Below are 211,642 nucleotides of genomic sequence, written 5' to 3'. Positions count from 1 at the left end.
AGGGAGGGCCCGAGGAGGGGCTGAGGAGGGGGTGCAGGGAAGGACAGGAGGAGAGAGGCCTGGACTCACAGCCACAGAGGCCTCTTTCTTCCCTTCGCTCTCCTCCTCCCCCAGCCTCCCCTCTCCTCCCCCAGCCTCCCCTCTCCTCCCCCAGCTCTCCTCTCCCCCTTCTACCCCCAGCCTCCCCTCTACTCCCCCAGCCTCCCCTCTCCTCCCCCAGCCTCCCCTCTACTCCCCTCTCCTCCCCTCTCTTCCCCCAGCCTCCCCTTTCCTCCCCCAGCCTCCCCTCTCTTCCCCCCCCACAGCCTCCCTTCGCCTCCCCCAGCCTCCTCTCTCCTCCCCCAGCCTCCCCTCTCCTCCCCCAGCCTCCCCTCTCCTCCCCCAGCCTCCCCTCTCCTCCCCCAGCCTCCTCTCTCCTCTCACCCAAACCCCAGGGAGCCAGAGGGAAGAGGAGTCTTTTCGTGGCCCCCCCACCCCGCTTTGTGGGGACACCTGTCCGGTGAGTTTGTTTTTCCCCAGAGACTGAGCCCCCCACCCCCTCAGGCGCAGGTCCCAGCTGCCTGCCTCTCGGTGAAAGAAATGCTGCAGGGTTAGGTTAGACACCGGGAAGAACTTCCCAATGAGAATTTTTTTTCCTTTCTGGAGTGTTTTTAGAAATTTGGAAGTATCAGGGAATTGCCTGGGTCGGTCAGAGGTGGACGCTGTGGGGTGGGGCCTGGCTGGCGGGCTCCTCAGAAACAGGCCCCACCCCGAGAGGGCTCTCTGGTGACCTGCTGGCCCCCACTCCAGGCCGAGAAGAATCGTGCTGCTTCCACATCCTTTCGTCTGAGCAGCCCGAGCTCCTGGCAGATATTCCTCCGTCACCTCCTGCCCTGAGGCTACTGAAGCTGCGTCTTGGCCAAGGTCACCCAGCAAAGCAGGGGCTGAGGCAGAGGGGGGACAGAGCCACAGCGGGGGCTGTGAGTCTGGGGTCACCCAGCTGGAGCCGGCTCCCCGGGGACTACATGACAGGGCGTGGAAAAGGACAGCCGGCCCTCCCCCTTTGTGCCCCGCCCCCCGGGCGTGCTGGCTGGCACCTGGAAGGACCCGGGTGTGGCTCCCGGCTCCAGCTCCCTTAGCCTCAGTTTCCTCATCTGTCAAATGGGTCAATCCCCCCGGCTACCAGCCTGCCAGGGTGGCTGTGACTAAGAAATGAGAGCTGTGAGAGGGGCTGCTGGTGCTGGGACCGTGGCGCTGGCACGGATTCACCCAGAGAGAGGGCCGCGTGACAGAGGCTCAGGCAGGCGGGCCCCGCTGCGGCTAGGAGGGCAGGTCACACTCCCTGCCGGCAGGGGGGTGACCCGGACTCTGACAGTTTGCCGGAGGCGAAGGGCTGCTGGGAGAACCACCCTCCTGGAGGGTGCACACGCTTTACTGTTTGCACAAACACACCACAACCCCCATCATGAAGCAAGGGGGATGCAGGAATGGTGGATCCATTTTACAGGATCCATCCAAGTTCAGACCCGGAGAGCCGGAGTCACTTACCCAGGCTCACACAGCATGCCCATGACAGAGAGAACAGGCCTGGAGGAAGCAGGGCCAAAAAGGCTCTCCCTTTCTTTTTTTAAAAAAATATTCTTAAATTGATTTTAGAGAGAGGGGGAGGGAGAGAGAGAAGCATCAATGAGAGAAACATCGATCGGCTGTGTCCTGCGCGCCCCCTACTGGGGATCCAGCCTGCAACCCGAGCATCTGCCCTGACTGGGATTCGAACCAGTGACCTCTTGGTTCATGGGACGAAGCTCAACCATTGGGCCACCCTGGCCAGGCAAGGCTCTCCCTTCGACAAAGGGCACAGGAAAGGCCTGCCTCTTTTCTGACGCTTTAGACTAGCCGGGAGCGGGCACAGTGCACAGCTGTCTGTGCTGGGGCAGAAGGAGTGGAGGTGAGGCCGTGTTTGATACCAGCCAGGCCCCCCGAGCCACAGCCCTCCGCTGCCTCTGATGCCAAAGGGCAGACAGCGGGACCCTGGCCTGGTGCGGCTGGAGTGGGTGTCCCCAAGGAGCAGCAGAGGGAGGCGAGGGGGGCCCGCGAGGCCCCGGCAGCACATTCCTAACGGGTCCCTCAGAAGCCACGGCCTCTGAGACCCAGCAGCCCTGGCTGGCTCCTCTCCCGCAGCCCCTCACGCCGTTCAATTCACCAAATATCCCGCAGCTCCCGACCTGAGCCGCCCAAAGGGCAACCAGAAGGAGCGTGTGTCCTAAGGGAGCCCCTGAGAGGGGAGAGACTCAGAGCTAGGGCACAAGGCGGTGAGGTAAAGGCAGCTGAGCAGCACAGGCAAAATGCCACTGGGCATCAGGGAGGGCTCCCTGGAGGAGGCGGCATGTAGGAGGTTTTCCCTGAGGGAATGGTTCTGCGTGTGTGTGTGTGTGTGTGTGTGTGTGTTGGGGAGCTGGGTGCAGCCAACAAGATGAGACAACAGAGGTCTGGACATGCCAGCCTCGGGTGGGACCAGGGGCTGGCAAATGACAGGCCACCAGTACCTGTGAGGGAGAATGGGCCAGGCTGGGGTGGTCTTGACTGACAGGTCTGGAAGGTGGGACTATTGCTAAGGGGGGAGAGTCAGTTTTCAGCAGGAGACTGTCTGGGGGTGGCCGGGGGTGGACCTGACCCAGCAGGGAACAGACCGCCCGGGAGGCAGGAGCCTCGGTCAGGCCTGGGTTCTGAGTCCGGCTCTCCCGCTAACGTGCTCTGTGACTTCCTCCGCCGTCTGCGCCCCCTGCCCTGTGGCTGGGAATGTGCGTCCCTGCCTAGCCCCTGGGCTGCTGGGGGAGTGAGCTTTGCAAACTGGAGCGGCGGCCCCACACCAGGGCAGTCACTCCGGACAGAATGCGCGGTTGCTGCTGCCCACAGCGAGGGGCCGTGCGGCTGGCCCTGCCACCCCCCTCCTGCCGCCGCACAAACATGAACTGCTCCTTCCCCAGTGACATCTGTCCGGGAGAAATTTGAAATTTAAAACGGGCAGCCCCATTAATTCCTCTCCTCCCAGCCCTGCCCCAGGGCTGTGCTCCCCACAGCTGTCTCCAGCCCGCCTCTGACCCCCCTGAGCTCCGCCCTCACCTCTCCGGGCGCTCAGCCCAGCCCTCCAGGCCTGCCCACTTTCCCTGCCCCGGGGCACAGCAGGGAGGTGGGCTGGGCACACCTGCGCTCACAGGCAGAGCTGTGGGCAGAGCTGTGGGCAGGGCCGTGGCGGCAGGGCAGCCCTCTCTGAGCCTGGCCCTCCGGCTGCCGGGCTGGGCTCCCTGGCCATTCCCACCGGAGGCGGACACTCGCTGAGCCTCTGCTGGGCGCGGGGGAGGGAGCCACCCTGTGAGCATCCAGAGGAGAGGGGTGGGTGGGGCGCCAAGTCTTGGTCCTGAGGCTCAGGTGATGTGCCGGCCCCTGGCACAGGGTGGCACTCAGCGCAGTAACGGTTAAGACGCCCTCAGAGGGTGAGACATCAGTGAGGGGTCACTCAGCCAACTCCCGGCAGGTCCCGTGTGAACTTAGTCCCCAGACACGCACACCGGGGACTCCGGAGGCACAGGGGCCTCCTGCAGGGGTGCTGCCGGCCCCAACTCCCGTCCTCCCGCCTTCCCCGCCCCCGAGCCTCCGGGGAGCCCCCAAACTCCACCCTCCCGCCAGTCCAGTGGAGCGGCCACCGCCCGGCCGGGTGCCCCGCGCCCCGGCCCCGCCTACCTGGGGCTTGTCGCGCGGCTGGACCTCCGGTGGCGCCGCGCCGCCCACGGCCTTCCAGCGGCCCGGGTCCTGGGCCATCGCCCCGGACCCGCTGCCACCGCCGCGGAGCAGCTGCCGGGCGCCCGGGACCGAGGCGGCGCGGGCTGCGCGCCTCCCGCCGCCGGATCCCGCCTCCGCGCCCCGCGCCGGGTGCGTGTGTGTGTGTGTGTGTGCGTGTGCGCAGGTGTGTGTGTGCACACGGTGCGTGTGTGTGTGTCTGTGTGTGTAGGTGTGTGTGTGCACGGTGTGTGTGTGTGTGCACGGTGTCTGTCTGTGTGTGTGTCTGTGTGTGTGCGCAGGTGTGTGTGCGTGCACGGTGTCTGTGTGTGTGTGCACGGTGTCTGTGTGTGTATGTGCACAGTGTCTGTCTGTGTGTGTGCACGGGCTGTGCGCTCGGTGTGTTGCGGGTGAGAGCGGGAGCGAGAGCCGCCCGCCTGCCCGCCGCTCTGCCCGCCCTCCCCGCGCTCCTCCCTCCGCCTCCTCCTCCTCCCTCCGCCTCCTCCTCAATCTCCGCGAGTTTTTTCTTTTTTTTGGTCTCGGACTCTCTGCTTTTTATTGCTCCCCATCTCCCTCTCCCTCCCCCTCACACACAGACACACACAGACACACTCACACTCACACACACACTCGCCCCGCGGGCTGGCGGTACATCCACCCCCGCGAGGCCGGGATGCGGGAGGCGGCGCGGCTCAGGGGGGGACAGCCCCGCGCAGGCCCCCCGCCCGTGGCCGCCCCGGGGACCGGGACCTGCGCGCCCAGCGCCCCCCGCCGACCCGCCCGGCCGACCGGTCCCTGGGCGCCCCGCCCGCGTCCCCGGAGCCTCTCCGAGGGGCGGGGCGCACCCCGGGGCCGGCTTCGGGGAGAAGGCACGGCCCGTTCCCCGCTGCGGGATTGGAGGTCTGGCTCCGGGCCTGGGGGTCCTGGCCTCCGGGGACCGGCCCTGGGGGACCCTGGCGCGCGGTCGGCCCCGGGGCGGCTCGGCCGAGTCTCAGCCCCGCGACCAGCGAGCTGGGCCTCCCGGCGCCGCGGGGCTCAGGCGCCTGCGGCCCGAGGGGAGGGGTCCCCGCCGCCCCGACAGCAGCCCGGGCCGCGGGGGCGAGTGCGTCCGCCCCGCTGCGCCCGGCCCGCCATCGCCCGCTCCTCCGGCCCCGCGCTCCCGGCCCGTCCCAGCCGCCGCCCCTGCGGGCGGGAGGGAGGGAGCCCCGAGGGCCGTCCTGCCGCCCCTCCGCCCCCTCCGCCCCAGCGCCTTTAAAGGCCCGGCCTCCGCGGGAGGGACTGACAAGCCCTTCCTTCTGCTGTTGTGGCTTCTGACCGGAGCCGCCCCGCAGCCCGGGGAGCCAGGCCGCCCGCCCCTCCCGCGGCCCCTTCTCTGCCGCTCCCCCTCCGCAGGACAGACCCCCGCCCCGCCCCCACGTCTCCCCGAAGTGGCTTTCCGGCTCCCGGGGCGTCTTGGCCCGCCGCGCTGTTCCCTGGCACCGTCTCCGTCTCCCCCCCACCGGCTGCCAGGCTGTCGTCCCGTCTCTGTCCCTCGCCGCGGTCCTCGCCGCGGTCCTCGCCGCGGTCCTCTCCGCCCGCACCGGCCCACAGGTTGCCGGGGGAGGGGGCTGCGCTCCGGGCCCGAGGTGGGGGGAGGGTACTGAGTGCCTCATGCCATCTGAGAAGCTGTCATTCACCCCTAGAAGCTGCGTTCACAGCCCCCTCCGCCGGCTGTTGTCTGAAGGCTGCCCTGCGGCTCGCCTGCAGCCCCACGGCCCTGCCCACGGAGGCTGCCCAGCCAGCCGGCCAGGACCCACAGCCCCGCTGGGTCAGGGGCCTGTGGGGAGCCCTGGCCCCGGCTCTTTCTGGGCCCGGGCCTGTGGGGTAAAGGGGCGGGCAGGTGACGCAGAGGCTCAGGGGGCAGAGAGTGTAGGAGGCACAAGGCCTGGCTGTGTGGCCTGGGCCAGCTCCTCTCCTCTCTGAGCCTCGGTTTCCCCGTGTGCACCGGAAGGGCTGGGAGCCCTGAGCAGGGTTCAGACGCCCCCGCTGTGACCTTGGACGGCTTTCCTGTCTCACCAGCCTCAGCTTCCTCGTGGAACAGAAAGCACAGCCTCCCCCTCCGTGGGGAGCAGGGAGGTCGCAGACCTGAGATTCTGAGTGATGGGGGGGGGGAGTGAGTGCTGGAGGGGGGGCTGAAGGGGAGGGTCCTAGGAGCCCACAGAGGTTCTGAGCCTGTGCTCCGCGAAGGCACCCAGAGAAGGGGCCGGAGCCAGAACCCTCACCAAAGCAGGGCCTCTGATGTTAGGGAGGAAGGCATAGCGGGCGGTGAAGCCGCAAAGCAAAGGCTGAGAATGAAAAACAAACAAACAAAAACACAAAGCGGAGACGGGAGGGTGACAAAGGGCGCTGGCGGCGGGACCTCCCGGGCTGCAGAAGGGCAGCTGGACAGGGAAGCGGGGCCCCCTAGCGGCTCCTCCCGGCACTGCGTGCTGGCAGGCTGTCTCACCTGCTCAGCCTCAGGCTCCTCCCTGTCCTGCTGTGGAGTGCTGTGAGCCTGGGTCTGGGGCCGTCTTCACCCATCACCCTCCCCCTGCCAGCTCAGCACCCAGAGGGAGAGTCAGGCCTGGGGCATGTTAGGTGAGCCCGCAGGCGTGTGGGCAGCACTTAGCACACGAGACGTGTCCAACACTCTGGGGACATTTCCTGGGAGGAGGCACCGGCCACGCTGTCTCTGTTCGTGGCCCCGAGGTCCATGTGAGGAGCAGCTCAGCTGACCGCACAGAGGGAACGGTGTCCCACCCTCTGACTTCTTTTTGTCCAGAAGCTGTTGGCCCAGAGCCCGGGAAGGGCCCCAGGGTGCCCACTGGCCAGGAGGAACGGGACTCTCCAGCCAGCCCAAGGCAAGGCATTCAGGGACCCCCTGGGGCCGCAGGGGAGCGGGAGCCAGGCCCTCGGGACGTCATGGCATTAGACCCGAGGATGCCCTGGCACCCCTGCCCACTCCCTCCACACCCGCGCCCCCTCCTCCCCTGGCTCACCGATCCCGTGTTCCCACTTACCCTGCCTGTGGCCACCGAGACATGTGGCTCCCCAACACGTTTCGTTTCAACCCCGGAGAGGTCCGAGATCCATCCTGCTGATCCTTTAGAGCAGGACGTGTCCATCATGGGTCATCCGCGGCCAGCAACGGCCCTGGGACAGGTGCCTGCCACAGTTTGGTGGCGGGCACAGCTGTGAGGGCCGTGGTGCAGGCATCTCCCTTGGCAGGGCAGGGGCACAGGGCGGGCAGTGAGGGGTGCCAGCATTGGAGGATGGGGAAGAAGAGAGCCAATGGAGGAGACGGAAAGAGAGGTCAGGGGCGTCCAATGACAACGTCCAGGCGCCTGTCCTTCGCCTGGCCGTGACCTGCTGAGCATCACCGCTGCTGTCCGCCCTGTGCTCGGCACCCCGCCCCCCCAGCCTCCTTTGTGCCTGGGAGGGGTGGTTCTCCCCATTCCATGGACGGACACCGACTCGGACAGGTGAGTTACATAAGGTGAGTAATGGCGCCATGAGTAAACGGATATCATGAACAGCTGCCATCCGGAAAGCGTTTTCCATGTGCTGGTTACCTTTCATTAACCAGGTATCTGGTGCATGCCGTCCTCGCTGAAAACCAGTGGGTGTTATTCATACCCTCCTTTTACAGAGGAGGCCACTGACACTCAGAGAGGGTAAGTAACCTGGTCAAGGTCACACAGCAATGGGTGGGGCGGGAATTGGAAGCCTGGTCTCGGCATGGCCAGAGCCCGTGGCTCCTCCTCACTGGCCTCCTTCCCCTTGGCTGGCCAGAACTGGGCCTGAGAGCACCGAGGGCCCACCCGGCGCACGCTGCCGAGCAGGTGTGCCTCAGGGCTCGGCCATGTTGCCGGTGCTTGTCTCCGGGGCCCCAGGGGATGAGCCGGTCAGGAGGTGGACACTCCGGCCCTCGGCCCTCAGCCCCGGCCCTGCACCGGGCAGGCCCTCGGCGTTCTCTGTAGAGCCATCCTAATGGAGCGCTGACAGACGTGTTTATCATTAAAAATGGATTTGTCTGGCTTCCGCGGTGATTCAATGGGCCTGTCAGCCTCGTGTTAGGCACGGGGAGCCGAGCGGCTGGACGGTCTCCAGTGCCAGCGCCCGCTCTCTGCAGCTGGAGCCAGACGTGTGCGGGGCTGACATTTAATTTAGCATCCAACATACCTTGACATAAACCCATAATGCAACGGCGGGGGGGGCGGGGCTGGGGGGCTGCCAAGCCCAGCGCAGGGGATGGCGGGGGGGGGGGGGGGGAGTCCAAGTGGCAGGATGGATTTCTTTCCTTCTTTTTATTTTTTTTATTTTGCTTTGTCAATGCTGAGTGGGGCTGACAGACGAGAGGCCGCGCTCGGAGGAGAATTAGCAGGAGTGACTGCATGTGTGTGTGTGTGTGTGTGTGTGTGTGAGCGTGAGCGCTCTCTGTGGACGTGGGCAGTGGGTCTGCACCCCGGTCCGCCGGGCTGCGGTGTGTGGCATCTGGTAGCGTGTCCGTCATGTGTTACCGGGGAGACACAGGCCAAGGCCGGGTCCAGCAGGCTCGGACTGGAACCGGCAGGGTAACTCAACCAGATGGTGGAGCCAGCACCGCCCATTGGTCTTAGGGTCCCCGGCCTCCCCACAGCTCCCCGACATTCAGTGAAGCAGAACAGGAGGGAGCGGGCGATTGGAGCAGCGGAGGGCAGCTCTGGGTTTGGATTCCGCAGCTCCTGACGCAGTGGCTGGCCAGCAGGCCGCCTAGTTGGGTGTTAAAAGCTGAGGCTCAGGGCTGGCAGAGGAGGAGAGGGCAGGGCCCAGGAGGGAGGCAAGGACCCCAGGGGGCAAGGAGGCAAAAGCAGCCGGGAGGGGGTGGGGCTGAGGGGGTGGGAGAGGAGCAGAGGGAGCGAGAGAGGGAGAGACGGAGCCGCCCAGCCCCGCCCTGCGGTCCTGGCTGGGAGCCCGTGGCCAGGCCAGCCCGGGCAGGGATGCGGGCCAGGTGACGGGCCTGAGCGGGTGAGCTGTCATTTCACAGAAGCCCATGGCGTGCCAGGCACCCTGCAGGCAACTTGGACCTTGTCATTGGAATGCTGGGGGAGGAGAGGCGGCTGCTGTGGTTATCCCATCTCACAGACAAACAGCTCAGGTGTATGAAGGTCAGCACTCCTGCCCAAGGTTATACATCGCAGAGACACTGCACGGGCAGTGAGTCTGTGCCCGGTCCCCTGGGTGGAGAGCCACGTTTCTGGGCTCTCGGCTCAGGCCTGGAACTGCTGGGTGGCAGGTGGGGAAGAGGTTTAACTGTGTGAGAAGCAACCCAACTGCTTTCCGCTGTGGCAGAGCGCTTGTATGTGAGCCCAGCAATCTGACTCCTGAGCCCACAGCTGCAGGATCGGGGCCCTCCACCCCGCTAACACTCGGGTACACGTGTTTGCTGTGGCCCCGACCGGTGTGGCTCAGTGGGTAGAGCGTCAGCCTGCAGACTGAAAGGTCCCTGGGTTTGATTCCGGTCAAGGGCATGTACCTTGGTTGCGGGCACAGCCCCAGTGAGAGGTGTGCAGGAGGCAGCTGATCGATGTTTCCCTCTCATCAATGTTTCTAACTATCACTCTACCTTCCTCTCTGTAAAATATCAATAAAAATGTTTTTTAAAAAAATTAAAAAAACAAAAACAAGTCTTTGCTGTGAATGGAAGAGACTGGTCTTAGGAAAAGGAAGTCCTAAGTGTGGCCACACCCCAACTCCACGTGGCCGAACTGTCAAAGCTGGCGTGTCCGTCCCCATAGTCTGTGCCCCGGAGGCACGCTCGCCTCCCGAGGTCCCCTGTGCCAGCCCCATCCGCCAGTATCTCCTAGGACAGTGGTCGGCAAACCGCAGCTCGAGAGCCACATGTGGCTCTTTGGCCCCTTGAGTGTGGCTCTTCCACAAAATACCATGGCCTGGGCGAGTCTATGTTGAAGAAGTGGCGTTAGAAGAAGTTTAAGTTTAAAAAACGTGGCTCTCCAAAGAGATTTCAGACGTTGTGCTGTTGATATTCGGCTCTGCTGACTGATGAGTTTGCCGACCACTGGGACCCTCGCTCTCGGGCAGTCCCTCGAGGCTTGTCACTGCGGGTCCGGCCCGCTCCGGGCCGAGTGTCCTCCCGGGAGGAGGGCGTTCCTTTCCCTGGGATTGACGACCTCTGCACGTGGCCCCCCACGCCCTCCTGGGCTCACCGAGTTCATTCCAGCCCGAGGCCCCGGAGGACAGGCCGTGGCTGTCCAGCGGTGGCCGAGATGGTGCCTCCTTTTCCCGAGGTGGGGATTCCCCTGTCCGCCTTCTCCACGCAGCGTCTCTGGCCCCTGGCCATTTCCAGACCCTGTGGAGTTTTGTTTTCATAACTATCGTTGAAAAGGATGTTTGGCTCTAGCCAGTTTGGCTCAGTGGATAGAGCGTTGCCTGTGGACTGGAGGGTCCCGGGTTCAATTCCTGGTCAGGGCACATGCCCAGGTTGGGGGCTCGATCCCCGGTAGGAGGCTTGCAGGAGGCAGCTGATCAATGATCCTCTCCTCATTGATGTTTCTCTCTCTCTCTCTCTCTCTCTCTCTCTCTCTCTCTCTCCCTCTCCCTCTCCCTCTCCCTTCCTCTCTGAAATCAATAAAAATCTATCTTTTAAAAGAAAAGGATGTTTGTTGTGGCATATTTAATTCTTATAAGTTTTTGTTGGTATCTCGTCTGCCATATTATTGAAAACAAAGCCTCATTCTCTCATGTCTCTTTTCCTTTTTTTAACTTTAAGAAACAATGAAAGTCTAACTTATATACACTGAGTGGCCAGATTATTCTGATCTCTGAATGCATAATAATCTGGCCACTCAGTGTGTGTGTGTGTGTGTGTGTGTGTGTGTGTGTTATTTATAAGAGGCCCGGCGCATGAATTTGTGCATGAGTGGGGTCCGGCCAGCCTGGCCAGGGGGAGAGGTCATGGGCAATTGGCCGGCCTGCCTGCCGGTGGAACTCCTGGTCAAGGGGACAATTTGCATATTAGCCTTTTATTCTATAGGATAGACACCGAGTGGCCAGATCATTATGCATGCAGAGATCATCATAATCTGGCCACTCGGTGTATAATCAAATGCACAGATCTTCAGGGGAGAGCTTGGTGAGCTTCCACCGCCACACACAGTCCAGGGGCACCCACTGTTCTGACTCCTCTGGCCTTGTCTTGAACTTGACCCAGCACGGCGATGCGGTGTGTCCTGTCCTGGTCTGACTCTCCCCCTCGGCGTTAGGCTGCGGAGACTCGTCCACGTCGCGGTGCGTGTGGGTAGCTGGTTCTCTTTCCTGCCAATGGGATTCCATCCGCGGCCGCGCAGTTTGTTTAACGCTCTCCGTTTGGTGGCCATTTGGGCTGTGCGAACAGCACTGGTGTGAATGTTTGTACACACGGCCTGGCGCACACATGGACACGTTTCTCGGCTCTCGGCTCAGGCCTGGAACTGCCGGGTGACAGGGCGGGGGTAAGTGAAACTTTGTGAGAAGCAACCCAACTGCTTTCCAGTGTGGCGGCCCCGCCTGACACCCCACTCTGGTGCGTGGGGTGCAGGTGGCACATGTCTCACACCTGGCTTTCTCCCAGGTTCCTTTGGGCGCCGTGGAGTGTCATGGTGGCACTGGTGTGCCTTCCAGGAACCCCTGTCACCCACTCACTCAGTTCATTCACTCACTCACTCATTCCACAAACACTCACTGCAGCCCCAGCTCTGCCTAGTCCATCCGGGCTCTCTGAGTAGTCGGAGCAGCCTGACTCCAAGTGCAGGCTGTGCCCTCCCTTCCTGTCACACCTGCCAGTCACCGTCCATCTGTTCCCAGTCCACCCTTCCCCCTTTTCCAATTCCAACCACCTGACTCCCAACGTCACCTCTGAAGGCGGTGCTTCTGTAAAAAGCAGCCCAATTGCTTCCTGGGGCGTCGCATCACCTGATCCCCTAACTCAGTGGTCAGCAAACTGCGGCTCACGGGCCGCGGTTTGCTGCTCTGTTGACTAATGGGTTTGCCGACCACTGACCTACACTCTCGATTCCAATAATTACAGGCTGTTGTTGTTCCTTGCGATTAAGCCCCTATCCCAGTGGTCGGCAAACTCATTAGTCAACAGAGCTCTCGAGCCGCAGTTTGCCGACCACAAACAGCGAGGGACAGGAGAAACCCCAAGCCCAAGTCTTCAGGAGAGCGGCTGCTCTTCCACTCGCAGGGAAGGTTTCCCTCAGCGGCTTCCTTCCCTCACAGGTGGATTCCTTTCTCTTCTGCTCCTCCATCTGGCCCTGCCTTCCCGGGGGCGGGCCTTGAGGGCGAGCAGGGCCCCAGGTGCCTTCCATCTGATGGTCCGTTCCGGGGGTCACAGGGGGGCTGCACAGAGCGGGCCTGGCAGGCAGGCACGTGTGGGGAGCGCCCACTAGACTGAGCAAGACAAGCTCCCAGCCTTCGTGGGGATTCGACCGCCTCCCCTCTCCCTCCTGCCCCCACCCCGGTGCCCCAGGGCTGTGGCTCTCTGAGCCCAGGCCCCTCTGGACCCACCTGCAGCTCCTCCAGTCCGCCGGGTCCCAGGAGGGCCCTCACTCTCCCACTCCTCCCTCACCTCCCACGTCTCGCACACCGGTGAGTTCCTTCTTCTTTGTTATTTTAGCTTTACTGTTATTACTGACACTATTACAGAGGTCCCTGTTTTCCCCTTTGTCCACCTCACCCAGCCCCGCCCCTTCCCTCTGACCATCACCACACTGTGTGCTCCTTGGCTATGGGTGGTGCATGTATGTATGTTCTTTGGCTGATTCCCTCACCTTCTTCCATCCTCTCCATCTGCTCCATACGTCATGCCTCTGTTTCTATTCTGTTTGTCAGTTTACTTTGTGAATTAGATTCCATGTATCAGTGAGATCATACGACAGTTGTCTTTCCCCGACTGGCTTATTTCACCCAGCATAATGCTCTCCAGGTCCCTCCCTGCTGTCGCAAAAGGTAAGAGTTCCTTCTTTTTTACCGCTGTTTAGTATTCGTGGTGTACATGGACCACAGCTTTCTTATCCACGCGTCCACTGATGGGCACGTGGGCTGTTTCCAGATCGTGGCTGTTGTTCATAAGGCGGCTAGGAACACAGGGGGCTTTGGAACTGGCGATTCCGAGTTCTTAGGATATGTCCCGGGAGTGGGACCAGCGGGCCCAAAGGCAGTTCCAGTTTTAATTTAAAATATATATATATATATTATTGATTTTTTACAGAGAGGAAGAGAGAGGGATAGTTAGAAACATCGATGAGAGAGAATCATCGATCAGCTGCCTCTAGCACACCACTGCCGGGGATGTGCCCGCAACCAAGGTACCTGCCCTTGACCGGAATCGAACCTGGGACCTTTCAGTCCGCAGACAGACGCTCTATCCACTGAGCCAAACCGGTTTTGGCGCAGTTTTAATTTTTGAGGTAATTTCATTTCACCGCTTCCCACAGCGGCTGCTCCGGTCTGCGTTCCCACCAGCAGTGCCCGAGGGCTCCCTTTCCCCGCTTCCTGGCCGGCACCTGGCCTTCGTTGATTTATTGATGGTAGCCTTCTGACAGGTGTGAGGTGGTACCTCATTGTGGTTTTAATTTGCCTCTCTCTGGTGATCAGGGACGCTGAGCGTGTTTCTATGTGCCTCTTGGCCTCCTGTATGCCCTCTTTAGAGAAGTGTCTGCCCAGGTCCTTTGCCCATTTTTTGAGCCGGATTGTTTGTCTTACTGGTGCTGAGTTGTGTGCGCTCTCTATATACTTTGGAGATTAACCCTCTATCAGATGTATCGTTGGCAAACGTGCTCTCCCATGCGGTGGGCTCCCTGTTCGTTTGGTTGATGGTTTCTGTTGCTGGGCAGAAGCTTTTTAGTCTCCTTTATTTATGCCTCCTTTGTTTCTCTCGCCCTAGGAGATGTATCTGCAAAAATACTGCCGTGAGAAATGTCTGAGGTTTTATTGCCTGTGGTTTTTTTCTAGGGTTTTTATGGTTTTGGGACTTACATTTAAGTCTCTTATCCATTTTGAGTTTATTCTTGTATATGGTGTGAGTTGGTGGTCTGGTTTCATTTTCCGGCAGGTACCTGTCCGGTTTCCCAGCGCCGTTTATGGGAGAGATGGCCTTTGCTTTACTCCATCGTAGGGTCTTGCCTCCTTTGTCAGCTATTCATTGACCACAAAGGTGTGGCTCATTTCCGGGCTCTCTGTTCTGTCCCCTTCACCTGTGTGTGTTCTCATGCTGATACCGGCTGCTCTGACTGCAATGGCCTTGTAGTAGAGTTTGATGTCAAGTACTGTGATCCCTTTATTCTTTTTTTCTCAAGATTGCTGTGGCTATTCAGGGTTTTGTGTGTATGTGTGTGTGTGTGTGGTTTTTGGTTCCTTCTAAATTTTTGGAATACTTGTTCTAGGTCTATAAACTATAACGTTGGTACTTTAATCGGAATTGCATTGAATCTATAGATTGCTTTGGATATCATGGACATTTTAATGTTGTTAATTCTTCCAATCCATGAACATGGTATATGCATCCACTTCTTTGTATCATCCTTAATTTACTTCTTTAATGTTCAGAAATTCCCAGGAAAGACTGTGAGACTAGGCATGCGTGTGTTTGAGTGGTGGGGGTGGCTGAGTTCAGCTCAGCAGGGGGAAGGGGCCTTCTCTCTGTGTCGGACTTAAGATGTGTTGCTGAGTCCAGCAGCCACCTGGATGTGGGTACCGGGGCCAGGTCCCCTCAGCAGCCACTGCCTCCTAAGGGCTGATGGAGGCCATGGCCAGGAGCCTGCTCAGAGGCTTGTGAGTAGGACCCGTAGGTATAAAACTGAGCCACTTGCTCCTGGGTCTTGAATGCCAAAGACTCCAGCAGAAACCAGAGAACTCTGAGTGAGGGCTGGGGCTGCTCTGTGCGAGGTCAACCTCTAGAAGCACCTGGTTCATCCTGGGAGCCCATACATAGCTGCTGTCCTCATCTTCATCCTCACCATCACTGTCATCACCATCATCATCCCCATTACCACCATCATCACCATCAACACCATTGTCATCACCATCACCTTCATCACTATTACCATCATATCACCATCACCATCATCATTGTCATCACTGCTACCACCATCACCACCATCATCACCACCACCATCATCACCACCATCACCATCACCATCACCATCACCACCATCACCACCATCACCACCATCACCATCACCAACACCATCACCATCACCCCCATGTTTTGGGGATAAAAGCTGCTCCTAGAGCTACACCCCAAGCAGGCTCCATCTATGCCCAGCAGGCCCCGCAGTGTGGGGAGGGTGGAGGCGTACCCCTGGGCCTGCCACCCTGGCCCCAGCTCCCGGCTCTCCCCTCGGGAGCCTGCCATGCTCACGGCCTGAGCTTGAGAGCGGGTGCTCGGGGCCTCCCAAGGGGCGCGCCTCTTCTAGGAGCTCGTGCTGCCGGCCCGCCCGGGGGACACTGCACCTTGTCCGGGCAGGAGAGGGCAGCCTGGCCTGAGCCCTGCTCCAGCCTGGCAGTGACGGCCAGATGGTCCCTTCTCCCAGGGCGCCTCGGTGACGGGGAGAGAGGAGTGTGAGGGCCATGCGGGTGGACTGGGTGATGCAGGGGGGCCCAAGGGCCTCCCCGATGCCCCAGCTCCTGGCACCAGCTTTGTTCGCTCACAGCCCCGTGGCTGAGCCCTGGGCTCAGAGCAGAGAGCCGAGCTAATCCTATCCCGGGCTGGCAGCCGCCTGGCCAGGACGGTGAGGCGAGCCCTTGGGAAGCTGGTCTGGAGTCACCGCTGGTTGTGATGGCATCACAGGCCCCAGGGGATTATCCACAGCCGCTGGCCCCTGGCACACCCGGCACCTGGCACCCGGCACCGGCACCCAGCACCGGCACCCAGCACCTGGCACCCCGAACCCAGCACCCGGCACCCGGCACCGGCACCCGGCACCAAGCACCCGGCACCCGGCACCCGGCACCGGCACCCCGCACCCGGCACCCGGCACCGGGCACCCGGCACCCGGCACCCAGCACTGGCACCCGGCAACCGGCACCTGGTACTGGCACCCGGCACCCGGCACCCAGCACTGGCACCCGGCACCCGGCACCTGGCACCGGGCACCCAGCACTGGCACCCGGCACCCGGCACCCAGCACCTGGCACCCAGCACCGGCACCCAGCGGCAGGCGCTGGCCGGGAGGAGCCTGGTGGGGAGGGCCAGGCGGGGAAGTTCCTCAGCCGGCCTGACCTGATGGTAATTGTCCTGAGGAGCCGGCCTCCCTCATGACCGCGCCGGCCGCTGCCTCTGCGTCCCCCGCGGCCTCTCCCGCTGGGACCCGCCGGAATGTTCTTTTGACATAAGGCTATTTAAATTCACATCCCGCCTGCCCCGGAGGAGCGCGGGGGCTGAGCTGCCGGGATAAGCCGGGAGGATTAGCTGGGGTGGGTGTGATTTTCCACTTTCCCTCAGGGATGGAGGTGGGGTGGGGAGGGGGCTATTCCAGACCCTTTAGTACCGGAGTCCGTTAGGGCCAGCTGTGTCCCAGGGGAAGCTGAGGCCCACTGCGCCCTCAGCAGGTGCCCCAGGCCCCTTCCCCACCCCTCCCTGCCAGGCCCCGGGAGGCGGGCCAGGCGAGGCCTGGCGCCGGGCCTTTGACCTTTCGCCAGGCGGGTGGCACGGCTTTCCTTCAAGCCCACGAGCAGCGTGAGGCCCCAGAGGCCCAGCCCTGGCCTGCTGCTCTGCTGAGCGTGGGGGGTGGTGAGCGGAGTCGGGGTGCCCAGCTTGTCATAAGTCACCTTCTCCACAGCTCAGCTGGGGCCTCATTGCCTCTGCAGCGGCCTCGGGGGGCTGGCCAAGGCCATGGCCTCTCGGGGGGGGGGGGTGATGGGGCCATCAGACAGGGCCAGGCCAGGCCGGAGCCGGGAACGCGGCTCTCAGGGGAGGCGAGGCCAGAGGGGAGGGACTGCGGCCTGGGAGATGCAGCGTGCGGAGGGGTGAGGGGTGGGGGGTGATGGGGGGGAGAAGGGAGGGGGCTCAGGCTCCTGTGTTCTGGTGTGGGGCTGGAGGGGGGAGGCTGAGGGCAGGAGACGAGGCAGGGGGAGGTGGGAGGGGGAGTGGGGATGGAGCTCCTAGCCTCATAAACGCCAGCAGTGTTCAGAGAGGCATCTGGTTCTGTTTTTTTCAACTTCCCTGTTATCGACAGCTTGGTGCTGTGAAGGGGGCTGCAGCCCAGCCTGGATGTCCCCTCTGCCAGCAGGCTGTGCCACCATGGCGACAGCGGTGTGTGCGTGTGCGTGTGCATGTGTGTGTTCGTGTGCATGTGCATGTGTGTGTGTGCGTGTGCATGTGACCTCCTCCTCCTCCTCCGAGCAGCCAGGTCCCATGGGACCCCCTGGCTCAGCCTGGATGTGAGGCTCAGGAGCCCCTGTCAGACGGTGGGAGGGGCCTGGCTTGTCTCCACAGGGGCTCCAGCCTGTGGGGTGGGGTGCCCGGATCCCTCCAGGGCAGGGACACCCTGTCGGACAGGGCAGCGGGCGGGCTCCTGCGGGCTCCGGGCTCCGGGCTGCTGCCCTGTGCCCGCTCAGTCCCTCTCCTCGCTCCCAGGACCAGCCTTTCCTCACGTGCCAGGCCTGAGCCGGGTCCCCGCCGAGGCCCAGGGAGGTGAGGCAGGTCCTGTGGCTGCACAGTCAGGAGGCACTCATACCACTCCTGTGCTGCCCCCCCCCCCCATTGGGGTGCCCACCACCAGCCTGATGGCCCCAGAGAGGGTGGAGGGAGAGCCGGCTGAGAGCCGGGCGTTCTGACACCTTGGCCAGTCGCCTCCCGGCTGTGCTCGGTGGCCTGTACCAGCCAGAGCCCCTCTGGCCTCAGTTTCCCCTCTGCTACGCGGGTGTGCCTCGCAGGACCATGCCCGGTCACAGAAGTCACTCCACAAAGTGGTGGCACCAGCTCAGGCTGCCGGGCGCGGGCGGGAGGCGGCCCGGGAAGGTGGGCGGGAGGGGGCAGGCCGCCCCGTGTCCCTGCAGCAGGCAGATGAGGGCCTCACGGGGCCGCGCGGGCTGGCAGACGGGTCCTGTGCTGGCCTGGCCACTTACCCCTGTGGACATGGCCGCCTGCAGGGCTCCTGCCCCCAGACGCCAGGGAGCCCAGCAGGCCCTCAGAAGGGGGCCCAGGGGACATGGTGGGGGGTGAGCCAGGGCTCTGTGAGACCCGTTATCCTATCCTACACCCGCTCTCCCTCCAGCCCCCGAGGGAGACCGGGCCCAGGGACGATGATGGTGAATGGGAGGTGAGGTGGAACTTGACTGTGCACCCAGTTCCAGAAGGTTCCAGCTCAGGTCTAAGCTGCCAGACCACAGTGGGCTGAGAGGCTGCTCATGGGACCCCCAGGTGCCCACCCCGAGTCTCCGCAGGGCAGGAGGGTCCCTGGGACCCAGGCCCAAGCTGAGGGTCAGAGCCAGGCCAGGGTGGTTCCCACCAGAAAGGGGTGGAGCTGTGGCCGTGTGCTCTGATGGTTTCACACAGCGTCCCTGCCCTAAGCAGGCGGCCGCGCAGGACAGGTTCATGGCCCTCGATGGGAAGGCGGGGGCGAGGGCCTGAGCGCCCCCCAGAGGCCGGGCCTGCCCTGGAGCTGTCTGCGCTCAGGACTGGCTGCAGGCCGGAGCGGGAGGAGCAGGCCAGGGCGGGCTCTGCTGCCCACACGCTGGGCCCTCAGACCTGCCTGTGCCCCAGAGGCAGAGCGAGGACCCCCAACTCCTAGGACCTCCCAACCACCGAGTCTGAAGACCAGAGCGTCCTGGGATCGCAGTCACGGGCTCCCAGGATGCTGGAGAGAATTCTTTTCCCAAACAGAGAACAAACGGCACAGGATTTGTACCGCTCCCCGCGGAGCGCTGGCTGCTTCCGCGTGCCATCTTGGAGGGTGGGAGTGGGGCGTCTGGCAGGGTGGGAACAGGGGGGCTGCGGGGCGTCAGCAGGCTGCCGGGACACCTGCTTCTCCCTGAGCGAGCCCCCGCGAGGAGGCGCCCCCAGATGCCGCCATGCGCTTCCTTCCCTCCCGCGGCTCCGGCCCTGCTGCGTGTCCGCCTGGCCCGGGACCGGCTGCGGCCAGAGCCCCTTCCCGGCCACAGTGTCCCCTCAGCCTAGGCGGTCTCGGGGCGCCATGTCAGCTGCAGTCCTGTTTGCATGGGCTTCACGGAACTGCAGTCACCTCACAGCTGCTCCAGGGGTGGGGGGTGGGGGGTGGGGTGCGGGATGTGGGGGGCTGAATGGCCCCGGGCCCCTGCTGGCCTCCCCGTGTCCTCCCTCAGCCCCTCCTGCCTTCAGCTCCCAGGTGGCGCACAGAAGCCGGGTGCAGGCACACCGTCAGCCTGTGGCCGGGAGGGGGACTCGGAGAGTCCTGGGTTCTAAGACCCGCGCTGAGCCCATGGGGCGTCCATGGGGCCCGCCCCCCGGCCCCGCTCACTGGCCCGCGGGGTGAGTGATGACAGGGGCCCTTCGCAGACCCAGGCCGCGCGGCTCTGGCAGGAGCTGAGACGGCCCCTGGCGTCCGCGCAGACAGACGAGGGAGCCAGGGCGGGCGGCCTCTGGCAGCCTGTCCCCGGCCAGGCCTCTGGGACGTCTTCAGAGACGCTTTGTTAAGCCTCATGCAGTATGCATGGCGGCCGTTAAACTTTAATGTCCCGCTCCGAGGCGTCACATCCGTCACCTCCTGGGACAGCGGAGGGCTGAGCCGCCAAGGATTGATGTCACACGAGGGACCCAGCGGGGGCTGGGGAGCCCCGTGTGCGTCCCCCGGGCCGTGCCGGCCTGGCCAGGGCACCGCGTGGAGATGGCCCCCATCCCCAGCTCTGAGGCCAGGCCGGGGCCCGAGGGTGCCACGTGAGACACCCACCACCGAGCTAACCTGCCCCTGGAAGGCCCAGCGGTGAGTGCTTTAGGCTCTGCGTGTGCGGCTCTGGTTTCTCTTTACAGCTTTGAAAATGCAAGCCCTGCGCCCGGCTCCCAGGCTGAGTGAGAGCCGGCTGGGGGGGAGGTGGCCTGCGGGCCGTTCTGGGCCACGGGATGGGCCTGGAGGGGGGGGGGGGGAGGCAAAGGGCTGCGGGACCAAGCAGACCAGGGCCGGTGTGGGGATCTTTCAAACAGCCCCACCTGTGCGCCTGCGTCCTGCCAGCCGGAGCAGGTGCCGGCCCTGCACGGCGAGGAGCCTGGCCAGCCGCCGGCTCTGCCGCTGCCGCTCAGAGCACCCACCTGCCTGGGCACCTGTGTCCACTCTGCAGAGTGGATGCACAATCAGGGCCTCAGCGTCTGTCCTGAGTGAAATGGGACGAGGTGGGGAAGCACGGACCGGAGCCAGCCAGGGCTTACCCACAGGCCGCCCCAGGACCACCTGGGTCCTAAAAACTGTCACCCCCTCAGGGAAGGAGCAGGGCCAGCTGGTCCCAGCACCAGGCGGGCTGGGCACCGTGCCGAAGGCCTAGCCAGAGCACGCAGGCACAAAAAGGAATAAGGGGCGTCCAGACTGGACGCGAAGAAGTAAAATTACCCTGTTCACAGGTGATATGAAAACCTAAAAATTTCACCAAAAACCTCTTAGAAGAAAGTAAACAAATTCAGCAAAGTAGCAGGATGCAAGATGAGCAAACCAAAATCAGTGGTGCTTCTATGGCATAGTAATCCTGTGTAATAAAAGGCTAATGTGCAAATAGACTGAATGGCAGGACAGCTGGAACAACCGGTCGCTATGATGTGCACTGACCACCAGGGGACATGGGCAGAACATGGCGGGCGTTGGCCATGGCAGGATGGTGGAGCAGGTGAGTGGGGTGGGGGGCGCGCTGGGCGCTATTATCGGGGCAAGCCTCTGGTGGTTACTGAAAATTCTTTCTTCCTGTGCTCCCGTCCCGCCCAGTGCTTGCACCTGCTGCCAGTGCCGGAGTCGCCACTCACACCTGCTGCCAGTGCCCAGCACTGATCATTTGGCACCATTAGCGGGTGTGAGCAGTGGCGGCTGTCAGCACTGATCACCCCATGATGGCGTTTCCACCTCCCCCTGCTCCTGAGGGGTGATCAGGGCCAGCGCCGTCAGCGCCTGGGAACAGCCATGGCAGGAGCAGGGCTGCAAGCAGAATGGACCAGGGGCTGCAGAGGGAGGAGCCAGGTGGGGGCACAGAGGATGGGTTGAGACCCACCCCTGTGCCCACTGCAGCCTCTCGGCCCACAGCTCCTTTCAAGGTGCACGAATTTGTGCACCGGGCCCGTAGTTAAATAATAAAAAAAATTAAGAAAACAACTCCATTGACAATAGTATTTACAAAGAATAGGTTGGCCTAACCAAGGGGACAATAAATAAACAAAATGTTGCTGACAGGAGCGGAAAGCACGCACACATGGGGAAACATCGCTGATGGTGGGCCGGGAGACTCAATGTGGTTAAGATCCACACTGCAGCGAGAGGCCTACAGGTTCGATGCCATTCCTATCCAAGCCCCAGCAAGGTTATTTTGAGAAACGGAAAAATTCATCCTGAAATTCATACATACCTCCAGGGACCCCAGGTAACCAAAGCCATCTTGAAAAGGAAGCACAAAATCGGAGGACTCACCCCTCATTATTTCAAAACCTACTACCGTGTTACCGACATCAGAACAGCATGGGGCTGGCGTCCAGACAGACCGGGGACTGGCACACACGGCCCGCCACGAGCCCTCACACAGGATCAGAGGGTTTCCACAGCGCGGCCCAGGCCAGTCGGCAAGGAGAGGACCATCTTTAACATGAGGAGCTGAAGAAACTGGATATCCACAGGCAGAAAAAGAAAGAAAAGAAAAGAAAAGAAAAGAAAGCTGGACTCTGAGCGCCACACACACACATTAACTCGGGAAGTATCAAAGCCGACACCTAGCACCCACTCAGGAGGGAACCGGGGGCAGCACCTTCAGGGCATCGGGCCTGGCAGTGGCTTCATGGATATGGCACCCGGGCACAGGCAACAACCACCGCAAAAAGGCAAACTGGCCTTCCTGACGGATTTTAAAATGTGCGCATCGAAGACGTTCCGCGTCCTGGGCGCTGGGGGAGGGCGGGCTGACTACACGCCCCTGCCTGAGGGCCGAGGACCCAGGACGAGACCCGCGGCTCAGGGAGACAGGCCCAGCAGTCAGCGGCTCCAGCCAGCTTCCTGGGGACCCCCCAGCTCTCCTCCCGGCCCCTCTGGTGCTCTCCCCACCCCTCACTGGATCATGGAAGTTCTTGGGGGAGAGACCCTCAGTCTGTGTGTGTGTGTGTGTGTGTGTGTGTGTGTGTGTGTGTAAGAGAGTCTGTTATGTATGTGCTGTGTCTGTGTCTGCTCCTTCCCTCTTTCTCTCTGTGTGTGTATCTCTCTGTGTGTGAGCATCTTCCTCCCTCCCTCTCCATCTCCCTCCGCTCCAGTGCGGTATCGATCAGCCTGGCTTATTAAGCCCCATTATTTCTCAGAACATTTGCCTTTGAAATTCCAGCAGATGGGCCGAGGCCTGGGCCAGCGCCCGGGGCTGCCCAGGCCACACAGGCCGCCGGGGCTCAGCCAGAGGGGCTGCCAGGCCCGCCGCCCACTCCCCATTTGTGCAGAGTCCAGGCCTGCCCTCCCCACGTCTGTCTCTGCCAGCCCCTCTCCCAGGCCGTGGGCAGCCCCGGCCTGGCCTGCCACAGTGGCGGGACGAAGAAGCTGCCCGCTGGCTGGGAGGGCGCTGGAGGAGGAGGAGGAAAAGGAGGAGGAGGGGGAGGGGGAGGAGGAGGAGGAAGAGGAGGAGGAGAGGAGGGGGAGGGGGAGGGGGAGGAGGGGGAGGGGGAGGGGAGGAGGAGAAACAGGGGTGTGCGGGGCTGGGAGGGCGCTGGAGGAGGAGGAGGAGGAGGAGGGGGAGGGGGAGGAGGAGGAGGAGGAGGAGGAAGGTGGTGGGGAGGAGGAGGGGGTGGGGAGGAGGAGGAGCAGGGGTGTGCGGGGCTGGGAGGGCGCTGGAGGAGGAGGAGGAGGAGGAGGAGGAGGAGGAGGGGAAGGAGGGGTGTGCGGGGCTGGGAGGGCACTGGAGGAGGAGGGGTGGGCGGGGAGCGTGGATGGGCCCACCTGGCAGCCCAGGACCGTGCACCATTTGCCCGTCTTCACCACCTGCAGCCGGCGTGCGGCCGTGCCCAAGGCCTCGGGGCCTGACTCAGGCAGGGCCAGGCCTCCGGCACGGACCTCAGAGGGCCCAGACCCCACACACAGGCGCCAGGGCAGCCAGGCCTCTGCGGGAAGGCCCTCCACTCCGGGGTGCCGCCCCGGGAGGGGCAGTGCCTGCTCCTGGAGGGTGTGGGCCCAGGGCAGGCAGCTCGTCTGTGCCCTGGCTGCCACGGGCGGGGAATGCAGACGTGTCTTCCGTGACTTGGGGCCACTCCCGGTGTCGACCACAGCCAGGCGTCCCTCACGGCTTCACTCACGCCGTGACTGTCACCTCCGTGCCAGACGCGGGCAGCCACCCAGAACCACAGCCACCGGCAGAGCCCAAGCAGGGCGCCGGGTCCCTGTGGGAGACGGACAGGGGCTTCCACTCGTGTGGCCTGAGGCGGAGGCGGGCCTGGCGGAGACGGAGCATCTGGGGAAGGGTGAGAGGGAAGGTGGAGTTACACACACACACTCACATATGTGCACACATGTGTACACACATGTACAACCTGTTCCTGGGTCCTCACACTCACTGCTTAGCCCCTCTTAGATGTCTGAGATGAGGCCTGGAGGAGGCGTGGGAGGGACCGGGCTGAGGTCCCAGGGACCAGCGCTCCCGAGTGGGAGCCGGCGCAGAGGCCGCAGCAGGCGTGTGGCGTGCTGGGGACCAAGGTGCCCTGGGGGGAGCCCGGGCCCTGAGGAGAGAGGTGTGGAGAGGCGGGAGGCCCGGGGCGGGGAGGAGCCAGCGTGGCCCCATCCAGAGCCCAGGGCATGTCGCAGGGGCTGGCGGCCTGGCTCTGCCACGGCCCTGGTGTGTGGCTTAGAGCAGGTGTGGCAGGAACCCAGGGTCCTGGGCAGTCCCTGAGTCCCCGTCCTGCTGTGCCACGACCACGCGCACGTGACCACGGCCACGGGTGAGCTGTCCACTAGAGCGAGGGCTTCGCAGCACCACCCGCTCAGCACCAGGGGTTCCTGCAGCTTCACAGCGGGGGGAGGCCCCGGCCTGTGCGCTAACCACTGGGCTGCTGTGCCTGCTGAGCCTCAGCCACGCTGGGTTCTCCCCCTCTGCCCGGGCTGGGAGGGCCTGTGGGACCCGGGGACTTGCCCCACGGCGTCCAGGACCCCCCCCTCCGGCCTGGCTTCCCTCCCACCGTCCCACCGGCCACTTCTCAAACCTGCAGGAGAGGTTTCCGCAGAAAAGCCTCCTCCCACTGCCCTGGTTCTTACTGAGGCAGCAGCCCACGGAGGGGGTGTCTGCCCCCCTCCTCGCTGCCCCTCCTTCCAGGGGGCACTCCCAGTAAGGTGCTCACACCAGCTCAGCCCGTTACCAAGACAACCTGCCCTGCTGGCGGGAAGAAAGGGGAGGCTGGAGGGGCCCCCGCCCCGCCCCCCCTTCGGCCCTCCCTCCGCTGGCCCCCAGGACAGGCCGCTGCGGCCGGCACCGCGGGCAGCCGGCGGGCGGTGCCAGCCTGGCTGAGGCCTCGCCTTCCATCTGCGAGGGCGGCTTCCACGGTGGCTTGGATCCTCTCGGCTTCCCCGAGGGGAGATGATGGAGGAGGGAGAGGCAGACGGAGCGGAATCCTCTCCGCCTGGCAGAGCGCGGTCACGGTGCCGCCGCCGCCTCCTGCCGCCTCGCAGCCCGGCCGGCCCTGGGGCGGCCCTGGGGGAGGACAGCACGGGGCTGAGGCCAGGGGCTGGGGAATCCGACCGGCACGGCTCCACCTTCTCTAAGCTGTGTGACTTTGGGCAGGTAACTTAACCTCTCTGAGCCCAGCACTGGCCGGCTGGTGGTTACTGCCGTCAGGGGCCGTGGAGATGTCAAACAGGAGACTGCACACGCCCCGCAGACAGCCCTCCCGGGGCCTGGCGTCCGGGCAGCGCCCAGGGTGAACTGCGCTGCCATGGATGCCAGCCGGGTCTGCTGCCCGGGCCGCAGCCTCCCGGCGTGGCTCAGGGAGGGGGCGCCATGGGGGCGGAGCCCGCTGGGCACCAGGCCCGCTCAGTGCCCGCAGCCACGCTGCCCAGGAGGAAGCTCGGGACCCTGGTTGGCTTCACAGCGAGGCTCTGATACTGAGCCCCGGCCCACAGTCAGCAGCCAGGCCAGGCTGGCTCTGCTCCTGGCAGGCGGCACCCAAAGCCCAGGTCCCCCTCGGCCTTGGAGGGGCCCGCCTCCTGTGGCCCTGACCGCAGGGTGCAGGGCCTGCAGGGCGCCCGTGGGGAGTCTGGGGGCTCCCGTCGCCCTGCGCCCCTCGGGGGGCCATGCCCCTCATTGCCATCTGTCCTCCGGGACTGTGCCTGGCGGTGCTCACGCTTCCTGCCCCCCTCATGTCCTTGCGGTGACCTCGGAGCTGTGGCAGAGCCCTGGGGGACACACAGAATCCAATCACCTGCCTGAGGGTCCCCCACAGGACAGCTCCGCCCTGGCGGGGAAAGGAGGAGTCGGGACAGAATGCAGCAGTAAACAAATGAGCTGACCCCCTCGCCTGGGGTCGGGGGGAGGGAGCCGTGGCGGGCAGGGGCGCGTTGGTGTCAGGCTGGCGTGAGCAGGCGTGAGCAGGCATGAGCAGGCGTGAGCATGAGGGGCTGGGAACACGGCCTGGCAGCCAGGGGCCCCCTGGAGCCACCGTGGAGGGCTGCATGCCCATGAGGTGGCGGGTAGGAATGTGGGCACCCCAGCCAGGCCATGCTTGTCTGTAAGACATTCAGTTCGCTGAGAAGGTAACCCCCAATCTCTGGCATCTAGAGCCTTGCCCAAGGCCGCGGGGCCAGCGCAGGCAGAGACTCGGCATCCAGGAGGGGAAGGGGAGTTGGAACAGACAGACTGGGTGGCTTTTCACTCATAGTCAAGGCCAGTGTTTTGCAGGCGGAGGGCAGGGGCTCAGGGTGCACACAGCAGGGGCTGGGTGGGTGCGGGGACCAGGATGGGCGCACAGGGAGGTGCAGCCTGATCTAGAACTTTCTCCGAGGTGACTGGAGAGTTCCGAGTGCAGAGGAGACGCAGGGCTGGACTCGTGTTGGTGGCCTCGGTCACGGAAGGACGGGAGGGAGAGGCGGGAGCCCAGGGGGCTGCGGCGGGTGGCCAGGCAGGGCCCGGGGCGTGGGCCGGCCCATGGGGAGGCAGCCTGGACAGGGCTGGGCAAGAGGGAGTTGAGGGAGGCCGGGCGGGCATGACCCCTCTGCTTGGGGAGCCCCGGGCCTGTCCACCCCAGGCCTTCCGCCGGCCTGGAGGGCGGCTGCCCCGGGACAGAGAAGTGTGCCCCTGGGCCCCTGGCACCCCCGCCTGCAGGCCCCCTGGCCTGGCCCGAGGTGCCCTCGCAGCGACCTGAACGGCTCAGCCGCCCACAGAGGCGCCGGTAATTCAGTCTTGGTGTTTACTCCCCGGTGAGGCCCGAATCTTTCATCCTGACTGCTGACTGTATCAAAATTCCCGTGGTAATTGGATCAGGTGCGGCGCCTTCCACGGGATATTAAATCAGGCCCCTGCCGGCGTCCGCAGCGCTCCGCTCCGGAATAGAGACGCGGGGGACGGCACTGCCATGGTGCTTTTCCCCCAATCAGAGCGGCTCTTTATTTGTTGCCAAATAGATGGGGTCGCGCTCCCCTCCCCCGGTTATTAGCCAAAGGAGGGGGCGATCCTGTGGGCGGGAGAGGCAGAGCGGGGCCGAGGGAGCCGCAGGGCTGGGGCGGCAGAGCCGAGGCTGCCCAGATCTGCCCGCCACCGGGCCCCGTGGGCTCAGGCAGAGCGGTCAGCAGCTGGGCCACCGCCCTGCCCCCAGGCTCTCCAATCGGCCCCGGAGGGCCGCGGGGTGCTGGGTGATCAGCGTGGGTGGGCCCCTCCGCCAGCCACCAGGGTGGAGCATTGGACTGTCTGCAGAACTCGAGGGAGAAGCTCACGGACACAGCCAGCTCCCCGCTGGGAGTGGGCAAGAATCGCGGGGACATCTAATTGTTAAAAAAAAAAAGGTGGGAGACCAGCTGGAGGGGCTCAGTGGCTGTGCGTTGGCCTATGAACCAGGAGGTGGTGGTTGGATCCTCGGTCAGGGCACAGGCCCCAGGCTGTGGGCTCGGTCCCCAGGTGGGGCGTGCAGGAGGCAGCCGATCCATGATTCTCATCATGGATGTTTCTCTCTCTCTCCCTCTCCCTTCCTCCCTGAAACCAATACAAACATATTTAAAAAATAAAATAAAGTAGCCAAAACCGGTTTGGCTCAGCGGTAGAGCATCGGTCTGCGGACTGAAAGGTCCCAGGTTCGATTCCGGTCAAGGGCATGTACGTTGGTTGCAGGCACGTCCCCAGTAGGGGGTATGCAAGAGGCAGCTGGTCGATGTTTCTCTCTCATCGACATTTCTAGCTCTCTATCTCTCTCCCTTCCTCTCTGAAAAATCAATAAAATATATTAAAAAAAATAAAATAAAAAAATAAAATAAAGTAAAAGAGGGAAGGGACAGTATTAGGGTCACATCAGAGGCCAAGCCAAAACGGCTGCCACGGGGACAAGACGGGGCGGTGTTTGCCTAGCAACACAAAGGCTCGAAATGCCAGGACATGTCCGTTTTAAACGGTAGCGTCTCCGTGAATCTCCCCCCATTGACGAAGCGGCTCTGTCAGAGTGCGTGGGAGCCGCTGCTGGCTCGTTTGGATCCTTCAGCCAACCTGGCCGAGCCTCTGCTCTGCGCCGGGCTGGCCTCGCCCCCGGGTGTGGCCTCGCCCTCGGACAGCCGACACCAGGGTGCAGGGACAGACGAGAGTGCTGGGGAGACACACGAAGCAGGAAGGAGGTAAGCAATGGGGTCGGGGCAGGCGTCCTTGAAAAGGTGACAGCTGAGCAGCCCCTGCAGGAGGGACCAGCACCCGGGGTCAGAGAGCGGAGGAGAGCGGTGGGGGAGGCCCAGGGCAGCGGGGCCCAGCAGCATCTCCGCTTTACCCTTAGCAGGCCAGGTGCCGTCGGAGTACCAGGCAGACTGCTGGGCGCGGGTCAGGGGCCAGCCCAGGGACCGACCCCCCCGGGGGTGGCCAGTGCGGTCCGTTAGGTGAGAGCTAGTGGTGGAAATGCAAATGAGAACCACAGGGAGCCAAAACCGGTTTGGCTCAGTGAATAGAGCGTCGGCCTGCGGACTGAAAGGTCCTGGGTTCGATTCCCGTCAAGGGCATGTACCTTGGTTGCGGGCACATCCCCAGTAGGGGGCGTGCAAGAGGCAGCTGATCGATGTTTCTAATTATCCCTCTCCCTCTCCGTAAAAAAAAAAAAATACCTCAAAAAAATATATATTTTTTTTAAAAAAAGAAAAAACCACAGGGAGATCCGGGACACAGCCATGAGAACGGCTGAAATTAAGGACAGACACAGCCAAGTGTCGGCATGCCCTGGGAGCAGCAGGAGCGCTCCCACAATGCTGTGGGAGATACGGTGGCATGGCCACTTGGAAGACAGGCTTGGAAGTTTCTGGTAAAACTAAACATACCTCCACACTATGACACACCAACCCCACTCCCAGCCACATCCCCCAGAAAAATGAGTGCTTGTATTCTCCCAAAGACACACACAAGGACGTTCACAGCAGCTTTGTTCTCGACCAGAAGCGGCCCCGATGTCCGTCCACGGGAGGCGGGGTGAGCAGAGCGTGGTGCGTTCACACAATGGGACGTACTACACAGCAAGGAGAGGGAGGAACCCGGCCCACACAGCCCCGTGGGTGGTCTCGCAGAGATGGCTGTCCAACAAGCAAGACGACAGACACAAACGCTGCAGACAACATGATTGTACATCTCTCTGGTTCTAGCACCCGCAGAGGGATCCGCACGGCAGGAGGGCCGCTGCCTGTGGAAAGCTGGGACTGACACGGGAGGAGCATCAAGAACTTTCTGTGGTGACAGATGGTCTTTGCCGGATCCCGGCGTGTTTGTACACGTGCACGTACATGTAAAAAACCATCGGGCTGTAGAGTTATCTGAGTGTTTCACTGAATGTAAATTATACCTTAAAAAAACTGGGGGAGAGAGAAAGAGAGAAGAGGGAGGGAGGGAGAGAGGGAGGGGGAGAGAGAGAGAGAGAGAGAGAGAGAGAGAGGGGGAGAGAGAGGGAGAGAGAGGGAGGCAGGCGTCTGGGGGCTGGAGAAACTCTCTCTCTGGGCTCGCTGCACGCGGCCTGGGACCCTGTCTTTCCAGCCCTGTCTCTGGCCCCTGCCCCTCCCTGCGGGTGGAGACAGCCGGGTGAGCAGATGCCGCCTGCGTGGGGCAGGTGGCCGGGGAACGAGGCCATTTCTTTGGGGGACCCGGCCTGTCTGTCTGCGGGGGCGGGGCCAGCAGCAGGCTCCGTGGGAGCAGACTCCTGATGGCAACCCCATCCCAGCCCGGCTGGTCGGGACGCGCAGATATCCGTGGAATAAATACGGCGGGATTTATGGCCGTATCTCCCTCCGTTGTCCCATCTGATATGCAATTCAATTTCTTTTATTGTCTTTGGGCCTCGGCCACGGAGGAGAATGCGTAAATAAATAAATATATGGGCACATGGCAGCCGGCGGGCCAGGCCGGGGCTGCCAGCCGGCCGTCTCCAGTCCCATATTAGGCCCATCCATCACCCGTGATGAAGCCGGGCCGGTTCCCCGGCTGGGACAGGGAGCAGATGCACTGGTCACTCTCCATTATTTAGGGGCCTGACTGGCAGGCCGCCCTGCCTGTCCTCTGCCCACCACCAGGCCGTGGCAGGCCAGCGTGGGACCGAGCCTGCACCGCTCGGTCACTCACTCTCAGGAGCCTGCAGGCCCGGCGCCCCACTCCCGCAGGTGCCATGTGCCCCTGTGCTGGCATGTGCCCCTGCCCGCCTCTCCCACGGGTCCCAGGCCACGCGGCCAGGCCACGCTTTGCTTTGGAATCCCGCCGCGTCTTCAGAGCCGAGCACTGGCACCTGCGGCCTGGGAGCCTGGGGTTGGCACTGCCCGGGCCTCATGTCCGCATCTGAGAGCAGGGGGTGGGCGCGGGGGGGGGCAGCCATTACCCTGAGGCCGCTTCGAATATGGGGGCGTTCTGCACACAGCTCGGGGCACAGGGCTGGGCCCCACTCCACACGCAAGTGACGGCTGGGCACCGACTGTGCAGGGGTTCGAGGGAGTGACAGACCGTCCCTGTCCTCGGCGAGGCCCCATTCTGGGAGGACAGAGGGCTCAGGGGCTGGGCCTGGGGTCTCACTGAACCCCAGGACTGCCCCTGCCCCCTGCCCCCTGCCCCCTGCTCCTTGCCCCCTGCTCAGGGACAGGACCCTAGCCTGCGACTTTCAGCCGGCTCCCACAGGAATTTTTAAAACACGCACTACCTGGCTCTGTAGTCACGGAGGCACTGACCTTTTCTTCCTTAGGTCAGTGGTCGGCAAACTGCGGCTCGAGAGCCACATGCAGCTCTTTGGCCCCTTGAGTGTGGCTCTTCCACAAGATACCATGGCCTGGGCGAGTCTGTTTTGAAGAAGTGGCGTTAGAAGAAGTTTAAGTTTAAAAAATGTGGCTCTCCAAAGAAATGTCAATCGTTGTGCTGTTGACATTTGGCTCCGTTGACTAAGGAGTTTGCCGACCACTGCTTAGGTCGTCAGATTGAAAAATGACAACCCCCACACAGCAATAGCCGTCCAGCGTGACTGCCGTCTTGAGCCAAAGGCACGTGTCCTGTGACAGCCGCCTCTACGGGTCATGCTGCTTAAGGCTGCACCTGACCGGTTAGTTCTTGGCACCAGAAATCCGCAGACACAAGCTCAGACACCTGGTTTTTAAAAAGTCACTCGAGCAGAAAGTGTAGGTAATTACGATAATTATCATTTTTGTAAACCAATCAAAATTATACCTATTTTTCGTCAGATCAGCAAAAAAACATGATGCATTTTTTGGTGTGCTGCAGAGTTTTACTAATTATAATAGTTTATATATGTGCCACGCGATGCGAACGCTTGGAAATCGCTGCCCTTGCCTGTGGGGGGACACAGCTGGAGGCCGTGGGGGGGGGGACAGAGCTGGAGGCCGTGGGGGGGGGGACAGAGCTGGAGGCCGTGGGGGGACAGAGCTGGAGGCCGTGGGGGGGGGGACAGAGCTGGAGGCCGTGGGGGGACAGAGCTGGAGGCCGTGGGGGGGACAGAGCTGGAGGCCGTGGGGGGACAGAGCTGGAGGCCGTGGGGGGACACAGCTGGAGGCCGTGGGGGGGGGACACAGCTGGAGGCCGTGGGGGGGGCAGAGCTGGAGGCCGTGGGGGGGGCAGAGCTGGAGGCCGTGGGGGGACAGAGCTGGAGGCCATGGGGGGGACAGAGCTGGAGGCCGTGGGGGGACACAGCTGGAGGCCGTGGGGGGACAGAGCTGGAGGCCGTGGGGGGACAGAGCTGGAGGCCGTGGGGGGACACAGCTGGAGGCCGTGGGGGGGGGGCAGAGCTGGAGGCCGTGGGGGGGGGACAGAGCTGGAGGCCGTGGGGGGACACAGCTGGAGGCCGTGGGGGGACACAGCTGGAGGCCGTGGGGGGACAGAGCTGGAGGCCGTGGGGGGACACAGCTGGAGGCCGTGGGGGGGGGACACAGCTGGAGGCCATGGGGGGGACACAGCTGGAGGCCGTGGGGGGGACACAGCTGGAGGCCGTGGGTCGGCTCCCAGGCCACCTTCCATGGCCACGCAGGGCCCCCCACTTCATGCAGATCCCTGTGCCCCTCCACTTGGACCCACAGCACCCCCCTGTGCCCCTGGGGGATGTGCCTGAGAGGCTGGCTTCAAGCTCCCACCCCCGGGGCCTCCCCCGTCTGTGTCTCCCTGTCCGGGGTGGCTGGGCCCGCAGGCCCCCGGCTGGGCCCGCCCATGGCACCTTCGGTGGCCCTGCAGCTGCTCCAGGCTCCAGGGCTTCCCGGGCCTCCCTCCCCTCAGATCCCCTGTGTGTTCCTCCCTCCGCTCCCCCAAGGCTGCCTCGACCAGGCCCCCCTGCACCCCCTCCCTCAATCTCCAGTCTGAGGAGAGTTCTAGACCGTGCCCAGCCTGGTTCTGCCACACACGCACACCACCACACATGTACACGCCACACCCCACACACATGCAACACACTGCATACCACCTACATCCCACACACATGCACACACATGGCACACCACCCACATGCACACACCACCCACACATAACGGGTGCACACACCACCCACCACCTGCATGCATGCAGCCACACATGCATGCACGGCACACAGACACCATACATGCATGCACAAACACATGCACACACATCACATACCACACACTTGCACACACGTACAACACCCACACACCACGCATATCCAGGAAGAAGCCTGACAGCGCCCAGCACCGTGACGACCCTGACGTGTGGAGGCGACTTGGGCGCCGGTCCCCAGTGCAGAGACAGGGCCCTGCTGGCCACGGGCACAGAGAGCCGTGGAGCAGGCTGGTCTCTAGGTGTGTGTGTGTGTGTGTGTGTGTGTGTGTGTACATGTGCCATGGCCCGCGCCCCCTTCCCCGGGTGCTTGCAGAGGGAATGCCACAGACATCCCAGATGTGCTTTACCCAGGAAGCGGCAGTGAGGGAGGGCAGGGCCAGGAGCCGCTAAGAAAATCAGAGCGAACTGGTTCAACCCTGCCTGGCCCCGCTCAGCCATGTCACTGTGGGCAGGTTCCTTTGCTTCCCCAAGCCTCAGTTTCCCCATCTGCAGCATGGGGCTAAGGCCCTCTCCCCAGCAGGATTGCCTGGAGGAGAAATCTGGGTGACTTTGTAGTCAGAGGTAGGGATGTGGGGGGGCATGCGGGGTCACCCCCCAAGGGAGCGGCAAAGAGAGGTCCTCCTGCCCCACCCCACGCCCCTGGCTCTCCCCCTGTGGGGGTCTCTCTCCACTCCCCTGCCCTCCGGGTTTCCCCGCGGCACCCCCTCCCTCCTGGGGGCACAGGTTTGGCAGCCGCACCGTTTGTTTTCCGGGCCCAGCGGGCGGCGTCAATCTCCTCCCCGGCAGAGCGGGCGCCGGGAGCTAATGGCTCCACGGGGCCGGGCTGAGAGCCGCCTCCCTGACATTTGTAAAGTTCACCGTTTCCAGCGGGAGCCAGGAGGGGAGGGCGCGCCCACCTGTCGGTTATCCCCAGCCTGGGCTTGCCAGCTCCTCTGCCCTTGACCTTCACCCCTTTAAAGGGCCAGCACCCCGAGGAGAGCCCACCGGAGCCGGTTCCCCCCTCGCCTGGGAGAAGACGCTCTGACGGGCGGACGACAGCCCCCTCTCCGCCCAGCCTCCCGTTCCACCTTACGCGTCTCCCTGAGCTGTCACCTCCTCCGAGAAGCCTCCCCTGACTGCCCAGCCGGATCCACTTCCTCTGTGGCCCTTACGATGACCCGTCACCTCGTAACTCACCAGCTGTTTCCTGGGTCCCCGTCTGTCTCCCTGGGTCTCTGAGTAGGCCCCATGAGGAGGAGGACTACCCAATGCCCATGCCGTGCCAACCCCCGTGCCCAGCACAGCGCCACCCAGAGCAGATGCTCCCTGAGGAGGGCAGGAAGGAGACGAGAACGAAGTGGAAAGGAGCGGAGGCTCGGGCCAGGCACCCCGGGGTGTGAATCCCGGCTCTGCTGCTGACGAGCAGGTGGCCTTGGGCACAAGCCTGCCTCTGGCTAAGCCTCAGTTTCCCCGACTGCTCTCACTTGTGCAGACGGTGCACTCAGCCCAGGCCTGGCCCCCAGGCAGCCTGTGTGATGGCCACATTGTCCTTGCTAGAAGGTAAGGACGGCAGGGCCGTCACAGAGCAGACAGAGGGCTTGGGGCTGGCCGTAGGGTCCCGGGGGGCCATGGGTAGCCAGCCACTGGGTCCCCTCTTCCACAGTTCTCCACAGCCTCGGAAGACTCCCGATCTGACTTCCTCCTCTGCCTGCCTGTCCCTGAGCAGGCGGAGTCTCCCCACTTGACAGAAGGGAAGACTGAGGCCCAGGCATGCAAACGTACAGAGCCCTGGAGCCAGACTTGAGGAACCACCTAGACCGGTGGTCGGCAAACTCATTAGTCCACAGAGCCAAATATCAACAGGACCATTGAAATTTCTTTTGAGAGCCACATTTTTTCAACTTAAACTATATAGGTAGGTACATTGTTATTCACGTCATTAGGGTCCTCCTAAGCTGGCCTTTGCTAGAATCTCAAGGGGCCAAAGAGCCGCATGTGGCTCGCGAGCCGCAGTTTGCCCACCACTGTCCTAGACCAGAGAAAACCTCGTGCTGTCCAGATGGGGAAGTAAGGTGTCCCAGAGGGCAGGGCCCATGGTGCCAGCCGGGCTCCTTCCCGGGCCTCCAGGGTGGGGCCCAGGCCGGGGGCGGCACACGCACACACACACACACACACACACACACCCCGCGGGACTCCAGGGAGGCTGCGGAGCTGTCAGGTGGGACCAGCAGGGCCCGGGCCCGATCTCCCCAGATCTAATTAGCAGGCCTTTCATCTCTGCCTGGAAAAAGTCCGCTGTCTTCTGTCTCCTTAATCACCGTCCACTCAGCAAACAGAGCAGGTTTCTCCCTGCTCTCCTCTCCGAGCCGGTTTCAGCCCTCGGCGGGGGGACTGCAGGAGGGGGGCCGCCGCCGTGGCTCGCAGCCCGAGCCGGAGGCCAGGCCTCCCGACGACCCTCCGGTCCCATCAGCCACTCACAGACACCGGCCCCGCCTCCCGACGACCCTCCGGTCCCATCAGCCACTCACAGACACCGGCCCCGCCTCCCGACGACCCTCCGGTCCCATCAGCCACTCACAGACACCGGCCCCGCCTCCCACGCCGCCTCCATGCTGGCCCCCTGGACTGCACCCCACCCCTCTTCCTGAAGGAAACGGACATGGGCTCTGTTACTCCAGCCTTCCTGGCCTCCCTCCACCACAAGGACAATGGTTAGGCCCGTGGCCGGCAAACTCATGAGTCAAGAGCCAAATATCAACAGTACAACGATTGACATTTCCTTTGAGAGCCACATTTTTAAAACTTCTTCTAACACCACTTCTTCAGAATAGATCCCCACAGGCTGTGGTATTTTGTGGAAGAGCCACACTCAAGGGGCCAAAGAGCCACATGTGGCTCGAGAGCCACAATTTGCCGACCACGGGCCTAGACCCAAAGACTCTTCTGGTCCCAGTGCAGCTGTGCAGGGATGGCCAGGGTGTCCTTGGGCGGCAGGGGGCGGGAGGGCCAGTCCTGTAGTGTGGCCAATATCGCCACCTGGTGGTGGATCCCGGGTGAACATTTACAGCTGGACTGGGCGCGCCTGGAAGGAGACCTCGGGCAGATCCCCAACTACGGGGGCAGGGGCAGGGGGCAGGGGCGGGGGACAGCAGAGGCAGGATGGTCCCCTCCAGGGCTGCTGCCAGGAGCGGGGCAGGGGCGGCGAGCACCCAGCTGGAACCTCGTGAAGAGCCATGGTCTCTGGCCCAGCCCCTCGGACCAGCCTTGGCCAGCCACAGGACTCCTGCGTATTTCCCAAACATTCCCCAAGTGAGCGACTCCACACGAGGTCCCTGCCCACCACGAACTCACAGCCCTCAGCTCCTGCAGGCCCCTGCAGGACGCAGCCCCAGCTCATCACCACGGCGCCCAGCACCCCAGCACCCGGCCTCTGCACCCTGCTCCCGCCTCACCCTCCGGAGCATGCCCCACCCAGGGCGGCACACACAGTGACCTGCTCATCACCCTCAGCGCTGGGCCTCTGCACACACCGCGCTCTTGCCCGAGGGCCCTTTTCCTGCTCCTCCTGATGACTCCGTTTACCTGTCCCCTCCTCTGGGCAGCACCCTCCACTCCGGGCAGAGCTAGCACCCCCCTCCCTGCACCCCAGGACCTCCCTGGACCACTTCCTGCCGCATCCTGTCAGCTCTTCACGGAAATCTCTGCTAACTCCTCTCTAGTGTCTCTCCGGCATCTCTCGGTAAGAACAGAGGCTTCTCTCTGATTTACTGACGTTACTGACGGCAGAGGAGAGGCCCGGACTGGGAAGGCCTCTCGGCGATGCTTGTGATGGACCAGGTACCTGCTGCGGTCACCAACGTCAGGCTGGAACCTCTGCTTGGAGAGCAGAGCGGGACCAGCGGCAGAAGCGCTTCTCAGAGGCACCATCCCACTTCCTGCCAGAAAGGGGGGGGGCGGGGGGGTGCAAGGGGAGACCCTGAGCTCCCCTTCTCTCAGGACCAGACAGGCACAGGTGCGCGGTTTTCCTTTGGAACACAACAGCGATAACGAAGCTGTACCCTGACCGAGCTCTAGGCTAGGGGATCCCCCGCCCCCCACTTCCCCACCCAGGGCCAGGGCCAGGGCCAGGGAAGGGCCATGGGGCGGCTCCGGAGCAGGGCACTCCCGGGAGCGGCCGCCAGGTGGGGTCAGCGCCCAGGGGCTGAGCGGTGCTGTCCCGCCGTCGGTCCCTCCCAGCCCGGCCAGGGGCCCGCCCGCCGGGGAGGAGGCCTGGCCCCGCTCATTCGGTCCGCGCCCCCGGAGCTGAGCCGCAGAGCCGGGCGCACGGGGAGCGGGGCGCACGGGGAGCGGGGCGCACGGGGAGCGGGGCGCACGGGGAGCGGGGCGCACGGGGAGCGGGGCGCACGGGGAGCGGGGCGCACGGGGAGCGGGGCGCACGGGGAGCGGGGCGCACGGGAGCGCAGCGCAGGGCACAGGGTGCCAGTGCGGGGACCATGGCGGCCGCGCTGCTGCTGGGCCTGGCGCTGCTGGTGCCGCGGGCATCAGGCGCAGGGATGGGCATGGGCGCGGGGACAGGCGCGGGGACCGGCGCGGGGATGGGCGCCTGTTACGACGGCGCGGGGCGGCCGCGGCGCTGCCTGCCCGGGTTCGAGAACGCGGCGTTCGGGCGCCTCGCCGAGGCCTCGCACACGTGCGGGCGGCCCCCCGAGGACTTCTGCCCGCACCGGGGCGCGCCGGGCGGCGCCGGGCCGCAGTGCCAGCGCTGCGACGCCGCCGACCCCCGGCTCCACCACAACGCCTCCTACCTCACCGACTTCCACAGCCAGGACGACAGCACCTGGTGGCAGAGCCCGTCCATGGCCTTCGGGGTGCAGCACCCCACCTCCGTCAACATCACCCTGCGCCTGGGTAAGCGGGCTCCCTGTCCCGCCCCATGGCGCCCCTGGGGTGGCTGCAAACCCCGGTATGGGTGGGGGCTGCTGGCATCTCACTTGAGTGCAGACCCAGCTGGGGAGCCCCGGAGCTGGAGGACAGGCGGGGTGCTACCTGGGGCTGGAGGCCTGGACCTGGGCTTTGGAGGGGCAGAAGCCCCCCCCCAGCCCTTTGCAGAGGAGCGCCCCCGGGGTGCCCTGTGATGGGGGGGGGGGGGCGGGTCTGCCCCTAAGGCAGGAGCCTCCTCTTGGGGCTTCTGTCCCCTTTGGGGCCTGGGTGAGTCCCTGCGGCCGAGCAGCCGGGGTGTCCTGGGGCCGGGGCCGAGGCTCCCATCCCCGAAGGTCCAGCCCGCTGGGCAGGAGCCAGTGTCGCGCTGCGGGTGGGCAGCCGGACAGGGTGGCACGGCTTCTCCGCTCTGCCGGGCCCCTCCTCCCACCCGGCCGGGGTGCCCGAGCCTGGATCCCTGGGGTTCAGGACCCGGAGTCTGGCCCCAGCGCTGTGCTCCGGCCCCCCTCACTGGGGGACTGAGTGCCCCTCCCGCTCCGAGCCCAGCCGGATCCGGGACCACCGTGTCGGACCTGTGCTGCCCCCCAGCCTTTTCGGGGAGCGGGTGTTTCCCCTGCTCCCACTTCCTTATCTGCGGGGCCAGACCTCCGGACGCTCGGAGAGCGCAGAGCCCTTTTATAACGTGTAGTGGCCGCTCGGTGCGGCCTGAGGCTGCTTATGGACCTTGTGTGTCCGCTCAGAGTGCACGTTCACACTTTCTGCTGCCGGAATCTCCTCTGAGTGCAGCCTGGGCCCCAGGCCCCGCTGGATAGAGTGTGGACAGAGTGCGGGCTTGTCTCTCTGAACTCTGGAAAAGTTTGGAATTGCAAAACACATCTGGGCCCAAGCAGTCTGGAGGTTATGGGACTGTATCCCCATTTTCCAGACAGAAACATGAGGCTCAGAGAGGTTACGTGTTCTGCCCAACGTCACACAGCTGCTCAGTGCAGGCTGGATGTGAGCATCTGTGTGCAATTTATCCAAGGTCAGAGCAGAGTCCGTGACCTGAGCGGGCTCTTCCCAGCCCTGGGGGCTGTGCCTTGGGGCGGTGACATTTGAGTGAGGGGGGTGGTGCTGGGTCCGTCAGCAGAGTGTGGGGTGCTGGCTGTGACCCCCAAGAAGCTCCGTTCTCTAGCCTTGTCCCCTTCCCTCGAGGTGGGACTTCTACATGGGCGTGGTCTCTGCCCAGACAGGGCGACAGGAAACCAACGGGGGAGGGAGGTTGGGGGGAGGGGTGGCTGGACGGGGCTGGCAGGACCCCAAGGCCACAGGGAAGGAATCTGGGACAGGATGGGAGGTGTGAGGGAGACAGGCTGTTCCATGACAGAGCGTGTGGGTTTAGCTGACGGGTTACATGTGTCGGCGAATCCAGGGGCGGGCAGAAGGCTCAGCCCGACACCACCAAGGTGGGAGGGGGGGCGGTGTCTTGGTTTGGGGGCAGTCCCCTCTCCCCCCATCTCCCCTGTGCTGTGCTTCGGGCTGAGGCCTCCTTGGGCTCTGCCTAGAACGCCGAGCGGTGGGGAGTCCCAGCCCCTCGGAACCGGGGGACCTGAGCCCCCACACTGAGCCAGGCCTTACCCTCACGCACCCCCGTGGGCGCCCACACCAGCGAACCTCACCCCGCACCTGTGTCCTCCCACTGAGAACCCAGCATCAGCATGGGAGGCTCCACACACAGCGAGTGCACAGGAAACGGGAATGAATGAATGAATGAATGGACGGACGATGAATGAATGAAGGACAATGTCACCTCCTCCGCCTGTGCTTCCGGGGGTCAGAAGAGGGTACCAATCACACAGCTCAGGCCCCGCACAGCCACGGGGGGCAGACAGCGCCCCTCTCCCTCGTCTCCGCTCTGTAACACGGGGATACACACGTACACGGGTTCCCTGAGCTCAGGGCGCTGGCCAGGCCTCCCCGCGGCTGAGGGTCCCTGCGTGCGGCCACGTCACTGCGGAGAGCCGCTCGGGCTGAGGCTCCGGGGCCCCAGGAGGGATGGAGACACTCGGGGGCCTGGCCCACTGTGGTCCCGTGGGCCTCCGGTCTGCTCCGGCGAAGCCGTGGTTGCGTAACATCGGGGGGAGGAGGGGTCTGCGGTGTCACAGCGTTCCCAGCGGGCCCTCCCTGTGGTCAGGAGGTGGCCGCTCCTGCCTCTGCCGGCGGCGGGGACGGGGGAGGGGCCCGGGCGGAGGGGCCGCTGCCAGCCCCCCGGTGAAGGTCGCTGCTTTCCCAGCCCCCGAGCTCAGACATCTGGTCCCGATCGGCTGCGCTGAGCCCTCCCGTCGGGGATGAAAGCAGCAGCGGGTCTGGCGGCTCCAAGCCCTCCTCCGAGGCCACGGGAGAGGCTGAGGCCACAGGAGAGGCGGCTGGGGCCTGGTGGCTGGTGGGGGTGTGGGGAGAAGGCGGATGGTCATCAGAGGCAACAGACAGGAATCGGGGGCTCTCGCCACATGCTGAGAACCCCGCCGAGCCGGCCCCCCAAGCCCAGCAGCATGTGTCCTGTCATAGCAGGGAAACTGAGGCGCTGAGGGTGCAATCAGGGTCACACGGCCACACACGGCAGACCCAGGGCCTCCCCGCTGCCCTGCGCTGGGAATAATACCGGCCCCGGGCAGCTGCAGGCCAGGGGGTCCAGCTTTGCGTCTGGCCGAGGTTGGGGGGGTCTCTGTCCACTTGCTTGGATTCCTGGGAACCCCCAGGAGTGACAGGAAGACCCTCGAGTCTCCGTTCTCGGAGCGGCTGAGTCCTGAGCCCCCAGGGAAGGGGCGCTGCGGGAGGAAGGGGGGGGGGTCCTGCCTGCCCGCCCCCCCGCCGGCCCCCACTCCCCGTGTGCAGGTGGCTGCTCTGCGCCCCCATTCCGGCGTCTCGGGGGGCTGTGGCGTCCGGCCCCCCAGGCCGGGCTGGCCGGGAGTGGGACGGGGTTTGTGCTCTGGGGGCACACCAGGGTGGCGGGCCCTGTGGGACCTGAGGGATGGCAGGAGGCGGCCTGAGCGTGAAGGACACCTCAGGTCAGGGGACAGCGCGGCCCGGAGGCTGATGAGGCAGCAGCGGCCCCGCTCGGAGGGGCTGGCCCGCGGGAGGCCCGGAGGGGCCGAGGCCAGCTGGGTCCCTGAGCTCTGGCTCCGCGGAGGTTCCTGCCGAGTGGGTGGCCTGTTTGCGTTGGCTGAGCCCGGCCCTGGGGGCCAGTCCTCCTTCCTGCTCCCTGGGGTTCTGGCTGGAACGCGGGCCCCAGGCAGGTCTGGAGGTCAGGACAGCGTCCTGGTCCGCCTCCCCCTCAGAAGCAGCCTCCCCGCCTCGCCCTTGACCCCAGGGCCCAGCCGGCTCTGGCCGCCAGCACTGACCCAGGCGCTGCAGGAGGGGGAAGGCCAGGACGGATGCAGACACCCCGGACCCCCTGCCTGCCCCGCCCCCACCCCCACCCCTCTGGCTGCAGCCAGCTGCCCTCCTTGGGGCTGTGAAGGGTCTCTCTCCTGCTCTTTGTAGATGTGACCACACTGGCGGTGTAGTGTCTCTTCCAGCTTTCTCCCGGAGAACCCCTATCCCCTTCGTCAGCGAGTGAGGCCGCCTGTGTGCCTGTCTCTGCACCAAACCCCGGCAACGCAACTGTGGGCTGTGCTGGCTGCCCCACCCTCTTCAGGGGCGACCTCCTCCAGGAAGCCCTCCTGGGTTGGGCAGAGGGCCAGCCTGTGCGTTCCCGCAGCCCCTCGCCCTTCCCCGTCGCCGTCAGGACTGTGCTGCATGGTGGTTCAGGTTTGTGTGTGTGGGTCACGCTCCGAGCTGCAGAGTGAATGCCCGTTGGACCCCAGCACCCAGCGCCGGCCCCCCGCACAGCGGTGCCCCGGGAATGTTGGCCTGGCCAATGAATGGTTAACAGCTAACGTTTGATCATGTGCATGCTACATGCCTGGGACTGTTCTGCGGGCTTTGCAGGCGTGTACTTACTGTTATTGTTAGGCACGTTGTAAAAATGGGGAAACTTGAGTCACCATCAGGTGGCTTACCCGGATAATCGGGGGGAGGTTAGGGATGTGGCCAAGGCCACCGAGCTGGTCAGGGATGGAGCTGAGATATGGACCCCAGCATGTCCCCGCGGCCCTGTCCTTGGGAACAGGGAGTGAGTGAACACACGTGAGTGAACGGCTCAGTTACCAGGGCCGGCCGAGGCTTGTGCTGCCGGCAGTGGCAGCAGCAGAGTGTGATGGGGCGTCACCTTCCCCTGATCGCTGGGTCGCCTTCTGCCCCTGAGGGCTCCCCAGCTGTGAGACGGGGCAGGCCGGGCTGAGGAACCCCCTCCAGTGCATGAATTTCCGTGCACCGGGCCTAGTGTCAGATCAGGTCTGTTCACTCTCTCCGGGTTAGACAGTAGGCTTGACACTCTGGATCCACGTTTGGGGTTTAGACTCTCCGCCCAAAGACGAGAGGAGTGTGACGGGCCCGGCTCTCCGGGTGCCTGGCACTGTGGTCACAGGGTTCCCCATCACCTCACCTGCCCAGAGCCAGGGCGGAGAGAGGACAGGAGCCGTGGCGGCGGATGGGAGAGCTGAGGGCCCTGCTGTGCCCGCCCTGTCGGCCGTGGGCAGCTCCCTCCACCTGGTTCTAATGCCCGAGGCGGCCGGCGGGCAGCCTCACCCACGCACTCCCAGCCGGCTCCCCGCCCTGCCCCCTCCAGCCCCACCCCCCCATGCTCCCCAGATGGCTCCAATTAAAGGCCTTTGTTTTGTTTCCATTTTCCCAAAATAAGCCTCCCTGTGCCGCTCCTCTGCCCGGCCCTGCCCGGCCGGCCGAGCCGGATGTGGGCCGGCCCGGCTCCAGGACGGACTGCCCGGCTGTCGCTGGGGCCGGGCCCCGTGTCCCAGCCGCCAGGGGAGGATGTGGATCCGGGAGCCTCGTGGGGGCGTCCTCCTGGGCACAGCACCCCTTCCCTCCCAGGCGGCCGGACAGAGGGGCGCCGGCTCCGGGCAGCGGCTCTGCGGCCAGACAGGCCTGTCGCTGACCAGACGCAGCTGTTTCCTGCGTGATGTTGGGGAAGTCCCCCCTCAGTAAGACGTGCACAGCGACAGCACTGCTGGGGGCGTCTCTCAGGATACAGTGAGCGGCGCTGAGCAAGGCGCCTGGCACATAGTAGGCACTCCCTGAATGCTGGCTGTGGGGTCAGGGCCTGCAGACACACTGTGGCCGCGTCAGCCATGCTGGGGGGGGGCTGCCAGTCTCGGCGTGGTCACTGGGTCAGAAACTCCTTGAAAGTACAAATCGTGCTTCGTCCTTCCTCACGCGGCCGGCGAGCATCTAGTGAGGACCTACTATGCGCCAGGCGCAGCGCTCAGCACCAAGGACTCACAGCGCCGGTCCCAGGGGTTCCGAGCCTAGTGGGAGACACAGGCAGGTGTTTCCATAACAGGGTGCGGGGGCCCAGGGGGGCTGGAGGGGCTGGGTGCCCTCAAGGATGAGGAGCCCTCAGCCAGGAAAGTACGTGGGAGGAGGGCATCCTACACCCGGCAGAGGCTAAACCAGTGGGGTGAGCAGGCACGTGTGGGAGCCGCCCGGTGAGGAGTGGAGGGAACAGCGTTCTGGGCAGCTGGGGGAGGTGGGGGGAGCCAGATCCGTGCTCTGTCACGCAGTGCGGCCCGTTTAGATCTGGGGCTGACACGGAATCCACCTCACCCTGAAGCGCCATTGGCCCCCGGGGCTTGGAAGGGAATTTAATTAAAGTTAATTCTTGTTGCTGCTTAGAAGACCTTAGTGTGTGTGTGTGTGGGGGGGTGTCCCAGCCTCCAGGTTGCCTTTGGCGAGAACCTTCCCACCACAAAGCGAGGACTGAGCTGCTTTCTTGCCTCTTCGAAGGATCTCCGGCCCCAGAAAGCGCCCGCCCGTCTCTGTGATGTTCCGGCGCGTTCTCTCACCTCGGGCTGGCACGGGGGAGGGAGCGGCCGGTGTCTGCACGAAGCCCCGTGACTGCCTTTTTCCGATCGATCACGATCAGGCGTCTGCTGCCAGCTACCTTCCCAGCGGCTCCCGCTCCCTCCCCTGCGGGGGCTCCGGCTGCGGCTGTTACCGGGGAGTCCGGCAGGCCGGGCGTGGGCGCCCCTCTGGGACGAGCCCCCCCCCCCCCTCCGGTCCCCACTGAGCCCGAGCGCACAGCCCCCAGGCGCCGACCTTGGCGCCGACCTTGGCTCCGTGACCGTGATCACGTCTTCCCGGGGCCGTGGGTTCCGGTGCCAAGCTGTGCGCCACGGAACTTTGCACAACATCGGACGTGGCAAGCCGGTCGCTCAGAAAAGATCTTTTTTTTTTTTTTAAGTGTTTTCTCCAGCTTTTAAATTAAAACAGGCTTCTGAGGGAAACCCGGGGAACTGCAGAACAGTGAAGGGAAGACGCCACTCTGCCCCGAGGACGGTCAGGCCTCCGGGTGGATGTTCCTCTCTCCTGCCCCTTCCTTCGGGGCTTGGCGGGGGGACTGGGTGACTCTGAAGGGTGAGCCTCGGGTCTGTGTCACCCCATGTTCTGACTTATGCTTTGCTCATTGGGGACTAGACTAAGGTGACAGGACGTCCCGCTTTTGGTGGGACAAGTCCCGCCAAAAGCGGGACGTCCGGTCACCTTAGACTAGACGCCGTCACCCCTGAGTGGACTTCCTAATTGAGGGAGCCCTGGTGGGTCTGGTGTCCCCCTTGGCGACCGTGTCCGTGCACTGAGGTGTCTTTCCGTGTGTGAATTCCCGGAGCCGGGACGCCCGTGCCAAAGGCCAGGGACATTGCTACGGCTCTCTATCCGTGTCACCAAACTGCATTCCAGAGGGTTGGGATATGTACAAGCACAGGGGTAGATAGATATAGATATTGCAGTTTTTCTTTCATTGAGGTTAAAAATGTGTCACATGAAATTTGCCATCTTAGCCAATTTTAAGCGCCCAGGTGAGTGCCATTAAGAAAAGAGCATTCAGCCAAAACCGGTTTGGCTCAGTGGCTAGAGCGTCAGCCTGCGGACTGAAGGGTCCGGGGTTCGATTTCGGTCAAGGGCATGTACATTGGTTGCGGGCACATTTCTGGTAGGGGGTGTGCAGGAAGCAGCTGGTCGATGTTTCTCTCTCATTGATGTTTCTAGCTCTCTATCTCTCTCTCTTCCTCTCTGTAAAAAATCAATAAAATATGTTAAAAAAAAAAAAAAAAAAGAGCATTCAGTCCTAGCCAGTTTGGCCCAGTGGATAGAGTGTCGGCCTGCAGACTGAAGGGTCCCGGGTTCGATTCCGGTCAAGGGCACGGACCTCTGTTGCAGGCTCCATTCTTAGCCCTGGTCGGGGCACATGTGGGAGACAACCAGTGGGTGTGTCTCGCTCACATCGATGTTTCTCTCTCTCTGTCCCTCCCTCCCACTCTCTCTAAAAGTCAGTGGGAAAACATCCTTGGGTTAGGTCAGGATAACAACAACAAACACACAAACACACAGGGAAAAAAGCACTCACATGGCTGTGCAGCCGTCACCGCCGTCCATCCACGGACCCTCCTCCTCCTCCCCACGCAGAGGCTCTGTCCCTCCAAACGCTCACTCCCAGGCCCTCCCCTGCCCCTGGCACCGCCGCCTCCTCCTGCCCCTGGCGGTGGGCCCATGGGGACCTCAAGGAGACGGCAGTGAGTGGCGTTGGGCACTGGCTGGTTTCCCTTGGCGTCTGTCCTCAGGCTCGTTCCTACAGAAGCAGGTGTCCGCACGTCCCTGCTTTATGAAGCTGAGCCGTGGGCAGCCCGTGGGGCGGAGGGACCATGGTCCGGGGGTTCGTCCTCTGTGGACGGACACGGGTTGTGCGAGCGAGGCGGCTGTGAGCGTGGGTGTGCCGGTGGCTCTCCGGGCCTGGCCTCCGCTCTGTCAGACGGAGACCCAGAAGGGGAATTGCCAGGTCTTTCTGTTTGAACTTTTTTTTTTTTTTTTTTTAATATATTTTATTGATTTTTTTACAGAGAGGAAGAGAGAGGGATAGAGTCAGAAACATCAATGAGAGAGAATCACCGACCAGCTGCCTCTTGCATACCCCCCACTGGGGATGTGCCCGCAACCAAAGTACATGCCCTTGACCGGAATCGAACCTGGGACCTTTCATTCCACAGGCCGGCGCTCTATCCACTGAGCCACACCGGTTTTGGCTGTTTGAATGTTTTTGATAAACTACCAGACGTTTGCTTTGCATATGTACCATTTTACATTCCCACGAGAGTGCCCAGGGTTCCAGTTTTTCCACATCCTCACCAGCACGTATTACCTTTTTATTTATTTTTTATTTTTTTTTAAATATATTTTATTGATTTTTCACAGAGAGGAAGAGAGAGGGACAGAGAGTTAGAAACATCGATGAGAGAGATACATCGACTCAGCTGCCTCCTGCACACCCCCCACTGGGGATATGCCTGCAACCCAAGTACATGCCTTCAGTCCACAGGCCGACGCTCTATCTGCTGAGCCACACCGGTTCTGGCACGTATTACCTTTTTAAAATAAAATGGGAACCATCCCAATGGGTGGGAGGTCCCGTTTATAAAACTAGGTGACCGCGTTATGGAGACAGAGCGAATCCGCCGTGTAATTCACCCGTTTGAAGGGCTCCGCTCCGTGGCTCTCGGTGTACCTGCAGGGTTGTGTCCCCATCACCAGGAGCCAATTTGAAATTTTTCATCCCCCCGAAAAGAAACCCTGGACCCACTCGCATCACCCCACCCGGGCCCTCCCCCCGCAGCACGTGACCCCCACCAGTCTCCGCGCTGACTCCATGGACTTGCCCACTTGAGACTTTTAATACAAGTGGCACCGTATGTAACAGGTCGCCTTTCATTAGCTTCTTTCATTTATCACAATGTTGTCAAGGTCCACCCATGGTTGTGGCGTGTGTGGGTACAGCTTTTGGTGGTTTGACTTACAATCCGCCAGCTTCGCGATGGTGCGAACGAGATCGTACGCGTGGAGTGGAAACCCTGCTTCGAGTTCTGAGTTTCGCTCTTTCCTCGGGGCTGGGGGGTGGGGGTGGACGGGGTGGGGGTGGATGGGGTGGGGGAAGCCCGTGGTGCGGGGCAGGGCGGAGACCCGGGGGGACGCAGCGGCCCCGGGGGGCTGGCTGAAGGCTGGGTGTCTCCCGCAGGGAAAGCTTACGAGATCTCCTACGTGCGCCTCAAGTTCCACACCAGCCGCCCCGAGAGCTTCGCCATCTACAAGCGCAGCCGGGCGGGCGGCCCCTGGGAGCCCTACCAGTTCTACAGCGCCTCCTGCGGGCGGACCTACGGCCGGCCGGACGGCCTGCACCTGCGGCCGGGCCAGGAGGAGCGCGTGGCCTTCTGCACCTCCGAGTTCAGCGACATCTCCCCGCTGAGCGGCGGCAACGTGGCCTTCTCCACGCTGGAGGGCCGGCCCAGCGCCTACCACTTTGAGGAGAGCCCCGCGCTGCAGGTCCGGGGGCGGGGCTGGGGCGGGGCTGGGGGTCCCGGTAGGAGGCTGGGCCTGGGCTAAGGGCGGGAAGCCAAAAGCCACAGTCACTCACAGGTCTTGACCTCCTCTGCCCCGCACTCGGACCGGGATCTGTCCGTAGTCACCGGAGCCCCCGCTCCAACCACGTCCCCACTCACAGCTTTAGCTGATGTGATCGAAGATGCAGAAGCCCATGGCCGGTGCAGCTGGGGCCCCAGTGTGCCCTAAACGACCCCGAGGCCTCAGGGAGGGCCCCACGCAGGAAGTCCTGCCTCTCTCCCAGCTCCTGCCCCAGGGTCTCGGGGAGATTTGGACACGGTTCCTGTTATCTTAGCAGCCGGAGGGAGCAGGCCCGGAGGGTCATGCGGCTGGAAATGGGGATGGTGGGTGGGGGGCAGGTCGTTGCCCTCTGGGCCCCCTGGTGTGATGAGGGCGTTGGGGTAGATGCAAGAGGACAGGCTGCCCCGTGGTTAAAGCTCAGACCCAAACCCCAGCTCTGCTGTGTACCCGATGTGCAACATGGAGCAGAACGCGAACCCTCTCTGAGCCTCAGTCTCCTCATCTGTGAAATGGGGGGACGGATGTCACTGGAAAGGGAACAGGGCCCAGAGCAGGTCTGCCATGGGCCAGCCAGTATAGTGTGTGGGTCCACGGGGCTGCTGTCAGCCACGGGGCAGTCAGAGAGAAAGGGGGCCTCGGAGGCAGGATCGGGGTTTGGCCGGGGATGAGCTGCGCTGCCCGCTGCTCCCCTGGTTGTGTTGAGGAGAAGGAGCGTTAAAAGTTCCGGCTGAGAAAAGGCCTGGCGTGCTGTAGAGCGAACGGCCTGGTCTCCTTTGTCCTGGAGGCTTTATCGCTGGTCTGTGGTGAGAATCGGAGGGGAGGGTCTCAGCAGGAAGCCAGCAGCTTTCCAGGTGCGATTGACCTGCGGATGCGTCAGCGTGAGCGCAGAGGGCGAGCGGGCTGCTCTCCGGTCGGCTTCCTGCTGCGCTGCATCCGGGTCCGCCTGGCTCCCTGGGGTTTGCTACTGTCCCCGACTCCATCCATCCTCGGTCCGGCCGGCGCCAAGGGCATACGGGGTCTCTGTTCTCCGGCTCCGGGCCAGGTGCCCGAGTCTGTTCCCCCGCAGGGCGGGGCGTGGGAACCCTGTGCTCTGTCCTTGGCCGGGAGGAGAAGGCCATGAGATTCACAGCTGCACGCTGTTCGAATCCTTTCCTTATCTCCTCTGTTTCCCATTCCACCACGCGCCCAGGCATCTTCCCAGCTCCTGGCTCTCCTGCCTCAGAACAGGCCCCACTCACAAGCTGCCTGGGTGGCCCCGAGCCAGTACCCGCCTCCCCTCCCCCCGTTAGAAATGCAGAGTCTCAGGCCCACCCGGCTTCTGAATCAGGAGACTTTCTTTCTTTCTTTCTTTCTTTTTTAAAATATATTTTATTGATTTTTTACAGAGAAGAAGAGAGAGGGATAGAGAGTTAGAAATATCGATGAGAGAGAAACATCAATCAACTGCCTCTTGCACACACACAGGGGCATGTACCTTGGGTTGGGGATATGCCCACAACCAAGGTACATGCCCTTGACCGGAATTGAACCCGGGACCTTTCAGTCCGCAGACCGACGCTCTATCCACTGAGCCAAACCGGTTTCAGCTAGGAGACTTTCTTCCTTTCTTCCTTTCTTCCTTTCTTCCTTTCTTCCTTTCTTTCTTTCTTTTTCTTTCTTTCTTTCTTTTCTTCCTTCCTTCCTTTCTTTCTCTCTTTTTTTCTTCTTTTTAATATATTTTTATTGATTTTAGAGAGGAAGGGAGAGGGAGAGAGAGGTAAGAAGCATCAATGATGAGAGAGAATCATTGATCGGCTGCCTCCTGCATGCCCCTTACTGGGGATCAAGCCTGCAATCCAGGCATGCGCCCTTGGCCGGAATCGAACCTGGGACCCTTCAGTCCACAGGCTGACGCTCTATCCACTGAGCCACACCAGCTAGGGCAAGAGGCACCTTCTAACCAGACCCCTGACGCACAGGGACAGTGAGAAGTGATTCGGGATATGGTGACGTGCACACACACTCCGCTGAGGTGGCCGCTGAGCTCCGGGGGCTGGGCCCCTCCTCCCCGCTGAGGCCTCCTCGGCAGCGGCCCTGGCTCCCAGGCGGCGGGCTCGCCGGTGGCTGAGCTCAGGGAGCGCAGAGGCCGCTGGCCTGAGCCCTGCTGGGCGAGAAGACAGGCCTTGCCAGGAGCTCCTTTCCTGCCCGAACGGGCCGGCTATGGCGGCACCGGGAGCCCCCGCCCAAATTAAATGCCAATTAAAACTCAGCCGACGAGGCCCGATTGTTACAAACACCAGGCGATGGAAATGTCAGCCTCCACGTGTTCTCCCACCAGCTCCTGGGGGAAGCGCTCATCCCGTGTTGATGGCGTGCTCGCTGCGGGGGCGGGGCCCGGGGCCGGGCTGCAGCGAGGAAAGGGGCCCCAGCCCTTCTTCTGTGTGTGTGTGTGTGTGGGGGGGGGGTGTTTGGTTGGGACAGACAGCGCCTGGGACAGGTGACTTGTCTGTGGAAGCCTGATCTTTTAAAAATATATACACACTGAGTGGCCTGTTTATGATGATCTTAATAATCTGGCCACTCAGTGTACATCCTATAGAATAAAAGGCTAATATGCAAATTGTCCCCTCGACCAGGAGTTCGACCAGCAGGCAGGCCGGCCAACCGCCCATGTCCCCTCCCCCTGGCCGGGCTGGCTGGACCCCACCCATGCACAAATTCATGCACCGGGCCTCTTATAAATACACACACACACACACACACACACTGAGTGGCCAGATTATTATGTGTTCCGAGATCATCATAATCTGGCCAATCAGTGTATTTTTATTGATTTCAGAGAGGAAGGGAGAGAGAGAAAGAGAGACAAACATCAATGATGAGAGAGAATCATTGATCGGCTGTCTCCTACATGCTCTACACTGGGACTGCGCCCACAACCCAGGCATGTGCCCTGAGCGGGGATTGAACCCTGACCTCCTGGTTCTTTGGCATGTGATGCCCTATAAGCCGAGGGCCTGCCCCACGCCAGGCCTCGCTGAGCAGGGTGCTGGGGCAAGTCCTCCCCCAGCCGACCTCTAGAAGGGGGTGCAGGAGCCACTGGGAGGAGTCGGGTGACCAGACCCCACACCGCTGCTGACATCGGCCGTCCTGCCAGCTCCCTTTGGGCCGGGGCTGTTCCTTGGCCCGTGTCACCGATGGGGACGTGGCTGGGCCAGGGCACTGAGGGACTTCCCAGAGCTGCACAGCCAGGCACGGGCCTGGCACCCAGGTGGGCAGGGCCCGGCACGCAGGCTCCCGCCTTCGGCAGCGTGCTTGGAGCCCGTCTGAGCGTGGCCTGTCCGTGTGTCCCGGAGACCGGGGCGGCCAGCAGGGCCTGTCCATGTGTCCCAGAGGCCGGGGCGGCCAGCAGGGCCTGTCCGTGCGTCTGAGTGTGGCCTGTCTGTGTGTCCCGGAGACCGGACGGCCAGCGGGGTCTGTCCGTGTGTCTGAGCGTGGCCTGTCCGTGTGTCCTGGAGACCGGGCGGCCAGCGGGGTCTGTCCGTGTGTCTGAGCGTGGCCTGTCCGTGTGTCCCGGAGGCCGGAGCGGCCAGCGGGGCCTGTCCGTGTGTCTGAGCGTGGCCTGTCCGTGTGTCCCGGAGGCCGGGGCGGCCAGCGGGGCCTGTCCGTGTGTCTGAGCGGGGCCTGTCCGTGTGTCCCGGAGACCGGGCGGCCAGCGGAGCCTGTCCGTGTGTCCCGGAGACCGGGCGGCCAGCGGGGCCTGTCCGTGTGTCTGAGCGTGGCCTGTCCGTGTGTCCCGGAGACCGGGCGGCCAGCGGGGCCTGTCCGTGTGTCTGAGCGTGGCCTGTCCGTGTGTCCCGGAGACCGGGCGGCCAGCGGGGCCTGTCCGTGTGTCTGAGCGTGGCCTGTCCGTGTGTCCCGGAGGCCGGGGCGGCCAGCGGCACCTCCCGCTGACGGAGGCCTTCCCTGCGCCCCAGGAGTGGGTCACCAGCACCGAGCTCCTCATCTCCCTCGACCGGCTCAACACGTTCGGGGACGACATCTTCAAGGACCCCAAGGTGCTGCAGTCCTACTACTACGCCATCTCCGACTTCTCCGTGGGCGGCCGGTAGGTGGGGGAGGAGGGGGCGGCGGGGGCTGCCCCCTGGCGGCGCCCCACGTGGGTGGAGGGGGAAGAGGCCACTCAGTGCCCAGCGGAGAGACAGGGAGCGGATCCTGGGCCCCTGGGCCCGGCATTCGAGGCCGCCTGGCCGCTCCCCGCCTCCCAGCCACCTCCTGCAGCTTCTCCCATCACTGCGTCCACCACCCCATGAGGGGCACGCTAGCCTGGGCACCCTGTTCCCTCTGCCTCGAAGGTCCTTCCCCTCCCTGCCTTTCTCCCTCCCTCCCTCCCTCCCTCCCTCCCTCCCTCCCTCCCTCCCTCCCTCCCTCCTCGTTTCCCTCTCGCAGGCACTTTTACTGTATTCCTGCCCTGAAGTAGCATGTTCACAGCACACAGCGCTCCGAGGTCCCGGCTAACATGCCCTCACACGGTAGCCGCCTGAGCGCTGTGCTGTGTGTGTGGCCGGTGGCTGATGGCAGGAGCAGGCACGGGGTACGGGGCTTTCCTTCCTTCCCAGCCCCTGACTTTAAAACCAGCGCACCGCCCCCCCCCCCCCCCACACACACACACACACATATGCACACACACACTGCCTCCCTGCCCTCCTGGGCTTCGGGGCTCCTGCTTCAGGGCTCCTCGGTTTGGGCCCCTCCCAGGCCCCGTGGCCAGCCCAGCACCAGGGAAGGGTGGCCACGCTCGCTCGGCGCCGTTCCACGTGGGACGTGAGGCTGTGCGGTCGGCCGGTCCTGGTCTGGTCCGCCATCCTCTGCAGCATCGGTGGTTGTTTAAGCAGCTCCCTCCCCAGGAGCAGGGACTGGCATCCGGGCGGTCTAAACGTGCCCCGGTCCTGGGTGTGCGAGGCGGTCCCTGGTGTGCAAGGCAGTCCCGGGTGAGCAAGGCAGTTCCGGGTGTGCAAGGCGGTCCGGGTGTGCAAGACGGGCAGAGGCACCAGGAGACACGAAGATCTTCAGCATAAAGCTCGTCGGGTTCCTCCTGGGAAATAGTGAGGAAGACGGACGGTTCCTGCTTCAGTCTCAGGGTGACAGCCAGTAATCGGGCGGCAGCCCCCCAGGATGACAAGGACGGAGGCCCAGACAGGGGGTGCGGGGCCAGGGGACCCCCGAGGCTGGAGGAGGGAGCATGGCAGCCAGGGCCGGCCTGGACCAGACTGGGATTGAGGACCCAGGAGAAGGCCGGGGCTGGGACGGAGGGCGCGGCAGCAGCTGGCGGTTCTCGGGGCCACAGTGTGGATTATTTTTACCCCACAGTCAGGGCAGCGGTGGGGGCTTTTTGGTGTTTTTAATGCATATATTTTTATCGTTTCCAGAGAGGAAGGGAGAAGGGAGGGGGAGATGGAAACATCAACGATGAGAAAGAATCACTGATCAGCTGCCTTGTGCACACCCCACACTGGGGATCGAGCCTGCAACCTGGGCATGCGACCTCCTGGTTCATAGGTCGATGCCCAACCACTGAGCCACACCGGCTGGGGGAAGGCCAGGAGAGTAATAGCGTTGGATTTTTATTTATTTTTTACTTTTAAAATATATTTTTAATTGATTTCAGAGAGGAAGGGAGAGGGAGAGGGAGATAGAAACATCCTTGATGAGAGAGAAACATGGATCAGTGCCTCCTGCACGCCCCACACTGGGGATCGAGCCCAGACCCGGGCATGTGTGTTGACCGGGAATTGAACCGTGACCTCCTGGTTCATAAGCCAACGCTCAGCCACTGAGCTGGCTGGGTAGGGTTGGGCTTTTTAAATGCCCCAACATTTGGCAGCCGCCTGGGGAAGGAGAAGAGAGAAAGAGCCGGAATACTAGGTGGCAGTCGTGGGGGGTGGCGGTGGGGCGGGGGAAAGCGTGGGGGTCCGAAAACTATTTGGGACAGGAAGTCAGCTCAACGTGGGAGTGAGGGCCTGCGGGGCAGGGAGCAGGGGCTCCTTGGGTCAGGGAGGCTTGGCGGGGGGAGGGGGTGGGGGGGGAGTGGTGAGACAGGGAGGGCCAGGGGCCAGCTGCCTGCACTCAGTGTGTCAGCCTCTCAGCAAAGGCTGGGCCTGAGGGGAAAGAGAAAGGGGTGTCTGAGAGGGCCCCTCCCCCGCTTCCCCTGCCCCCCGCCCCCATGGATTCAGGTCAGACCAGGAGGAGGAGTTCTCCAGGGTGGGGGCGGCGTGGGCTGCAGCCTACTATCAGGGGCTTTGGCCCAGGGCACATCTGGCGCCAGCTGCCGGGGCCGACCACCTCCAGCCGCAGCTGGCCGGGCAGGTGGCCCCGCCTGTGTCCGCCCACAGCGGCCACACGGTTCACCGCTTCCCTCGGGGCCACGGCTTCCCGGGGAAGGGAGGCGCTCCCAGCAACCTCTGGGGGGCACCAAGACGGCCCGGTGCCCCCTCACCTCCGCCAGAGACCCTGGTGTTCCCTGCCCACCTGGGCTCCCGGGGCAGCCTGGCCAGGAGGCCGTGCCCGGCGCCCTCCCCAAGCCTGTGGCCCCGAAGCAGAGAGAGCACCATGGCTGCTGGCCAGTCAGGCTTCTTCACTGCCCTCGGGGGCTGGGTGCGGGACACAGCTTATGGGAGCCACCGAGCTGGCCAGGGACTCGGGGTCTGTGCAAAGTAGGAGAACCGGGTTCATTGTCTAGCTCTGCCACTCCGCATCCGTCACCTGGTGGCCTGAGCCTCCGTTTTCCCATCTGTGAAATGGGGATAATCACAGTCCCTCCCACACAGCGGGGCTCCAGGGAGGCCTGGGTCGGGAGCTGGACGCCGCGGCCGTCCTCTGAGCAGCTTGGTTTGGCCGCTCAGGACAGCCCCCCGGGCATGGCCCCCGGAGGCCCTCTCTGTGCCTGCCCGGTCCAGCTGCCTCCTGACCCGGGGGGAGCGGAGCTGGAGGCGGGGGAGGGAGGTGGTACCAGGGCCAGGGCTGCCCTCCAAGGCACAGGCTCCCTGGGGACTTGAGCTGAATTGAGGGGCGGGGGTGTCCTCTGCAAGGAACAGAGTCAAAGGACAAGGGCACGGGCCTCCCACCCCCCACGCCGCCCTGTGAGCTGGCCCGCCTCAGCCCCAGCCTCTCTCGGCCCCTGGGGGCGCCTCCTGGGCAGAGGCTGCCTCCCCGATGCTGCCGTCTCTACCTGTGGCCGTGGGCAGCCCCTCCGTGCCTCAGTCCCTCCGCCTGTGAAATGGGCTGGAGCGTGGGACGTACAATGGGAATGTGTGTCCACAGAGCTCAGAACCAGCTGTCTGTGCACATAGTAGGTGCTCAGTAAAGCTCGTCATTGAGCCATAGCCGTGGGCCCCCCCGGAACGGAGGGCTTCGGGGAGGAACCCCTCCTCCGCCGACTGCATGGGGCCGCCCTGCACCGGCGCCTCCCGGTGCTGAGCTCCTGCCCTCCCCGCCCTCCCCAGGTCCTTCCCCCGTCCTCCCCGTCCACGCTCCGTACTGAACCCCCGCCCTCCCCATCCTTCCCCAGGTCCTTCCCCCCCTGTCCTCCCCGTCCACGCTCCATGCCGAGCCCCCGCCCTCCCGCCCTCCCCCAGGTCCTTCCCCGCCCTCCCCATCCTTCCCCCGTCCTCCCCGTCCACACTCCGTGCTGAGCCCCCGCCCTCCCGCCCTCCCCCAGGTGCAAGTGCAACGGGCACGCCAGCGAGTGCGGCCTGGACGCGGAGGGCCGGCTGGTGTGCCGCTGCCAGCACAACACCACAGGCGCGGACTGCGAGCACTGCCTGCCCTTCTTCCAGGACCGCCCGTGGGCGCGGGGCACGGCCGAGGCCGCCAACGAGTGTCTGCGTGAGTGTCCGGGTGCGGGCGGGAGGCAGACTCCCCGGGCGGGACCGGCTGGGGGGCTGCTCCTGGGTGGGCTCAGCCCGGGCCGCTGCAGGGTGAGGGGCGCCGAAAGGGGCCGAGGGGGGCCTGTTCCCCCCACAGCCGCTCCCCCGGACCCAGGCCCCCAGCGGAGTGCCTGTTGTGGGAGGGCTGGCAGGGCCCCCTAGCTTGTTCTTTTGTTTCAACGGCTGCGACCGCAGTGCTAATGGAAGCCAGGCCCCCGGTCCCAGGGGTGCCGGGCTGCCACCCAGCCTGCCCCAGCCCCCCCCCCCCCCGCCGCCCCCCCTGTTCCTGCCCTGGGATGTGGCTGGACCACACGTGGATAGGGCGGGGCTGTCTGCCCCTCTCCGGGCCACTGGGCTGCACGCGGGGCGGGTGCGAGGGGAGGGCCATGCCTCCTCCCAGCCCGGGCCCAGCCTGTCTCCCCATAGTCTGGGTGCCTCAGGCTCCGGTGCCCAGCCTGTCTCCCCATAGTCTGGGTGCCTCAGGCTCCGGTGCCCAGCCTGTCTCCCCATAGTCTGGGTGCCTCAGGCTCCGGGGCGCAGCCTGTCTCCCCATAGTCTGGGTGCCTCAGGCTCCGGTGCCCAGCCTGTCTCCCCATAGTCTGGGTGCTTCAGGCTCCGGTGCCCAGCCTGTCTCCCCATAGCCTGGGTGCCTCAGGCTCCGGTGCCCAGCCTGTCTCCCCATAGCCTGGGTGCCTCAGGCTCCGGGGCCCAGCCTGTCTCCCCATAGCCTGGGTGCCTCAGGCTCCGGGGCCCAGCCTGTCTCCCCATAGTCTGGGTGCCTCAGGCTCCGGGGCGAGTGGGTGTCCCGGCACCGCTCCCAGCAGGCTTGGCTGCTGCTGGCGGGAGTTTGGGTGCTCTGTCCTCTGGGGCTGGGTCACTGGCTGCTGGAGCCAGGACAGGGCGGGCACAGCCTGCTCCGTGCGATGGGGTGCTGTCCGCGGGAAACTAATGGGTTCCTGCTGCCCTCGCTGGCCCGCCTCCACCAGGGAGTCCTCCCCCAGCCAAGGAGGCCGCGCTGACCGGCTCACACGTTCCGAGCCGGGAGCCGTCTCCATGGTGAGGACACAGGGCCAGATGCTTCTCCGGCCACGTCCTCACCCCCGTGGTCACATCTCTGTCCTCCCAGTCCCCAGCCTGGAAACGGGGCTTCGTGCCTGACCCCCGCTGCCCCCAGTCCCAGCAGCCCCTGAGCCCGAATCCGGCCCTGTCCCCATCCCTGCAGCCCCTCCCTGTCCCTCTCTGCAGCCAGTGCCCCCTCCCCCTCCCCGGGCGCCCAGGCCCCCCTCCCTGCTGGCCCGCCTTCCCGCCTGCAGCCCTGGGGGCTCTCCAAAGTGCCAGTGTGATTGCCTTCACCTGCCTAACCCCCCACAGCCCCCCTCCATGGGGGAGTTCACAGCCCGCCTCCCGGCCTCTGGGCTGGCCCTGCACCTCTCCCTGTCCCGTCACCCTGCACCGCGTCCCCGCGCCTCCCCCTGCAGGGTGTCCTCGGGCGGCTGCATCTGGCCCCCCTCCATGTGCGGTGTGCGCACGGGAGCGGGGATGTGCTGCTCGCCGGCTCCCGCCCTGGGCTCCCCACAGGAGCCGTCACAGAGCCGTCCTTAGCACGTGGGTGTTTTAAACGAACCAGGGAGTGCGTGAAGGGCGGTGTGGACTCTCCATGCTTCTGAGCTGCCCCATGATCCCCGGGGCCAGGTCCACCCAGGTCCTACAGCGAGCCACACCGCCGCGCCAAGGCAGCCTGCCCGTGACTCGTGACCAGGTGGCTGCCCTCCTCGATGGCCGCCGAGGGGCCTGCGTTTTGGTGTATTTATTAGCGGTACCCCCTTCTGCTCATAAAAGTACCCTGTTTTGGAAGATCGATCCATCAATCTCCGTATGCTTGATCAAGCCGGGCCTGAACTCCATCTTTGGCCTTCTCCAAGCTGCCCGCTCACTCCACAGAAAAAGGCTGATTGGCACGGACTCCTGTCCCGCCACATACTCGCCACGACTGCTGACACCCCCCCCCCTCCCGCCCACAGCCTGCGACTGCAGCGGCCACTCAGACCAGTGCACGTTCGACCCGGAGCTTTTCCGCAGCACGGGCCACGGCGGCCGCTGCCTGCACTGCCGGGACCACACGGCCGGGCCGCACTGCCAGCTCTGCCGGGAGAACTTCTACCGCTGGAAGCCCCGGGCGCCCTGCCAGCCCTGCGACTGCCACCCGGCCGGTGAGTGGGCGCTGCCGCCCCGGCCACCAGCCTCACCCCGTCCCGGCCCCTGACGCCCTGTGCCCGCCCCGCCCCCAGGCTCCCTGCGCCTGCAGTGCGACGACTCGGGCACCTGCCCCTGCAAGGCCACCGTGACGGGCTGGAAGTGTGACCGCTGCCGGCCCGGGTTCCACTCGCTCAGCGAGGGCGGCTGCAGGTGAGGGGGCGGCGCTGTGGGTGCGGGCGGCCCGCAGGGCCCGTGGGGGGCGTTGGGACCAGATGGGCGGTTGGATGGAAGGTGCATGGAGGTGGGTGGGTGGGTGGTACATGGACAGGTGGGTCGGAGGGTGCACAGATGGATGAGTGAGTGGACAGGTGACTGGATGGACGGGTGAGTGGTGGGGAGGCAGACGGGTTTCCACTCAGGTGAGCGGAGGGGTCACTCCTTGGCGAGGTGGGAGCGGTGGAGCCGGGGACGCAGGCTCAGGGGCTGGTCTGCCTCGGGTCCTCTCGGGAACGGGAAGGGTGGGGGCTCCTTCCCAGGAGGAGGGGCTGTTCCTGTTCTGGAGCTGCTCACCTTTCCCCACGTCCCATCCCCTCGGCAGACCCTGCACCTGCAATCCCGCCGGCAGCCGGGGCACCTGTGACGCCCGCAGCGGGCGCTGCCCCTGCAGAGAGAACGTGGAAGGCGGCCTGTGTGACAGGTAGGCGAGCGCGTCCGGTAATCAGCCTGTGAGGAGTGGCCGCGGGGCTGGGTGGCGGGAGGAGCAGGGGGCATGGTCCTCGCAGACTCAGGCAGCCCCCCACCTGGCACCCTTCCTGGAGCCCATGCACCTGCCACCCAGGCATTATCGGAAGGTTTTATTGCTCTGTGTATGCTGTGGCCCAGCACCACGGATGGTTCATAGCCTTGAAAATAATCTTTATGTTTCTAGTTCATAATCCTGAAAAGAACTGGCTGGAAAGGATAGGAGAGATCATCTAATCCAGGGACAGCAAATATATGACACCCGTACCATAGCCCTCCCATCTCACACCAGGGCAGACATCACTAATGGAGCACTGCCATACCCTCCCATCTCACACCAGGGCAGACATCACTAATGGAACACTACCACCTCCTCCCATCCCACACCCAGGGCAGACATCACTAATGGAGCACTGCCACACCCTCCCATCTCAAACCAAGGGCAGACATCACTAATGGAGCACTGCCACCCCTCCCACCAAGACCCCTCAAGTGAGGAGGCAGCATGGAACCAGGGAACCACAGGCCACCTGGGTCTCCTGGCTCTGCCCCACCGCCCGCACCCTGGGCAGGTCCCCACTCTGAGCTGCCTGCCCCTTTGAGGGACGGGAGCCCTCTGACGTGTGCTGGGAGCCTGCGGGCGTTGGGGCAGCAGCTTCTCAAGAACCAGAGTGTGCTGTCCGGGGCTCAGAGGGGCCGGGCCGCAGACCAGGCCTGTGTGTCCCCGCCTCTCAGGCTCCGGGAGAAGCAGCTGTTTCGGGGCTGAACTCGCCTGTCCTCTAGCACCCGGAAAGAAAAACAGGTTTTTTATTTATAAAAAAGTGCTTAAAAACAAACACAGGTCTAGAAAACAACCAAGAAAAACACAAAAACAAAAACAAAACCCAGCCTGTGTCCTGAGGCCTGAAGGCACTCCCAGGCTGGAACCATCGGAGCCACAGAACCCCCGTGGTGCCGGGTTCCAACCGGAGGCAAAACAAACGCCCCGTCCGCCCGGTACACAGAGACGAGTCAATAAAAACAAGGACCAAGGGTCGCATCTTCCCTTCGGAATTCCAAATTATTATCTTCTTAAATATATTTTTATTGATTTCAGAGAGGAAGGGAGAGGGAGAGAGAGACACACATCAGTGATGAGAGAGAATCACTGTTCAGCTGCCACCTGCATGCCCCCTACTAGGGGTCAAGCCCATAGCTCCGGCATGTGCCCTTGACCGGAATTGAACTTGGGACACGGAACAAATTGTTAAAAATCGGGACTGTCCCGCCAAAAGCGAGACGTCTGGTCACCTTAGGCTAAGGGCTACGCTGTGTCCCGATGGAATGTGGGAGCAGGAAAGACATTTGTGGGGAAGGGGGTGCATCCCGGTTCAGTCTGGACTTTCGCCAGGAACGGGAGCCGGTGGGGACCCCGGCCGTGATCAGTGTCCGGTGGGGGAGTCGGGCGCGGCACCGGGGAAGCTGGGGCAGGAGGCCCGGGTGGCTGTGCCAGCTCTGCAGACCTCCCTCAGCCTGGGAAAGGCTGTGTTCACGTCTCCCGGGGGTTCGGGGCTGGCACAGGTCCAGCTGGGACCCTCAGCCTCGCCATTCACTGCTTCCATTTCAGATGTCGCCCGGGGACCTTTAACCTCCAGCCCCACAACCCAGCCGGCTGCAGCAGCTGCTTCTGCTACGGCCACTCCAAGGTGTGTGCGGCCGCCGCCGGCTTCCGGGCCCACCACGTCCTCTCCGACTTCTGCCTGGGTAAGCGGAGCCCCAGAGCCGCCGCCGAGGCCTCTCCCAGCCCGGGGGAGGGGTGCCCGCCCTGCTCTGGGCGATCCCGCAGTGGTGGGAGGGCGGAGAGGAACGGGGGGCAGCCTCTGCCCCAGCCCAGACCCCCCCCCCAGGCACCCATGCCAGCCATGCAATATGGCCCCTCTGTGCCCACCAGTGCCTCCCTGTACCCCTCCGCTCCCTCTCAGCCCTGCCTTTCCCTCAGCCTCCGGCATCCTTTATCCTGTGGGCAAGGTGGGGCCTAAGGCAGCCTTCGGATTCCTTGGGGGAATTTCCAATCACTCAAGGTCAAGTTTGGCCTGCCTTGGTGCAGCTAGTGCTGGGGGTTTGGCTCAAGCTCCTTGCCTGCGTTGCCTGAGCGCCTGCTGCATGCCAGGCAGGGCGCTCTCTATAGGCAGGGAACCGCCCGAGTCCCCGCCGCGGGTGCTCTCACTCCCGTTCTGCAGATGAGGCCCCTGAGGCCCAGAACAGGGAGGTAACGGGACCTGGGTGTGGGCACCAGGGTTTGCCAGCGTCTGAGTTTGTCTCTCAGCCACTGAGAGGTGTTCTCTCTGGGCCCAGGGCCCAGGGTCGAGGGGTGCCATGGAGCCCTAGGTCCCCAACTCCAGGTGGCACAGGGCATCTTAGGAGCAGGAAAGTGTCAGAGCTCTGAGCTCTGCACTAAATCCCTGCGTGTGGACTCCTGCTGTGCGCCAGCCCCCACCCCTTTCTCCCCCCATCCCGTGGGAGGGCCCCGGGTGAGGTTTGTGGGGTGGGACGACCTACATCTCCCGCAGGGAGAAGGGGAATGTCAGCCAGAGACAAAAACTCAGGCACTGGCTCTGAGGCGCCCCAGGCGTGGGGGCAGTGCGCCCTCTGCTGGACGCCGCTCGGAAAGCAGGACAGAGAGGGGCTTGGAATGGGGCGCGGGAGTGTAGGCTGTGAGCCTCAGCGGGGACCCCTGGGATGGCTCCTGAGAACAGTCACTGTCTGCCCTCACTTTGGGCGAGGCCCTGGTTTCCTCTCCTTATCTCACCATCACCCTCGGACAGAAGTTCTCAGCCTTTTTTATCTCCGAACTCCTTTACGCTCTTGGACATTATTGAGGCCCTCAAAGCACTTTGATTCATGTGGGTTGTGTGTGTGGATACTTTCTCTATTAGAAATTAAAGCAGTGATTTGAAAATATCTATTACTAAAAACAATGATAGTAAACATACAATAAAAAAAATGGCATCCACCTGAGAAATTTTTTAAAAATAGATTTTTATTGATTTCAGAGAGGAAGGGGGAGGGAGATAGAAACATCAGTGATGAGATAGAAACATTGATTGGCTGCCTCCTGCACGCCCCCCACTGGGGATCGAGCCTGCAACCCAGGCATGCGCCCTTGAACGGAATTGAACCCGAGACCCTTCAGTCCACAAGCTCTATCCACTGACCCACACCGGCCGGGGCAGAAGTAAGTTTGTAAAAGACTAAAGCCCCTCGTCCTCCATCTCTGCGCATCGCCCTCCCGTCTGGCTTCACAGAAGTTGGCTGGTTCTCACCACGGCTTCTGCCAGTGTCTGTTGTGATGTCACACGCCTGGTGGCTTCTGGAAAATTCCACTCTGCTTGTGAGAGAGAGAACGGAGAATACACATGCATCAGAGTCTCGGGGATCTCCCCGGGAATTCATACAAACGCTGGGAATGCTGCTGGGACCACAGTACGCCATTGCTTCCAATTCGCAGAGGAGGGAATGACGTCAGAGAGGTTCAGCCACTTGCCCAGGGTCACACAGCCAGGGAGGAGCAGAACCTAGTCTGGGACCGAGGAGGCCCCGGCCTCTCCTTTCTGACTCCTCTCCCTTTCTTCATCCCTCCCTCCTCGCCCTGCAGGGCCCCAGGTGTTGGGCCTCCACCATTCCCCCCCCCCCTCATCCCCCTGGGGTCACTTGCTCATTGCTAGACTGCGTGGTGTGATGGCTACACTGCCGTCACCAGGGCGAGTGTGGGCCGGACCGGGCCGGGGCCGGAGGCCGTTCCCATTCACAGTGACTGCTTCCTAGCCAGGCGGCCTCCTGGGTGCAGGGGCCCCTGACAGGCCCCGGGAAGGACAGGGGCCCCTGACAGGCCCCGGGAAGGACAGGGGCCGTGCGGGCCGGGCCAGGAGGTCTGTGGATCCCAGCCCCCCACGTCGGGGCAGGCGGGCTGTGCCTTCGTGTTTGCTCAAAGCCCACAGAGGGGCAGCGCGGCCCAGAGGTCTGACCGCACCCCAGACAGGCTTTCTCGCTGCTTCTGGGGCTGCCTCCCGGCTAAGAGCCGCCCTGGCTCCGGGAGGGGAGGGGAGCCACCGGCCTGTCCCAGCACTGCCTCCCGGACCGGGCGGCGCCCTGAGGGCCGGGAAGCCTCGAGGCGGAGCCTCCCTCCGGCTCTCACGGGCCTGTGTGTGTGTTGTCTCCAGGAGCCGATGGCTGGCGGGCGGGCGCGGGGGACCCGGAGCGGCCCGCACGCTGGAGCCCCAGGGGGCTCCCTCTGCACCCCGAGGCGGAGGAGGAGTTCACAGCACCAGGTACCTCCAGCCACAGGCCGCGGGGCCGCTGGGCGTGCTTCCTGCCGCCACGCAGACACGGCCACCAGCGCAGCCTCTGGGAGCAGCACAACCTGCCTCTCGGGGGCCCAGAGCGCACCTGGGGGTCCCTGTGGGCTGACATCGGGGTGTGGGCAGACCCGCTGCCCGGGGGCCCCAGAGGGAATCCGCTCCCGCCTCCGGCTTCTCAGGCCACTCACTGTGCTCCTTGGCGGCCTCTGCTTCCTCCTTTCCCGTCCCTCTGACGCCAACCCTGCCGCCTTCCTCTTCCATCCTTAAGGACCTGTGGCCAGTGGGGCCCAGCTGGGAATCTCTACTGTCAGGTCTCTGCTGAACAGCCTGACTTCCACCTGCCACCTAACTGCACCTCCCCCAGCGCACCCCCAGCCGAGCAGCGGAACGCGTTCGCGGGGGGGGGGGGGGGGGGGGGGGGGGATGGGGACCCGGACATGCCCTGCGGCGGGGCGGCGGCTAGAGCCCCCGCTTCCGGTCACAGCGACGCCACCCAGGGCTCCGTCAGGCCACGGTCACACCCCAGGCAATCCCCGCGCTCTTCCCATCAGCCCCCCAGCCCCCACCCCCGGCACTGCGCCCAGAGCCGTGGGATTCCTGCAGGAGCAAGAAGTTCCAGGTTGTTTTGAACCCTCACCCCTGTCCTTCCTTGACCCCAGCCTCAGCGCACCCGGAGCGATGGCCGGGGGAGGAGGCCGCGGGGCCCTGGCCCTCATGTGCCCTCTGTGTGTGTGCGATGCCACCGCCCCTTCCCGCTGGGAGCGCCCTCTGACTCCCGAGGGAAGCGTGGCCTCTGGGGCCGTCGGCACCTGCTCAGCCCCCCACGTGACACTCGTCCCCTGTCCTCGCTCTGAGTCTCACTCCGTCTGACGCGTGTGGTCCGCGTGGCTCTGCCCGGGGGAGGGGGCAGGCACCTCTGGTGTGTCCTCTGCTCCCCACTCACTCCCCTGTCCCACGGGCTCACCTGCGAGACCCCCGGTCAGACGTGACAGCCGGAGGTCAGGACAGGGGCCTCCTCACAGGAGGGACGCAGGGCACTAGCCCAGGTGTGGCCGAGCCCTGAGCTCCAGCCGCACAGGCGCCTGCGTTCCTGCTGGCCGTCCTTCTGTCTCGCCTGGGGGTTGGGTTGCCAGGAAAGCAGCCGCCGTTGAAACCAGGCTCGTTACGTGCAGACGGTCACAGCCTTCTCTCGTCCTCAGCCAAGTTCCTGGGCGACCAGCGGTTCAGCTACGGGCAGCCCCTCACCCTGACCTTCCGGGTCCCTCCCGGGGGCTCCCCGCCTCCCGTGCAGCTGAGGCTGGAGGGGGGCGGCCTGGCCCTGACGCTGCCCCCCGCCCGCCCGCCGGGGCCCCAGGACGCCGCGCGGCCCGGGGAGGTGCAGCTGACGTTCCAGTGAGTGTCCCGCTCCGTCCCGAGAGGGGCCGGGGGTCAGGGCCCCCCCCCAGCCTGCCTCAGGGTCTGGTGGCCCCTCCTCCCCAGGCTGCAGGAGACCTCGGAGGACGCCGACCCCCCGCTGCCCGCCTTCCACTTCCAGCGGCTGCTCGCCAACCTGACCGCCCTGCGCCTGCGGACCCGCCCCAGCCCGTCTGGTCAGTGAGTCCGGCTCCCTGCTGGCGGCCTCAGGCAGACGGTTATTGTCCCCGTTTTACCACCAAGGCGTCTGAGGCCCGGGGCCGATGGGCTCCTTGGAGGCCAGCCCTCCCTGCCCTCTGAGTCCGAGGCCTGGGGCTGGGACCAGCCTGTCCAGTTCCTCCTCTTTGCAGCTGTGGTTGGCGTGCCTTCACCCCCAGGACCCCCCATGGCTGCCCTGCTCCCAGGCCACTCCAGGCCCCTCCTGAGGCTCCTGCAGGAAGTCCATGTCCCCCTCTCCAGCAGCGCCCAGCGCTCCCGTCACTCCCTCACCCTCAGTCACCGATGCTCACAGGCTCCACCTGGCCAGCCCGTGCTGTGCTGGGGGCGGACTGGAGGGGCAGGTGGACATACGGACCCTCCATCCACCCACCCCAAACCCCGAACCCCCTTTCCCACGAATAGCATTCTGGGCACATCTCTCTGGGCCCTTCTGTGTGCGTGACTTGTGTCTGCACCTTTTATTATTATTTTTTATTTCTTTATTGATTAAGGTATTACACACGTTTCCTCATCCCTCCATTAACCCCCAAACCCACCCCCCTGCAGCTTTTAAATACAGAAACAGGATCGCACCGTCCAGTGCCCAGCAGCGTGCTGTTTTTAGCTCTCGCCGTGTTTGCAGGTTGATCTCTGTCATCTCTCTCTCTCCTCCTCCTCCTCCCCTCTTCCCCCCCCCCCTTTTGCTCCCAGGCCAAGTGCTCCTGAGTGAGGTGCGGCTCCTGTCGGCCCAGCCGGGCCTCTCGCCCCCGGCCTCCTGGGTGGAGACGTGCTCCTGCCCCAGGGGGTACGTGGGCCAGTTCTGTGAAGCCTGTGCCCCGGGATACAAGAGGGAGACGCCCCTGGGGGGCCCCTATGCCAGCTGCGTCCCCTGCACCTGCAACCAGCACGGCACCTGCGACCCCGACACCGGTGAGTGTCCGCCCCCATCGGGGCTGCCCCAGAACGGGGTCGGCCGTGGGCTTGTGCCAGTGCCCTCTGAATCCAGTGCCAACCAAGTGAGTCTCCGAGGTCCTCCACGCCCCGGCGCCTGGTTAGCCACCACATCACTCAGTCCTGCAAGATTCCCCAGGCGTACGGGACCATTCCCGCCACCTCTACCCGGTGAGGGCCTAAAGCGCAGAGAGGCCCCACGGCCAGCAGGTGGCAGGGCTGCTCCTCCCACAAGTTCACTGCCTGCGGTTCCTCCCCCCGGACCAGAGAGGAAACAGAAGGACCTCCCTGGAGGTCTCTGGGCAGGGGGTGCGGGACGGGGCTGGTCCAGGCCTCTCACACAGGCCGTGGGGGGTCAGCGCCAGCTGCTGTCCGGGAGCAGGCGGGTCTCAGCTTCCCACAGGCCCCGTCCGGAGCTGACAGAGCACAGGCGCCTGGCCATGCCAGACCCCGCTCATGTGTCCTGTGGGCGGGGCCATTGCTACGCTCCCTGGACAGAGGGAGGAGTCATGAGCGTGTGTGTGCTGTGCCGGGGCAGGGACCAGTGGAGAGCCGGGCAGGCGTGATGGTTCCCCTTAAACCCCCTCCCCCACCTCCACCCGGTTCCCTGTGGCAGTCTGTCTTCTCAATCAGGCTCCTGACCCAGTCCCTGGCCGGGGGCTCTGTCCCCAGAGTCCCCCACTCTGAGCAGCTCCAGGTGCCCTGGGCTGGGGAAGGGGGTTGTAGAATTCCCCCCCCCCAGAAACCTGTGGGCAGGGGGCCACTGAGAGCCCAGAGACCCCATACACGGAGCCTCGTGTCACCCCCAGAATCCTGGGTCTGTCCCTGTCCCACTGGGCCCTGCCGTTAGGAGGACACGGAGGAGGGAAAGGGGAAACGAGCAGAGGGGTTGGCGGCGCTGCCTGCTGGTCCGGGCAGAGGTGTGGGAACAGAACATGAGAATGATAACTAATGACAGTTCTGCGCCAGGGACTGTGCAGGCACTCTGGCCGCATTAGATCCCGGTGGGAACCGTGGCGGGCAGAGCCCACTGAGGCTGTTGTGCCCATTCTGCAGGCGAGGACACTGAGGACCAGGGCGTTAGGCTGTTTTTTTGCCCGGGTTCACACCATGGGCGTGGACCCGAGCGGACTCTTCACCCCCCGGCTCAGACAGTGCTAAGCAGGTGCTTCTCTCGCCCCTCAGGGATCTGCCAGTGCGGCCACCACACCGAGGGCCCGTCCTGTGAGCGCTGCCTGCCAGGTTTCTATGGCAACCCCTTCGCGGGCCGGGCCGACGACTGTCAGCCTTGCCCGTGCCCTGGAGGGTCGCCCTGCACGACCCTCCCGGAGAGCAGGGAGGTGGTGTGCACCCGCTGTCCCCCGGGCCAGAGAGGTGAGTGGCTCATGCCCTGGTCCTGCCCCTGCCTGTGCTCCAGGAGCGGGGTCCTGGGTGTGAGGTGGGGCAGGTGAGGGAGGGCCGGCTTAGGGGTGGCAGGCGTGACCTCTGGGGACACGGGGTCCCACGGCACCTTAGTCAGGGCCCGGCTGCTGTGGGTTCCCAGCAGAACTTGGGCCCTTGAACATGTCCGGGTGAGACTGGGAAAATCCCCAGGTCTGGACCCAGGCCCCACAGAGCCTGGCTTAGCGAGGGATGTGGCTCAGAAGTCTGTATTCCTGAGTTCCCTGGCAGATGCATCAAGGCAGAAAACCTCACATTATACATGCATCTTTTTGCCCTGGTTGGTAGCTCAGTGGTTAGAACACCTGCCTGAGAACCATAAGGTCTCAGGTTTGATTCCCAGTCAAAGGCATGTAGCTGGGTTGTGGGTTCAATTCCTGGCCCTGGTCAGGTCCTGTGTGGGAAGCAACCAATCTATATGTCTCTCTCACATTCAAGTCTTTCTCTCCTCCCCTCCCTCCCTTCATCCTTTCCAATCTCTCTGAAAAAATCCATGAGAAAAAAAATGCTCGGGTGAGGATTAACAAAAGGAAAAGAACGCTCAGCTTTTAGAAGATGCCGGCTCCCCATCCTCACTCCCACGCGGACGCAGCCGCCCTGCACACCTGCGTTTTTGACAGCTTTGCTGAGATAGCACTCACATGCCCTGCGATCCACCGGCTTCGGTGTACAAGGCGAGGCCTTTTTGGTTTATTCTGCCATTAATTTTTTCAAATTATGGCAAAATGTGTAGTATAACATTTGCCATGTTAAGCATTTTTTAAAAATGTTTTTATTGGTTTTATTTTAAAGAGAGAGGAGAGGAGAGGGAGAGCGAATTAGAAACATCAATGATGAGCCGGGACTGATTTGACTCAGTGGATAGAGCGTCGGCCTGCGGACGACGAAAGGTCCTGGGTTCGATTCCGGTCAAGGGCATGTAGCTTGGTTGTGGGCACATCCCCAGTAGGGGGTGTGCAAGAGGCAGCTGATCGATGATTCTCTCTCATCGATGTTTCTAACTCTCTATCCCTCTCTCTTCCTCTCTGTAAAAAATCAATAAAATATATTAAAAAAGAAAAGAAAAGAAAAGAAAAGAAACATCAATGATGAGAGAGAATGATGGATCGGCTGCCTCCTGCACGCCCCTTACTGGGGATCAGGCCTGCAACCCAGGCGTGTGCCCTAACTGGGATTTGAACTGTGACCTTCTGGTTCATAGGTCGATGCTCAACCACTGAGCGACACCAGCCGGGCTTAAGCCTTTTTAAGTGGACAGCTCAGTGGCATTAACTGCTCTCCTATTGCTGTCCAACCACCACCACCTTCCTTCTCCAGAACTTCTTTTATTTCTTCTTTTGTATTTTCATACTGACCTTCCCCACCCCCTACTCCCGCCCCCGCCTCCCTTCCGGGACCTCACAGCGGCTCGGCCCTGGGAGCGGCCCTCTCCCAGGTCCAGCGAATGGCTGGTTGCCTGCGGGGCCTCCGCCTGCATCACCGCTCTGGTCTCCTCCTGCCCTCTTATTTCACGCCTATTTCAGAGTCCCCCGGCCAGGCACAGCTCTCCCCTGATCTCCCCGCAGACCCTTCTCCTCCCATTTTTGTCTTTTCTGTCTTAGTATTCCCCCTCTCCATCTTCAAGGTGCCTGCCTCAGTAACGTTAACTTGGCTTCGTCTGAACAATGAGCACTGAGGACACGGCATTCTGTCACGGTGACTGTGGCTATGGCTGTGGCCGTTAATTAAATCATAAAATGAGTGATACGCGTTGTAACGATTGAAACTGCCGGCAAACGCGTAAAGAGGAACGTAACGTGCAGGCAGCAAGAAGAGCGTGTGCCTGTGGTCCCGCCACCCCAGGGACCGAGTTCTGTGAGGGCTGTGGGTCCCCGTCCGTCCGTCTCCTGCAGACATACACAAGAGGGGGTGTGGATGTCTTTTATGTCCCATCTGTGTCCAGAGTGGACCTCCCAGGTCCCAGCCCTCCAAAAGCCTCCTAGCACCACCTTTTCTGAGACTCCCAGGGACCCCGAGGGCTGGGAGGCGGGGCAGCCACCCCAGTTCAAACCCAGGGGGCAGGCCAGGAGTCGGAAACAAACACTCCAGAGGAAGGTCAGGGCCTGGGAAGCAGGAGAGGTGAAGGGAGCAGGAGCCGCAGGAGGAAGCAGCCACAGCTCAGGTGGGACGGGCGGGAGAGGAGGACGATGAGGAAGAGGGTGGCGGCAGCACAGGGGATGGTGACCGGGAAGAGGAAGCAGAGAGTGACAGGGAAGACAGTGATGAAGATGATGAGGAAGAAGACAATGATCAAGATGACGATGCAGATGATGATGACAAAGGTGATGATTGAGATGAAATGATGACAGTGAAGTGTCTGATGGTCAAGATGGTGACAAAGATGATGATGATGTCGACGACGAGGGGACAAGATGGTGATGGAGAAGATGATGATGAAGGGGACACGATGGTAATGAAGATGATGGTGATGATGATGATGGGGACAAGATGGTGATGAAGATACTGCTAAGGGAGGGACGGTGGTGCTGGTCAAGATGAAGTTCATGGATGAAGAGACTGATTAAGACGATGGTGGTGGTAGAGGTGAAGATGATGAACAAGGTGCTGATGAGGAGGACAGTGATGATGACATGGGTGATGGGGAACAGGAGATGTCAGCCACTGCTGTTGACCAGTTCCTGTGCCAGGCCCTGTGCTAGGAGCTCACAGTGATCTCCCCAAACCTCTTGAGAGTCCTGCCCCGCTTTGTTGACGGGTACCCCATGTTCAGAGACGCACAGTGACTTGCCCAAGACTGCACAGCCAGCAGATGGCTGAGCGAGGCCCCACCCCAGGTCAGCGACCCCGGAGCCCATGCTCTGCCCACAAAGAGACGAGGGCGCTTGCTTCGCCCCCCCACCCCCCTCACCCCGTGGACCTGCAGGCTGGCCTTCCGCGTGCCGCTCCCCCACGGGCCTTTCCTCCCCCAGGGCGGCGCTGTGAGGCCTGCGACGATGGCTTCTTTGGGGACCCGCTGGGGCTCTCTGGGGACCCCCAGCCCTGCCGACGGTGCCAGTGCAGCGGGAACGTGGACCCCAACGCCGTGGGCAACTGCGACCCGCTGTCCGGCCACTGCCTGCGCTGCCTGTTCAACACGACGGGCGCCCGCTGCCAGCTCTGCCAGGAGGGCTTCTACGGCAGCGCGCTGGCCCCGCGGCCCGCCGACAAGTGTGTGGGTGAGCCCCCTCCCCCAGCCGCGCCCCGAGGCCGTGCGGCTCCGGCCTCCGCCCTCCTCTGTCGCTTGTGCAGAAAGTGACAGGGTTTGCTCTGCTCCACGCTCTCCCCGGGGTCTGCCCGGCTCTGCCCTGCCTTTTCCTCCTGCCTGGGCCGTCAGCGCTCAGCTCACTGTCCGCGGGAGCCCGGGGACTGTCCGATGGCCTCGGCACCTGTCACCGGTGCCTCCTGGCCGCGACGTGCTTCCTTCCCCCGGCCTCCTGCGTGGCACGCAGCCCGGTGCCCCCGCCCAGAGGGCCCAGTGCCCACCCCCCGGGGAAGGCTCCCGGCGCTGCAGGAGCTGCTCAGCGTGTGCCCAGACTCGCTCCGGGCCCTCTCCCCGGGGCACTGTCAGCGCTCCCCTGGCCTCTGTTCTCTGGGCCCAGGAGAGCTGGGCCGAGTCCCAAACAGCGGGTCCAGGGGCGTGTCTGCCTGTGACCCGGGACTGAGCCTCTGGCCTTGTCTCTAGGCTGCGGGGCCCGGGCAGGCTCAGGGCCTTCTCCCAGGGTCCACAGCAAATGGGCCGAGATGAGGCCTGGCCCTCGAGCCTCCTGTCCGAGCATCTTGGGAGTCTGGCCGGTGGAGCCATCTCCCTGGCTGCCCATCTTCCCTGCACCTCCTGGGCCCGGAGCTCGGGCAGGCGATCTCCACAGTTTCCTGACTCCCTCTCCTGCCCCCACCCCCAGCCTGCAGCTGCCACCCCGGGGGGTCCGTCAGCGCGCGGAGACCCTGCGACCCGGTGAGCGGCCAGTGCGCCTGCCTGCCTCATGTGACTGGACGGGACTGCGGCCGCTGCAGCCCGGGCTTCTACGACCTCCAGCCCGGGAGGGGCTGCCGGAGGTGGGTGGGGAGGCTGTGGGTGCGCGGCCCGCGGGGTCCCCCCGCAGGGGAAGGCAGCACCAGGGGCCCCCAGAGAGGGCCCGGCTGGGAATGTGTGTCCAGGCCCATTGCTGGCACACAGTGTCCTCCCCTGAGGGGGACAAAGGGGCCATCCCTTGGGGGTCAGACTCACGGCCCTGCCGCCCAGGAGGCAGGCCAGGGGCAGCCCTCGGGGATGTCCTGGTGGGCAGGGCCAGCGTGGCATCAGATTCCCTTCTCAGTGACGCTGTTGCTCTGTGACTTTGGCCATGGCAGCACCTTGGGCAGTGCTGAGCGCATCCTGACTTCCCGTAGGGGTATGGTCCCCACAGCCATGGTGTGTGTGTGTGAGGGGGGGGGGGACTGCTCCCCAGGGCGCTGTTCAGGGGGAGCTGTTGGACACGGACCGACACGGAGGTGGGACCTCGTGGGCAGAGGGCAAGGCCTGCAGGCCCCTCCCGGCGGCAGCAGTGGCACCGGGGGCTGGGGTGGCCCAGAGCTCACTCACGCCCGGTCCTTCCCGGTCACAGCTGTACGTGCCACCCGCTGGGCTCCCAGGAGAACCAGTGCCACCCCGAGACTGGGCAGTGCCCCTGCCGCCCGGGCGTCGAGGGCCAGGCCTGCGACCGATGCCAGCGGGGCTTCTTCGGCTTCTCCATCCGGGGCTGCCGGGGTAAGGAAGCGGGTCCCTCCTGGCTCTCCGGGGTGTGTGGCCTGGGGGTTCTGGGCAAAGGGACCCCGGGGAAGGCGGCCACGCAGCAGGAGAGAGAGGGCAGACCCAGGCGGGTCTCTGAGCCGACGCGCAGACCCACTGTGCGCGGGCAGAGATGCCGAGGGGCCGGGAATCGAGTCCCAGACGCCGCTGCCCATTCCTGGGGACCGACCCGGGCGTCCCCTCCCGGGCCTCGGCCTCCTCGCTGTGCAGTTAGATGGCGTGGCAGTTCCTCAGGTGCGGGAACTCGGAAACAAGGCAGCATCTCAGTCATCACCTCTGACCTCTGACCTCTGACCCGGTCTCCGGGGAAGGACCCAGGAGGGTACTTGAGCTGCCCAGGGGGGTCTGGAGCAGCCAGGTGTGAGGCTGCAGGGGCTGTGGTTCTCAGGGCGCTCAGTGCCATCTGCCTGTCCTCCCCCCGCCCCCTCCCACAGCCTGCAGGTGCTCCCCGCTGGGTGCTGCCTCGCCCCAATGCCACGAGAACAGCACGTGCGTGTGCAGGCCCGGCTTCGTGGGCTACAAGTGTGACCGCTGCCAGGACAACTTCTTCCTCACGGCCGACAGGGCGCGGTGCCAGGAGTGCCCGTCATGCTACACTCTGGTGAAGGCGGAGGTGAGCCCGCCCCGCCCCGCCCCGCCCAGGCCTGCCCACCTCCTGTTCGTCCCAGTCAGCACCAGCTCAGCTCTCAGGGTTTCCAGGGCCAGCAGCTGCCTCCTCCCCATGCCCACCCAGCCCCTGGCACGTGCCAACCTGGGCCAGCCCCACCTCTGCCCTCCCCTGCTCCTCAGTGCACAGCAGCTCCTGACCCGTTTTCTTGCCGACCACTCAGGTCTCACGCTTTCTCAAGTTCAATGGGAATGAGGCCACGGACGGCCCTTGGTGGGACGGGTCCAGAGGGTGATTCCCGTGCTGGGCTCCAGGAGAATGTCCAGCAGGCGGCGGTGTGGTGCAGGGTCAGGAGCATGAGCTCGGGCCCTGCCCAGCCCATGCTCAGGCAGCAGGTTCAGGCTGGGACTCCTCACCTGAAACCAGGGGGCCCGCTTTTGGGAGATGGTACCGTAGGCAGAAAAGATGACCTAAGCCGAGTATTGGGTACCAGCCCCTCACCAAACCCAGTGGCGCACCAGCAGGAAAATGACCGAATAGGCCCACCAAGGGGGCAGTAAAGCCCACAGGCGCCTCCTTCGGCTCCATTTTGCTTCCAAATGAGTTCACGGTTATTGAACCCGATTTTGCCATCAAATCAGAAATGGGAGGGCGTATGGTTGTTCAGAACCATTTGGACCATGGGGTTGAGGAGGGGCTGGGGCCCTGCCACCCCTGCCCCTTAGGGTGGCTCCAGGGTGAGCGTGAGCCAGGGTGTGGCTGCCAGTCGCCCCAGCTGGCTCCCAGCGAGTGCTCTGTGAATGCACGCGGTCCGGGTGACTAAGAGAGCGGGGCCCGGAGACGCTGCTCAGCACCCTCACGCTGCCAGCAACTTCCCAGGGGCCCCTGCTCTGTGCCACGTCCTGGGCATCCCCCAGACCAGGCAGGAAGTCTGCGGGCTCCCCTCCCCGGCCCCCCTCCTTCGGCAGGACAGAGGTGTGGGGGCTGAATGCCTGCAGGTGCTGCGGGTGGGGGGAGGGAAGGGGCGGCTCTGAGCATAGGGTGGGCAGGGCTGGTTCTCAGAGGTGTAGTGTCTGCTTAGCTGTGGGGCCCAGGGACCCTCAGGGAGGGCATCCCGGGCACAAGTCGGGGGGCGGGGAGGGCGGTGTCCCGGCAGCGTCTCCTTCCTGTCCCCTCCAGGCTGCCAAGCTGAAGGCCAGGCTGACCCTGATGGAGGGGTGGCTGCAGGGCTCTGACTGCGGAAGGCCCTGGGAACCAATGGACTTCCTGCAGGGAGAGGCCCCTCGGGGGGACAGCTACCAGGGCCACCACCTACTGCAAGGTATGATGGGAGGCGGGAGGCAGGGGCAGTGCGGGCTGGTCAGGTGCCCCGTTTGCTCCGGGCTCAGATGCTTTGAGGGTCCCTGCTCAGCCCCAGGAGAACCCCCTTGCTGGGAGAGCCTGTCGGACGTCCCCGCCCCGGGGTTTCCTCCCACAATGCAGTCCTGCCTCCCCATGCCCAGTTGTAACTATTAATATCATCCTCGTTTCTGTAGCAACGGTCCCGCCCCGGCCCCACCCAGACTGTCAGTGAGACTGCTCTCTGATGCTCTCACTCCACCAATAAGCACGAGGCGCTGTCCCAGGTGCTGAACAGGTATCCCCCTGGCGTAGGAAACAAGTGAGCAGATATGAATAAAAGACTTACCAACGCCAGGTGGAGTTTGGCCTGACACACTGGAATTCTGGGAGCACTGAAGGCCACTTGATGATTTTGTGAAATGTCATGTTGGTAAATACCCATGCTCCTTTAGCAGCCAGACCCAGGCGAGCTGCGCACGGTTAGAAAAACTAATGTCAGGACAGGGAGCTGCGTGCCGCCACACCCGTGCTGAGCCCCACAGCCACTCGCCCTGCTGGCTCCGGGCGCCTTTACCGCTGCCCTAGGAGGTCTGGGTCTGCCAGTTCCCTGTCCGCGGCTGACTTCCTATGTGTGGGACCTTGGGTGCCTGGGCCTCAGCCTTTGCATCTGTAAAATGGGGAGGCTCTTCCTTGGGAGCTGACTGGTGGTGCTCAGGCCTGGTGCTAGCAGCAAGCTGTGCCCGGGAAGAGTAGGGGCACAGATGGGGTCCCCCGAGGGTGGGGGCTTCAGTGTGAAATCTCAATCGCTCCGTGACCCCCTGGATGGCGGGCTTTCTGCAGGGTTCCGGGACGCCTTCCTGGTGCAGGTGACGGGCCTTGAGGGAGCTGTGAAGGCTGCCCGGGAGCAGCTGCAGGCACTGAGCAGGAGTGCCCGCTGTGCCCCAGCTGGAGCTGACAAGACCTGCTTCCAGCTGGCAGACCTGGAAGAGGCCCTGGAGTCCTCGGAGGAGGAGATCCTGCATGCAGGCACCGTCCTCGCATCTCTGGTACCCGAGGGAGCGCCCGCCCCACCCTGCGCCTGGGCTCGGTGCCTGGTGACCCCGGGCACGCCTCCTTTCCCATTGGGGAGGCTCGGTTCCCTCTTTGGCCAAATGGGAGGCACGGAGAGCCGCCTCTGCGGGTCCCGGGAGATAACGTGCCAGCAGCCAGGCAGAGCCAGGCAGACAGTGAGCGCCCGCAGGTGGTCGGTGTCATGACGCACGTCCATGTTCGAGGGCTCTGCTCCCCGGATGCTGGCTGCGAGCAGCACTTCTGAAGGAACTGGTGCTGCCCGGTGCTGCCCGGTCACTCAGCCAGGCGTGGCCCTGGGCCTGCAGGGATGGGCCCTCAGTTCTGTTCCTCTCTTCCCTATAGGTGCTTCCCCAGGAAGTCCCCGGCCAGCCCTCCAACTGGAGCCAGCTGGCCACAGAGGCCCGGGTCCTCGCCCGGAGGTGAGCCCGGCGCTGGGACGCAGTGAGGTCCTGCCCACGCTTTATGGAGGGAGCCCAGCCCCCCTTCTTCTAAGGGGGCCAGGCCCGCAGGGGTCCCCACTAGGAGGTGGAGTCAGACCAGGACCAGAGCTGCCTGGTGGGGGGAAATGTCACCCTCGGGGGAAGGATCGGAGTGAGTCCCTCCGAGATCCAGGGATGGGGTGAAAGGTACCTTGGACGACCGAAGGCACCCAAGCACCCACTGTCTTTTCTAAAATGACAGCTTTATTCCGATAGTGTGTGCGCCCTAACATTCACCCGTGTACAGGGCACCGTCCGGTGGTTCTGAGTGTAGTCACAGAGCTGTGCAACCACCCCACAATCATTGAAAATTACTCATCTCCCAAAACACACCTGTGCCCTCTCGGCAACCACCGACCCACTTCCTGTCTCTATAGCTTTCCCTGTTCCACCCACTTCCCCTCGGGGGGGGGGGGTCACACCACCTACGGCCTTGGCTATGGTTTCTTCCAGTTAGCAGAACTCCTCCAAGCATCGCACAGGTGTAGCACGCCCAGCACTTCATTCCTTTTCACACCAAGCAATCTATCGTGTGGCTGTGACACATTCCCTGTACAGTCGTCCATCGAGGCACACTGGGGCTGTGTCACCCACTGCCTTTGAGAAGCAGCTTAAGCCCTAACCAGTTTGGCTCAGTGGATGGGGCGTCAGCCTGCAGACTAAAGGGTCCCAGGTTCGATTCCAGTCAAGGGCATGTACCTTGGTTGTGGGCACATCCCCAGTGGGGGGAGTGCAGGAGGCAGCTGATCGATGTTTCTCTCTCATTGATGTTTCTGACTCTCCATTCCTCTCTGTAAAAAAATCAATAACATATATATATATATATATATATATATATATATATATATATATATATTTTAAAGCAGCTTAAGGTCCTAAAAACCCAGAATCTGCCACAGTCTTCCCCTCTGGCTGTACTCTGGGCACCTTAGACCCATTTCACAGACAGGGAAACTGATTCAGAGATGTTAATCAACTTGCTAAAGGACACACAGCTTGCAAGCGAGAGAGTCGGGATTCAAACCCAGGCTCTCTTGACCACCCACTTCTACGCTGCCTTCATTAGGGGGACCACATAACTTCCTGTCCGAGGTGAGGTTTTATGGGGGACACAGGATCCTGTTCCTCATTCTTCCAGGACAGCCGGTATAAACGCTGTCACAGGGACAGGGTGTGTCTGCCCTTCCTGTCAGCCTTGGTCACATGCCTGGCAGAGAGGGCGCTGTGCCCGGGGGTGGCAGGAGGCCCCGGCTGAGGCGGCTGTGGGTTAGGGCCCAGGCCGCTGCCTTGTGAGCCCGGGCCATGGTTGCTGTATTTTCACGCAGCCACAAGGACACAGCTGCCAAGATCATGGCCACCGCTCAGACGGCTCTGCGTGCCTCCAATGCCAGTTACACGCTTCTCTGGAGGCTGGTGGAGGGCGGCGAGGCTCTGGAGGCCCAGCGGGAGCTGGAGGACAGGTGAGCCCTCCGGGAGTGGGTGGGGGCTTGGTTTGTTTGCCTCCTGGAATCGACGGGGCCTGGCCTTGGCTTCCTTTCCCCGACAGGCTATGGGGCGGGTCAGGGCATGTGGGGGCTTGGGCCCGATGGCTGGTGTCACAGGGACCCAGGCATGCATGGGGGTGCAGCTCAGCCTCTGGAGAGAAGGACAACAACCTGAACGAAGAGCACCCCCTCTCGCCGGCAGTCACCCCAGCCCCACCCCGTGTCCCCGAGACAGCTCCTTCTCCGCCACCAGCTCCCGTCGTGGCCTCTACTTCCCTGTGGGGTGGCCTCTTTATATCTCTCCTGGTCAAAGGGTCCATGGAGACCCAGCAAGATCTGCCCGAGCCCCAAGGGGACTTCCTAGATGGGAGAATCTGATTGGTTTAGCTCAGATCAGGTAGTCAGCCCTGATCCAATCAGCATGGCTGGGGTGACCCGCTCCTGTGGGCGCTCTTGCTCTCTGAGAAGGGGTGAGGGATGGGAGGGAGCCTGGGGGGTATCCACCCTAGCAGTGCCCATGGTGGGGGAGCGGGCTGGGGTGGGTATGGACAGCTGGACAGGACAGGAGAGCTGTTCTAATTGGTTAATTATAGCAGCTCAGGACTAAGAGGCCACAGCGCGGTCATACAGCCCAGGGGTCTCCATGTCCACGGTCACCCAAGGGCACAGCTGAGCCAAGTCCCAGCCTGAGCCGCTGCCCTTTTCCTGGCGCCAGGCGTTGTCCTCTGTGCGATTCACCCTGAGGAGCCAAACATTTGCAAAACGTGTGGTTCTCAAGTGGCCACACATGTGAGCCCTTCAGAGGAGCGAGGCTGAACCGAGTGGATGAAGAGACAAGAATGTGGTCCTTCTACTGCCGCTTCCATTCACTCGGGATCGGCAGAGCGGCGGCCAGTGTCTGAGGCCAGCTGCTGGGCCCACTCACCGAGGGAGGGGCAGTGAGGAGAGGCCTCCGGACACCAGGGCTGGGGGAGGGGCTCGGGACGGCGACGGGGGAGGGAGCCCGCGCCCTGTTCCTCGGGCCGTCCTGACTCTGTCTCCTCCCAGGTACCAGGAGGTCCAGGCGGCCCGGAAGGCTCTGGGTGCAGCTGTGGACAAGGCGCTGCCCGAAGCGGAGAGGGTGCTGGCCGCCATGCAGCCCGCTGGTGCCAACGCAGCCCCGCACCTGACCATGCTGGCCGCCCCTGCAGCACTGGTCAGCGGGGCCGTGCTCCGGTTCTGCACGGGGTGGGGCGGGGGGGGGGGGGAGCATGGCTGCTGGGAGACCAGCGGGGCCCAGGGAGAGGCCGATGCCGAGGCTTGTTTTTAACCATCGATAAAACACAGGATAGTCCTCCTGCAGGCTTGGGGGAGGGCCCACCTGGCAGAAGGAGGGAGCTCGAGCCGTCGCGGCTGCCGATTACAATAATAATATCCAGGCGGGCTCTTCCCCATCACCGCGCCTTCGCCAGGGCACCAGGCAGACTTGGGATCAGTCCCAGCTCCGCCGCTCCGCCGTGACCTTGGCCTGGCCCCTCTCCCTGGGCCTCAGTTACTTGTCCTTCAGGTGGAGCTCCCCCGTGGGGGCTTCCGAGGCTGCATGTCCACGGGGAGGTGGGGGGACTGGTCAGTAACGCACAGGTGACCCCCCCCAAGGGTTTCGGCCTCGTCCCCACTCTGCCTGCCGCCCCCCACGCCTCACCTCTGGGTAACTCAGCTCCATCCCTGAACTCGGGAACTGAACTTGGAAAAAAAAAAAAAAAAAAAGCTAAGCTTGCAGACATGCATTTGGGGCGAACCATGGGCAAGACGGGCCGGCCCCCGCTGCTTACGGGGTCTTGGCTTCTCCCATGATGGGGATGCGGGGAGAGACACGTGTGGAGAGACGTGGCTAGCGAGGCATCTGGCCTGCGTGCTGGTCCCCGGTGCTGCTGAGCTGTTAGATAGAGATGCTCCTCTAGACCCAGAAAGTCCCAGGTGGCAAGTGCACCAGCCCCAGGCCTCAGCTGAGTGGCCGTGGACCTTGGGAAGGAGCTGCAGGTCGGGGAGGTTAGCTGGTTGGCCCGAGGCTGCGAATCCGGCCTCCAGAGTCAGGGCTGACCCTCTCCTCGCCCCCCTGCTTCCCTGTGTCCCTGCCCCTGCTCCCGCCCGCCCTGCCCCGGTGCCTCTCACCCAGGAGAGGATCTGCCCCAGGCCCTCCCTGCCATTCGGCCTGAGCCTCCATCTCCCTGCAGCCTCAGAATTCCCGGACCCGGGACCTGAACCGGAGGGCGCAGGCCCTGGAGAGGACGGTCACATCCAGGGAGCACATGGTCACGGAGGCTGTCCTGGCCGCCCAGGCGACCGCCCGCACCGCGCTGCACCAGGCGGAGCCCCTCACGCAGGTGGGCGTGTCCCTGGGGCAGGCACTGGGGGAGGTCGGGGCAGCCGAGGGGTGTTCTGGGAGCTGGGTTGCAGGGGAGGGAGGGGCAATAACCAGAGTCGTTCTTTCCATCCCTCCGGGGCTTCCCTCAAAACTCCAGAGAACTCACAGCCTGCCAGGGCAGGAGACAGGACGGACGGACAGACAGGGGGCGGGATGGACAGACACAGGGCAGCACCCAGGGCCACGCCCACCACCCTTACTCAGCATTAGTGACAACGGGGGTGGGTTCTACTCATTGGTTCTTTCGCTCACCAGTTCACCTGCCTGATATTTCTAGAGCAATGTATTGCTGAGCCACACAGGTTAGCATGTGCAGCCCAGAAAGGAGACAGTTAAATGAGGGAATTCATCCATCAAATCCATATTCTTTTTTTTAAATCCATTTTTTTTTTATTATTGATTTCAGAGAGGAAGGGAGAGGGAGAGAGATAGAAACATCAATGATGAGGAGAATCATGGACCGGCTGCCTCCTGCATACCACCCCCTGGGGATCAAGCCGGCAACCCAGGCCTGTGCCCTGACCGGGACTCGAACCCTGACCTCCTGGTTCATAGGTTGACGCTCAAACACTGAGGCACGCCAAACCCACACTCTTTATCTGGCCTTGCTTCGTGGCGGGGGAGGACACTGCTTTCTGTGGGAAAGGGGTATGATGAGCAGGGTTGCTCGGGAGGCACAGCGGCGCTCTGGAAAGAAACCGCCCGTCCTTCCTGCTCTTCGCCGTCTCGGGTGTTTTCCTTCGGCTTCCGGGGCAGGGCGGGATGTTCCAGGGTTTACGTCTGTAACGAAACAGACCAGGTGTTCTTGGTGAACGTGGCGGCTGTCAGAGATTAGGTGGTGTTTTGGGACCTGGTCTGGTGGGGCTTGGTGCCCAGCTGACCCCACTGCAGGCAGCGCACCTGCCCACCTCCTGCAGCCTCTCTCTTCCCTTTGCAGCTGCAGCGCGAGGCCAGCTCCGCCCTCACCCGGGCTTCCTCCTCCGTCCAGGCGGCCACGGTGACCGTCATGGGGGCGAGGACCCTGCTGGCCGACCTGGAAGGTACGCACGCCTTGCCGAGCCTCTCCAAGGCTCTGAGAAGGCCTGCAGTGGAGAGACCTGCTCCGCGTTGTTTTATCCTCCCTGACATGCATGAGCGCCCTGAGCAGGTCTCACGCGCAGGCATCTCTGCCTCCACGCGTGTTGTCTGAGGGTCGGGGCTGGTCACGCCCTGAGCCGGGCCTCCTGACGGCCGCGGCCGGTTCGCAGGGATGCAGCTGCAGGGTCCCGGGCCCCGGGACCAGGCCGTGCTGAGGCGGAAGGCAGGCGTCGTCCGGGGCCGGCTCCTGGCGGACGCCAAGAAGAAGACCAAGCAGGCGGAGAGGATGCTGGGGAACGCGGCCTCGGTCTCCTCCAGTGCCGCGGAGAAGGGCGGGGAAGCCGAGCTGCTGGCCAAGAGCAGTGCCAAGGTCAGGGGCGCCGAGGGGAGGGCGGGGTGTCCCCCTGGGAGAGCCGCCCCGCAGGCCCCCCGTTCCTGGATGAGACGCTGCGCGTGGCCCACGTCTCTGAGCGTCCGGCTCTGAGCTCCGGAGGTCACGCGGGTGATTCCTCGGGAAACAGCTGTCACTGCTGTCCCCGGGGCAGTGAGGGCCCCAGGCCCAGCTGGGTCCGTGATGTAAATCACATGACCCGGACCTTCGGGCTGTCCTTTCTCATGGGCCCCCGTTCTGACTGGCTCTGCCCCACCTGTTGGCGTGGCCCCCCTAGCGGTCTGACCTCTAAAATAAGGTGACCAGACGTCCCGCTTTTGGCAGAACAGTCCCGATTTTTAACAATTTATCCCGCGCCTGCGGAGTTTTGAAAAAGTCCCAAATCTTTCCAAAAATCGGGACTTTTTAAAAGCGCTTCAGGACGCGGGACAAATGGTTAAAAATCGGGACTGTCCCGCCAAAAGCGGGACATCTGGTCACCTCACTCTAAAAGGATGGACTCCCTTCACCTCTTGCCGCCCTGTCCCCCCCATAGCTCGCCAGAGCCCTGCGGAAGGAGGGGCAGAAGGTGCGTGGCCGTGCCAGCCGGCTCTCCAGCCAGACCCGGGCAACGCTCCGGCTGGCCTCCCAACAGGCGCTGGCCTCGGGCGCACGGAGGCAGGCGCTGGAGGAGACGGAGCAGGTGGGTGTGCCCGGGCCTTCACCGGTGCCCCGGCCCGAGCCAGCCGAGCCCTGGAGCCTCCGCCTCCTCCCCCCGCAGGTGGGCGCCGGGCTGAGCGCGCTGGAGCAGCAGATCCGGGAATCGCGGGCCTCCCTGGAGAAGGACGTCCAGGCCTTGTCCCAGCTGCTGGCCCGGCTGGGTAAGGAGGCCTGGGCCCCTCCAGGGTCTTCCTGTGAGCGCTGCGAGGGGAGGCCGCTCCGGCTACTGTCCTTGTCGTTCATTCATTCATTCACTCACTCATTCATTCATGTTGGCACCATGCTTGGCCTGGGGATGCGGGAGTGAACAGCACCATCTGGACCTTGCCCTGCCCCTGCCCCTGCCCCTGCCCTGCCCCTGCCCTGCCCCTGCCCCTGCCCCTGAGTGTCTCAGATGAGTAGGGAATGGAGGCTATAACCCAGTTCTGCTTCTCCTCAAAGACCAGGCTCCTTAGACCTCCCTGTGGACAGTGGGCCTCTCCAGCCCTTTGTGAGAGCAGGGCCTGCCCAGCAGCAGAGCTCAGCCCCGTGTGTGTGTGTGTGTGTGTGTGTGCGCATTCTCTGCACTATGGAGCAGGCAGGCCATGGGGAACACCTCTGCCTCTCCTGTCCCCTGGCCCGGTGCCTGTGCTGCCCGCTCTTCCGTAAAGCCCTCCTGCCCAGGAAGCTGGAGGCGGGGGGAGCCGGGGCCCCGTGGGATCCTGCGGGCGCCATTTATCCTCACCTCCTCGTCACCCGGCTCAGCCGTCTTCCTGGCGCCTGCCACCCATAACGACAACAAGGCCCAGTGGGTCAGGCGGCCTGTGGCTCCATGCCACCGGCACCACCGGTGCAGACGTGAGCGCCGGGCCCCGCCCCGCGTCTCAGTCCTGGGGAGGCTCCGGGAAGTGGAGCTAACGTGTGGGCCAGGGAGACGCCCGCTGCCTGCCGCCCAGTCTGAGCCCCGCCTGCCCCCTGCTGTGCTCTTGGTGGGTGGACGTGGAGGTTGGAGCAGGCAGGCATCACAGGACTTCACACGCCCCACTGCTTTGTAGGTGAGGAGACAGGCTCAGGATTCACCAAGGCCCTCTTTTTTATCATTATTCCAAACAATAGCATTAATACCAACAATGAAATAATAATACCTATCTGGGAACGTCCCAGAGTCTGCACAGGAATTGGTGGGGTCCCAGACTGGGCTGTCCTCACAGCGCCCTCTCAGGCCCTCGCCCTCCTGGTGCATTGTGGGCAGTCAACATTCTGGAGGGCGTGGGCTGGGCAGGGCCTCTGGGTGGGCCCAGCGGGCTCCTGGGGTGCCAGGAGCCGGGAGCCGGGAGCCGGCCGCGCTGAGGCTCTGCCCTCCACAGAGTCGCTGGACACCCATCGGGCCCCAGCCCGGGCCCTGAATGAGACCCAGCGGGCCCTGGAGCGCCTGCGGCTGCGGCTGGGCCCGCCCGGGGCCCTGCAGGGGAAGCTGAGGCTGCTGGAGCAGGAGTCTGAGCAGCAGGAGCGGCAGATTCAGAGCTTCGAGAGCGACCTCGCCGAGGTCCGAGCCGACAAGCGGAACCTGGAGGCCATTCTGCAGAGTCTGCCCGAGAGCTGCGCCAGCTGGCAGTGAGCGCCCTGGGCCAGGCACGCACCTCACCCGCGGGTGCCCAGAGCCTGCTGCTGCCACCCTCCCTGAGGGAACACTTCCCGTCCACGCCGCAGCCCTGCTCCAGCGGTCAGGGTCCATTCCAGTCCGTTCCCCCGCCCCCCGCCCCGGCGTGTGCACTCCCCCCATGCACACATAAACGCACACCTCAGTGTCAATAACACGGACATGCATGCACACTTACATGTGTGGACACATGCCTGTGTGTGGTGCACATGTGCACATACACGCATTACAGTTGATCCACCGCTGACTATTGAGCGCCCTGTGTGTGCACACCTGTGGGTGCTGGGAGCTGTTATGTTAGGGACGCTGTGGCTTTAACATGCCACTCCCGCTCCAGGCAGGTGGGTAGCTGAGAGGCCCAGATGTGAGGTGGGTTCAGCGAGAGCCAGAGCTCCAGTCCCAGAGTTACCCTCTGTCCCACTGCAGCCCCCCATCCCCCCACCCCTACACACACACACACACACACACACACACACACACAGCTCTGCACAACCAAGGGGCAGGCAGGCCAAGACACTCGGATCCTAGAGGGTTCTCAGCAGTGGAGCCTGAGGCCGGGACTCCTGGGCCATGGTGCAGCCTGCTGGGCCTGGGGAGGGGCGGCAGCCCTGCGGGGTCATTGCTTCATGGGATACTTTGTTCTCAGGATCCACCAGCCCCCCTCAGCCTGTGGCTGCCCCAAGAGCTGGGCCTCGAGGGCCAGAGGGGCCTGGATCAGGGGGCTCGGCTCAGGGAGCAGGGAGCTCCCCTCGGTGACCTCCTGACCCCAGGTGGCCTTTGACCGATGGACGCTTCCCGAACCGGCGCTGTGGCTCTGGCCCCGCCTGCCAGGAGGGCGGCCTGCTGGGTGTGGAGGCCTGGCTGCCTTTCCAGTCCGTCCTGCTGGGGCATCCCCTGTGGCCAGCCCTGCCCGCCTCTGCCCAGGATCCCCTGGCATTTCCTCCGGCGCTCCTCCCTTCCCCCGGCCCTCTTCCAACAGATGGCACCGGGTGCCCGCAGGGGCCCAGGCCCCTCCCGCAGCTTCCTGCCTCCAGCAGGGCGACAGGCAGCAGCACTCCAGTCTGTTTAACGTGGAAATAAAGGACCTCTTATTAGCCGGTGGTGCTGGCTGTGGTACACACACACACACACACACACACACACACACGTGTGGCACTCCCGGTGCCCAGGGGAGTGGCAGGAGGAATGTGCATGGATCCTTCCCAGCCCACACACAGCAGGAAGGTGGCAAACGCTGAGCCCACTGGCTTGGCCAGGGTCTCCCCACTGGGGGGTTTCGCTGGGACCACAGGCATCTGCCCTCTCCCCTCTGCTCCGGGGGGCTTATCAGGCACAGTTGAGGGGCTGGGAGTTTGAAGGGTGGGGTACAGGGAGCCCTCAGCTGACCTCTGACCCCGTCTAAAGGCACCAAGGCAGGAAATGAGCTCCAAGCCAAGTGTCCAGCAGCAGAGAGGCCAGCGAAGGGGAGGGCCTGGGGCAGGTCCCAGAGGGTGGGGGACAGAGGGGGACTTGCCAGGCAGGAGGTGGGCAGCAGCCCAGGGTTGGCAAGGTGGGGGCCTGGCTGCCCCTGGTCCCTCCGGAAACAGGTCACACGGGCAGGACTCTGCAGCGCGCAGGGCTCCTGGCCAGCAGGCCTGCGCGGAGCTGGTGTAAGCAGAGAGGATGAGTTCAAGTTCGAAGGACATGGGAGGGTCCCTGGAATCCGGGGGAAGAGCTGCCAAGCTCTGAGGCTGGCCGCCCTGGAGGCGTCCCTCTCCCCGGTCTCCGCCCCCGCTCGCGCCTCTTCGCTTTGCCTTTTCTCTCTCTGAGCAGCTTTTTTTTTCCTTTTTTTAAAAAAAATATATTTTGATTTTTTTTTTTTAACAGAGAGGAAGGGAGAGGAATAGAGAGAAACATCGATGAGAGAGAAAAATTGATGAGCCACCTCCTGCACACCCCCTACTGGGGATGTGCCCGCAACCAAGGCACATGCCCCTGACTGGAATCAAACCCGGGACCCTTCAGTCCTCAGGCCGGCGCTCTATCCACTGAGCCACACTGGTTTCAGCTGCAGAGCATCTTCTCTGTTTGTCCTGCACTTGAAGGCAGACGATGCCCACCGCTCCCGCCACCTCCACAGCACTGAGCCTACAGGTGACCAGGTCAAACCCCTGGCAGAAGCCAGCTGCAAATGGTCCTGCTTCCACCATCCCAGGAAAGGCCGGCCCAGCTGGGCCAGGTCCCCCCACTCCCTGCCCAGAACAAGGGTCTCTGTATCCCCGGCCGGCCGTGTGGTGAAGGCTGGCTGGGCCCCTCCAAACCTCCGGGTTGGGGGGAGGCATTCAGAGAAGAGCTGTGCTCCCCCACAGAGAACCTGCAAACCACTCAGGCTGGGCAGGGGAGGGGCCTGGGGGCTGGTGGGCATCGGCGACCTGGCGGTGACGGGAGATTTGGGAGGGAGACGGGGCAGGGCGGTCAGAACAGAAAGCTGTTGCTCTACAGTGAGCTTGGTGATTGGCGTCTGGTGTTAGGGGGTGCCCATGGGATGGGGGTTCTTTGAAGAACTTGAACTCATCCTCTCTGCTTACACCAGCTCCGCGCAGGCCTGCTGGCCAGGAGCCCTGCGCGCTGCAGAGTCCTGCCCGTGTGACCTGTTTCCGGAAGGACCCAGGGCAGCCAAGCCCTCACCTTGCCAACCCTGGGCTGCTGCCCACCTACTGCCAGGCAAGTCCCTCTCTGTCCCCCACCCTCTGATGCCCCCGGACCCCTCTTCCCCCCCCCACACCCCCACCGGCTTCTCTGCTGACAGCCGCCTGGTGCTGCTGTTGGCATCGAACCTGTATCTGCCAAGCCCAGGCCCAGCTTCCCCGACGGCGGAGAGCCGGCCTCTCCATTCCATTGTGATGCTCCTGGGCCTGGTATCCCATGACTCACGCGGTCCGGTCATGCCTGCTGTTGTGGACACACTCCGGGCCAGAGGTGGGGTTCCCCGGGTGGAATGTGGCAGCTGCTGAACATCTGGCCAGCAATGCAGCCCAGCAGCCGAGCAGCGGGCGGTGGGGTGGCCCTGCCCTGCAGAATGTCTGGCCCGGGGCCAGCCAGCCCACCTGGCTCCCCGAGCCCGGCCCGGCCCGGAGCTCCCGGGCTTTGCTCTCAGTGGCCTTCAGGTGGCACATCTCCCACCAATCCAGGGTGGGGACTCCTAAGCTTGCGTCCCTCCCGGCTCTGCTGCCTGTTAAACCCTGAAGGTCCTGTTAGCACAGCCCCTGCTGGTGAGAGAGGGGCTGGCTGCCTCTGTTCTGCAGCCAGGAAGCAGGCTCCGACACGTCACGTGCCTCGTCCAAGGTCACACGGTTTGTTCAGATCCAAACCCTGGGGGTGAATGAGGAAGGAGAATTCCTGGAAGCAAGCCCCCGGGACAAGCTCCGAGCACGTAGGGGGGGGGGCGGGGAAGGATGGGACATCACTGTGACCAGGGGTGCTGTTCGCCCAGGGCTGTCCCCGTCTGTACCTGTGACACCAGCGTCATTGTCAGGAGTGCCGTCTCTCATTCTCAGAAATGACCTGATTTGGACAGGAAACTCCAGGGTCACCCTGTCACTCCTGCATTCCTGCACGGTCTCGCCCCAAGTGGCACACTTCCTGGAGCTTAAAGCCTGGTACTTCCTGTCTGCTCTTCCGTGGAGTTCTTAGAGCCAGTGGCTTCCAGAGACCCGGCACTGAGCCTGTGCAGTGAGTGCTCAAGAAAGTCGGTTGTATTAACAAAACCCAAACTCATTCTAATTTAAAAAACAAACAAACAGCCGAGACTGGTTTGGCTCAGTGGATAGAGTGTCGGCTTGGGGACTGAAGGGTCCCCGGTTCGATTCCGGTCAAGGGCATGTGCCTTGGTTGCGGGCAAATCCCCAGTAAGGAGTGTGCAAGAGGCAGCTGATCGATGACTCTCTCTCATCGATGTTTCTAACTCTCTATCTCTCTCCTTTCCTCTCTGTACAAAATCAATAAAATATATTAAAAAAACAAACAAACAAACACATTTTTATTGATTTCAGATAAGAAGGGAGAGGGAGAGATAGAAACATCAGTGATGAGAGAGAATCATCCATCAGCTGCCTCCTGCACGCCCCACACTGGGATAGAGCCAGCACTCGGTCCTGTGCCTCACAGGGGAATTGAACCAGGACCTCCTGGTCCATAAGCCGATGCTCAACCACTGAGACACACCAGCCGGCTCGTTCTAACCGATTTAGTGTCGCTGACGTCCCCACGGCACTTTGTCATCGTGCATCTCCCCTCACCCCCAACACAACTACACGGTTTTGTAGTTTTCTCTCTGGAGTTAACAGTGGGGCCTGGGGGGCCACACCTCCTTCTCAAAGTGCGCACTGGCCCGGGGCGCACGGGGCGGCAATACCGCACCCGCCCGGCGGGTGGCGCACTCACTCCCGCCGCCGCTCCCGCATCCGCTGTGCGAACTGAGGCCGCACCCGCGGCTCCGCGGGGCGCCCGCGGCGGGGCGGGAAGGGCGGAGCGGAGGTCCCGGAGGAGCGGGAGGAGGTGCCCGCGGGGCCCGCGCGCGCTCCGCGCCTCCGGCCGGGGGCGGGCCGGCCCCGCATAATAGCCGCTTTGATGCCGGCGGCGGGCGGCGGGCGGCGGGCGGGGAGGGAGGCGGGCCGGAGGGGAGGCCAGAGAGGTGTGTCCGGCCGCCCGCGCCTCCCCTCCCACGGAGCCGCCGCCACACGCCGCGGGAGCTCGGACCGGGCGCCAGAGCCTCCTGCGCTCCCGAGCCGCCGGCAGCCCCGCGCTCGCCATGTCGGTCGCGCCCAGCAACAGGTTTCAAGGTAGGCGCCGCGCTCCCGCTCTCCTGCACCCCGCACCCCGCTCTCCCCGCACTCCGCACTCCCCGCACCCCGCGCTCCCGTTCTCCGCACCGCACCCCGCACCCCGCTCTCCCCGCACCCTGCACCCCGCTCTCCCCGCACCCCGCTCTCCGCACCCCGCTCTCCCCGCACCCCGCACCCTGCACCCCGCTCTCCCCGCACCCCGCGCTCCCGCTCTCCCCGCACCCCGCACCCCGCCCCGTCCGGCGCCCGTCCCGGGTCTCCCCGCGCACGGTGCGCCCCCGCCCGCCCGCCACCTGTGCGCCCGGCCCCCGCCTCCCGGGCCTCTTTGTCTCTCCAGGGGGGAAGGCGTTCGGCATGCTCAAGGCCCGGCAGGAGCGGCGGCTGGCCGAGATCAACCGGGTAAGTGCGAGCCCGGCCCCGCCGCCCGGGCAGCTTGTGGGTCCCGGGGCCGCGCGCCGCTGGTCCCCCCAAAGCTTCCAGCGCCCCGCGTGGGCCCCCCTCCATCTGCGAGGCTGTGCCCCCCCCCTCTTCCCTCCAATTTCCTCCCTCCTCCCCGGCCCCCGTGCCTCCAGGTAGGTCCCCTCACCCCCTCCACTCCGCCCGGGACCTGGCGTCTCGGGTTGCAAGTTGTTACTCTTAGACCGGGAGGCCGGGCCGGGCTGGGAGCCGCGGTATGCCGGGCACCCCGCCCCCCAAGCCCACCTGGGACCCGCCAGGAATGTCTGCTGCCACCGCCCAGAGAGGCTGAGAGTGTGCGGCAGGCTGCCCAGCTCCCCTCCACCACAGGGAATGCCGGTCTCCTGCCTGCCTCACCCCACCTCGCCACTCCTCCCCATCCCCATCCCCATCCCACTGGAGGGAGGGCTCCCCAGAGCCTCCATGCCTTCCTGCGGGTCCTGGCGGGTTCCTAAAGAAAGCCATCCCTCTGGCCGGGCACACGGTGTGTAGTGGGTGTGTAGTGAGCGGGTGGACTCTGGGAGATAAGGCAAGGTGTCCGAGCCTGCGGGATTGGCCAGAGCAGAGGCCGCAGCCAGCTCTGGTCTCCGCCGAGGAGGGCCTGGGGGCAGCGAGGGAAGCCTGCAGTGGGCTTGTCCAGCACCCGCCTGAGGGGACCTCCGTGGACGGTGCTAGAATTATTCTCCCGAGTTGCTTTCTAGCTGGCGGTGGAGGAGGCATGTCCACGGAAACCAGGCTGGGCATTCCCCTGCTGACTTCCTGGGGGAGGGGGCTGAGCACCAGGGTCCCTGCCCAGCTGAGTCCCAAAGTGGGAAGTGGTGGGGTCGGCGGGGTCCTGGGGAGGCGGTGGGGCGGGGCAGGCACGGCATGGTTGCAGTATTTCAGTGGGGTGTGCGGGGGCTTGCAGTGTGGACTCCCTCTTTCGTGTTCTTGGATCGTCTAGAACTAGGCAGCCTGTCTGATGTCACTCCCCTGGCTACAGGAGTTTCGGGGGTCCCCAGGGCCCCTCATGGCCATCCCTGCCCTGCGTGTTGCCGTCATCGGGAGCACAGCCCGAAGGGAGCCTGGATGTCTGGCTGGGATCTCAGGGGGCTAGGCTGTTGGGCCCCCTCCCAGCTCAGTCTGCAGCCCGCAGCTCCTGGCCGGGCCTGCCCTCTGGACAGGCGCCTAGAACCCTGACCTCATACAGCCCCCTGGGCCACTGGGCCGGGCGGGCTCCACGCTGGCCGCCTCCACGCTGGCCGCCTCCACCCACAGCCGGCAGGACCTGGAGCCAGACACAGCTGCGGAGGGGAGAGGGGACTGCGGTTGGACAAGCCGGGGGAGCTGAGAGTGGGACTTTCCGTGCCAGCCCCGCCCGCGGAGGGGCAGACTGTGGGGCGGCTACAGGGTTGTTTTGGGGGCGACTGGGTTGGCTCAGAGAGGGGGGCCGGGCTGGGCAGCACTGGGCTGGAGAGGGTGAGCAGGAAGCTGTCTACCCTGCTTGGAAGCCCGACGCCCAGATAGGGCAAGCATAAGGCCCACGCCACACAGAAGCCAGAGGCAGAGCTGTGGTCCAGCACCCTCCCGCTGCCCAGGTGCCGTTCGGATGCCGCTGTGTGAGCCAGGCCGCTGGGCGCAGGCTCCGGGCCCCTGGAGGAAGGAGGCTCCGGGACCCAACCCGAAACCTGAGCTGCTTCCCACCGCAGTGGGTGGAGGTGGCCCCGCCAGGGCTCAGAGTCCTGAGGGGAGGGGAAGGGACGGGAGGGGAGGGAGGGGAGGGTGGTGTTGGCTCTGACCTTGAACCAGGCATCTGAGATAATGGTAGTGGTTGTTGTGATTTTTCTGCGATATAATCTATGCGCTGCACATAGGAGAGCTGGCTGCTGTCACGACGGTTATCGCTGGTTTGTTTAGGGCTTAAGGCGCGGGGAGTGGAAACCGAGGCTGAGATCTGCCCGGCCCCTGCTGGCCGCACAGCCTTGGTCTGGAAGAGCCTTGGTCCCTGAAATGGGAGCCATGGTCCCTGCCCTGCTCCAGGCCACAGTCAGAGGGGGTGAGCGGATGGGGCTCTTTGCAGACTCGGAGGGAGCACTCTGAGGGTCTGGGTCCGTTTCACCCACGGCCATGGCCACAATGGGGGCTCCCTGGAGTGGACAGGTTCTAGAGGGAACCATGTGGGCAGCCACTGGCCTTCCTTTGGGGTTCAGCTTCACTGCCCCCCTGGAATGGGGGGGGGGTGGACTGAGCCGCTGCCCAGCAGCATGGAGGAAGTAGGAAGCGGTGAAGGACAGGGCTTTGTGGCTGCTGCTGGGGCAGAGCCTAGCGGGCTGGCAGCTCTGGGGGCACCTAGGGTCAACATCCCAGGTCCTTTGGGGGCTCCCCCGCTCCTCAGGGTGGGCCAGCTCCGGAGTGCGGCAGGGCAGCTCGGTCTTAGCTGCTTTTACCACCGGGGATTCATGAGTGGAAATAGACTGGGTGGGCCCCACGTCCTGGCCGAGCTGGATGGAAACGTGCTCTTTGGGTTTCACTGTGGACTTTGCTATCGTTTTCTGAGCCCTTGGCGTGTGCCAGGCGGTGTGCCAGGCGTGCTTAGGGCATCGTCTTATTGATGGCTTACTCTGACCCTGTGAGTGCGGGTTCCCGTGTCACAGAAACAAGGCTCGGAGGAGGCTGAGGCAGCTGCCTGAGTTTAGAGCCTGCTCTTAGTCTCCAAGCTGGACTGGGTGTCCTCTGTGGACACCCGCCCCCACCTCCATGCGTGTGTGTGTGTGTGTGTGTGTGTGTGTGTGTGTCTGTGCCGTGTGTGTGTGTGTGTGTGTGTGTGTCTGTGCCGTGTGTGTGTGTGTGTGTGTGTGTGCATTCTCTGCACTATGGAGCAGGCAGGCACACCTCCTACTCCCCCCACATAGCTGACATTCTCCGAGCCCTGATGGCATGGCAGGTGACCTCAAGGCCAGCAGGCCCAGCCTTATATGGCAACAGAACACATTCTCTCGGGCTTTGCACAGGGACAGAGGGCAGTGGTGGGGCTGGTGGGTGCCCTTATCCTTGGGACCTCGGAGGGGCGGCGGGGTCGGGGGGAACCTGCAGGCCATGGAGGTAGGGAGGCTGCAGCTGGAGCCGGCCAGAGGCAGGCATCTGGAACCAAACAGGAGGCGGGCCTGGCGCTGCCCTGCATCCGCTCACTGACTCCTGTCAGAGGAACATCGGGTTGCAAACACGGGCCGTGAGAACGTGTAAACATCGCCACGGGACACGGCCTAACCGGGCCGCCCATCTCAGAGATGAGGAAACAGGGGCTGAATCACCTGCCCGGGGCCCTGCAGCCAGGAAGCGGGAGTCAGGAGTCTGACGGCAGATGCCGCCCATGGCCTGGCCCGGCCTGTCCACCAGGTGGCCGTGGCCTAGCTGTGACACAGGCCTCTCTTGCTTCCCTGGATAAAGATCTCTGGCTCCGGTCCCGCCCTCCCAGCCCTCCTGGTTCGAATGAAGGGCACTCAGCGTTCCCTGTCGCATTTACGTGCCCCGTGGCTATTTCAGGACCCACGTGCCATCCGTGCCGGGAAGAGCTGGGCGCGACAGGCTGTGTATCTCTGCCCAGAGGGGTATCGGTCCCAGCTCCTCCCGGGCAGCGGGGGACCTCTGAGACCTGACCCAGGCACTGCGCAGGTGTGTCTTTTTCCTGTGTCCTGGCAGTGCCACTGTGTCCCTGCCCAGGTGAATGTGCCCAGCTGGCATCACTGGGCACCCGTCTCTCTTGCTCTTCCTTAATTTATTATAAAGGAGGTGCTGATAAGCGGCCACGTGAGCCTCCGGGGATTCAGTGTCCGCGCAGGTCCGGCCAGTCACGACCTCGGTGTGGCCGTGTCACAGGAAGCGGGAGATGGAATTTCTGCAGGGTCTGCGGCATGGGTGCCGTAGGCGGGGTGTTTGTCTTCAGCTGCCCCATCTGTTGGCGAGGACACGGCGTCCGGATGGGGCCCCGGCGCTGCCGGGGGGAATGTGAGCCCGCTGTCCTTGCGGGTGCATGTTACAGGCTCCGTCTGCGTGCCAGGCACCGGGCTGGGCATTGGTGGCCTGGTCCTGGCCCTTTAAGAACCTGTGTGCTGCGTCAGAGGCCGCCAGCCCGGTATGGTACCACCTGGCCTTGGGGTTTGCGCCCAGGGTTTCAGCCACCGGCCCCTTGGATGGCCTCCAGGATGGTGATAGCCGCCCGACCCAAAATCCTGTTCCAGCTCATACAGAAAGGCGAGCCTGCAGGGCCCGGAGCGAGCGGCCGGGAGCAGGTGCTAGAGGTACCGGCCCAGAAGGAGAGGGAAGTCGGGGAGTCAGGCAGGGGGCAGGGGGCAGGGGTCCGGGCTGCCAGCCCCTGCTGGTGTGGGAAGCAGCCCCTCCCCGGCAGGAGCACTGGCATGGCACTCCTGTGTGTGTGTGTGTGTGTGTGTGTGTGTGTGTGTGTGTGTTGGGGGGGGGGTGGTTCTGATGTGCTCAGGGGTTATGGAGGACCAGGGGAGCAGAAGAGGCAGGCGTGGCTGCGGGCTCTGCCCTCCCCCCCCACCCCTCTGGCCTGAAGGGATGGGCACGCTCTGCCCGGGTGCATGGGCTGTCACTGCCAGGTCCCCAGGCATCCAGAGTAGAGCTTGTCCTGGCGGAGGGATGGCCGTCCCAGGACTCACCGGCGGGACGTGGGGCACAGCGCGGGACAGGGAGTTGTGAGGGTCACCTCTCTGCCTTTCCCTGCTCACAGCTCTCTCTCTGGGCCAGGGGTCGGCAAGCTCATTGGTTCGCAGAGCCAAATATCAACAGGACAACAATGGAAATTGCTTTTGAGAGCCAAATTTTTTAAACATAAGCTTCTTCTAACGCCACTTCTTCAAAGTAGACTCGCCCGGGCCGTGGTATTTTGTGGAAGAGCCACACTCAAGGGGCCAAAGAGCCGCAGTTTGCCGACCACAGCTCTGGGTGATCCAAACGCTGAGTGATAATTGCTAACCATTAGGAAGGGTGCCTGCACTTAGCTCACTTCATCCAACCCAACGAGGTGACGTTGTTATTATGACCCCATTTCACAGATGAGGAAACCGAGGCCCGGAGTGGTACAGCAAGTTGCCCAGGGCTACAGAGCTCCGAAGTGCTGGGTCTGGGATTTGAACCCCGGCTCCAGATTCAACCTCCCTCCCCACCCCGTTGCCCCCCACCCCCCGCACTCAGAGTTTAGGGAAGGCTTGTGACCACGTGGCTTTAGGCGAGACCCTTCCTGTCTGAGGCCTCAGTTTCCCCAGATACCAAACAAAGAGGACGGGCTGGATGCTCCACGTGCTGGGCCGGGTGGGTGTTTTAATAGCTCTTTCGCCATCCGGGGCCTTGCCTGTGGACACCTCAGCATGGGGAGTGACTGCTCAGCTCACAGCTTCCTGTTTCCAACCCCAGGCCCCTGCCCGCTTGCTTTTCCTGGCTCTTTGCTAAGGACTGCCCAGGCCACCCGGCCTCTGAGCCTGCCCCTCCGCATAGCAACGGTCACTCTCACAGCCCCTCACCCCTGGAGGCCTGACAGCAGCTCCTGCAGCTGGGGACAGGAGGCTGGAGTGGGAGGGGGTGGGGTAGCGTAAATACCCCCCCACACACCCCATCCCCTGGAGGGTTTGGGTGGGCCATGGCCCTGCAGCTGCCCGGGAGGAACAGCTCCTGGCGCTGACTGTCTTTGCTCCGAACCTGTGGCCAGGCCGCCTTCTCCGTGGCCAGGGCAGGAGGGAGCTGGGCTGGGAGGGAGAGAGCCCTGACTGTTGAAACGTCGTCTGGAGCAGGTGGAGACACCTCCCTGGCCTCAGTTGTCCCATCTGTCAAGTGGGAGGCCCCGGGAGGGGAGAGGGACGTCATGAGCAGCCTCCGTCGGGGAAGGAGGCGTGCTTCCTTGCTTTTTTGCTGGGCCGCGGGGTCTGGGTGAGGAGCCGAGGCTGTCAGCGGGGTGTGCAGACAGAAACGAACGCTCAAAGGTGGCAGCACAGCTCACACTGGTTCAGCGCTTACAGGCGCCTGCGCTGTGGTGAGGAGTTTCCTTACACACTGTCATTCTTAGAACAAGCCCGGGAGATGTTTGCATCCTCCGTACAGAGGGGGAAACTGAGGCACGGGCCAGCGAAGGACTTTGCCCACAGCTGCGAAGTGCTTCACACCCCGGCGTTCTGGCTCCAGCGGCAGTGCCCGCTTTGGGTTTCGGCTTTGGCTTTTCTCCCGAAGGGGACTGGCCTCTCTCTCTGGGGACTCTGGGGCAGCCAGGGGCCTGGAGTCTGCACAGATAGGACACCCGCCCCCTGGTTGTGGCTACGCCCGGGGGATGGGCAGAGGTGTGGGGGGCGACCACCAGAAGGCGAGGAAGCTGTGGCCTGAGCATAAGCAGGGCCGAGGCTCCGAAGCTTGGCGGTGGGGTGGGAGCTGGCAGCCAGTGCCTTCCCCGGCCCCGGCCAAAGGCAGGTCCACACAGCTGCCCAAGCCCAGGGCTGCCTGCCCACCACCAGGGGGTCAGTTGCTTTGCCCACCCCTGGTCACTCTGTGGCTCAAGCATTTGTCACTTTTGGCTCTAAGAGAAAAACGTGATTCTGATCTCTGAGTCACCCGTCCCCGCTACGCCCTCTCCCTCTCCCCTCTCTGCCACACATGTGCATGCGCTTCTGCAAAGCTGCCTTACCGTTTCAGGGGGGAGAGTGGGAATAGTCATTCTGGCTAAATGGCAGGCTTCTCCACTCAACAGATGTGTATTAAGGGCCTACTATGCGCTGGGTGCTAAGCACCTGGGCGGCGCAAGGCAATGGACAGGTGCTTCTAGAATTTGAGGCCGAAGGCCGGCCTCCTCCCATCATCCTCCCGACACCCACTTCCTCGGGCATGCACCTTCCCAGCTCTGCAGGCAGGGCCCTCAGGCCTCTGTGGGCTGCAAACCCAGCTCGGCCACTTGCTGGCTGTGCTGCTTTGAGCCTGTTACTTACCCTCTCTGAATCTCCATTTGGTCACTCATCCTGCGGATATTTATTGAGCACCCACTATGGGGAACCTGCCTTCTCCCAGGGGGAGACGGACGATGGACAATACCTTTAATAAGCAATTACATGTGTTGGAGGGGATGCCCCGGGAGGTAAGGCGGCTGGCAGTGGAGGCAGGGGCTGCAGTGGGGTGGACTGGGTCGGCCTCTTTCAGAAGGTGACCGTTGAGCAAAGATGCGAAGGAGAGAGCCGTGTAGAAATGTGGAGTTACCTGGCAAGTGTGGCTCAGTGGTTGATTCCTGGTCAAGGCACATGCCCTGGTTGCGGGATTGATCCCAGTAGGAGGGAGCCAATCAATGATTCTCTCTCACCAGCGATGTTTCTCTCTCCCTCTCCCTCTCCCTTCTTCTCTGAAATAATAGAAATGTATTAAGAAAAAGAGAAGGGAGGTGCAGGCAGGGCGCCCAGTAGCCAAGTCCCAGGGGGAGCTAGCGGCCGGTCGATTCAGCCAAGGGCAGTGGTTTTCACACGCCCCTGTGCCCGCCGCACGCTCGTCCTTGCTCTCACTCGCTGCCTGGTTGTTCCATGTGCATCGCTGTGATTTGCCTCCAACACCGAGCCCCTGCCCTGCGCTGTGAGCGCCGTCAGCCTGGATTCCAGGAGGCGGTCAGGACCCATGCCTGCCGGCTCCGGCCGGGCAGGGTTTCTGGTCGCCCGGGACGTGGGAGCTGGGAGAGCCAGTGCCGGCCTTGCCTGTGCCTCCGGCCGCAGGAGGTGTCTCTGTTCCTGACCCGAAGGCCGGGGCACCCCCATTCGGCCCTCTGCGGGGCGGGTGTGGGGTCTGTGACCGGGGGTGCCTGCTTGCTCGGGGTCACAGACAAGCGTCCGTTGTCCTACTTTGGATCCGTGGTGGAAGGCTCTGAGAGGCAGCCAAGGGGAAGGGAAGTCCTGGCCCGGCCAGCGGAGGAGGGCGGCCGAGAAGGCTCCTGCTCCAGCTGAGTGGAGGTGGGGCTGTGCGCCCTCCACCAGGCTGCTGGGGCACAGGTCCTGGCAGCTGCTAGGCCCAGGTGCCAGCCCCACCTGCGTTTCCTCAGCCACCCGGACTTCAGACGCATTCTTCCAGCTCTGTGGTCCTCCTGTTCCCTCCTGTGAGACCGGTGTCATGGGGACCTAACGGCTCGCAGGCGAGGGAGTTGTGCTGGCGGGTGGGCTTCTCCTCTGTCGGGGGGCTGGGTTCCCAGGCAGACACCCGGCCCTGGAACTCACACTAAGTCACCCCGTTGCTGAGTGAGCACTGACGGGAGCTCGGTTATCCCCAATGAGGTGCCTGGAGAGGTGGGGCCACCTGTGCCACTTACAGTGGGTGAGGAGGGGCTGAGTCCGAACCCGGAGTCTTTCTCCCCCGTTAGGCTTTCGGTCATTCTCCTGTTCCACTTTAAGCATCTAGAGCGTCGGTTCTCCACCTTCCTAACGCCGCGATCCTTTAACACAGCTCCTCATGTGGTGGTGACCCCCAACCATAAATTTATTTCCGTTGCTACTTCATAACTGTAATTTTGCCACTGTTAATGAATCGTCATGTCAATATCTGTGTCGCGACCCACAGGTTGAGAACCGCTAGCAAGGTCACCTAAGACCATCGGAAAACACAGATATTGACATGACGATTCATAACAGTAGCAAAATTACAATTAGGAAGTAGCAACGAAAATGATTTATGGTTGGGGGTCACCACCACATGAGGAGCTGTATGAAAGGGCCGCGGAGTTAGGAAGGTTGAGAACCGCTGCTCTAGGGGGTTTGCAGGACAGGCTGGGAGGCAGTGAGCTCCCCGTCCTGGGAGATGTGTGAGCACAGGAACAGCTTAGCGGGAAGTGGCAGCAGGAATTTAGAAACAGGCTGAGTGACTGGCCGATGCCACGGACTACCCCTTCGAACACTCCCTGCCATCTCAGGATAAGGGCTCTTTCTCATTTGCCTTGGTCTCACCGGCTCCCCTGCTGCCTGGCACACAGCAGTGTGCACTGTGGTCCCTCCAAAGCTGGTGAATGAGTGAGTGAGTGAATGAATGAATGAGGAGTGATGCCCATGTCCAGTCGGCTCAGGGATGAGGGGAGTGTGATCCAGAGTAGAGGGCATTGGGGAGTCCGGCTCTGGGGTGGGTAATACACCCTCTGCTTCCCCGCCTGCACGCGGGTTCTGGGGCGGCTTGAGGATTAGCAACAGGGCTTCCGGATGGGTAGCTTTTGCTTTAAAGCCAGCTGAATGCCCGTCATCTGCCCATCTTTGAGGGTCGAGGTCAAGGATAGAGACTTGAAACAAGATGGAGCTGAAGTGAAGCTCCAGCTGTGTGAGCCTCAGTTTTCTCATCTGTAAAATGGGTCCACTGGCAGATCCAAAGAGAGCATGCTGGTGACTGCTTCACTCGGGGGCTCTTGTTGGTGGCCCTGCCCCTCCCTGTCCGGTTCTAAAAGGACCCATTGGACTCTCTCCCAGCCCCGGAGGGGAAGGAGGGCCTGTTTTTAGGTGCAGGCACAGAGGAGAGGGGGAAGTCACCCCCTCTGGCTGGAGCAGAGACGGAGAACGTGGCGGCTGCTCTGTATTGAGCGCTTGCTGTGTGCCAAGAGGCATACCTGCCCTCTCTTCGGATTCCCATACACACTCCGGAAGCAGCTGTGAGGACAGTGCCCGCTCGGAGAGAAAGCACTGGAAAACCGGGAGGAACTGGTGTGCCAGGGTCACATACCTAAGAAGTTCGTGCTGGAACCAGGCGGCTTGTCCTTGGGCTCATTGCTCCCGGGACCCCGGTGGGGTGCCCTGGGGGAGGCAGGGCCCTCACCGGTCACTCCGGAGGTGTTGCATCTTCTGGAGCAGACCCTCCAGGCCCCGCCCAGCTCCAAGCCCGCGGGCTGGACTGCACGTCTGAGCTGGCGGGAGAGGAACCAGGGCACTGAGCCTCCTGCAGGCCAGGCCTGCCTGCTGCCCCCGGCTCAGCTCCGTCCTCTCGCTTCTAGGAGTTTCTCTGCGACCAGAAGTACAGCGATGAAGAGGACCTCCCAGAGAAGCTCTCCGCCTTCAAAGGTGAGCGGGGCTGGCTGCCCCACCCCAGGCCCCCACACGTGGGATTCCTCACCCCCAAAGGGCCAGCCTGCGCCCGTGTCATCCAGAATGCCCCATTCCTGGTGCCCAGTGAGAGGGGGCAGGCCCCTCCACGGCCTCCAAGCCCCCTGGCCCCTCCACCCCTCTCCTGTAGGCCTCAGCCCGCCCCTGCCCTCTCCCCACAGCCGCCCCGCAGGCCCAGGTTGGCTCCTGCCACGCTGCCCAGGCCCTGCGCACACAATCAGGCCTTTGTGGCGGCCGGCCCGGCCTCTCCCCCTGCAGCTCTCCCCTCCGGCGGGCGCGGCGGGAGCCCCTGCGGAGAAAGGCCGTCTGTGTCTGCGCAGTGGGCCGGGGGCAGAGTGTCTGCCCGCTGGATCCCGGCAGCGCGGCATGAAAAGAAAACAGGCCTGGAGCCTGCGTGCGTGCGGAGAGGGGGCGCATAAAGGTCCCTCTGTTCCCGGCGCTGGTTCCCGGCCAGCGGCTCCGAAAGGAGAGGAGCGCGCACATGGGAGCGGGGGACCCACCTTTCCTGGCCCCCCCCCCCCCCCCCCCCCCCCCGGAGCGGGGGACCCACCTTTCCTCAGGCCGCATCCCCCCAAAGCCGGGCACTGCGCGCTGTCTCCCTGTCTCCTCAGACTCCCGCCCCGTGGCTGTCCGGGCAGGACACCAGTGGCTGAGCACGGGCAGTTGACTGGGGGTGGTGGGCGCCCTGAACCACCCCGTCAGCCGGGAGGGAGGGGGGCCATCTGTAACGTACAGAGAAAGTCAGCTCAGAGAGGCAGTCACGTGCCTGGGCTCACACAGCTCGCCCTGGGCAGAGGTGGGGCTTGAACCTCCATGGATCTCACTCCCAACCCCTGCTCTTAACCATTTTACACTAAAAACATAAAAGAACTAGAACCAAGATAGTCCCACCCCTTCCCCCTCCCCCTCCCCTGCCAATCACCCACCGGAGAGCCCGGCGAGGGAGGACAGTCCTCCCTCCCTCTAGTCGCCCATGGGTCACTGCAAAGGTGGCCCTGGGAAAGGGACAGGTCTCTGCGTAGTAGGTGCTTTGTGTGGGGGGGCGGGGAGGGGAGAAGGGGGGTGCCCAGCTAGAAAGCTGGGAGCCCTGGGACCACCTGGGAGGGGCATTCCAGGCCGAGGGTGGCAAGCCCAGTGGGAGCCAGTGGGGCCGGGCCGGGCCCAGCAGGCCTGAGGGAGGAGCGGAGGGGATGGGACGGAGGGTGAGGCCGCTGAGAGGCCGGGGCACAGATGCTGCTGAAGGGCACAGGGAGGGCCTGGCTCTGGCGCTGGCCGCTCTGTGCAGAGGCGACCGAGGGCCCTGCTCTCTGGGCCGGTGCTGCCCGAGGCCTCAGGGCTTGTGTGCACACAGCGCCGGGCAGGTGCCAAGGCGCTCAGTCACTCTCTGGCTGCTGGGGTTCCTGGGCCCTGCATCGGGGCCGCTCGGTGCAGTCTGTAGGTGGGCTTGGTGGGGAGGGCAGGCCACTGGCATTCCTCCGGTAGAGCCGTGGCTTGTCGGTGTTGCCCACGACGGAAAGATTCTGGACCACAGGGGCTCCTTACCAGCGGTGCCCACACCTGGCTGCCCGTGAGAACCTCCGAGGCACCCCGCAAGCACGCAGTTCCCGCCCCTCCCCCGCCCCCCCTGCCATCAGCCTCCGCAGGGCCAGGATCTATTGTGGTCCCTGTGGCCGACCGAACCAGCCAGCCGTCCTGGTGGGCCTGGAGGGAAACAGCTGCCCCGCGTGGGAGAGGGCAGAGGGACCCTGCACGCCTTCCCCGGCCCATCGCAGAGGAGTGCAGGCAGGACGAGCTCAGCTAAGATGATGGGCTCGTGCTGAGACCCCCAGTGGATGAGGCGTTAGGTGTGGGCTCCCCAAGGCCCTGGCCAGTTCCCCCAGGGGAGTCGGTGGGACCCGCAGGGGACCCCCTCCTTCGAAGCTAATGCCAGTCTCTGCTCTGTGATTTCCAGAGAAGTACATGGAGTTTGACCTGAACAATGAAGGCGAGATCGGTGAGTGCGGCCTGAGTGCTGGGGACCAGGGTGCTCGGTGGGTGGACGGTGTGGAGGTCCAGAGACGCACAGACTCGTCAGGAGCCAGATGCGCGCACACACACCGAAGCCTTCCTGGTGGCTGGGCCAGCTGAGCCGGGTTGGAGTCCGACTCCCTTTCCCCTGATCCATGGCCCCCAAACTTCTCTCTCACCGGTTCCCTCCCCGATCCTCACTGCCCACACCTCGGCCTCCCACCCCAGGGGACCCAGCACAGAGTGCCACCCCCGCTGGGGCTGGAGGTGCTCAAGCTTCTGACCCCCGACCGAGGGGGCTGGCGTTTCCTGGGTCCCCAGGCCTCCCCTCCCCTCTGCTCACTGTCCGGCAGGTGACAGAGTGCTCCTGTGACTGGGTCCCTCCTCCAACAGACACTCCCCTGTCCCACCATCCAGATGCTCGGGTCACAGACACCTGACCCTGACACTTGCATTCAAGACCGTATCTTGACGTTCACCAGTCACAAGGCTGGTTTAATCATCCCATTTCACAGCTGGGGAAACTGAGGCTCAGAGAGATGGAACCACTTGCATGTGGTTGGTAGGTGGCAGGCCCGGGTCCCCATCCCTCCTCTGGCTCACCCTGAACTCCAGTGTTGCCGCGTTTCTGCAACACTGCCTTCCCTCTGCCTTCCCTCTTTCGAATATTTATATTCTTTTTCTTCTTAAGAAAAAAAAATTACCAATACATTTTCATCAGAAGAAAATTCTGGAAAGCCCAACAAAGCACAAAGACAAATGGGGGTCGCCCACAGCCCAGCGCCCAGAAATAAGCGCTCTGCGTGGCTCATGTCCTTCCACTCTTTGTTCTGCTCACAAATGCTGTTTTATAGCGTTTTCAGAACCTCCTTTATTTTAAAAAGGAACATATTGTGAGTATTCTGACATGTGATTTACTTTTCTTTGGAAATATAATCAGTGGCTGCATAATATTCCATTGTGGGGATGGACCATAATTCATTTGGCCAACGCCCTGGGGCAGTGGTCGGCAAACTGCGGCTCGTGAGCCACATGGGGCTCTTTGGCCCCTGAGTGTGGCTTTTCCACAAAATACCACGGCCTGGGCGAATCTATTCTGAAGAAGTGGCGTTAATAAGTTTAAGTTTAAAAAATTGGCTCTCAAAAGAAATTTCAGTCGTTGTCCTGTTGATATTTGGCTCTGGGGACTGATGAGTTTGCCAACCACTGCCCCAGGGCCATTGATAATCCTGCGAAGGTCATCTTTGTAAGGGAATCTCTGTCCACAGTATTTCTTAAATCTTAGGAAAGAGACGTCCCGGGTCAAAGGTTTTTGAAGCATCCTGCCAGATGGCCTTCCAGAAAGTTCTTGCCAGCTTCAAGTCTGGCCGGCAGCTGTGGGACCCCTTTCTCTGCTTTCTGCAGAGGCTGCCCAGCTCTCTTTGAAATGCCCTGGACATCCTGGCACCGAGGGGCCTGGCACGGCTTCTGCCCGCCCCGCCTCTCGGGTGAGCTGGCTACACTGCCGGCCCTAAACCTGCCTGCCGCACCCCCTCCCACCGCCTCTGCTGCCCATTGTTCACGGAACAATCCCGAGGAAATGGCCTCAGATCTTGGGAGCCGGGTGGTCAGCGGCAGGACTCCTCCAGGCGGAGTGATTTTCGGTGCCTCCCTTGTTTTTCTGGAATTTTGTTCTTTTGTTGGCTTTCCTGCTCTGCAGGGTATTTTTGGACCCTCTCCTTTCTGGCCAAAGTGGTGCCCTGGGACTGCAGGTGGGAGAAGCTGGCCCTTGGGAGATGGTATTCATGCCTGGGGTCAGGCCACGCCCCTGACCCCACCTCTCTGAGCAGCTGCCTCCTGGCTCCCTGGGCAGCGGGCCTAGGGCTCCCCCTAACCACAGGAGCAGCTGCGATCACAGGAAAGCATAGCTGCTCCATTACTGTGTGCATGCCTCCTGCAGGTCCTTCTCACGCATCATCCCCCACAATGGTCCCATCAACCTGTTTTTTAAAAAAAAAATTTTATTGATTTCAGAGAGGAAGGGAGAGGTAGAAACATCAGTGGCGAGAGAATCATTGGTTGGCTCTCTCCTGCACGTCCCCCACTGGGGATCAGGCCCACAACCCAGGCATGTTCCCTGACTGGGAATTGAACTGTGACCTCCTGGTTCATAGGTTGATGCTCAACCCCTGAGCCACGCTGACAGGCCCCATTGACCCCTTTGACCACCGATGGGAGCAAGGGTTCAGAGAGGTTAAGTAGTTTCCCCCGGGTCCCACGGCCAGAAAACGCAGGGCTGGGTTCCAACCCACGTCTCTGTGACACTGAAAGCGCAGGTCCCTAACCACTAGGCTACCTTGCCTCCGAAGAATACGGGGAGGGCGTGATAGGTCCCTAGAGGGGCAAGGCCCTGGACTGCAATCTCCAGGGAGGGGCCGTCCGGCCAGCGTCCCCACTCGCCCCGCCGCCTGTCTCCACGTCCCGGGCCTGCTTTTCCTCCCACAGACCTGATGGCTTTAAAGAGGATGATGGAGAAGCTCGGGGTCCCCAAGACCCACCTGGAGATCAGGAAGATGATCGCGGAGGTGACAGGTGGGGTCGGCGCCACCATCTCCTACCGAGACTTTGTGAACATGATGCTGGGCAAACGGTCGGCCGTCCTCAAGCTGTGAGTACCTCCCGCCTCTCCCGGGGCCTCTGGAGGCCCCGTCCCTGTGTGTGGAGAGGCCCCTGGCTCGTGTGGGCAGGCGTTTCCTTTCTCTGACCCTGCCCTCCTCATCTGTCCAATGTCACGCTAGCATGTACCTTGCAGGGGGCAGTAGCCTGTAGCAGAGGGCCTGGTAGAGTCGTCACTCAGTGAGTGACAGCTGTGATGACGACAAAGCTACTGGCAAAACTTCCTGAACCTCCGCTTTCTCGTTTGTAAAGTGGCTCTGCCACCCGGAGGGCGGGGTGCGCGTGATGGAGTCCCACGCCGCTCTGGAGGGCGGTAGGTTGGCATTCTCTTCGTCTGTAAGACAGAGATGGAATAAACGTCTTTCACGAAGCGTTGTCCTGAGGATTCATGAGAGAACACACTGAGGCCAGCCCGGTACCTGGCTGATGGCACCGAGACCTGTGGTGGCTGAAATCACACTCCATTCACCGGGTCTCCCCCATGAGGAGCCGCAGAGCAGTTCCCTGCAGAATCTCGAGGTGTTTGAGCTGAAAAGGACCTTTCATCAAATGAGCTGAAGTCTTTTTTCAAATGTCCAATATACTGTCTCATCGTACAGAAGGGGAAGTTGAGGGTCCAGGAGGCCGAGTAACGGGCCCATGAGCTGGTCAGGGCTTTGCGTGGGGGTGGGACGGGGTAGGAGGTGTGGTGGGAAAAGACCCAGGTCAGATGGCCCGGAGGGGGCAGGGGGCAACGATCAGTGACGATGCTAGTGAAAGGACATGGAAGGTTCAGTGCACATTTATCATGTCAGGCACTTGACACTTTAGACTTATCATTTATTAGTTCAGCAAATATTTATTGAGCACCAACTATATGCAAGGAATTAGTCTAGGTGCGGGGGACACATTGAGCTTACGTTCTAATGGCAGGAGACAAAACATCAGGTTGTCATGGTATAGTCCCAAAATCATAAAGTGGGAAGAGGAACAGAGACGATGCGACAATGGGGGGGGGAGGGGGGAGGGGAGGGAGGATCTAACTGAGAAGGCGACATCTGACTGGAGCCCTGAATGAGGAATGTGGGAGGTGAAGAGCCATGTGAAGATCTGGGGAAGCTTTCTGGGCAGAGGACATCGCAGTGCAAAGGCCCTGCGGCAGAATGTGCTCTTACTGTTAAGGAGCAGCACGGAGCCAGGGTGTCTGGGCCATCAGTAAGGACTCTGAGCGAAGGGCAGTCTGCAGAGGTGGGCAGGGGCCAGGGACGAGGGGGCCTTGTAGGCCCCAGTCAGACCAAGCGTTTTGTCCTAGTGTGGGAGGGTGTGGAGTGCTCTCAGCTAGGGGCTGGCTTTTAAAAGCCCCGCTGGCTGTGGCAGGGGTGAGGAGCGGGAGGCCTGTGCGGTGAGAGATGCAGATGTGGCTGGGAGAGGCTGCAGGGCAGAGGCAGGAGCTGCTGGCACGGAGAGTGATTCTGGAGGCAGAGCCGGAAGCACGCTTACTGGGCCAGATGTGGGGTGTAGAGGAAAACAGGGAGTCCGAGGAGTCTGGGGTCTGAGTAACTGAGTGACTGCTGTTTGCTTGGCAGGAAGAGCAGGTGGGGAAGGTGGGAATTAAGAACTCAGGTGTGATGCGTTTAAGGGAAGTGCCCTTCAGGCAGCCGAGGGGAGAGGCGGAGGAGGAGGAGGAGGAGGGGGCCGGCGGTGCAGATCTGGAGCGCAAAGACCAGCTGTTTGTGGACGGTCGCCCTTTGGATGGATTTAAAACCAGGGAATGACTGATGCCCGGACCAGCTCCAGGATGTAAGCACTTGGGCCTCCTCCCTTCCAGGCGGAAACACATCTGAGCATCAGCGGGCAGAGTGCCTCCCAAGAGCCACCCACCAGCTGGGAAGTCGTAGGTTGGGACTCAAATCCAGCTGTTTCCCCCCCAGAGACTCCCCCACGAATCCTTTCCTCAGCTCGCCACTTTCCTCTCAGAGCAGTGAGGTTTTTGAAGATCAGAAGGGGTTTTGAGCAAAGCTGTGGCCCAGCCTAGCTCCGCCTCCTCCAGGCAGCGTGGTGAGGGGAAGGTGCGTGGCCTAGGAGTCAGAGATGCCGAGTCTGGTCCTGCTTGGGCTGCCTGTGTGGCCGAGGAGTCACACTGCCACTTTGCCCTCCGTTTTCTCCCGCGTGAAATGGGACTGGGAGCCCCGGCCATGCGGCTGCTATCCCAGGCTCCGAGAAGACCCCGCAGGAGGATGGCTGAAGGGCGCTCAGCTGAGGACCGCCGAGGGAAGGCTGGAGGAGCTGTCCCTGGATGGGAGGTCCTAATCCTGTGTTTTCTTTTTTCTCCATCTCCACACCAGAGTCATGATGTTTGAAGGAAAAGCCAAAGAGAGCAGCCCCCAGCCGGCTGGCCCCCCTCCAGAGAGAGACATTGCCAGCCTGCCCTGAGGACCCGCCAGCACCTGCCCCCGCCTTCCCGGCCCTCCCCCCTCCTTATCTCGCTGCCCTCTGGACTCATGTTTTGTCTATTTGGTTTTTTTTGGTCGTTGGGCATGTTTATTTGTTTTCTCCATCTGCAGAATCAGTGATCTCTTTGTAAAGCGCAAATTATCTGCCTTAAAGGGGATCTGGGGCCCATCCCTCCTCTTCCACCCTCTCCCCACCCCCGAGCACGCAGAAGGGCTGACATCAAACCAAAAACGGGAGAGGGCGAGGCCCAGGCTGGGAGGCTGGAAGCCTGAGATTCCTCCCCCTGCTCGGAGCCTCCTTCCCAGAAGCCATGCTGCTTCTCATCCTCAGTGAGCTGGAGGAGGAAGGAGGCCATCTGAGCCCTTCAGGAAGGTTCCGGAAGAAATCCTCCAGCCTTGCCCCCTGGCAGCTCAGGAGTCCTGTCTCTGGCTGGGCAGCAGAGGGCTTTGGGGAGAGAGGGGAGGCCAGGGGCCTTGGGGGGGTCTTCTCAGGCTAGTCCTACCTTGTAGGGAGGATGCAGAATAAAATGGCTGTGGCGAACAGAGCACAACTTGGCTAAGCCCACCGAGGTCAGACACGGGAGGGAGGTTGCCTTTCCGATCCATCTGCTTGAAAATGACTGTGCTTCCCCCCTCCCGCCCACCTTACACCACTGTGCTCAGCGGTTCGGCAGGTACTTATCGACCGCCTATCATAGCTTTAAGTCCCCCACCTTGTGCTGATGAGCTGTGTCCTCTTCTCGGTAACTCCTCTCACCCTTGGGCGTAGGATCGGGGTCTCCTGTGTCCTCTCTTATGGACTCACACGGCTTTGCAGCCCCGACCCACCCTGTAGGTTAGCTGAGCCAGGCCTCTCTGTCACAGGTGAGGAAACTGGTGGCCACAGGGGTTAAGTGCCTTGCCCGAGGTCAGGGGCTCATCAGGAGACGGAAGAGTCTGGCCTGGAGCCCAGGGTTGAGATGCCTTGCCCAGTGCCTCCTCTGGGCTGCCCCCGACGGGAACAAGGGCAGGGGCAGGCTCTAGGTCAGCACCGGGGAAGTCCCGGGGCCAGGATTCCCCTCTCCAGTGCCTCTGAGTCAGCACCAGGGATTGGGTACGGGCCAGGCCCGCCTGTGTAATCCCGCGCTCGCTAGAGCTTTTCCCTAAGCCGCGTCTCAGGACTCACGCAGGTGGCACCCTCGGCCCCATGAGGGCTGAGCGGGAAATCAGCCTTGGCCCCGCCTGTGTTCTGGAGTCCCTTACTCTGCCCTCTCAGGACTTAGTGCACTCATCCATGGAACCTATTTATTAAGCATCTGCTATGGGCCAAGGGCTAAGAACCCAGGAGTGAAATAGACTCATATTTAGGGTCCAATGGGGAAGTCAGACCCAGACGGGGAAATGAGATGAATGTGAGGGAGAAGGGGGCTCTGGGTGCCTGCCCTGCAGTCCTGGGGAGCCCTGGAGGAGCCTCTGCCCCGCTTGGAGGTGAAGGTGCTGTTGGAGCTGGAGCCAGCGTGGGCTCCGGGGCTCCTCGGTGACCCACAGCAGCATGAGGGAGGGGAGCAGGCAGGGAATGGGAAAAGGCTAGGCCAGGCTCATCGGCTGGTCTCAGCCAGTTCAGCAGCAAGATTGTGTGGCCACGGCTGGCTGAGCTTCAGGCTAAGGAGCTGCTCAAGTGCCCAGGCCTAGTTGAAGTTTAAACCCAGCAAAAACAGTTCTCCCTGTAAATGTAAAATCTCACCCTCCCCTTCCCCCCGTAGATCATTAGCTAAGCAACTGCCTATTCCCACCCCTCCTCCTACCTCTCCTCTCTGGGACAGGATACCTCTGAGCAAGGTAGAGCTTTCCTTGACTACCCCCATAGTTAGTGTGCCTGACCCTCACTCAGAGAGGGCAGAGCCAACCAGGCTTATTTCACAGGCCCCCCAGTTTACACGGCCACAGGAAAGGCTCCGCAAGGGAGGAGAGTCAGGGATGTGTCCGCAGCTCTGGGAAGGGCCGGCAGGAGCTCTCTCCTGGAGGGACAGGGGCTCGGGAACGGCCCCTGGAAAGGGGGGTCTGCATGTATTTCAGGTTGTGGCTATTGGCTCCTCACTGCTCTGACCCAGGGCTCAGCTTCTTAGATCTCCAGCTGTCTTCTCTCTGAAAGACCAAATCTAACAAACGGAACCAGAAACTTGGGGGGCACTGCCCAGTGTGGCTTTGTCCCCCGCGACTCAAAAGGAAAGAGTGTGTCCGGCAGGTTCCGGTGGATGCCACGTGTGTGCGGCGTGCATGGGAGAGTGTGTGGTGCCGGGTATCATCTCTACATACTGGAAATAAAACAAACGTACCAATGTCTCGACTAGTGTGTTCTGGGGACGGTTCCGGGGCTCCACACATTCTGAAGAGCTAGCTGATACAGTAACTGGATGAGTGTGTCTTGTGTACCAGGCTCTGCTAAACACTGAACTTCCTTACATAACCTAAGGAGACCGGTTGTCATCCTTGTCTTATGAGAACTGGCATGGAACAGATCTGCAACTTGCTGAAAACCAATTTGTCCCCTCCCTCCCCCTCCAAGTTAAGAACCTCTGTCCTACAGCATTTTTCACATAAATCCACTACAGAATAGTCATCAATTAGCATATCCAGAAGAACTGAATTCTAATTCCGCCTCCACCGCTTTCTGACCCTGGGGTCCTGGGTGATTTAAACTTCTGGGTGCTTCCTTAACCTCATCAGTTAAACGGCAAGGACTGAGGGGTGACTAGGATGACTTGAAGATTAAATAACAAACACACTTAAGGTGTTTTGCGGCTTCCAGGCTGTTGCTTCGTAAATGATTACCTCGTAAGGAGCAAACCTCCCGAGTCTCCCGTGATGAGGCCCTGCCTGCCCCATCCACTTCCTGGACGTCTTTTCATTACACACCCCCGCCAAAGCCCCTCTCAGGAGCGCCCTGTCAATATTTGTCAAGTTCCTAACTTCCTCGAATCGGGAACCATGAATAACCACCACAACCTAGTGCTCCTGAGGGGGTTTCCACCGAGTCCTGAGCGTCGAAAGTTCAGACGTGCGGCGACCAAAGACAGAAACCGATACCACCCGCTCTGGCTGCGAAAGCGGGGAGGCACCTGGACGCTCCCAGGGCGCAGGCGCGAGGGCCCTAAGGCCACGCCCCCTGGTGCTCGAGCCAGCCAATGGGAGAGGGCGGCCGGGAGAGCGCGAGAGTTCAGACAGTCCCTCAGTCTCCCCGGTCGGAAACGCGTGACGCCATCAAAGCGCGCCGGAAGTGCGGAGGCCGCCGCGCGCCGCCAGCCCGGAGCGTACGAAGTTGGCCTCGGAGCGACCTGGGCTGTGCGGGCAAGGCCGCGCGGGGCAGCGGCGGCTGCTTCGACCACCCGAGGGCGGCGCGATGGGAGACGAGATGGATGCTATGATCCCTGAGCGGGAGATGAAGGTCAGACACTGGCCACGGCCCCCCTCCCTCCCTTCCTTAGTTCCGGCGTTGCCTTGGAGCCCGGCTGAACGGCGAAGCGCGGGTGCCGGCTGCCCCGCCTCCTGCTTGAATATTTGCCGCGTTCAGCTTTCACCTGCAGGTCCCGGGCACGATGATGGTCCTGCCTAGTGCCGTTTCCTCTTCCCTGCCTGGTCTCGTGCGAGCCACCTGAGTTACTCTGGCTGCTTCCATGTGGTGGTCGGAGAAGTGATAATAAGCTGTTTATTGAGCGTTTAACTGTGTGCTACCCGCTGAGTTAATCACACAGCCACCGTACGCAATAGTTGTTAAGAGAGAGGAGCAAGTCAAACTTGCCCAAAAGTCACGCTTGACAAGGAGGCTGAAATCTAGGTGGTGGTTGTACTTTTTTTTTTTCTTTTTTTTTTTACATCCTCTCCTGTTCACTCTCACTGTACTACTACTGGAAGGCGGGCCAGGCTTGCCTAACGCAAAGCCAGGGTTCATTATCGGTCCTACAAAAAACTCGAGTTAATTAGAATAGAAGGACTATTTTGTTACTGGAAACCAAAGTCAGGAAACTACAGAGAGCGGCAGGTGATCCCAGTGATGGCTTCAACCCCTGAGAAGGAGGAAGTTGCAGGAAGATTTTAGGGTTTGAAACCCTAAAGACAAAAATGAAGGCTGGGGCCAGGACCGGTTTGGCTCAATGGATAGAGCGTCGGCTTGGGGACTGAAGGGTCCTGGGTTCGATTCCGGTCAAGGGCATGTACCTTGGTTGCGGGCATGTCCCCAGTGGGGGGTGTGCGAGAGGCAGCTGATCGATGGCTCTCTCTCATCGATGTTTCTGACTCTCTATCTCTCTCCCTTCCTCTCGGTACAAAACCAATAAAATAAAAAAATAAAAAGTTAAAAAAAAAAAAAAAATGAAGGCTGGGAAGAGTTGTCTTTGGCTCTTAACACGTTTGGAATGTTCGGAAAGGGAATTCACAACCTTTACACCAAAACCTCAACTTATAAATTTAGAATTATAAATTTAGAATAGAAGGAAAAGAAACCCTTTTGCTTGTATAATTCAGCTTAACATAGGGACTGGAAAATTTGTGGAGCTCTTTTTGCCAAGAAATCAATAAATATATTTTTTTTAAAAAAAAAAAGAAGTGGTACACACCGAAAACTGTCTTTGAGTGCTTATAGGTAAATTCGCCAAAGACTTGGTGAGTCAGGCATTGACAGGAGATTGGGGAAGGCTCCCAGGCCCACAGGTGCTAAGGAGCATGAAAATGGAAGGAATGAAAACTTGGCCTAGGTGGGGGCCAGAGGTGCCGCCCTGGTGCCAGGGAAGCAGTGCTGTGAGGTAAGGCTCCATAATGGATGGACCGAGCCAGGCCTGGCCTCAGCCTGTGGTAAAGGGTTGGACTTGTGAATGTAGGTCTTGACCATACATGTTCTTTTTTTTTTTGGTGGAATTTGATTTAGCATTTGATCCAGGTAAGTCAGTTCTTGGGATTTGGTTACCGTATCTTTCTGTGATCATTATTTCCATATATGTTTGTTGGGTACTGCACCGGATATCCGAGCTTACAGTGTAGTTAGGGGATCTTTCAATATTTAACAATTTATTGAGCACTACTCAGGGTCAAGGTTATAAATAATGACAGATAATGACACCAGCTTGTGTGGAGGTTAAGATGATAAATAAACTAAGAATTCGGAAAAGGAAAAGTTTAGTGTGAGCTGGATTAGTCAAGGAAGGCTTTGTGAAATAATTTTTTTTTTTAAATATATACTTTAATTGATTTTTTACAGAGAGAAGGGAGCGGGATAGAAAGTTAGAAACATAGATGAGAGAGAAACATCAGTCAGTTGCCTCCTGCATGTCCCCTACTGTGGATCGAGCCTGCAACCAAGGTACATGCCCTTGACCGGAATCGAACCTGGGACCCTTCAGTCCATTGCTCAACGCTCTATTCAGTGAGTCAAACTAGTCAGGACGTGAAAGAATTTTTAAAAATTTATTCCATTGGCACTGTCCAGGTGGCTCAGTTGGTTAGAGCGTCATCCATACACCAAAAGGTTGCAGGTTTGATCACCAGTCAGGGCACATACAGGAGGCAACTAATCAGTGTTTCTGTCTTTCCCTTTCTCTCTCTAAAATAATAAAACAAAATAAATTTTAATTCATTGAATAAACACTGCCAAGTACCACAATATGTACAGGAAGCTTGAAAATGACTAAGCCACACAGTCCTTGGCCTGGGGTAATATGTATTTTTGTTTTACTGGAATTGAGTCTACTGGATTATCACAGACATGATTTAATTCCCCATTTTCCATGAGTTGACCTCGTTTTGATGTTTCCCAACAGGACTTTCAGTTTAGAGCCCTGAAGAAGGTGAGGATCTTTGACTCCCCTGACGAGCTGCCCAGGGAACGCTCAAGCCTGCTGGCCGTGTCCAACAAGTACGGCCTGGTCTTCGCCGGTGGAGCCAGCGGGTTGCACGTCTTTCCTACTAAACATCTTCTTATTCAAAACAAACCTGGAGACGATCCCAATAAGATAGGTAAGTCATTTGCTTTGTGTTGCACAGTAGGGAGGAGTGTAGTGAAGTATAATATAGTTTCCTTCCCAAGAACCGTTCTGATGTTAAAATGAAAACTGCTGGTAGTCCTCAGGTTGAGCCCAAGAATAAGTTCTGGGTTAGATGTTGGAAGCCTGTCTGGTTCTCTCTGGTCCTTTGCTCTTGGTGGGTTGCTCCTCTGAGCTCAGAGTAGAGCAGAGCTTACCATTCTGCCATGCGTTTGTTCTGGCTCAGCTGAGCCTGGCTTGTGGCTCTCTTGGAGAAGGGTTTTGCCGCATGGCTTTTTAGTTGGCACAAAGGTTCCATCCAAACAAGTGGGAATGTGTACTATTTAGAGCATTGTTGCAAAAATATGGGTACAGCTTGGCCATATTGTGACTTACAAGAAATAATATATATTTTTTTAAGTTTAAAATATATATATATGTTTGGTCTTCCTCCAAATTTCTGGCTCCCAGGTCCCACAGCTCTTAGAATTTCCTAAGTGTTGGGGGTCGGGGAAGGGGGGAGGTTTGTTATGTTAGTGACATAATTTCGGAAAGCACCTAAGGATGGGGGTTGGTTGCCAGTTAAACCAACCTTGTGATTAGAGGACTGGAACTTTTGGTATGTCTCCCTCCCGCTACCCCCTCCCTCGACCAGGTTGAATTAATCACCAACGGCCAGTGATTTGATATTCTGCCGATGCCATGAAACCCCAGGAGGATGGTTCGGAGAGTTTGTGAGTTGAGGACCATGTGGAGATGCAGGGAGAGGTCTGCCCTTTCCCACAGACCTGCCCTCTTAGCCTCCCACCTGGCTGCTCTGAGTTACAGCCTTTGTAATAGACCACTGATCCAGGCAGTAACAGAGTATTCCTCTGAGTCCTTGGAATGGTTTTAGCAAATTACTTGAGCCCACAGAAGAGGTTTAGGAACCTCTGGTTTATAGCCAGTTGGTTAGAAGTGCAGGTAGCAACCTGGACTTGCAGTTGGCATTCTGAGTTGGAGGGGTTGTTGAAGCCTTCAGTTTGTACCAGCTGGGCAGAAGCACAGAGACGCTGGGCAGTGGCTGGGCTGGAAGTGTGGGTAGAGGGGGGACAGTCTTGTAGGACTGGAGTCTGATACTGTTTCTGGTAGATGATGTCCGGATTGAGGTGAACTCCAGACACCTGAGAATTGTTTGTTAGTGTGGGGGCACACGCACCCCCCGGCATGATAGGAGAGGGTCCAGGGACCCAATTTAAGAACCCTGTTTTCCACAAGGGTGACAGCCGCAGTTCATTTCCCCAGGTCGTATAAAGAAGAATTCCTGGAATACTTCATGCATCATTACAAATCTGTAAGAAAGCTGAGATTTGTCTGCATGACCAGACACCAGGGCATGTGCATGGGTTTATGAACATTCCATTTCCTGCTTTGTCTTTTTATGTTTTTATAGTTGATAAAGTTCAAGGCTTGCTAGTTCCTATGAAATTCCCCATCCATCACCTGGCCCTGAGCTGTGATAACCTCACACTCTCTGCGTGCATGATGTCCAGTGAATACGGTTCCATTATCGCTTTTTTTGACGTTCGCACATTCTCAAATGAGGTAAGCTACGGGCAGACTCCAGTGTCAAACAGACCTAAGGTTTCCTGGTATTGAACCATAGCCTAGAGGTTCTTGGTTGACCCTTGAAGTCTTTTCTAGTTTAAATATGGATTTTTTTTTAAAGTCCTTCATTATAGAACCATAGATGTTTGAAGCAGAAAGGACTTCAAGAAATTATTTTATAATAGCACCTGCCCCAAACTATTTCCTGTTGTATTTACATAGGAGGCAGCGAACGCCTAGGGGCTTCGGGATCTTTGTGTGACTTGCCCAAGACCACGGAGTGAATGGGAGATGTCGGAAGGGACACGCGCTGGGTCTCTGGCCTCCTAAGGCGGGGTTCTCCCACTCCTTGCGGTTTGGTCATGAGAGCAGTCCGCGGTGTTGAGCGCTTGTGCTGACCGTGCCAGGGCCGTACTGGTGCTTTCCATGCCTGATCCTTGTTCATGCCACAGGCCCGGGCACAGTAGGCACCGTGGTCTTCATTTTACCCATGGAGAAACAGCCCAGAGAGTTTACGTAACTGGCCGAGTGCCCAGTGCTGTTAAGGAGCAGAGCCCGGATTTTAATCTAGTGTCTGCTGTTTGTCAATGACTTTGCATTCGTGTATCCCCTGCTGGGAGTCCCTCCAGTGTGCTCGAATAATTCATTGCCATGTTCAACGTTGTGTGGACATTGTAACAAAACGGTTTTTGTGTAGAGCTAATTATTTTTCATGTTCATTGAGAAATGCAAACTGTAACTTGAGAAGACTTACATATTCATCAATTTTCATCCATGCATTTATTAATGTATTTTTGCTCTGGGCATTTGTTTTAAAAGGCCAAGCAGCAGAAACGCCCATTTGCCTATCACAAGCTTTTGAAAGACGCGGGAGGCATGGTGATCGACATGAAGTGGAACCCCACTGTGCCCTCCATGGTGGCGGTGTGTCTGGCCGACGGCAGCATCGCTGTCCTGCAGGTCACCGAGACAGTGAAGGTGTGCGCCACGCTGCCTTCCTCGGTGGCAGTGACATCCGGTGGGTGCTGCGGGCCTCGCTCTGACATGCAGAGTGTGATGTCTGAAAGTTAATTGCTGGGATGAAAAGCAAATGCGTCTTTTGTTGTATTTGTTGTTATTTGGTAGAAGTGGAGACAGTATTCTTTATTTCCACATTTAATGGCCTTGAAGCCAAACAGCAGCCATGATTTCACCTGAAAGTGCTCGGGTTTTCTGGAGAAGATGTTTTGGCACCGCTGGTTTAGAATGTGATTTTGAGTAATTGCTTCTGGATCTGAAATAATTGTCCTATGAATGTCATTTGTACCTTCCTGGGGAAAGCATCAGAAATACCAAATGGGAGCAAGACAAGAATTTATTGATATTCAGAAACCTCCTCTGATCCCTTGAATTACCTAAAGATTGCAGTTTTGTGTACTTTCCAGCTTTTGGGGCAGTACTCCATTGAAAAAGCATTCTTATCCGTCAATTCGGTGGCCCAGTGATAAATCATAATTGTATGGTTATAGTGATTTTTCTTTTTCTTACTTTGCCGAGTAAGGATGGTCCTAAGTCTTCCGCGAACTGAGAACAGAGCTACTGATTGTATCGCTGTTTGGTACAGACCTCGCTGGTTCGCTGCATTTTCTTCCGTGTTAACTGGTGGCACTCTCTCCTTTGCTCAGTGTGCTGGAGCCCCAAAGGAAAGCAGCTGGCAGTGGGGAAGCAGAACGGAACTGTGGTCCAGTACCTCCCAGTGAGTCTTGCCTTGGACTTCCAAACCGTTCTTACGGAAGCTGCCCCCTGGTGGGAGGGTGGTTTGGGGTATCTGTTTTTTCAATTGAAATGTTATTTATGCTCATGGCAACAGAGTCCTCGGTGCACGAGAGAGTGCACGAGAGAATGCGGGAAAGACGGGAGAGGCCTTTCCCTCCCATCCGTGGCCCATCTCCCAGGGCGCCCTTTCTTCTGCTGCTCATGGCCTTCTGGGCTTTTCCGGATGCTCACATAGATAGTCTACGTGTGTGTGCATTACTTTTGTTCTGCTTTTTATTTTATTTATTTATTTATTTATTTATTTTTAAATAGAGGTTCTGACTTTTTTTGTTTTTTTAAATATATTTTATTGATTTTTTACAGAGAGCAGGAAAGAGGGATAGATAGCTAGAAACATTGATGGGAGAGAATCATCGATCAGCTGCCTCCTGCACATCCCCCACCAGGGATGAGCCTGCAACCAAGGTACATACCCCTGCCCAGAATCGAACCTGGGACCTTTCAGTCCGCAGGCCGACGCTCTATCCATTGAGCCAAACCAATTTCGGCTTGTTCTGCTTTTTAAACAAAATGTAATCACATTTACACAAAGTTCCCCAACCTTATGTTCCCAATTCACTCCACAGAAACAGAGCTGCAGGGGGAAGGAGCTGGTGAAAGGCTAGAGCTGTAACGCAGGCGCACTTGGGTTAGAGCACAGTGCTTGTCTTCTAGCTGAGTGCATCTGAAGGTTCCGTTTCTGACTGCAGGGACAAAGGCAGCGATGCTGGGCAGGCGCTTGCGTGCGTCTCACCCTGCCCCTGTGGGTTTCTGAGATAATGCTCACCATTGTCTGCTCGGGGATTATTGCATTTGACACTTTTCTTCAAATCTCTTTCAGACTTTGCAAGAAAAAAAAGTCATTCCTTGTCCTCCGTTTTATGAGTCAGATCATCCTGTCAGAGGTAACTTGTCTGCTTTTTGGGGGCTGACCTTCAATAAGGTGCTGTCTGCACTCCAGACATTTAAGTTGCGTGCTATACTACATGCCCACTCAGGAGAGCGCCGGTGCCTCCTCGCTGAACGCTCTCCTGTCAGTCGGTGTAGCAGCTATCTGGTGGACACCTGTGTCTCAGGGTAGATGGCTTAAATGGGTCCTGGTTTTTCACATTAGAATTGCTCACCATTTTCCCTGATATAATCCACTTTGGGAAGAATTTGGGTTTCGGTTCAATGAAATCTAGACCTTAAAGCTGTAGTAGTTGGATTTTTACCCATAAGATGTAAGTTGGTAACAGACAGAGCTTCCCAACAAGGAGCTTCATTGGCGTGTGTGTCTCAGTTCTAGACGTGCTGTGGATCGGGACCTACGTCTTCACAATAGTGTACGCCGCTGCGGACGGGACCCTGGAGACGTCTCCGGACGTGGTGATGGCTCTGCTCCCGGTGCGTATGTGCAAGGCTGTCTTCTTACCTGTGATGGTGCACCCTCATTGCACCATCGGGACCAGAGTTATGTTACTGATCCGAATGAGGATCAGCTCCCCGATGCACAGCAAAGCCAAATACTGAATGAGCATGGAGGCTTCCAGTGGAGAAACTAAAGCCATATTTGCCCACAAGGAGAATGGGTAGCTATCGCTTAAAATCTGAACTCCCTGGTGGCTTTTAATAAAGGATTTTTAAAGGCACAGGTTGAGGGGTAGAGGCTAGGGGAGCAGAGGTACTGGCTGTGAGGGTTCTGGCTGCAGGGCTGTGGAACTTGGCCATTTATGGGATGACATGATAGGGGCGTCAGCACCGGGTCTTCTTGCACAGCGGACCCCTCACTTCTGGAAGGGTTCCAGTCTCCGAGGTCTGGTGTTCATTTCGGGCCCTTTGGTTCCGTGAGAAGGGAGAACGTGGTTCCAGGCGCAGCCCGAGGTGGTGTCCCTCCGCACTGTGTGGCTGTGTGACCTGCGGTGTTGGTCTGTGTTCTCTGAGAGGCGACTCGGTGTCTTGTCAGACACAGGATAGGACCATTTTGAGCTGGTTCTACAGCTACAATATGGTTTCTGCTTCGAGCACGCACTATTGTGATCATACTGTGAAAAAGATTGTAAAACTTACTTTTGTTTAAGCTGTAAGCTGAGTCTTAGTAGATGTTAACTTACAAGACATTTTAGAAGAGCAGGAAAATAGCCTGGCTTTTAGAATTCTTTCACTTACTTATTCATCAGCCTGTGTCCAGGGCCTCAGTGTGCTGGGCGATGCTTTAAAGCCGAGAATGCAGTGTCCTTGCTCTTGTGGATCTGACATTCCAGTGAAGGTGCCAGTCCAGGATAAGCATGGCATCGGGGAGGGAGAAGGGTGACGGAGGAAATAAAGCGGGCAGGTGAAGGGACAGTGCTGGCCCGGGGCAGAGAGATGGGGTGGTCGAGGAGGGCCTCTGAGCAGGGGCCATCGGAGCAGGGAACCAAGGGAAGGAGGGAGGGAGTCAGTTGAAGAAAGAAAGAACGCTAGGGTCTACCCGGTCTTATTAATTGTAGTAGCATTGAGACAAAGACTAATGAGGCCGGACTTACATTTCCAAATCATACTCGCTTTAAAAGTCCAGGAAAACATCTGAAAATACAGAAATCAATGTCTAAATGCAGTAAAAGTGAGAGCTACACTTCCATTCTGTTTTGCAACCTTGCTTTAACTTAGTAGTAAATTGCAGGCAAATTTCTATGTCAAATGAAATGTGATTTGGCGGTCAACAGATTGCTGTAGCTCTGTTGTGCACTTGGGTTCCTGATACAGTTGAATTTCTAAAGTATCGATATGTTTACGGTTACACCTCACCCAACTGCAGGTCTGTGTTCTGAGCGGCATCATCATAGCGTCTGCACTTGCACAAACCCAGTGGTCTGCCTATTGCCTGCCTCGCTGTGTGGTGCAGCCCGTTGCTCAGTAGGGGAGGGAGAATAACCCTCTGCCAAGTATCATTTTGGGGTGGCAGATTCCGTGCCCCGACAGCTCCTAGGTTACAGAGCTGTTTGGCATGTCATTGTACTGCACACTGTAGGCAGCCATGACACCATTTGTGTTACCATTATGGCTAAGGTGTTCTGGCTACAGTGTCACTGGTCGACAGGAATTTTTCAGCTTCGGTGTAATCTTATGGGATCACCTTCATAACGTGTGGTCGGTTGTTTGAAATGTTGTTATGCAACTCATGAATGTATTAAATGTATTCCTTATTTCAAGATATCATTAAGATTTCTATTTCTGGCGACAAGATTAACACTAGCATGTGTTTATTGAGGGCTCACTTTCCTTGTAGCGGGCTAAACTTTCTATGTATTGTTTCCTTTCATATTTACAACAGCCTCTGATGTCATTTAGTAGCTATGTTATATGTGTGAGAAGACTGAGAATCAGAGGTTGAGTAATCTGTCCATGTTTGTCCACCGGCCAGAAGTGGCAGACAGGCAGTGTGAGTCCAGTTTGGTTGGCGGCCATCACTCCCGTTCCTTCTGTTACACGGTGCTGCTTTATGTCGTGTCTATACATTTGGACATAGGTTTTGAGCAAATTTTCTCACAAAACTTCAATGGTTTTCTCATTTGAGAGCATTCGCTGTGTAGGGCTAAGGGAAAGTCGCCCCTGAGGTTTTTCCTCACTCTGTGTGTTGTAGAAAAAAGATGAAAAGCACCCAGAGGTGTTCGTGAACTTCATGGAGCCCTGCTACGGCTGCTGCACCGAGAGGCAGCACCACTATTACCTCAGCCACGTGGAGGAATGGTGAGCCCCCCCCACACCCTCCCCCCAGCTCTCACCAAGTCTCAGCCACGTGGAGGAATGGTGAGCTCCCCCCCTCCCTCCCCCCAGATCTCCCCGAGGCGCTGCCGCGGCTCTGCAGCTGTTTGTGTACGAGGGAAGCAGAGGCCAAGGGGCCATGCACATATTTGCAGCCGATGCTAGTTAATGCCTTTCCGGCTCCTCCTCTACTTTCCCAGCCTGAATTCTTTAGTTCAGGTATGTGTTAATCTTAAAAATCCCCTTTTCTTAGCAACCCAGTGACAATTTGTGAAAATACTGATATCCAAGGTGCATATTAATAGTTGCCCTTGCTGAAACCGGTTTGGCTCAGTGGATAGAGTGTCAGCCTGTGGACTGAGAGGTCCCGGGTTGATTCCAGGCAGGGGAATGTACCTTGGTTGCAGGCGCATCCCCCGTAGGGGGTGTACAGGAGGCAGCTGATCGATGTTTCTCTCTCATCGATGTTTCTAACCCTCTATCCCTCTCCCTTCCTCTCTGTAAAAAAATCAATAAAATATAATTTTTTTTAAAAAAAAAGTTGCCCTTGAGCCCAGGCCAGTGTGGCTCAGTGGATAGAGTGTCAGCCAGTGCACCAAAGGGTCTCAGGTTCAATACCCAGTCAAGGCCACGTGTCTGGGATGCAGGTTCAATCTTTGCCCCATTTGGGGCGCGTTCAAGAGGCAACCAATCCATGTTTCCCGCACATCAATGTTCCTCTCCTTCACCCCCTTTTCTACTCTCCCTAAAAATCAGTGGGGAAAATACCCTCAGGCGAGAATTAACAGAAAGAAATAAAGACGAGCTGCCCCTGGGAGCTCCCTCGGAGAGAGGCTTGAAACCAGGCTCCTGTTCCTCTCCCCGGACTGCTCCGTCTGGAGGGCTGTGCTCACTGGGGGTTCCGACTAGATTCTGGTGGCTCTCCCTTGTCTGAGGTCGGTAGGTAGTTGACCACGTGTCCAGGGATTTGTCCTGTGAGCTAAGAGTTAAGGTTTACACCTGAGAATCTCACCTTTCTTTAGCCATAGAAAACATGCTGTCCTCCCGACACCTCCAGGCGGCGCTCAGGGCTGTGTCCGAGGGCTCAGGGTGGGCTAGAATCGCTCTGGGTTGTAATGTCACCATCTTCCGGTTTTGTTCTCTGAAGGGATTTAGTGCTGGCGGCATCTGCGGCTTCCACAGAAGTCAGCATCCTTGCCCGACAGAGCGACCAGGTAAATTCCCCTCGTTTGTCTCTTCCGGGGGAACTTCTGAGAAAGGTGCGGGGGGGAATTGATTATGTGGGTAAGGATTAGATGAGGGCACATCCCTTTTAATGGGCTTCCCGTGAGCAGTTAATTTCACGGGTGGGAATTGAGCCTCTTGCTTCATGGCGTAGTCGTGACTTTTAGACTCTCCCCAGATTTCGGTCTCGGTCCACACCTGAGTACCCAGCGCGCTGTCCTCTCTCCCGCCTGCGCGGTGCTGGGGGCAGCGCAGAGCTGACCGCCGTGCCTTTTCCTGCTTCTCTTTTCCAGATTAACTGGGAATCGTGGCTCCTAGAGGACTCCAGTCGAGCCGAACTGCCTGTGACAGACAAGAATGACGACTCCCTGCCCATGGGAGTGGCCATAGACTACACTAACCAGGTGGAAATTGCCCTCAGTAAGTGCAGCCTGACATCGCTCAGCACATCATTGCTGACGCTGCTTAACGTTTAAGTTCATTCTCCATGTTCAGGCGGAATCTGCTCTGCTGAGCACCGTGAACTGGTAGCACATTGCTCCTTGAAGCACATGTCACAGCACTGAACTAATTGTCATGGACACTTATGGGAGAGCCCCGGGCCAGACGCGCTCGCATCTGCCTGTGTTTTTAAACTTCAGGACGTGGTGGAAGTCTAGTACAGTGTTTCCCAACCTTCTCTCATGATGAGAATCACCTGGTGGAGTTGTTAAAACACAGATTCCTGAATCCCAACTAAGAAGTGCTAAACTAGGATTTTTGGGAACATATAGGTAAAATTGTATACTTAACTAGTGCTCTAAGACAGATGTTATATACAGAGCACTAAGTTAGGTATGCAATTTTACCTATATGTTCTCAAAAATCCTAGTTTAGCACTTCTTAGTTGGGATTCAGGAATCTGTGTTTTAACAACTCCACCAGGTGATTCTCATCATGAGAGAAGGTTGGGAAACACTGGTCTACACCCAGGGTTTCAGTTTTGTTTCTCTGCCCATTCCAGTTCCCAGGGACCTGCCCGGGGAGCAGTGCCCTAGGCCGGGTCTGTGTGGCAGCACTTGGTTTGAAGGCACAGTCTGGATAAGGGAGACCTCAGGCGCGGGGCCTCTGACCTGGGCCTGAGTGTGCTCTGCGTGGAGCTGCTCCCGGCTGGAGCCGGGCAGAGCCGCAGGCCCGTGGGCCGCGCAGTGCAGGGAAGCCCTGTTCTTTGGGGCTTCAGTTAGAGAGGGTCCCCGTCGGGCACCGCAATGTTCCTCATCCTTTCCCGGGTCAGGTTACTGATGCGATTAGCTCTTTTACTCCAGTTCTCTTGAAGTCTTAATTGACAAAATCCGTGCTTGGGATTCAGCTGCGAGTGAGTGTAGTTTGACTCACCTTTGTGCCTCTTTTTTTTAAAGAGTCTAGTCTCACTTTTCTACCTAACCAGCCGCTTTCCTGGAGACTCCTGTCGTGGTCAGGGAGCGCTGACCTACCTCCCAACACCGAGGCCCTCGGGAAGATCAGGAGCTTTGGGAGACTCCGGCTGCTCCGGTCGGCGGGGCCTCCACGTGGGCCTGGCGGACGGTGGCCGTCGCTGAGGAGCCTCCCTGCGGGCCTGGCAGACGGTGGCCGTCCGCCCCAGGCAGCGGCTCGGGAAGGGGGATCGGGAGACCGCTATTGAGACTTGGACCGAGGGAGCGGCCTGGAGCTGTGGGCGGTCAGCCCCTCTGGCTCAGGCAGGCTTTCCCTCTTTCTTCACTTCTGTTCTCTTTTTTAACAGCTGATGAGAAGACTCTTCCTCCGGCTCCGGTTCTCCTGTTACTCTCCACCGATGGTGTGCTCTGTCCGTTTTACATGATCAACCAGAACCCCGGGGCGAGGTCCCTCATCAAGATCCCAGAGCCGCTCCCGTTGGAGGGAGAGCGCCAGCCCAGGTCGACAGGTCCGTCTCCCTTTGGCACAGAGGGCTCTTCCCAGGGAGGGAAATACGAGAATACGGTTACCTCGGCACAGTCATCCTTCCTGCGCCGGGACTCGTTTTTGTAGAATAAACGTGCACACACTTGCCTTTCCTCACTCACGAGCGGTATTGTCCAACCTGCACTTCACTCCGGAGGAGAGGGCAGCTCGGCCAGATGGGCCCCAGAAGGCAGTTCACCAGCAGTGCCTGTTGTAGGCCCGGGCAGTGTATGGTCAGAATCCTATGGGCAGCCTTAATCAAGAGGGATTGCTTAAGTAATGACTGTACTTTCCTACACTGAGTGCCTGGTAGCTGTTGAGAATGACATGTATTTTTATTCACCTGAACTGGCTCTCAGTGACGGACAGGTAGAGATCTGAATTACAAGCTTTCCGGATTGGGATGAAATGCTTTTCACAGTGAGAAGTGTACTTTTCCCGAATTACTCAGCTGGCATCCACGAAGTGCTGTTAGTCTACCGTCTTTCCCGTTTCCTTTTCCTTCAAAGTTCTGTAATCCATGGAGCGTTTGCTGTGAACGTGAACCAGCACCTCCATCTCCTGTGTTTCTTTCTCCTTCGTGTGTCAGGACCTTTATTCCTGGCTTCCTTCTTTCCGAGGGCCTCTCATGTGGCCCTCTCCCGTTACCCTGCTAACTCGGCTCTTCCTCTCCCCCCTCTTCACCGCAGGAAGCATTCCCACCACCCCCACCTCGCCCGGCCCGCAGAAACCCGAGGCCTCCGCCGCAGCTCCCGTCTCCGTCCCGCCGGCCCTGCCGGCCGCCCCCGCCGCAACCTTCTCCCTGCCCTCTGCCACGGGGGCCTCTGCCGGCTTCTCCTTCGGCTCTTCGTCCTTGAAATCCCCTGGGTCTGCTGCTGGGGAGCCCCCGCCGTACCCCAGTGGCTCTGACGCCTCCAAAGCAGCAGTGGGCTCCGGTGTCTTTTCATTCGCTCCTCAAGCCCCGCTGGCGCCCACCCCCGCGGCCTCCCCGATGGCCCCCGCAGCCGCCTCCTTCTCCTTTGGGTCCTCGGGCTTTAAGCCAGCCTTGGAAAGCACCCCGATGCCAAGCGCGGCCACTCCCGGCCTTGGATTGAAGCCCTCCTTCCCACCCTCGGCCTCTGCTGTCAAGCTCAACCTCGGCGACAAGTGAGTGGCACCGAGTTTGATTTTTCCAGAGGGTGGGTGGCAGTGCCCATGTTATTTACTGAAAACGGCTGCTGGAGTGCAGTTACTCAGTGATTTCCCCTGGGGTTTCTTGTTTGTTTGTGTGTCTGTTTTTCATTTTTTTCCAAAGTAATACTAGCAAATGGCAAAAATCCAAATAACAAAAGGTTTGCATTACATTTGTGCCAGAAGGGTCTCTTAAATTTTTTATTATTATTAGAGATTTATATTTAAATACTTTTTTGCTTCTTTGGGTTTCAAATGTAGGAGATGCCCCTTATTTTTAAAAAGTAGCCATGCAAAGCATATATTCTGGAGGCGAAGTGACTCTCTTGCCCACCCTTGACTCTCTACACTGTTTTCTACGGGGCCACCAGTGACCAGTGACATTGTGTTCTCATCGGGTACAATGCCTCCTGCTTGGAAGCCCTGTGGCTGCTGTCACTGCTGCCACCTTTGTCATTGCTGATGACATTTTAATTTATTGTCCCAGTCATCTAATGCTGGGTGTTAGATTGTCTGCAGACGTTGGCTCTCTAGGTGGAACTTCCCTGACATTTCCCGAGACTGAACATCCCAAAGGGGGTGGCCTGCTCCCTCTTCCTCCTCCACTCCTCAGGCTGGGCCACCCACACGAGTTCTCAGTAGTGTTGTTGGGAAAAGAGGGCACTGAGCTCCCCTAAGCATAGCTGAGCCCCACCCTTTTTGCTCTGCTCAGCTTGATAGCATAGAAAATAGTTCATATCATGGTAGACTTAGCTTCGTTTTCCTGTTAAGTATTTATTTGGTATTTTTATTGACTAACTCGTTCCTAAATAAGCAGAAGGTCAGATCAATGTTTCTTGCACCTTTCACCTTTTATAAAAAGTGGCTAAACATTTACCCTTCTCGAAGGCTAAAAGGTGTGGATAGTAGGTTATGGTTTGATGACTGCTCATGAGCAGCGTGGAAGAGTCTTCATTCAGCAGGCTGTTCTGATGCATTCGGGCTGTCATTCTCAGGTTCTCTGCCGTGGCTGCCTCTGCTCCTAACAGCTCACCGAGCACACCCCCGATGCTGCCCTTCTCCGCCGCCAAGCCAGCTTCTTCCGGACCTCTTAGCCACCCCACGCCCCTCTCAGCATCATCCGGCTCCGCGTCAGCCAAGTCCTCCGCCTCCCCCTCAGCATCAGGTAAGGTGGAATACCTGCTTTAGAGCTCTGTCCTGAGCTCTCAGATTAGCATCTCTCAGTCGTTGAGAAGCCCGGCTAAGGTAGTTGGACGTGGTTGTTTTTTTGTGCCTCCTGTATCTCACACGGACGCTGTGGCCTACTCTGCTCTCTGCGTGGGAGGGTCTGCAGTAGCCTAGGGCTCCCACGCCTTCCCTGACATTCCTCCTGTGCACTTGGCACTGGGTGATTTGAGTTGTTGTCCAGCCTTGATCTTCCCTGGGAGCCTGCCCCTGTGAAGGGCTAGAACAGAACAAGTCTTTAAGCCGCGGTGGCTGGCACACTATTGCCTGTAGTGGCTGTCTTGAATTTTCACACTCAGCCCTACTGTAGGCAGGTTTCTTAGATAAAGATCACAGTGGAAATAATTATAGCCAGGTTGAATTGAAGTGCATCATGAAACTCCATGAGCAAATTATCTTTTTTTCCTATCAAACCTGCAGAAATGTTGCAAAAATTATACAATGAATACTATAACCTTTACCAAAATGCAACACTTGCTAACGTTGTGCACCATTTGTTTTAATATATTTTTTCCTAAAACCTTTGAGAGTTCATTAAAACAGGAAATACTTCACATCTAAGTACTTACGTATATCTACTAAAAACAGGGGCACACAATCTGATGTCACTGCAGGGAATTTAACAATAATCTACCCCCATATGCACATTTCCTCAGTTATCCCCATAATGGGGGAGCGAATCTGGGAGCACAATATTCCAGCTGGTCTCAGGCTCAGTCTCCTACATTTGCCACCTTTTTGTCCGCCCAGCACTGACATTTGAGAGAGGTCAGGCCATAGGTTTGTGGATGGTCCCTCACTTTGGACCTACTGGGCCTGCATGACGAGGTTCAGGTTAAGCGTTTGGAGCAGTAACACCGCCTGTTGGCTTGTCCTGACGTGGTGATGGTCTTTGGTCCATTGGTTAAGGTGGTGTTTGCCAGACCTGTCTCCGTTTCTAACTTGGTTATTGTCATGCATGCCAGTGGGAATGCCTAGCCAGACATTTAGGTGACCATTGGTGTTTGTGTGACGGGAATAGTTTTATTTTGGAAAACGTCACGTGGGCATTGAGCTGTGAGATGCCTGAAATCACCTCTCCACCTGCTGCTCAGGAGGAAGGCTGCATGGCGGAGTTTGCCAGGCCTTTTCCTGAGGCTCTGAAGGCATCGGATAAGACCCAAACGTTCAGAAGCCTTGCTTTAGTCTTTCCACGTCTCTGCGGTGTGGGAGAGGAAACTGGAATCTTAGTGCACGTTTACTTTCTCACTTTCTGCCGCTCACCACCCACATCTGCCCACCCTGTGCCATTATTTAATTCTTAAAGTTTGGGGCGTCCTGGTTTATTGGTGCTCAGTCCCAGTTACACACGAGACTCATGGGGAATCCATCCCCTAGTAGTGTAATCAGACTCGGGAGTGACACTTGGGGTTTTGGGGTGTGTGTATTTTTATTTTTAGTATTTTATTTTTATCCTCACCTAAGGACATGCCGAGAGGGAGGGAGGGAGGGTGGAGGAGAGAGAGAAAGAAAATCAGTGTGAGGGAGAAACATCGATCGGTTGCCTTCTGCACACTCCCCAACTGCATCAAACTTGTAACCCAGGTATGTACCTGACTGGGAATTGAAAAAGTTCCCCTGCTGATTCCAATGCACAGCGGGCGAGCCTGTGTGAGAGGCTCCCAGGAGGGTCCGGCGGCCCTGTGAGTTCTCACAGGTGATGGGTCATTGGTCTCATCTGACGGTTAAAACTGTCCCCAGCTCCCTGAGGTGCACCGGAGCCTCTGTGAGGAGGAAGGGGGCCAGGTGACTGGCCTGGGCCTGCCCACAGCACTCCTGCCTGTAACCAGGAGTTTTATCTGCTTTACAAAAGAATTCCCCAACTAAAAATGTAAGGCATGCTTTTTAGTTATCTTGGAACGGGGGCTAACACAACTGTGGACATCACTCTTGCTAACCAAGATGATGAAAGGGGCCAGGGACCGTGAGAAACTGGCTGTTGTTTGAGGAAAGGGCACTGTGGCGGGCAGAGCAGCGGGAGTAACTGTGGCTGTTCTGACTGACGTCTTGTTCTGCAGGGCGGTCTGCGCATGGCGGCCCCGGCCCGGTGTCCTCCCTGGGGCAGAAATCGCCCAGGATAGCCGCTCCCGTGGCCAAGACGGCCTCTCCCCAGGTACTGGACCTCCCCACAATCCTGTGCGTGTTCGCTTACTGCTCTGCAGACATGTTTATACAATAGAATGGGTTTTTGTGTTTTAGAATTTACACTTTTGCAATGTGGGGGAAATAGGTGAGTTTTGAATATTTGTAATGCGTGCTCTGTGCTCACATGACAAATGTATCTCAGCTCCAGAGTCTCATCATTTCCTCTGCTGATTCCTGAGCTTATGCAGGACCTGATGCTCTCAGTTTATTGTAGTCTCTTGTCTGAAAATACTGTGGCATCTGATTTTTCTCTTCTCCAAGTAATCAGATCTATCAGTGCCCTTTTCCTCACCATCTCGGTTGATTTTTACTTATTTAACTTTTATTGACATATGCTACATATAGGGGAAAAGGTACTCATGCGAGAGACACACACGTTTGAGTGAATTGTCACCAGCTGGATACACCTGGGTAACCAACACTCAGACTGAGAAACGGAGCATGGCCAGGCTCCCAGAATGCCCTCATCTGTGCCTTTCTACTTGCCACCTTGCCAAAGGGGCTCAGCTGTCATAATTTCTGACAGTGCAGCTTAGCTGAGCCTGTCTTCTGTACCTTCTGTAAATGGGGTCACCAGCATGTGTTCTTGTATCTGGCTGTTTTGCTCAACATTATGTTGGTGAGGTTTATCCATATCATATGGGGTGGCTGGCCCACATGTGTTCATTCCGTCTCAGTGGGCATTCCAGTCTGAGACAGCTCCCAGGTCTGAGTTTCTGTGAATAGTGTTGAAGAGACCTTGCTAGGTGATGTTTTGGATGAACAAACGTGTGCATTTCTGTTGAATAAATATCCACGTGTGGAAATTGGTCCTACACGATGCCTTTATTTCTCGTAATTCCCAGGCATGTATGCGAGTTCATCTGTTCACCTCCTCCCCAATCTTGGTATTTTTCATCGTTTATTGTTGGTGTGTTTTGTGGTTTTAACTTGTATTTCCCTGGTGACCAGTAACATTGAGTTTCTCCATATGATTATTGGCCATGTGAATATGGGTGACTGTTCAAGTTTTTTTACTCATTTTTCTATTGAGTTTTCTGTCTTTTTCTTAGTGATTTGTAAAAGTTAGTTCCGTATGTATATGTATGTGTATGTGTGTGGATATACATATATATATACACACACGCACACGCACACATGTTATATAACTACTTTCGTAGTCTGTGAATTGCCTTTTCATTCTTTTTTTTTTTTTTTTAAATATATTTTATTGATATTTTACAGAGAGGAAGGGAGAGAGACAGAGAGTCAGAAATATCGATGAGAGAGAAACATCAATCAGCCGCCTCCTGCATACCCCCCACCGGGGTTGTGCTCACAACCAAGGTACATGCCCCTGACCAGAATTGAACCCAGGACCCTCGAGCCGACGCTCTATCCACTGAGCCAAACCGGTTTCGGCCCTTTTCATTCTTTTTATGGTTTCTTTTGTTGACTGCAAGTTCTTAATTTTAAAATAGTTTCATATATCAATTTTTATTTTGTGATTAGTGCTTTCTGTGTTCTATTTTAGAAATAATTTCCTATTCCAAGGTAAAAAAGATATTTTCCTTTTCTTTTTTTTCCCCCAATTACTATTATTTTGTGTTAGTTTCAGGTATATAGCATAGTGGTTAGACAGCCATATACTTTACAAAGTGTTCCCCTCCTATGTTTATCTAAAAGCTTTATTATCTCTTCATATTTAGGTCTACAGTCTGTCATCTCAGTTTATTTTTATGGTTTACCTTACGGATGATTCATGTCAGTTTCCCATTACATTATTTTAGTCCCCTCAGCACAGGAGTCATGTCTTTCCTTCTGTCTCCCTCCCAGCCGCCCCACCTCCCTCAGCACAGCACGGCACACAGCAAATAGCCCTCAGGTCTGGCTTTTGGCACAAGGCAGGACACATGGGGTTTGTTAAGTAAATATTTGCTGTTTTAATGAGTACTTATATGTTTTATTAGAAATGCTGTTAATTGCTATAAGTATTAAATAATTGAGACGTCATCTCAAATTATAGCATTTCTGATACAGGATTCTTGATTTCTCTCTCCCAGAACGTATTCCTCTCCTAGTATCCCATCTCAGTAAATTGGAAACCAGGTGTCTGCTCCAGCCCCAGCCCCAGAGGCCCTCTCCCCAGTCTGTTCTAGCAAGTCTTTCTCAGCTGTACACTGACTGTAGGTCATAATCCACAGCTCCCATCTCCCTGCTAACATCTCCAGTCAGGCCGTTATCATCTCACCTGGTCCGCCTCCTGCTGACCTCCCTGTTCATGCTCCTCCCTCTCACTGTTAGCAGCAGGAGGGATCTTTTATAATCCTGAATTAAAGAGCAGCTATACTCTCCTCACACTTCCCCAGTAGCTTTCCACCACACTTAGAATAAAACCCAGCCTTTGTGGGGTAGCCCTGCATGACCTGCCCCTGCCCTTTCCAGCCCCCGCTCTGACCTCCCTGTGTCCGCACTGACTTCCTCTCTTCCCCGAGTCATGCATGTCTCCCCTGCCTCAGGTTCTGTGCACGCGCTCTTTTCACTGTCTGAAGGTGCTCCCCCCAACCGGGACCGGTTTGGCTCAGTGGATAGAGCGTCGGCCTGCGGACTGAAAGGTCCCGGGTTCGATTCCGGTCAAGGGCATGTACCTTGGTTGCGGGCACATCCCCAGTGGGGGGGGTGCAAGAGGCAGCTGGTCGATGTTTCTCTCTCATCGACGTTTCTAACTCTCTGTCCCTCTCAATTCCTCTCTGTGTAAAATCAATAAAATATATTAAAAAAAAAAAAAAAGGTGCTCCCCCAGACCTTCCCGTGACTTCCTCCTCCACTCCGGTCACAGGCACGCTCTCTGGGCCATCTCAACTCACGTAGTCCCCCTTTTGTTCTCTCTATGTGTCCCTGTTTCCTATTCCATAGCACTGCCACCAGCTGAAATTTGCCTGATTTGTTTATTTCTTATTACTCATTTTATCCCAGTAGAAGAGACGTTCCCTGAGTGTAGGGACCTCATTTATCTGGTTAACCTCCTCTCCACTGTCTAAGCGTGCCTTCCCAAGCAGATACCCGTAAATACGGGCTCAAAGGGATGATGACAGAACGATGGCTGTTACAAGAATGGCGCCAGCTGGGATAGGCGTGGAACCCACTGCTTCAAGAAGCCGTGCTCGGAGTATTGGGTACATTTTAAATATTTTGCCTTCCATTCCAGGCGAAATCACTTCCGACTCCTGCAGAAAAGCAGGGACATCAGTGGAAAGAGTCAGACCCTGTCATCATTGGGATTGGCGAGGAGGTAAGCTGCTCCCGCATGGTTTCCCCAAAGCAGTGCAGACGCCCACTTGGCTGTTCCCTTCTGGCTTTGAGCCTTGGAGTGTCCCAGAGTCTGTGCTGCCAGTGAGCCCAGGAGCAGTGACATCACTGCCGTGCCATCCGCCCTAAGAAGTCTCCTGTGTGGCTTCTGCAGATCGCGCACTTCCAGAAGGAGCTGGAGGAGCTGAAAGCCCGAACCGCGAAAGCCTGCTTTCAGGTGGGCACCCCCGAGGAGATGAAGACGCTGCGGACAGAGTCAGACGACCTGCACGGCTTCCTCCTGGAGATCAAGGAGACCACGGAGGTTCGTGCTCGATGCTTCCGAGGCCGAGTGCCCGTTAACGTGCTCCTGCACTGCGTGGGCGGGCGTGCTTTCTCCAAGGACCGCCAGTTCCTTACTGTATGAGTGGTTCACGGAGGAATGCCCAAGTTCAAGTCCTACCTTCAGCACTTAATCAACTAGATGACTTTGGGCAAGTTAATCAGCTGCTCTGTTTTAGTTTTCTCGTGGGAAGTGGGATGCTAATAGTTTCTACCCTATTGACACGAACATGGCACTCCATCAAAGTTGCCTGTTGCTAGTTTAGGTAGCATTTGAACAGTGACTTTGGAGTGTATGAAAGGGGAGGTTCTCCAGGTGTTCGCAGTGACTGGCTTCAGTAAGACTACAGCTACTGTTAATACTTATTCTCTGACTTTTCAATCGTTAGAAATGGTTTCTTTCTTTAAAAAAAAAAAATAGATTTTTATTGATTTCAGAGAAGAAGGAGAGTGAAATATTAATGATAAGAATTATTGATTGGCTGCCCCCTACTGGGGATCAAACTGTGACCTCCTGGTTCACAGGTCCATGTTCAACCACTGAGCCACGCCAGCCGAGTAGAAATGGTTTCTTAAAGAGAAGAAAAATAATTTTTTAAATGAACATTGATTGGTAGACTAAAAAAGAGAATAAAGGAGAAAAAATAGCCCTAGCCAGTTTGGATCAGTGGTTGGAGTACAGCCCATGGCCTGAAGGGTCTTGGATTGATTCTGGTCAAGGGCACATACTTCCGTTACAGGCTCGATCCCTCACCCTGGTCAGGGCACATGCGGGAGGCAACTAATCAATATGTTTCTTTCATATCGATGTTTCTCTCTCCCGTTCACTCTCTCTAAAAATCAATGGAGAAATAACCTCAGGTGAGGATTAACAACACAAAATTATAAGGGAAAGGAAGAATTTTGGAATTTTGCTCTAAGCAGTGAAATTCTTTTTTTTGCATGACTGTTACCTGCATTCACATGTTCACCATGTTAACTATTTGAGAAGCACCACCTTCCTTGATCCAGAACAGAAAGGTTAATTTCTTAGAAATGGCACTTTTTGTATCAGCACATTCTTATTCCTTTACAGTCTCTTCACGGAGACATAAGTACCCTGAAGACCACTCTGCTGGAGGGCTTTGCGGGTGTGGAGGAAGCCAGAGAGCAGAGCGAGAGGAACCGTGACTCGGGGTACCTGCACCTGCTCTACCGCAGACCCCTGGACCCCAGGAGCGAGGCGCAGCTCCAGGTAGGAGCCGGCAGAGCCGGCAGCCGGGCCTCCGCCCTCCTCCTCCTCCAGGCATGGTTCGGGCGGCTCTGATGCAGTGGCTCCCATCCTGTGAACAATGTACCTGTTCCCGTAGCTTCCTTCGCTGACAAAGACAATGGGACTCTTCCACGTGGTGCTTTTTTAATTAAACAAAACAAAATTAATTCTTAATTAAACCTCAGCTTGGTAGAAAGTATGCTGTTGAAAAGATACATTTAGAAATAAGTCATGAATAATAACTATTAAAGTAGCAGCTGCTCATTGAGCACCAGGTACTCCACGGGTGTTTTTACACATTCTTCCTCGTCTTTAAAGCCAGCTGCTCTAAGACTCGAGCTCCCGACCCCGGTGTACAGGTGAGGAAGGTGAGCCTCAGAGGCCAAGGAGCCTGCCAGGGCAGGGTGGTGGAAGGAGTGGAACCAGAATCAAGACCTCCTCTTGCCAGCTGCTTTCCTGTGTGCCAGAAGTTAGCAGCGCTACTTTTCTCATTGTCAATTCATTATTCTTATTCTCTATCTTCGTGAAATCTGGTTTTTGTTTTCAACTTTTAGTTTATTCCCAACTGTTGTACCATAAACTTGGTGGGGGTCATCTCCACTTCCTCGCATTTGCCTAGAATCCCTGCAGAAGGGGGGCCCAGAGGGCAGTGCTGGTCATGCTCTGTGAGTGTGAGGAACCCCCTCCTGCCCAGAAACCGCCGCCCACGTGCCTCACCTGATAGGCTCTCTGAGGGAGGGGAAGGAAAGACTCAGTCCCTCCGCCCAGACAGCTGGGAGCCCCGGCTGTGCCCACAGCCCTGTGGGTCCCTCGCTGCTTCTCCACTGGGGACGCTAGCCCTCCTAGCGAGGGAGTGCCAGCCACGGCCTGCCCTCTTCGTCCAGTTACACTTGCTTCCTGCTGCCTTCTCACCTCCTGCTCTGTGTCCAAACCAAGAAAAGCATACGGCTCCTGGGCAGCATTTGCCCATTCAGAAAGAAGTCCGCTTCTCTTTTCACAGAGCTAAATAGGTCCGAGTAGCTAGCGTGGATGAGTTCATGCCCTTACAAAAGAAATGTCCCGGAAGTACCCCAGTCTCACCACTAACAGGCGCTGGACCCTTGAGCCTGGACTGTCTGGCTCAGAGCCTGTGCTCTTGACCATGGCACTACGGCGTGCAGCCCCACAGCTGGCTCAGAGGCAGGGGGAAGATGAACACGAATGCAGTGTGGAATGTGTTCCTGTGGGATTACAGACAGGAGCAGCTGAGCCACAGAGCAGTGTCTGTGACGGGCCTCAAAAGAAGCGTGGGTGTTCTGGGAGATGCAGCCAGTGCTAGGGAGCCAGTCACCAGGTCTCCTTGCCCTGAGTGTTCAGAGAGAGGGCCTTGTGTGGCCCGGTGTTGGCTGAAATTTATATTTGATGCTGAGGTTACTGCTACTTCCTGTACCAGCTGGACTCTCTTTAAATGGCATTTCCTCTTTTTCAGTTGGGACATGCATCCTTACCCAAAGTAACTTTCAGCTGCGTTTACACCCAGTAGGACCTTTGTGTAGGTGCAGAGAGCTTTCCCTGAGCATGCGCATTGTCTTCATTTGCTTACACATTCAATGGACTGCTTCGTCTTATTGTTCACTTTTTGAAAGTCAAGTTATATAGCATGAAGGTTAACACTGGATCAAAATGTAAAGAAAATTATTGCAGGCCTAAAATCAGTTAATAGATAGGGATTTTAATACACTTTCTAGTGTTGGTGCTATTTTTTTGTTTTGGAGAAGAAATGAAATTTTTCCAATTGGTGAGATGACTTCTGTGTTCTGAATAAATTGGTTCAGAATTATTTTCAACACTTTTGTAGGGTAATTTTGGGTCTAATGCAGTTAATTTCATGGGAGGGAGAGCAAAAACGAAATGGATACCCTGTCGGAGTACCAGAGTGCAGCGGAAAATTCCTAGGCCAGGCTGAGATCCTTCAGAGGAGCTGAAAAACGAGATCTGCGCAGGAACTTCTGTTCCCTGGAGGCCTGGGCCCACACCACCTCCCGGTCACACCTCAGAAAGGCTCAGGTTCTGGATTTCATTTGGGTTATAATGTTCGGATGATTATGCTAAAACCTAGTATGTTTTCTTTGTTCATAATGGTTTCAACATAAAAATAATTGAAAATTATTTTGGTTGTTTTAATACACCTTTTTCCAAGCTCCTGGAAAATGGAGTCGTCTTCTTTTCTCGTAGGAAATTCGGCGCCTTCATCAATATGTGAAGTTTGCTGTCCAAGATGTGAATGATGTCCTGGACTTGGAGTGGGATCAGCATCTGGAACAAAAGAGAAAACAAAAGTGAGTGCGGTCCCATCCCCCCCTGGTGGCGGGAGATAGTGCTGCTGCCTCTTCCAGAGATTCAGGAACGTGGACAAACCCTGAAATGTTCATTCTCATCCACCCCGGCATTCTGCTTCCAGATATTTGTTCTGCAGACACAACAGCAGTGCTCACAACAGTGTGCATCAGAGAATCTATATCGCGGCTCAGCTAACTCGTGATGCAGACAAATTGGATTAACCCTGCTTACCCATGGCTTAGAGGAGGGGCTAAAGTCTGGTCTCCCTCTCCTAATACAGACGTAGCCATGGGCTAGCATGTTCTCCAAATATCACATTAAAGATACGTTACAGGGAGTGTACAAGATGGTGATTATATAACTACTAGAGGCCTGGTGCATGGATTTGTGCACCGATGGGGTCCCTTGCCCTGGCCTGTGCCCTCTCCCTCTCCCTCCCTCTTTGAAATAAAAAAATTATTTTAAAATAAAAAATATATTTTTTTTAATTTTGAACTAACCTGTCACCCGAAGGAAAGGGAGCTGGCCCTTCCTTGTTGCAGTTCCTGGGGTGGGTGCTCTCTCCCCCACTGATTCTCGGCAGCATGTGAAGAGATGACTGACTCCCATCGGCTTTCTTGGCCTTTTCTTTTTATTGAATGTGACTTACACACAGGAAATAGCACATGTCCTAAGTATGTTGCTGAATGACCCTGTCCCCTGTTGTTGACACGTCTCCCACCCTGTTCTACCCAAGGCCTCTGGGATTGTGCCAGTTTGCTGCAGGAAGGGAGAGGGAGAGAGAGAATCATCAATGATGAGAGAGAATCACTGATTGGCTGCCTCCTGCATGCCCCTCACTGGGGATTGAGTCTGCAACTTGGGCAGGTGCCTTCACCAGGCATCAAACCGTGCTGTGACCTTCCTCACTATGTTGTGTCCTCGTTAGGCTTTCGTCCCTTTTGTATCTTCTATATTTCCTGATGCCTTTTGTCCGCTAGTGACTCTGTTTTAGTCTTTTCACTGTTACAGTTGTAGTCTTCTCTTCTGTGCGAGGTTTCTTCACTTGGACCGCTCACGTTGAATTCTTCTCTCATTGCCGTCAGCAGGCGCCTGCTTGTGCCCGAGCGAGAGACGCTGTTTAACACCCTGGCCAACAACCGGGAGATCATCAACCAGCAGAGGAAGCGGTTGAACGGCCTGGTGGACAGCCTGCAGCAGCTGCGGCTTTACAACCACGCGTCCCAGTGGCGCCTGCCCTCGGGGCCGCCCTCCCAGAGCAGCTCTCACAGGTGAGCGGAGAGGGGCGCTCAGCTGCGGGCACTCACAGATGGGGCTGAGGGAACGGATACCTATTGGGGAGTGCGGTGGTTCGGATGTGGGTCTGAAAGTGACTGCTGTCTGTCACCTGTGGGACCTGGTCAGGTTCCTCACCCTCTGATCCTATGTTCCTTTATTAAAAAATGGGGATAACAATATATGCCTCTCAGGGTTGTTGGGGAGTTAAATTAATTCTAGGAAGCATTCAGTAGTTGCGTGTGATGAAACGGATGCTCACTAGATAATAGTAGATGCTGGTAACAGTATTGTTTTATTGAAAACTAACTGACAGGATTAGTTGACTTACTGGTTTCAAAGTTTAGCTTTGGCATTTTGCTTAAGTGGGGAACTTTCAGACCTAGCAGTTAGGCAGTCTACCCCTGACGTTTCCCGGGTCGTTCTGTGTTTCCCCTTGCAGCCAGATGTGTAGTGTTCATTGCCCCTTCTGCTGGAGTCCCCTCAGTGCGTGTGCCGGGGGGCAGGAGGGGGCAGTATGGGGGGTATGATGTTAAGGTTGCCATCTCTTTCCTTTGGGATTGATCACATGGATTGGTCAGATGGCCTGGTTCTGAATGGGGACGCTGTCATTTCTTATGTTTATGTTTAGGGCAGTGTACGCCCACCCTCAGATTCCTCTGGTCATAGTGGGTTACTACAATATATGACGCTATCCCTTTCCAGTTTTGACAGTGACCTGGAAAGCCTGCGCAATGCTTTGTTGAAAACCACCATAGAGTCTCACACCAAACCCTTGCCGAAAGTGCCAGGTAAGTACGTTCTTCCAGGCCTTTAACCATTGGTTTTCTGTCTTCTACTGACCGGGTCTTAAGCATTTACGGGCTCATGAATTTCTTGCAGCCAAACTGTCCCCTGTGAAGCAGGCGCAACTGAGAAACTTCCTGGCCAAGAGGAAGACCCCACCAGTGAGATCCACTGCCCCAGGTACAGGCGCGGGGCCTGGACTTTTAGCGCAAACCAAGCAGCACAATGGGGGCCGGGCGGGGGTGTCTGTCTGTGTCTGTGTCTGTGGCTGTGGCTGTGGCTGAGGCTGAGGCTGAGGCTGAGGCTGAGGCTGTGTCTGTGTGTCTGTGTCTGTGTGTCTGTGTGTCTGTGTGTCTGTGTCTGTGTCTGTGTGTTCCTTTGGTTCTGAGTAGGAGCTGGAGAAAATGGCCCTGGAATCTGTGCGTCTGAATGCTGGAGCCGAGCTGCTCGGCCGCGCCGCCCGCGCGGTGGTTGTGGCTCTTCCTCCCCGTTGTCCGCAGCCCTCGGACCCAGCGCCAGTGCTTCCCACGGGTTTGGGGCGCTGCGCTGGCTGCACGGTTCGGAGCCTCTGCTTTAGAGATTTGACTTCCCTGGTTTGGGTGGGTTTTAGGAAGATGGGATTTGAAAAAAGCCTTTTTTTTTTTTAAGATAGAGAAAGCCCCACTGATTAGGGAATTATGGCTGAAAACATTTGCTAAAAAGAAGCCATATAACCAGTGAATAAAACTGTTTTTGCTATCAAATTACCTAGAAAACCGTGTTATACACAGCTTCAGGCGTAGTCGTCCTTTGCTTTTGTACTTGTATCTGCTTTTCTCTTTTGAAATTCTGTTTTGAGTTGAAACTGGTTTTTTTATACCAACAGCAAATTATTTTATTTTATTTTTGGTAATTAAAATAGGACAGAAATCTAATCTTACTATACCGCTGTTTATTAATTTTTCTGTAATCATAAAGCTGAATTAGGTAAGGTGAAGTCTTTTTAACAATCATTTCCATTATCTGAACTACCTTCTCTTAGTAGATAATTGGAAAGATAGAACGAAGAATAAAAGTTACTCTTATCCCTCAACCCAAATACGTCATCAACTATCATTTGGTTTACTCTTAAAATTTTTTCTTTGTGTATATAAATTTGATTTTTTGAAAATGAGACTGAGACTCGTACATTTATAATTTTGTGCTTTAATATTTTTTAATTAGAAACTTAACAAACCTTTACTGTAAAACAGAAAATGACAAGTGTTGGTGAGGCTGTGGGAGATTGGCCCCTGTGCACTGTTAGTAGGAATGGAAGTAGGAACACAAACCGTATTCTGTACATTCGCGCCCATGGCAGCATAATTCACAAAAGCAAGCCAAGCATCCAATGGATTGAATAGATACGCAAAATAGGGGCACGTGCATCTTGAAAAGGAAGGAAATTCTGACATGCTGCACTCTGGATGAAACTTCAGGATATTCTGCTAAGGAAAAGCCAGTCACAAAAAGGCAAATACTGTCCGAGTCTACTTCTGTGCGCGTAAGCATAGCAGTCGGATTCCGTGACAAAATAGAACGGTGTTGCCAGAGGCTGCGGGGAAGGGCAGAATGGGGGGCTGGTTTTTAATGGGGACAGTATTTTTAGACCTGATTGATTCCAAAGAATCAATAGATTTGTCTGGAAATGTCTGAGGCCGTCAGGGCTGAAGCCTTCTGTTTCCCAGTTTGCATCGGGCCTGTTCTTAGAAATCATGGTTAGAAGAGGGACCGCAGTGGTGCGACTTCCCCGCGGTGCGGAAGCTTCTCTGTTACTTCTCTGACATGTTATTCCTCTGCCCGTGAGGTCCGCTGAGGCACCAGCTCCCCCTTCACGCCAGCATTCCTCTGCCTCTCACTTGACATTTTTGTGTTTCACAGTCAAAGTGTTCTCGTCCTACGTGGCTCGGTATTTCAAAGCCCCGTTTGAGCAGAGACCCAAAACCATCTTGATTCACATTCGACAATAGCTGCTTCCACTTAAAATGAGTAATAATTGAATCACTTTGCAGATTGGCTGTTGGTCTGTCCACAGTGAAAATCACAGCCCTCAGGCTGCTTCGTTACTAACGTGGGTTTTGTTGGGGCTTTGCAGCCAGCCTGTCTCGGTCGGCCTTCCTGTCCCAGAGGTACTACGAAGACCTGGATGAAGCCAGCTCCACGTCCTCCATCTCCCAGTCCCTGGAGAGCGAGGACCCGCGGGCGCCCTGCAGAGAGGACGCCGCCGCGGCCCCGCCGCCCCGCCACGCGCCCGTGGTGCGCACTCCCTCTGTGCAGCCCGGCCTCCTGCCCCCGGCAGCGCCTTTCGCCAAATCTCACCTGGGTCACGGTCCACCCGGCGCGCTGGGAGCTTCCGGTAAGGAAACAAGGGGACAGGAAACTCTCCCCCTCCCACTCCCCGTTAGGCTTGAACTTAGGAAGGAGCTGGAGCTGGGTTTTACACTGTCACCCCACCGGGTCCTTGGTTCTGGCCATTCCTGCTGACAGTGCAGAAATGTGGAGACAGCCAGAGGAGGTGTGAGCCCTTAGAAGCAGGTGGTGGGATATTATGAGGAAGGGAGACCGAGGCTGACACTGTCACAGCTTTGCTGTTGCGTCCGGCGTGCGCTTTAAATTTAGAAGGTCTTCGGGAGGAATGGACGAGCTGTTCGCCTCCGTACAGAGCAGCGGCCACCCCGTGCCCTGCACGGCCCAGCTCCTGCCGCGTTGTGCCCTGCACGGCCCAGCTCCTGCCGCGTTCTGCCCTCGCGCCGGCACGTCTGCTCCCGGTCAGCGTGGGCTCACTGCGATGACAGCGTCAGTGTCGGGCTGGGCACTGACGTGGCTTCTGACAGAGCCAATTGGCAGGGATGGTGTGGGAGTGGCGCGGGAGGGAGAGGAGTGCGGAAATCGGTCAGATTGACCTGTGTTGGCAGAGGTTCCATCACCGTCGGCGTCCGGGAAATGGTCATGCAGAGCAGCGATTTTTGACCTGTGTGCCTCAGGAATTTGTAAAACGTGTCATGCCTGGGCTGTGACAACACACAACACAGCAATAGTGTCTGTGTGAATGAACCAAAATCAGCTATTTTTGTCAGCTTGGCAAAAACATGCCTTTTGGTGTGCCACAGAATTTTGGTGTCAGCCATGAGATGACACAGGCTGAAAACCGCTGACGTGAAGTATCTTAGTTAGGAGAGGCTGGCAGGCAAATTGCATTGGCATCTTTGGGAGATGTGGATGCCAGCTGTCCGTTTACTGGTACTTTCCTGTGTTTTTAATCTTAGCGTGTTCCCTCAACCTAACATGGAGACCTGACCATTTTAACTTTCGTGTTCTCCTCTTCTCGGACCTCCTTTTCTCCCCTCAGCATCTCCGTCTGCCAGCAAAGTCATTCCTCAAGGGGCCGACAGCACGATGCTCGCCACCAAAACCGTGAAGCATGGTGCTCCGGGCCCCTCCCACACCATCCCGGCTCCGCAGGCGGCCGCGGCGGCGGCACTGAGACGCCAGATGGCCAGCCAGGCACCAGGTGAGAGGAGCCCACCCTGGGCAGGGGCTGGGGCGAGCTGACTGTCTCAGGCTGGGGTGGCAGGTGCCAGCCAGCACCTGGCTCCGCTGCGGTTCAGAGTGAAGCCCTCTGTGCAGCCTCTCCTGGTGGAAGGAGTTCCCAGGAAGCAGACTTCCTTGTAGAGCAGGTGCTACGTCTGCCACGTGCAGGGAAGCAGGAAATCTGGTGTTTTGGTGAAGTGCTAATCCCTGCCTTGCAACGACGTCTGCTGTAAGCCCACCATCTTTGCAGTTAGATCACCTGGGAGCACTCAGAGTGTCTCATGGTGTCTTAGGGCTCTCGCTGCCCTGGGAGGTGGGTATTAGTGTGCCCGTTTGGCTTTTGAGTGATGTGACATTCAGAGAGGGAAGGTGACCATCTGATGAGAAGCAGAGCCAGTTCCCGACCTGAGGCCTGCCCCTTGCAATACAGCTGCTGCTTGGGTGGCAGCTGTGGCTGTTAAAGGCGGAACTCCGGTGAGCCCGGCCTTTGGTCAGTGTCCGTGGCTGTCCGTGTTTCCTGCACCGGGACTTCTGGGCAGCTGGACTCAGGACTGCACTTGTTCTCCATCCGTACAAGCCAGTGGTTTTGTGCCCCCCGTCCCCAGACACACACACACCCCTTGCTCCCCAGCAGTTGACAATGTTGGTGGTAGAGTCCAGGAGTACTGCAAAAAAATATTTTTTAAAAATTTATTACTTTTTTTTTTTTTTTTTGCATATCATGAGTCACTTTTATTAAAAGCATCATTACTATAATTGACAGCAGTTTAATTTTACCTTACACGGTAGCTGTTTTCAAAAAAAAAAGGGCAAAGACGTCACAACAGAGGAAAGTAATACATTCACAGCCGTGTCAACGTCCAGGCTCATTAGAGTGAGGTCCTGCTGCTGAGCTTCCTGGCTTAAAGTAACAAGCCGTTTAATTTTAAGATTCCCTACTCTACTCTTCTTTCTTCACCTCCTTACTTTGTTCACACAGTGCAGTACCCACGAGGCAGACTGTAGTTCTGTCCGGCAAGACCCCTCCCATAGGTTAGTGTCCAAAGGGACCTTTCCATGTTACTGCTGAGCCTCGGGACAGCCAGTCACGCTAACGTGAAGGTTGTCCAGGTGCTTGGATGTGTGCGTGCGAGTGTGGGAGCCCGTCCAGTCAGAAAAGGAGAGAATGAGCAGGTATGATAGGTGTGGTCACTTTCATCTTGACCTTCACAGCTCATACATGAAACATATAACGTCACTCTTCCTTTGAGCACCTCTTCCTTCCTTTGGAGCCACCGAGTTACAAATGCTCTTTGTTATAATGCCAATGGCGCTGGAGGGAAGGGGAAAAGAGCATCATGTAAGCTTCCTTCAGAAGACACGGTCACCTCCCGCATTTCCTCTCCTGGGGAGAATAACTAACGCACTGCACACTCCTCGAGACCAGACCCCTTTGACACTCCTGTATAACATGTCCTACAGGACACCCCCACAGCAAAGGATTATCAAGCCCCAAAATTCCAGTCCTGCCAAAATTGAGAAATAAATACGTACTTTTGTTTTAGCTGAATGAAATTATTTTTTTGTTTTATCACTGCTTGGAACACATATCAATTTAGACAGGTTTTTTTATTTTTTATTTTTAAAATATATTTTATTGATTTTTTACAGAGAGGAAGAGAGAGAGGGACAGAGAGTTAGAAACATTGATGAGAGAGGGTCATCGATCAGCTGCCTCTTGCACACCCCCCACCGGGGATGTGCCCGCAACCCAGGTACATGCCCTTGACCGGAATCGAACCTGGGACCTTTCAGTCCGCAGGCAGATGCTCTATTCACTGAGCCAAACCGGTGTCAGCTAGACAGGTTTTTTTTTAAAAGACTAAAAAGACATGGTTTGATTTTCAGAAGAGAATTACTATTTTACAGTAATAAAAAATTTCTCAGAAAAGTTCAAATATTAAAACCTTTATCAAGGCATCTAAACTAGATGTGAAAGAGCATAAATAAGATAACTTCAAGGTTCCTTCGAGCCTTCCGAAAGAATGGAACCCTTTGATGTTTCCTTTAAATTTCACTTGGACCAAGCGGAATCCTGGCCTTGTGCCGAACGGGCCCCAAGTCACGCGGATAGTGATTATTTATAAACTGGAAATCTGCCGGGATGTCGCATTATCCCGCTGTCAGCAGGAGCGGGTGTGATTCTATTATCATTTGGAAGCAGAAATTTCTAAGGTGTAGGCACCTTTGAGTGCCAGCTGAGGAATGTGCAGTCGTAGGCAGGCCGTCCCCGCTGCTTCTCTGAAGGAGGGCAGAGCGAGCTGCCCCAGACCCATGTCCCTCCAGGCTGCCACTCTCAGTGTCGCCAAATATGTAGGTAGAAGAGATACGAGAGCTTTCTCCGGCCTTCTTAACAGTGTTACGATATCACTAAGTTCTGGCATATAGTTTAAGCTCTGAGAGACAGAGATGTGAAAGCTGACAAGCCTGACATGGGTAAGTAGGTGTCACATTAATCCCAGTTGCCATTCCTTAACTCAGGCCTCTCGGCCTCCCCACTTCTTATCTAGGCTCCATTTCCCACATTTTACTCCCCAAGTCTGTCTCACCAAGCCGTGAGCGAGCTCCTTTGGGAAGAAACTGAATGTTAGACATTTTTTGGTAACCCCAAACCCAGCACCTAACAGTCTGGCAGTAAAAAGCCATGTGAAAGGATGGCTGAATGAGAGCGTGGGGTTGGGAAAATCCTTAGTCTGAACTATGCTAATGCTCTAGCTCCTTCTGCCCTTTGCCAAGGTGAGCCAACAACATGGCAGGCAATCCCAGCTCTGCTCTCTGTCTGCCCAGGGAGCCTTTCCCTGAACCAGGGCAGTGATTACATCACAAGCATCTTCATCTCATAATCCGTAGGAATGGAGGCCAGGTGCTCGCCACACACAGCGCCGCAGGGCTGCCGAGTGTAGCTGTGCTTTCACTAATAGGGTTGCAGTCTGCTTGGGTTTCTGTCCCGGTGGTTTACGCAGGGCTAGGCTTTTTGATCCCTTGTTGCGATTAACATGCCTCTCTGTTCTCTGTTCCAATAGCTGTAAGTACTCTGACCGAATCAACTTTGAAGACTGTCCCTCAAGTGGTAAACGTGCAGGAATTGAAGAATAACCCTTCATCTCCGGCGCTGGGGTACGTTACGCCTTTAGCTGTGTAAGTCAGCCAGTGAGTTACTTGTAATAGTGAGGGACTGCCTGCAGGGGGCAGCATTGCAGCCAGCACAGGGAGGCCCTTTTTCCTGGAGAGCCTCAGCTTCTAAAAGGGGTGGACATCTAATCTTGGATACACGATTGGGTTTTCAGGAGATTGTCGTGTTCTCCTGGCCAGTGACAGGTACTTCCTGAGCCTCTAGAGCCCGTGCCACTGTCCATCTGTGTGCTACGCAGGCGGGCTGTGAAGTCGGGTGGGACTTGATTTTTTTACATGGGTATTTTTATATTCTCGGGGTTCCAGGGTTGATGCTTCCGTTCTCATGGAGACTGGATTCTGCAAACTCAGTGGTGGTCTTGAGATTAACAGTCTCCTCCCTCGTCCCCTCTCTCAGGCATTGCTGTTCTTTCAAGTTTCTCTTGCCTTCTGTATCAAAAGAACAAACACGAAACAGTCTTAAAAGGCAGCAGCTCTGCTTGGAGACTCAGCTTTTCTCCTCTGCTGTGTCTGAGGGCTGGGGCATCTCTCGCGTCTGGATCTCTGTTTAGAATCCACGGCGCTAACTCCCGCTCCAGTTCAGCAGCTCCGTTCAGAGTCTGCCTTCTGCCATTGCCCTGCGTGTATGGTAGCTGTGGACGCGGGGGTCCCGCCCAGCCTCCCCGGGGGCACAGGAGAGAGGCCAGGGACTTCCCTCAGGTTGTGTGTAGGGATCGTGGTGACCAGTGTCATCCAGGGAGTTAGTGTCAGGTGCCCATGGTTAGTCCACGGCAGGAAGAGCAGCCACAGACCCTGTGTCTCTCCCACATGGTGCCCGCTCCCCCCACTGGGTCAGCTCCCCGGTCTGCCTCCCTCGTCCACTGCCTTCTCTTTTCCACATTGGTCTGCTTACCGACAGTCTGTCCCAGGAATTGCTTCATTATCTCGGGCTACTAGAGCCAAAACAAGCCGACCCACATTGTATCTGGTAGTGACCTTGACGCTTTGGTATGCTGTTTGGGCCAAGATGGCATTTGTGGTTGTTGATAATTCTCAAGGGGAAAAACTGCGCATTGGGTTTGGGAACTGTAGCCAGATTCCTCGGAGAAGGAGGCAAGGAAAAGCCGCTGAACGGCCAGGCAGCTTCACGGGAAAGCCAGGAAGTGGCGGTTTCTGAGACATTGTGGCCGCTGACCAGGAGGAGAGCCAGCTCCTGGTGATTCCTCCTCCCTTTTCTCAGGCTGCTCCTGGAATGGGCCAGCTGGGCTGCTCTGAGAGCAGGGCTTTGCTGGAGGAGCAGTTCTGAGTGTGCCTTTCTCTGATTTAAGAAAAACAGACACGGAAGTCCAGAGGGAATCTTGGAGAAACGTTTTCTTCCTTTGCCCACAGTGATTTAACTTGTCTGCCCAGCACGGTGCCTGCGTGTAGCTCCTTTTTAATGACCACTTCTCAGATAACAGGCAAACGCCGAGCATTATCAGCGTGGGCATTGGTGTTCACCGCCGCCCCCAGTGAAAAGCTGCAGAGGGAATGCACTCATCATCAGGTTCTGTGAAGCAGTAGTTCTTAGATGTTTTTTAAATATTTAATGTCGCATTTAACTTCCTTAGAGTAGTATCATAGGAGATGAACCGGAAGATGAGCTTACCTATTTCTGCCCTTGGCATAGCTTACGTTCATCGGCTTCACCCACTTCTGTTCACTAACTGACCGCCCTGCGTTAAGGCAGAGGGTTCCCGGAGCAAAGCCGGGGCTGTGGGGCTCCCGTGCGGAGCGCAGTCACCCGGTCCAGCGGAGTCTGGGGTGCCTGCGATGCTGCCTGGGTGTTACGGGCACGGCAGTGAGTAAGTCACACCAGTCCCTGCTTTCGTGGCACCTATTCTAGCCAGGAAGTGGCCGCTGCACTGCCATTGCACAGCGATATTCTCTGCAGTGCAGCGAGCTCAGAGGGAGCGGCACCAGCTGCTCAGAAAGCCCGGGGGCGCCGGCTGGGGGAGGCGGGGGCCGACGAGGCTGGTGGGGAAACGCTGTTTTAGTTAAACAGTGGCCGGAGGTTTCCAGGCGGAGACTGCAGAGGAGTGCTGGACGGGGGCTGGAATGTGTGACGGCAGATCTGGGCGAGGACAGTGTTGGAAGGGGAGTTGGAAGAAGGCCCCTGTGGCCAGAGGCCTGGCAGGAAGTGGGGAGGGGAGACGGGCTGGATGAGGTGGGAGGTTGGCTGGTTGGCTTGTTTTTGCTAACACACACCAGACACATCGTCCCTCTCAGGAATTTTGTTGTTCGTGTGCTCATTTTTTACTCCCAACGAACGAGTGTGTTCTGTATCCCGAACACCGTTCTCGGTGCTGGGGATAAATAAAGCAGCTCACCGGACAGGCACAAACACCCACCCTGCCCTCGTCACACACAGCCGGTGTCTGTGTTAGATGGCAGCAGGCCTGACGGAGACAGTGGCAGTAGAAGGTGTGGGACTGCTGTCTGGGCTGGGTGGCCCGGGCAGGCGGGTGTTTCTCCTCCCGGTTAATGGCTACAATGTCTCCGAAATCCAGACCCTGTTTCCTTCGCCTCCGGCTGGATGTTTTTGTCTGGTGTAATGTTTTACCTTCCAGTGCTTTTGACACTTGACATTTGGATAAAGATCACAGGCCAGAGAGCAGGTCTCATGGATATCCTAAGGAAACGGCTCCAGGCACAGAAAATTGGAATCCTTTTGTGTCTGGCTCATTTCACTTGGATTTTCAAGATTCATTCATGCTGTAGCCTATGTCAGGATTCCATGCCTTTACGACTGGCTGATACTCCATGGGGTGCATATTCCCATTCCTCTGCCGGAGCGCGTGGGTGTGACCCCTTGGCTGTCGTGAGGAATGCCGCAGTGAACACTGGTGTACGAGGATCCGCCTGGGCCCCTGCTTTCAGTCACTTTGGGGGCCGTTTTAGGAGTGGGATTGCTAGGTTACCCAGTACTTCTTTTTAGCTTTCTGAGCTACATGTAGTTCCAACTGTTCCACAGACCGGCTGTACCTTCTACATTCCCAACAGCAATGGGTGAGGGTTCCAGTTCCCTGCATCCTCACCAGCATTTATCCTCTTATGATAGCCATCCTAGTGCATATTAAATGTTATCATTGTGGGGTTTTTATTAATATTTATTTTAATCCTCACAGAGGGAGAGGTAAATGTTTTTGTTGATTTTAGAGAGAGGAAGGGAAAGAAAGAAACGTTGGCCAATGCCTCACTCATGGGAATCGAACCCACAACCTTTTGGTGTGACAGATGCTGCTCCAACAACCTGAGTGACTTGGCCAAGTCTCATTATAGTTTTGATGTGCATCTCCTAGTCATTAGTCATTAGTTGGACATCTATGTGTGTGCTCATTGGTCATTTGTATCTTCTTCAGAGAAATGTCTACTTAGATCCTGCACATTTTTTTAATTAGTGAGGGCTCAAGGATATATGTCTTTCTTGATTTGAGAGACAGAGAGAACCATTTATTGGTTGCTTCCTGTACACACCCCAATGGAGGATCAAACCTGCAACCTGGAGTCCAGGACAGTGCTCCAACCACTGAGCCACCCAGCCAGGGCATTGCCCATTTTTTGCTGGGCCTTTTTTCTCGGTTGTTAGATAATCTAGATTCGGGTCCCTTGGATATAGAGTTTGCAGATACTGTTCACCCATTCTTTGGATTTTTTTTTTTTTCTTGATAGTGTCCTAGAAATGTTGTTTTTAATTGTGGTGAAATTTAGGTGTGGCTTATTTTATGGTTTTAGCTCTTGCACTCAGTCTTTGATCCATTTTGAACTAGTTTTCATCAGCAGTGTGTTGTGTTCTGCTTGCTCTTGGATCATGGCGGATGGACTTAGCTGGTTTGTGAGCTGGTTGCACTGAGTGCGTGTCTCTGCAGGGCTGTCACACGGCTATGTGCAGGGGCTGAGGATACTCAGGAGAGGGGTAGCGTTTTCACAAGCAAATAGAACAGTGACTTACTCGGTCTGTTTCGTGCGTGATTTAATATACCAGCGTGTCATAACTAAGTTGGGGGTGGGAAAAATGTTCCAAAATTGGATGAACTTGCTGCTTGTGTTTTTTATTTCTAGTTTCTTTTTTGCTTTTCTCTGCGTTCTCATGGAAGATTTTCATTTCCCTTGTGGTTCTCCTGAGCCCAAACCACTTCTCTGCCCAAGTCGGCCGTGTCTGCTCCGGGAGCCCAGTCCCAGCGGCCTCGCTCACACGTTCCTCTCTCCGCTGAAGGCTCAGAGGGCGGGAGCGCTGGGCTGGGTACCCGTTAGGATATCTCGGGGAGCAGGAAGGTGTTTCTTCAGAGACACGTGCGTAGCTTCTGTCTTCAGGGGAAGAACAAAGGGAGTTTCGTTGCTTTGAAAATAACTCCATTATCTCCTCTCTGTCAGTCTGAGAAGGTGGTGCGGGGAGGTGCCTGTGATTCCAGCAGACTCTTGAGGTGCTGTGAGAGTGTTCATTTTCCTGCGAGGCATGAGCTTCTTTTTTTTTTTTTTTTTTTTTTGTCTTTCCTCTTCCAAGTTAAATTTTTATTTATTTATTTATTTATTTATATTGATTTGAGAGAGAGAAACATTGATTTATTGTTCGGCTTATTTTTGCATTCATTAATTGATTCTGTATGTGTCCTGACTGAGGATCAAACCCGCAACCTTGACATATCGGGGCGATGCTCTTGCCAACCCGGCCAGTGCCTCCAGGTGATTTTTGGAAGAAAAGATATTAGTCCTCCTAACTTTAGGGAGGTGCCTGAAAAGTCAGACCACATCCTACAGCTACGACCGCTGCACATACCAATCAAAGTCGCTCAGGACTGAGAACACGTCATTTGATTTAAAAAATTGCTCCCAAGAGCCACCAATAGAGCTTTCATCTGTGATTGCATTCAACTGCAGATTTTTTTTCTCACATGTTAACTCTTAAATAGCTGTTGAAATAACAGTTTTTTGCATATTGTGTTCAGGGCTAGCAATAGATGGTGAGAGCGCTTCCTGCAAATACTGGGTGCACTTGCATCCTGTAGCAAAGGTACGGTTGGGCCGGGAGCAGAGGCACAGTCAGCTCTCTGTGTGCCGGCCTGGTGAGCACTGGGCTCTCGGTGCTTCTGTGAGAAAGCAGCTCTCTCTTCTTAGAGTAACTCCTTCGAGCCACTGCAGATCCACAGGTCCCGTGCAGCCCACAGATCCCGTGCAGTCCACAGGTCCCGTGCACGTGTTCTCAGGCTTGGGAACCAGCAGGAGCTGCCCACGTGGTCTGCAGCTGGGGCTGGGGTGGTGGGCTGGGTGGAGAGGGCGTTCACTCCAGGTCAGAAAAAGACCTACTTCTGACCAGTTAGAACTTTTTTTATAGGATTGTTGGAAGAAAATAAATGTTAATGTACCGCTTTGATTTTTATGTTAAAGACCCAGATTTCATTTAAAGATTTATTCTTCAATCTGAAAAATGTAGAATGACTTTGGGTAGGGTCCAGACATCTATACTGTGAGAGGAAAGAATTGATGTTACTTGCTGGACCGGAGGGTGCCTCAAGGTGAATGTCATTTCCCCAGTCACGCCTCCCCCTGAGCGTTTGCTCATGTTTTCCAGCTCTCTGGTGTCACACTCCGCAGCCAAAACCCCGCACCCCGCGCTGGCTCCCGGGACTGCGAGTAACCAAGCCAAGCAGGTAAGTCGCTGGTTTTCCTTGTTGACAGCCACGCAGGGTCACTGAGATGATCCTGCTAGGAGCCCTCACTTTGTATTACACGAACCGTAAGTCCTGGCCCCACCGTGTATCCAGTCTTGAGGTAGCAGGCTGGTCAGGGCCCGACATTATCTCATAGGCCACTTGCCAGGCTGCCGCTAGCAATCGCGGGTCATCGTTTAATGCTTTATATTTATATGGAGTATTGGATTTGCAGTTCCTTTCATTTAGCATTACCTTTGTTAACCCACGCCACGGCCATGTGCAGCAGACGGGAGAGAGCTTCAGATATGCTTCACTAATGGAGAGGCCGAGGCTCACGTGACTAACGCAGGTGCACCCCGCCAGGAAATGGTGAACCAGAGCTGAGACCCAAGCCTTCCCACTTCTTCCCATCATGCTTTTCTCATTATACCTTTCAGGGTTCGTGTCTGCGGGAGAGGTGCCCTTGCTTTCTCTGCACGCTGGCTTTCAGAGCTCGCCTAGTCTGGGATGTTTGTTATGTCTACTTCCAGGCTTCCGCCTGGTAAACATTGTCTCTTAGAAAAATAGGTTATGTTGTCAGCAGTTAAATAATAGACGATGGCTGGAAGGTAGGCCAAGCTGTGGCTGCAGCTTCCCCTAGGAGCCGGGTGCTCTGCCACCATCTCTCTGAGGCAGCCTTAGATTGACACCAGAACTTGCCGACTGGGCGTTCTCAGGCATGGCTCTCTGCTCCTTCTCTGCTGTGACTAACTGACATTAAGCATTTAGTATTTGGTCCCTCTTCTGGAAGGTTCCATGTTCACCTTGAAGGACACGGCAAGGCATCACTCGTAACAAACAAGAGTAAAGAAACATTGCTGGAGGTGGATACTAGTCAAACAGTTTTGCTTTTTCGCTTTGTTATAAATGTTTTGAGAACCAGAACCCATTTAGCTCATTTACTGCTGCTTTCACTCATCCGCCAAATATTCAGCGCCTTCTGTGTGCCAGGCCCTGTGCGGGGCACTGAGAAGACAGACAGGCGGGCATGGCCTGTTCCTGGTCACTCACAGAATGAATATTCCGCTCTGATATGATCTTACATGTGACAGACAATTAAAATACTGACTTACCTTAGAACGAAAAAAAAAAAAAATGTTAAACTAAACAAATGGGTGTGTGCTTGTTTACTATAAACTGTGGTATCATTTTCCATGTTCCTTTATTCCAAAGGATGGGTAGCAGTTTCACATGTACATGTTGCTTGTGTTCTCTTGTAGGGATCGCTAATAAATTCCCTAAAGCTGTCGGGGCCCGTATCAGCCTCTGGTCCATTGTCATCCGGTGATAAAGCTTCAGGTCAGTTGCATTTTTGTTTTAAGTAAGATAAAGATGAAAGAACTGCTCCAGCTTAGGTAACTGTTCTGGATCACGAAGACAGCATAGGAGGCCAATCAGAGACCCTCCAACGGTCTTGGGTGGTGCAGAATCTCCAGGAGTTAGTGGCCCTTCCACAGCTGCTCACGTCTGACATTGGAGAGCAGCAGGCCAAACTTTCCTGTAGAAGTTTTTCTTAAAAGGGGCTGTAGGATGTCTTCACCTGCTTATGGATGATCGGTTCAGGAAGGAGTGGATTGGAACATTGGATTCAGTTTCTTCTAAAAGGAATAAAAAACTTAGTTCACAATGACAGTTCAGAAGCCAGTTAAAGAAAAGCAAAACCATCTCTTACAGTGTGAGAGTTCAAAGTAGATGTAATGGTTTTAAGTTATCACAAGATTCCCCTTGTGCGCCGTGACCTCCTGAAACACGGCGCTCCATGTTTGAGTATTTGCCCCCATAATTAAAAAAGGAAGCTGTGATTGTTAAGTGTAAAAATCCCACAATGGAAAATACAGAAGAGGAGGGAGAAAACAAGTACCATGAGGTCACTCCTCAGAGACATTTAGTTCCTCTAACCATTTCCTTCAGGTTTTTCAGTAATTATCAAGCGACTTTTAAAGCTGTACATTTTAACTGCGCTAGGATCACTGTGATCTCTTTCCGGGGAAGGAGATTGTGGCGGTCTTGGTTGGAATTAATGTGACAGAGCCCAAGGGCAAGCAAGGTCTGAGACCCTGAGTGTGACTTAGGCCCACGTGCCCCTTGGTTGTGTGGGATGCGCGTTGGGCCTGCAGGCCTGGGGCCGCTCTCGGCACACACTGCCGGTGCTGCAAGAATTACAGACTGGAACCGTGTTTCTCACTGGCTTTTGTAATGTTCTTTTTTTTTTCCTGATTTCAGGGCCAGGGGCAACCAAGATAGAAACCGCTGTGACTTCTGCTCCATCTTCTGCCGGGCAGTTCAGCAAGCCCTTCTCATTTTCTTCATCAGGGTCAGTATAAACTCACGTTCTGCGGGAAGTCACTTATTTGATAGTTTCCCCAAATCTCACGGTCAGTAAGCTGCTTATCAAATGTGCCTGAGCCCAGACTTCTTATCATGCAGTAATACATCTGATGATAGCAGCTTCGTGTCCTGATAGGAGTCTATTTCCCCTTTTGGATTCAAGTTCATACATGTGCTATTATAGGATGAGCCTCGTTTTCTTTGGGTAGCGCACATGTGTCAAACACAAGGCCCGCGGGCCAAATCCAGCCCGCCAGGCCTTGCAATGTGGCCCGCACCGCGCTGTCATCACTGCACTTCGCTGTCAGTTTATGACATTGTCAGTTTATGACTGTTCAGTAAACCATTCGGCCCGCGATTTAGGCTGGATTTTAGATTTTGGCCCCTTCTCTGATTGAGTTCGACACCCCTAGGGTAGCGGGTCTGTGCCAGCTTCCATGGTTGGCCTAGTCTGTCATGCTGAGCAGTTTTCATTCTGGCACCGTTTGGGGACTAGATCGGCGCTGGGATTGGCTTTACTGATCTGAGAGGTGAACGTGCTAGCCTTCTAAGGGGCGGCAAGGACTTCAGCTGGGGAAGGTGCTCACACTGGGCCCTGAAGGCTGCCAGCACCCTCTCCCCATGGAGGCGGGGCAGACTGACACCTGCTGTTCTTACTTCCTCTATGGCAAGCCATGTGTGCACTCCCCAGTGGCAGATTTTTCAAAGCAGGTTGGTGCAGGGAGCTAGTGCATCTTTTAAACGCTAATCACTCACCTTACGGACACTGATACTCTTCTTCCCATTTTTAAAATAAGCTGAAAAGGTTGGGTCATTGGGTCAGTGGTTTATCTCTTTATATAAAATTTCTTCACCAAGGCTGAGACAGAGAAAAAGGGTTTTTCTTAAATGTGATAGATACAATGTTTAACGCATTTTAGATGGTCTTTGTTCACTAGACAAAAGCCATGATGGGTTAAAAAAATCTAAATTCTTACATTGTTTACTATATTTGATATGCTTGGTCCTTGTATTTTAATATTTTTTAATATATTTTTATTGCTTTCAAAGAGGGAGAGGGAGAGAGAGAAAGAGAGAGAAACATCACTGATGGAGAGAATCATTGATCGGCTGCCTCCTCACACCCCACACTGGGAATTGAGCCCGAAACCTAGGCATGTGCGCTGACCTGGAATCAAACTGACTTCCTGATTCATGGGTCAGTGCTCAACCACTGAGCAACATTGGCCAGGAGGTCCCTTAGATTTTAAAACTAGACTGCTTTAAATTTGCTACTTGAGCTTTTATCACCATGAAGAGTCTATTCTGGCTTACTCTTGGACTGGCTTTTCTTTGGTGATGGTGTCTTTACTCACAGTGCAGAGAAGAAGTACAGAGAGAGAGAAGACAGGAAAGGAGTCAGAAAAGTTTCCGAGCCCAGTTCTCCCCGCCCATCTCCAAGGGTTGTGCCAGAACCGCAGAGACTGGCTTCTGTGTCAGGCCCCCCATGTGTCCCCTATAACGCGGCACTGTCCTGGCACGCTGATACTGGGTGGGTTCTGAGAGGGTTCCCCTCGCCGCCTGTCTGGTCTCCTTCACCAGGCAGCCCGCTCCTCCCTGAGCAAGGTCCCCGCCCGAACCGCTGCCCGGGGAAGCCCCGCCGTCTGTCCAGGCTTCCCATGCTGCTGCCCTGCCTCCCCCTCAGACGGCCTCTCCCCGCTCAGCTCTGGGGGTGGCTTACTGCTCCGCGGAAATGTGCTTCTCGGCTGTGTATCTGGGAGATTGGAAGTTCCTGGAGAGAGACTGTGAGCGTATTACACAATGTTCCTTATCAACCTCTCTCTCCCACCCCCAGGACTGGCTTCACTTTCGGGGTAATCACGCCGACACCATCTTCCACTTTCGCTGCCGCCCCAGGTACCGTCTCCGCTGTGCAGCGTGACCTCTGTGCCCGGAGCTCGGGCAGGGTTCTGGCCCAGGTGTTGCCTTGTGCGTGCTCTGAGTCCTGCCAGAGCCTCTGCAGTGAGTGTGGTGGTGTCTCCATTAGAGCCGGCTGCCCCGAGCTCCTCGGCCAGGGCTGTCAGCGAGGGAAGCACGGCGGGAAAGTAAGGGGGGCGCCTTTTATTGCTCTTTTGGGAGAATGTGTGAATGTCTTACATTCCAGAGGCGGTGTCTTTGTTGTGACTTAACGGTCATGGGAAGAACAGTTGTGCTTTTCACCCCTGCTCAGGAGGCTGCTGTGGGAACCAGCCGGCCCTGCCTGCCCCGAGGGGGGGAGGCTTAGAAATGGTCAGCGGAGGTGCGCCGGGTCAGAGTCTGCCAAATCCAACCCATCTCCTCGTTTCTTTGTCTTGCCAGGGGCAGCACCCCCTGCCAAAGAGTCCAGCCCACCGGACACGTTCCCGTTCGGCGGGGGAGGCAAACCTCTATCGGAGGCCACCCCTGAGAGCTCGTCTCCCTCCCCAGTGACGGCGGCTGCCACCGGGGCGGCCGGGGCTCCCACAGGGGAGCCGGCTCCGCCGGGCAGCCGGCCCGCAGCCCCTCCTGGGATCCTCTCCACCCCTCCCAGCAAGCTGGAAGCCACGCCGTCCAAGGCGGCGGAGCTCCTCTTCCCGAGCTCTCTGGCTGGCGAGACTCTGGGGAGCTTCTCGGGACTGCGGGTCGGCCAGGCAGAGGACTCCGCAAAGCCAGCCAGTAAGGCTCCCTCCGCCAGCCTGGGCGGCGCCCAGCCCGCCAAGACTCCCCTCATCTCCTCGGGGTTTAACTTCGGCGGCCCTCCCGCGCTGGGGAAGCCCGCGGAGCCTCCCCTGACCTCTGTGACCGCCACCACGGCGGCACCAGCAGCCAGCACCAGCACCAGCGCCAGCAGTGCCTCCCCTGGTGTCTTTGGCAGCCTGCCCCTCGCCAGCGCAGGGGCCTCTGCGGGCCTGGGTTTTGGCGGGATATCTCTGAGTGGCAGCAAGACTGGCTTTTCATTTGGAAGTCAGCCCACGAGTGGCACAGCGCCCCCATCCGCCCCACCACCAGCCACCACCGCCACTCCCCTCCCCACTTCGTTCTCCGCCTTGTCGTTCGGAAGCCTCCTCAGTACAGCGTCTGCTCCCAGCCCACCTGTGCCCTCTGCGAAAGGCACCGAGGAGGCGACAGCCCCGTCTGTGTCCGAGAAGCCGGGCACCGGTGAGGCCTCGGCACCGGCAGCCTCGCTGCCGGGGCCTCAGCCTTCAGCGCCGCTTCCCCAGGCCCCTCAGCAAACGCCCGACGCCGCGAAGAAGGAGCCTGCCCCCGCCCAGCCCGCAGGCAGCAGCCCGGACGCCGCGCCGCCGAGTTCCAGCCTCCCGGCACCTTCCGCAGAGGCCCCGGCAGCAGCCACCGGGGTCCCTGACGCCAAGACGGAACCAGCTCCTCCCTCCCTGTCGGCGCCTGGGCAGCCGGCTGTCACCACAGCGTCAACCCCGAGTGCGGGCCCTGTGACCACAGAAGCACCGAGCGCCCCCGCCACCGCCAGTGCTGCTGCCAGCGCTGCTCCGAGCCCCGCTGCGGAGTCGGTGGCGTTTGGCACCGTCACCTCTGGGTCCTCTGTCTTCACTCAGCCACCTGCTGCCAGCTCCAGCTCCGCTTTCAGCCAGCTCCCCGGCAGCACCGCCTCCCCCGTGTTTGGGCAGGCGGCAGCCAGCACCGCATCGAGCCTGTTTGGGCAGCAGACGGCCAGCACGGCCACCGCCACGCCGCCGGCCAGCAGCTCGGGGTTCGGCAGCCCGGCTTTCGGTGCCTCGGGCACGGGGATCTTTGGGCAGACGGCCTTCGGGCAGGCCCCGGCCTTCGGGCAGGCGACGAGCAGCCCCGCGAGCAGCTTCTCCTTCAGCCAGCCCGGCTTCAGCTCTGGGTCCGCCTTTGGCCAGTCCATGTCCGCCCCGTCCACGTCCACCAGCGGGAGCGTCTTCGGTGCCTCTTCGAGTGCCAGCAGCTCCATCTCTTTCTCGTTCGGCCAGTCTTCTGCCAACACCGGCGCAGGCGTGTTCGGCCAGAGCAGCCCGCCGGCGTTTGGGCAGAGCCCGGGCTTCGGACAGGGGAGCTCTGTGTTTGGTGGCACCTCGGCCGCCACCACCACAGCAGCCTCCTCTGGCTTCAGCTTCTGTCAAGCGCCAGGTAAGAACTGATGGAAGAGTTTTATCTTACTCTCCACTGCAGCACACCGTACCATCTTTGTAACGAAAGGGAAAACGAAAACAGCTGAAGTCCAGAGGGAGTGGGGGTGCTGGTGTCTGGTTGACGCCTTTGGCCGAATCACTGTCGGTCCAGTTCTGCTTCTCAGGAAGGTCTTCCCTATCCCAGCCACCGGGTGCCAGTTTCATGGGTAAAAAAAAAAAAAAGCTTAAGGTCAGCAAGTAATGAGTGACTCAGAAAAAGGAAATGTTTAAGTCAGAGGTACTTTGGAGGTCATCATGCCCAAACTGGCAGGCCGTAGGCGGACTGATCCCTGCGGTGAGTGCTCCCAGAACCAGCACTGCACCGCTCCTCCCCGGCCACGCCCTGCAGCCCACCTGCTTCCTCCCCACCGTCTTCCCACCAGAGGGCAGATACTGACATGTGAAAAGTTTGCTTTTTTCTATTTTCAGTGTTGTAATTTTTTTTAAAAAAAATCCAAATCTTAAAATATTTAAAAGTAAAACGTAATCCTCCCTATTGCTTATCTAATTTTAGCAGCTCCTTTTACTTCTAAATGTTAGTAATAAGCGGACCAATTTGAAACCTTTTCCTAAGCCTCTCTCTGATAGTCATCTTATGAAACGCATTTCTTCCTTGAGGAGGCTCTGGCGGAAACAAGGATTATTGATTTCTTGGTAGGCAGGAACTGCTAACTCATTCTGTTGGTGATAATTTATTTGAAAATGGTTCATAGTTTTTTAGAAAAGAGATCTTGTCTTTCCTTTCTTCAACAACTGTCTGCTCATCTCCCACTGCATTTGGCTGCAAGGACACAGTGGGAAAGACAGTTTTAAAACCCACTTGATGGCTTGTGAGGAGGCCAGGTGGCCGTTGGGAGTGATGGGAAATGTGATCATGTGACCTAGAGAATGGGCAGGGAAGAGGCACTGTGAGTCTCGGAGGGAGTCTGTGTTATACCATCTCCAGTGCACCCTTTGTTCAGTCAACACTTGAGAGTCCCTCAGACTCACGTGTGATCAAACTACCTCAGCATGATCACAAGCCTCTGAAGGAATCTTCTTTAACACAGTAGCTGTGGATCGGTCCCTGGGCAGTCCCTCCACCCCCAGGCAGGAGTGGAGACTGCCTGAGCTCCTCGCCTCAGCCAAGGACAGAAATGACAATGGAACTCCTGCGTTCTACTCCTTACAGGGCGCTGTGATTACATATAGCGCTGCCGGTCTCTAGCCCCTCAGCCATGTTGTTCCCACCAAAGAGAGATAAACTGCCCTGCGTGAATCTGGTCTTCGAGGTTGGAGGAAACCGGGGAGTAGAAATGTTCATGACATTCAGTCACTGGGAGGACTTGTTGGCAGTGAAGTTTAGGGAACTGCTGCTCTGTGTACCATCTTAGTGCCTGCCCCCTGGGGTTCAGTAGGAGGCAGGGTTCAGCCCTTGAGACTTTGGAATTTATTATACTATTATAAATACAGTTATAAATGTTAGCAATGCAAAAAGATCCTTATTTACAAACTAGAGGCCCGATACACGAAGATTCGTGCAAAAATGGGCCTTCCTTCCCCTGGCGGCCGGCACTGCCTTGCTCCAGCCAGAGCCACCTTTTCGCTGAGGCCTGGAGCCATCTTTCCCCTTCCCATGCTGTCCAGAGGCCCCGAGCAGCTAGGATGATGCAGGACGCCCCCAGCTGCTTGGCACCTGTGTATGCAAATCAACCCGCCATCTTTGTTAGGTTAATTTGCATGTTCACTCCTGATTGGTTGGTGGGCGTTGCAAAGGTACAGTCAGTTTGCATCTTACTCTTTTATTAGTGTAGATCATTTTCTTCATTTCCTAGATAGGAAGCCACATTTTATTCATGAGCTGATTTATTGTTATCTTAGCATACCAAAATGCCATTCTAAAAAAAAACAAAAAACTCCACTTTGATGTTGTAAAATACTTCCAATTTGAACTTTTGTTCTTTTTATTTTATAGGTTTTGGGTCCAGTAATGCTGGTTCTTTGTTTGGTCAAGCATCCAATACTAGTGGGACAGTGTTTGGCCAGGTAAGTATGTGTGTTTGCCTCTTTCGTGTCAGCTCCACCCTCCCCATCCTCCTTCCTGCATCTATAGTCAGTTGGTGTTGCCCACCTGTGTGCTTCTCAAGCCCCGCCTTCTTAGCTCACTTAGGCATGGAGGTCTCAGCCTCTGATTCGAGAGAATCACTACAGTTTTCATCCTGCTTTGAAAGCACATTGCCTGATTTCCATCCGTCTTCCGCCTGTCCTGTGAGGCCAGGGGTTGGCAAACGAGGGCCACGGATTAAACCCGCTCCTTGGCCTCAGTTTTTGTTTTTGTGTGTGTATTTTTTAAGGTCATTGACCTAAGAACAGTGGTTACCTTTCCAAATGGTTACTTAAACAAAAAGAAGAGAAAAATGCTTCTTTTGGTGACCGAAGCTGTTTCAGTGTGTCCAGCTAGTGGTTATCTGTGCCGGGCGTGGTGGTAGGGCTTTATACAATTGACTCCTGTAATCATAGTACTTCTGAAGGCACATGCTGTGACTGTCCTCACGTGACAGGTGAGGACACTGGGGACCCAGCGGGGCTGCTGCTCTTAGACCATTGTACCCGCATCAGGAGGCCTTCTGGGGAAAGGCACTCGGAACTGGGGCCTTTGTGTTGTCCATAGTTCTTCAGGCAGTGGGACATGCTTTGTCTTTGTACATCTTCAGTAAGAGGTTTTCTGAATCGTCTTCTTGCTTTGAAGACGAGTCCTTGCTCTAGGCAGGGATCCTCGGCAGAGAGAAGTGAAACTCTCAGCTTCGGTGTCTGATGGTGGCGGTCCAAGCATTCCAATATGCTCCCACGGAAAACAGCTAAAATGCTAGGTGAAACGTAACCATCACAGTTTTTAAAGCACTGAAAAGCCGACAGGGTGTTTGCCACGTTAAAAGGAAAAAGGAACCTCTGGCAGTGAGTGGAACACAGAACCCAGTTTTGCCCTGAGAGCATTTACTACTATAACTTGAATTTCCTATTTTAATAACTGGGAAGGGCAAAGAAGCAGAAATCACTAACCACTCTCTGCCCAAAGTGAGGGATCCTCTCCACAGTGAGCCGGGACTCGGATTCCCTGGCCTCAGCGTGCGGGTGGCCTGGTGTGGTCCTGGGAGGCGGTGTCTGCAGGTGCGTAGCGGAGCAGCAGACACTGGAGAAAAATAACTTTACTTTCGGCCTCAAATATTTACATTTTTTTCCTTTTAATTTAGGGAAACTGATTTTTTTTAAATAATTAAATGTATTAAAGCACAGTTGGCATGCAGTATTGTATTATCAATAGTTTCAGGTACAGTTACAACATAGTGATTTGGCGTTTGTCTGTCTTACAATGTGCTCACCACACTGAGTCTAGAAACCATCTGTTACCACATAAACTTGTCACACTATTATCGGTTATATTCTCCTCACATCAAATAACTTCTAAGGACACTGATTTCCAGGCCTAAATTAGTCATAAAGGGAAACAAGTAATTATGATCAAGAATAAACATCAGACGTACATTTGCAAAGACTTCCTGGACTGTAAAACAGCTGTGTTTAACACGTTTAAAAGAAATGAAAGACAAACTTGAAAGGACCAATGAAGAATAGGAAATTGCAAGAACTGTCATAGCAGCTTTGAAAAAGAACCAAATGGAACTTGTGGAAGAGTATAACAACTAAAATTTAATACCGACAGATCAGACCCAGGTGAAGAGAACGGTCACATGCTAGACCAGTGGTCAGCAAACTTCGTGAAGAGCCAGGTAGTAATCATTTAGACGTGGAGGGCATGATATGTTCCGTGAAGCTTCATTTACAAAAACCCACAGATTGGATTTGGCCTGTGGACTATATATAGTTGGCTGACCCTTGAACTAGAAGGTAGGTCAGATTAAGTTATATGGTCTGCTTCATGGAGAACAAAGAAAAATGGAAAATGCAAAAGAAAGTAAAAATCCTAAAAGAGGGAGTCCAAAATACATTTAATCTAAAGGAAGAGGAGGAAAAAATGTGTGGTGATATTAGAAGAGAAAAAGACAGAAATTTCCAAAACCAATAGAAAACAGCCACAGATTCAGAAGTCAGACAAATGCCAAGCAGAATGTATAAAAGAAAATTGATTCTAAGATCTATCATAGTTAAGCTGCAAAATTACAGAAATAAAATGTTAAAAATACTCAGAGACAAAAAGACAGGTTACTTTCAAAGGAGTTGGACTGACAGCTCACTTCTCGGCCGTGACAAAGCCAGAGACAGTCTACCTAGCAAAAAATACCTTTATAGGCTATAATGGAATCAAAGCATTTTTTTAGACAGATACTGAGAGAATCTATGCCTAAGAGGCTTCACGGAAATTCTAAAGAAAATTATTCAGGCAGAAGGAAAATTTGACCTCTTTAAAATGACAGCTTTCTTAATTTTAGCGTAAAACAAGCCATGAACCAGGAAAACTGTAGCATGTAGGACCAAAAGAATAATTGTATTCAGAATATATAAACAATACAAATCAAAAAGAAAAGACAACTATACCGCCACCAACATGGCTAAAATGGGCAGGGCTGACAACACCCAGTGTCGGTGAAGGCAGAGACAGCGGGAGCACCCACGTGTTGGTAATGTGGGGGAAATCCCCCTTTGAAAACCGCCGGGAAGTGTCAAGACCAGATACACAAACCCCCTGTTGGAGCAGCAAATCCACTGCTAGGTGTGGAGCCAGCGGGAATGAGTGCCTTTGTTCAGAGCATGTGATCAGAGACTCATGGTGTATTCATAAACACTCAGCATAGGAAACAGCCCCAGTGCTTCCGGCTGGAGAATGGGTTGAGTCACTGGTGTGTTCATACTGCGGAGACCGGAGAGCAGTACAGAAAAAGGAGCGCTCCCGTACGAAACAAAATGGGTGCATCCCGCAGGCATAGCGTTAAGTGAAAGAAGCAGGACTCGGAGCACATGCTGTTGGTACAGGTACCCAGAGGCACTGTCGGCAGGGACTCCGCGTTACCCACAACGGCCAAAAGGGAGAAACAGCCCAGGTGTCCATCAGCAGGTGATTGGATAAACAGGATATGACGATACATATGCAGTGGAATGTTACTAACCTTCAAAAGGAATGAAGGTCTGATTCCTATTACATGTGGTAGACCTTGACTGCGTGATGCTAACTAAAATAAGCCTCTTCTAGAAGAACAAATGGTAAAGGATTTGACTTGTATGTGACATATTTAGGATAGGTTAAATAAAAAGTAATCACTTTAAAATGACTACATACATGGAGAATTATTGTTAGGAATATAGAATTTCTGTTTGAAATGATGAGAAAGTTCTAGAAATAGATAGTGGTGATGGTTGCACAACGGTGATTGTACTTAATGCCACCGAATTGTGCTCTTAACGTGGTAAGTTTTATAATATCTGTGTTTACCACACACAAAAGAATAAAGGAGCAAAAAAATTATTTTCAAAACAGAAAAAGAATAGTCAATTCATAGAGCCAAAAATTAGACGAGAGAGGACCAACGGGCAGGGGAGGAGGGAGTGGGGCGTTATTATTGAATGCTCACAGAATTTTGGTGTGGTGAGAAAATGTTGGAACTAAGTCGTGGTGATGGTTGTACAGCATTGTGACTGTAATTAACGCCACTGCATTGTATATTTTAACATGGTTAAATGGCAGGTTTTATGTTACAGATATTTTTTTGCCAAAACCATTGAATTATGTTCTTTAAATCAGTGAGTGTTGAGGTATATGAATTATATCCCATTGATTGTTTTGTTTTAGAGAAACAAAGTGGGGTCTGAAAGACATGTAGGGACAACAGCAAGTTGTTGAATGTAAAATCTCCCTGTCCACCCTCCCCCACTTTGGCTGAGAAAAAGGAAGTCCGGGCAGGATGAGAAAGGAAAGACCTTGCAGCTCGTACTCCCCTGTGCCTGCCACTGTTGAGTCCAAATGCTGCTGCCCCCGGGCCCAGGCTCCATGCGGAGTAAGACCATGGCCTAACCCCTGAGCACAGATGGGCTAACCAAGGTGGCACTCGGTCCCCATCAGCTCAAGCTTAGCGAAGTCCGAATGACTGCCTCCTCACTCCAGGGCACAGATGAAAAACAGGGCTCCCTCTCCAGAAAAAGCATGAGGTGTTCTTCAGTCACCGCACACTGTATCTTCTATGTACAAGATCAGTGTACCGTCCCCTCCTCCCAAATAACTAACATATGAAGTAGCAGAAACAAAAAGGCAATCCTGTTTTGGAAATAGCAAGAAACAACTGTCGATGATCCAGACACCTGGAACTATCAGCAGACTTTAAATAGCTATTGTACTCCAGGATTTACAAGAAAATAAAGGAATGTTTGATCGGAATCTCCGCAAACATGGGATAGACAGCAGTGGTCTGTATCTGAAGTTTACATCCAGCACCTGAAATATGTGATTAGGCAGGTTAACTGCAGAGCGAATGCCACAGAAGAACGGGGCATTTGAAGACATGTCAACAGAAATTACCCAGCATGAAGCTCAGAGAGACAGGAAAAAAGAACGTAGAGGCAACATATCAGCAGTCCAGCATGTCTGTGATCAGAGAAGAGAAGGCAGATGGGATAGAAAAAAACATTTGAAGAAACTGTGGCCAATCTTTTCCAAGTTTGTTGAAAAACAGGAATCCACAAATCTAATAGCCTGTGAATCCCAAACCGAAAACCATACCTCAACACATCATAGTTAAGCGTCTGGAAAACAATTGGTAAATTTTAAAGCAGCGAAAGAAAAAAGAGGACATAAGGGATTGTGTGGCTTTAACAAGATAGGAAATATATGACAACGGTAGCAACAGTGTTTGCTATAAAAGAAGAAAATGGAAAAACTGGACTTTATTAAAATTATAAACTAGTGCCCATCAAAAGACTTGCCATCAAAAAGGAAAAGGCAGGGAAGAAAATATTTACGACACATCAAACCAGAGGGCTTCCGTCTAGAATATACCGCGTGGTGCTAAAGTAGGTTTACATCTGGAAAAGTAATACACTAATTAATAATAATACAAGAATAAACTTTCACATACAACTGTAAAACTACAATTGCCCCACCCATGTGTAAAGAACTCTAAGTCAAAAATAAAAAGACAGCTCGGTTTTAAAAATAAGCAAAATACTTGGGCAGATACTTTACCGAAGAGGATATGTGAGTGGCCCATAAGCACATGAACACTAGCTCAGCGTTGTTAGTCATCAGAGAAACGCAAATTAAAGCCACAGGGAGACACTCCCTCACACCCGCTGGAATTGTTGAAATGTAAGAGCGGACTGTCGCATGTGGGAGAGCTCTGGAGCAGCATGGCTGTGGGTGTGAAGCCGTGTGGTCACTGGAAAGTCATCGGCAGGCCCTGGAGTGAAATATACATTGATTTTATGGTTTAGCCATCCGGTCCTCGGATTTACCGAAAAGAAAAGAAAAGAAAAGAACATACATGTTCACAGAAAGGCTGTGTGAGAATGTCCGTGGCAGCTTTGTTTATGATGATGATCGCAGTCCGCACCCGGAGACAGCCCAGCTGCTCACCCCCTGGAGGCAGTCAGCGCTGTCCTCCCAGGGAGTGCTCAGCTGCAGAGCGGAGGGTCTGCTGTAGCAGCGGGTGAGCCTCAGGAGAACGTGCTGATTCCAGCCAGGTCAGCTGGGCAAGAAGAGGAAATAGCAGGCTCCCAGCTGGAAAGGCGGCAGCAGAACCATCTGCAGATACTGTGCTGGGAAAATCCTAAGGAATCCGGGGGAACTATCCAGACTAATACGTGGGCTCAGTGTATATAAATATCAATTATTTTCCATATTTTTGCATCTAAAAGTTAAGGAAATTCCATTTCTGATAGCATCAAAAATTAAAATACTTAAAAATAAATTTAACAAAAGAAGTGCAAAACCTATTCTGCACATTACAAAACGTTCTTGAAAGGAATTCACGGTGATCTAAGTAAATGGAAGAACATCCGTGATCATGGATCAGAGAGTTAATATTGTTACAGTGACAATGCTTGGCGAGGAGATGATAGAACCACAGCTGACCCAATTAACCACTCACCAGGAACTCCGTGTAAGACACACCCAGTGCCTGTTTCATAGAGGGAACCAGCCTTTATTACCACTTGCATTTCAGGTTGTTTTAAAGACTAAGAAAAGAATAAGACGGGGCAGCGAATCAGGAAAGATGATTTAGGAAATGGCTTCCTGGAGAATTCTCATGAATGTCTCTTACATTTGTTTCTTCCAGTTTGGATCACGTCGTGTTCGCACATTGAGATTGCTTGTTAGGTCTCGCAGGTCTCTCTCCCTTGGGTGCTTCCTCATAATACAGTGGTTGGGCGAAGCAGTGTGTGTCCTGGAGTCCCTGGGGGTCTGCCCGCTGCTGCCTCCCAAGCAGAGCCTCCAGCCCCCTGCTCCTCTGCCCTCCCTGCAGCCTGTGGAGGGGGCTGGGTTATTCTTCTTTTCTTTCCTTTTCTCTTCTTTTGGCAATATAAGGCTGGATCTTGAACACTAACTCCCTATTTCATCATATAAAGGAATTGTTTGTTTTTAGGCACAATAATGATATTATGGTTATGGTTTATATTTTAGAGACTTTTGGAGGAAAATCAGTGGGTGAAATGATACTGGGTTCTCTTCATACTGATAAAGGACGAGGGAAGTAAAGGGAGGTACAGGGAACACCAGGGCTCTGAGTTAGTTGTTGAAGCGGGTGACGGGAATGTAGAGGGCTCATGTTTGAGAGTTCCCATAATTTAAAGTTTTAAAAGCAATTATATTTAGCAATTAATACCTGTTGGACTCTCTCTAACCCAATTATGAGGACGTAGTCACTGTCCATTCACTCAGAACGCCGAGGATGAGTGAGCAGGAAGAGTCGTTTATTCTCCTTACTTCGTGAGGGGCTGCACCGCTCCACCCGCTTGGGAGGCCCGGGAGGCTGAGACAAACAGCCCAGTTCTAAAAGCCATCGCGCCCCCATTATCAGCCACGGGGGTCATCGCACACTTAGCTCTACTACTGCCGGCCCCTCAGACCTGCCACTGGTCCTTCTAGAACCAATTCCAGAAGAAGTGAAGCGTGGTGCCTGCCACAGCTGCGTCAGCGCGCCCTGAGCGAGCAGCGTCCCCCGTGCAGGATCTGCGCACAGGACGGAACTCAGCTGTGGCCGCCATTCCAACAATGGAGCTAATTTAAGCCTCTGCGGCGCTGGGAAAGTCATTATGGAACACAAGTGCTCGTACAGGGGAGAGGCAGCGTCGTCACTGAGCAGCCGTTGCTGATGAGTTCAGCCAAACACGAGAGGAATCGGAATAAGGTGCCCAGGATGCCCAGAAATGTCCCTGCACCTGTTCACGTGGGGCGCTCCTGAGGGGGGCGCTCCTGCCTCTGGCGCCGTCAGCAGGGACCGCAGGCAGCAGGGCAGAGACCTTCCAGATCCCACCCCGCCCGCCGGCGGGGCTCAGGGGTTGAGTGTCGACCTATGAACCAAGAGGTTACACTTTGATTCCTGGTCAGGGCCCAGGGCACACGCCCAGGTTGTGGGCTCCATCCCCAGTGAGGGGCCTGCAGGAGGCAACCAATTGGTGATTCTCTCTGATCATTGATGTTTTTGTCTCTCTCTCCCTCTTCCTCTCTCTGAAATGAACCAGTAAATATATGTGTGTGTATATATATAAAGTTCCCACCCTCCATAGTCACGTTTTCAGGGGCCACAGGGCGGGCTAGCCGAGCACTCTGATGGGCAGGAAGGCCTGTGCCGGAGCCAGCTCCCCTGTGGTGGCGAGAGTATCCGCACTGAACTAATCAGCCTCTGCTGCTTCCGTTCCTGCCCGGGATATGGCCGCCGCTCGGTGACCTCTCACCGCTTCTTCCTGCCTTTTCTCTTGCAGCCGTCACCGTCCTCCGGCGGCAGTGTGTTCGGGTCCGGCGGCGCCAGCCGCGGGGGCGGCTTCTTCAGCGGCCTCGGAGGGAAACCCAGCCAGGACGCCGCCAACAAAAACCCGTTCAGCGCGGCCAGCAGCGGCTTCGGCTCCACAGCCACCCCAAGTAAGTGGAGAAAGTTCTCCGGCCCCTCCCCCGACTGCCACTGCCGTCCTCATGGTTATCGGCGCTTCGCTGACCGGTATAGGACAGAAAGGTCTAGAAGGACCATTTAAAATACCTACCCCCATTGCTTCTCGGCCTTTTGCCTAAGATCAAGTGTAAAATATCTACCCCAAGGCAGTGTGACCTGTTGGATCTCGGTTTTTATTTTTAGTTTCTTAATGACATGTCCTGTGTAATCACGGAAAGACATCAGCGCTGCAGGGAGAGAATTGAAATGAATGAGATCGAAGTGACTGGGGATGATGCGGGCAGACAGGCCTGAGTGCGAGCGGCCGAGCGTGCTGGGGTGCTGGGGCGGGCACGTCTGGTCTGCATTTGTGTCGCCCTCTGAATCCCTCTAAACCCGGCTGCTGTCAGAAGTGTCGCTGACAGTGGAGCCTTCGTCACTCCTTTGTCTTATTCCAAGTGAAGCCGCATCTCTGCTGGCACTTTCTTCTTCAGCTCATTGCCAAAGCACTTTATTGATCTGTCTCTTCATGGTTGGAAATGAAAGAAACTTACTTGTTTAAACCTTTAAATATGTATATATCCTGCTGCTGATGGGGCTGAGAGGGGAGGGTGGGACCCTGTCCTCTTGGTCTTAGCTTCGCCCAGAAGGCTGCCCAGAAGGCTCTTCTGAACCGAGAGCGCATGCCCACCGACAGAACAGGTGCCTCCTCCGTGCTCTCAGCTCCCGGGGCTAAAACAAAACTCTGAGTCCCCTGGATTCCCCCGTCTGTTATTTTGAGGTCACTGTCCGGCTGGGAGTATAAAAAGAGAGATCATGGTCCAGACACACGTGCCTCTTCATCTGTACCATTAAGTCATCAGAGGTTTGGTTCTGCAGCCTGCCAGGAAGAAGGTAGAATCCTAGAATGAAGGGCTTTTAGAAATCAAGTCCAGTAGTTTTCAAAAACTAATTCTGCAGATGAACTTGTATGCAGAATCCTGACTTGCAAGACAGACAGAACAGCTTGCTCAGAGGCGGGGTCAGAACCAGAGCCGCACCTGGGTGTTTGCCCCCTTCCCCTCTGTGGGCAGAGCTCAGGGCTCCCTGCGCAGACTGAGAGCACGGTCCGTCACAGCTCCCCCTGTCCCAGCCAGAACAAGCTCAGATTGGTGCAGTGATTTGTTCGGGGTTTTGTTTTTTAAATACATTTCCATCGATTTCAGAGAGGAGGGGAGAGGGAGACAGAAACATCAGTGATGGGAGAGAATGATTGATCGCTGCCTCCTGCACACTCCCCCCTGGGGATCGAGTCCTCAGCCCGGGCATGTGCCCTGACCAGGAATTGAACCTCGACCTCCTGGTTCTCAGGCACTGAGCCACACTTGCCAGTTTATTTTGTCACAAAGCCAGAAAGTGGCAGGTCTGGAATTCAGCTCCATCTTACACAATGTGCCAAACAGCCTCTGGCACCGACCAGGCGCTTGGTAACGTGCTCGTTAGACGTGGGTTTACCCTCCGGGTAGGTTATCTCCTGAGATTGTGTGACTAGCCTGTTTTGTTAGAACGGAGGCGGGGCATATCCTTGAAAAAATTCCTTTCCTCCTGGCTGATTCATCTCTCAGTGCCGCAGCTCCTACCTGTCAGGGGATTGCCTTCTCCCGGGGCTGGGCCGCTCAGGAGGCCCGCGGTGCCACCTCCCGGCTCACGCTCGCGGCCGCAGGAGTGTTTGTTTACAGCGCACACGGGCGGTGGCTCCCGGCCTGTTGTTGCCTGGCACGCCGTGTTTCTAATTCGGTGATTCTGATTTAAAATCGGCGCGTCTATTCTTGGGACCAGACACCTGCTGGTCTCTGTCTCCTGACCCTGGGCAGCTGCTCCCCAGCAGTTGACTTGTGTGCCGCGGGGAAACTGAAGTAACTCTGAAAGGGCACACGACTTAACATTTTCTTTTTTTAACTAAGTGTGGGACTTGGTGCTGGAGACAGCAGCCTCTCTGTCGCCTACAGGATAAGAGGCCCGGAACTAAGAAAGCTGCGGCAGAGCGCCTGGCAGCCTCTCTCCTGGGGACTGCCACACAGGGCGCTGAGCACCACTCTTCCCGGGCCGTGGACGGAGCCCCCTCCTCCCTCCTCGCACAGCCCTCCCCTTCTCCCGGCCTGTCTAATTAACAGCCATCCAGGCAGAGCCCCAACATACTTTTCTGACTTTGATTCGGTTCCCCCAACACATATCCCCCCCCCCCCCCCCCCCCCCCCCCCCCGCTCCTCGCTCCACGCACCTGAACCTGCCCGTCCCTAAGGGTGGATGTCAGGCTCTCCCTGTGGGCAGCAGTGACTCCCTGTCGGAATCCTGGGCCCCGTGTTCTGTTCCTTGACCAGACCTTGGGCAGAGGGTCTGGTCACTTCTCACACAGCGCCCTTGGCTGCGGCCTCCTGTTTGGGTGAGCACTTAGGGAGGTGCAGTGGCACAGCCAGGCTCAGTCTGGATGTTTCCAGGCTCTGCTCCATCACGTGGCCTCCTGGGATCCTGCTGGCCTGGCCGGGTGACCAGCCTCCCAGGTGTGCGCGTTGCCCCTGGCATTTCACATTCCCCAGCAGACACGTTATCTGAGCCACATCCAGCAGGTCCCTCTGTGACACTGAGGGTCAGCCTCAGGAGGGACGGGAACCACGCGGTGATGGAGAGACGAGCTGTGAGCACCGCATGCAGAGGCCCGCACGCTGTACGGGTTCCTTCCTTCCTCCCCAGAGGCTGCCCCAAGGCACGCTGAACCCCGGGGTCGTTTCCATCCACAGCCAGGCCTCCCGCCGCCCCAGTGTGCCTGAGGAGGGGTGTGCCGTCCTGGGCACCTTCTGTGTCGGCGCTGGGAGACTCCCTTGAGGAGGAAGCTGGCTGATGGAGTCTGTTGGGCTCAGAGGGTCCCCGCACAGTGTCTCTTAGGAAAGTGTCCTGGGCGGGCGTTTCTCAGTCCCTTTCTCATCTCGTGGGTCCTCCTGAGTGCCTGGAGCCCGCAGAGGGGACGGGACCTGGTCTCTGGTCTCTGCGGTGGTGTTTACGTGGTGATGGTAGGGGATGTGGCCTTTTACCAAATCAAAGATCGGTGAGGATCGGTGTGCCCGCAGCGGGGGCGGGCTCAGAGCAGACCCCGTCTCACCTGCACTGCCTTCCCCTCGCCTGCCTCCCCTCCAGCTGGTCGTCCAGGGGCTCCACGGAGACCAGTTTCCTTACTGGCCAGCTCCTCAGGATCTTAGCGTGAAACGCTGTTCCAACAACCGAGTGTCTCAACCACTTTTTCAAGAACTAGAGACTCTTAATTTGGGAGCCATTGGAGACAGCAGAGAGACACGCAGACTGCAGAAGCAGAGCGGACGTGGCTTCCACCTTGTTCTCAGAGCAGCTTCCGTCACTCCCGACACGTCCCTACACTGGGCTGCTTTTGAGATTGCAAATGACAGCTGCCACACCGTGCACGGTCGCGTCCTCATTAGCTTCGCAAAATGGGCAGGGTGCCAAGACCGTTTGGCTCAGTAGATAGAGCGTCGACCTGCGGACTAAAGGGTCTCAGGTTCGATTCCGGTCAAGGGCATGTGCCTTGGTTGTGGGCACATCCACAGTTGAGGGTGTGCAGGAGGCAGCTGATCAATGATTCTCTCTCATCGATGTTTCTAACTCTCTATCCCTCTCTCTTCCTCACTGTAAAAAATCAATAAAATATATATATTTTTTAAATGGGCAGGTTTCATGCCCCGCAGCTGACCTGCTGTCTGTCTGTGTTGGCCATGAGTGGGTGCGGCAGGGGGAAGAGTCAGGGACGGGAAGTGGTGTTCCTGAGGACCCCGCACGTGCCCGACAAGGTGCCCTGCGCACACACTCATTAGCTCCTCGCCGCAGCTCTGCGTGCTCACAGCTCTGTGCGGGACGGGGGCTCAGGGAAATTCAGTTCTTGCCCAGCATCATAGCTCTGAGGTGTCTAAGCCACATCTGAATGCAGAGCGCATGCTTGTTCCATTATAAGGTGCTATGGACAACTTACAGGCAAAGGAGGGAGGAGACACAGAAGACGGCCCGTGGGGGGACGACGCAGGCTGTTAAGGGTGCTGATCGACCCCATCGGCCATTTGGCCACCACAGTGTGCGTCATAGTGACCGGTCATGGCGCCGTTCCAGTAGCTTGGCTTTTATAGAGAGAGAGAGAGTGAGAGAGATTTTTTTATTTTTTTTAATTCTCACCCAAGGATAATTTTCCCATTGATCGAGAGAAACACATCGATTGGTTGCCTCTTGCACGAGTTCCAAGCAGGGCCCAGGCAGGGGAGGAGCCTGTAACCAAGGTGCATGCCCTAGACTGGAATAGAACCCAGGACCCTTGGGTCTGCAGGTCAATTCCAGTGGTCAGCAAACTGTGGCTCGCGAGCCACATGTGGCTCTTTGGCCCCTTGAGTGTGGCTTTTCCACAAAATATCATGTACTCTTAAGTTAATAACAATGTACCTATCTATATAGTTTAAGTTTAAAAAATGTGGCTCTCAAAAGAAATTTCAATCATTGTACTATTGATATTTGATTCTATTGATTAATGAATTTGCTGACCACTGCTCTATTCACTGAGCTAAACCGGCTTAGGGCTACAAACTCATTTTAATAAAACACCGGTCTATAAGTGGTGGGGAATCGAACAAATACTTCTCACCCGTCTTGGTTTTAGTAGTTAGTTTTCTTTCTTTGTGTGTGTGTGTGAAGGACTGACCCACTAGATAAGCATCTGGAGCTTAGCTGAACTCTGAAAAGGAGGAAATCACCCTGGAAGTCTGCTGGCCTCTTTTCCGGTCTCAGAACATCCCTGGCTCCGTCAGATCAGAGGTCGGCGCCCCGGGGTTGCTTTGTCCGAGTTCTCTGAGCAGACTAGGCAGCAGCCAGCGTGCCAGACCTGACTGTAAAAGCTGCGCTGGAGCCATGTACTTGGCTTGGGTTTGCCCAGATGGCATTCCGGCGTGAGGCTGCGCTGTCGGGCCCGCGGGCAGACGGGCCAGGGCCCGCGGGAGCGCGGATGAGTTTCGGTGCCGGAGAGCTGCGTCAGGAAATCCTGAGCCTGACTCGCACGTAATCAAATCCGGCCTCAAGACCCATGCACATCGGAGAAGGCTCCAGTGCTCTTCGGCTCAGCTCCCTGAATCGTCCACTCCCGGCCACTTCCTCCTCCTCCCAAACACCCAGCTGAGCTTCCTGCGTCTCCGTTGAGAATTGAGGACATGCTCCCCCTCTGACCTCGCGCACACGTGTCTCTCCTCCGCCAGATACCTCCAGCCTGTTCGGAAACAGCGGGGCCAAGACGTTCGGCGGCTTTGCCAGCTCGTCGTTCGGAGAACAGAAGCCTGCCGGCACCTTCAGCGCAGGAGGAGGCAGCGTGGCGTCCCAAGGCTTCGGGTTCTCCTCTCCGAACAAGACAGGTACTGGCCCTGCGAGGGGGGGTTCCCTGAGGGGGGTCCCCGGGCTCAGGGCACGGATCAGGAAGGAGGGGCGCTCTGGCGTGGTTCCGAGGGAGCAGGAGGGAGCGGGGATGGAGTGACTCCCGAGAGCCACTGTGCTCCTCCTCTGTCCTGGGTCTCCTGGGACAGGTCATAAAGCACAGAGTGCAGCTGTGAAACCCTTAGGAGAATTAGGGTCTTCCCGGGAAGAAAACGTAAACACGTGGCCAGTGCAGGGTGGCGATCGCTGAAATGTAAACAGGAAAGTGTCCGAGTCGCACATTTGCTCGGAGCCCATTGCCTGTCGCAGGCCGAACAACTATTTAACTGCCATTCTTCCCCAAGTCACGTGTTTTTTGTTTTTAATTGAGTATAATAAACAAGTACATTAGATATGCTAGTACAGTACATGTACACATATAACTTCAAATATTCACATATCATAAATTAATTCCCACAATTGGAAAATACCCACGTAATCCAGAATAAAGAACATTGCTAGCACTACTTCTCACCCCAGCATTACTTTTACAGTATACATTTGTGAATGGCGACTTTTTATAATCACGCATTAAATTTAGAATTAAAGTTTTTAAAGGACATCCTATATTTAGACACAAAAAATATTTCGTTTCTGTCGCCTGCCTCCTCTATCCTATTTCTGTCTCTGGGATCTGCGTGGGTCTGCCTTCCTGCCCTGTTGCGTGGACAGTTACGTGAAAGGATTTGTTTTAAGGCACAAAGCAGAGGAGGGATGTTGACTGAGAGAGCGGTTCCTTCAAGCAGGCACCCAGGAGTGAGCGGCAGGACACTCCCTCTCAGATGTGGGCGAGACTGAATTCTACCAGTGCCGGGGGTCCCGCCTGCAGAGCAGATGCATAGGTGCTAGGGTCCCATTGGAGACAGATGTGTAGGTGCTCAGGGTCCCACTGGGGACAGATGTGCAGGTGGCTCAGGGTCCCACTGGGGACAGATGTGCAGGTGGCTCAGGGTCCCACTGGGGACAGATGTGCAGGTGGCTCTGATGCAGAATCGCCCCCATTAGCATCTGGAATCCACTGCGTGGAGCACAGTTGCTGTGGTTTCCAGATTCACTATGCGCCTCCCCTCAGGCTGTGGGGCCAGTTTGGGGTGCTCCTTTCCTAGGTTTTGAAATGGATGAGAAACGGGCATTGCAGCTCCCTTTTGCCCCAACCTTCCCGGCAGTGAGTGATTTTAAAACGAAAGGGCTACAAACTCGTTTCTTGTTAACCAGGCAAACACTACTTGACTACGAGATTTTCGTTCATTGATTATCAAGGCTGTTTCTAAGGAACCTGGTATGTCTCCTTGGACTGGTGTGTTTTCTTATACATTGTCCCTTATCCTGGGATCAAGTTGTTGATTGGAGAATCTGATGCTTCTCATTTTTCAATCTTAAAGAAAACGTACCTCCCTTTCAGAATATTTTTTCTACTTGACTTTTTGCCTCATGAAACCACCCAGTTCAAGGACTGGAACGGTGAAAGCCACCCAGCAAACGCCTGAGCGGAATGAGCGAGCAACAGGAAGGGGCGCCTGCTCGCCTGCTCCGGCACTCCGGGAGCTCACCCCGTTTCAGGGGCTGCTGTAGGAGCGGAGCCTCCGAGCACCACAAGGCTGCTTTCTCCTGAGAGGGAAGCCAGCCTTCCTCTGAGGGACTCGATGCTGGTCTGGAGGCATCTCTGAGGAATTCCGAAGTGCCCATCCTCCCTCTGAGCGGTGGCATCAGGAAGCATGCTGCTGGGGATACCTGGGGGAGACAGGAGGAGGGACAGGCTGCCCGGGTCCACGGGGCTCACCCCGCTGCGCCCTGGCCAGAGTCGCTGGGAGAGTGGTGGGGGAGGGGGGGGAGGCGGGGGAGAGAGCCTCACGTACAGGTTAGATGCTAGGGGGTCTTTGAGTCACTCAGCCTTGTTCTGGTCCCACTACACCATTTACCTGCCGACTGGACTCAGACACGGGACGTCTTGACAGCCTCAGTTTGCTCACCTGGGAAGTGGAGATTCCGGGTTTTGGGGTGGATTACAGCAGACCGGTCTACAGCAGCTGGCACGTGAAGGGCCCTCAGTAAACCAGATCGTTCATTGTCACTGGTGATTAGCACATTTCTGTTTCTTCAGGGGAAGGAAATCGTGAAAATAAGGCAACTAATAAAATCAAACCCCGCGAGTCAGTCTTCGGAAATAAGACCAGAATGACTGTCCTCTCTGCCTGCCGGGACCCGGGCGTGGGGAAGTTGTGTGTGCTTGTGTCGGTGTGTGTTTCCATCCCTCCTTTCCCCTACAGTTCACTTTCTGTATCATTGTGACTTCTCACTTTTCACTCACCGTCCACCCAGAAGCCGGCCTAACGCGGAGTGCGAGGCACTAGCCCCAGCCCCGGCCGGTGTCTGGGAAGAGTAACTGGATCTGTGGTCAGTGCTGAATAATTCAGCGCAGGGTTTTAGCGCTTTTTCTTTTCCAGTCCGTTATGTTTGGAGCCCAGCATGCCCGTTAGCATAGCTTGGAATTTCACTCAAGGCTTTAAAATTCAGGATGTTAACCCAAACGTGAGCCTTAGCAGAGTCTCTTCTCAGTGGTGCAGCCACTGCAAACGGCCCACCAGCGAGTAACGGGTCAGAAAGAACAGTGAACCAGACGCTGGTCCTTTCGGGCCGGGGGCAGAGGCTGGCGGTAGGTAAGGCCAGGCTGGCCCTCTGGGCTTCACTTTCTGAAGAGGCGGGAAGGAGCTCGCTCCCGGCAGGCTAGTCGCGCCTTGCGTGTGCCTCAGCCTCCGTCATTCCCTTCAGCGTGTGGCTCCAGGCCAGTACGCATTCTGAGAAGTATCCCCTCAGAATTCCGTGCACTGTAGTTCATTTCACTCAGCAGACCCTCACCGAGGGTTTCTGGGTAGCCAAGAAGGATTTCAGCCGTGTCTCGGGGTTTGGGACCCTGCTCGGGCAGGATAGTCCTCTTCCCACCTGCTGGGCATCTCGGCCAGCCCAGCTGCTCTGGGCCCGCCTGACCCTCTTCTGTGCGTGGCCGCCGCCAGCCTGTGTCCAGAGCAGCGGCCGGAACCCGCGGAGGGAGCCCGCGTGGACGCTCGCTCTGCCGGTCCGGCCGGCCGTCAGCACCGCCGTGCAGCAGCTCCTCCCGGAAACGCGGTGCTGCTCTGCGGAGGAGCAGCCCCGGCCGCAGAGAGGAAGCACTTCAAGCTTCTTCTGGACACACAGAGAGAGAGACGGTGGTGAGAGACTGAGAGCCATCGCCGTAAATAAATAAACAGGCCTGGCTGAGCGCCAGCGCCGAGCCGCTCACCTCGGCTGCCGCCCATCATTCCCGAGAGGCATCGGCACCGGGGGCTGGGCCTGGCCTGTCTGTCATCCCCGACCGCGGCAGGCCTCGGCGCTGAGAACGGCTTCGCCACAAGGAGTCTCAGTGCAGCCAGGCAGGAAGGGACCGGAGTGCCCACGTTGGTTCTGGGTGGCGACCTGATTTGACACGACTGGGAGCTCACAAGCCCGGCTTCCGTCCGGGAGGGGCTGGGAGCTCAAGACAAATACGGGGTCCGCGGGTTCTTACAATTCGGGGAGCTGTCCCGAGTGGACCCCAGAGCCCTGCTGGAGCCGGAGGGAGGAGGCTGGTGGCTGGGTTTGCTTTGGGTTTAATTACTGTTTTGCTGCTGGAAAGGGTGGTGCCCTTTGCTGGGCTTCCTTGTGTTCAGATTCTAACGGATTTTCCCTTTTTCTTCCTCTTTTGATTTGGTTTCTCACCGCTCACTGTCTTCTCTCCTGTCTCCTCCTTTCTCCCTGTTCTGTTTGTTTGCCTCTGTTTTGCTCAGGTGGCTTCGGTGCTGCTCCAGTGTTTGGCAGCCCTCCTACTTTTGGGGGATCCCCTGGGTTTGGAGGGGTGCCAGCATTCGGTTCAGCCCCAGCCTTTACAAGCCCTCTGGGCTCGACGGGAGGCAAAGTGTTCGGAGAGGGAACGGCGGCTGCCAGCGCAGGAGGATTCGGGTAAGCGCCCGGGGAGGGGACCCAGGGAGGGCACACTGTGCGGAGCAGGGCTAACGGCCGGCTGGAGGTTCCAGGGTGACGTTGCCGTCCCCTTTGTGCGGGCCCTGGTCTCTGCCCACAGACATCGGAGGAGCCCCCTGCCGTTTGAGAGGGGCCCTCTGCAGCGGGAGTGGCAGCAAGGACAGGGCCACGCTGCTCGTGCGTGTAGATGACACCTCACCTCGGCGTGAGAAGTAGACAGGGTCAAGGTCAAGGTCCAGGGAGTAGGCAAATAGAGGGCGGGGTGTCGATAAATGAGAAATGCTGAAATGGTGGAATGAAACCGGAGGATTATTGAAGCAGAAAGAGCAGAAAGTGTAGAACTGCTTCGTTGCCAATGACTGCCGTGTCCGGACAGTGGCCCAGGCGCCTGGCACGCGGGATCGTGTCGCGTGGGCCTGCCGCTGTCCCCCAACTGATGCGAACCAAGCACGTGCCCTCCACTCGTGGTCTGCAGCCTGAGGCCACGGGGCTGCCTGAGGCCGGCCGCAGGGGCAGCGGCGCTGATTGTGGTTCCTCCCGGTGCAGGTTCGGCAGCGGCAGCAGCACCACGTCCTTCGGCACCCTGGCCGGCCAGAACGCGCCCACCTTCGGGTCGCTGTCCCAGCAGACGCCGGGCTTCGGCACCCAGAGCGGGGGCTTCTCCGGCTTCGGGACGGGCACAGGAGGTAGGACACAGATCCCCTTGCCAGAGATGGGATGCCCAGCTTTGGGCGTAGCACTGTAAAAGCTGAAAGTGCCTGAGGGCAGGATGTGGGGTTTGGTTTCCAGAGCGTGTTTCCTATGGTTAAAGTAGATTGTAACACTGTGCCACTTCTTACCAAATATTTCTCAAGACTTGAGAACGTGAGACAATCATCATCTCCCTAGATACCGGTTCAGAAATCCAAGCAGCAAACCCAGTGAGGTGTGGAGACCTTCCGCCCCGCCCTTCGTTCCACGAGCGCCATGCTCTGCCCTGTCCGGGCCGCTCACTGCGGCTCAGAGCCGGCGTCGGTCCTGTTGTGCAGACACACACACAAAACTTTGGGGCGTTTGCCCGCAGCGAGCAGCAGAGCCAGGCCCGAACCCCGGGCCTGCTTCTCCGGCCGCACGGAGAGGAAGCAAGTGGGTGGGAACAGAGAAAGCACGCTTCCCTAACGACATGGGCCTGGGTGTCACGGTGGCGCTACGTGAGGGGACCCGACCAGAGACCTCTGGGTCCGCCCCCCCCGGCGGGCGGAGGGAGGAGCCCTACGGAAAGGAGGCGTTCCGTGGGGATGGAGGAGAGGGTCTGGCCGAGGGTCACCTTTGTGTGTGTGTGTGTGTGTGTGTGTGTGTGTGTGTGTGTTAACTCCACCCTTTCCATCTTTTCCAGGATTCAGCTTTGGATCATCGAACTCGTAAGTACCTCCAGTTCTGAATCATCAGATAGGACGGAAGAGTGTGTGGCCCGGGGAAAACTGGACACTGATGTTTGCTCTGCGTGTGCATGCTTCCTGTGAGAAAGCTCATGCTGGAGGCGCGGGGGTCGGCTTTGTGAATCGGCCCCTCTCGGCAGGGATGTGGCAGGAGGGACCAGGTGGTGCCTTGTCCGGGGCCATGTGCGAGAGGGGAGGGGGCTTCCGGTCAGCAGAGCCTGGAAGGAGGACTGGGTCCGAGGCCCATTCGCCTTGTCTTGTGACCCTCACTCTGCTTCTGTGGAGACTGGGAAGACAGTGAACACTCGGGCCCGGACGTGGTGCCAGGCCGTCGCATGCCAGGCTGACCTGCCTCCCGGCCTTCCTTGCAGGTCTGTCCAGGGCTTTGGCGGCTGGAGAAGCTGAGTGGGCATCGTGCCCCTCTCGGTCCGGGACCATCGCACCCTCGGCTCCTCGGCCCCGAGCAGCCGGAAGCCGCCCGTAAAGCGGACGTTCTCGTTGGCGCGCCCGGGCGGACAAACAGAACTCGGCGGACGCCTGGTTGTTACTTCGTGTGGCCTGTTCCCCCTCTGCCCCTGTCATTAAACTGTTCGGTTGTTTTCATACAAAATGTAAGTGGGGGTTTTCTCATTTTTTTAAAATATGTTTTTATTGATTTCAATGAGGAAGGGAGAGGGGAAGATAGAAATATCAGTGATGAGAGAATCGTTGATGGGCTGCCTCCTGCCCACCCCCCACTGGGGATCCAGCCCACAACCTGGGCCTGTGCCGTGACCTCCTGGATCCAAAGTTGATGCTTAACCACTGAGCCACGCCCGCTGGTCTGTCAGTGGGATTTTCATGTCACAGCCAAGGACAGAGGTCTCCTCGTCGCTGTGGCTCTGAGACCGGGTGCCTTCCCTCGCCAGCAGGACGTCCTCAGCGACAAGCACGGTGTCGGCCCGTCTCCCCGGTGTCGGCCGGTCTCCCCGGTGTCGGCCGGTCTCCCTCCCCGGTGTCGGCCCGTCTCCCTCCCCGGTGTTGGCCCGTCTCCCCGGTGTCGGCCGGTCTCCCCGGTGTCGGCCCGTCTCCCCAGTGTCGGCCGGTCTCCCCGGTGTCGGCCCGTCTCCCCGGTGTCGGCCCGTCTCCCCAGTGTCGGCCGGCCTCCCCGGTGTCGGCCCGTCTCCCCGTAGGCTCAGACCCAGGGCTCTGCAAGGGAAGAGACTGATGGCTGCTCGTCACCCACCGAGGCAGTAACTCGTATCCTCCCGTGTCCTGCTGGTGGGTGTCAGACTCTCGGTGCCAGCTTTCTGCCGGTGGCGGGGAAGTAACTCACTCGTGCAGGCGTCAGCGGAGTTTGGGGAGAGGCGTCAGCGGAGTTTGGGGAGAGGCGTCAGCAGAGTTTCCCTTAGAGGCTCGGGAGCGGAGGCGGGCCTGGAACAGACCAGCGCCTGGTGCCTGCGGCCGTCCTGGAGCGGCCCGGCTCTCCTCCTGGGCCCCTAGCGCCGTGCGTCCACGGCTGCCGTCCCCTCCGGAGAGGAGGCGGTGGGGGCCTGAGTGACGGGGCCATGGTGCCGCTGGCCCTGTTACCCTCAGTGCCGGGCCTGGCAGCCGGGGCGAGGAGCTGTGCTGCCTCCTGCTGTCACAGCGCAGTGTTGGCGAGGCCGGGCCCGAGGTCCGACCTGCAGTGTCTCTGCCCGCGCGGCTCTCGGGTCTGCTGTTTCCTGTCTTCAGCGGCGATCCTGCAGGGCTGGCAAGGCCCCTCAGCCCAGGAGAGTGGGGTTCCGTCATCTGTGCGCCCAGAGCGTGGCCGCACTCGGCTGCGGGCGTCAGCAGGGGACGTTGGAATGGACAGTTGTTCATCCCGCGCGGGGAAACTAAAACGCGGGGGTATGTTACTGGCTGTGCCCGTTGGAAAGGAGGGGCTCACCGAGGCCCGTGAGCGCGGCCCCGGGGGACGAGTGTGGTCTGCCACCACGATGGCACCGGGCGCCCAGTGCAGGCTGCGCCCGCCGCAGAGGACTGCGGTGCTGACCCCCGCAGCCACGGAGCAGGGGCAGTGCCGGGACGCGCACAGCCAGGCCCGGGCTGTTCTGCACGTGGAGCCCCTAGTCACACAGCCGCCGCCGGAGACAAAGGGACTTGGGCTTGATGGGCAGCTCAGATGGGGCCCCACTTGAAAGGCCTCGTGTGTCATCCTGTCGGCTGACACGCAGACCCAGCCCGGCTCCTGCCCATCTGTTCCCCCGGAGGCGCGTTTTTATAAATAGAAGCTGGTTCGGCCTAAACCCTTGACCTCAAATTCTCTGCTTAATCCTCCATCGAGGTGGCATGTGGCAGTGCTCCTCCGGCCGTATCAGCTGCGCGGCCGATAACGCCCAGCATGCCTGCGGCGGGGAATGCGGTGCTGGCGTGGGGGCCTCTCCGCTCCTTTTTTGGGGTCGGTTACACTGGCAGGTGGCAGAGGTCATCTCGGAGCGCAGCCAGCGGGCAGCCCTGAAACCCAAGCTTCCGGGTGTGGGCGGAGCGCGGTGGCTCCAGCCTGCCTGGGAGCAGCCGGTGGGGCTGGGGTGAGGGCTGGGCCCGTGAGGAGCGGGGACCACAGCTGCCCCGGAGGCGGCCCCACCCCAGCTCTCGAGGCCGCAGTGCTGTTGGCTTCACTATGGCCCTGAGACGGGAAAGGCAGGAAGGAAAGGGGGCGGTTTAATGAGCTGCGGTTTGCTTGGCTTTTCTCGATGTAAACGCCGTGTCCATTCCCAGCGCCTCGGATGGCAGCAGTGACAGCCAGGAAGAGCCCCGGACACAGGGGCGTGGGCACGCCCACCTGGTCACACAGGTGGGGAAAGCAGGCTCCTCAGTCTCAGTCACGGGCGCTTCGGGAGTCAGTGCAGGGAAGGCACCGCCGTCCCCATCGCTCTGGCCTTGGCGCCGTCCTGCTGGCACCGGTGCCTCCGGGCGCACCAGGGAGCGGCTCGTCGCCGGGTCGCCGCACAGAAGCACCGTGCACTCCCCGCCGCTGTGCGAGCACACGCTCCCGGTCCCGTCCACCCGCGGGCAGCGCCGGCGTGGACTGCGCGGGCCACTCACACCGTGAGATCCAGGGGCCCACGCAGCCACCTGTGCACGGTCGGCGTGTTTCTGGTCCCCGGCTGGGAACCTGGGAATCGGGGGCTGGCCTCGCTCATCCTGGTCGCACCGGAGCCCGCGAGGTTGTGACAACAGCGGTGTTCCACCGCGTCAGGCTTTGTGCCAGGCACTGGCCGTCTTCAGTGCTTCTCGGACATTTTCACATTCAGCCTACGAGCGAGACGCTGTAACCCACCTCCCCGTGAGAGCGGGAGGCTCGGGAGCGTGTGCTGAGTCTGAGCCAGGTGGTGCCACGCCCTGCCCTCAGCCAGGCTGCCCCCTCCCCTGGGCCGTCATTCGTCTTAGAAGAAACACTGGCCACTGGCCTGCACCGACCCTGCTGAGCCCTCACCACAGCGGTGCCGTCTGCCCCGTGGAAGGGAGCCGACCTTGGACGTGGGCCCAGCGGACGTTCGGCCCGCTGTGTGTTTTGCCCCCATCCTGCTGGCTCCTGCCTTGTATGTGGTCATCGTCTGTCTAAACCGCAGCCCCGGGGGAGGGGCAGAGGCTGTCTGGGCAGCGGCGTGAGGTGGCACGCCCCACGCACAGACGGCCTGCCAGCTTTCCGGCGAGGGGTCAGGGCTGCAGGAAGCAGCTGGCTTCTCGCCCTCGGCCGTCTGATCCCGCCTTCCTCTGCTCTCTCTCCGGGGTCTGGCTGGAGGGTTTCCAGTCCCACAGGAGGTGGGACCCCGCGCCATTGTTCAGCCCCTCGGCTTATAAATAGAACCCGTGCATTCCCCGGCCCGGCCGGAGATGCTCCACATTGTTGTCAGCCGGACCGGGATGCCAGCTGCAAAGAGAGGGCCTCCCGGGGGAGGGGGGGCGGGCGGGGCGGCAGCACCCGCAGTGGTGGTGCCCAGCTCCCCGCGCACGTCCCTCCAGCACCACTTCCTCTCCCCCCCCCCATCTCCTTATGGCCGGATGCAGAGGCAGAAGTGCTTCCCAAGCCTCCGAGGCTGTGCCGTCCCCCTGCCCTCCTGCCCCCTCTCACCACACTCTCCAGTCCCTGGGCACTCGCTCTGCTCCTCCAGTGGCCCATCCGGCCTCGGCCTCGGCCCTGGCCCAGTGCCCCTGCTCACCCTGCAGTCAGGGTAGATCACTCCCTTGCCTGCTCCGCTCCAGCAGCTCCGGTCCGTTCTCCCCCCACGGCGCTGCTCCTGAGGCCTGCGTCCCAGCTCCTCATGTGTGTGACCGGTGGTTTTGATTTGTCTGTCTGGCCTGCTCCTCCCCCCAAACAGCTCCATGAGGGCAGGACCACCTCCGCCTTGTCTCAGCCCTGGTGGCGCCAGGACAGCCAAAGCAGGACCTGTGGGATAAATGCCCCCGTAGAATGACTGCCCAGACCCCCGCCCTGGCTGGAGTCGCTCAGTGGTTAGTGTCAGCCATACATGGGAAGGTCATGGGTTCAATTCCCAGTCAAGCGCACATATCTGAGTTGTAGGTTCAATCCCCGTCCCTAATCTGGGTGCATGTGGGAGGCCATCAATCAATGTATGTCTCTCACATCGATGTTTCTCTCTCTCTCTCCCCCCGCCCCCGATGTCCCTCCCTTCCCCTCTCTCTAAAAATCAATGGGAAAACTATTCTCACTCCTTGGTGGAAGATTTTTTAAAATATATCTTTATTGATTTCAGAGAGGAAGAGAAAGGGAGAGGAGATGATGCCTCCTGAACGCCCCCCACAGGGGATTAAGCCCGAAACCCCGCCTATGCCCTTGACTGCAATCGAGCCCGGGACGCTTCAGTTCGAAGGCTAACGCTCTATCCGCTGAACCAGACCAGTTAGGGCGGTGGAAGATTTAAAAAAAAAAAAAAAAAAAAAAGCCAGACCCCAGCAGGAGATGACGAGGGGGTGAGGGCGGACTTTTACAGAAGGTTCAAGGGCACGGAGCCAGCCCAGCAAACCAGGGCCACAGCAAGGCCACTGTCGGAGCAGGCCCTGGGCTGGCCGAGACCTCCTGGCAGTGGCCTCCGGTTCTCAACAGCCCCGGGAGGCGTAGCTTTCAGCAGAGCAGCTGTCCGTGGCTCACAGTGCGTGGTGATGAGCACAGACTGGACACAGACCCAGGGACAAGGCTGTCCGCCGCTCACCAGCTGGAACAGGTGCCACGTGGCCCGAGCTAAAACGGCCGATGCCACGGCTCAGGACTGTATGCACAGGCTCGGGCTAGTGCCTGGCACAGGCATGGCCAGCTCACAGGTGGCTTCCCAGTGCCCCTGCCCTGAGCACACGCCCACAGGATTGCCACCCAACAGCACTCCCTCCAGGGCCCGGACACCCCTCCCCGGAGGGGCGCCCTCAGGTAGGGCTAAGGCAGGGAAAGGACCCCCTAGACCCCTGCCCTGTCTGCAGGTTTCTCTCCCTGCAGACCAGGGCAGCCACGCATGGCTCACTCCCCCAGCTCTCCAGCTGGCCGAGGGGTACCCAGCGAGGAGCAGGACGGGGTCATGCCGGGCTGTGAGTCACTGGCTGCAGCTGACAGAGGGGCTGTGTGAGCGGACGGGGCAGCCAATACTGTCAGAGCGTTAGAATCCTCAAGGTTTGGACGTTTGCTTTTCGGTTTCATTCCCTGAGTTTTAGGGAACCAGGGTTTGCCCCTGCGGAGGTGAAGGAAACTTACCACCATGTCGCAAGGTTCTGCATGTGGTAATTTGAGGGCGCAGCCTGGGCTCCTCCCCAGACCCTTCTGCCTGGGCCCTCTCAAGTGGCCACATTGCTCTGAGCTGGGCCCCGGCCTGGACCCCAGCTTCAGGCAGCTGACCTGGCGGGGCCCTGACGCTTGTCTGCAGGGACTTCTTTTCCCCGTTGAGCCGTTCTGGACACGAATAAACATCGTCTCTGCGACGTCCATGCCAAGTAGTGCTCGGACTCTGCTGTGTGGTGGCCAGCGTCACAGGTGGTGGGGCCCGTGTCATTGTCCAGGAGCATGTACTGATGTGTGCTTCCTGCGTGCAGCCCCCACGCCGGCCGCCAGCTGCCCAGCATGCACCTCGTGCTTCCTCCTGGCGGGCGGGGGGGGGGAGGGGGCGGCTGTCCTACCCACCCAGTGACCCAGGCCCCTCCCTCACCACGCGTGCTGGCTGTGAGCTGTGTGTTCAGGGAGGCAAAGCGGACCCGGCGGGATTTAAAGAAGCAGCGTCTTAGGGCTTTCCCTCCTTAAATGTAGAAATGAACTGAGACACAAGGAGGGGAAGAAACCGAGTTGTTTATGGTTAAGACCATGGATGTGCCTTGGTTTGGGTCCCGTCCAAGCTGTGTGGCCTCAGGCACGTCACTTACCCTCTCTGAGCCCGTCTCATTTCTGTAAATGGCACTACGTTCACTTAAATCTGCGTGTTGTTGCCGAGATTCCTGGAGAAGCTAGTCCCGCGGTCTGCGCGTCGCGGTGGCGTTAGGCCTGAGCAGTCTGGTCCGATATAAACGCCGGCCCAGCGCCCTCCCTCCCAGGCAGCCGTGCGTGGTGAATGCCGAGCGCATTTCTCCAAGTCCCACGGGCGGTGGGCAGGTGTGCGTGTCCTGGCTCCGGGTTGGGAAACCAGCGTGCGAGGCCAGGCGGCCAGCGGGCCTCGTTCCGCAAGTCGAGTGGCCGCCAAGAACAGCATGGGCCGCTGACCACGCCTCTTGCAGCAAACGCCCCGCTGCCGCCCTTTGTCAGATTTGAAAGGGACCGTAACTGTGAAGCAAGGCCAGGCCGGCGGAGGAACTGATGGTCTGCGTCTCACTCATGGACACGGGCAGGCCCGCCTGGGCGGAGCGGGGGCAGTGCCAGGACCCGGGCCAGCCGTGTGGGTCTGCCCCTCCGGACACAGGCTGGGGATGGGGCCGATTTGTCCATTTGGGGGGTCATTTGCTTGTATTTAATAGTTTCCATCAGCAGTGCCAGCGGGCTGTGCGATGGTTAACCCCACACTCCGGGGCCTGCTGCCCCGCAGGGAGCTGGGAGAACCGGTGTGGACGGCCGGGAGGCCTCAGGAAAAGCAGTGACTGAGCGAGACTCCCGATGGCTGTCGGAAGCCAACCCAGCGCTGCAGTTTCCCAGCTGCGTGACCTTTACACGCCCTTTGACCTTTGCTGAGGTTCCGTTTCCTGGTCTGTGCGCACAGCACAATGTGGTGGACGGTGACCCTGTTGGGAAGGCAGGCTGGGGCCGCTCCGGTGCACCTGCTGCTCCCAGACGGCCCGGGGCAGGGGGGCGGCCCCGCCCGGACAGCAGGCTCCGGTCCGGCTCCTGCGACAGCTGGCTGGGCCTGGTGTCGGCTCCGTCCCCGTCTGGGGTTTCTAAATTTAACCTGCTATCAGCCTGGGAGGCGGGAGGCTGCCACCCACCAGCGGCCACTCGGGATCCACTTTGCCCGCAGCCCCTCCCGCACAGCCTCCCTCCAATCGGCACCCCGTGCGCACTGCGTCCTGGCGCCTCCCTCCGTGCGTGGCTGCCGGAAGGTGGGGTGCCGGGCTCCTGGGCTTGTCCCGCGGTGACCCAGCTCAGCTCTCTCCGCAGTCCGCCAGGCCTGCACCGTTCCCTGCTCACACACCCCCCACACGCTCTGCGGGCAGAGCTCAGGAGCCGGCTCCACAACCGACAGCCGAACCGCAGCCGAGACTGCACACCCAGGAGCCCTCTGGGCGGAGGGCGGCCCGCGGGCCGGTTATGCAATTTCCTGCCGGTGGCTCCACACGGAGGCAGGAGGCGGAGGCCGCTGGGCTCTCGCGAGGGACCCCAGAGGAGAAGCCCGATCCCTGATGCCCAGTGGACGGGCAGTGCCCGGCGGGCGAGCCTGTGGCCTGCAGTGGCCGGGCAGCCCCTCCGAGGGAATGCGCCCAGCTCGCTGTGGGCAGAAACTGCCCCCAGGCAGGAGGGGAGAGGCATCTCCTGCCCGGAGCCCAGCAGGGAGCGAGCCAAAGGCTGGGCCTGCTTGTAACCGTCACCACCCTGGGGCCCGGGTTCAAATCCGGGGCCTCTTCCCACAGGCACAGCGTGGGCAGCTTCTCCCTTCCCTCTCCCTCAGTTCCTCATCTTGGAGATGGGGAGCTGGTAACCCGGTGGTTGTGAGGACTCGTGAGTTAACACCTGGACACCAGCCCGGGGAGCTCTGACCCCGCCAGCCAGGAGGCGGCTGCTCGGAGAGCCGGGTCCCCTGCAAGGAGGTGGGGCTGGGTTCTCCCCAGACTGGCCGGCGGCTCCAATCCACGGCCCCCTCAGCCCACCCCACTGCAGGACCCCAGCCCCCGCCTCCGCCTTTCCTAGGAAAGTGGTTAGAACACAGGATGAACTGCAAGGCTGTGTCCATGCAGCCCCCCGCCACACACACACACACACACACACACACACACATCGTATACACACATCCCCACACTGGCTGCCGGCTGAGGGCCGGGCAGAGCCACCTTCCGGCTCCCGTGGCCCCAGCAGCTCCCTCCTCACGAAGACAGGTCTAAGGTTAATGTGGGGTTCTGCTGTTTGTCCAAAAGCCAAGCTGCCGCCCAGTCCTGGCCCACCCCCAAGCCTGCCCCCTCCTCCCCACAGGGACCGGCCAGGGCGCTAGTGAGGACCGAGGTCCGGGATGGCAGGGGTGGCATCGAGTGGCCTGGCCCCGAGCACAAGCCCCCCAGGTGCCCCTGAATCATGGCGCCAGCCACCCCACAATGACCCGCCATTTCAGGAACATCCAGACGCAGGCCAGCCCTACTTTAAAATTACACTTTATTTCTCTGTGAATATTTTTGTTCTTTTAAAGGTTCGTTTAACATTTTCTTCAAGAGTCTGTGCCTCCTGGTAAGTGCACTGGTTTGCTTCACAGTAATCTCCACGGTCCTTATTGCTGGGCCAGTGTCCACCGGGGGACAGGGGACCGGCCAGGAGCCGGCCTGAGCTCCCGGCAGGAGGGGGGCGTCCTGGCCGGCCCTGCAGCCTCTGGGGTCTTCGGAAAGGCCAGCGGCAGGGAGGGGTGGGGAGCGGGGCCGGACGTGCAGGGGCCGGGCAGAGGCAGGGGCCCTGCCTTCCCTCCATGGGCGCTGGCCCCAGCCGACGGGCCTGCTCCCCTTGTCCAGGTCCGATGGGAGGGATTCCGCCCCCAAACAGCACAGACCCCCCCCCCCCATTCTTCCCACCTCCCCCCTCTCCCCAGTAAGAACCCGGCCGCCGTGACCCCCAGGGCCCCTTCTCCATTGAAGAACGAGAAAGACCTGAGTGCGGAGAAGGGCCCTCCGCCAGGAGGCCAGCGGCACCCCGGCCCTCACCCCCAGGGGAGCCAGCCGCCCCGGAGGCTCCCCAAGCACCAGGCTGTCTGCAGTCCAGTTGTCCCAGGATAGCTGTGCGCCGGCAGGAGCGGGCTCGGAGAGGGACTGGATGGACGGTGAGCACCCCTGGACACACACACTGTCACGCGGTAACGGAGGGAGCGGGGACGAGGGGGCCGACGCCCCCCGTGTGGTCAGTGGGGCTCCTACAAGTGGCTCGTGTGCAGAAATGGAGCTGATGGTTTCTGTGCTTGATTATTACTGGTTTGAACGCAGGGCCGGAGTGACGTAGCTGTGGGCTGGGCAAGCTTGGAGGAAGGGGGCTTCAGCGGGGACCCCCCCCAATTCCTGCAAGCAGCCTTCAAGGCAGACGGCTGAGAAAGCTTCGTCTCACTGGGGGCCGAGTCCTGGGAGGAGGGTGGCCCTCAGAGGCCGGCCCTGTCCCAGACCAGCCTCCTCGGTGCTCCGATGCCGCTCCCCCTGGGCCCTGGCTTATGCCCGGACAGGCTGCCGGGACCCAGGAACGGTGCTCCCCCCGAGGCCGCCCCCTCCAGCGCTGTGCTCGGTTCCCCTGAGAAGGTGCCTGGAGGGAAAGGTGCGCCTTCCTCTGACCCGCCAACCAGAGCTCAGCCTGGGCCCACGTGGCTGCTGTTCCCCGGCCTCTGGGCCAGGGGGACTGAAGGAAAAGGCTGGCTGCCTGAGGGGTGGGAGCAGACCCCGGCGATGGGAATGCCCGGGCTCCACCCGCCACTCCCAGGACCTCCCTCTCTCCACGACCCACCAGCAAGGCCGGCTGCGGGGGACGGGGGGAGGGCGGCCTGGCAGAGCCGGGGGGGGGGGGCGGGGGGGGACACTGGGGAGGGGACGGGGGCTCCACCTGGGGCTCTTAGGCAGCATCTGTCTGTGGTTGTGTTTCTGCTGAGACACAGAGTAAGCTGCTGGTTTTAGGCCGGGTCCCTGCCCCTGTGCCAAGGTGCCCAGGAGGAGGGACCCAGGGCGTCTCTCTCCTCCAGACCCAGCCCCTGCCCAGCGCCCGGCAGGAGATGGCAAGTCCTGCAGGAGAGAGATCCTGCTTTCGATCTGCTTCGGTGTTTTTTCTTTCAGTTCAGCTTAAGGCAAAAGTTTGGCAAAGCAAGTCTACATAAGGCCGCGTGGGGGAGGGCCAGGGGGAGGGGGCGCGAGGGAGGGCCCAGCACCCACAGGTCAGTGAGCGCGGGCCTGTCACTCATCAGCTCCCCCTCCTCCCGCCCGGACCTCCTGGAGAGGCGTCTAAAAAAACAAAAAGGACTGAAAGCAGTGGGGGGGGCGTCCGCTGCGACTGAATGAAACTGCGAGGAAAGGACACCGCAGTGACCGGGGGGCTCCCCTGGGGTTCGTCCTAATCTGCCCGCCGGCCCCCCTCCCCTCCCCGGAGGCAGCGGCCCCGTCGGGGAGGGGGGCGGCCGCGGGCAGGCGCACAGTGAGGCCCCGGACAAGGTAGAATGGTTGTATTTTGCTGGGTGACGGGCGCCCTCATGGCGGGCGCCCCGGGCGGCCGGCCGGCTGCTACCGGTGCTTGGGCGGGATCACCACCAGCGGCTGCCCGTACTTGGGCCGCCACATGAGCACCTGAGCGTCGTTGGCGTTGGGCTTGACCAGGGCGCTGGGCGGGATGGGCTCGTTCCTGCTCAGGATCTTGGGCTGGGCCTGGGCGATGGGCTCCCGCAGGCGGGCGCGCTGGCCCAGCGGCCGGCTGGGGTTCACCTCGATGCTGAGCTGCATGCGCCAGTGCAGCGTCTGCAGGATGATCATGTCGTCGGTGGAGGTGTTGGTGGCCACCAGCCAGGTGGTGAAGCTCTGGTCGCGGTAGATGTTGGTCAGCCGGGCCACGTTGCTCTCGCTGACGGGCACGGCCCACGTCACGCTGGGGTAGAAGTTGTCGTTCATGCTGATGATGAACTTGGAGTCCCTCTTGGTGGGGCCCACGATGGTGCAGGTCTCCGTGGTGTTGCCGTACCAGGGGTAGTTCACCCCGTCCGAGTCGCTGATGGCCTCGATCTTGCCCTCCAGCAGGTCCGGGAGCTCCCAGCTGGACCTGCGGGGGGAAGGCAGTTTGCTCAGCCGGCCGCCCCGGGGCTCCCCTCCCGGGGGCCAGACATCATGGCGGTGAGCAGGGGCTCCCCAACATCACTCCCCCTCAACACCCACCCTGTTCTCTGGCATCGTCTCACACCCCTCAGACCACTGGGAGCCCTGGCTGCCCAGCCCGAGGTGGGGGGGCCCGAAGGAGAGCCCTGCGCCCTGTGCCAGCTGCTGTTGGCACGGCCACGTGGGGCCGCGGCTGAGGGGGGGCCATGGGCACCGAGAGGCCGGGCCACTTGGTGCACTGGGGGGAGGCCACGGAGACGCAGGCTGCCCGCCCTCTGCCCCATGGCTTTCTCCTGCCCTCCAGGCCACACCTCAGAGCCCATGGCCATGGGGTCAGCACATCTGAGAAGGTCCTGGCCCCGCCCTGACCAGTACGTGACCGGGGCAGTGCCTGCCCGAGCCCAGTGCCTCACCCGGAAGGAGCTTCCGGCCCCTCCTCCCAGCACGGGCCTCGCACCCGGGCCCTCCGCTTAGGGGCTGGCCTCCACCTGTGTCTCCCTCCCTCATGGGAGTTGGGGCTCCCAGGCCTCCCTCAGGCCACAGCAGTGGCTCCCAGGGCCCCGATGCCTTTTCCTCCCTCCGTCCACCCCCCCTCCCCCCCCCGCCCGCTTCCTTTCTGCTCACGCCTGCCGAGAAGAGGAAGCGCCCGAATCGCCCGCCGGCCTGGCCCCTCCCCGGAGCCATAGAACCGAGAACACTGAACCAGCCCCGCTCAGGGCACCCCGTCCCGCTGGGCCGGCTCAGGGCACCCTGTCCCGCTGGGCCGGCTCTGGGGGGCACCCCGTCCCGCTGGGCCGGCTCTGGGGAGCACCGTGCTCTGTGCAGAGCGGCCCCACTGGGCTTTCGCTGCCAGAGGCCTAGGGCTCAGCCTTCTAGGGGGGGAGCAGGCAGCCGGGAGTCCAGAGCCCAGACTCTGGAACCCCTCAGCTGCCCCCTCGCTGGTGGGAGACCCCATGCAGACACATGTCCCTGCAGTGGTCACCGAGGAAGACAAGCATGTGCCAGCCCAGGGCAGAGCGCAGGTAAATGCCCGTAGTCGGTCGCTGCTGGCACCACTGCCGTCACTATTGTTGCTATAACAACACTCAGCCCGTCCGAGCTGCTCGAGGACACAGCAGTGTCTGGGAGCCCCCCTGGCACCGCATCGGCAACCACGTGCCCCTTTTTCCCAAGGTGACCAGGCTAAGCAATGGCACTCGGACCCGGGCAGCCTGGCATGGTCCAGGGCTGGTTCCGCCTGGGCCCGTGATGCCAGCTCAGGACACTTGGCACTCAGAGTGCTGCACGCCCGCACTCGCCACAGGCGCCTGGGTAGCCATCTCCTGCCCAGGGCCTGAGTGCATCTCAGAGGGAGCCTGGGCGCAGCTCAAACCACCTCACGTTTTTCAAGTGCCCACCCCTCACCTCCCCACCCCCTCACCTCCCCACCCCTCACCTCCCCACCCCTCACCTCCCCACCCCCTCACCTCCCCACCCCCTCACCTCCCCACCCCCTCACCTCCCCACCCCTCACCTCCCCACCCCTCACCTCCCCACCCCTCACCTCCCCACCCCTCACCTCCCCACCCCCTCACCTCCCCACCCCTCACCTCCCCACCCCTCACCTCCCCACCCCTCACCTCCCCACCCCCTCACCCCCCACCCCTCACCTCCCCACCCCTCACCTCCCCACCCCTCACCTCCCCACCCCCTCACCTCCCCACCCCTCACCTCCCCACCCCTCACCTCCCCACCCCTCACCCCCCACCCCCGATCTCGCTCCCCCAGACCCGCCCGCTGCAGACCCGCTCACGGCTGTTATGTCACTTGCAACACTTTAGAAGCAGAAAGCAAACTTGCAAACGGAACTCTGCGCTTCCTTGTTCCCCTCTCACTTCCTGAGCGCCGGCCGGCTTGGGGGTGGGAGCTTCCCAATGCCACGGCAGCTTCTCTCTGCCTCTGACCCCGAATTCCAAGATGCCGTTCCTCCCCGAGCCCCAAGGCCCAGCCCTGCCCGGTCAGACAGGTGACGGCGCTCCTGAGCTGGCAGGCCGGCTGTCCCGTGGGCTGTTCCTCAGAACCAGCGCCCAGGGCACCTGTTTTCACGTCACCGCCAGCAGCGCGGCCCGGCTCTGGTCCCGCCATCGAGGCGGTGGGAGGGAGGTTAAGGCACGGCTTCTGGGAGCCACAGGCCAGCCCTGGGCCCAGTCTCAGTCCATCTCTGATCAAGTCACGAAGCTCTGAGTTCGGGGTCACCATCGGTCAGCTGTGGGTGGCCCGCCCGCCTTGCCAGGTCTGGGGGTGCCTGCACGCGTCCATGTTCATTACCTGTGCACCCTAAACGGCAGCCTGCGGAAACTGCCGGCCCTGACCCGACCTCACCGGCTTCAGGCTCCACGTGCCCTGCGAGGCGTGGACTCCATGCCGCGGGCCGCGCTGGGGCTTCCTGTCGGTTCTGGGATGACCTTGGACGTCGAGGCCGACCTTCAGTGCTTTGCCCACAGCGCAAAGGGGGGCTCGGACCCCGGCCCTGCACACACTCAGCAATAGTGTCCGACTCTCAGACCCACCAAAGGGGTAAGTACCCTAAGCCGTGCCCCCAGCGCCGTGCCCCCAGCGCCTGCGCAACCGGCGGATCGGCTTGGAGGTGGGGCCTTGGATAAAGTGACCAGACGTCCCGATTTTTAACAATTTGTCTCTCGTTTTAAAACGCCTCGGGACGGGAGACAAATTGTTACAAATCGGGACGTCTGGTCACCTTAGCCTTGGCTACGGGGAACGCGGCTGCTCCTGCCCCCCACCTCCTCTCCAGCCCCCGCCGTGCTGGGCCCTCGGAGGTGCAGGACGGCAAAGACCGAGGGAGTCCGGGCTGGGCGCCAGCCTCACACGCCCTGTGGGACCCCTCAGCTTCCCTCAACACCAGCTCCGTCTGCTGCCCCACCAGCACCCCCTCAGCGAGAGCGCAGAGCGCCCGTCACTGACGCCGGCCACGAGCTGGGAGAGAAATGGACAGGGTGCCGCCTGGTCCACGGACATGGGGGGCCGTGCCCTCCAGCCCCCCATCCCTGACTCTCCCTCCTGCCTGGAGACGGCCCCCCTTCTCCCTGACCTCACCCCAGGCAGCACCCCTTCCCCCCAACCCAGGCCTCCCAGCCTCCCCCGCCCCCTGCAGGAGCCTGAGTGATCTTTTAAAAACACAGTAATCGCACCGCCCTCCCTCCAACCCTGTCAAACCTGCCATGACTCCCCATGACCCGTAAAGCTGGTATCATAGAAGCCCAGGTCACATGCACACACGTGTGGGCGCACAAAACACACACACACACACACTCACACACACTCACACATTCACACACTCGCCCTTCCTCTAACCATTCTCAGTTCCTCTATCGGGCCCTGCCCCGCCCCGCCCTGCCCCACAGGGCCTCTGCCTGGAGCGCCGCCCAGCCTCTTGTGCTCCGGGGTGGTGCTCCTGGCTCAGCTCTGGAGTCCCCAGGGAAGCCACCCTCACCCTCCCACCAGGCCGATGCCACTCGGTGCTCCTGCTGCTGCCTCCTGGCACGCCCGCGGTGACTAAATAATCATACTGTCATTGCTGAGGATCTCGGGAGGGCAGGGCCAGACCTCAGGATTTATGTGGTGCTGGGCCATGCCTGTGGGCGGGGCCGGAGCCTCGGGACTCTCACCCGAGGCTGCGCTGCTGGCGCGCCCCTTACCTAAGGTGACCAGACGTCCTGCTTTCGGCGGGACAGTCCTGATTTTTAACAATTTGTCCCAAGTCCGGTGGCGACTTTTTTAAAACACCGCGGGACAAATTGTTAGAAATCAGGACTGTCCCACCAAAAGCAGGACGTCTGGTCACCTTACCCTTCCCTAAGCGCCGTGGCTGGCAGTGCCGGTCCCAACGGGGCGTGCCCGCAGCAGCAGCACAGCGGCCATGCTACGTCCTGGGCACCCGACGCCCGTTCTCCGTCTCCTCGGCCCGGGCTGGGTTGCGGGTGCCTTTCACAGGGGGCAGCGGGAGGTGTTAGAGGCCTGGCCCAAGGTCACGTAACCAGGGAGACGCTGGCCCAGGACCCACAGCCTGAGCAGCTGGCCTCCACATACAGGCTCACAGAGACATATACAGAAACAGACACACAGATATACACACAGAGACGTGCACACACACAATCACATGTATACACACACATGCGCATGTGTGCATGCACACACAGCTCTGACTGAGAATGAGCATCTAAAGGGGTTACAGTAGGACCGTCCCTGGAGCGGGAGAAGGTGGAGGCCGCCGAGGGCCACAGGACCGGGACGGTCACCCTGGGCTCCAGGCCCAGCCCCCCGTCCCAGCAGGCCCGGCGCAGTCCTCTCGGTAGAGGGCGAAGGGAACAGGGAGGCCGAGGCCCCGGGTGTGTGTGCGGGAAGGGGGGCCCTCCTGGCACCTCGGGGCACACCCTGGCTCCTTCAGACAGAGCCAGGCAGGTGGTGGGCCCGGGCCGGGGCTCTCCCAGGCACGGATGGCTGACGCGCCCCTGCCCCTGGGCCGTCCCCCCTTCAGCCCGTGGGTGTGGGCGGGGCTCTCTGGCTGCGGGCCCAGCCCCGAGGCCTCAGCACTGAGCCCACTTCCTGTCTCTTCACTGGGCTCCTGTGCACACACTCCTGTATCTTCCTTCAAAGCAAGCACTTCTTAAAAACTCAACTTTCCTAAGAAATACCTTTGAAATGACAAATATGGTAAATACATACAGATATATTTTTCTAATATAGATTAAAATAAATGTGTTGCCTTAAGTTCAAGCGACACTAGGCTGACCCCAGCCCTGCGGCGCCCACTGGGCACTGGGAACCAGCCACGGCTGGTCTCCGGGCCTGGCTCGGCCCAGTGGGCACCCAGGGATGGCCTCGCCTCGTCCTCAAGAAAACAGTTTTGACAATTCGCAACAAGCTGAAGTTCTGAAATGTTTGCGGTTTTACAGAAACTGAGGCCCAAAAGCCCCCCTGAAGCCAAAGGGGACCCGGTTTCCTGACTTCCGCCCTAGGCGGCGGGCACCCACCAGGCTGGCCCCCACCCAGAGGTCACCGGGCGCCTGCCCTCTGGGGAGGGGCTGCGGTGTCCCCGCTTCCCCCCTGCCCTGGGTCCCCCAACACAGCCCCACGCGGCCCTGGGCCTGCAGGGAGGGATGGCCCAGCACTGCCTGTTTGCCTTCGGTTCTTGGTAGAAGCTGTGCTTTCTGTTAGCGCCGCCGCAGAGACGTGCACAAAGTGAGAATCGAAAGTGTGTCCTCCTCGCCGCCCTCCTCCCTGCCGTAGGTTACCCGCTCGTAAACATCCTTCTAGACCTTTCCCTCACACACCCGCAGTGTGCGCTCCCACTGTCACGGCGTCTTAATGAAAAATGGCTTCCTATGTCTTCTACGGCCCATTTCCAGTGCCATCGAGAGCCTGACCTTCTCCCCCGGGGCAGCCACTGTGGCCACGTCCTGATCTCTTCCTCTTTACCCAGACCCGACCCGCAGACACACGGACCCGTGCTTCACTTATTTCCCTGACTACGGCCGCCTTCACGCGTGTCCCAGGAGCTGCCCGCCTCTGCGGGGCACTCGGAGGTGAGGCTCGGGGTGATCCCTGGACGGGAGCCGCTCGCCCGGGGAGGTTCTCTCTGGCGGGGCCGTCCCCCCCCCTCCCCCGCCACTTCCTCCCACCCCAAGCTGGAAACCAGGACTTCCCTCTCCCCCCTGCTCCGCCCCCGCCCTCTGCCAGGCCCAGCGGGGGGGCGGGAGGCCACCTCCGGGCGCAGAGCGGAAGCAGCGTCCTCAGTTGTGTGCGGGCCGGCTCGGGCCCGGCTGCAGGAAGAGGCCATGTGGCCGGCGGCCGGCCCTCCGGCCTGGCCCCGACCGCGGGAGCAGCCGGCTTCCTCCGGCAGTGGCTTCAGGCTTCGGTGGGTCCTCCTGAGAGGAGGCCTTTGGAAGTAACAGAGAGGAGGGGGAGCCGGCCCCTCTGCACCCCAGCCCCAGGCCGCAGCCCCCCAACCCGCCCGGCCGTCCTGCCAGCTCGCCCCGGGGCAGCCCAGGCCACTGCACCTGCCCGCTGGAAAGACCCTCGCCCGCCTCACTGACCAGGGCGCTCGCACCGTAGCGGGTGCGTGAAACCCAACCCCGAGAGGAGCAGCCGCGGCGACAACACAATATAGGCCTCTTTATGCTGACGCCGGGCGCCCACATTAATAGTTAACCAGCAGCAGTTATGGCATTGACAGCTACCGGGATCCAGCCTGCAGGTGCACCAGGCGCTGTGCTAAGTTCTCAGGATGCCCCCCCAGTAACCCTCACCACCCTGCCTTCTCCCCACTTCACGGATGGGAACAGTGAGGCTCAGAAAGGTGGAGAGACTGGCCCAAGGTCTCAGCACCAGTGAGTGGCGGAGCTTGGGCCTGCACCCTGCTGCTCCCTCCCGTCCCCTCCCCCCAGGTCCGCCCCCTGGCAGAACCCAGAGCCAGAACCGACGCCAGGCCCTTGGCCCCGGCCCTGGGCCAGGTCCCCGTCGGGCTCCGGAGAGGGCAAACCGGGGACAACGGGAAGCGGCCCCCACGCGGGGAGAAGCGGTGGCTTGTCACTCAGAAGGCGGTGCCAGCTGCCAGGTGGCGGCTGAGGAATCGCGGAGGGCGGGCTGTGGAGGCAGGTGTCTCCGGCAGTTTGGGGGGGGGGGGGGAGTGTGGCTTTGAAAGTAATGTGGGTTGGACCCAAAGCCATACAGCACCCTCTCAAGCTGGCTCGGAGAAGCTCACCAGCGTGTGGCTGGCTGTGAGAGTCACAGTATTGTCACCCTGAAATATTTCAGACCCAGAACGCCATTCTCCAAAGGTCCCCGGATTAGAGGTTAATCTCAGGCAGGGATCATGTTTGGGGTATTAGCGGGTTTTGGTTAAGTATCTGGGATTAATATTTGAGGACGAGCCCAGGTGTAAAGGACGGAAGCCCTAACTTTTGCCTCGGGTGCCCGCCTGCCTCGGGTGCCCGCCTGCCTCAGGCCGGGAAGCCCCGAGCGGGGGTTCACTTGAATGATTCAGACCGTCTGGGTCCCGTCCGGTGGTGCTCAGCCAGCATGGCTTCCACCCTCCCAGGGACAGCAGCAGCGTCCGAGGCACTTCTGGTTGTCACAGCGGGGTTTGGGGGGGCTGCTGGCATCAAGCGGGGGAGACCAGAGGCTCTGGTCCGCGTCCCAGGATGCACAGCACAGCCTCTGGTCCGGGCGAGGCCGGGGGCAGCTCTGGGCAGCGGGAGGTCCCTGGTCAGCCCGCCGGCCCCTCCCTCCTCCCTCCGGTCTCGGGGCTTGAAGACATGAAGTCGTTGGGGGCCGGAGAGATGGGGGGAAGGGTGTTTGCCTCACCCTCACACTCGGGCCTCCTCTGAGCCAGCCCGTCCGGTTCCCAGCGGCACCGGCTCAGGACAGCCGCGCTGCTCGGCGCTTCTTACGACGATTCTGTCGATTAACAGTAAATCGAGCAGCTTCCCACTCAGCATCTCAGCCCCAGGGCGTCCCCACCCCCGTCCCCCAGAATCCTCACGATGACGACGCTGACAGCGCCGACGCCCTGGGTGACTCCCCAAGCCCCGGGTGTCACCATTCCGACCCCAGGGTCTGAGCCCGGGAGGGACACGACCCCCCAGGGAGCCTCCGACTCTGCCCTTCCTCTGGGGCTGGGCCCCTCCCCCCGGGATCGGAGCAGGAGGAGGGGACCCCGACACAGAGGGCCCTGAGCCAGGAGGTGCCCCAGGGAGGGGGCGGCCCGGGAAGCGGGTAGACAGCCTGGCAGCTGGCTGTCAGCCCCCAGGCAACGCCAGCGGCTCAAGACTATTTCAAAACGTGCGGAAGTCAGGGATGGCCTGTGTGACAGAGGAAGGCCGCGGCCGGGAGACAGCGCAATCCGAGTCACTTATGTCGGTCGGCATGCTGGCGTTTCAGCCACGATCATTACCGAAGCGGCCGCTGCATGCAGTCGGACAATCACCCAGTGCCACCCCAGCAATCACGCTAACGGCGGGAGCCGCCTGCAGTGAGTATTGTGCCGTGGGCTCGGCGGGTGCCGGCCGCGTGACAAACGTCTCCCATCATTCTCGCAAGAAGCCGCGGCCAAGAGCTCGGACGCCCCGGTTTGCAGAGGGAGAAACCCCGGGCAGGGTGGCTCAGGACACCCGGGCAGGCGGCGGAGCCTGGCCTGCCGCCCGGGGCTGCATGGCTGCCGTCGAGGTGCGCCCTGGGCTCCCCAGCCAGGAGGCAGGGACTGGCACAGACAAAGGTCGTCCCGGGTCTCCTGGCTCGGGCCCGCCCTCAGCTGGTGCCTGGACGGCGCCAGAGCCCCCGCCCAGAGGGCAGGGCCTCGAGGACTGGAAGCCCTGTGCACAGATGGGAAGGCTGAGCCCGAGCCAGGCCCGTGCCTCCCACCACACATCCACCTCCCCCCCTCACACCCCTTCCTCCCTCCGGCACCCGTCCCCTCCAAGCGCTGAGGCCCCTGCCTCCCCGACCCCGGGGCCTCGCTGAGGCCCGGCACCCTCTCCGTCCTGCCAGCTGTCCGGATGCCTCGCAAAGCCCCAGAAGGCTCCGAGCTTACGGCTTCTTAGCAAAGATTCACACCCAACAGCTGGGACTCCCGCTCCCCTTCGGGATGGGAAATCAGCCCCAGCGGGATCAGGGCCGCGCTGGGGAGTTAACGGGCTTGGGCGTGGGCAGGCGTGCCCGCACCCCCGGGCGATCGCGGTCACCCCCTCGCTGTACGTTTTACTGTGACCCCGTCCCCCCGACAGCTCAGCCAGCGGCGGAGCAGCAGGACATCTGTGTCCCCCAGCCCATCCCTCCTTCCTCCTCCAACCTCAGGCCCTGATGTTCCTGAGCAGCCCTGCGCCTGGGCGTCCCCGTCCTCACTGCAGACCCGGGGCCGCTCAGAAGGGACGTTGAGAGAGGGGCTGCAGGCGAGGGGCTGGCAGTTCCCACGGAGAGGCCCCTGTGCCCTGAACTATTGCTCTCCCACACCCAGGATGGCCACCCTGGGATCAGGGAACATTCCAGAAAAGCAGCGCAGGCCCAGGGTCCTGCCCTGAGATGTACATTATGCTGGAGGCCAGGCTGGGGAGAGGCCAGGGGAGCCTGGAACTCATGTCCACGGAAGTGGCCTCCGTCTTGGAGAGAAACAGTGCGACCCCACAAAGCAGACCTGGTCTCTAACCGGCCGTCCTCAAACACCACGGAGAGCAGTGAACCCCCTCCCGCCACACCCCAAAGCTGAGCGAGCTGAAGACCGGAGGCCAGTCCGCCCAGCCACACGCTCTGGGCAGACAGCAGGCGGCTCCTGGGCACCCGGAGCCTTCCCTGAGCGGCCGCCACGGGGGCTGCAGGGCCGGGGCCGGGGCCAGTGTGGCCTCTGCTGGTCCGGACAGCACGCTGACTGTCAGAGAGGCGCCTGATGGGGTTCCCTCTGCTTTTGATTGATTGGTTGATGTTAAAGAGAGAGAGGAAGGAAGAGAGAGAGAAATCAATTGGTTCCAATTATTTATGCATTCACTGGTTGCAGGAAATCAAACCCACAACCTTGGCGTATCAGAACGACTCGCTAACCCCTGAGCCACCCAGCCAGGGCTCCTCTGCTTTCTCGGCAACCTCGGGGACAGGGGGAAAGGAGGCCCTAGGGCCACGAGCCCAATGTGAGTCAACATCAAACCCTCTAGGGGGTCACGTGGCCAAGGAGGACTCAGCGGCCACTTCCGGACGTGCCTCAGGCTCCCCTCTGCCCCAGACCACCACTCCACACCCCAAGCAGCCGCCCCCCCAAAGCTGGCTCCCAAGCAGTACTCACATGCCCTGCTCCCCGTACTGGTTGTAGAACTCCATGTGGCTGCACGCCTGGATCCAGCCGACCACCCAGGTCTCCTTCCTGGGGATGGGCGGCATGACCACCTGGGCCGAGGCCCGGAAGTGGGGCGTCCGGTAGCGGAGCACCACGCTGGAGGACTCGTCGATGCTGGTGGGCACGGGGTCAATCGAGGCCTTCACATCGATCACCGTGATCCCTTCCCGGAAGATTCCGGCCTTGCCCCCGATGCTCTGGATGCAGCCCATGGCACACAGCACCGCTCGTATCTCCAGGGAAGGCCAGCAGTCCCAGAGGAAGCTGGGCATTGAAAGGACAGAGGCCGCGGGACCCAGTGCTGCCGGGACTGCTCTCCCGTCAGACAAGTCTCCTTCAGCCTCGGGCGATGTCCGCGGGCCGAGAAGCAGCTCAGGGGGCGGGGGGCGCGCGCATGCCACACGCAGGCCGGTCTGTCTATAGACACAGGCTCTGCTGCATCTCAGGGCCCCGGCTCTTCTGCTCGCAGTGGACGAAAATCACCGATACTCTTTGGGTTAAAAAGGGGAAGTTTGGATATTAGTGGATAATCATGGTGTTCAGACACCCAGCCCTTCCGGGCCTCCACGCGGGGAACGCGGCTCCCTGGAGTCTTGGGGGCAGAAGGCGATGCGGGGACACATCAATGAGCGGCTCGTCCGTCCGTCCGTCCTCCCGGCGCGGCGAGCCCGGCTTCCTCCTCCGCCTTCCGCACGCGCCCGGGGCGCCCGCGGGGCCGATCGATGGGAGCGGCGGCTGCTCCGGCGCCGGAGGTCCCGGCTCCTCGAGGGCGAGCGCCGACCGGCTTCCAGGCGGCGAGGTGCCCGGAGCGCGGGTCCCGGCGGCGCCCACGGAGGCGCCCCCAGGCGGGCACCGGGTCCCTCGCCGCTGTCGCCGCCGCCTCCGGGGCCTGGGGGAGCCGAAGGCACCGGGCGTCAGGCCGCCTCGAAGTTGAGCCGAACTTTGCCGCGGGGGGCGCGGGGCCGGACCGGCGCGGACAGCGCGTCTGGGCGGTCTCCCCGGAGGAGGCGCCCCGCCCGCCCCGTCAGCGGCCGCCGCACCGCGCGCTCCAGCGAATAATCGCCGCCCGTGACATCTCCGCTGACACCACCGCCGGGGGGGGCACTGCGGTGGCCGCGTGGACCGGCCGCCCTGGCGCCCTCCGCTCCGCTCCCAGCCGGCCCTCCGGCCCTGAGGGCGCCGGGCAGCCTTCCCGGGCGGGATCCCCGATCCTCGGAGGGCACCGCGCCCTAGCCCCGCCGCATGGGTCCCCGCTCGGCAGCCCCGCTGCCCGAACCCCCGCGCCCGGGCGCCTCGCCGCCGCGGGAACTCAGGCGCGCACGCCCCCAGCCGGCGGCGCCGGCCACTCACCTGCCCCGCGGGCCAATCCGCGCGCCCCGCCGCCCTCCGGCCGCCCCGACCCCCGCCCCGGGCAGTGTCCTTTGGCTGCACTGGGGTCCGGGGCTGGCGCGGGCGCCCCCGGCCCCACGTCCTCCTGTGCCGGGGTCCCGGGGGGCGAGGGGCCGGAGGGCTGGGGCTCGGGGCGCTCTCGCCCCCACCCCGCCGCCTCCCTTATTTTATGATCATCCTGAGCCCGCCGCCGCCTCTCAGCCCCGCCGCCGCGCCGCCCCGCCCGGCGCGCCCCGCGCCGCCCCGCTCCGCTGCGGCATCGAAAGGCAACCAGGTCAAACTTTGCAGAAACTCAGCCCCCGCGCCGCCCGGCCCCGCGTCCGCCCGCAGCCGCCGCGGGAGCGCCGCGCGCACCGGCCCCGCGCCCGCTGCCGGCCCGCGGGGATGCAGGTCCGCAGGCGGCGGCGGCGGCGGCGGCGAGCGCCGCCTCCTCCCCGCCGCCCGCCTGCTCCCCGCCCTCCGCCCCACGCCTCCGCCTCCCCCTGGATCTTCTCCCCCGCTCCGCCTCCCCCTCTGCAGCTGCCAGGAGCGCCGAGCTGCTCCTTGCAGAAACGACATTTCCTTTCGGGCAAGCCCGGGGGATTGTGGGTAGTGTAGTTCGGCTTGTGTCTCGGGTCCTGGTAGCTGCTCCCTATGGCTGCCCTTTGAACTCGCAGGCTTTGGGGGGGCTCGGGGCACTCAGAGGAGAGTCGCGCTGCCCTGGTATTCCTGGCGGCCGGTTGGAGACAAGACCGGGGCTGTGGGAGGCTCCAGGCTGGGCAGGTGGAGGTGGATACCGTTAGGGAAAGGGTCCCTGTGTCCCTCCCTCTGCTGGGTCTCTGGGCACCTGACGGTCAGGCCTGTTGTTCCCCAACTGTGACAGGTGCTGCACCCCATCCTGTGCGGGAGCCCTCTTCTGTGCATGTCACAGCGCAGGCATCCATCCCAAACCGGAGCCTGAGAGACTTGCCCAGCATCCGGGCTGAGACGGCCTGGTGGTCTGGGGACAGGGGTTCAAAAGGGCGTTCGAACCTGGATGTGAGGGGGGGAGGGCAGGGGCGGGGGAGAGAGCGCTGGGGACAGCTGTGATCCTCTCTAAGCACCTCACACCATTAGCCTCGCCCTCACCTTGCAGCCACCCTAAGGAGAGCGGGTGGTTTGTGACATCGGAAAACCTTGCAGCCACATTAGAGCTGTTTCCTGTCCCCACGACTCTGACTCCCAAAGGCGCCCGCAGCCGGGTCCAGGGCAGGGTTCTGCCATTCCCGGGGAGTGCCACGTGGAGGTCTCTTTGATGAACGATCGGCCAGGCTGAGTGGCCCATCAAATAGCAGCAGCAGCAGCTTTCTCTCCTGTGTCCTTCACCTGGACACACCACAGGAAGTGTCTAGCTGTACCCAGCCGCACCCGCTCCCACCTGCTCACTGCCACGGGCCTCCCCCAGCCCCGCGAGGGGTGGGCCCTCTGCAGGTCAGCTCATCCCACCGCTGAGACCTGCTTCCTGCCGGAGGGCAGCACCCGGCAGCAGAGGTCTCCTGAGGGCTGTGTGCACTTCCTGTTCCCGGAGGAAGCTCCCCTGGCTGCCCAGCCCTCGGCAGCCTCGCCCTGCCCTGCACCGAGGCCTCCACAGAACATTCTACCCCCGGGACTCACTGCAGCATCCACGCCTCCTTCGTCATTACATCATTACTGTGCTGAATGGTTCACACATATGAGCCTTCGGGGTCTCCATCTCATCTCCCACACCAGCCCCAGGGCCTGGGGCGGAGCACGCCTCCCTGGCCAGGACGCCCCTTGTGGCGGGCACTGTCCTGGTGACCAGGATGTGTGTGCGCTGTGAACACGTGCTGAGCTGCGCGTCTTTCCGTGTTGACATAAGGACAGAGGCCGGGGCCCTGACCTGCTCACGAAGGGGTCAGGGCCCGGAGATGATTTTCCCGGGTGCCCGTTGGAAGTGATGTTACTCCCTGTGGCCCTGGGCTTGGCCTGGGCTTGTGATGATCGTGATAAAGCCCCCACTGTGTGTTAGGTGCTGCCTGAGCCAGCATTCTCTCCTGTATCCTCCACCTGCACCCCAGGAGGTGGGCTGTACAGACAGACAGACCCAGGGGGTCAGGGGACAGTGGCGTTTTCAAGTCTGAATCCCCGCCCAGATCTGGCCGAGCCGAAAGCCCGCTCACCCCTCCTCCCGGCGCCACCTCCGCCCCCTGAGCCAGGAAGGAACTGGTTCTGGAAAGCTTTGTCCCGGAGAGTTGCACGGGAAGAGAGTGAGGACAATTTCAAAGACCCCTTGGCCTCGGCCCCAGAGCCTCCCCTTCCTCATCCCGCCTAGAGCTCTGAGGGAGGTGGCCCAGGCGGTGCCCGTGGGCCCGTCGCCTGGCTCTGAGCACCGACAGGGTCCCCCAGAGCCAGCTCTGACAGCCAGCGGGGCTGAAAGGCTCAGCTCACATGTGCATCCCCTGGTTCTGGCTGCTTCCCCAGCCCCCTACCACCTCCCCGCCCCCCCCCCATGCCTCCCCACACAGCCCTTCTTCCTGCTCAGCATTTCCTGCAGCTCTGTGGGTGCTGGGCGCAGCCCCGCGGCTGTCTCAGCATCTGCGGAAGGCCCAGGAGGCACCACAGGCGCGGGAACTGCTGGCATCTGCAGAACAGGCCGGGGACCTTTGTCCGAGAGGTGCCCAACGCCACAGGGGCACTCACCGTGCCCCCCTCCTCTGGCCCCGGCCCCCCAGACTCCTCTGCAGTGATATCACCAGTCAAGGGGGAGAGCAGGGGTCAGAGGGCACAGCCCGGCCCCTCCCAGAGATGGGGAACTCCGGGTGGCACCTGGTACAAGCGCATTGTCAGTGGGACCAGGTCCCTCCGCCCCCGGCATCTGCCCAGTGTTTCTGGGTGCCTGCTCTGCGCTGGGCCCTCAGGAGACACAGGACACTGGCCGGGCCAGGACAGATGACCAGAGTAGTCCCCAGGCGCTGGCATCACCATGGGCCAGAGAGGCACCCAGGGATGACTCGGGCATGATGCACAGAGGCGCTCATTAACAGAAACAACAAAAGGCACCAACTCATGCTCCAACAGTTCTGGGTCCGTGTCGATGGCTACACGCAGGACGTGTTGTGCTGGCGTCCGGTGTTCGATGCGCGTGTGTCCAGTGTCGAGCTGGGGGGCAGGAGGGGGATGACGGATGCCTGGTCCAGGGGCCGAGGGGGCAGGGAGTGAGTGAGCGATTAGAGGAGGTTAGAGTGAATGCATGTGTGTGAGTGAATGATGGTGTGAGAGTGTGTGTGTATGTGTCAGGGTGTATGTGACAGTTGACAGTTGTGTGTAACTATGTGTGGAGTGTGTTTGAGTAAGTGTAAGTGCCCATGAGTGTGTGTGTGTGTGTGTGTGTGTGTGTGCCTGCTGGATGGAGATCCCATGCTGGTGGGAGCCGGTGAGGGTGGCTTGTCTGGCCTGGTGCACAGGGCGGTCCCCTGGGACCCTCCCCTCCGACCTCAGGACTCTCTGTCCCTCGGCCCGGTTGCCCCAGCGGCGTCTCCAGAGCTGCAGTTCTGAGCGTGAAACGCCCTCTCCTCCCACGATCTGTGTCCCCAGAGGAGGAGCTGACCCAGTGGCGCCCCAAGGTCAGGCGGCAGGAGCTGAGTGTGCACAGGCGCCCCTCCGGCCGCTCCCCCAACCCCAGCCTCGTGGGGGTGACGAGCCGCGTGCAGGCCGCGTGGGAGGACACGGACACACACACACACGCACACACACACACACACACACACACACACACGCACTCATGCCCTGCGCTCCGCACCCCCACGCGCCCCGCCCTGCCCCGCCACCCGGGAAGGGCGAAGGGAGTGGGCGGCGGGGTGCCCGCCTGGGAGTTCTCCAAGGTGCTAAAATAAACCGGCGAGGGATCAGGTTTCCGACCAAAATAACTCGGAGCAGCCTTAGAGAGTCAGCTGAGAGCCACGGGGAGTGCCCGGGGTGGGAGGCGGTGATGAGACATGCTTATCAGGGGGCTCCCTCCCCACCTGGCAGGGACCCTGCTCGATCCTCCCACCCACCCGCCTGCTGTGCATGACCCCAGGCTCTGCTGGAGGGGAGCGGCTCACCCACCCCCTCCCCTTTCCTCTGGGAGGGTCCCCAAATGGCCTCCTGGTGGCCCGCCGAGGTTTGTCCAAAGCCTTGACTCCAAAATCAAACAGCCATTCGCGAAATACATGTTTGTTTGTTTTTTAATCTTTATTGCAAAAAGGCAGCTGATCGTTGATTTTCTCTCATCATTGATGTTTCTATCTCTCCCTCTCCCTTCCTCTCTGAAATCAATAAAAATATAGTTAAAAAATTAAAAACTGGCCCTAACGGGTTTGGTTCAGTGGATAGAGCGTCGGCCTGCAGACTGAAGGGTCCCGGGTTCGATTCCGGTCAAGGGCATGTACCTTGGTTGTAGGCACATCCCCAGTGGGGGGTGCCCAGGAGGCAGCTGATTAATGTTTCTCTCTCATCAATGTTTCTAACTCTCTCTCCCTCTCTCTTCCTCTCTGTAAAAAATCAAAAAAATAAAATTAAAAATTTTTAAAAGTGTTCCGTAAGCGAGCGAGTGAGTTACAGGTGGGTGACATGCAGGCAGGGACCAGGCAGCCCAGGCCCCGCTCTGACCTTCCCCAGCGGTGCAGCCTCACAGGTGATGTCAGCACCCTCGTGTGTTCCTGGTCGCCTCTGACATGGGACATGTGTGACTGGACGTGTCAGCCCGAAGTATCCACAGCCTGGCCGAGTGCTCCCGAATCAGGGCAGTGCGGCGTCAGGCTCAGCGGGCTGCATCTGAGCATCTGAGCATCTGAGCACGCTGTGTTGTTTCAGAGAAGAAGGGAGAGGGAGAGAGAAACATCAATGATGAGAGAGAAGCATTGATTGGCTGCCTCCTGCACGCCCCCTGCTGGGAATGAAGCCTGCAACCCCGGCACCTGCCCTGACCGGAAATTGAACTTGGACTCTTCAGTCTGCAGGCCGACGCTCTACCCACTGAGCCACACCAGTCAGAGCTGAGCAAGGGTTGATTTTGCACTTTCCGCGTGAACTGCTTCTTTATGTTCTGCTTCAGTGCACAGGGACGCGGGCACAAGGGGGGCCGTGCCAGAACAGCGTTGAATAGTCACAGGATGGAAACAACCTACGTGTCCAATAACAGACGAACCACGGCCATCCTCACGACAGACAGCCTTGGAAAGATGATCGGTTGTCATGGAAACATGGCCAGGTTTGTATCTGTTAAGTGGAAACAGGAGGTTACTTTTTTAAGGGCATATAACATATTTTTAAATGTATATTGATATGTGTGAGCATATATATATATATATATATACATATACATACATACATACATATATATATATGATATACACAGATGCAGTTTGTTTAATGTGTTGTTCTTGGTTGTTAAAGTCATACGTGGTGGTTGTAAATATTCCCGTAACTGGAAAGGAGACAGGTGAGAAGCCCTGATCACCTGACCACAGAACGCAGGGCGATGGAGGCAGCCTCCCCGGCAGATCCACTCCCAGCCAGTGAACTAACTACGCCTCCCTCGCGCGGAAACCAACCTCCCTGCCATCCATCGCACTGAAGCCGGCTTCAAGACCGATAAAAAAAAAAAAAAAGGCCTGCCTGTCCCTTCAGGAGCGGCTGCCTCAGCGGGGGGGCCTGGCCCGGAGTCCGGTGATGCTCCCGTGATGTCACTCGCTCCATCGGTGCCCGAGGCCCTCAGCCTGCGCTTGCTGCCCAGTCCATGGGCCCAGGTCCAGGCTGCCCGGGCCAGAGGGAGCCTGGCCCGCAGGGCCCTGGAGCTCGGAGGGAAGCGGGAAGGCGGGGCTTGGTCCGCAGCCCACCTGGGGCCTCCGGCCTGGCCAGCTGAGGCCGGGGCAGCAGGAGGACTACATTTCCCAGAGTCCCCTCAGCCCGGGGAGCGAGCCATTGGGAGATTTAAATAGCCCAGGCCCAGGCAGGCCCGCAGCTGTGGGCTCCCCGCCTCCCCGGCGGCTCCATTGGCACCGGCCGGCCTCGGGCTCCATTGGCTGCCCGCTGGCACTGACGTCCGGAGCCGGTGGCGGCGGAGGTAAACAGCATGTGCGGGGCCCCGCTCTATATTTAACGCGGGGCAGCCGCGGGGAGGTGGCCCTCCGGGGGCAGCGCCTCGAGGAGAAGGCCCTCGCAGGCCTGGCACCGGCCCTCGCCGCCGGCGTCACCATGCCAGGCTCCCAGAGCCGGGCCCGGGCCCGGGACCGCAACAACATCCTCAACCGGGCGGAGTTCCTGTCCCTGAACCAGCCGCCCAAGGGGGTCCCGGAGCCCCGCGGCAGCTCGGCCAGGAAGGGCTCGGGGCCCTCGGCGCAGCCCCCGCCGCCCGGCGACGGGCCCCGGGAGCGGCGCCAGTCCCAGCAGCTGCCCGAGGAGGACTGCATGCAGCTGAACCCCTCCTTCAAGGGCATCGCCTTCAGCTCCCTGCTGGCCATCGACATCTGCATGTCCAAGCGCCTGGGCGTGTGCGCCGGCCGGGCCACGTCCTGGGCCAGCGCCCGCTCCATCATCAAGCTCATCGGCGTCACCGGCCACGGCATCCCCTGGATCGGCGGCACCATCCTCTGCCTGGTGAAGAGCAGCACGCTGGCCGGCCAGGAGGTGCTCCTGAACCTGCTCCTGGGTGAGTGTGCCGCCCGCCGCCGCCTGCCCCCGCCGCCCCCTGCCCGCCCCCGCCCCCCGCTGCCCGCCGCCCCCCGCCCGCCCCACCCACCTCGAAACAGGAGCTGCCGAATGAGGTTAGGCAGGGAGGGTGCCCCAGAAACGGACGAGCTGGGGGGGGGGGGCAGGGATGCGCAGGTGAGGGCCCTGCAAGGGGGTGGGGGGCACTGGGAACCACGGCCCAGAGACAGCGGGGGGCGGGGGGACACTGGAAGCTGTGGCCTGAGGCAGGGAGTCGGGCTGGTGGGGGTTTGGGATCGAGCGTCTCATCTGTAACTCCCACCCACAGGTGGGGGTCCCTGAGTTTGTGGGCTGCTTGCAGGCAGCACTGTGAGCTGCCCCCTACTCCCCACCTGGCCCCCCTGAGATCCTACCAGCTGCCTGAGATGACGCCATGGGATCTAGGGGTGCGGGAGGTTCAGGGTGCTTCCGGGGGAAGGGGCCGGGGAGGGGCCTGTGAGCTGGTCTTTGGTTTGTTTTAACAACGTCTTCTGTTCAGCCTGCTCTGTGCCCGCGCCCCTGGGGGACCCCTGTGGAAGGCAGGCCCTCACCCCCAGCCGGCCACCCTCCCAGCACCTTCCAGTCCCACACTGAGCCATGTCTGTCCCTCGCCCCTCCCAGGTTAAACCGACACCGACGAGGGCCCAGTTCCCAAAGGGGATGAGCCAGACCCCTGCGAACCAGCCCCCGAGGAAGCCGGGATGAAAGCGTGTCTCCTCGCCGAGGCCCCGGAGTCCGGGTGGACACGCTGTGGGCGGGACGTGGGGCAGGTGGTTCGTGAAGGGGCCGGTGGGTGAGGCGCCGTCAGTGTTTTCTTGTTCTTATAACTAAGTCATCCATTGCTCGGTGTTTATCCTGAGTGAGCAGTCCCATGTGACTGGCACTGGGATCGTCCCACTTCACAGATGAGGAAACTGAGGCCCCTGTAGAGGAAGCCTGGCGCAGGCTCAGAGCTGGGTTTGCACCGGGGCCGCCGGCGGCAGGCCTGTGCTGTCCGGGCGCCGGGCCACGGGCTCGGAGGGAGGGTGCAGGGCAAGTGGCCCAGGCGCCGGGAGGGGGGTCTGGGCAGCACCCTGCTCTCCTTAGCCGCGGCCTCACTCGGAGCAGGGAACTCGGTGCCTGGTGTCTGGACGGGCATGCAGGGCGTGCTGGAGCCCGCTCCCTGCCCTGCCTGCCCGGTCGCGCCCCAGATGGTGGTGGTGGAATCTGTCCTGTGCTTGGTGTCTGCTGTCTGTCCACTTCTCCATAAGCCGCGCCGTCACGTGGCCTCCCTCAGCCCCAGGAGGCAGAAGCCATTGGTGTTTTCCGTTTGAAGAGGGAAACAGAGGCATGGGGAGGTGCAGCGAAGTCCTCAGCCTTCGCTCACTGAGCCTCCAGTGTACCACCCCGGGCCCGGGGCGCCCCCTGTCTCGTGAGTTAAAAACCTGTGACTGGCCCCTGAGGGAAACGGGAAGACACCACTTGGCAGGTGAGCTCCCTGAGGCTCAGAGGGTCAGGGACTCGCCCAGTCCACGCAGCCCTATGTGGCAGGTCAGGGACTCAAACCCAGGTCCTCCGGGCAGCAAACCCTGCCATCCCCTCGCCATCGGCCTGCAGGGTTCTGCTGTCTTTTTTTGGGGGGGGGGGTGTTGGGGGTGCGCCTTGGGGTCTCTCAACTCCAGAGCGAGGCTGTGAGTGGGACTGGGCGTGGTGCAGGCCCTGCCGAGCCTGACTCCTCTGTGACCTTGGACAGCTGAGTCCCCGTCTCAGAGCCTCGGCTTCCTGACCTCCGTGGGGCTCAGGGCCGAGGGGGCATTGGGGGCTACAGCACTTGGCATAGTGAGTGGCCCGCGGATGTGCCCGGTGGATGACTGATCCACTGTTACGCGCTGCAGGGCCCAGAGGAGAGAGAGCCCTGCCCTGCCCTGCAGCCCACTCCAACCCCAGGGCACCCAGTAGATGAATGGGGGCGGCCCCTGGGCTGGGAGCGGAGGCCTCTGCCTGCAGTTGGGACCTGGGCTCCCCTCGGCCCCTGGGGGAGGAGGGGGCAGAGTCCAGCGGGGCTGCGGTGCTCCCCTCAGGGCTGCCCAACCTCAGGCAGTGACTTAGCCTCTCTGAGCCTCGCGGTGCTCATCTGTGAAATGGGCTGCTCGGGGCCTTCACTGAGGAATTACACACCATCCGCACACCACCATTCCCAAAGGAAGTCGGGGTCCCCTGCCAGCTCTAGACCTGTGTCTGACCCCTCAGCACCTGCTTGCTGACCCCAGAGGGAGCCAGGTGACCGTGGCCCAGGCCATCCCAGGTGGCCGTCCTGGCTCCTCAGGGGCCTGCAGGACACCAGGCCTGGCTCCCCCGTCTCCTTTCTATCTCTAGGAAGTGACGCTCTGGGGACCGCAGGGGCGTGGCAGCCCCTAGTTCTGTGTCCTTTTGTGACGACTTTTATTCAGCGTGTCCTCGGGGTCCACCTTCCCCGCGTGTCCGTGTTTCCCGCCTTCTAAGGCGCGTGGCCCTCTGTCGTGTGGCTGGACCACGTGTGCGCTCGCCCACCCCCTGTCAGCGGCCTCTGGTGGCTCTGCCTTCTGGCCGCTGCGGACACTGCTGCTGTGGACACAGGTCCTCGGAGAGCCTGGCCTTCCTCGGGGCAGACCCCGGAGCGGGACCATCTAACCCCACGTTTAGCTGGTGGAGGGGCCGCCCCACGTTTCCGAGGCAGCTGCCCCAGGGCCCCCCGCCCGCGTCTCCACGCCCTGGCCAGCACCTGCCACCCCCTCTTCCAGAACGGCCGTCCCTGTGGGTGTGAGCGGGCTCTGTTTCGATGTGAGCTTGTGATGTGGGGCCCCTTTCCGCGATACGTTGTCATGGCCAGAAACAGCACAAACGGCCCGAGTGGCCAGTGAGCGTGAGAGTGGCCCTGGCCCCGCACGCAGCAAGGGCTCCACGGCAGGCGGCCCCCGGACGCTGGGCTCTGCTCTGAGCGCACGTCACACGGCCCGCTCTGCCCAGCTGGCCTGTTCGCACACCAGTGACGGCCTGCTGTGATGTCCTCCGCCCCATGTCCCTTCATGCTTGAGGGGCTCGGACCCAGACCAGACTCCTCACCCCGGCAGCAGTCCGTCCCCCCCCACCCGTCCCAGCACCCCTCCCAGTCCCCCTTCCCGCTGGCAGACCCGCCGCCCCCCTGCCCTGTGTCCTGGACGGCTTAAGTGACGGCCCCTCCACTGGCCCCTCTCCCGGACGTACAGGCCGTGGTGCCCGGGAGCAGCTCTGCAGAGTAGAACATGCTTCCTGCCCGCCCAGTCCACTCTCACCACCTCAGGGCAGCCCTTGGGTGCCCCCCTCCCTCCCACCCCCAGCCAGGCCAGGGCCCAGCAGCTGCCCTTGCAGCAGACCCCGAGGTGGAGGGAGGAGGGGCCGTGGGCAGGCCCGGGGGCTCAGTGTCTCTCCCCACCCCCACACACACCCGCTCTAAAGCCCTGTCCAGCGCCTGGAGTCCGCTGAGGAATCAACGTGCCCTCCGCCTTCTGGGCTCGTGGTTTTGACACTCCTGCACCCCCACCGTCTGCAGAGACAGAGCCAGCTCCTTCAAGTGGGACAACGGAGACCTGCCAAGCTGTGCGAGTCCTCAGACTCCCGGCTGGGGGACAAGACGGACCCTCAGGGCCTCCTCCCGCCCCCTCTGCTCCCGGCAGGCCCCCGGGCCGGGCTTTCAGGGGTCCCGGGGGTGAGAGAGCTTTCACATGTGTGCTGCCACTCACGGCACCTCACATCCGCGGCCTGGACCCCGTCAGCTCAGGGCATTCACCCCCGTCACCCCCAGACCCTCCTCCTCTCCCCAGCTGCAACGCTGCCCCTCCCCCAGCCCTGGCACCCTCTGACCCCCTTCCAGGGACGATGCTACGAATTCCCTCCTTCAGGCGCCTCCTGTAAGCGGAGTCCTGCCATGTGTGCTTTCTGTGAAATACCGTAACGTTTAAAATGTGTACGAGCCCCTGTAGTGGCGGTGAGGAAACACGTTCATGCAGAGTGACAGGAAGACAATACAGATCCCTCAGCCGCCCAGCCAGGCCTGCTCCCTCCCTGCGGACATTCAGTGCGGCCGCCTCCGTGCTCTCTGCAGATAAGCACATTTGCATCTTCCTTTTGCAGAAATAGCCCCCACTGTAAGTCCTGCTCGCAATTGGCCTTTCCCGCTGACCAACCCCGGCTGTCCTCCTCGGGCTATAAATATCCACGCCGGCCTCCCCATGCCCCCCCACAGTGCACCGTGGTCTGGACTCAGCCACTCAAGGGCACTGGGTGGCCATCCTGGACCCTGAGCAGGTGCGCGTCCCTCATCCCCGAGGACATTCCTGCAGATGGCAGACCTCTCAGCGCTGGGCCAGACGTCTGCCCAGAGCCGAGGGCACTCACCCCGCCCCCCAGCACCTCCGGCCGGTCCCGACCCCTCCAGCAGCCAGGGGGGAGAGGCAGGGTCAGTCCTCAGGCCAGAAGAGCCAGGACCCCTCCTCCCAGCCCCAGCCCACCCCCAACCCTGCCCCCCTCACCAGCAAGGAACCTCATCTTTGCTCCCTCCCCAGGGACAGGTGCCAGGTGTCAGGATTCTCACCTGGGGATTCAGGCATCTCAGCCCCTCCTGCCCCACCCCCACCCCCCAGTGAGAGGCGCCAAGCCTGCTCCCAGGTGCCATTTAGGGTGCCGCTTCGGCAATCCTCACGTTATCACCGAGGGAGGGAGGCCCCCATGGGATGGCCCTGCCAAGGTCATGCCATCTGCAAGCAGCCGACCTTGTCGCAGCTCTGATTCTGGAGCCCCGGTGCAGAGCTCCGTCCTCGCTGACTGCAGGGAGCGGAGGCCCAGAGAGGCTGAGTGACCTGCCCGGTCACACAGCGCGGCCCCTGGGCTTCCTCCGGGCGGGCCTCTCCTAAGGGGGCCACGGGCTCCCTTGGAATCCGGAGGGAATGCAGGCCGGGGGCTGACGGGGCCGTGTGAGCAGCCTTCACGGAGCCCTGAGTGATGGCACCATTTGCTGCTATTTCTGGGCCCCGGATTAGGCGCTGACAGTGTCAGAATCACGGTCACAGGGCCGGGCTGCGGGGCTGCCGGCCTGGAGGAGGGAGAGGGCCCTGCGGGGGGAGAGGGGGGGCGGCGGGGGGCTGGGAGCCCATGGGTTCTGCTGGAGAGTGGCTGCAGGCTGAGTGCCCCTCCCTCCAACAGCCCTCGGCCCAGGGCAGCGTGGTGAGGGGCAGACCACTGTGTACCACCCGGGAAGGGGCTCCGTATGACTGCTGCTAGCTCCCCGTCTCTTCTCAGCACAAGACACCAGCCCAGGCCGGGCCCACACTGACACCCCCAAGAACCTCTGTGGGAACGGGCTGCCTCTGGGGGTCAGATCTGTGAGTGTTCTCGGGGAGCACCACCCCAGAGCAGTGTCCTGGGTGGTCAGCCCCTCACCGTTCCTGGGCCGCACCCGGCGCCGGTGTGATGACCGTCCGTCTTGGGCCTCCCTGTGGGCCAGGCCCGTGGGGACCACTCCCTTCATAGGACGTCCGGAGAGACGGAGAGCAGGCTGGGGGGCGGGCGGAGGGTGGAGGGGTGGCTGCTCTGGGGGATGAAGTGCTTTGGGGCTGGAGAGGTGGCGCTCACACCGGTGAGTGTGCTGGATGCCGCTGCGTTGGGCACTGCGAGGCCCATTGTATGTCCCGTGAGTTCCACCTCCCGCTAAAGACATGGTCCCACCAGCGGGGCTCAGCGGCTGAGCACCAACCTATGAACTGGAGGTCACAGTTCAGGGCACAGCCCAGGTTTCGGGCTCGATCCCCAGTGTGGGGTGTGCAGGAGGCCACCGGCCCATGATTCTCTCATCACTGATGTTTCTCTCTCCCTCCCTCTCCCTTCCTCTCTGAGATGATAAAATATATTTAAAGAGGAGGGGTTGGTAATGCCTCTTCTCGGGATTGACGGGGGCTTCCAGGAGCCCTTTGAGAAAAATCACCAGCCCAGGGTCCCGTTTGTCAAACTGGGGTCCTCCCGGAGCCCAGGGGACCCCATCCCACTCGCTCAGGCCTCGGCTTTACCGGCTGCCTCCAGCCGGAGCGCGCCCAGTCCTGTCCTGGGAGCTCACGTTGGAGGGGAGAGATCGAGGAGCTCATGAGACCATGGGTGGCATGCCAGGCGGGGAGGGTGCTGCAAAGGAAAATGAAGCAGGGAACAGGGGGTGGGGGGTGGGGAGCAGGGGCAGAGGGCAGGGGGCAGGGGGGAGCAGGGAGCAGAGGGCAGGGGGCAGGGGCCAAGGCGAGGGTGGGGAGGGCAGGGAACGGGGGAGCAGGGAGCAGAGGGAAGGGGACAGAGCGGGGAGCAGAGGGCAGGGGGCAGGAGGCAGGGGGCAGGAGGCAGGGGGCAGGAGGCAGGAGGCAGGGAGTGAGGAGCAGGGGGCAGGGGCAGGGTGGAGGCTGGGGCTTTGGTAAGCGGGTGGTCAGGAGAGGCGTGTCTGCGGGAAGAAGGGAACACCCCAGGGCAGGGCAGTCAGTGGAGGGAGCAGCAGGCAAAGGCCCGAGATGGGAGCGTGCTGGCCCCCCTGTGGCTGGCGCCCCGTGTGGCTGGGGGAGGAGGAGGGCGGGAGGGGGACCCCCGGCGGCAGGGCACTGACCCCCACCCCTGGCCCGTCTCCCCACAGCCCTGCTCCTGGACATCATGACGGTAGCCGGCATGCAGAAGCTCATCAAGCGGCGGGGCCCGTTCGACGCCAGCCCGGGGCTGCTGGACTACCTCACCATGGATGTGTACGCCTTCCCCGCGGGCCACGCCAGCCGCGCCGCCATGGTGGCCAAGTTCTTCCTGAGCCACCTGGTGCTGGCCGTGCCGCTGCGCGTGCTGCTGGTGCTCTGGGCCCTCTGCGTGGGGCTGTCCCGCGTCATGATCGGGCGGCACCACATCACGGACGTGGTCTCGGGCTTCGCGCTCGGCTACCTGCAGTTCCGCCTGGTGGAGCTGGTCTGGATGTCCTCCAACACCTGCCAGATGCTCATCTCCGCCTGGTGAGCCTCCCGGCCGGCCGGGCCGCGGGGGACCCCGGGACGGCCCTGCTCGGCCTCTGCTCTGCAGGTGACGGTGAGAACCAGGAAGTCGGCAGCAGGACCTCGTCCCGTCCTCTCATCACCGTGACTGTTGAGCTCCTGGCTGTGCCCACCAGGCCACACCGTACAGGACCCGGCAAACACCCCCCGCCCAGCACCAGCATAGGGCCGCCCCGTCCGAAGGTGCCCGCCGGACGCCGGCCTGGGAGGCGAGCGACGCTGCCTGCTCTGCCCCGGGGTGGACGGTCACAGGTGTCGGTGTCACAAAGGCTCTGACAAGGCCTGCAAGCTTCCTGTGGAGCCTGTGGACCTCGCTCCCACGCTGATCTGACCACAGAGCCCTCTGCTCGTGGGAGGGCTGGGGCCCCGGAGGAACCCCCTTCCCCGAGCTGCTTTGGGGGACACTGCCCGGAGCCGAAGGACTGAGGCGACCGGCCCCTCCCAGCGCGGCCGGAGCCACGCCCGCGGAACGCCCCGGCCGTGGGCATCGGTGCCACTTTGGCCCCCAGGGGCCGGACTCCGTGTGACCTAATAGGTCATTTCCACGTCAACGCCATGTATGTGCATTTCATGTGACAATACAGATGACATGCAAGGGGACCCTCCAGCGTGGTTTTTCTTTGTGTGGTTTGGGTTTCCAGGCGGGAGAGTCTGTTAATACAGGGAGGGGGGGGGTGGAGGGGGTCTCTGTTAACAGGGGGAGGGGGTCTCTGTTAACGGGGGGAGGGGTCTCTGTTAACATGGGGGAGGGGTCTCTGTTAACGGGGGGAGGGGTTTCTGTTAACGGGGGAGGGGTCTCTGTTAACAGGAGGGAGGGGCCATGTTAACTGAGGGGAGGGGTCCCGGTTAACAGGGATGAGGTTGCTCTGTTAACAGGGGAAACTGATTCTCACTTTCCAGGTGGGCCATGGTGTCAGCGGAT

General features: G+C 59.5%; 6 protein-coding genes across 13 annotated transcripts in view; 4 read left to right on the top strand and 2 right to left on the bottom strand.

The window, feature by feature from the left end:
- FIBCD1 (fibrinogen C domain containing 1) overlaps positions 1 to 3,839 on the bottom strand; it is a 20,510-nt gene extending 16,671 nt beyond the window's left edge. Inside the window, exon 1 of the mRNA XM_084898140.1 lies at positions 3,721 to 3,839. Coding sequence (XP_084754266.1) covers positions 3,721 to 3,798 — 78 coding nt within the window. The 5' untranslated portion in view covers positions 3,799 to 3,839. The remainder of the gene's footprint in view (positions 1 to 3,720) is intronic.
- A 32,733-nt stretch (positions 3,840 to 36,572) lies between these two features.
- Positions 36,573 to 81,954, top strand: LAMC3 (laminin subunit gamma 3). The gene is made up of 28 exons (XM_084899791.1): positions 36,573 to 37,035; positions 46,223 to 46,527; positions 50,562 to 50,692; positions 54,302 to 54,468; positions 56,531 to 56,719; positions 56,798 to 56,915; positions 57,304 to 57,402; positions 59,053 to 59,189; positions 61,646 to 61,753; positions 62,983 to 63,175; positions 63,263 to 63,372; positions 64,106 to 64,324; positions 65,531 to 65,719; positions 68,755 to 69,000; positions 69,724 to 69,877; positions 70,426 to 70,568; positions 71,045 to 71,223; positions 72,397 to 72,538; positions 73,399 to 73,604; positions 73,972 to 74,048; positions 75,434 to 75,568; positions 76,640 to 76,787; positions 77,806 to 77,955; positions 78,934 to 79,036; positions 79,244 to 79,443; positions 80,000 to 80,146; positions 80,225 to 80,324; positions 81,510 to 81,954. Exons 1-28 carry the CDS (start codon positions 36,621 to 36,623, stop codon positions 81,758 to 81,760), a joined length of 4,761 nt encoding a protein of 1,586 aa, XP_084755917.1. The 5' UTR covers positions 36,573 to 36,620; the 3' UTR covers positions 81,761 to 81,954.
- A 4,429-nt stretch (positions 81,955 to 86,383) lies between these two features.
- On the top strand, positions 86,384 to 106,568 carry AIF1L (allograft inflammatory factor 1 like). Of its 2 annotated transcripts, XM_084898604.1 has the most exons (6): positions 86,384 to 86,622; positions 86,963 to 87,024; positions 97,055 to 97,121; positions 99,115 to 99,156; positions 101,655 to 101,817; positions 104,150 to 106,568. In XM_084898604.1, the coding sequence occupies exons 1-6, from the start codon at positions 86,592 to 86,594 to the stop codon at positions 104,235 to 104,237; spliced, it is 453 nt and encodes a 150-aa protein (XP_084754730.1). In that variant the 5' UTR covers positions 86,384 to 86,591; the 3' UTR covers positions 104,238 to 106,568. The 2 variants fall into 2 exon arrangements, with proteins under 2 accessions (XP_084754730.1, XP_084754729.1); XM_084898603.1 differs by lacking the exons at positions 86,384 to 86,622; positions 86,963 to 87,024 and adding an exon at positions 91,176 to 91,358.
- Positions 106,569 to 107,497: 929 nt separating this feature from the next.
- Positions 107,498 to 174,837, top strand: NUP214 (nucleoporin 214). 2 transcript variants are annotated; one of them, XM_084899790.1, is made up of 36 exons: positions 107,498 to 107,681; positions 110,047 to 110,242; positions 111,680 to 111,831; positions 112,654 to 112,852; positions 113,499 to 113,569; positions 114,470 to 114,533; positions 114,911 to 115,014; positions 117,230 to 117,336; positions 118,499 to 118,565; positions 118,869 to 118,995; positions 120,335 to 120,496; positions 121,203 to 121,659; positions 122,679 to 122,848; positions 124,965 to 125,059; positions 128,279 to 128,362; positions 128,534 to 128,683; positions 129,776 to 129,934; positions 132,167 to 132,270; positions 133,360 to 133,542; positions 134,252 to 134,337; positions 134,429 to 134,512; positions 136,446 to 136,706; positions 137,700 to 137,861; positions 140,944 to 141,037; positions 146,640 to 146,718; positions 147,981 to 148,059; positions 148,984 to 149,074; positions 150,923 to 150,984; positions 151,426 to 153,213; positions 155,209 to 155,279; positions 163,161 to 163,317; positions 168,601 to 168,753; positions 172,612 to 172,783; positions 173,351 to 173,490; positions 174,180 to 174,204; positions 174,594 to 174,837. In XM_084899790.1, exons 1-36 carry the CDS (start codon positions 107,637 to 107,639, stop codon positions 174,625 to 174,627), a joined length of 6,234 nt encoding a protein of 2,077 aa, XP_084755916.1. In that variant the 5' UTR covers positions 107,498 to 107,636; the 3' UTR covers positions 174,628 to 174,837. The 2 variants fall into 2 exon arrangements, with proteins under 2 accessions (XP_084755916.1, XP_084755915.1); XM_084899789.1 differs by having other exon boundaries at positions 133,357 to 133,542.
- An 8,150-nt stretch (positions 174,838 to 182,987) lies between these two features.
- Positions 182,988 to 195,863, bottom strand: FAM78A (family with sequence similarity 78 member A). 6 transcript variants are annotated; one of them, XR_014796420.1, is made up of 3 exons: positions 195,518 to 195,863; positions 193,054 to 195,142; positions 185,523 to 185,638 (listed from the first exon to the last, which is right to left on the bottom strand). XR_014796420.1 is itself a non-coding variant. In XM_084899800.1 (2 exons), exon 2 carries the CDS (start codon positions 185,488 to 185,490, stop codon positions 185,110 to 185,112), a length of 381 nt encoding a protein of 126 aa, XP_084755926.1. In that variant the 5' UTR covers positions 185,491 to 185,638; positions 187,999 to 188,770; the 3' UTR covers positions 182,988 to 185,109. The 6 variants fall into 6 exon arrangements, 4 of the variants coding, with proteins under 4 accessions (XP_084755926.1, XP_084755928.1, XP_084755927.1 ...); XR_014796421.1 differs by having other exon boundaries at positions 193,054 to 195,139; XM_084899800.1 differs by lacking the exons at positions 193,054 to 195,142; positions 195,518 to 195,863 and adding an exon at positions 187,999 to 188,770 and having other exon boundaries at positions 182,988 to 185,638.
- Positions 195,864 to 202,842: 6,979 nt separating this feature from the next.
- PLPP7 (phospholipid phosphatase 7 (inactive)) lies at positions 202,843 to 211,320 on the top strand. Its single transcript, XM_084899803.1, has 2 exons — positions 202,843 to 203,627; positions 210,321 to 211,320. The coding sequence occupies exons 1-2, from the start codon at positions 203,174 to 203,176 to the stop codon at positions 210,683 to 210,685; spliced, it is 819 nt and encodes a 272-aa protein (XP_084755929.1). The 5' UTR covers positions 202,843 to 203,173; the 3' UTR covers positions 210,686 to 211,320.
- Positions 211,321 to 211,642: the final 322 nt, after the last annotated feature.

Source organism: Pipistrellus hanaki (genome assembly GCF_964339955.1).
Source record: "Pipistrellus hanaki genome assembly, chromosome: 11".
Classification (NCBI taxonomy): domain Eukaryota; kingdom Metazoa; phylum Chordata; class Mammalia; order Chiroptera; family Vespertilionidae; genus Pipistrellus; species Pipistrellus hanaki.
The sequence above is the reverse complement of the archived record's forward strand: the minus strand, read 5'-3'. Positions and strand labels throughout refer to the sequence as shown.

Excerpts from the sequence above, each read along its gene's own strand:
- PLPP7 (XM_084899803.1), top strand. The coding sequence starts at position 203,174 with ATGCCAGGCTCCCAGAGCCGGGCCCGGGCCCGGGACCGCAACAACATC. Across the intron at positions 203,628-210,320 it reads GCTCCTGAACCTGCTCCTGG|CCCTGCTCCTGGACATCATG; the intron begins GTGAGTGTGCCG and ends GTCTCCCCACAG.
- AIF1L (XM_084898603.1), top strand. The coding sequence starts at position 91,251 with ATGGCCTCCAGGATGGTGATAGCCGCCCGACCCAAAATCCTGTTCCAG. Across the intron at positions 97,122-99,114 it reads GAAGCTCTCCGCCTTCAAAG|AGAAGTACATGGAGTTTGAC; the intron begins GTGAGCGGGGCT and ends TGTGATTTCCAG. Across the intron at positions 101,818-104,149 it reads CGGTCGGCCGTCCTCAAGCT|AGTCATGATGTTTGAAGGAA; the intron begins GTGAGTACCTCC and ends TCTCCACACCAG.
- LAMC3 (XM_084899791.1), top strand. The coding sequence starts at position 36,621 with ATGGCGGCCGCGCTGCTGCTGGGCCTGGCGCTGCTGGTGCCGCGGGCA. Across the intron at positions 63,176-63,262 it reads GAGGTGCAGCTGACGTTCCA|GCTGCAGGAGACCTCGGAGG; the intron begins GTGAGTGTCCCG and ends CCTCCTCCCCAG. Across the intron at positions 72,539-73,398 it reads GGGCCACCACCTACTGCAAG|GGTTCCGGGACGCCTTCCTG; the intron begins GTATGATGGGAG and ends GGCTTTCTGCAG.
- FAM78A (XM_084899799.1), bottom strand. The coding sequence starts at position 195,840 with ATGCCCAGCTTCCTCTGGGACTGCTGGCCTTCCCTGGAGATACGAGCG. Across the intron at positions 185,639-195,517 it reads CAGTACGGGGAGCAGGGCAT|GTCCAGCTGGGAGCTCCCGG; the intron begins GTGAGTACTGCT and ends TTCCCCCCGCAG.
- NUP214 (XM_084899789.1), top strand. The coding sequence starts at position 107,637 with ATGGGAGACGAGATGGATGCTATGATCCCTGAGCGGGAGATGAAG. Across the intron at positions 120,497-121,202 it reads GCGCCAGCCCAGGTCGACAG|GAAGCATTCCCACCACCCCC; the intron begins GTCCGTCTCCCT and ends TCTTCACCGCAG. Across the intron at positions 141,038-146,639 it reads CCTTCATCTCCGGCGCTGGG|CTCTCTGGTGTCACACTCCG; the intron begins GTACGTTACGCC and ends CATGTTTTCCAG.